Source organism: Ranitomeya variabilis, chromosome 5 (genome assembly GCF_051348905.1).
Source record: "Ranitomeya variabilis isolate aRanVar5 chromosome 5, aRanVar5.hap1, whole genome shotgun sequence".
Classification (NCBI taxonomy): domain Eukaryota; kingdom Metazoa; phylum Chordata; class Amphibia; order Anura; family Dendrobatidae; genus Ranitomeya; species Ranitomeya variabilis.
In genome coordinates, this window is record NC_135236.1 from 337,755,633 (window position 1) to 338,043,990 (window position 288,358).

General features: G+C 43.8%; 1 protein-coding gene across 7 annotated transcripts; it reads left to right on the plus strand.

Moving 5' to 3' along the window:
- The first annotated feature begins 23,655 nt into the window (after nt 1–23,655).
- PIK3CG (phosphatidylinositol-4,5-bisphosphate 3-kinase catalytic subunit gamma) lies at nt 23,656–171,511 on the plus strand. 7 transcript variants are annotated; one of them, XM_077264774.1, is made up of 15 exons: nt 23,662–23,733; nt 29,233–29,303; nt 34,293–34,411; nt 34,495–34,557; nt 56,081–56,121; nt 59,377–61,395; nt 88,596–88,661; nt 114,558–114,783; nt 128,168–128,271; nt 138,717–138,863; nt 152,828–152,918; nt 156,767–156,897; nt 163,923–164,034; nt 164,784–164,941; nt 171,039–171,511. In XM_077264774.1, exons 6-15 carry the CDS (start codon nt 59,389–59,391, stop codon nt 171,318–171,320), a joined length of 3,324 nt encoding a protein of 1,107 aa, XP_077120889.1. In that variant the 5' UTR covers nt 23,662–23,733; nt 29,233–29,303; nt 34,293–34,411; nt 34,495–34,557; nt 56,081–56,121; nt 59,377–59,388; the 3' UTR covers nt 171,321–171,511. The 7 variants fall into 7 exon arrangements, with proteins under 7 accessions (XP_077120886.1, XP_077120893.1, XP_077120890.1 ...); XM_077264775.1 differs by lacking the exon at nt 56,081–56,121 and having other exon boundaries at nt 23,661–23,733; nt 34,296–34,411; XM_077264772.1 differs by lacking the exon at nt 56,081–56,121 and having other exon boundaries at nt 23,663–23,733.
- Nucleotides 171,512–288,358: the final 116,847 nt, after the last annotated feature.

Sequence of the window (288,358 nt, forward strand, 5' to 3'; positions counted from 1 at the left end):
GATGAGTGCTGCAGAAATTTCAGGTGGATAGACCTGACCGTTGTCCACCAGAGAGACTGTTTGTCCCGGATAGATGGACCAGCAGAGTTATTTCCGAGGTTCATTCTTCGGTGTTGGCGGGTCATCCTAGGATTTTTGGTACCAGAGATTTGGTGGCTAGGTCCTTCTGGTGGCCTTCCTTGTCGCGGGATGTGCGTTCCTTTGTGCAGTCTTGTGGGATTTGTGCTCGGGCTAATGCAGCGCCCCAGAGTCCTGGTCGTTGCAGTACTGTGGCTCTGCCACTAAGGGGAGCCATGGTACGTTCGATGGCACTGAAGGAGTTCCTCCAATCAGGTATCACAGACACCAATATGTTTCACAGCAGGGCCTCCGGGGGGAGCTAAGGGTGCTATTCATTAGGCCACTCCCCACCATAGTGGGTAAACTGGGGGTCAGGCAGGAAGTTAGAGAGAGAACGCTGACGGGATTGAACAGAGCAACACCCTGTGGCAGAGGGTGTTGTGAAGGGAGAGACTGTAGGGTCTCTGCCAGGGGTGGGATCCTGGCAGAGGCTTGGCATTGAGAGAACGTAATGGGACCGTGCCTGCTCAGCTTAGCGGCGGTGCCCAAGAAAGGACTAGAAGCGAGGCAGATTGTGCTGAGTGAGAAACGAGATCAAGCAGAAGGAGAATACCAGCAGGGGTTTTGTTGAAAGAGGCAGCACCCTGCTGAGGCGCAATACCGGTGGCCGGAACGCCGAGGGAGTGGATTAGAATACAGCTTCAAGCCATACTCCAAACAGCGGCAGGACAGTCGGTCTCAGGCGGGCTGTCTACCACATATCACCTATGAAGTCTTGGGGGGCAATTGCGGGAGAGGGGCGTCTCTAGGGTCCCGGAAGAACTCCAGGCCTACCTGACAAACGGGTGCCATTCCAACCTGAATACAGGGAGGGGTGGATTACAGAGGAACATCAAATCGAGTTGTGAGGGAACTTAAGAAACAGACACAACCGTTGTGGGGTCACTTTCCGTGAGCACAGCAGGGAAGGACTACAACACATAGCGCTAGAAGGAAGGCACAGATTTCCACCTGAGAGGAGGACTCTGGAGGTGCCATTGGACCGGCTGGACTTGCGTAGCCTGGTGAACCGTGTTCTGGACTGAGGACTCAGAGATCTCCAGTAAAGAGGTAAAGAGACTGCAACCTGGTGTCCTTGTTATTTACTGCGACCTGCACCCCACAACTGCACCGCTACATCGCTATCATTACTACCAACACCCACACCTTGCATTCTACTGTGCGCCCCACGGCAGGGTCACGGACCGGGGCCTAGCCGCCGTGACAACCCCAGAAGCAGAGACTCAGAGGCCCGGTACCGGGTACCCCTCGGCCCTGCGGCGGTGGAGGGGGCGCTACACTAAGCCTTGCTGTTCTCGTGCCAGCGGTTTGCTTTTGCCTTTGCCTGTTCCGAAAAGGCCTTGGACGCACATTTCCATGGATTTTATTTCGGATCTTCCAGTATCTCAGAAAATGTCTGTCATCTGGGTGGTGTGTGATCGTTTTTCCAAGATGGTCCATTTGGTGCCCTTGCCTAAGTTGCCTTCTTCCTCCGATTTGGTTCCTCTATTTTTTCAGAATGTGGTTCGCTTGCACGGCATTCCTGAAAATATTGTGTCTGATAGAGGATCCCAGTTTGTGTCCAGGTTTTGGCGGACTTTTTGTGCTAAGATGGGCATTGATTTGTCTTTTTCGTCGGCCTTCCATCCTCAGACTAATGGCCAAACCGAGCGAACTAATCAGACGTTGGAAACTTATTTGAGATGTTTTGTTTCTGCTGATCAGGATGATTGGGTGACTTTTTTGCCTTTGGCCGAGTTTGCCCTTAATAATCGGGCTAGTTCTGCTACTTTGGTTTCGCCTTTTTTCTGCAGTTCTGGTTTCCATCCTCGTTTTTCCTCGGGTCAGGTTGAGTCGTCTGACTGTCCTGGGGTGGATTCTGTGGTGGATAGGTTGCAGCAGATTTGGAACCATGTGGTGGACAATTTGAGGTTGTCACAGGAGAAGGCTCAGCGCTTTGCCAACTGCCGCCGCGGTGTGGGTCCCCGACTTCGTGTTGGGGATTTGGTGTGGCTGTCTTCTCGGTATGTTCCTATGAAGGTCTCCTCTCCTAAATTCAAGCCTCGCTTCATCGGTCCTTATAAGATCTTGGAAATCCTTAACCCGGTGTCTTTTCGTTTGGATCTCCCAGCATCGTTTGCCATTCATAATGTGTTCCATAGGTCTTTGTTGCGGAGGTATGTGGTACCTGTGGTTCCTTCTGTTGAGTCTCCTGCTCCGGTGCTGGTCGAGGGCGAATTGGAGTACGTGGTGGAGAAGATTTTGGATTCTTGTATCTCTAGATGGAGGCTTCAGTATTTGGTTAAGTGGAAGGGCTATGGTCAGGAGGATAATTCCTGGGTTGTCGCCTCTGATGTTCATGCGGCCGGTTTGGTTCGTGCCTTCCACGCGGCTCATCCTGATCGCCCTGGGGGTCTTGATGAGGGTTCGTTGACCCCTCCTCAAGGGGGGGTACTGTTGTGAACTCTATTTTTGGGCTCCCTCTAGTGGTCACAAGCGGTACTGTGTAGTGTTGTCTTTCTGCAGGTTGCAGCATCAGCTGGTTCGTTATCCTGGTTGGTTTCCTATTTAGCTCACCTGGATACTCAGTTCCTTGCCTGCTATCAATGTATTCAGTGCTCTTCAGATTCCTTGTGACTACCTTGCTCCCTGTCTCTCCAAGACAAGCTAAGTTTTTGTTTGTTCATTTTTTGATTATCAGCATTCATCATGTTTCTTGTCCAGCTTGCTAAAATGTGATTTCCTCACTTGCTGGTTGCTCTAGGGGACTGAGTTTCTCCCCCCACACCGTTATTTGGTGCGGGGGTTCTTGAAATCTCAGTGTGGATATTTTGTAAGGGTTTTTTACTGACCGCATAGACCCCTTTTCTATTCTCTGCTATCTAGTATTAGTGGGCCTCATTTGCTGAATCTGTTTTCACCCCTGTGTATGTGCCTTCCTCTTACCTCACCGTTATTATTTGTTGGGGGCTTCTATATCTTTGGGGATTATTTCTCTGGAGGCAAGAGAGGTCTTTCTTTCTCTCTAGGGGTAGTTAGTTCCTCAGGCTGGCTCGAGATGTCTAGGATTTTTAGGCATGTTCACCGGCTACTTCTAGTGTGTTTGGATAGGTTCAGATTTGCGGTCAGTCCAGTTTGCCACCTCCCTAGAGCTTGTCCTATGTTTGTTACTTAGCTGGAGATATTTGTGATCCTCAACCACTAAGGATCATAACACCCATCCACCTCAATGCCAGTACCTTCCGTGCCATGAAGAGTGTTTCTCGAAAAATCCCAGTATAATGATCCCAAGTCTCCATATCCCACACCCCGAACAAGCAGGTCAATGGCTCAAGTGGGACAGGAATCGACAACAAAGATGTTAGTAGTGTCGTCACCTCTCTCCAGTAATGTAGAACTACCGGGCATTTCCGGCATTTCATGTGAATAAAATCTGCATCATGTGTATGACACCGTAAGCAATCTGACGAGAGGAGGCGACCCATTCTGAAGAGTCGTGTCGGGGTCAGATAAGTCTGGTATATAATATATAACTGGGTCATCCTATTATTTACTGAAGGAGAAACTTTAGTTGGAGATTCCAGAATCTCTTCCCATTCCTCTCCCAGTACATCGGGAAGAAGTCCCTCCCACTTCCCTTTGATAGAATTGATGGTAGACTCATCTCCCACAGATAATAAATATGTATATAAAGAAGAAATGAGTCCTTGGGGGCCCTGTGATTTGAGGATACCTATCAAAGGTAAAGATGAAATCGCCTGACCTGTACCCACACTTCGTATGTGCGATTGGAAAGCTGACCTTAGCTGTAAATACCGGAAGAATTGAGATCTCGGGATGTTATAAGTATTTTGTAGTTGCTCAAAGGATATAAAAAATCCCTGGGCATGTACGTCACTTACCGAGAGAACACCACATGAAATCCAAAAATCAGTAGATGGGTGATTCAGTAGCTCTGGGAAACAACTATTGTTCCACAATGGCATTTCGGCTACTATATCTACGAATTTAATGACTCTTTTAATTAGTCTCCATATTAATCTCGCCAGTCGGAGTAAAGGTAGCAAACGAGGAGTACTGACTTTCTCCATCTCCAAGAACCCCAGTGGACAATCAATTCGGGCAGAATGAAGTAAATGACTCTCAGAGTTAGGTAGGGAGTTATTGGGCATCCATTTATTTATCGCCTTAGCTTGTCCAGCAAGGTAGTACAAATAAAAATTTGGCAGGGCCGCCCCACCCCCCTTTTTCGGTCTCTGCAGAGCAGATAACTTAAGTTTGGGTCTAGTTTTCCCCCATATAAAGGATGTGATTAAGGAGTTTAAACTTGCAAAGAAAGATTTGGGTATTGATACGGCACTATGTTGAAAACAGTAATTAAGTTTGGGAAGCAATATCATTTTTATTAAATTAATGCGGCCTGCAACAGAGAGAGGGAGTTTGCTCCAAGTTATAAATTTAGATTTGACCAAATCCAGTAGTGGATCAATGTTAAGTTGTAGGTCCAACCGACTACATTGAGGCATATGGATACCTAGATATTTGAAATTAGAGACGATAGGTAAAGGCGAGAGAGTTTCGAGACAAGGCATCGGAGCATGAGATGGAGGCATCCGGGCAGATTTATCCCAATTTATATAAAGACCGGAAAATTTACTAAATTTATCTATGGTTGCTATTACTTGTGGTAATGTTTCTTCTATTTTATCTATAAATATTATCATGTCATCGGCATAGAGTCCTATGTTATCCACTCGGTCCACAATATTTATTCCCTTAAGATCCATAGAGGATCTTATGCGTTTTGCCAAAGCCTCTATCGCAAGAGCAAAGAGGGCCGGAGACAGAGGACATCCTTGGCGGGTTCCTCTCTGCAGGGCAAAAGAGTCAGAGATGGAGTTATTCACAATTATACGCGCCCTGGGATTCTTATATAGTGTGTCTATCCCTCTAATAAATTTATCCCCAAAACCGTATCTTCGCAGACATGCAGAAAGGAAAGACCACTCGAGAGAGTCAAACGCCTTGGCCGTGTCTAATGATGCTAGTGCCCAGTTATTATCTGACTCTAGAGAACTATATTGAATCACCGATTGGACCCGCCTGATATTGATGGAAGTGCTTTTTCCAGGCATAAAGCCGGTTTGATCTGGGTGTATAAGGTCTAGTATGATCGTATTCAACCTAGTAGCTAGAATTTTGGTAAAGATTTTATAATCTACGTTCACCAGTGATATGGGGCGATACGATCTGCACTCCAGAGGGTCCTTCCCCTCCTTCTTAAGTACAATAATATTTGCATCATAAATGTTTCAAGCATGGAGTCTCCCTCCCATATATTCCGGAGTACCTTCAGTAAAAGTGGTGCCAGGTGACCTCGATATTTCCTATATAACTCAACGGGAAATCCATCAGGTCCAGGGGCCTTCCCAGTGGCCATATCTGTGATAGCATGCTCCACTTCCTCCAAAGTAAACTCAGCCTCCATAAAGGCTTGTTGGGCTGGACTCAGCGAAGGGAACGTTATGTCCAATAAATAGTCTAAACATTCAGGGACACCAATACCATTACCAGACTTGTATAATAATTTATAGTAATCATGAAAACACTGGAGAATTCCCTCAGTAGAAGATACCAATGTACCATCAAGTGCCCGGATTTGTAGTATTGTATTAGAGGTGTTATGTTGGCGTACTAAAAAGGCTAGAAGTGTACTGGCCTGATTTCCCAATTCGAAGTAGGATTGACGGGTAAAGAATAATTTACGTCTTAATTTAGGGTCTATATGTTGAGTATATAACCTCTGGGAAGTAAGCCATTCCGCCCTGTTGCCACTGGTTTGACTAGTCACATATGCGGCCTCCGAGTCCCTCAGCCGCCGCTCCATCTCTTCATCCTCCCCCGCCGTTGTCCTTTTGATATAAGAAATCGTGGAGGACAGACATCCCCTTAGGTATGCTTTTAGAGTATCCCAGAGCAAACCAAGATTTGGAGGGTCTGGATGGGTAGAGATAAAGCAGTTCAGCTGATCAACCGTTCTATCACTAGAATCTATTAATTTCAACCAGAAGGGATTCAATTTCCAGGTTATATTATTATTTAATTGACCATATTTAAGTTTAAGAATAACTGGACTATGATCCGATATCCCCCTATTGCCATGTTCGACACTATCTACCCACAATGCCAAACCGCTAGATCCAAATATGTAGTCTATACGAGATAAAGACCTCCTAGTTGATGAATGGCAAGTGTATTCCTTTATCTCAGGGTAACGTATTCTCCACAAGTCCAACCATCCACTACCATCCATAAACAGTGCCAGTTGTGAGGGGGACTGGGGAGAAGGCCCCCCAGATATCACGTCGTCTAGTCTCAATCTATCCATGGAATTATCCATGACTAGATTAAAATCCCCCATACAAATAACGCTAGCATCAGGATAATTTAGGGAGAAACCCATTGCCATGTGAAGAATCGATATATTAGCCGGGGGAGGGTTATAGACACATAATATTACATATTCCCGTGTGTTAATAAAGGCGTGCACAAAAACAAAGCGACCCTCGGGATCTCGTCGTGCCTCCCTAGCTTCCCATCTAACATTCCTATGTATCAGCAGAGAGACCCCTCTTGAATAGCTGGTATGGAATGCGTGAAGGGACCACTGCACCCAGGGCTTTTGTGTACATTTAACTGTGTCTCTGGTCAGGTGTGTCTCTACAAGAGCTACCACATGGGGATGATAACGTTTAATCTGCGAAAATACTTTGATTTTCTTTCGAGGAGTCTTAATACCCCGTATGTTCCACGTCATACATATAATTTCAGACCCCATATCCACACTTAGAAAAAGAAATAATATACACCAGGAATCAGGGACATCCCGCAGAGCACAAAATTACCAATGGCGACTAACAAACATATCAAACAATCAAAACTGACGTAAAAACCTATACAAAACAAAACTTGAACAGTGGAGGAGTAGAATCCTATACTCCTATAGTCAGATAGAAAAGGGGATACCCTCACTGGAACCAGCGTCCGGTATTGTTGATAAACTCAACACCAATACGGAGAGCTCCAATTTGTGTTGCCATTAAACAAGTAGGGTAACTCAAGAGTCCGGTGCATTAGACACCTTGTATGACCGTAACCATTCGGCTGCCTCCGCCGGATCTGTAAAGAACGAGGAAGAGCCTTCATGGACAATGCAGAGCCGAGCAGGATAAAGCATGGAATAGATGATATTTTTATCCCTGAGCTGCTTCTTAACCTCCACAAACTGAACCCGCTGCTTTTGGAGCTCCATGGAAAAATCAGGAAAAATTGAAATTGTAGCGTTATTGAACTTAATAGGGCCCTTCTGCCGCGCCAAGCGAAGAATCGCATCCCTGTCTCTGCAGTTGAGGAGACGTGCCAAAAAAGGTCCGGGGGGAGTTCCGGGGGGAAGAGGCCTCGTTGGGACCCTATGGGCCCTCTCCACAGAAAATGTTGAGGAGAATCCATCTCCCAAGGAGGTTTTAAGCCAGTCCTCTAGAAATTGCTCAGGTTGCTGACCCTCCGATCGCTCCGGCAGGCTGATAATTCGAATATTATTGCGGCGCAATCTGTTTTCAAGGTCATCTGCTTTTTGTTTCCAGGCATTCACGGAGCCGGCAGCCTTTGACAACTTAGCTTCCATAGGGGTAATGGTGTCCTCTATATGAGACACTCTATCTATATAGATACGCCCTATCATAGCTTGCATATCATGGCGCAGACGACCCACTTCCGTATGTACGTCCTCTATCTTTTCAGTAAGAGAGAATCTAGTAAGGGCTATGGCCTGCATTAGTTGCTCAGACGCGTGTTTAAGAGTCAGTTCGTCTTGTTCTCCCTCCTCATTACTGTCAGAGAGATGATTTTTCCGTTGGTTCTGCGTAGGATTATTTCTGAGAGTGCATACATTATCAGAGGCACCCTCTCTGGCATATTTCCTTAATTTGTCAGCAGCCCCCGCACCTTTGGAATGATGCATGGTGATCAGCAGAAGGACCCCACAAAAGGATCACCCTTGTAGTTATGGCTAGTCTATTCCACAGCAACAGTTCCGGCAGAGTTAAATACCGAAGTAGATCTCAAAAGGTTACTGGCCAGGCAGAAAAGTTATCAGGGGTTTATGAAGTAGCAACTGAGGATCCGCCCAGGCACTGCGCCCCGAAGCAGCCCCACAGCCCTCACAGGTAGAGCAGCAGGGAGGGGGTTAATCCCTCCAGAGTTATGGCGCCAGCAGGAGTTTATCTCATAAGAGGGGTACAGGGCCCAATCTTCCAGGGCACACACTGCACTGCCCCCCTACTGTTTCAGGTTACCAGCTCACCTCCTGAGCTGCACCGCAAGTGTATTATAAAGCGCTGCTCTCCTTGCTGCTGGAGTGCGCACTGTAGTAATATCCGCTGCCTCCCTGGGCACCGTCGACCACTCCGGACCCCCGCACCTGTAATCTGGCGTCCCCCAGTGCTCCCTCGCTGCAGCGTAGGTATCCGCTGTGTCTCAGGGGAAAAGCACCCGGCTGGCGCTGTGTCCTGCCCGCCGGAGCACGCTTTCAAATATGGCCGCCGCAGCACAGGGATTCTGCCGCCCTTCCAGGCCGCCTCCGCGTCTGACGTCCCAGGGCTCCAAAACCGCCAATCAAAGAAGCCACCGGGCTCCTGAGGTCCCGAGAGCACCGTTCCAGCCGGTACGGTCGGTGAATCAGGGGTTCTTTATGGCAGGATGAGGATCAGGATGGCCGGAGCTCCATGAGGTGCTTCCTCTCTCTAGTGCTGCATAGCCACACCCCCTTCTGGAATCCTTTTGTATCTTGACTTTCCTTATTCATGCCATTTCTCAGCCTCTGTTTTCTTTCTTTTCCTTATGTTAATGTATCCAACATTAATGTCTTTATTTAATTTTTAGGTTCCAGAACGGGATGAAGACCTCATAGAAAATGACCTCCTCATCTCCCTGGTCCAGGAGCGAGTCCCATTGTGGGACACCCAGGTTCCACAGCACTCGGACAATGTGACGATCCGGCGCCTATGGAATGAGGTGGCCAAAGAGATGTGGGATGGCTGAGAAAACGCCCCGACTTGGGTCCGAAATGCATTTGGTAAGTATTGCAATGCAGTGTGAAGCAGCAGACACCTTGGCCGTGCTCACACAACTGTGTGTGATGAGATAAACTCTCAGGAGTTTCTCTCATCACACACAGTTGTGTGAGCACGGCCAAAAGTCCATTGTCTGACCATTATGTTTTGTTTTTTCAACAGTGGCCAGAGACAAAACACGTTGGCGTTCGATGAAGGACCGCTTCAACAAGGACCTGCGTCAAGAGAGCCGTGTTTCCAGTGGTTCAGGAGCAAGGATCAGAAAGTACAAATACCATCGCGTTCTGGCATTTTTAAGACCGGTCCTTGCCCAGAGAACATAAGTATTTCTTCCGTGCATTAGGTTGTGTTGTATTGCCATAATCTGTATGTTTCTATTCCACAGGTGTTGGCGTCTGGTTAATTTTTGGTATTCATTTTTTTTTCCTTTTTTCACAGCACATGGAGCAGCACTGTTGGCCCAGCTTCTGGAGCGGTCCTTCATCAGACAGCCACGGACCCGTCCCAGCCATCCAGCAGCGCTGCAGCAAGTGGGCCTGCCACACAAACTGGAGACCAGGAAGCTGGTCCATCAGGTCTTCCCCTTTCCCAGTCCTCTGCCACTGCCCCTTTTTTTTTGGGCTCCTCACGGCAACGGCAGAGGGCATCGGACAGGTCCCTCATGCCCGAGTTTTTGCACTTGAGCTCGGTTTTTCACGAAGGACTCAAGGCTTTGGGTGTTGTGAATTCTGCTCTTGGGCTCCCTCCGGTGGTTGTAAGTGGTAGCGCTGCTGTCTCTGAATCGCAGCATTTATCAGGTGTGTTCACTTTTGGCAATTTTGACTGGGCTATAAATAGCTTGCTTGCTTCACCCTTTAGTCAGTGCCAGTTGTCCATTGTTCCTGGAGGATTCACATCCCTGCCTGGTCTCTTCTGCTTTGCAGTTCTTTTCAACAAAGATAAGTTCTGGCCTTGATTTTGCTGTCCACATGCTGTGGTCTTATTGTTCAGTTCTTTTCTATGTTTTGTCTTGTCCAGCTTGGTCTGTATAGGGATTTTTTTAGCCAAGCTGGTGTCTCTGGAGATGCAGATATACCCTCCATATCTTTAGTTAGCTGTGGAGATTTTGTATTTTCTGTGGTGGATATTTTCTAGTGTTTTAATACTGACCGCATAGTACTCTGTCCTATCCTTTCTATTTAGCTAGAAGTGGCCTCCTTTGCTAAATTCTCATTTCAGTCTGTGTATGTTTTTTCCCTCTCCTCTCACAGTCAATATTTGTGGGGGGCTGCCTATCCTTTGGGGATTTTCTCTGAGGCAAGATAGTTTTCCCTTTTCTATCTCTAGGGGTAATTAGTCCTCCAGCTGTGTCGAGATGTCTAGGGAGCGCTAGGTACATTCCACGGCTACTTCTAGTTGCGGTGTTAGGTTCAGGGTCTGCGGTCAGTACAGGTACCACCTTCTCCAGAGTACGTCTCATGCTGCTCTTAGGCCACCAGATCATAACAGTACAACTGGCCAACAATGAGTTAACCGCATCTCAGAAGAAGGGAAGGAAAGTGCTGAGCCATTTTATTTTCTGTAGTTTGTTGTGTTTTTTTTTTCTCTTCCCTCTTTACCTATGGGTGGCTCAGGAGTTCGGCGCTGGTATGGATGTTCAGGGATTGGCTTCTCGTGTGGATCAACTTGCATTTCTTGCATCAACTTGTATTTCCGATTATATCGTTCAGACTCCAGTTTTAGAGCCTAGAATTCCAACTCCTGATTTGTTTTTTGGGGATAGGTCCAAATTTCTGAGCTTTAAAAATAACTGTAAACTGTTTTTTGCTCTGAAACCCCGTTCCTCTGGTGATCCCATCCAGCAGGTTAAAATTATTATATCTCTGCTGCGTGGTGACCCCCAGGATTGGGCATTTGCCCTGGAATCTGGGAATCCGGGGTTGCTTAATGTAGACACCTTTTTTCAGGCGCTTGGGTTATTGTATGACGAACCTAATTCAGTGGATCATGCTGAGAAGACCTTGTTGGCCCTGTCTCAGGGTCAAGAAGTGGCAGAATCATATTGCCAGAAGTTTAGAAAATGGTCTGTACTGACTAAATGGAATGAGGATGCCTTGGCGGCAATCTTCAGAAAGGGTCTTTCTGAATCCGTTAAAGATGTTATGGTGGGGTTCCCCACGCCTGCTGGTCTGAGTGATTCTATGTCTCTGGCCATTCAGATTAATCGGCGCTTGCGCGAGCGCAGAGTTGTGCACACTAAGGCATTGTCTCCCGAGCGGAGTCCTGAGCCTATGCAGTGTGATAGGATTGTGTCTAGAGCTGAACGACAAGGATTCAGACGTCAGAATAGGTTGTGTTTTTACTGCGGTGATTCTGCTCATGTTATTTCTGATTGCCCTAAGCGTACCAAGAGAATCGCTAGTTCTGTTACCATCAGTACTGTACAACCTAAATTTCTGTTATCTGTGACCCTGATCTGCTCATTATCGTCATTTTCTGTAATGGCATTTGTGGATTCAGGCGCCGCTCTAAACTTAATGGACTTAGAATTTGCCAGACGTTGTGGTTTCCCCTTGCAGCCTTTGCAGAGTCCTATTCCTTTGAGGGGCATTGATGCTACACCGTTGGCTAAAAATAAGCCTCAGTTTTGGACACAGCTGACCATGTGCATGGCGCCAGCCCATCAGGAAGATTGTCGTTTTCTGGTGTTGCATAATTTGCATGATGCTATTGTGCTGGGTTTCCCATGGTTACAGGTGCATAATCCGGTATTAGATTGGAAATCTATGTCTGTGACTAGTTGGGGTTGTCAGGGGGTTCATGGTGACGTTCCTGTGATGTCAATTGCCTCCTCCCCTCTTCTGAAATTCCTGAGTTTTTGTCAGATTTCCAGGATGTATTCAATGAGCCCAAGTCCAGTTTCCTTCCACCGCATAGGGACTGTGATTGTACTATTGACTTGATTCCAGGCTGTAAGTTCCCTAAGGGCCGACTTTTCAACCTGTCTGTGCCAGAACATACCGCCATGCGGAGCTATGTTAAGGAGTCCTTGGAGAAGGGGCATATTCGGCCATCTTCTTCACCATTGGGAGCAGGTTTTTTTTTGTTGCCAAAAAAGATGGCTCCTTGAGACCCTGTATTGATTATCGCCTCTTGAATAAGATCACGGTCAAATTCCAATACCCTTTGCCTTTGCTTTCTGATCTGTTTGCTAGGATTAAGGGGGCTAGTTGGTTTACTAAGATTGACCTTCGAGGGGCATATAATCTTGTTCGTATTAAGCAGGGTGACGAATGGAAAACTGCGTTTAATACGCCCGAAGGCCATTTTGAATACCTTGTGATGCCATTCTGACTCTCTAATGCTCCATCTGTGATTCAGTCCTTCATGCATGATATATTTCGGAATTATCTTGATAAATTCATGATTGTATATTTGGATGATATTTTGATTTTTTCAGATGATTGGGAGTCTCATGTGAAACAAGTCAGGATGGTATTTCAGATCCTTCGTGATAATGCCTTGTTTGTGAAGGGGTCTAAGTGCCTCTTTGGAGTACAGAAGATTTCTTTTTTGGGCTTCATTTTTTCTCCCTCATCTATAGAAATGGATCCGGTTAAGGTTCAGGCCATTCATGATTGGATCCAGCCCACATCCGTGAAGAGCCTTCAGAAATTTTTGGGCTTTGCTAATTTTTATCGCCGTTTCATTGCCAACTTCTTCAGTGTGGTTAAACCCCTGACCGATTTGACGAAGAAAGGCGCTGATGTGATGAATTGGTCCTCTGCGGCTGTTTCTGCCTTTCAGGAGCTTAATCGTCGATTTACTTCTGCCCGTGTTGCGTCAGCCGGATGTTGTCTCAGGAGGGGGCTCAGCGTTTTGCTAACCGTCGTCGGTGTGTTGGTTCCCGGCTTCGGGTTGGGGATTTGGTCTGGTTGTCTTCCCATCATGTCCCTATGAAGGTTTCTTCCCCTAAGTTTAAGCCTCAGTTTATTGGCCCTTATAGGATTTCTGAGATTATCAATCCAGTGTCTTTTCATTTCGCCCTTCCAGCCTCTTTTTCCATCCATAATGTTTTTCATAGATCTTTGTTGCGGAAATATGTGGTGCCCATTGTTCCCTCTGTTGATCCTCCTGCCCCGGTGTTGATTGATGGGGAGTTGGAGTATGTGGTTGAGAAGATTTTGGATTCTCGTTTTTCGAGGCGGAGGCTTCAGTATCTTGTCAAATGGAAGGATTATGGCCAGGAGGATAATTCTTGGGTTGTTGCCTCCGATGTTCATGCTGATGATTTGGTTCGTGCCTTTCATTTGGCTCGTCCGGATCGGCCTGGGGGCTCTGGTGAGGGTTCGGTGACCCCTCCTCAAGGGGGGGGGTACTGTTGTGAATTCTGCTCTTGGGCTCCCTCCGGTGGTTGTAAGTGGTAGCGCTGCTGTCTCTGAATCGCAGCATTTATCAGGTGTGTTCACTTTTGGCAATTTTGACTGGGCTATTTAGTCTTGCTTCACCCTTTAGTCAGTGCCAGTTGTCCATTGTTCCTGGAGGATTCACATCCCTGCCTGGTCTCTTCTGCTTTGCAGTTCTTTTCAACAAAGATAAGTTCTGGCCTTGATTTTGCTGTCCACATGCTGTGGTCTTATTGTTCAGTTCTTTTCTATGTTTTGTCTTGTCCAGCTTGGTCTGTATAAGGATTTTTTTAGCCAAGCTGGTATCTCTGGAAATGCAGATATACCCTCCATATCTTTAGTTAGCTGTGGAGATTTTGTATTTTCTGTGGTGGATATTTTCTAGTGTTTTAATACTGACCGCATAGTACTCTGTCCTATCCTTTCTATTTAGCTAGAAGTGGCCTCCTTTACTAAATTCTCATTTCAGTCTGTGTATGTTTTTTCCCTCTCCTTTCACAGTCAATATTTGTGGGGGGCTGCCTATCCTTTGGGGATTTTCTCTGAAGCAAGATAGTTTTCCCTTTTCTATCTCTGGGGGTAATTAGTCCTCCGGCTGTGTCGAGATGTCTAGGGAGCGCTAGGTACATTCCACGGCTACTTCTAGTTGCGGTGTTAGGTTCAGAGTCTGCGGTCAGTACAGGTACCACCTTCTCCAGAGTACGTCTCATGCTGCTCTTAGGCCACCAGATCATAACATTTGGGTGATCGAATGGATATTTAACTTAGCCACATAAATACACGTATCCAGGAGGTCACCAAAAGCCTTGACCAAGTAAAAGCCGACCTCCAGAGGCCAGCACATCATTTTTTTAACCAAATTGAGCAGGGCAAGTCGGAGCACCTTACTCCTGATCTCCAGCTTAGTGTCATGCAGGCCTGCAATGCTGCTTACGTGCAGGCTGTGCAGCAGAGTCGGTATTTTCAGCAGACAGTGGCGGCATATCCACCTGTGCCTTCACTGTCATGATTAACCTCAATGCCGACCTCTGCTGCATACCACTGCACGGCCACCTCTATTCCTAGCACTGCCGTACACCAGTACAGCACCACCACCATGCCGAGTGCTGTTGGACAGCCCACCACCACCACCATGACAACCGCTGCTCCTGCGTGGACCTCCTCCACTGACACCATAATGCAGCAGGACCCAGGCATGGCCTTCTGTACCGCCACCACCACGATGCAGCAGGACCCAGGCATGGCCTTCCGTACCGCCACCACCATGATGCAGGAGGACCCAGGCATGGCCTTCCATACTGACACCACCACGATGCAGCAGGACCCAGGCATGGCCTTCCGTACCGCCACCACCACGATGCAGCAGGACCCTGGCATGGTCTTCCGCTCTACAAGCGCTATGGACTCTGGCATGGCTGCACGCTCTACGAGCACTATGGACTCTGGCATGGCTGCACGCTCTATGAGCACTATGGACTCTGGCATGGCTGCACGCTCTACGAGCACTATGGACTCTGGCATGGCTGCATGCTCTACGAGCACTATGGACTCTGACAAAGTGCAGCCAGACCCTGACAGGTCACCCACCACAACCATGCCACGACATATGAGCCCACTGAGGCTTACCAGAACCCGGCAATTCCAGAAAGGAAAAAAAACAAAAAAACAGCGGACTCTTAGTATTCCTCCCCCTTCACCTCCCAGTGTGTCTGTAATGTCAGGTTTGTCTCACCCTTCCAGTGCATCTCAAGCCTCTCGGTGTCAAGCTCTATCCCCGAACTACCAGACCCCACAAGTTTCATTGCCCTGTTGTGAATTCTGCTTTTGGGCTCCCTCCGGTGGTTGTAGGTGGTAATGCAGTTGCCCCTGAGTTGCAGTCCTGGTCAGGTGTATCTGCTGATTGCAGTTCTGACTGGGGTATTTAGGCGTGCAGGATTCATTAGTCCTTGCCAGTTGTCAATTGTTGTTGGGAGGTGTAGGACCTCTGCCTGGTTCCTCCTGCCTTTCTGCCAAATCAGCAAAGATAAGTGTCTGGTTTTTTTTTTCCTGTGGCACACATGTTGTTTGCTTCACAATTCAGTGCTATTCTTTGTGTTTTCTTGTCCAGCTTAGATTGTGTCAGTATTTTCTCAGTCTTGTTGGATTCTCTGGAGTGGCAGATATACATTCCATGTCTTTAGTTAGATTGTGGAACTTTTTGTATTATCTGCTGTGGATATTTTTGGAAGGGTTTTAATACTGACCGCCTAGTAATCTGTCCTATCCTTTCCTATTTAGCTAGAGTGGCCTCTTTTGCTAAATCCTGTTTTCTACCTGTGTGTGTCTATTCTTCTCCTACTCACATTATTCGTGGGGGGCTGCCTATCCTTTGGGGGTCTGCTCTGAGGCAAGGTAGCATTCCTATTTCCATCTATATAGTGTATTTAGTGTATTTAGTCCTCCGGCTGTGTTGAGGTGTCTAGGGTATGTTAGGCACACCCCACGGCTACTTCTAGTTGCGGTGTTAGTTCAGGATTTGCGGTCAGTATAGGTTCCACCGACTCCAGAGAAAGTTTCATGTGGCTCCAAGGTCACCAGATCATAACATTGCCCCTTCTCCTGCCACCTCTGCGTCGTCCACGGTTAGCCAGGCCTCACTGTTTCACACCCCCCGTTTACATCACTCTACCCCAAGCAGGCACAGTAAATAAAAACTTTGTCTGTAACAAAATAATATTGTTTTTGCCCCCAATTATGTGTGGTTTACTTGTGTATTTTGCCGCCGTCAACACACACCGTGGGCCGAACACTTAATTTTTTGACAACATCATAGCTCCAGTAGTTAGCAAATAAAAGACTGCAGCTTTGTGTGTCTTTAGTATAGAGATATGAGGTGGGCCAAAATATTTATACTTGTATTATCTCCATAATCTCTTCCTTCTGCTTAGTCTGTGACTAGTGTTGCAGAGTGAAGAGAAAATGGCAGAAATAAAATGCAGAACTACACTCAACAGGTCAGGTGTCCACAAACTCATTAGTTTTAGGACACCTGACCTGGTGAGTAGAGAACTTCCTTGTTCCATTTTCTCTTCTGTGTACGTAATCTATTTCACACAAAGTGAAGGGACGATGGCGGTCATACACGGCATATCTATGCTCACCTGTACATGTGTCAGAAATAGTGAATTCATGAGGCTATGTGCATCATGAATTCATTATTTCTGACACCTGACTTGATGAGTATAGATCTGTTTTGTATGACAGTCATTGTCTCTTCAGTCTGTGTCCAATGGATACTGCAGAACAGAATCCGGACGCAATGACATCAACAACCTTTAAAACAACATGGCTGTCGTCACATTAACAGTATGTGGTCAGTATTTTATATCAGTAAGTCAAAACAATGATTGGAACAATTAGAGGAAAATGATAAGAGGAAAATTATAATAATAACATATCTAGCACCTCAGCTATTATCACCCACTCCTGGTTTTAGATTAAAAATACTGATATGAAATACACACCAAATACAGCTAGTGTGAGGACAGCCTTGGTTTGTAGAGGACATAGGAGACACGGTCAAGACACCAAAAAATAATGTTTATTAATGAGAAATATTAGTAACATTTTAGAAAATAACTGGTACAGATAAAATCCCAACAGGACATTTACACAACATTGTCCTGCCATGACACGCCCAATATCCGAATCAAAAAGGCAGCAAATTGGTCCCGCATGTGGCTGTTGACCGCAGCGGGTGATGTTGGTAATCGGGCAGTGGGTGTGCAACTGGTTCATCCAATTCAATGTTGGGCCGCTCCTTAGCCATTATGTAATTGTGCAGAACCACACAGGCTTTGACCACCTTGTCGACTGTCTCCATTTTTAGATTAATGGCTGATGCAAAAATGCGCCATTTTGAGACCAGAATCCCAAAGGTACCCTCTACTGTTCTTCGTGCCCTGGTCAGTCTGTAGTTAAAAATCCTTTTAGTGTGGTTCAAGTCACGACTGGAATATGGCTTCAGCAGGTTTTCACACATCTGAAAGGCCTCATCACCAACCATAACAAATGGCATTGGTGGACCTTGAGTGTTGGGGAGCGGTCTTGGCCTTGGAAAATTAAAATGTTTGCCATACACACGGCGGCTCATATCAGAGTTCTTAAAAGTCTGGGAATCGTTGCCACGGCCAAAAGCTCCAATGTCCACGGCGATGAATCGACGGTCCGCATCGGCTATTGCCATGAGCACAACAGAAAAATATTTTTTGTAATTGAAGTACTCCGATCCTGTTCTGGCTGGTTTGATAATGCGGATGTGCTTTCCATCCACCGCTCCCAAACAGTTGGGGAAATCACACATAGTCCAGAATTTTTCCGCAATTTCAATCCACATGTCCAAGGTGGGTAGGGGAATAAACTCATCCCGGAGTACATTCCACAAAGCCCGGCAGGTGTCCGCAACTATTCCGGACAGGGTGGAAATTCCAAGCCGGTATTGGAAGTAAAGGGATTATAAACTCTCTCCGGTTGCCAGAAATCTGGAAGAAAAAAAACCCCAATTACAATCAATTCTATTTATGGTGTTGTTATGCTAAAGACATAAAGGAAAATACCCCCAAAAAAGTCAGAACATCAAAAATTAGCACTGCCATTGGTTTAGATTTGTTACGTACCTTAATGTAACCAGCAGACGTTCCTCTGGTGGAATCGCTCTACGGAGCTGGGTGTCCTGTCTACGTATGGCTCCTTGGACACGAGCAAGCATATCCCGGAACGAGTCTTGCGACATCCTTGTATATTCCGGGAATTTGTCCGGGTTGTCATTAAGCTCGCCATACAGCGTGTGATAGGCTCCACGGCTCTCACGTAATTCAATAATGGGGTGTCTCCAAAAATGCCTACGACGTCTCCTTCATCTTTCGCGATTTCTGTCTTGCTCCCAAGCAAACGCACAGGCAAGAAACAGCTTGATGCTTAAATCCAGGTTGAAATAAAAGCTCTCCATGCGAAGATCCATCATGACACAGGATACAGGAGCAAAATCTGAAGATTTCAGCTGTTCAAGGGTCTATATAAAGATATCCCATAATACATGCCCTCTGTAGTCCCATTGGCGGTGTCTGGTTATCTAGATTTTTCTCCTGTAAAATTTGTCGCCAGGCGCACCAAAAATGCAAATGCAGAAAAAAACGCATTGAAAAGAGTACAAACGCGACGTTTTTAACCGCATGCGTTCCCGCATGCATCTAAAAAACGCCGCGTTTGGACGTGTTTCTATGCGTTTTTTCCTGCACTTGTGCATGCGGATTAAACGCTGCGGATTCTAACGCAAATGTGAAACTAGCCTAAGCAAGACAAAAACTCACTTTTACTTTTTAAAGTGAACCTGTCACCAGGTTTGGTCGATATGAGATGTGGCCACCACCTTTCAGGGCTGATATGTTCCATTAAATAATGCTGTATATCTGCCCCCAACCCCACCTGGAAGAAATGAAAAATAACTTTTATTATACTCACCTGTAGGGTGGTCTGGTCCGATGGGTGTTGCTGGTCTTGGTCCGGCACCTCCCATTTTCTTATGATCGCCACCCTCCTCCTTGGTTCGTGTGGATGACGCGTCCCTGAATCATCCATTCAGTCTGCTTGGAATCTCACTCCTGCGCAGGCGTACTTGTCTGCCCTGTTGAGGGCAGAGCAAAGTACTGCAGTGCGCAGGCGCCGGGAAAGGTCAGAGAGGCCCAGCGCCTGCGCACTGCAGGAATTTCCTCTGTTCTCAACAGGGCAGAGAAGTACGCATAATGTTACGCTGTAGACACTTTGATGGAAAATTTAGTATATTCTTTACACCAAAAAACTGGTCTATAATTTTGCAACTTTTGCAAAATTTTGAGCCAACTCAGCTACTTTACCAAAAAGTTGCATGTCAAATTTTAGAAAAGGGAAAAAAAAACAGAATACTAAAGGGTCACCATGAGGATAAAATAAGAGCAAGAGCTGATCACTTTTTACCAGGTGACAAGTCCTTTATGTGTCTGATGTGACCACACTGATAACACCTCCCTCCCGGAGCCCAGAGAGGAGGCAGACCACAGCATCAGACTTACTACAGGTGTTACTGTTAGTGCAGTTATGGAGGTGCTGTCAGCGAGGCAGATGAAGTGCCAGTAACCACGCATGTTGGTCATCACTTCTTCCTACCAATGGAAGCTGCCTGTTCATGATTGGGGAAGAAACAACACACCCACAGAGCTGCACCAAGTGAAACGTGTTACCAAAATTGGCTCCATTCATTTTGGCACCCTGTATCTCCACAATGGAGTGGATAAAAAAAAACAAAATGGAAACAAACTTTTTTTTATCTACATTCTTCCTAACATGCACAGGAGTGTACAGTGTAGGCCTCTTTCACACTTCCGTCTTTCTTTTTCCATCACAATTCGTCGTTTTGTGAAAAACGGATCCAGCAAATGTTTCTGCTGGATCTGTTTTTTTCTCATAGACTTGTATTAGTGACAGCTTGTGATGGATGGCCACACGTTTCATCCGTTGTGCACTGGATCCGTTATAAAATTGCTGTTCGTCGGGCGGAGACAACGCACATAGAAATGTTTTTTCTGTACGTCGGAAAATCGTTCAGCAACGGATCCTGCGCTGTCGTCATTGGCTATAATGGAAGCCTATGGACGCAGGATCCGACGCTGACTGTGAAAAGCAGGAATCCAGCGACGGATGCCGTCTTTTTAAACTGAGCATGCGCGGAAGAATTTCCAGTCAGGGAAATTCTCTCTCACTCTCTCTCTCTTTACTATTGATGCTGCCTATGCAGCATCAATAGTAAAAAGATATAATATTAAAAATAATTAAAAAAATAAAAAATCGTGATATTCTTACCTTCCGGCATCCCCGCAGACTTCCCGATGCTCCCGGCAGCTGCCGTTCCAAGTGATGCCTTGCGAGACAATGACCTGTGATGACGTGACGGTCTCACGAGACCGCTACGTCATCACAGGTCATTGATCGCAAGGCATTACTGGGAACGGGAGCATCGCGAGGAGTGGGAAGTCTGCGGGGCACGCCGGAAAGTAAAAATATCACAAGTTTTAATTTTTTTCATTATTTTTAACATGGGTTGTGTTGTGTATGCGTTTTCGCAGTGGAAAAACGCGGCAAAGACGCATACACAACGTGTGCACATAGCCTCGACTGATCCGTCAAAAAAAAGGACCCAGTGCACCCGTTTTTTACAATCTGCACAGAATCCGTCTTTTCAACATTTTGACGATTGTGACTGATTGTAAAAAACGGAAGTGTCAAAGAGGCCTTAGACAGTGCCTTGAAAAAGTATTCATACCCCGTGACTTTTTCACATTTTTCATCTTACACCCACAAACTTAAATGTATTTTATTTGGGTTTTATGTGATACAACAACACAAAGTACCAAGTATTTGCGAAGTGTAAAGGAAATGATTAATGGTTTTCTAAATATGTAAAAAATATAAATCTGAAAATTGTGATGTGCATTTATATTCAGCCCCTCTGAGTCAATACTTTGTAGGACCACCTTTCCCTATAATTACTGCTGCAAGTCTAATGGGGTATGTCCCCTATATGGCATATACAGTAGAAGAAGGTGCTCTGGTCAGATGAGATCAAAGTAGAACTTTTTGGGCAAAATGCAAAGCACTGTGTGTGTCAGAAAATGAACTCTGCACATCACCCTGAAAACACCATGCACACTGATAAATATGGTGGTGGCAGATTTGCAGCAGTAATTGCAGTGAAAGGTGGACTGAATACAAATGTATGTCACAATTTCTACATTTGCATTTTTTAAATATTTAGAAAACTACATATCATTTCCTTTATATGTCACAATCACTTGCTACTTTGTGTTGGCCTATCCCAATAAAATACTTTTAAGTTTGTGGGTGTAACGTGAAAAAAAAAAACGAAGAAAAGTTCATGGGATATGAATACTTTTTCAAGGGAATGTAAGCTCAAAAGTTGTGAAAGGGGCTCTTTAAAGATAAAAGCACTTATGGGCAAGTTCACATTTGCGTATATGTGTGCAGTGTATCATCTGCATGCGCAAACGCATGCTTACGCAGCGTTTTTTTATCCGCATCAGCTTACGCATGACGGCAAAAAAACTCTGCGTGCGTATGCGTTTGTATGCGTTTTTTCCCTGCGTTTGCATTCTTTATGCGTATGCGTTCGATATTTCCAGGAGGGCGTCTCAATGGGCGAGTCTCAATCAGTTCCTGGACATGCGCAGTCCGAAGTACGCAAGCGCATCAAACGCATGCGTTCCCATAGACAGTAATGCTTTTTTTAACATGCAAATTGCCTCTTCTGAGAAAAAGAGGACTTAACTCTATAGCGCCACCTGTTGGAAGTAGCGATCCTGCAAGTCACAATCAACCCTTTAACGAGTCGTGCAATATGACTTAGGATAAAAGCCTAATCAGTATCTCAATTCGCAGACACGGTGTTTCGGGCTGTTGGCCCTCGTCAGTGCGAAGCATGAGAACTGATTTGGCTAGGTGAGAGGCTCTGGACTGGGGTCTAAGGGGTAACGTAATCATCCGTATGCACATGACTGCGCATATTTGACGGATTTTTGATGCTTGCTAAAATGCAACATGTTGCGTTCGCCGGACCCTGCCACACACCGAGAAACGATGCATGTGTACGCAGACGCATGCCAACTGATGCAAATGCATGTCCCTGTGTACGCCATGTTAAACATAGGTAGGTACGACGCATGCGGATCTGTGCGGATGATACGCTGCGCACAGAGACGCAAACGTGAAACCAGTCGCTTCTTACACGTGGCAGAAATTTGCCTGCTAGTTCATAAGGTGAGTAAGGCTACTTTCACATTAGCGTCGTGCACTGCACGTCGCAATACGACGTTGCGGCGCACCGACGCATACTGTGCAAGCGCCGCACAACGGGGGCAGCGGATGCTGTTTTTCAACGCATCCGCTGCCCCATTGAGAGGTGCGGGGAGGAGGGGGCGGAGTTCCGGCCACGCATGTGCGGTCAGAAATGCTGCAGACGACGCACCAAAAAACGGTAGGCTACTTTCACACTAGCGTTGGGCTCCCGACGCTAGCGTTGTCTCCGCCGCACAACAGGGACAGCGGATGCATTTTTCCAGCGCATCCGCTGCCCCATTGTGAGGTGCGGGGAAGTGCGGGGAGGTGGGGGCGGAGTTCCAGCCGCGCATGCGCGGTCGGAAAAAGCGGACCGTCGGGAGCAAAAAATGTTACATGTAAGGCTACTTTCACACTAGTGTTAACTGCAATACGTCGCAAATGCGTCGTTTTGCCGAAAAAACGCATCCTGCAAAAGTGCTTGCAGGATGCGTTTTTTCTTCATTGACTAACATTAGCGACGCATTGACACACGTCGCAACCATCGTACGACGGTTGCGCCGTGTTGTGGCGGACCGTCGGGAGCAAAAAACGTTACATGTAACGTTTTTTGCTCCCGACGGTCCGCTTTTTCCAACCGCGCATGCGCGGCCGGAACTCCGCCCCCACCTCCCCGCACTTCCCCGCACCTCACAATGGGGCAGCGGATGTGCTGGAAAAATGCATCCGCTGCCCCCGTTGTGCGGCGGAGACAACGCTAGCGTCGGGGACCTCGGCCCGACGCACTGCGACGGACCGAGCCCGACGCTAGTGTGAAAGAAGCCTAACGTTTTTTGCTCCCGACGGTCCGCCACAGCACGGCGCAACTGTCGCACGACGGTTGCGACGTGTGTCATTGCGTCGCAAATGCGTCGCTAATGTTAGTCAATGCAGAAAAAACGCATCCTGCAAGCACTTTTGCAGGATGCGTTTTTTCTACAAAATGACGCATAGTGACGTGCAGTGCACGACGCTAGTGTGAAAGTAGCCTTTAGGTGTGCTTTTCTATAGGGTCCATGCACACTGCATTGTGTGAGCTCAGTTCTCAGAGGAAGCAGTATGTGTCGCTCTGCACTTAGGGGCTGGGAAATGTCGCTCAGCTTGAGCGCACAAGTGCCACTAGATGGCGACATTGTCGCACAATCACACTTCACAGCAGCGGAAGAAGTGAGAAGAATAAACAAGAAGGCGCAGAGAGGCGGCTGCCGGAGAATATGGTGAGTGGACGGGCGGGGGTTGTGCCTGTGGTCCTGCCATTAGCCCCCGTCTGTCTCCTTGTGCTGGGGAGCCGTCCTCGGTGTGAGGGCAGGGTCAGGCCGGCAGCCCCCCGCAGTCATGGCTTTTCCTCAGGTGATCGGGCGCAGTGTGATGACACAACGAGGCTGGGACTGGGCTGCGACACTGACAGCAGATCTGCTCCCACGTGTGGTCACAGCTGTGCTGTGGGGACAGTGTGACGTGTGGGAAGACGCAGCAGCCGTGACACCCATCACTGTGCCCTCAGGGGACCTGTCCACGGTACATTAGTGGGCATCATCTGAAATGAAGGGGTCTGGTACTTGGACCTGTAAACACTGAAGTGCCAAAGTGTTGGTGTGAATTCTGCCAAATATATCGCGATGGAGAACACTACATGTTCCCGATGGGCGCACAGACAGGCGCTGGCCCTCTCTGACAGAATTTCTGCAAGTCTAAGTTCACACAGGCGCATAAAAAAAGAAACAAATCTATTGTTTTATCTGTATATGTCCATTTTTATGTATCAGTACTTTTTACAATTTACGGGTTTCCTGTGTTAAAAAATGACACTGTATCCGTAAAAATCGGAGGCCATGCTGCTGATTTTTTTGTTCGCCCACAGAGTCTCGTGCGTCATATGGAACAGATTAGCGCATCGCACAATCTTTTTCATGGGGACATTCGGCCCATGATTAAAAAATGGTTACCTGAACATCTCCCAGAATAACATTGGTCCGAGTGCTGTCAGTGCTTTTCAAGGACCGCATGCAGACCGAATAAAGGCTCCTGTGGAAGCCTGATAGTGTGAACAGCGCTGTACATGAGGATATGCTGGGAATGCACAGCGAGGGCACCTTGTTAATATGGAAATGAACATGGAGATTGACAATGTTACTGGACCTGGTAACAACCCCTGTTAGACAAATAAGAATTTCAAGACTGTACTCAGGCTTCCTTGTCTGTAAAAGCCCACCATGGAAACTACAGAACTGTGCCATTTTTTTAAATGTTTTTTTCTCTATAAATTATGGAAAAAATGACTGAAAATAATGTGTTTCTGCATAAAAAAAAAACCTGTAAATACACACTGCTAGGTCCAATTCACACAAAACAAATAAAAACAGCGACAGCATTGCAAAAAACGGTAAATTGTTATTGCTTGTTTTCATGTTGACTGTAAAAAACCTACAGCGTTTCTGCACCTGAGAACACGGTTTCAGTAGGGGCAGATTTTTCAGCAGCGGGTGAATATGTTTCCTCTTATTTGCCTTTCAAAAAACAATAAAAATTAAAGTGCAGGATAAAACATTACATGTGGATTTGCACAGCAAAATAAAACACAATTTTCCATTAAATGAAAATAATAATAATAAAAAAAAACAACTGAAGTACGTTGTACATTATTCTGTGCTTCATGGCAACTTTGGCGCACAATTTGCTCTAAAACCGTGCAAAAAATATGCGCGAGGTCATGAGGACCTCTGTGCAGTCAACTAGAAGGAAGAAAATAATTTTCCCAAATTTTCCAAAAACTGTACCGTGCCCGCATTTGTTGGTGAGGTGCATTCTGGGAGGCAGTTTTGATTGCTCAGTGCTTTCTGTGGGTCTGCTGCATTCTCCCAAACTCTGCCCACCGTAATGCCCAATGGCCCTGGACACTGGTAAGGCCCATTAGAAGAGATGGAGAAGCCCTGTTCACTGCGCCCGCTGCTGCCCACCTGACTAGGAGCGAGCGGTTGGAGGGACAATATAACGTCATTTTCCCCCTGCAACACATTACACAACCGAATTTGTTTAGAATGGTATTTACCAGCAGATTAACGCTATGGCTGCAGGCAAATGACGTTTTTTTCTCACAACAAATTTCCTTTTAAACAGTCACACAGTCACTAGAGAACACCCATTTAGTGTGTAAAGAAAATTAAGGGCAAGGGGTCGGTACGCAGATGGCGGCCATTTTGTGTTTAATGCACTTTAAAATCACGTGCACACATTGAGTATTTGGTGAATTCGTAAGATGCTCAGGGCAGTAGTCATGGGCGAGGGGCTGCAGTGTTCCCACACCCTGGCACCCTACAAATAAATAATGTCCCATCTCCCTTGTGCATTGTGAGAATTGGATTACACTCACAATTTGGCTGGAAGACGTCGCTAACTCCACAATCCTGGATCAGCCGCACATTTGAACAGGAGACACTTGATCCTTTTCAAACAAATGAACTTTACTGAACAGTCCAATTTCCATGTTAGTTACAGCACAAAACGATGTTAAAGTCACGCCTTTTTCAGCCTGAGTTATCTCTTTTTGAACTGTCACCCCGGCCCCTGAGATACTCTGCCCGTCTCCTCAGCTTTCATGGATGTCGACTCGCCTTTATGACAAAGTTCCTCATCCTGCTTCCCTGTCTGGAAGGTGAATATAGAATTCTCTTCTGCACCTAATTCAGGCCGTAGACCCTGAATGTCCCTGTAAGGTCCACTAAAGTTAAAGGCGGACATCCACATGTTGCCCAAAAGATCGTGCTTTCTTGTACTTCTTGGCCCTTTGGCCATGGACTACACTGTGTCAGTCCTATCTAATCTCTCATCTCTGTCTGCTCAAATCCATTAAGTTTTTCCCCATATAACTTGCCCCTCTCAAATTGGGGCTGTTCCTGATTACTTTAACTGTTCCTATGCTAGACTTATCCATTTTCTGCTTCTACTGTGCCCTCCACTACACTTCTCCATTCCTGTCTATACCTATATCTATCGCTTTATCTTATTCCTGTGCCTATGTCCGACTTTTATCCTTACAGTTGTGCTCAAAAGTTTACATACCCCGGCAGAATTTTTGCTTTCTTGGCCTTTTTTCAGAGAATATGAATGATAACACCAAAACTTTTTCTCCACTCATGGTTAGTGGTTGGGTGAAGCCATTTATTGCCAAACTACTGTGTTTTCTCTTTTTAAATCATAATGACAACCCAAAACATCCAAATGACCCTGATCAAAAGTTCACATACCCTATTAATGCTGTGTATTGCCCTCTCTAACATCAATGACAGCTTGAAGTCTTTTGTGGTAGTTGTGGATGAGGTTCTTTATTTTCTCAGATGGTAAAGCTGCCCACTCTTCTTGGCAAAAAGCCTCCAGTTCCTGTAAATTCCTGGGCTGTCTAGCTTGAACTGATTGAGATCTTCCCAGAGTGGCTCAATGATATTGAGGTCAGGTGACTGAGATGGCAACTCCAGAACCTTCACTTTGTTCTGCTGTAGCCAATGACAGATTGACTTGGCCTTGTGTTTTGGATCATTGTCATGTTGGAACTTTCAAGTACATCCCATGAGCAGCTTCCGGGCTGGTGAGTGTAAATTTGCCTCCAGTATTTGCTGATGACGTGCTGCATTCATCTTTCCTTCAACTTTAACCAAGTTTCCTGTACCTTTGTAGCTCACACATCCCCAAAACAGTGATCCACCTCCGTGCTTTACAGTAGGAATTGTGTTCCTTTCATCATAGGCCTTTTTGACATCTCTCCAAATGTAATGTTTATGGTTGTGGCCAAAAAAGTAAAATTTTAGTCTCATCACTCCAAATTACCTTGTTCCAGGAGTTTTGAGGCTTGTCTCTGTGCTGTTTTGCGTATTGTAGGTGATATACTTTGTGGTATTTGTACAGTAATGGATTTCTTCTGACGACTCGACCATGCAGTCCATTTTTCTTCAAGTGCCTCCTTATTGGGCATCTTGAAACAGCCACACCATTAGTTTTCAGAGAGTCCTGTATTTCAGCTGATGTTATTTGTGGGTTTTTCTTTGCATCTCGAACAATTTTCCTGGCAGTTGTAGATGACATTTTTGTTGGTCTACCTGACCGTGGTTTTGTTTTTACAGAGCCCCTGATTTTCCATTTGTTAATCACAGTTTGAACGCAGCTGACTGGCATTATCAATTACTTGGATATCTTTCTGTATCCCTTTCCTGTTTTATACAATCCAACTACCTTTTCCCATAGATCCTTTGACAATTCTTTTGCTTTCCCCATGACTCACAATCCAGAAATGTCAGTGGCTGGATGAAAGATGCAAGAGTCTGTCTGGATCCCAGAAAGTCACTCAGCTTTTATGCACACACACTGATTACAAGCAAACAGGTCACAGGTGAGGATGTTACCTTTAGTAGCCATTCAAACCCATTTGTGTCAACTTCTGTGCATGTTATCAGGCCAAAATCACCAGGGTATGTCAACTTTTGATCAGGGTCTGGTGGATGTTTTTGGTTGTCATTATGATTTAAAAAGAGAAAACACAGTAGTCAGACAATAAATGGCTTCACCCAACCAGTAACCATGAGTGGAGAAAAAGTTTTGGTGTTATCATTCATATTCTCTGAAAAGAGGCCAAGAAAGCAAAAATTTTGCTGGGGTATGTAAAATTTTGATCACAGCTGTATATCAAATTCATTTATCAGAACACATTGAGTCATCCACATATTATAGCAATACATCAAGCGTGCACCATGGTGCCTATAAGGTTCTATGCAATATAAAACACTTTTTCATATACACAAGTTATGGCCGTTTTTCTAATCAATGGAGAAGCACATGACCAATCCTGGTTAACCTCTTAAAAGTTTTTACATCAGTATTTGCAAATTGTCTTCTCAGAGAGGAAGAAGACTAGAACTCTAGCGCCACCTATTGGAAGTAGCAATCCTAACAGTCAATGTCGACCCTTTAGCGAGCCTTGTCACGTGACTTAGGATAAAAGCCAAACCAGAATCTCAATTTGCAGACACTGTGTTTCGGGGTACTGCCCCTCGTCAGTGCAAAGTGGAGATCTGGTTTGGCTGAGTGAGAGGCGTCTGACCGGGATCCAAGAAGACTATTTGCATATTTCCCAGAGGAGCATTGTGGCTTTAAGTCTCCTCATCTTGACATGCTTGACATGTCACTCTCCGCAAGGAGAAACGATACTTCTTGGATACATCAGTATTTGTAAGCCAAAACTAGGAGTGGAACAATCAGAGGAAAAGTATAATAGATACACGTCACCACTCCTGTATTTCTCACCCACTCCTTGACTTACAAATACTGAGGTAATAAACTCACAAATACTCAACATGTGCACATGACCTGAACCGTACAGAAAAAGTTGCAATCTATTTACCCGACTCCTTCTCCTTGGATCTTACATATTATTAAAGGAATTATTAACTTACGAGTGCCACTTCTGGTTAATGGAATTTGTACAATAGTCCTAAATCTCAAGCTTAGATCACGCTCCCACGATGAGTATTTGGTGAGTTTTTGATGTTGCAGATTTTCTGAAGCATTTCTGCACCTATCAGGTAAATTAGGCTACTTGCAGAGTTTTCTTTCATTGCGTTTTTTAGTGCATTTTTATCTCGGGCTTTATATGGTATGGTTTTTGTCACTTGTTGGCATTGTTCCGCAATGGAAATGCATTAAAAACACATATGTTTTTTTACCTGCAGATTTTCCACATCTAATACAAGTCTATGGGAAAAAGAGAAACTGACTTGTGGATTTCAAACACGCACCGCAGGTGAGTTTATACTGCATAAAAAGCACAGTGGGCAGAAGATGTCTATAAATCCCATCTACTTTACTGGATTTGTATGACGCTGCCTTTTTTCTCAGCAAAAAATTATCATGAGAATTAAAACATGACGTTTTGCCATCAAGGGTTTCTTGACATTCTGCACATTTAGCATATAGAAATAATTCCTGAATCCTAAATAGAAATAAGGTAACACTAAGGCTATGTGCTCACGTTGCAGAATAGAAGCAGAATTTTTCTGCTTCAATTCTGCATACCCTTGGCAGGAAAAACGCATGCGGATTTAGACTCGGTTTAGATGCGTTTTTAACTAGTTTTTAATGTGTTTTTCAAGCATTTTACAAGCGGATTTTTAATACATGTCTATGGGTGCGGAATTGCCACGATTTCGCAAAAATAATGAACATGCTGCGTTTTTTACCACGATGCGTTACCACCACGGAAAAAAAACACAGCATGGGCATATCAATTGCAGAATGCATAAGAAATTAACGGGAACATCCAGACAACACCAGTAACAATGACACCACTAAAATATGGAGAGAATGCTAAAAAAATGCAGATGGCCCAAAACATTGAAAAGGCTTTCAGGAAACAACAACAAAAAAACTCTATAAAAAACCTCATTGTGTACACAGCCCAATGCTGCTTCAGGAAACGACAAACTCATCCAAAAACCAACCAAAAAAGGAGGTTCTTGAAGACACTTGTCATGGTGTCAAAATGCCACTCGGTACTTTATACACAGAACCACGGATATGCAAATTTGTTTTATAGGCTCTGATTCATCAGTTTCTGCCGTAAAACTGAAAAATAACAATTTTTAAGTTGTAGTGGGCAGAGCTTAGTTAGGAGATGGCTTGGCCTGACAAATACATCCTAATTTATGGCACAAACATGGAATTAGTTCCGAAAGAAATGTACTCCAATCCCTGAGCGACAAACATTTATTGCGGGGTCACACTGCAGTTAACCAGATGCGTCAAAATCACTACAGATGCGTGACTCTTAATATATTTGGCGCGACTTATACCAACATACTCTTTACCACTCTGCAAACCAGCAGTCTTGATGAATCAGAGCCAACATCTCCTAAAAATAAAATGTGTGCATAGGGCTTATGTCTATGTCTACATGTCGTTTCAAAATACTTTACAACTGAAAAGCTCACAAACTTATTTAAACAGCTACATGAAAAACAGTAGTGGGCATTTACAGCTCTGGCAAAAATAAAGAGACCACCACATCAAAACCCTGTCATGGGCAGCCCAATCTTGAGACCTGAACCCCAATGAAAACCTCTGGAATGTAATCAAGAAGATGATGGATAGTCACAAGTCATCAAACATAGAAGAACTGCTTACATTTTTGCACCAGAAGCAGTGTGAAAGACTGGTGGAAAGCATGCCAAGACACTTGAAAGCTGTGATTAAAAATCATGGTTATTCCACAAAATATTGATTTCTGAACTCTTCCTGAGATAAAGCATTAGTATTGTTGTTTCTATATGATTATCAACTTGTTTTCTTTGCATTATTTGAGCTCTGAAATCACTGTTTTGTTTTTTAATTTTGACCATTTCTCCTTTTCAGAAAAAAAATAAAAAATTTATTGCTTGGAAATTCGGATACATGTTGTCAGAAGTTTATAGAATGAAAGAACAATTTACATTTTTCTCAAAAGTATACCTATAAAGAGAAAAATCAGACAAACTGAATATTTTTCAGTGCTCTCTTAATTTTTGCCAGAGCTGTATTTTATGGTATAACCTACTAGAGACATAGCGTACAAAGTCCAAATATATAAAAAGATAACAATTTTATTACACAAAATAATATTAACAATAGTATGTGTGGAGTTATAAATGTACACAAATATTAACAATACATAAAATATGTCATTTTATGTATGAAATATAAAATATTAGGGCTCTATAACCCTTGTTAGGCACTTGCCTCTATGTATAGTCACCCATTAATAATGTTAGCCCGGGATATTCGTCGAGCTCCATCGTTTTAGCCTGTGTTCAAAATGGATTATGTTATTACTAGATGGTGGCCCGATTCTAACGCATCGGGTATTCTAGAATATGTATGTCCACGTAGTATATTGCCCAGCCACGTAGTATATTGCCCAGTTACGTAGTATATTGCCCAGCGACGTAGTATATTGCCCAGTTACATTGTATATTGCCCAGTGACATAGTATATTGCCCAGTTACATTGTATATTGCCCAGTGATGTAGTATACAGCACAGAGCCACATAGTATATTGCCCAGTGACGTAGTATATTGCCCAGTGACGTAGTATATTGCGCAGTGACGTAGTATACAGCACAGAGCCACGTAGTATATTGCACAGCCCATGTAGTATATTGCCCAGCTACGTAGTATATTGCCCAGCCACGTATGACACAGGTTGAAAAAATAAAAAATAAACATATACTCACCTTCCGCAGGCGCGTTGTAGCTCTGTCGCCTGTGTGGGGTGCAGGCGGCAGCTTCCGGTCCCAGGGTGTGGTGACGTCGCGGTCATGTGACCGTGTCGCGGTTACATGACCGTGACATCACGGCAGATCCTTGTTGCGCAGGACCTGTGATGACGTCGCGGTCACATGACCGTTACGTCACGGCAGGTCCTTCCCGCGCAGGCGCGCAGGACTTGTGATGACGTCGCGGTCACATGACCGTGACGTCATGGTAGGTCCTTCTGCCAGACCATCCTTGCCACCGGAAAGTGCCGCTTGCATCGCGAGGAGCGGGAAAGGCGGCGTAGGTGAGTATATAATCATTTTTTATTTTTTTTGTTATTTTTAACATTAGATGTTTTTACTATTGACGCTGCATAGGCTGCGTCAATAGTAAAAAACTTGGTCACACAGGGTTAATAGCAGCGGTAACGGAGTGCGTTACCCGCGGCATAACGCGGTCCGTTACCACCGGCATTAACCCTGTGTGAGCGGTGACCGGACAGCGTATGCGGGCGCCGGGCAGTGAGTGCGGGGAGTAAGGAGCGGCCATTTTCTTCCGGACTGTGCGCGTCGCTGAATGGTCGTGGGCGTTTTGCCACGACCAATCAGCGACTTGGATTCCATGACAGACAGAGGCCGCGACCAATGAATATCCGTGACAGACAGACAGAAGGACAGACAGACGGAAGTACCCCTTAGACAATTATATAGTAGATTGACCCAGCTACTGCTAACAGCCTCATGAGGGTCAGAATTTGGCCAAATGACACGTCAATAAAAAGGCATAAAGTTCAATTTCCTGATTTAGCCCTTTGGGTGCCAGGCTGTCAAGGGAGAAAATCCATTTAGATTAAATTCTTGACATGGTTTTGATGTAGTGGCCACCCCTTGGGTTCTTAGGTACGGTTTGGATACCGTAAAAGGAGATACCCTCACATGATTTATTGTGTTTCTCATGGAAGTGTCGGGATAAGGGATGACCTTTGAAACCCTTTTTGATATTGTTCAGATGTTCCTTTATGTGGACCTTTAGGGGTCTTTTTGTGCGCCCGACATTAATTTTCTCGCATGGGCAACTAAGGATATAGATGACCCCTACAGCGTCACATGTGATTGAGGAGTTAATGGGATATTCATGAGTGTTATTTGCGTCTGTAAAAGACACTTCTATGAGAAACACAATAAATCATGTGAGGGTATCTCCTTTTACGGTATCCAAACCGTACCTAAGTACCCAAGGGGTGGCCACTACATCAAAACCATGTCAAGAATTGAATCTAAATGGATCTTCTCCCTTGACAGCCTGGCACCCAAAGGGCTAAATCAGGAAATTGAACGTTATGCTTTTTTTTGACGTGTCATTTGGCCAAATTCTGACCCCCATGAGGCTGTCAGCAGTAGCTGGGTCAATAATAACATAATCCGTTTTGAACACAGGCTAAAACGATGGAGCTCGACGAACATCCCAGGCTAACATTATTAATGGGTGACTATACATAGAGGCAAGTGCCTAACAAGTATATTTCATACATAAAATGACATATCTTATGTATTCTAAATATTTGTGTACATTTATAACTCCACACATACTGATGTGGTTATATGTTCAGTCAGTCTAATTGAGAGACAAGATTTTATTAGTATTTTCATTTTTAAATGCAGTATATACAGATATACTTTTTAAGCTTTTTACTATAATCAATAAAGGATTTTTTCCCCTTCTAAATACTTTTTCAGTTCTTAATTAACCTGTTTATACACTTTCATTCCTAACCAACAAACAATTCAATTGAGTTCCACAGCTCAATACCTAATTACATATCAGCAACTTTCTGTATTGGTGCACAAACAATCATCCAATTCATGATACGATTCACTAATTGAATCAGCACTGGCAGCAATTACATATAGGAGGGGAGGGTATATCGCTATAAAAGAAGCAGGAACACATGCGGTCAGCATTAACCCTGATGAAAAGGGCCAGAGCCCTTGAAACGCGTTGGTTGGCTGACTAGCTATACTAGCACACCTGTCCTCTTTAGCCCCGTAGCGTGGTGATGTCACTAGTAGCTCCGCCCACCCTCTCCGACCGCTACCTCAGCGCTGCATCCGGCCGGGGCACGCGAGGTCTCGCGGCTTCTGCCGCCACTCTCTCCTTAACCCACCGCTCTGCCATAGCAGTACACCTAGCGGTGGCTCAGACTTTCCGGAACCGCTTCCCTCCGCACTCAGCACCACAGTGAGTACAGCATATTTTATGTGCACAGCAATTGTGGCATATTAGTGCTCCAACATACTAGTTGAGCATTTCTCCTCATCTCAATATATGGGCAATCAATTCTAATCGCAGTAATCCTTGTCAGCCAGCACCTGACGGTCATCTTAGTACCTTAACCTAACGGAATCCTGCGCTACTCCCACCAGCAGTAAGTTTATTGTGTACTGGGAAAACTAGACCGCATTTATTTAAAACCATACCTATAAAGGTTGTACATTTATTTAAGCAGGGGCATCTACTATAAACCTCTGAAGATTAAGCAACCGTGGTCATCACAACACCCGCATCAATTGCAGATACACAGGGATCACGTCTCTTCATTGCACATTTCCATTTAATATCTGAGTGAGTATATATTATAAATCTATTTAGTCTCACTATATTCACCAATACAAACATTTACACTTTTTTCTTCTCATTCCCCTAAGATTCTGGTAGTACTTTAAGGACCTATTACAACATCCACTGCATAACCAATGATTACTCATTAAGTAAGTGCTCTCTTATTCATTTATTCATCTATTTTTCATTTTATTGTTCGTTTTTGTAGACAGCGCAGGTGAATACCACTTTTTTTCATTTAGTATACTTTACAGGTCTACACGGAACCTGTCACAATCACCAGCAGCACTCTACATGCAGCAATTTTGTTCCCCCACTAGGAACTATCAGGAGCGCCAGTGCTTTCTACTTCCTTTTTTAATATTAACAATAACTCACATTATGAGAAAAAGGTGATGGACAAATGGCGCACAGTGTCAAAAAAATCCATTGCACGGTTCCACACTTTAAAGTATCAGGCATGGGGTAAACGATGTACAAATAACACATTCCTTATAGTAATATGGCATGTAACAACCAAGCTGTAAATATTTGTCACCTGCCAAAGGTCAATAGACCAAAATAGTTAGTACAGAGAAAAAGGAAATATCCACATAAAGAGGGAATATCCACATAATCATAAAATTACACCATGATATATAATGAAATTAGGGCAATCCCACAGATATTTGTGCAATGAATCAAACCATAACAGGTATAGGTACGCAAAAGGACATCTCACCCATAATAACCTGTGTGTGGTAGTGCAATGGAGGACAGCCCCAATGCGCGTTTCCCCCCAAAGAAGCCCACGCGAAACGCGTTTCGGGGCTGTCCTCCATATATTTATATATATATATATATATATATATATATATATATATATATATATTAAATGGAAGTTGAAGAAGAAATGTGGCACTTACCCTTTTGCATAGATATCGTAGTCTTTATTGCACTATAAAAGGTTAACCGAATTCAGTCCATGGGAACGGCAGGTTTTCCGAGGGGTGCGGGGAGAAGAAAATGGACAACGGCCGTTTCGCGACTAAGCGCTTCAGCGGGTCCTGGACCCTGAATTCGTTTAACCTTTTATGGTGCAATAAAGACTACGATATCTATGCAAAAGGGTGAGTGCCGCCTTTCTTCTTCAACTTCCATTTAATTCATTCATTGTTTTATGCTGAGCACCTACTACCCGTTATTTTGCAAATCTGCACGCTGGTCTAACTTACGGATCCACCATATAAATAGCCATATGACCCTGGTGCCGTACTTTCATCTCTATGTTGGATATATATATATATATATATATATATATATATATCTACTATATAATTGTCTAAGGGTCACTTCCGTCTTTCTGTCTGTCTTTCTGTCTGTCTGTCACGGATATTCATTGGTCGCGGCCTCTGTCTGTCATGGAATCCAAGTCGTTGATTGGTCTCGCCAGCTGCCGCGACCAATCAGCGACGGCCACAGTCCGATTAGTCCCTCCCTACTCCCCTACAGTCAGTGCCCGGCGCCCGCTCTATACACCCCTCCAGTCACCGCTCACACAGGGTTAATGCCGGGGGTAATGGACCGCGTTATGCCGCGGGTAGCTCACTCCATTACTGCCGCTATTAACCCTGTGTGACCAAGTTTTTACTATTGATGCTGCCTATGCAGCGTCAATAGTAAAAACATCTAATGTTTAAAAATAATAATAATAAAAAAAAAAAATCATTATATACTCACCTTTCCCGCTCCTCGCGATGCTCCGGTGACCGCTCCATGCAAGCGGCAGGTTCCGGTGGCAAGGATGGTCTGCGAGAAGGACCTGCCATGACGTCACGGTCATGTGACCGTGACTTCATCACAGGGCCTGCGCGAGAAGGACCTGCCGTGACGTCACTGCCATGTGACCGCGACACGGTCATGTGACCGTGACGTCATCACAGGGCCTGCGCAAGAAGGAGGCGACAGGACTACAAGGGTCCCTGGAAGGTGAGTATATGTTTATTTTTTATTTTTAAACCTGTGACATACTGTACATGGCTGTGCAATATACTACGTGACTGGCCAATATACTACGTGGCTCTGTGCTGTATACTACGTCGCTGTGCAATATACTACGTGGCTCTGTGCTGTATACTACGTCACTGGGCAATATACTATATAACTGGGCAATATACTACATGGCTGGGCAATATACTACGTGGCTGGGCAATATACTACGTGGACATGCATATTCTAGAATAACCGATGCGTTTGAATCGGGCCACCATCTAGTATGTATATATATATATATATATATATATATATATATATATATACAGTACAGACCAAAAGTTTGGACACACCTTCTCATTTAAAGATTTTTCTGTATTTTCATGACTATGAAAATTGTAAATTCACACTGAAGGCATCAAAACTATTAATTAACACATGTGGAATTATATACTTAACAAAAAAGTGTGAAACAACTGAAATTATGTCTTATATTCTAGGTTCTTCAAAGTAGCCACCTTTTGCTTTGATGACTGCTTTGCAGACTCTTGGCATTCTCTTGATGAGCTTCAAGAGGTAGTCACCGGGAATGGTCTTCCAACAATCTTGAAGGAGTTCCCAGAGATGCTTAGCACTTGTTGGCCCTTTTGCCTTCACTCTGCGGTCCAGCTCACCCCACACCATCTCAATTGGGTTCAGGTCTGGTGACTGTGGAGGCCAGGTCATCTGGCGTAGCACCCCATCACTCTCCTTCTTGGTCATATAACCCTTACACAGCCTGGAGGTGTGTTTGGGGTCATTGTCCTGTTGAAAAATAAATGATGGTCCAAAAAAACGCAAACCGGATGGAATAGCATGCTGCTGCAAGATGCTGTGGTAGCCATGCTGGCTCAGTATGCCTTCAATTTTGAATAAATCCCCAACAGTGTCACCAGCAAAGCACCCCCACCCCATCACATATCCTCCTCCATGCTGGGAACCAGGCATGCAGAGTCCATCCGTTCACCTTTTCTGCGTTGCACAAAGACACGGTGGTTGGAACCAAAGATCTAAAATTTGGACTCATCAGACCAAAGCACAGATTTCCACTGGTCTAATGTCCATTCCTTGTGTTCTTTAGCCCAAACAAGTCTCTTCTGCTTGTTGCCCGTCCTTAGCAGTGGTTTCCTAGCAGCGATTTTACCATGAAGGCCTGCTGCACAAAGTCTCCTCTTAACAGTTGTAGAGATGTGCCTGCTGCTAGAACTCTGTGTGGTATTGACCTGGTCTCTAATCTGAGCTGCTGTTAACCTGCGATTTCTGAGGCTGGTGACTCGGATAAACTTATCCTCAGAAGCAGAGGTGACTCTTCTTTCCTTTCCTGGGGTGGTCCTCATGTGAGCCAGTTTCTTTGTAGAGCTTGATGGTTTTTGCAACTGCACTTCGGGACACTTTCAAAGTTTTCCCAATTTTTCGGACTGACTGACCTTCATTTCTCAAAGTAATGATGGCCACTCGTTTTTCTTAGCTGCTTTTTTCTTGCCATAATACAAATTCTAACAGTCTATTCAGTAGGACTATCAGCTGTGTATCCACCAGACTTCTGCTCAACACAACTGATGGTGCCAACCCCATTTATAAGGCAAGAAATCCCACTTATTAAACCTGACAGGGCACACCTGTGAATTGAAAACCATTTCCGGTGACTACCTCTTGAAGCTCATCAAGAGAATGCCAAGAGTGTGCAAAGCAGTCATCAAAGCAAAAGGTGGCTACTTTGAAGAACCTAGAATATAAGACATATTTTCAGTTGTTTCACACTTTTTTGTTAAGTATATAATTCCACATGTGTTTATTCATAGTTTTGATGCCTTCAGTGTGAATGTGCAATTTTCATAGTCATGAAAATACAGAAAAATCTTTAAATGAGAAGGTGTGTCCAAACTTTTGGTCTGTACTGTATATATATTATATGTATATATGTATGTATTTATATTACATAGATAGAGAGATAGAATGATCTGGCATTTTCCCACGCTCCAGAGTTCAGCGCAGGTCAGGCTTTGAGGGAGCGCAGCATCAGTGATGGCACCGCTAGTCAATGAAGCTCCGCTCCCAAAATCTCCTCATTCACCAGTGGTTTTCAGCTGGGACGGTCACATCTTGGCACCGTCCTGGTTGAAAACTTTATATACCTCAAATATAGATTACTGCGTGAGACACAGCGATGGACAGGTATGGGTATATGGCTGGCTTGTTATTTTACTTTTATTACAGGAGATCGAGGGCCTCGCATGGATTAGCTGTATAATAAAGATGGGATACTGTGTTTAGTGTTATATTTCATTAAAATACTTTATTCTGGCTGCGTCTTTATTTAACATGTACCAACTATAGGATTAGTAATGGATAGGTGTCTTATTGACACTTCTCCATTACTAAGCCGGGTTTGATGTCACCTTCTAATACAAAGATGACAATAACCCCAAAACTGTTACCCCACTTGCCACTGCTACAATGCAAGTGGGATGACCGAGGCTAAGTGCAGGAATTGGCGCATCTTACAGATGCGCCTTTTCTGGGGTGGCTGAATGCTGGTGTTTTTAGCAGGGGGGGCAATATCGATGTTCCCTTCCTATGCTATTAATATCAGCCCGCAGCTGTCTGCATGGCCTTTGCTGGTTTGCTGGTTATTAATTATAGGGGGACTGTTGTGAATTCTGCTCTTGGGCTCCCTCCGGTGGTTGTAAGTGGTAGCGCTGCTGTCTCTGAATCGTAGCATTTATCAGGTGTGTTCACTTTTTGCAATTCTGACTGGGCTATTTAGTCTTGCTTGACCCTTTAGTCAGTGCCAGTTGTCCATTGTTCCTGGAGGATTCACATCCCTGCCTGGTCTCTCCTGCTTTGCTGTTCATTTCAACAAAGATAAGTTCTGGCCTTGATTTTTGCTGTCCACATGCTGTGGCCTTATTGTTCAGTTCTTTTTCATGTTTTTGTCTTGTCCAGCTTGGTCTGTATAAGGATTTGTTTAGCCAAGCTGGTATCTCTGGAGATGCAGATATACCCTCCATATCTTTAGTTAGCTGTGGAGATTTTGTATTTTCTGTGGTGGATATTTTCTAGTGTTTTAATACTGACCGCATAGTACTCTGTCCTATCCTTTCTATTTAGCTAGAAGTGGCCTCCTTTGCGAAATTCTGATTTCAGTCTGTGTATGTTTTTTCCCTCTCCTCTCACAGTCAATATTTGTGGGGGGCTGTCTATCCTTTGGGCATTTTCTCTGAGGCAAGATAGTTTTCCCTTTTCTATCTCTAGGGGTAATTAGTCCTCCGGCTGTGTCGAGATGTCTAGGGAGTGATAGGTACATTCCACGGCTACTTCTAGTTGCGGTGTTAAGTTCAGGGTCTGCGGTCAGTACAGGTTCCACCTTCTCCAGAGTACGTCTCATGCTGCTCTTAGGCCACCAGATCATAACAGGGGACCCCACATCATTTTTTTGGAGGGGGTTCCTTATTTTAATAGCCAGTAAAAGCTAAGTATACAGCTGTGAGCTGACATTAATAACCTGGGAAGCTCCATGGGTATTACCCCTTCGCAGGCTATAAATATCTGCCCCAGTCGCTGGCTTTCCCTCTGCTGATTTTCTATATGTATTTACTGTATGTAATCCATCTCTTCTATCCTGTCGGCTCCTGTAGTGATTTTACAGAAACAGGCAGATGAATTACCGGCTTTTATTCTAGCTTTCAGTTCAGTATAAATATATATGTATATATATATATTTATTTATATGTTTTGATGCTATGAATGTTTAATCATCAGGAGACTATCACTGCCTGACACGTATTTACACACAACCTAATAGTTTTCTTTGAGCCAAACATTTGCACTCAAATTTTAACCCCTTCCCGACCTTTGACGCATACGCTGTGTCATGAAAGTCGGTGCCAATCCGACCTGTGACGCAGCGTATGCGTCATGGAATGATCGCGTCCCTGCAGATCGGGTGAAAGGGTTAACTCCAATTTCACCCGATCTGCAGGGACAGGGGGAGTGGTACTTCAGCCCAGGGGGGGTGGCTTCACCCCCTCGTGGCTACGATCGCTCTGATTGGCTGTTGAAAGTGAAACTGCCAATCAGAGCGATTTGTAATATTTCACCTAAAAAACTGGTGAAATATTACAATCCAGCCATGGCCGATTCTGCAATATCATCGGCCATGGCTGGAAATACCGAAGTGACCCCCCCCCACCCCACCGATCGCCCCCCCAAGCCACAGATCTGTCCCGTAGTCCCCTCCGTCCTGTGCTCCGCTCCCCCGTCCTCCTGTCCGCTCCCCCCGTGCTCCTATGTCACCCCCCCCGTGCTCCGACGCCCCCCCCGTGCCCCGATCTCCCCCCCCTTATACTTACCGAGGCTCCCGGTGTCGGTCCGTCTTCTCCATGGGCGCCGCCATCTTCCAAAATGGCGGGCGCATGCGCAGTGCGCCCGCCGAATCTGCCGGCCGGCAGATTCATTACAAGTACATTTTGATCGCTGTGGTAGGTTCTATCACAGCGATCAAAATAAAAAAAATAATAAATAAACCCCCCCCCTTTATCACCCCCATAGGTAGGGACAATAATAAAATAAAGAAATTATTTATTTTTTTTCCCACTAGGGTTAGGGTTAGAACTAGGGTTAGAACTAGGGGTAGGGTAGGGTTAGGGGTAGGGTTAGGGTTACGGGTAGGGTTAGGGGTAGGGTTAGGGTTATGGCATGTGCACACAGTGCGGATTTGGCTGCGGATCCGCAGCGGATTGGCCGCGGATCCGCAGCGGATTGGCCGCTGCGAATTCGTAGCAGTTTTCCATCAGGTTTACAGTACCATGTACACCTATGGAAAACCAAATCCGCTGTGCCCATGGTGCGGAAAATTCCGTGCAGAAACGCTGCATTGTATTTTCCGCAGCATGTCAATTCTTTGTGCGGATTCTGCAGCGTTTTACACCTGTTCCTCAATAGGAATCCGCAGGTGAAATCCGCACAAAAAAACACTGGAAATCTGCTGTAAATCTGCAGGTAAAACGTAGTGCCTTTTACCTGCAGATTTTTCAAAAATCGTGCGGAAAAATCTCACACGAATCCGCAACGTGGGCACATAGCCTTAGGGTTAGAGTTGGAATTAGAGTTAGGGTTGGAATTAGGGCTAGGGTTGGAATAGGGTTAAGATTAGGCTTGTGGTTAGGGTTACGGATAGGGTTAGGGGTGTGTTGGGGTTACAGTTGTGGTTAGGGTTGGGATTAGGGTTAGGGTTGGGATTAGGGTTAGGATTAGGGTTAGGGTTGGAATTAGGGTTACGGGTGTGTTGCGGTTAGGGTTGTGGCTAGGGGTGTGTTGGGGTTAGGGTTGTGATTAGGGTTATGGCTACAGTTGGGATTAGGATTAGGGGTGTGTTGGGGTTAGTGTTGAAGTTAGAATTGAGGGGTTTCCACTGTTTAGGCACATCAGGGGTCTCCAAACGCAACATGGCACCACCATTGATTCCAGCCAATCTTGCGTTCAAAAAGTCAAATGGTGCTCCCTCCCTTCCAAGCCCCGACGTGCGCCCAAACAGTGGTTTACCCCCACATTTGGGGTACCAGCGTACTCAGGACAAACTGGGCAACAACTGTTGCGGTCCAATTTCTCCTGTTACCCTTGCAAAAATAAAAAATTACTTGCTAAAACATAATTTTTGAGGAAAGAACAATTATTTTTTATTTTCACGGCTCTGCGTTATAAACTTCTGTGAAGCGCTTGGGGGTTGAAAGTGCTCACCACACATCTAGATAAGTTCCTTCGGGGGTCTAGTTTCCAAAATGGGGTCACTTATGGGGTGTTTCTACTGTTTAGGCACATCAGGGGCTCTGCAAATGCAACGTGATGCCCGCAGACCATTCCATCAAAGTCTGCATTTCAAATGTCACTACTTCCCTTCCGAGCCCTGACGTGCGCCCAAACAGTGGTTTACCCCCACATATGGGGTACCAGCACACTCACAACAAACTGGGCAACAAATATTGGGGCCCAATTTCTCCTGTTACCCTTGTGAAAATAAAAAATTGCTTGCTAAAACATCTTTTTTGAGGAAAGAAAAATGATTTTTTATTTTCACGGCTCTGCGTTGTAAACTTCTGTGAAGCCCTTGGGGGTTGAACGTGCTCATCACACATCTGGATAAGTTCCTTGGGGGGTCTAGTTTCCAAAATGGGGTCACTTGTGGGGTGTTTCTACTGTTTAGGCACATCAGGGGCTCTGCAAACGTAACATGATGCCCGCAGACCATTCCATCAAAGTCTGCATTCCAAAACGTCACTACTTCCCTTCCGAGCCCCGGCATGTGCCCAAACAGTGGTTTACCCCCACATATGGGGTATCAGCGTACTCAGAAGAAACTGGACAACAACTTTTGGGGTCCAATTTCTCCTGTTACTCTTGCAAAAATAAAAAATTCTGGGCTAAAAAAATATTTTTGAGGAAAGGAAACACATTTATTATTTTCACGGCTCTGCGTTATAAACTTCTGTGAAGCACTTGGGGGTTCAAAGTGCTCACCACACATCTAGATAAGTTCCCTTGGGGGTCTAGTTTCCAAAATGGAGTCACTTGTGTGGAGTTCCTACTGTTTAGGCACATCAGGGGCTCTGCAAACGCAACCTGACGCCCGCAGAGCATTCCATCAAAGTCTGCATTTCAAAACGTCACTACTTCCCTTCCGAACCCCGACGTGTGCCAAAACAGTGGTTTACCCCCACATATGGGGTATCAGCGTACTCAGGAGAAACTGGACAACAACTTTTGGGGTCCAATTTCTCCTGTTACCCTTGGGAAAATAAAAAATTGTGGGCTAAAAAATCATTTTTGAGAAAAGAAAAATTATTTTTTATTTTCATGGCTCTGCATTATAAACTTCTGTGAAGCACTTGGGGGTTCAAAGTGCTCACCACACATCTAGATTAGTTCCTTGGGAGGTCTAGTTTCCAAAATGGGGTCACTTGTGCGGGAGCTCCAATGTTTAGGCACACAGGGGCTCTCCAAACGCGACATGGTGTCCGCTAATGATTGGAGCTAATTTTCCATTCAAAAAGCCAAATGGCGTGCCTTCCCTTCCGAGCCCTGCCGTGCGCCCAAACAGTGGTTTACCCCCACATATGGGGTATCATCGTACTCAGGACAAACTGGACAACAACATTTGGGGTCCAATTTCTCCTATTACCCTTGGGAAAATAAAAAATTCTGGGCTAAAAATCATTTTTGAGGAAAGAAAAATTATTTTTTATTTTCACGGCTCTGCGTTATAAACTTCTGTGAAGCACCTGGGGGTTATAAGTGCTCACTATGCATCTAGATAAGTTCCTTGGGGGGTCTAGTTTCCAAAATGGGGTCACTTGTAGGGGAGCTCCAATGTTTAGGCACACAGGGGCTATCCAAACGCGACATGGTGTCCGCTAACGATTGGAGCTAATTTTCCATTCAAAAAGTCAAATGGCACGCCTCCCCTTCCGAGCCTTGCCGTGCACCCAAACAGTGGTTTACCCCCACATATGAGGTATCGGCGTACTCAGGAGAAATTGCCCAACAAATTTTAGGATCCATTTTATCCTTTTGCCCATGTGAAAATGAAAGAATTGAGGCTAAAATAAATTTTGTGTGAAAAAAAAGTACTTTTTCATTTTTGCGGATCAATTTGTGAAGCACCTGGGGGTTTAAAGTGCTCACTATGCCTCTAGATAAGTTCCTTGGGGGGTCTAGTTTCCAAAATGGGGTCACTTGTGGAGGAGCTCCAATGTTTAGGCACACAGGGGCTTTCCAAACGCGACATGGTGTCCGCTAACGATGGAGATAATTTTTCATTCAAAAAGTCAAATGGCGCTCCTTCCCTTCCGAGCCTTACCATGTGCCCAAACAGTGGTTTACCCCCACATGTGAGGTATCGGTGTACTCAGGAGAAATTGCCCAACAAAATTTAGGATCCATTTTATCCTGTTGCCCATGTGAAAATGAAAAAATTGAGGCTAAAATAATTTTTTTGTGAAAAAAAAGTACTTTTTCATTTTTACGGATCAATTTGTGAAGCACCTGGGGGTTTAAAGTGCTCACTATGCTTCTAGATAAGTTCCTTGGGGGGTCTAGTTTCCAAAATGGGGTCACTTGTGGGGGAGCTCCAATGTTTAGGCACACGGGGGCTCTCCAAACGCGACATGGTGTCCGCTAAAGATTGGAGCCAATTTTTCATTGAAAAAGTCAAATGGCGCTCCTTCCCTTCCGAGCCCTGCCGTGCTCCCAAACAGTGGTTTACCCCCACATATGAGGTATCAGCGTACTCAGGACAAATTGGACAACAACGTTCGTGGTCCAGTTTCTCCTGTTACCCTTGGGAAAATAAAAAAATTTTCGCTAAAAGATCATTTTTGTGACTAAAAAGTTAAATGTTCATTTTTTACTTCCATGTTGCTTCTGCTGCTGTGAAACACCTGAAGGGTTAATAAACTTCTTGAATGTGGTTTTGAGCACCTTGAGGGGTGCAGTTTTTAGAATGGTGTCACTTTTGGGTATTTTCAGCCATATAGAACCCTCAAACTGACTTCAAATGTGAGGTGGTCCCTAAAAAAAATGGTTTTGTAAATTTTGTTGTAAAAATGAGAAATCACTGGTCAAATTTTAACCCTTATAACTTCCTAGCAAAAAAAAAATTTGTTTCCAAAATTGTGCTGATGTAAAGTAGACATGTGGGAAATGTTATTTATTAACTATTTTGTGTCACATAACTCTCTGGTTTAACAGAATAAAAATTCAAAATGTGAAAATTGCGAAATTTTCAACATTTTTGCCAAATTTCTGTTTTTTTCACAAATAAACTCAGAAATTATCGACCTAAATTTACCACTAACATGAAGCCCAATATGTCACGAAAAAACAGTCTCAGAATCGCTAAGATCCGTTGAAGCGTTCCTGAGTTATTACCTCATAAAGGGACACTGGTCAGAATTGCAAAAAACGGCAAGGTCATTAAGGCCAAAATAGGCTGGGTCATGAAGGGGTTAAGGCATTTTTTGGCACACAATGTCACTGTTAGACCATGCCCCTTTCCAGTAGACCATAACCCCATCCAGCCAGGCCATAGTCTCTAGTTGTACAAGGGGCTGCAAGTGCCTAAAACACATAAGGCGCAAGTGATAAAAGGCAGTGTTCTAGCAAATTTAACTTAATAAATCACCCCAAATGTGTTCTGTATGACACCTTTCACTGCATTTTAATGGGTTTATATACTCTTATTAAATTGGTAAAATTGCAAAGTGCTTAAAAAACAAGAAACTTTGCATTCTGCCTTTAATGTAAAATCCTCTCTGTTTTTAAAAATAGAAGGATTTTTAATTCTATAGTGTACAGTTCATTGGTATCTGCTACCCAATAATTGTCCACTTTTCTAGGCATGTAGAGCACGCTTACAAACTGTTTGCTATGCAGCTTGCAGACGCTGATGTGAAACTGATGGGATTGCTGGATCCGGCCAACCTCAGTACATCCGCGTTCCTTTTTTTGTTGCAGAAGCAAGAGTTGCCTCTGCTAGCTTCATTGGAGAGCGGACAGTTTGGGCTCAGCTATTAAACCTGCCCGAACTGCCAGTCATCAGTTCACCACCTCTGGGCAAGCAGGGGAGCTGTGCGTTCTTGAAGATTTAATTTTTCTCTTTTAAAGCAGAACACTAGTGTAAATTAATGTTAGACGTCAACTAAATTAGAAGCTAATGCTGGAGTCCTCACTTTGTCGATTGTACTAATGATGACAGTTGTTATCTCGGACATACAAGAAGTCAATACTTCATAAATACAAAGCTTTTGATTCTTTCTCCTATTCATTCTTGCTCTAACTAAGGGAAGTGCACAGTAGTTTTCTAAATAAGTAATCAAATGAATAATCAATGTGGTTTAGGCTTCCTTCCTGTTGCCAGCAGTACTTCCTCTGTAGCTAGAAGGGAAAGGCGAGAAACAGCAGAACAGATACTGAGGCTGACAGACAGCAGTTCTGACAACTTGCATGTAGTCTGGACACCCTAAACAAATGAGGCTGCTGTGGCATTACTTTTCTCAGCTAAGCAGGTAATTATTTCTGGTTTATCATTCTTGGAGGGGATTTGGTTAAATCTCTGTATCTTTTCCCGTTACTTACATGTATTGACACAATTCTCACAGCTGTCAGAGAAAAAGGCGAATGTAGAATAAGTGGGTATATATTTCCTAAATACTAACGGTGATCACTCCTAAGAGATGCCAGACGAAGTATCAGGAGCTCAATGAGTCCAGTTGCCAACGTTAATGAGTCTTTTTTTATTAACTTCTTATAAAAGTATTATCTTTTCAATATTTTAGTTATATAGAATGGCATATATGCAAACATCAGGCATAAACTGCAAGCAGCACAGGTTCTGTAGTTACAGAAGTGAAGATAAACAAAAATAATGAGCTCCAGATTGATAAGTATATGTGTTGTGGGCATAAAGAAGGGAAGAAAACAATGATATTTTTCTTTTGGCATACTAAGATTGTCTGTTTAATGATTATAAATCAACATACGTCCTATATTTGTAGTGTTGATATGTTGTATTCTTCTTTATTAATGTTAGAAATATACTGTAGTATGCAAAAGGGGCAGGTTTGGAAAATTGCTGCGAAGTAAGAATGGTTGCAAAGATAGAATTGTTAAAGAGATTATCTATGTTCGGCACCAAAGTCTGCAGTCACTGTATGTGTCTGCAGACTTGTGAATATTCACAGCATGCACTGTCAGGGTTTGCCATTTCTGCCTGCCAGACCGGCTTGTCTTGTGACCACTCGTACGTAATATGCATACTTTCCAATTAGACATGCCTGGCCTCGTTCAATTTATTTGTATTGCGCACTTTTACTCAGAATGTGGCCAGGAGAATACATAGCGTGTACTGGCTGTCACATAACTTCCCATCACCGAAGAATCCTAATAGCTCATGATGTGAGGATTCACAAGTCTGCAATCACATGGAGTGTCTAGAGTAGATTATCCTTACACAGGTCTACAAACATACATTTTTGTTTCAAGTGACAATGTTTTTTTTTAATGGATTTAGGGTATTTTGAGGTTGCTGAATTCAAAAATCTCATTACTTTTGCTTAATTGGTTCTCGTTTTTGAGATAATTCATCCATAAAAATAATACTTTCCCCCCATTGCAACGTGTGTGAGACAAGAAATGCAATAGCTTTTGGTCTGTCCTTTGACTCTTTAAGACTGTCTTAGGTAATGATATATCCCATATAATTATTTTATACTTCAGTTTGTGGCCAGCATTCTACTGTAACTAATTAACTATTAAATATCTCAGAAATTAGAGCCAATCTGGCAAAACCAAAGTCTTATTCTCAGTCAGCACCATAAACTTAATATAAAACCGTTCAGACAACGTTGGCACCTAAATCACTGTCTGTCAATGTTATCAATGCAAAGTGAATGAACAAAAGAGAAATCAAAATCCCATCAATATTTGTTGTGACTATCCTTTACCTTCAAAACAGCAAACATTCCTGTAGATACACTTGCACACAGTATTTTTAGTAAATCGGCAAGAAGGTTGTTCCAAACATCTTGGAAAACTAACCACAGATCTTCTGGGATGTAAGCTTGAACAAATATTTCTTTCTCTTCATGTAATCCCAGATAGACTCGATCATATATATGAAGATTGTATTTTTATTTGTTCCTAGGCTACTCAATTTATTATTATTATTATTATTAGACATTTAATAGCTCCATTTATTCCATGGCGCTTTACATGTGAAAAGGGGCAAATATAGACAAGTACAATAAACAGCAAAAACAAGGCACACACAAGTACAGAAGGAGGAAGGACCCTGCCTGCGAGGGCTCACAGTCTACATGGGATGGGTGAGGATACACTAGGAGAGGGTAGAGCTGGTTGTGTGGTGGTTCAGTAGGTTGAGGATCACTGTAGGCTGTAGTTTTGTCGGAAGAGGTAGGTCTTCAGGTTCTTTTTGAAGGTTTCCGTGGTAGGCGAGAGTCTGATGTGTTGGGGTAGAGAGTTCCAGATTATGGGGGAAGCACGGGAGAAGTCTTGTATGCCGTTGTGGGAAGAAGACATGAGAGGGGAATAGAGAAGGAGATCTTGAGAGAATCGAAGGTTGCGTGTAGGTAAGTACCAGGAGACCATGTCACAGATGTATGGAGGGGACAGGTTGTGGATGGCTTTGTATGTCATAGTTAGGGTTTTTAACTGGAGCCTCTGGACAATAAGAAGCCAGTGAAGGGCTTGGCATAGGGGAGAGGCTGGGGAATAGCGGAGATACAGGTGGATTAGCCAGGCAGCAGAGTGTAGGATGGATTGGAGTGGAGCCAGACTGTTATAGGGGAGGCCAGAGAGTAGGAGGTTGAAGTAGTCGAGGCGGGAGGCACTAGTGTTTTTGTGATTTCATGGTGAAGGAATGCGCGGATCCGGGAAATATTTTTGAGTTTGAGTCAGCAGGAGGAGGCAAGGGATCTTTAACAGAGAACATGTGTACTTTGGTTATTACTTTTTGTTGTATTTTCTTCAGTTATTACTTCTAGTGGTATCCCATGCAATCTGTCTATCATAAGCTATACTAGTGCGGGTGAATGTACACCAGTTTTATCTACCAATCCATGTGGTGGAGACCACAAACAGTATGAGCAAAATGTACAAACTTAAAATAGCTCAACCCAAGTAATATAACAACTGATTTCTCCAAATTCAAGAAAAGTGACACTTTTACTGAATATTGCAGTCTGAGAATTATCAATCCTCTTCATGACAAATATCTTTAGTATTTAGAAGAACTCCTTATGGAGGTTATGGTCTGCTGCAAACGTGATGCATAGCCAAACACCAGATTAAGCCACTGTTTCTAAGGAATCTTAGCCCATTCATTACCCATGGGTAACGGCCTCCAGTTCACTAATATTTTGGGGTTTGTGTTCTGCAACCGCCTTTTTTAAGTCCCACAAAATATTTTTGAGATGTTCAAGTGACTGTGATAGCCAATCCAACATTTTCCAGGACTTCTTCCGAAATCAAGTCTTGGTGGACTGTAAGGAATGCTTGGGATTATTGTACTGTTAGAACGTTCAACGATTTCTTGTTGCAGGTCTTTTGCAGTCTCTCAGGAGTCTAGTAGCAGCTATTGATAGCCATACCCTGCCTAGGTAGTGTAGCCAGTGTCACTTCAACGCTGAACTTCTGAACTATTCTTTCAACTGTAGAAAGATTCAATGACTTTGCTATCTTTTTGCATTGTTTTTTTGTTTGTGCAAAACAACGATATCTTCTCTTACCATAGTCAATAATGAATGTGTTAAGATTCCTCAGGAAAATGGTCATAAGCTGGTGTTTGAATATGCATAATTTTTTCATTATTATTATTATTATTATTATTAATAATTTATATAGCACCATGGATTCCATGGTGCTGTACGTGAGAAGGGGTTACATACAAATTACACATATCACTTACAGTAAACAAACTAACAATGATAGACTGATACAGAGGGGAGAGGACCCTGCCCTTGCGGGCTTACAATCTACAGGATGGTGGAGAAGGAGACAGTAGGTTGGGGGGTTGAGGCGGTAGCTCTGGTAGTGGTGGTGGTAGCTCTGGTAGTGGTGAGGAGGCAGCGGGGTCATTGCAGGCTGTAACTTTCTTGAAGAGATGGGTTTTCAGGTTCTGTCTGAAGGATCCGAATGTGGTTGACAGTCAGACTTGTTGGGGCAAAGAATTCCAGAGGATGGGGGATATTCGGGAGAAGTCTTGGAGTCGATTAGGTGAGGAGCGAGTATGTGTGGAGGAGAGAAAGAGGTCTTGGGAGGACCGGAGATAACGTGAGGGAAGATATATATGGAGACAGGTTATCGATGGCTTTGTAGGTCAGTATTAGTAATTTGAACTGTATGCATAATGTTTGCATCAGGTCATAACAGATGTATGGTTGTTGTGAATTTGGTTTCTGGGCTCCCCCGGTGGTTTCTGGTGGTACTGCACTTATGTGCTTCATCTCCTCTGTTCACCTGTTTCCATCAGGATGTGGGAGTTGTCTATTTAGCCTTGCTCCTCAGTCATTTCTATGCCGGCCAACAATGTTACCAGAAGCCTTTCTGTTGCATGTTCCTGCTCCTAGACTACTATCAGCTAAGTTGGACTTGTAGTCCTAAGTTTGTTTTGCATTTTTGTTCCAGTTCTCTGTGTTTGAATATTTCTGAGGCTGGAAGCTCTTGTGAGCTGAAATTGCCACTCTGGTGTCATGAGTTGATATTAGAGTCTTAAAGTAATTTCAGGATGGTGTTTTGAGAGGGTTTTCAGCTGACTGTGTAGTTCCCTTTTCTGTCTTCCTACTATCTAGTAAGCGGACCTCAATTTGCTAAACCTATCTTCATACTTCGTATGTCAATTTCCTCTAAAATCACCGACATTATATGTGGGGGCTACTGTCTGCCTTTTGGGGAAAATTTCTCTAGAGGTAAGCCAGGTGTGTATTTTCCTCTGCTAGGGTCAGTCAGTTCTCCGGCTGGCGCTGGGCGTCTAGGGATAAAACGTAGGCACGCTACCCGGCCACTGTTAGTTGTGCGGTAGGTTTAGCTCACAGTCAGCTCGAGTTCCCATCTTCCAAGAGCTAGTCCTTTTGTATGCTTTACTACGGTCTCTTGCCATTGAGAACCATGACATATGGTGTGGTCTAGTAAGTACTAAAGATACTTGTCACAAAGGGGATGAATAATACGGAAACTGTAGTAGACATTAAAAATGACATTTTGTGTTGAATTTGTAAAAATCACTTAACCCCTTTACTACCCGTCAATTTTCCATTTTTCCTAAAGTTGTCAGAAGGATATTCCAAGATAAAAACAGGTGGTCGTCATGAATGATGATAAAAAACATTTAGAATTGAGAGTCCTCAGTAGTTGATACCTTTTAATGGCTAACTGAAAAGATGGTAACAAATTGCAAGCTTTTGAGACTACACAGGTCTCTTCATCAGGCATAGACTAAAAGAAATTCTGGAGAATCACATATTTATGCACAATACAGTACAGAAAAAAAACCATGGATAAGACAGGTGACATGAAGCAGAATTACCATGAGTGATAAACAGTTATGTCCATAAATATCGGACCAGTTCTTAGATAAGGAATATTTTATTGTCCTCTGATTGGGGTCTGGTTCTGTTGTGATGACCCCACATGGTCTGAGGGGCAAACTCCTTAGTTGATGTAAAAAGACATAAATCCATGAGACACCTTCATTCCTGCACTAAGAGTGTCAAAGGCCATCATCAGTTTATATTGCCATATTGTTCTGTCTCTTTGAGATTTGAAGCTACCTTTCAATACAAGTAATTTCATGTCCATAATGTTATGATCCGGGAGACAGAAATGTATTGCCACAGGTAGATCCATTCTTTTTTCTCTTATTGTATGGCGATGAGAGTTCATTCTTGTTCTCAGTTTCTGCCCTGTCTCCCCTACAACAGAACCAGACCCCAATCAGAGGACAATAAAACATTCCTTATCTAAGAACTGGTCCAATATTTATGGACATAACTGTTTATCACTTATGGTAATTCTGCTTCATGTCACCTGTCTTATCCATGGTTTTTTTTTCTGTACTGTATCTACTGTATAATTGTCTAAGGGGTACTTCGGTCTGTCTGTCTGTCCCGGAAATCCCGCCAGGCCACGACCAATCAGCGACGGGCACAGTCCGGCCGAGAATTAGTCCCTCCCTACTTGTGTCCAGTCAGTGCCCGGCGCCCGCTCCATACTCCCCTCCAGTCAGCGCTGATACAGGGTTAATGGCAGCGTTAACGAACCGCGTTACGCCGCGGGTAAAGCACTCCGTTAACGCTGCTATTAACCCCGTGTGACCAACTTTTTACTATTGATGCTGCCTATGCAGCATCAATAGTAAAAAGATCTAATGTTAAAAATAATAAACAACCAAAAAACCTGCTATTCTCACCTTCCGTCGTCCACCGATGCGCGCGCGGCTGCCGTCAGCTTCCGTTCCCAGAGATGCATTGCGAAATTACCCAGAAGGCTTAGCGGTCTTGCGAGACCACTAAGTCATCTGGGTAATTTCGCAATGCATCTCTGGGAATGGAAGCTGGCGGCAGCAGCGCGCGCATCGTGACAGCTTCGCTGGACATCGGCTGGTGAGTATATAACTATTTTTGATTTTAATTTATCTTTTTTAACAGGGATATGGTGCCCACACTGCTATATACTACGTGGGCTGTGTTATATACTGCGTGGCTGCTATATACTATGTGGCCAGTGTTATATACTGCGTGGGCTGTGCTATAAATTACATGGGCGTGTTATATACTGCATGGCTGCTATATACTACGTGGCCAGTGTTATATACTGCGTGGGCTGTGTTATATACTATGTGGCCTGTGTGATATACTGCGTGGGCTGTGTTATATATTACGTGGGCAGTGTTATATACTGCGTGGCTGCTATATACTACGTGGCCAGTGTTATATACTGCGTGGGCTGTGCTATAAATTACGTGGCGTGTTATATACTGCATGGCTGCTATATACTACACGGCCAGTGTTATATACTGCGTGGGCTGTGTTATATACAATGTGGCTTGTGTGATATACTGCATGGGCTGTGTTATATATTACGTGGGCAGTGTTATATACTGCGTGGCTGCTATATACTACTTGGGCAGTGTTATATACTGCGTGGGCTGTGCTATATATTACATGGGCAGTGTTATATACTGCGTGGCTGCTATATACTACGTGGGCAGTGTTATATACTGCGTGGCTGCTATATACTACGTGGGCTGTGTTACATACTACGTGGGCAGTGTTATATACTGCGTGGCTGTGTTAGAGACTGCGTAGGCTGTGTTATATACTATGTGACTGCTATATACTACGTGGCCTGTACTATATACTATGTGGCTGCTTTATACATACATACATACATACATATGCTAGAATACCCGATGCGTTAGAATCGGGCCACCATCTAGTTGTGCATAAATATGTGATTTTACAGAATTTGTATTAGTCTATGCCTGATGAAGAGACCTGTGTAGTCTCGAAAGCTTGCAATTTGTTACCATCTTTTCAGTTAGCCATTAAAACTCTACTGAGAACTGTCAATTCTAAAAAAAAAATTTATCATCATTCATGACGACCACCTGTTTTTATCTTGGAATATCCTTCTGACAACTTTAGGTGTTGAAAAGTACAACTCATCCTGCAAAAAACAAGCTGTCATATAATCTATATGATATATACACTCACTGGCCACTTTATTAGGTACACCTGTCCAACTTCTTGTTAACACTTAATTTCTAATCAGCCAATCACATGGCGGCAACTCAGTGCATTTAGGCATGTAGACATGGTCAAGACAATCTCCTGCAGTTCAAACCGAGCATCAGTATGGGGAAGAAAGGTGATTTGAGTGCCTTTGAACGTGGCATGGTTGTTGGTGCCAGAAGGGCTGGTCTGAGTATTTCAGAAACTGCTGATCTACTGGGATTTTCACGCACAACCATCTCTAGGGTTTACAGAGAATGGTCCGAAAAAGAAAAAAAATCCAGTGAGCGGCAGTTCTGTGGGCGGAAATGCCTTGTTGATGCCAGAAGTCAGAGGAGAATGGGCAGACTGGTTCGAGCTGATAGAAAGGCAACAGTGACTCAAATCGCCACCCGTTACAACCAAGGTAGGCCTAAGAGCATCTCTGAATGCACAGTGCGTCGAACTTTGAGGCAGATGGGCTACAGCAGCAGAAGACCACACCGGGTACCACTCCTTTCAGCTAAGAACAGGAAACTGAGGCTACAATTTGTACAAGCTCATCGAAATTGGACAGTAGAAGATTGGAAAAACGTTGCTTGGTCTGATGAGTCTCGATTTCTGCTGCGACATTCGGATGGTAGGGTCAGAATTTGGAGTAAACAACATGAAAGCATGGATCCATCCTGCCTTGTATGGAGCATCTTTGGGATGTGCAGCCGACAAATCTGCGGCAACTGTGTGATGCCATCATGTCAATATGGACCAAAATCTCTGAGGAATGCTTCCAGCACCTTGTTGAATCTATGCCACGAAGAATTGAGGCAGTTCTGAAGGCAAAAGGGGGTCCAACCCGTTACTAGCATGGTGTACCTAATAAAGTGGCCGGTGAGTGTATATATCTTTCCTGGATAAAAAAAACCAAAGTTTTATTACAAAGTTTTTCTGGTGGTATACTGATGGTACTACAGGTGACAATCATAAAATACTGTATGTTAAAGAGGAAAAGAAGGAAAACACAATGCGTTTTGGCTAATATAGCCTTCCTGGTTCTGAACAGCAGAATAAAAGCAAGCATCCAGCTTTTCCTTTAAAGTGAACCTGTTACCATGTTTTCCTAATATAAACTAAAGCCACAACCTTTAATTGCCCTATTAGTGCAGTCCATTAACCTGTAGCTCTCCCTGTGTATGCCAAAAATATCTTATATACTTCTGACATTCAGTCTGATCCGATGATGTCTTTTTCTTTTATCGGTGCCTCCTCAATCCCTGTAGCTCTTCCTTCTGACTTGATTGATGTGGATGACGGGTCCTATGTCATTCACAGATCGCCGATAATCTTATATCTGTTTAGTGGAAGCACCAGCCTGTGCATGCAGTCAATGCTGTGCCCTACTAAGGGAAGTACAAAGGCTTGTACTGCATATGTGTCAGTACGGACTTCAATTCAAGGTTAATAGATGTTGGCGCTGGCTCATTGTAGGACTTTTCTCTGCGCTTAGTAGGACAGAGCATGGAGTGCCTGTGCTTCACCTGCGTAGGCATACGATTCATGGTTATCTGTGGATCATGTTGGACCCGTCATCCATATCAACCAAGCCAGGAGGACAACAGCTGCACGTGATCTGTGGATGACAAAGGACGTGTCATCAACAACAAGCCAGGAGTATGGCATCTGCAGGGATTGAGGAGGTGCAAAGGGAACACAGGTTGATGGACTGCGGTAATAAAGTAGATAAGAGTGGTGGCCTTTTGTTTAAAATGGGAAAACCTATTGACAGGTTTCAATTAAAAATCGGCTTTATTCCATTCTCCATAAAAACTTTACAATGGGGCATCATGTGAAGACATAGATACCTTCTTAATGTGTTTCGGGCTATAGTAGCGATCTCTTAATTATAGTTGTTAGGTTCGCTAAAACGCTACATTTATATATTCTTCTTTGTGGAAACACCACTTACCCTCCTTTGGAATGCATAGGGACCCAGTGTCTCCTATGGAACGACTACGAACAAATAAAACAAGTGAATCGTACATAAACCTGTGCTCTATACAAGGTTCAGAGGCCGCTCACTGGCACTGTGCCTCGTCAACTATTCAATAGTAATGTTACTAGGTGATAGGTGTAAATGGTAAGGAGTTAAATTAGGGAATGCGACTGACCTGCCTAAAATGATGTTTTATTAGTGCACACCTTTATTTACTTTTTTTATCATCAGTTTTTATTGGAACACCTCCAAACATTTTCTGGCATACATAAACAGAATGCAAAAAAACAACATTGTGTTCAGAGTTGGTGAAATCATATTGTACGCCTTTGCTTTTGAAGCATTATATTTCTGTTCACATTTAATTCCTGGCCTGAATTTCCACTACAGCTTTACAGCTTTCCAATATCTGCCTTGATCGGTTAATACTGGTAAGTAGACAAGATGATACGCAGCATGTTAATCCATCCCAATTCTTTCCCATAGTCACCATGGCTCAGTGGTTCTATGCATTAGTATGTGAATAACTTTTCATTATGTTATTCTGCACATTGGTAAAAAGACTATAGAACATCTTTCTCTATCTTATTGACTACAATAGCCTACATACCTTCTTATATTTTCAATCAGTATAATTGACGATTACGTCTGTGTATGCTGCTAATCTAGAAAGCATTTATTCTTTTATGTCATCACATATATGTTCCATCTATAAACTGGGGCATTAAAAGGTTACAATTAAGTCACGACCATTAAAAATTAATATTTGAATTCATAATCTTCCTTTGTATTACTTGCCACCGCCATATCGTAACCCCACATCTAAATGAGCATGGAAAGCACGTGACAAACAGTGGGTACGGAAAGTATTCTGACCCCTTTAAAATTTTCACTTTTTGTTTCATTGCAGCCATTTGGTAAATTCAAAAAAGTTCATTTTTTTTCACATTAAAGTACACTCTGCCCATCTTGACTGAAAAAAACAGAATTTTTTGCAAATTTAATAAATAAGAAAAACTGAAATATCACATGGTCTTAAGTATTCAGACCCTCATATTTAAGCCACATGCTGTCCATTTCCTTGTGATCCTCCTTGAGATGGTTCTACTCCTTCATTGGAGTCCAGCTGTGTTTAATTAAACTGATAGGACGTGATTTGGAAAGGCACACACCTGTCTATATAAGACCTCACAGTGCATGTCAGACCAAATGAAAATCATGAGGTCAATATAACTGGCCAAAGTGCTTAGAGACAGAAATGTGGAAAGGCACAGATCTGGCCAAGGTTACAACAGAATTTCTGCAGTATTCAAAGTTTCTAAGGGCCCCTTCACACTGGTCGATTCTGCTACGATTACGACGCATTTGCGTCATATTCGACATCGCAGTACGAGCTCGTAGCCAGCGGTCACACTCTACGATGTTAACGCTTTTTCTGACGTAGTTGCGATGTGAACGTCACGCGTCGCAATCGTACGCTACCCTTCACACCGCCATAGTCCTACGACTCCGAGCGTGACGTATTACCAGCATGGGCGTGCTAAAACGTCACGCCCAATCAGGAGACAGGTATGCGGAAGCCCAACCCACGTAGTCGCATTACGAGCTCGTATGACCGCCGTCACATACTACGATTTCGACCGCCACAGCGAGACATTTACGACGAAAGAAAGTTCTGCTCTTTCTTTCACATCGTACGATGCTGGGCTGCGTCGCAAATCGTAACGCCATGTCACACTTTGCAACCTCGGAACGAGGACGGATAAACGTCACAAATCGAACGCTCGTTCAGACTTTGATTGCACAGTGTGAAGGGGCCCTAAGAGCACAGTGGCCTCCATAATCCTTAAATGGAAGAAGTTTGGGACCACCAGAAGTCTTCCTAGACCTGGCCATCCAGCCAAACTGAGCAATCGTGGGAGAAGAGACTTAGTGAGAGAGGTAAAGAAGAACCCCAAGATCACTGTGGCTGAGCTCCAAAGATGCAGTAGGGAGACGGAAGAAAGTTCCACAAAGTCAACTATCACTGTAGCCTTCCACCAGTCTGGCCTTTATGGCAGAGTGGCCCAACGGAAGCCTTTCAGTGAAAGACATATTAAAGCCCGCATAGAGTTTTCTAAAAAACACATGAAGAACTCCCAGACTATGAGAAATAAGCTTCTCTGGTCTGATGAGATGAAGATATACCTTTTTGATGATAATTCTAAGCAGTATACGTGGAGAAAACCAGGCCTTCTCATCACCTGCCCAATACAATCCTATCAGTGAAACATGGTGGTGGCAGCATCATGCTATGGGGGTGTTTTTCAGCTGCAGGGACAAGACGACTGGTTGTCATTGAGGAAACATGAATGCGGCAAAGTACAGAGATATCTTGGATGGAAACCTCTTCCAGAGTTCTCTGGACCTCAGACTTGGCCAAAGGTTCTCCTTTCAACAAGACAATGACCTTAAGCATACAGCTAAAATAACAAAGGAGTGGCTTCAGAACAACTCTCTGACCATTCTTGACTGGCCTAACCAGAGCCCTGACCTAAACCCAATTGAGCATCTCTGGAGAGACCTGAAAATGGCTGTCCACCAACGTTCACCATCCAACCTGACGGAACTGAAGAGGATCTGCAAGGAAGAATGGCAGAGGATCCCCAAATCCAGATGTGAAAAACTTGTTGCATCATTCCCAAGAAGACTCATAGCTGTACTAGCCGGAAGAAGGCACTGTTGACGAAATGCACGTTGGGGCGGGTGGCATCATGGTCTTTACAGATAATGCTCCCAGGCTTTCATACACTTTTAGCTCACGGTCTTTGCTCTACATGATCCTTCACCTTGTTGTGTTATCCCTATGCATATTGCTTGTGTCTTTGATACACCTCTAACTTGGTCACATGCTCTATTTACATTTACTCCAGTGGGTATCTCATATTGCACTATGCACTTGCACTTTTTGAGCTGACCAACATAGTTCTATTTAATTACTTTGCCTGTAGTTCTGTTTGCCTGACATTATTCCACTCCTGTTTTTGGTGTTCCATTGTCATTTCCCTGTCATTTTTTTCTGATATTATATTGTGGATTTATTATCACACTAATAAAGCTTTGTACTTTGTATGTTGGTTCTTTTGGTGCTCCTTCCTTGTTCTGATTGCTTCAATCTTGCGCTGAACCGTTTCTACTTACATCCCTGCACCCCTATATATTGATCATGATCATGTGATCAGTGACACTATTTGTGGGCATTAGCTTGGTGTATATGCTTTTCTAGCTCAAAAGGGTGCTTCTACTCAATACTGAGCACACGGTCTGAATACTTATGACCATGTAATATTTCAGTTTTACTTTTTTAATAAATTTGCCAAAATTACTACATTTCTGTTTTTTTTAGTCAAGATGGGGTGCAGAGTGTACATTAATGAGAAAAAAATTAACTTTTTTAAATTAACAAATCGCTGCAATTAAACAAAGAGTGAAAAATTTAAAGGGGTCTGAATACTTTCTGTACTCACTGTATTTCTATTAAAATTAACCAGCAAAATTAGGTCTGATGTTTAACACCTTTACAATTTTAAGATCTATTCCTCAACAAATTCTTTTCTTTAACCTGTCTTGTCTCTTTTTTAACAATAATGTAAATACTCAAAAATATGAACTATTTTAATATAATATGCTTGTATTTTTATTTTAAGCTTTCGGCTGGCATGGAACTGGAGAGTTATGAGCAGCCTGTTGTTCTGAGAGATGAGAATAAAAGGAGAAGGCGAAAAATGAGACCTCACTCAGCAGCGGCATCGAATATTTTTTCCATGGAGGCAATTCCTATAGAATTTATTTTGCCCACCAGTCAAAAAAACAGCAAAGTACAAGATACAATCCTGTTGGAAATTGCTGGTAACTGCACAGTTGAACAAATGAAAGCACAGGTCTGGATGAGCGCAATAGAAAAAAGCCACAACAGTGATTTCTACCATAGGCTTGCTCCAGACCAATTCCTCTTACAGTATCAGAAAAAGGGCCAGTGGTATGAAATCTATGACAAACATCAGGTCATACAAACATTGGACTGTATAGTGTATTGGAAGGTTTTACAAAAAACTGTTGGAAAGATTCATATTATCCAGAAAGAAAAGCCCTCAGAGGAAACAATGGAGTATCAAAAGCAATTAAATTATCTTATTGGATATGATGTCACTGACGTAAGTAATGTTCATGATGATGAGCTAGAGTTTACACGTCGTAGACTGGTTACACCACGAATGATTGAGTTGGTGAAAAGAGATCCCAGGTTGTATTCAATGGACCCTTGGGTCACATCTATAACTCTTCCAGAATATTTGAGTAAAAGACTCTCCTCTAATAATATTTTTATAATAATACACAAAGGTATGACAAGCCACACAATCAGAGTCTCCATCGATGACACGCCAGATGTAATACTGCAGAGCTTCTTTGCAAAAATGGCCAAGAAAAAATCACTGTTGGACATTTCAGAAGAACATAGTGAATTGGATTTTGTTTTCCGGGTTTGTGGGAGAGATGAGTATATCATTGGGAATGCACCAATCAAAGATTTCCACTATATTAGGCAGTGTATTAAAAATGGTGATGAAATACATTTTGTCTTGGATGTCCCTCCTGACCCCTCAGAAGATAAAGTTCAGAAAGAAGAGTGGCCTTTGGTTGATGATTGTACTGGGGTAACGGGTTTTCATGAGCAGCTTACAATTGATGGAAAAGATCATGAGAAGATTTTCACTATATCCCTTTGGGATTGCAATAGAAAGTTTAGAATAAAAATAATTGGGATTGATATACCAGTTTTACCAAGAAATACTGAGCTCATTGTTTTTGTAGAAGCCAACATTCTTCATGGACAACAAGTGCTCTCCCAAAAGAGGACATCATGTAAGCCATTCACTGAAGAAGTCTTGTGGAACACATGGCTTGAATTCAATATCAAAATAAAAGATATACCAAAAGGAGCTCTTCTAAATTTGCAGATATTTTGTTGTAAAGCTCAAACTGCCACAGGGAAAGCTAACATACAGTCTCCAGACTCTACCAGCTCAGATCCAAAATTCAAAAACCAACTTCTATATTATGTCAATCTGCTTTTAATAGATCATAGGTTCTTGTTAAGACAGGGAGAGTTTGTTCTTCATATGTGGAGAATACCGGGAAAAGGAGAGGATCAAGGCAGCATCAATGCCGATAAGCTAACATCTGCCACAAATCCTGACAAAGACACATCAATGGCTATTTCAATAAGTCTGGACAAATACTGCCATCCAGTAGCTCTTCCAAAACACAAGTCAGTATCAGATCCGGAACTAGACAGGGCAAGATCTGAAATGCCTAATCAACTGCGAAAACAGCTTGAAGAAATTTTATCTACTGATCCACTGCATCCACTCACTCCCGAGGACAAAGAACTTTTGTGGCATTTTAGATATGAAGTTATGAAGAACCCAGATGCCTATCCCAAATTATTGAGTTCTGTAAAATGGGGACAGCAAGCAATGGTGGCCAAAACGTACCAGCTGCTCAATAAAAGGGACGCATGGGATGACTGCTCCCTAGATGTCGGACTAACCATTCAGCTTCTCGACTGCAACTTTTCTGATGAAAATGTACGAGCGATGGCAGTCCAGAAACTGGAAAGCTTACAGGATGATGATGTATTGCATTATCTTTTACAGCTAGTACAGGTAATACTTTTCATATCTGCTTCTCAGTTCCTCAATACAGGTTTTCATTTTCATAATCACAATAGAATATTTATGGTTAATGAACAAAGACTTCTTTTACTTTGTAATCTCAATTTGGATTTTCTCTGTTTGCTTTGTAGCTATTTCCTTGGATTAGTTGTTTATTTGCTTTCTTCAGCCATATTTCTTCTGATTGTTGCTAGGATAACATAGGGTAAATGAGAGGAGAGAACATATCCATTGCTCTACTTTTGGCTGTGCACATGCAAACTCTGTAGCATTTTAGACATTATTGCTATAGCAGCGTCCTCAATTAATTTGTTATGATAGATGTGGCAAATGCTGTTGGCTTGTTTACTGTATGCAGGACAATGCTCTGTTGTCTTCTTCTCTTAACCCTTTTTGATTGTTGACTATGGGCAGCACTTGAATACAAAAAACTTAACCTTTTAAGGACCTGTGCATTTTTAATTTTTGAGAGCTACAACTTTTTTATTTTTCCATCAAGATAGTTATATGAAGGTTTGGGTCATTCCATGTCAAGTGAACCATTGATTTTTTTACCACTATATTTTTAATTCTTTTGAGATTTTGTTATTTGGTAATAGTGTGTCAGAGAATGCAAACTGTGAAGAAGAAAAAATTCTAGATATTTTTTTTTTATTTTTTATTGATTTTCAAAGTTCGGAAAAAGTGCAAATTTCGGTGTTGCCTGCCTTTACATTTCTCCCCATAACTCAGACTAGAAAAGAGATAGAGAAACAAAATAAACACCATTCTACTCAGAACTGTACAGGCTTTCACCAGATATGTCACAAGAGTATCTTTGTTAATATTTTACCTATGCGAACGCAAGCGCAAAACTTTAAAACACATTTCCGAAAAAAACGTTTAATTTAAAAATGTCAAAAACAGCACATGTGCCTGCTATGCTCCTAGCCACATCTGTAACAAAATACAAGATGGGATCATGATGGGATCATATTTTAAAAAATAAAACTATTACAGTGTCAGTTCAAAAATCTTGATTTCAGATCAGCCTGTGGTCTAACAGTGTGGGGTCTAGATTTACCAAATAATCCATGATTGTTAGATATTACTGTATTATTTTATTATGTTACCACTTAGAAGCAGGAGAGGACAGAGGAGAAAGCTTTGTTAGGGCTGAGAATGACCAGGGGTAGATGGTGACTGCAGAGCAGATGACAGGCCAGCAGCTCGGGCCTCCACAGACCGTATTCACACCAAATCTTATCACCCAGGCAACTCCTCAAATGGAGGGAGAAAAATATTCTTACCATCCAGTTCATGTATTGTACAAACCAGGACTACAAAGAGGAGGAGAGTTTGTTATATCGGTTACAGGAAGCCGAACCCATCACAGGGACTCAGCAATACCGGACTGTCATCCCATGTAGTGGAAATAAAGACAGTGACGTCCATGACGTGGTAGAAGGCGGCACAAGATCGGCTATGGATGACATAACTGGTTATGTGACCTGTGAGTATGATCGGCGCTGACGGCTACTGGACTCTCCAAAGATTGTGAAAATGAAGACGTAGAAGTGACTTTTCTGCACCTTCTGGTCCAGCGCCGTCCTTTGTGTATCCAAGAAAAGCAGACATTGTAAAAGTGAACAAAAATCAGATATAACTCAGGTGGAGCACCATGACAGGCCGCACAAACTCTGACACAAAAGGAGACGGCCATTGCTAGTGAGGACGGCCATTGCTAGTGAGCGCTTATGGGCAAGATGACATTTCATCCACTAGAAGGGACACATTGATGATAGAAGGCCAGTGTAACAACCTACTATTAATTGTTTGATTAGTTCATATTTTATAGTACGAGGATTTAACTACTGTACTATTCTTCTTAAACACTTCAGAAATGACATGTTTAGTGATGTAATAGAAGAAAAATTGTTCCATGTACAAATAGGTGGTAGAAATATTGGTTCTTTTAATCTTGTTTTTAACATATAATTAGGATGAGACTGTATTTAGCAAATCACACTTGAGGATGTGATCACCTTTTATCTTTTGGCTTGTTCAATGAATTCAGGTTGAAAATGCTGAGCAAGTTGTGTTATGATGATTAAGATGTATTTATTCTGGCACTTCGGTATTTGTTTTTTGAGTTTCTTTATTGTTACATATAAATGTTGAATGCAGTAAGTTGTAATTTGAAAAGAAAGAAGGAAGAAACTCACACAAACATAAAATCAGATGATTCAAGGCTTAAAAAAATACAAATTTGATAGATCCCAAGTTGAATCCCTGTACAAATATAAACAAGGACACGATTAACAAACATGCATGTTTTCACAATTTTAAAACATACGTTTTTTTCAGAATTGCGCATCAAAATTTTTAATTTGATTTCTCCAAAATAAAATATAAAGAAACATAGTCTTGTGACATATCAAATGAAAGCTGGTACCGTTCTGAGAAAAATGATGCCTATCCCACCTCTATATCTTAATTCTAGCCTGAGATATGATAAAAAATGTAAAGCCATACCAGGCCAAAATCCGCACTTTTTCAAAACTTTAAAAATCTGTAAAAAATTAACTGATGAAGAAAAAAATTCTAAACTTTTAATTTGTAATTAACTAAAGTTGTACTTCATAAAAACAAAAAAAAAAAAAAAAAATAAAGACGTAAGGTAAAAAAAATATTCATATTTGGATCACTTGATATGGAATGACCCGTTTTTGGATTTTGAATGGAGAGAGTTGTTTTGAATGACACCACTCATTTTATCTTACAATGTAATAATACTAACAATAATTTTTATTTCTATAGCCCCAACATATTTTGCAGCAATTTACATTTTAGAGGGAAATTGTACAGATATTAAAAGACATTACAGAATAACAATAATCACATAAATCAATAGATACCAAGAGGAGTGAGGGTTCTGCTCACAAGCTTACAATATATGAGGAAACGGGAAACATGAAAGGTGGATGGTAACAATTGCTTGTATTGTATGGTCAACCATGAATGTAATAATTAGGCTGTTCACGTAATGCTGAATGGACAAGTTACCAACCAATATGTGTACAAGTATAAACACAGAGGGCTAATAAGTGCATGGGGGGGGGGTGAACAGATGATACCAGTGTCCTGATTTAAAAGGAAATTTTGTATGGGAAAAACAGATAGTTAGACAAGTGTGGTGAGGTGATAGGCCAATCTAAAGAAATGCGTTTTTTGGGGCACGCTAAAAACTGTGGGTATTGGGAATTAATCGAAGTGTCCTGAGTAGTGCATTCCAAAGAATTTGAGCAGCATGCGAGAAATCCTAGGAGACAGGAATAGGAGGTTCAGATTATTGTGGATGCTAATCTTAGGTCATTAACACAACATAGGTCACAAGTAGGGTGGTAGATTGAGACGAGGTAGGAGATGTAGGATGGTGCTGAAGCATGGAGTGCTTTGTTGGTGAGTGTGATAAGTTTATATTGAACTCTGTAGCAGATGGGTGACCATTGCAACAACTGGCACAGGGGAGAGGCATTGGTGTAGCAATTGGTGAGGAATATGACCCTCCTTGCTACATTCAGTGTGGACTGGAGAAGGGATAGTTTAGTAAGAAGGAGACCAAATAGTAGAGAGTTGCAATGGTCCAGACAAAAATGAATAATAGCAACATTAAGAGTTTTTGCAGCGTTAAAGGTAAGAAAAGGTCGACATCTAGAAATGTTTTTGAGGTGTAGATGACATGAGCGAGCGAGTGATCAAATGTAGGGAGTGAATGAAAGATCAGAATCAAGTATGACCCCAAGATAGGGGGCATGTTTATCGGGCATGGGTAGATTAGTGGAGGGAGGGAACACAAGGAGTTCAGTTTTTGACAGGTTCATTTTCAGATAGAGGGAGGACATGAAGGTAAAGACAGCGGAAAGACAATCATTGGTGTTTTGTAATAATGCAGGCGTGATGTCAGGAGAAGAGGTATATAATTGGGTGGCATCGGCATAGAGATAGTACTGAAAATCGAATCTACTGATTGTTTGTTCAATAGGGTAGTATACAAGGGGAAAAGGAAAGGGCCTAGGACTGATCCTTGAGGAACCCTGACAGTAGGGGGAAAATGAAAAGAAGAGGAGCCAGTAAAAGATACAGTGAAGGAGTGGTCACAGAGATAGGAGGAGAACCAGGAGAGAACGGTGTCCGTGAGTTAAGTATAGTGAGGAGGAGATGGTGATCCACAGTGTTGAATGCTGCAGAGAGATCCAGGAGAATCAGCAGAGAGTAGTAACCATTAGATTTAGCTGTTACTAGATCATTAGAGACGTTGAAGCCAGTTTCAGTAGAGTGTAAAGAGCAGAAATCAGATTGTATAGGGTCAAGAAGAGAGTTATCTGGTAGATAGCGGATTAGACTGGAGTTTTCCAAGCGTTCCAGGAGTTTACAGATGAAAGCAAGATTAGAGACAGATCTGTAGGTAGCAGCACAGTTTTGGTCGAGGGATGTCTTTTATTTACTTAGATGAGTGGTGACAGCCGAGGAAATGGACTTTGGGAGACGTGAGGGAATAGGGTCGCTGGTGCAAGTAGTAGGGCGAGAAGATGCAAGGAGCCTAATCACTTCTTCTTCCATGACTGGTTCAAAGACAAAGTGAGCTAGATGCAATGGAATGTGCATGGTATTAAGGTATATGTTTTTTTCCCTTGAAATAATTGGCCAAATTGTCAGCGCTGAGTAGAGTGGTCAGGGCCTTCACTTTGGATTGAAGAGGGAATGAAAAGTGTCAGACACACCCTTCGATTGTTAGATAGTGAGGTGGTGAGGGTATTGAAATAGGTTTGTTTGGAGAGGTGAAGGGCAGAGTTGTATGTTGTAAGCATACACTTACAATAGATTAAATCTTTGCTCAGATTGGATTTTCTCCACAAGACGTTTGGTGCACTAGGAGCACCGCTAGAGAAAACGTGTTTGCAGCGTGTGTCAGGGTTATTGCCATCTGTGCCGACTTCCAGGGTACTCTGCAATGTTAAACATTATAATGCTGCAGTGCAGAGTCAAGACATGAAAGGGAGGAGATTGGGTCCAATGATGACTGCAACTGCAAGTGTGGTAAGTAAGGGTGTCCTGAGCAGGATGAGAGTTCTTGATAGAGAATTAAAGAAGGTTGTGGTCAGAAAGCGGGAGAGGGGAATTAGCAAAGAAAATAACTGAGCAGAGCTGAGAGAAGATCAGGTCCATCCTATTTCCTTCTTCATGCACAGGAGAGTTCGTAAGCTGCTAAAGACTGAAGGAGGAGGTTATAGATAAAAGGTGAGTGGCAGGTGGGGAGAGGGTATAACTGATGGCAATGTTGAAGTCCCCCATGATGATGGTGGGGATTTCACAGGATAGAAAGTGAGGTAGCCAGGTGGCAAAGTGATCCATGAACTGACGGGAGGTACCCGGGGGCGGTACATGACCGCCACTCGCAGGGAGAAGGGCCGGTAGAGTCTGACATTGTGGACCTCAAAAGAAGGGAAGATAAGTGAGGTTACCGGAGGGATAGCATGAAAAGTACATTTGGCTTATAGGAGCAAGCCAACACCTCCACCTTATCTGCTCTCAGGTCTGGGGGAATGTGAAAAATGTAGGTCACAATATGAAAGCAGCAACGGCGGTGGTGTCCATCGGCTGGATCCAGGATTCAATGAAAGCTAGAAGGTTAAAGGAATTTGAAAAGAACAAGCCTCAATTTTTTCATTTTCACATGGGCAACAGGATAAAATGTATCCTAAAATTTGTTGGGCAATTTCTCCTGAGTACACCTATACCTCACATGTGGGGGTAAGCCACTGTTTGGGCGCACGGCAAGGCTCGGAAGGGAAGGAGCGCCATTTGACTTTTTGAATGAAAAATTAGCTCCAATCGTTAGCGGACACCATGTTGCGTTTGGAGAGCCCCTGTGTGCCTAAAGATTGGAGCTCCCCCACAAGTGACCCCATTTTGGAAACTAGACCCCCCCAAGGAACTTATCTAGATGCATAGTGAGCACTTTGATCGCCGAGGTGCTTCACATATTGATCCGTAAAAATGAAAAAGTACTTTTTTTCACAAAAATTTTCTTTTAGCCTCAATTTTTTCATTTTCACATGGGCAACAGGATAAAATGGATCCTAAAATTTGTTGGGCAATTTCTCCTGAGTACACCGATACCTCATATGTGGAGGTACACCGCTGTTTGGGCACAGCAAGGCTCAGAAGGAAAGGAGCACCATTTGACTTTTTGAATGGAAAATTAGCTCCAATCATTAGCGGACACCATGTCGCGTATGGAAAGTATATAGTGTATGTCAGGTTGGTATGTGGTGTGGTGTAGTGTACGTCAGGTTGGTGTGTGTGGTGTAGTATACACCACACACACCAACCTGACGTACACTATACCACACTACACACCAATCTGACGTACACTATGCCACACACACCAACCTGACACATTACGTCAAGTTGGTGTGTGTGGTGTAGTGTATGTCAGGTTGATGTGTGGTGTAGTGTACGTCAGGTTGGCGTGTGTGGTGTAGTATACACCACACACACCAACCTGACATACACTATACCACACCACACACCAATCTGACATACACTATGCCACACACAACAACCTGACACATTACGTCAAGTTGGTGTGTGTGGTGTAGTGTATGTCATGTTGATGTGTAGTGTAGTGTAGGTCAGGTTGGTGAGTGTGGTGTAGTATACACCACACACACACACACACCACCCTGACGTACACTATACCAGAGGTGTCAAACTGCATTCCTCGAGGGCCGCCAACAGGTCATGTTTTCAGGATTTCCTTGTATTGCACAGGTGATAATTTAATCACCTGCACAGAATGATTTCAGCACCTTGTGGAATGCTAAGGAAATCCTGAAAACATGACCTGTTGGCGGCCCTCGAGGAATGCAGTTTGACACCTCTGCACTATACCACACACACACCAACCGGACGTACACTACGCCACACACACCAACCTGCATCACCAAGGTGATGGACTCAGTGCTACAGGACCCTTGCAGACTCCGCCCACTCCGGACTGCCTCTGTACCTTTTCTACCCTCCATTAGAAGTGTGGTTTTGACAAAGACCAGCCTTGGTCGAAACGTTAACCGTAACTTAAAGTATCCGTCATTTTCTCTGAACACTAATAAGCATTTGGTGATGCCTGTACTAAAAATAAAAAATACAACTTTCACGTAAAAACCTGCAAGTCTTGAGTGTGCGGCTGTTTTTTCTATAGACACACACCAACCTGACACACTACGTCAGTTTGGTGTGTGTGGTGTAGTGTATGTCAGGTTGGTGTGTGGTGTAGTGTACGTCAGTTTGATGTGTGTGGTGTTTGAAAGGGATTGAAAGAGTGGGATGCTTGTATAAAAGTTATCAACCTACAGATGGTAACCTTTATCAAGCAGTGGGTGGACCAAATCCCACACTATTTTCCCACTCACCCCCAGAGCAGATTGACATTCTGGGGGCTGGATACTGCTGTCCTTTCCTTGGTAAACTCTAAAGCTAAGAGTTTACCCTGAGTACTCTCACACAGCTTATAGAGTTTTATCCCATACCTCTCCCTCTTGCTGGGCAGGTACTGACGGAACTGAAGCCTCCCTTTGAAGTGGATGAGGGATTCATCCATACAAATTTACCTTTGGGGAATGTACACTTCACCAAACTTGTTGCTGAAGTGTTCGATGACCAGCCGAATTTTGAACAGTCTATCAAAATCTGGGTCATTGCGGGGAAGGATGTCCATATTATCCCTAAAATGGAGAAACTTATAAATTGCCTCAAATCGTTTGTGAATCATAACCTTGCCATATATTGGAGTTTGATATAAAATATCAGTACTCCAGTATTGGCGAATTTCTGGTTTGTTCACAATCCCCATGTGAAGGACCAGTCCCCAATATTTCATCATTTCTACGGAGTCAATGGGACTCCGAGTAGAACATGATGAATTAGGGTTTTAGGAAAAAAATTGCAGGGCATACAAGTTAGTTTGCTCCACCATAAGACTGACAATTGACTCCGAGAAATAGACTTTGAAAAAGTCTATTTCCCTGAGGTTGGCAGACTCGAACTGAAAAAAGTCACAGAGAAAAAAGCAGAGATGATTACCTGCTCAGGCCTCCAAAACAAATGCACTGGCAGGGTGCAGCAGACCTGATTAATGATGGCTAAAAACACAGGTGCAACAATACCGATGAAACAACCACTTTCAATCCAGTGTTGGCTGTTTGGTATTTTAGTGCACAAAAAGATAAACGATACTAGTCTGTATGTGGCATTATTAACACAGGCTATGCAGAGCATCTGGCTTACAGCCTATTACTAACGCACATACAGGCGGACTGCCCAGAGCTACAAAATGCATGCTGTGTGAATAGAGGCCTACAGTTTACAGAGCCATCTTGGTCCAACTGCACCCTGCAAGTTAAAGTGCAAAAAAAAAACATATCAATGTATGTAAGGTATTGGTTTATATTGGGGCCACAATACGTAAGCTGGCAACCCACGTCAAGGGTCCTTACATTTTGCCAGTCCTAACGCTAAACATCAAACAAGGCTCACAGACATAAAAAGAGGACTTAGAATATCCTCCAAAAATTTGAAAAAAGTCACAGAGAAAAAAGCCGAGATGATTACTTGCTCAGGCCTCCAAAACAAATGCACTGGCAGGGTGCAGCAGACCCGATTAATGGTGGCTAAAACACAGGTGCAACAATACCGATGAAACAACCACTTTCAATCCAGTGTTGGCTGTTTGGTATTTTATTGCACAAAAAGATAAACGATACTAGTCTGTATGTGGCATTATTCACACAGGCTTTGCAGAGCATCTGGCTTACTGCCTATTACTAACACACAATGTTTTTGGAGGATTCTCTAAGTCCTCTTTTTATGTCTGTGAGCCCAGTCTTGAACTGGATTCCTGATTGGGGAAGGAAATCAGGAATCCGTGGAGCAACATTTTCAGGGACGGGGGTCCAGATGGGGTACTAGTTCTAGGTTGGGCGTGACTAGCACTAGGTTGGGGGTTACTTACACTTGGCTGTGGGTCTTCTCCGCTGGTCTCTGGCTATTCTTCCCTGGGCCCCGGCTCTTCATCCCTGGGCTGCGGACGATTTTCTCATCCTCCGACATCTTGGTGGTGGCGAGTCCGTGTCACTGGAGGAGGAAGAGTGGGAGGAATACAGAAAAGTGGGGTCCTCTCCCTCACTATCAGCTTCAGAGGCAGTAAAGGAATATGCCTCCTCTGCTGAGTACACCCTTTGTGACTGGGATGAGCGGGACATTGTGTGTGTGTGGTGTGTGTGCGTGTGTAACAAAAAAAAAACCTTTATTATAGTGTGCGTATATGTGCGAGTGTTTGGTGAAACTTTCTTCTGCAGGTGGGGGCTATCAAGTGTGAGGGGGCTGTCAGGCGCGGGGGGGCAGGGGGGCCTGTCAGGTTCTGGAGGGCTGAGGAGATGCAGCAGCAGATGGAGGCGAAGATGGAGACGGCAGCAGGGGGTGATCGGGGTGATCACTGGGGTGGGGGGTGATCACCGGGGGGCAGGAGGGGGCTGTCAGGCGTGGGGGAGCTGAGGAGATGCAGCATCGGCAGATGGAGGCAGAGATGGAACTGACAGCAGCAGGGGGGTGATCAGGGGGGCAGGGGGTTATCGGGGTGATCACTGGGGCAGGGGGGTGATCACCGGGGGGCAGGAGGGGGCTGTCAGGCGTGGGGGGCTGAGGAGATGCAGCATCAGCAGATGGAGGCAGAGATGGAACCAGCAGCGGGGAGGTGATCGGGGTGATCACTGGGGTGGGGGGGTGATCACTGGGGTGGGGGGTGATCACGGGGGGCAGGAGGGGGCTGTCAAGTGCAGTGGGCTGAGGAGATGAGGCAGAGATGGAACCAGCAGCAGGGGGGGTGATCTGGGGGCAGGGGGTGATCAGGGTGATCATTGGGGTGGGGGGTGATCACCGGGGGGGCAAGAGGGGGCTGTCAGGTGCAGGGGGGCAGAAGCAATGCAGCAGAAGATGTAGCCAGCAGCAGGGGGATGATCGGGGGGAGCGAGCTGAGGTGGAATCGGATGGTAGAGGGCAGCAGAGGGGACAGCACATCGTTCTTCAGCTTCCACAGACGGTATGAGGCTGGAGAACGAGGGCAGCCATACTTTACTCCAACCTGCCTCATCTGATTGGAAAGCGAGCGTCACATGGACGCTAGCTCCAATCAGATCTTGAGGGCGTGACAAAAAGGTCACCCGAAGCGATCGTAGCCCCAAGCGGGGGCAAAGCCACCCCACTTGGTGTCAAGTATAGGTCACCCTGTACCTGCAGGTCGGGTGACATTTCAGTGACCCCGGTCACCCGACCCGCAGGAACGCGATCCCGCCATGATGCCACATAGGTGTCACAGTCGGATTGGCACCAACTTTCATAACGCCTACGTGGCGTCACAGGTCAGGAAGGGGATAAACTCATTGAGAAGATCATAAGGGTACAAATTTAGTAAGATACAGTTGTGCTCAAAAGTTTACATACCCCGGCAGAATTTTTGCTTTTTTTGGCATTTTTCAGAGAATATGAATGATAACACCAAAACTTTTTCTCCACTCATGGTTAGTGGTTGGGTGAAGCCAGTTATTATCAAACTACTGTGTTTTCTCTTTTTAAATCATAATGACAACCCAAAACATCCAAATGACTCTGATCAAAAGTTTACATACCCTGGTGATTTTGGCCTGATAACATGCACAGAAGTTGACGCAAATTGGTTTGCCTGGCTGCTAAAGGTAGCATCCTCACCTGTGAACTGTTTTCTTGTAATCAGTGTGTGCATAAAAGCTGAGTGAGTTTCTGGGATCCAGACAGACCCTTGCATCTTTCATCCAGCCACTGAGATTTCTGACCTGTGAGTCATGGGGAAAGCAAAAGAATTGTCAACGGATCTACAGGAAAAGGTAGTTGAACTGTATAAAACAGGAAAGGGATACAAAAAAATATCCAAGGAATTGATAATGCCAGTCAGCAGCTTTCAAACTGTGATTAACAAATGGAAAATCAGGGGCTTTGTAAAAACAAAACCACGGTCAGGTAGACCAACAAAAATTTTGTCTACAACTGCCAGGAAAAATTGTTCAGGATGCAAAGAAAATCCCACAAATAACAGCTGAAATACTGGACTCTCTGAAAACTAGTGGCGTGGCTGTTTCAAGATGCACAATAAGGAGGCATTTGAAGAAAAATGGGCTGCATGGTCGAGTTGCCAGAAAAAAGCCATTAATGTTGTGAATTTGGATTCTGGGCTCCCCCGGTGGCTACTGGTGGAATTGAACTGGTGTCTTCATCTTCTCTGTTCACCTGTTCCCATCAAGATGTGGGAGTCGCTATATAACCTTGCTGCTCTGTTAGTTGCTTGCCGGTCAACAATGTTATCAGAAGCCTCTCTGTGCTTGTTCCTGCTCCTAGACAACTACTAGATAAGTTGGACTCTTGTCCATGTTTGTTTTTGCATTTTTGTTCCAGTTCACAGCTGTAGTTTCGTTACTGTGTCTGGAAAGCTCTTGTGAACAGGAATTGCCACTCTGGTGTTATGAGTTAATGCCAGAGTTTTAAAGTAATTTCTGGATGGTGTTTTGATAGGGTTTTCAGCTGACCATGAAAGTGTCCTTTCTGTCTTCTGCTATGTAGTAAGTGGACCTCAAATTTGCTAAACCTATTTTCATACTACGTTTGTTATTTCTTCTTGATTCACCGCCAATACATGTGGGGGGCCTCTGTCTCCTTTCGGGGTATTTCTCTAGAGGTGAGCTAGGACTAATATTTTCCTCTGCTAGCTTTATTTAGTCCTCCGGCTGGTGCTGGGCATCTAGAATCAACGTAGGCATGCTACCCGGCCACTGCTAGTTGTGCGTTAGGTTTAGTTCATGGTCAGCTCAGTTTCCATCTTCCAAGAGCTAGTTCCTATATATGCTGATGCTATGATCTCTTGCCATTGAGATCATGACAGTTTGACCGGCCCACTAAAGGGTTAAAATCCTTGGCTGAGAAAGGAGAGTAATAAGTAGTCTGCTGAAATTTTTTTTTTTTTTTTTTTTCTCTCCTTTGAATGGCTCTGTGTCCACCTGTTTGCAATGGATCTTCAGAGTGTAACTGCAGGTTTGAATAATCTCGCCACGAAGGTACAAAATTTGCAAGATTTTGTTTGTCATGCACCTGTATCTGAGCCGAGAATTCCTTTGCCGGAATTTTTCTCGGGGAATAGATCTGGGTTTCAGAATTTTCGAAATAATTGCAAATTATTTTTGTCCCTGAAATCTCGCTCTGCCGGAGATCCTGCACAGCAGGTCAGGATTGTGATTTCCTTGCTCCGGGGCGACCCTCAAGACTGGGCTTTTTCATTGACACCAGGGGATCCTGCGTTGCTCAATGTGGATGCGTTTTTTCTGGCCTTGGGGTTGCTTTATGACGAACCTCATTTGGAGCTTCAGGCAGAAAAAACTTTGATGTCCCTATCTCAGGGGCAAGATGAAGCGGAAATTTACTGCCAAAGATTCCGTAAATGGTCTGTGCTTACTCAGTGGAATGAGTGCGCCCTGGCGGCGACTTTCAGAGAGGGTCTCTCTGATGCCATTAAGGACGTTATGGTGGGGTTCCCTGTGCCTGCGGGTCTGAATGAGTCCATGACAATGGCTATTCAGATCGATAGGCGTTTGCGGGAGCGCAAACCAGTGCACCATCTGGCGGTGTCCACTGAGAAATCGCCAGAGAGTATGCAGTGTGATAGAATTCTGTCCCGAAGCGAGCGGCAGAATTTTAGACGGAAAAATGGGTTGTGTTTCTATTGTGGTGATTCTACTCATGTTATATCAGCATGCTCTAAGCGCACTAAAAAGCTTGGTAAATCTGTTTCCATTTGCACCTTACCGTCTAAGTTTATTCTATCTGTGACCCTGATTTGCTCTTTGTCATCTATTACCACGGACGCCTATGTCGACTCTGGCGCCGCTTTGAGTCTTATGGATTGGTCCTTTGCCAAACGCTGTGGGTATGATTTAGAGCCTTTGGAGACTCTTATTCCTCTGAAGGGGATTGACTCCACCCCATTGGCTAATAATAAACCACAATACTGGACACAGGTGACTATGCGTATTAATCCGGATCACCAGGAGATTATTTGCTTTCTGGTGCTGTATAATCTACATGATGATTTGGTGCTAGGATTGCCTTGGCTGCAATCTCACAACCCAGTCCTCGACTGGAAAGCTATGTCTGTGTTGAGCTGGGGATGTAAGGGGGCTCATGGGGATGTACCTGTGGTTTCCATTTCATCATCTATTCCCTCTGAAATTCCTGAGTTCCTGTCTGACTATCGTGACGTCTTTGAAGAATCCAAGCTTGGTTCGTTACCTCCGCACCGAGAGTGCGATTGTGCCATAGATTTAATCCCGGGTAGTAAATACCCAAAGGGTCGTTTATTTAATCTGTCTGTGCCTGAACATGCTGCTATGCGTGAATATATAAAGGAGTCCTTGGAAAAGGGACATATTCGTCCATCGTCATCTCCCTTAGGAGCCGGTTTTTTCTTTGTGTCAAAAAAAGACGGCTCTTTGAGACCATGTATTGATTATCGGCTTTTGAATAAAATCACTGTTAAATATCAATACCCATTGCCGTTGCTGACTGATTTGTTTGCTCGCATAAAGGGGGCCAAGTGGTTCTCTAAGATTGACCTTCGTGGGGCGTATAATTTGGTGCGAATCAGGCAGGGGGATGAGTGGAAAACCGCATTTAATACGCCCGAGGGCCACTTTGAGTATTTAGTGATGCCTTTTGGTCTTTCAAATGCTCCGTCAGTTTTCCAGTCCTTTATGCATGATATTTTTCGCGATTATTTGGATAAATTTATGATTGTGTATCTGGATGATATTTTGATTTTTTCGGATGACTGGGACTCTCATGTCCAGCAAGTCAGGAGGGTTTTTCAGGTTTTGCGGTCTAATTCTTTGTGTGTGAAGGGTTCTAAGTGTGTTTTTGGGGTACAGAGGATTTCCTTTTTGGGATATATTTTTTCCCCCTCTTCCATTGAAATGGATCCTGTCAAGGTTCAAGCTATTTGTGATTGGACGCAGCCCTCTTCTCTTAAGAGTCTTCAGAAATTTTTGGGCTTTGCTAACTTTTATCGTCGATTTATTGCTGGTTTTTCGGATATTGCTAAGCCATTGACCGATTTGACTAAGAAGGGTGCTGATGTTGCTGATTGGTCCCCTGATGCTGTGGAGGCCTTTCGGGAGCTTAAGCGCCGTTTTTCCTCTGCCCCTGTGTTGCGGCAGCCTGATGTTGCTCTACCTTTTCAGGTTGAGGTCGACGCTTCTGAGATCGGAGCTGGGGCAGTGTTGTCGCAGAAAAGTTCTGACTGCTCCGTGATGAGGCCTTGTGCCTTCTTTTCCCGTAAATTTTCGCCCGCTGAGCGGAATTATGATGTTGGGAATCGGGAGCTTTTGGCCATGAAGTGGGCTTTTGAGGAGTGGCGCCATTGGCTTGAGGGGGCCAGACATCAGGTGGTGGTATTGACTGACCACAAAAATTTGATTTATCTTGAGACCGCCAGGCGCCTGAATCCTAGACAGGCGCGCTGGTCATTATTTTTCTCTCGGTTTAATTTTGTGGTGTCATACCTACCGGGTTCTAAGAATGTTAAGGCGGATGCCCTTTCTAGGAGTTTTGAGCCTGACTCGCCTGGTAACTCTGAGCCCACAGGTATCCTTAAGGATGGAGTGGTATTGTCAGCCGTTTCTCCAGACCTGCGGCGGGCCTTGCAGGAGTTTCAGGCGGATAGACCGGATCGTTGCCCACCTGATAAACTGTTTGTTCCTGATGATTGGACCAGTAGAGTCATCTCTGAGGTTCATTCTTCTGCGTTGGCAGGTCATCCTGGCATTTTTGGTACCAGGGATTTGGTGGCAAGGTCCTTCTGGTGGCCTTCCCTGTCACGAGATGTGCGAGGCTTTGTGCAGTCTTGTGACGTTTGTGCTCGGGCCAAGCCTTGTTGTTCTCGGGCTAGTGGATTGTTGTTGCCCTTGCCTATTCCTAAGAGGCCTTGGACGCACATCTCGATGGATTTTATTTCAGATCTGCCTGTTTCTCAGAAGATGTCTGTCATCTGGGTGGTGTGTGACCGTTTCTCTAAGATGGTCCATTTGGTTCCTCTGCCCAAGTTGCCTTCTTCTTCCGAGTTGGTTCCTCTGTTTTTTCAAAATGTTGTTCGTTTGCATGGTATTCCTGAGAATATCGTTTCTGACAGAGGGACCCAATTCGTGTCTAGATTTTGGCGGGCATTCTGTGCTAGGATGGGCATAGATTTATCTTTTTCGTCCGCTTTCCATCCTCAGACGAATGGCCAGACCGAGCGGATTAATCAGACCCTGGAGACATATCTGAGGTGTTTTGTGTCTGCTGACCAGGATGATTGGGTTGCTTTTTTGCCATTGGCGGAGTTTGCTCTCAATAATCGGGCCAGCTCTGCCACTTTGGTGTCCCCGTTTTTCTGTAATTCGGGGTTTCATCCTCGATTTTCCTCTGGTCAGGTGGAATCTTCGGATTGTCCTGGAGTGGATGCTGTGGTGGAGAGATTGCATCAGATCTGGGGGCAGGTGGTGGACAATTTGAGGTTGTCCCAGGAGAAGACTCAGCTTTTTGCCAACCGCCACCGTCGTGTTGGTCCTCGGCTTTGTGTTGGGGATTTGGTGTGGTTGTCTTCTCGTTTTGTCCCTATGAGGGTCTCTTCTCCTAAGTTTAAGCCTCGGTTCATCGGCCCATATAAGATATTGGAGATTCTTAACCCTGTTTCCTTCCGTTTGGACCTCCCTGCATCCTTTTCTATTCATAACGTTTTTCATCGGTCATTATTGCGCAGGTATGAGGTACCGGTTGTGCCTTCCGTTGAGCCTCCTGCTCCGGTGTTGGTTGAGGGTGAGTTGGAGTACGTTGTGGAGAAAATCTTAGACTCTCGTGTTTCCAGACGGAGACTCCAGTATCTGGTCAAGTGGAAGGGATACGGCCAGGAGGATAATTCTTGGGTGAATGCATCTGATGTTCATGCCTCTGATCTGGTTCGTGCCTTTCATAGGGCCCATCCTGATCGCCCGGGTGGTTCTGGTGAGGGTTCGGTGCCCCCTCCTTGAGGGGGGGGTACTGTTGTGAATTTGGATTCTGGGCTCCCCCGGTGGCTACTGGTGGAATTGAACTGGTGTCTTCATCTTCTCTGTTCACCTGTTCCCATCAAGATGTGGGAGTCGCTATATAACCTTGCTGCTCTGTTAGTTGCTTGCCGGTCAACAATGTTATCAGAAGCCTCTCTGTGCTTGTTCCTGCTCCTAGACAACTACTAGATAAGTTGGACTCTTGTCCATGTTTGTTTTTGCATTTTTGTTCCAGTTCACAGCTGTAGTTTCGTTACTGTGTCTGGAAAGCTCTTGTGAACAGGAATTGCCACTCTGGTGTTATGAGTTAATGCCAGAGTTTTAAAGTAATTTCTGGATGGTGTTTTGATAGGGTTTTCAGCTGACCATGAAAGTGTCCTTTCTGTCTTCTGCTATGTAGTAAGTGGACCTCAAATTTGCTAAACCTATTTTCATACTACGTTTGTTATTTCTTCTTGATTCACCGCCAATACATGTGGGGGGCCTCTGTCTCCTTTCGGGGTATTTCTCTAGAGGTGAGCTAGGACTAATATTTTCCTCTGCTAGCTTTATTTAGTCCTCCGGCTGGTGCTGGGCATCTAGAATCAACGTAGGCATGCTACCCGGCCACTGCTAGTTGTGCGTTAGGTTTAGTTCATGGTCAGCTCAGTTTCCATCTTCCAAGAGCTAGTTCCTATATATGCTGATGCTATGATCTCTTGCCATTGAGATCATGACACATTAATGTGCAAATGCCACAAGCTATCTCACCTACAATATGCAAAACAGCTCAGAGACAAGCCTCAAAACTTCTGGAACAAGGTAATTTGAAGTGATGAGACCAAAATTTAACTTCTTGGCCACAACCATAAACGTTACATTTGGAGAGAGGTCAACAAGGCCTATGATGAAAGGAACACCATTCCTACTGTAAAGCATGGAGGAGGATCGCTGATGTTTGGGGGATGTGTGAGCTACAAAGGCAAAGGAAACTTGGTAAAAGTTGAAGGAAAGATGAATGCAGCAAGTTATCAGTAAATACTGCTGTGCATGGGATGTACTTGGACTTTCCAACATGACAACAATCCAAAACACAGGGCCAAGTCGACCTGTCGTTGGCTACAGCAGAGCAAAGTGAAGGTTCTGGAGTTGCTATCTCAGTCTCCTGACCTCAATATCATTGAGCCACTCTGGGGAGATCTCAAGCATGCAAATTCATGCTAGACAGCCCAGGAATTTACAGGAACTGGAGGCTTTTGCCAAGAAAAGTGGGCAGCTTTAACATCTGAGAAAATAAAGAACCTCATCCATAACAACCACAAAGGACTTCAAGCTGTCATTAATATAAGAGGGGCAATACACGGTATTAAGAAATGGGGTATGTGAACTTTTGATCAGGGTCATTTGGATGTTTTGGGTTGTCATTATGATTTAAAAAGAGAAAACAGTAGTTTGACAATGACTTCACCCAACCACTAACCATGAGTGGAGAAAACGTTTTGGTGTTACCATTCATATCTCTGAAAAAAGGCTAAGAAAGCAAAAATTTTGCTGGGGTATGTAAACTTTTGAGCACAACTGTAGATGAAGTATATACCATTAATTCAGGGTTGCAGAGATGAAAATAAAAATGCAGGCTTTAAAGCAGTACAATGTACTAAACAATGGGCAAAAAATTCTAAGTGCAAAGAAATTGTGGAAAAAAACACTATTTTTTTGGGGGGGTTGTTTTTAATTGTGTGGTAAAAAAATTACCTAGCAACATTATTCTCCAGGACAGTATTATTATGGCCAATCTTGAACATTTTTTTGTTTGTGTCACCATTTTCTGAGACTCATAACTTTTTAATTTTTTTTCCAGTGATGCAGTTGTACGAGGGCTTGTTCTTTGCACCCTGAGCTAGTGGTTTTTTATACCATTTTGGGGTAAATGATCACTGTTTTATTGCTTTTTATTGTATCTTTTTTTCGGGGAAGTGCAGAGATCGAACATTTACATTTTCTTCTCTTTTTGGCAATGAATGTACGGTTGAAATACTTTTATATTTTGTTCAATTGGAATTTTTGGAAACAACAATAACAAACATGTTCATTTTATTTATTCTTTATTTTTGAAGGAAGAAAAGGGGAGGAGTGATTTTTTAAGAGTTGCTTATATTTATTTATTTTTTTTACTTTTTATTTGTTTTTCTTAATTTTTTTAGAACCCTTAGGGAACTTGAACCTGTGATTGTTTGATCGCTTATACTATGTATTGCAATACTACAGTTATAGTGAAATTGCAGTTCTTCCATGTCACTCAGGCTGTGGCTGAGCTTCACATGAGGACCAAGATTGCAATTATGGGGGCCTTCAGCAGTCCCAGGTTGCCTATCAGTTCCCAACAGTTGCGTTGCAGGGTGCCGATGGTAGCCAGTGTGCCCTTGCAATGGCATCATTTAAATGCTGCTGTCAGAGATTGACAGAGGCTTTTACATGTTTAGGGTACGTTCACACAGGACTTTTTTGCTGCTTTTTTTTGCTGCTTTTTTTTATGCTAATTTTCAGCTGCTTTTTACAGTACCAGTAAAACCTATGAGATTTCAGAAATCTCATGCACACACGTTGGTTTTTTGTTTGATCAGTTTTTTCTGCTTTGCTGCTTTTTTTGGACATAGGGCATGTCACTTCTTTCAGCGTTTTTGCAGCGTTTTTGCAGCGTTTTTTCACCCATTGACTTGAATGGGTGATGAAAAAAACGCTGCAAAAACGCTGAAAAAACGCATGTAGCATTATTTGCTGCGTTTTTTGTGCAGAAAATCATGGCCAGCAGGAAGGGATCTCACAGCCAAGAGCTTAGGGGTGTGGTTAGTGAGGTGTGAAGAGCCATTGTGAGCCATTGTGAGGTGTGAAGAGCCATTGTGAGGTGTCCTGTTTGTGATCTATTGTGAGGGAGTTCCTGGTAGTGAGGTGTGAAGAGCCATTGTGAGGTGTCCTGATTGTGATCTATTGTGAGGGAGTTCCTGTAAGTGAGGTGTGAAGAGCCATTGTGAGCCATTGTGAGGTGTGAAGAGCCATTGTGAGGTGTCCTGATTGTGATCTATTGTGAGGGAGTTCCTGGTAGTAAGGTGTGAAGAGCCATTGCCAGGTGTCCTAGCAGCTGAAAATTGGCATAAAAAAAGCAGCAAAAATCTGCAGCAAAAATCTGCAGCAAAAAAGTCCTGTGTGAACGTACCCAAAAAACGCACCAAAAACGCACCAAAAAAACGCACCTAAATTAGCATAAAAAAAAGCAGCAAAAAAAAGCAGCAAAAAAGTCCTGTGTGAACGTACCCTTAAACTGTAGCGATTAAGCTAAATCCAGACGCAGCAATTACATGCAGATACCAGCCAAGTACCACAGGTCCTGAACTGGCTTCATATTTTCCTTAGTAATCTCTGATGAAAATGTACACATGTGTGATTTGTTCATTAATGTGGTAATTAAAAGAAACCTCTCACCAGGTTTCCCAATGTAAACTACAAAGGCTTGCAAAAGTATTCACACCCCCTCCTTGAATTTTTACTTATATTGTTACATTACACCCTGTGTTTAAATATTTTTGTAATTCAATTTGTGTGTGATGCATCAGCAATAAATAGTCTAAGTTGGCGAAGTGAAGTGCGAAAAATATAGGCATAAATTAAATTTATGGGATTAAACAACTAAAAATTGACATGTCCATATGTATTCACCTCTTTTGCTATGAAGCCTCTAAAAATTTCTGGTTCAATAAATTATCTTCAAAAGTCATTAAATCATAGAATGTTAGAGTTGGATGTGACTTCCAGGGTCATTGTGTCCAATGATGAATGATGGACATGAGTCTGTCTATTTTTTCTGGCAAATAAATTTTTTTTAGGATGTGTGCTATATTGGTCCTTAAAATAATTTTGCTAGATAAACCAGCACATAGCTCTGTGGAATTGTATTATCATGTTTTTAAGAAATTATTAAAAACTATATTTTATTATAATAATCCACTTGGTCGGTGATTTCTTAAATTGTGGATAATAGATACTTTGGTACTCTGTGATAGCATCGTGTCCAATCCCCTGCTCAATGAAGGATTCACTAAACCATCTCAGACAGATGTCTGTCCAGCCTCTTTTTCAAGAATTCAATTGAAGGAGAACTCACCACTTCTCATGGCAGCCTGTTCCACTCATTGTTCACCCTCACTGATCAAAAGATTTTTCTTACCTGTATCTTCTCCCTTTCAGTTTCATTCTATTTCTTCTTGTGTTTCCATGTGCAAATGAGAATAAGGATGATCCCTCTACACGTGACATCTCTTCAGATTTTTTAGATTTTTGTAGACAGCTATTACGTCTCCTCATAGCCTTCTTTTTTTTGCAAGCTAAACATTCCCAGATCCTTTAACCCCTTTACCCCCCAAGCCTGTTTTCACTTTCATGACCAGGCCAAATTTTACAATTCTTCCCAGTGTCATTTTATGAGGTCATAACTCAAAGTCTTCAATGGATCCCTCTGATTCTGAGATTTTTCTTGACATATTGTGTTTTCTGATAGTGATAACATTTCTTAGATATGACTTGCTTTATTTGTGGAAAATTTTTAAAAATTGGGCGAAAATTTTGAAGATTTCACAATATTCAAACTCCATTTTTAAGTCATTAAATCAGTTTTGAAACATATTGTTTTGTTAGGAAGTTATAAGGGTTAAAAGTTGACCAGTGATTTCTCATTTTTCCAACAAAATATATAAAAAACATTTTTTATAGGGACACATCACATTTGAAGTGGCTTTGAGAGGCCTATATGTCAGAAAATACCAAAAAGTGACACAATTTTCAAATTGGTACCCCTCAAGGTGCTCAAAACCACATTCAAGAAGTTTATTAACCCTTCAGGTTCAGGAAAGGAAGCAATGTGGAAGGAAAAAAATTACATTTAACCTTTTGTTTCACGAAAATTTTACTTCAGACCCAATTTTTGTTATTTTCACAAAGGTAACGTAAGAAAATTAACCACAAAATCTGTTTTGAAATTTCTCTGGAGTATGCCGATGAGGAGTAAAATCACTGGGTGCACGGTAGAGTTCTGAAGGGAAGGAGCACCGTTTGACTTTTCGAATGCAAAATTGGCTGGAATCTAGAGCAGATGCCATGGCGCTGTTGGAGAGCCCCTGATGTGCCTAAACAGTGGAAACCCCCACAAGTGACCGCATTTTGGAAACTAGACTCCACAAGGAGGTTATCTAGATGTGTGGTAAGCACTTTGAACCCCCAGGTGCTTCAAAGAAAATTATAACATTGAGTCATGGAAAGAAAAAAAATCACTTTTTTTCAACAAAAATGTTATTTTAGACCCCAAGTTTTTTATTTTCACAAGTGTAGAAGGAGAAAATGGACCCCAAAATATGTAACACAATTTCTCCTGAGTATGCTGATACCCCATATGTGGAGGAAAACTAATGTTTGGGCGCACGGCAGGGCTCAAAAGGGAAGGAGTGATGTTTAGAATGCAGGCTTTGATAAAATGGTCTGTGGTCATCATGTCGCATTTGGAGAGCCCCTGATGTGCCTAAAAAGTGGACCCCCCCCCAAAAAAAGTGACCCCATTTTGGAACTGATCTAGTGTTTCCTGGTATGTGAATTTTATAATTTAGTGGCATACTTAAGTTGTATAGAGTGAATTAGGTTGGCTTAAGTTAATAGTGTAGAGTGCATCAGGTTGGCTTACATGAGTTGTGCAGTGTACATCAGTTTGGTACGCTTGAGTTGTGTAGTGTACGTCAGCTTGGCATAGAGGAGTTGTTTAAGTCAGAAAGTAATTTAGTAGTCTATGGATATGTGGTACAGTTTGAAGCATTCTTTTATACACAGGCCAGGTTTGTTGGGGCTGGTGTTGCATTGATAAGTGGCGTACTTGCGTAACTTGTGTACCTCCTGTAACACACTTGGCACCTCTTTTTCGACCTTCCTTTCTTTGTGGTTTCAGGGGATTCTCCAGGGAAATGTTGGCCTGGTACGATATGAGCACATTCAGTTCCTGAAGTACTGGGGGCCACTCCTTCCTCACATCCAAAGATTAGGGCCTTCATCACTACCTTCTGAAACTGAAGGTGCAACGTACCTGTCTTACCTGCACATTGTGATAGCACGTAAGTGTTATACATTGCCATCTGAATGATGTGTACAGACAGATTCTTGTACCACACCTTGGCTTTTCTCATGGCACTGTACTACTGGAGGGCTTGATCAGAGAGATCAACTCCCCCCATGTTCTTGTTGTATCCCAGTACACAGTTTTTTTTTTGGTGACCTGTGAAGACGTACCTTGTACAGAGGTCGGGGTGCTGCCTTCATCATGTATGGTGGTCAAGAATAGGACATCCCTCTTGTCCTTGTAGTTGACCACCAGCATATTATCCTACATTGAGTTCTCCACTCACCCTTTCTGCCCAATTAAAAAAAAAATAGACAGGGACAAAAAAGTAATGGAATACAGCGAGAATGAGTTAGGATCAGTAATTTTCTGATCAGCTCTCAGTGGCTGCCGGATGCACAAAACAGAAAAAAACAATTAAGTACTGATCAGTGCTCAACGGCAGAAAGGGAGGTTGGTGGGAGAGGGTGAAGAGGGGGATTTGGGGTGGATTAGGAAAGATCAGGAACAGATGAGGTAATAATCAGAAACGTCTTGTGACTGCTCTCACATCTGTAAGACAGAATGAGGAAATGCAGAGCGGTCACTGAGAGCTCAGTTTGCATCTGCACTCTGATTGGTTATCGTCCAATCGCACTAACCAGGGCTGGCCCTGGTGACCCTGTGGTTTCTAGGCTCCAGCCTAGGATCGGTACTCTTATAGCACAAATTGTAGGCTGGACATCCATGTTTCAGGCAATTTCCTTGTCTGAAACACTGAGAAACGCTGTGATTGGCTGTTCAGAATTCAACAGCCAGTCACAGCAATCGTAGTAGCTTTGCAATGTCTGCAAATATGATTAATATACCTTCAGTTCCCTTAACTAGATCATTTATAAAAAAAATATTGAACAACACTGGGGCCAGTATGGAGCCTTGTAATACTCCACTTGCAACACTCTTCCAATTGGATGTGCAACCATTTATTCTCACTCTTTGAGTACGATCACTAAGCCAATTATGAAACCACCTAACTATAGCCTTGTTAATCCCATGCTTGGTAATTTTTAAAATAAAGATAGTATGAAATACTTTATCAAATACTTTGCGGAGATGATATATACTATATCTACTGCATTTCCATGATCCACCCAGTCAGTGATTCTGCAATCTTAGTGAAAGGAAGTCCACCTGTGTGCAATCTAAGGCTATGTGCACACGTAGGAAATGTGGTGCAGAATTTTCTGCACTAAATCTGCATCTCCTGGCAGAAAACGCAGGTGCAAATTTGATGCAGTTTTTGTGCGTTTTTGTTGCAGATTTTGTGCAGTTTCTGTGCAGTTTTTGTGCAGTTTTTGTGCAGTTTCTGTGCAGTTTTTGTGCAGATTTTACCGGTGCTGATTTTTATCATGGAGGGGTGCAGAAATGCTGCAGAACTGCACAAAAGAAGCGACATGCACTTCTTTGAAATCTGCAGCGTTTCTGCGCGGATTTTTCTGCACCATGTGCACAGCTTTTTTTTTCACATTGATTTAGATTGTACTGTAAATCACAGTGCAGATCTGTAGCGGTTCTGCAGCAGAAAAAAACGCTGCAGATCTGCACTAAATCTGCACTAAATCTGCATCGTGTGCACAGGCCCTAAGTGTCATATGGTCTGTCAGTAAATACATACCTTTTCTGAAAGGCCACAAAGGCTGCAGTAATTTAACAAGAGGCATCACTGACCAAACCATACCATGAAGATCAAGCAGATTGTCAGGGACAATGTTGTTGAGAAGTACAAATCAGGGTTTAGTTATAAAAGAATATCTCAGTCAAGGATACCCCACGAGGGGAGCTTTTGCATGGTGCCCCAGATCGATGTCGATTGATTTTGTATTTCTTTAATTTTCTTACTATTGCACCAACAGTTGTCTCTTTCTCTCTCAGTCTCAGCCCATTCAAGCTTTGTGCAGGCCTATGATCTTGTCCTTGACATCCTTAGAAAGCTCTTTGGTCTTGCCCATGTTGTAGAGGTTAGAGTCTAAATGATTAATTGAGTCTGTGGACAGGAGTCTTTTGTAAAGGTGACTATGTAAGACAACTGTCACTAATGCAGGTAACGAGTTGATTAGGATCGTCTAACTGGTCTGTAGGATCCAGAACTCTAAGGGTATGTGTCCACGTTCAGGTTTGCTTCAGGCTTTGGTCAGGATTTTATGCAGGTAAAATCCTGACCAAAAATGCACCTGAGGTCACTGGCAGGTCACCTGCGGTGTTCCTGCGTGTTTTGCTCATTGTAGCAACATGCTGCATTCTGAAAAACGGGAAAAACGCATGCGTTTTTTAATGCACAGTGGAGACGGGATTTCATTAAATCCCCTCCACTATGCTGTAACATCTGGACGCTGCGTTTTTGACGCTGCGGCTCAATGCTGCGTCAAAAACGCAGCGTTTCCTGAACGTAGACACATACCCTAAGGGTACCGTTACACTAAACGATTTACCAACGATCACGACCAGCGATACGACCTGGCCGTGATCGTTGGTAAGTCGTTGTGTGGTCGCTGGAGAGCTGTCACACAGACAGCTCTCCAGCGACCAACGATGCCGAAGTCCCCGGGTAACCAGGGTAAACATCGGGTTACTAAGCGCAGGGCCGCGCTTAGTAACCCGATGTTTACCCTGGTTACCATTGTAAATGTAAAAAATGTAAAAAAAAAACCCAAAACACTACATACTCACATTCTGGTGACTGTCACGTCCCTCGCCGTCAGCTTCCCGCACTGACTGTGTCAGTGCCGGCCGTAAAGCACAGCACAGCGGTGACGTCACCGCTGTGCTCTGCTTTTACTTTACGGCCGGCGCTCACAGTCAGTGCGGGAAGCTGACGGCGAGGGACGTGACAGTCACCGTAATGTGAGTATGTAGTGTTTTTTTTTTTTACATTTACAATGGTAACCAGGGTAAACATCGGGTTACTAAGCGCGGCCCTACGCTTAGTAACCCGATATTTACCCTGGTTACAAGCAAACACATCGCTGGATCAGTGTCACACACGCCGATCCAACGATGACAGCGGGTGATCCAGCGACTAAATAAAGTTTCAAACGATCTGCTACGACGTACGATTCTCAGCGGGGTCCCTGATCGCAGTAGCGTGTCAGACACAGTGAGATCGTATGTATATCGCTGGAACGTCACGGATCGTGCCGTCGTAGCGACCAAAGTGCCACTGTGAGACGGTACCCTTAATGTTTGGTAGGGGATCAAATACTGCAAAATGCAAATCAATTTATATAATATATACAATGTGATTTTCTGCATTTTATTTTTAATATTCTATCTCTCAATGTTAACATTAACCTACCCTTAAAATTATACATTGTTCATGTTCTTGTCAGTGGGCAAATCCTACAAAATCAGCAAGGGATCAAATACTTATTTCCCCCTATATATATATATATATATATATATATATATATATATATATATATATATATATATATATATATATATATATATATATATATATATATATATATATATATTAGATAGGTAAGTAGAATAAAAACCGGCAATTCATGTGTCGCGTACATGGAATAGGTAGAATAGATATAAACACATAGAATACATAAATATATATCATCACTTAAACAAAAAAGAACCTATACACGTTTTGTATCTTTGAACTCGAAATTTCCTGGAGAATCATAATAGGTCAGTTTTAGCATTTACTGAACAAGGTAAAAAAATAACAATTGTGAAATTGCACTTTTTTGCAATTTTACCACACTTGGAATTTGTTTCCTGTTTTCCAGTACACTATATGGTAAAAACATATAGGTTCACTAAATGCAAAAACTGACCTGCCATTGTGATTCTCTAGGTCATTACGAGTTCATAGACACCTAATATGTCTAGGTTATTTTTTGAACCTAGCAAAAAAGCCAAACAAAAAACAAGTGTGGGATTGCCCTTTTTTTGCAATTTCACCGCACTTGGAATTTTTTCCCGTTTTCTAGTAAAAGACATGGTAAAACCAATGGTATCGTTCAAAAGTACAACTCGTCCCGCAAAAAATAAGCCCTCACATGGCCATATTGACGGAAAAATAAAAAAGTTATGGCTCTGGGAAGGAGGGGAGTGAAAAACGAAACCGCAAAAACGAAAAAGGGCCGCGACTTGAAGGGGTTAATCCAATTGAGAATTTGTGGTCAGAGTTGACAATTGCTGTTCATCAGAGGAAACCAGCTAACTTGAAGGAGCTGGAGCAGTTTTGCTTTGAGGAATGGACAAAAATCCCAGTGGCAAGATGTGGAAAGCTCATAGAGACTTATCCAAAGTGTCTTGTAGCTGCAATTGCTGCAAAAAGAGGCTCTACAAAGTACTGACTTTAGGGAGTGAATAATTATGCACACTGAACTTTTCAATTATTTTCTCTTATTCCTTGTTTCCTTCACAATAAAAAGAAAACCACATGTTCACAGTTGTAGGCATGGTCTTTACGTGAACTGATGCAAACCCTCAAAAAAAACAAACTGTGAAATGCCAGGTTGTGAGGTAGCAAAACACAAAACAGGACGTGAATACTTTTGCAAGCCACTGTATATCCACCACCTTTCAGTTATATTTAAAAGCCATCAAAAACCCATCAAAAGTGCCCGATTCCACCGCATATCTAAGAAAATGCCTTTTCTAATCCTCTGGCGCCATATGCTAATCGGTGTGGTATGGTTTTATATGAGAAAAAAACACTATAAAAAATGTCCATGAGTACATTAGTTAAAATCATGTTATTTTCACAAACCACATAAAAAGGCAGCAAAAAAAGGACGTCTTACACTCTGACCTCAACTGATAAAGAAATCATGTTTTTTATTATTTCTCATTTACAGGCTGTTAAGTTTGAACCATATCATGACAGTGCTTTATCCAGGTATTTATTGAGACGTGCATTAAGGGTAAGATATTTATTTTATCAATATATTCTTGTTTTACTTTAAGGATGGGCATACTGCTAGTGTTTAAGTACTCCATAATATAAGTTTAGTTATAGTAGAGCAGTTTAACAACAGCAGTATTTTGTGACTCATCAATAGGACATGTTATAATACTGATTGTCTAGAGTCCAGTGTCTGGGTGCCCCAAATACTCTAAGGGTATGTGCACATGCTGCGGATTTTGCTGCGGATCCGCAGCGGATTTGACGCTGTGGATCCGCAGCAGTTTTCCCAAAGTTTACAGTACCATGTAAACCTATGGGAAAAAAATCCTCTGTGCACATGCTGCGGAAAAATCCGCGCAGAAACGCAGCGGATTATTTTCCGCAGCATGTCAATTCTTTCTGCGGATTCCACAGCGGTTTTCAACCAGCACCAATAGGAAAGTGCAGTTGAAAACCCGCAGAGGAATCCGCAGGAGAAACCGCGAGAAAATCCGCAGTGAAAACCGCAGTGGTTTTGCACTGCAGATTTTCCAAATCCGCAGCAGAATCCGCAACGTGGGCACATACCCTAAGGCTATGTGCACACGTAGAATGGTCCACTGCGGATTTTTCCACAACGGATTTTATAAATCCGCGGGGCAAAAACACTGCGTTTTTCCTGCGGATTTATAGCAGATTTACCGCGGTTTTTGTGCGGATTCCACTGCGGTTTTCTATTATGGAGCAGGTGTAAAACCGCTGCGGATTCCGCACAATGAATTGATATGCTACGAAATGTAAACCGCTGAGTTTCCGCACGTTTTTTTCCGCAGCATGGGCACAGCGTTTTCGGTTTCCCATAGGTTTACATTGTACTGTAAACTCATGGGAAACAGCTGCGGATCAGCATCAAAATCTGCATCGTGTGCACAGAGCCTAAGAAAGGAATGGTTTTAATCCCAGCAACATGTGGAGAGCAGGATATAGATGTATTGTTCTCCATTCACATAAATAAGAAAGTTACAGAAAGTAGGTACTCCCTGTCATGGGGTTCGGCTGCTGGCATTGCCTCTGATGCTAACAGCTGCCAGCCAGTACTTCTTATGCTATGTTTCCACGTTCAGTATTTGCTGCGGAATGGACACTGCGTACAGCCGCAGCGTCCAATCCGCAGCGTCCAGATGTTACAGCATAGTTGATGGGTTTTATGAAATATAGACCTGCGTATACACACATGCGGCCCATCTTTATAGACCACAGCATGTCTATTTATCTTGCGGAGACACTCAGTCTCCGCAAGATACTGTAAATAGCACCGTTCTATGTATAGGATGCGGTGATTCCTCATGTGTTCAATGAACGCATGCAAAATCACAGCGCGAACAAAAGCTGGTAGTTCTTTGGAAGAGGTGGGTGTCCACTGCGTCCAAAGTGCTTGGAATACGCCACGTGGAAACATACCCTTTTAACTCTAAACCCTATCAATAGGAAGCCCCGCAATCAAAATAATTAACTACACCTTTTAAGGCCACGTGCACACGTTGAGTATTTGCTAATTTTTTTTACCTCAGCATTTGTAAACCAAAACCAGGAGTGGAACAGTCAGATGAAAAGTACGGTATAATAGAAACACGTCACCAACCACTTCTGTATTCATACAAATACTGATGTAAAAAAGTCACCTAACATTCAATGTGTGCACGTGGCCTCAGACTATGTGCACACAGTGCTTTTCAAAGAGTTTTTCTATTTTGGAGCAGAATCTGAGCAGCAATTCTCCAAATCTCAAAACTTCTCAAAAACTTGGAAGTTCCCTCTCAGTGGCTACGTGGATAAAGAGTCTTTTTGTTGGATTTTATAAACGGAAACTGAGCAGAACCTCCAACTTTTTGAAGAGTTTTACATTTTTGAGGAGGATATGAAGAGTTTCTTCTCAGTTTCTGCTCCAAAAGCTCTTCAAAAAGATCTTTAGGTTGTAAACACATTGGCCAGAAATACTTGTGGGCTTACTTTGCTGAGCAGAAATCCTAAAGTATGTTCATATGGAGTATTTTATGTGGATTTTTCCAGCTGAAAAATTCCCAACCTCCAAAAAGAAAAAAAGCTTTAAACATTTTTAGTCTGATTTTATGTTAATGCTTTTTTTTGTGTAGGACTTTGGTTTGCTTCAATTTATCAAGTAGTTAAATTTCGAGTCTTTTTCTGTAGCAGAAATACCCCAAAGAATTGTCACTTTCCTTTATTTCCAAGTGAAAAGAATAGCGCCATGTGTTCTATAGAAGTGTTTTCTCATTTACCCTTTAAGGCCAGAGCCTGTTTTTTTTTCACCTTCATAACCAGACCATTTTTTTAAATTCTAACCAATGTCACTATATGTGGTAATAACTCTGGATCGCTTTGATGGGTTCCACTGATCGTGAAACTTTTTTTTTCTTCAAAATATATTGTACTTCATAATTGTGGTTAATGTACATCCATATTTTTTGCATCTGTGAAAATATCAGATTTTTGCGAAACTTTTGCAATTTCAAAACTTTTAGTTTTACACCCTTAAATCAGACAGTTACCGTATTTTTCGGATTATAAGACATGCTCTTTTTTTGTGGGGAAAATGAGTGTGCTTCTTATAATCCATATTTAGCTTACTGGGAGGGCGACTGCAGTGGAGCGTGGTCCCAGGAGGCAGGGTCGCTGCTGCAGGAAACCGATTGCGGCAGCAGGAGTGGGGCGATGCTGCAAGCTCCGGGCTGGGAGGGAAGGGGATGTTCAGCAGTGCGAGGCTACGGTGGGCTCCCCAGGCATTTACAAAATGTCAGCGGAGTCCCCGCACTTCCCATCCTTTTCACCGGACTTCAGGAAAATGGCTGCCAGAGGCGGCCCGTCCGCAGATTGAGCCCCCCCGGTAAGCTACCGTAAAAGAAAATTATAAGACGCACTGCCATTTTATAAAAAAAAGTTTACTAATTTTCAACCCAAAATTTGGGGTGCTTCTAACCTGCAATAAATGGTATACAGTATATCACACAAAATAGACAATAAATAATATTTAGCACATGTCTTCTTTACATCAGCATTATTTTTATTTTCAATTTTTTGGGGTAGAAAGTTGGAGGGGTTAAAAGTTTATCAGCAATTTCTAATTTTTTCAGCAAAATTTCCAAAACCAATATTTTTAGAGACCACATCACATTTTGACATTTTAAAACTGCATTCCTCAAAGTGTTAAGAACCACATTTGAAAAGGTTATTAACCCTTTAGATGCTTCACAGGGACTAAATCAATATGAAATCTGTTATGCAATTTCTCCGGAGTATGCCGATATTCCGTTTGTAGTGGAAAACTACTGTTTGGACGCACGGCAGGTCACGGAAAGATACCATTTGACTTTTGGAATGCAAAATTGGCTGGAATAGATAGTGGATGCCATATCACATTTGCAGAGCCCCTGAGGTGCCTAAACAGTGGAAACACTTCACAAGTGACCCCATTTTGGAGACTACATCTCTCAAGGAATTTATGTAGAGGTGTGGTGACTTGGTGAGCACCACAATTTTTTTTATTTTCACAAGGATAACAGGAGAAAATGGACAATGCAGTTTGTTGCATAATTTCTCACCGATACCCCATAGGTGGTAGAAAATTACTGAATACTATTGTTTGGGCGTATGGCTCAGCTTGGAAGTGAAGGGATGCCATTTTGTCTGAAATAGATTGTGGACGCTATGACACATTTGAAGAGACCCTGACATGTCAAAACAGCAGAAGCCACCACAAGTGACACCATTTTGGAAATTACACCATAAATGCCAATTACGTATGTGGATGCTAAATGTGGTTTAGGTATATTGAGGCTCAGTAGAGAAGGAGTCATTTGAATTTAGGAGCGCAGAATCTGCTGGATTTCTTTTGGGTGGCGAGGAGCCATAGCACTTTTCCAGAGCCTTAGTGCTACCAGTAATGTGAACACCTCCTATATTTCCATTAATAGAAGATGGACTTGAGTGGGGACTTGTTTTTTTTTTTAAGAGTGAGTTAAAGCTTTTACATACAGTGGCTTGCTAAAGTATTCAACCTCCCTTGGTTTTTTACTTATTTTGTTACATTACCACCTGTGTTTAAATATTTTTGTGATCTGATTTGTGTGTGAGGAATCAGCACTAAATAGTCTAAGTTGATGAAATGAAGTGAGAAAAATATAGACAGAAATTAAATTTATGGGATCAAGTAACTTAAAACTGGCATGTGCATATGTGGCACCCCAGAAGTCTGGTTGCCACAGTGGCATTGCCTCCCTCACAGGGAGTAATCTCATGCCTGGAAGCAAGGAGGGGTGCCCCTTACCAGGTGTCAGTAGGAGAGAAGTTGAGCAGAACCTGGGAAGTAGAGCTGTGATTAAACTCGCCCCAGATCTGAGCGCTAGGAACCGGATACCGGAGTCCGTGGTTGCGCGGGTACTGACGTCCTGACAGCTAAATCCAGAGGGCAGGGGACTGCATGTCTCCTGGCCCGATCTAATACCTGGCAGCACAGCAGCATACCAGAGCCTGGAGCTGAGACAAAGGAGTGGCACCTGTGATAGGCTCGAGCTGCCTGCCATGCGGGCAATGGTTTGTTTTTAAAACAGAAAGACAGTCAGCAGCAGGAGGGTGAGCTGTTAGGCAGCAAGGAAAAAGGGAGGACAGCGCAGAAGGAAGGCCTCTGTACCTACCTGGACAGATGTATCCAAAAATTGCTTCAAGGCTGCCCGGCTCTCTATTACGATCTGTTACCAGTACCCCGGTCTGTACTATCAACCAGGAAAAGAAAACTACAGCCCTTGTGTCCTTCAGTGATCTCTTGCGCCATGAGTCCTGCACCACAGGGTACACAAAGCCTGACATAAATGGAACCGGCAGCCCTGGGGCCCTGCTCCACCTGTGGGGAACAGAACTATCCCAGCTGCATCACCATCAGCCCCAGCGGTCTCCGTTAGCAGTGTCGACCATCCGTTGCCGAATACCACAAGTGGCGTCACGTTAAATCCCATATACATATTACCCATTTTACGGCACAGCCAGGGCCACGGAGTCGGGTCACGGCTTGTTACTTCCCCAAAAGAAGTGTCTGACCCGGTTCCGAGTACCCCACGGCCCTGGTGGGCGTGTCACATATGTATTCACCCCTTTACGATAAAGCCGCTAACTAGTTTAAGACCTTAATTAGCCTGTTAGGGTTATGGCTTGTTCACTCTCATCATTGGGAAATGCCAGGTGATGCAAATTTCCCAGCATTATACAGACCCAGCCTCCTCTAACCTTGTGTCCAAAAAAAGCTGCCTAGCACCCTGAAAATGGTGGAGGCCCACAAAGCTGGAGACAGCTATAAAAAGATAGCAAAGCGTTTCAATCTTCAGAAAGATTTAGCAGACTCCGGAGTTGTGATACCTTGTTCTACTATTCATTGACAGCTGCACAAATATGGCCTTCATAGAAGAGTCATCAAAAAAATACCTCTCTTGCATCCTCAGCATAAAATTCAGTATCATAAGTATGGAAAAGAAGATCTAAACAAGCTGATGCATTTTGGAAACAAGTTCAGTGGACTGAAGAGGTTAAATAGAATAATTTGGCTATAATAATCAAAGGTATGTGTAGACTAGAAAGGGCACAGAATTTCAGGAAATGAACATCTCGACAACCATTAAGCATGGGGGTAGATCAATCATACATTGGGGTTGTGTTGCAAGAACTGGCACAGGGAACATTTCACAGGTAGAGGGAAGAATTTATTCATTGAAATTTCAACAAATTCTTGATGCAAACATAACACCATCTGTAAAAAAGCAGAAGTTAAAATGAGGATGGCTTCTACAAATGAGTAATGATTTTAAACACACGTCAAAATCCACAATAGCCTACCTCAAAAGGCGCAAACTGAAGGTTTTACAATGGCCCTCACAGTCCACGGATTTTAACATCATTGAAAATTTGGAAAATTTGTAGCTAGACCTCAAAATAGCAGTGCATACAATACAACCCAGGAATCTAACAGAACTGGAAGAATTTTCCAAAGAATGGATGAAAATCCCTCAAACAACAATTGAAAGACTTTTGTCTGGGTACAAGCTATGATAATACTTTCAAAAGGGGGTGCTACTGGGTACAAACCATGCAGAGTGCCCAAACTTTTGCATTGGCCAATTTTGCTTTTTGTCATTTTTAAATGTAAAAGATAAAAATATTTTCTTTTTTTGCCTAAAATACAAAGGAATGTGTCATATTTAACTATAAGCCTTTTAGAGATCATTTCATCTTCAATTTGCTTAACTGTTCACCATAACAGTAATTTAGACCAGGAGTGGAAAAAAGTTTACATGCAACTGTACACACCTTTTCAGAAAGGCCACAGAGGCTGCAACAATGTTAAGCAAGAGACATCACTAATCAAATAACACAATGAAGACCAAGGAGATCTCAAAATAAGTCAGGGATAAAGTTGTTGAGAAGTATAAGTCATGGTTGGGTTATAAAAAAAAAAAGTATCCCAATCTCTTTTGATCCCCCGGAGCACCATCAAATCCATTATCATCAAATGGAAAGAACATGGTACCACAAAAAACCTGCCAAGAGAGGGTTGCACACTAAACTGTCAGCCCAGGCAAGGAGGACATTAATCAGGGAGGCAAAACAGAGACCAAAGGAAACCCTGATGGAGCTACAGAGTTCCCCAGCAGAGACTGGATTATATGTCCATGTGATCACAATAAGCTGTACACTTCATAGAGGTGGCAAGAGTGGGCAGAAAAAAGCCTTTACTTACACACAAAAATTATGGGGGTGTTTGTTTCACAATAAAACACATGAACTGATGCAAACCCACGAAAAAAACTGTGAAATTCCAAGTTGTAAGGTAGCAAAACACAAAAAATACACGAAAAATGCCAATGCGGTTGTAATACTTTCGCAAGCCACTATCATTTTGGATCACATTTATCCTATGCTCTACGCAGAGAACTGACATCAGTGTTTCCATCTAAGGCCACGTTCACACGTTCAGTATTTGGTCAGTATTTTATTTTTTATTTTATTTGTAAGTCAAAACCAGTAGTTGGCCCAAAATGCAGAAGTGGTGTATGTGTATCTGTGCCCGGTGCCACCTGCTTCATTTATTCATCCATCTGTTTTACTTACTATTTTCTATTGCCCTGATTGACCCATGGGGGTGCTACCTTGGAAGCCTGCTACATTCTGTCAGGTAGTATAGGTCACTATATAGTGTGGTCATCTACAGCCACTCAGGGATCTCTCATCACGGTTCCCTGGATGGTTTGGCGGGTGGCACTGTGGCTTGATCATATTACTGGTCTTGGTCATATGTATTCTTTGCTATGTCTTTGCAAATTTTAAATGTTTTTAACCTTGGTATGTAGTGTTTCAGCATTGTGGTGTAATAAAATTTATATATACTTTTTGGTTAAATCATTGTCCTGGTGATCCCTTTTGTTTGCATGCTACTCTTTTTCTTCTGTTCATTATCCTGTGTATGTGTATCTATTATACTTTTGCTATGATTGCTCCACTCCTTGTTTTGGCTTAAAAATACTGAAGTAAAATACTGACCAATTACTGAACGTGTGAACTTGACCTAAATCTATGAATGACATGATTCAGATGAAACTCCGATGGATCCAATCACTATGATGACGCAGCAGAGCTACTCTAGACTAAGTCTGGCCTCTGTTTTGCAGCATCCAGGTTTTAAGAGGTGCACAAAACTGTGGCTGACCGCGCTTGTGTACATGTTTAAAAAGATGGACACTGACAGATCATAGGCAGCCACAGTGTCCCCATCTACCTCATTGTAGGGAATCTTCCAACAAGGTTTTAATCTGAATCACATATTTCAGAAATTTACACAGAAACCCCAGTGTAAAAGCTCAATGTAGCGCACAGGATAAATGTGCGCCGAGCCTTACTGCGATCTTTGGGAGGCAGAATGAACAAATCAACAGCAGGTGAAGAATTGGTTTCATTTATTGTTTTGCACAGTTCACTGTGCTGTAGAATTGATTAGGCAACTTTATTTGGGTCGGTACAATTTGCTTTTTGAGGGTTTTTTATGTCGTTCACCGTGTGGTAAAAGTGATGAGACAGCTTTATTGTTGGTGTCAGTACAGTTACAGCGATACAGTTACAGCGCATATTCATCACTGTAATGAGCGGTACCACGTGACCGCTCACACAGGACAAGCTGCCGGTGCTGAGAGGAGACATCGTGGGAGCTGGGTGAGTATTTCTCTGCAAGCGGGCAGGCGCACGGGGGATGGGAGGCGGGAGGTGACCCCCAAACTTTATTTTTAACAAAAAAAAGCAAAAACTTGATTTTTCATCTCTTCTCTCCTGCAGGGGAGAAGAGATGAACGCCGCCTTCAGCACCACACGCAGGGGGGACAGCGCTTACTGTAGCGCTGTCTCTCCTGCACGGTCCGTGTGGTCCTCAGGCGGCACAAGGGCGGCACACGGCTGCCGCACGTGTGCCACACTGATGTGCCACGTGAGCACACGGACACGGATAACTCCGGTACTGTTTTCTCCGGTACTGGAAATATCTGGACGTGTGAAACCGGCCAAACACGGTACCTTAGATATCAGTGTCCGTGTGATACATCCATGTAGCACTCGTGTGGCAACCATGTGCCGCATCAGTAAGCACTGTTCCCCTGCGTGTGGTGCTGAAGCCGGCTGTCATCCATTCTCCCTTGCTCGTCTGGCGAGCAGGGGAGAATGAATGAAAAAAAAACGACGTGGGGTCCCCCCTATTTTGTACAACCAACCCAGCAAAACTCACAGGTGCGGGCTGCTATTCTCAGGCTGGTATGGGGCCATGGATATGAGCCCCCCAGCCTAAAAAAAGCAGCCCGCAGCTGCCCAGGAAAGGCGCATCTATTAGATGCGCCAATTCTGGAGCTTTGCCAGGTTCTTCCCACTTGCCCTGTAGCGGTGGCAAGTGGGGTAATGAGGGGTTAATGTCACCTTCCTATTATAAGGTGATATTAAGTCGGCTTAGTAATGAAGAGGCGTCAATAAGACACCTATCCATTACTAATGCTAGAATAGTTAAAGGGTTAATCATCAAACACACCACACAGTATGAAAAAAGTCTTTTAATGAAATAAAACAATATGCACATTTTTTCCATCTTTATTAGGCCCCTTTCACACATCAGTTTTTTGCTATCAGTCGCAATCCATCGAATTTTGAAAAAAAAAACGATCCAGCGACTGATGCCGCCGGATCCGTTTTTTTCTCAAAGACTTGTATTAGCGACGGATTGTGACGGATGGCCTCACGTTTCATCCGTCGTTCACCGGATCCGTCAAAAATTGTTTGTCCGGCGGCCGGAGACAACAGACTAAGTAACGTTTTTTGTCTCTATCAAAAAAACAGACAGCAACGAATCCGTCGCTGTCTGTCGTTTACTAGAATGGAAGCCTATGGGTGCCGGATCCGTCAAATGACGGAATCCGGGGATGGATTCCGTTTTTTTTAACTGAGCATGCTCCAGTTTTTTTAGCCAACCCCCCTAGTCTAATCCGTTGAAAAAACTGATCCGCAGCATCAGTTTTTCACAATCTGTGACGGATCTGTCGAGCCAACGGATTGTGACTGATGGCAAAAAACTGATGTGTGAAAGGGGCCTTAGGCTACGTTCACATTAGCGTTAAGCTAATGTGCGTCGGATTTGCGTCGGCGACGCAGCGGCGACGCATGCGTCATGCGCCCCCTATACTTAACATGGGGGACGCATGCGTTTTTTTTTGTTGCATTGTGCCACACATGCGTCTTTTTTGCCGCAAGCGTCGGACCAAGAAAACGCAACAAGTTGCATTTTTCTTGCGTCCGATTTTCGGCAAAAACCGACGCATGCGTCGCAAAACGCAGCGTTTTTGCGTGCGTTTTGCCGCGTTTTTGCGTGCGTTGTGCGTTGCGTCGCCGACGCAGCGGCGCACAACGCTAGTGTGAACGTAGCCTTAGTCTGCTATTCTAAGCGAAGCCCTCGATGTCCTGGAGAAAATGTTAAAATAATAAACCAACAATATAACATACCTTTCCGGCGTACAGTCAGTCCCATGCAGTAATCCATATCTACGGGAATGTACAGTTTACAACTGGGAGCACTTCTAATGTGACCATTCTCGGCTGTAAACTACTGAGGAATGAATGAAATGCTAGGAGTGGAGCTTCGGTGACATCACCGAAGCTGCGTTCCCTGCCGGCATGAACTAAAATTAACTCTTCAGTAGTGTTGAGCATTCCGATACCGCAAGTATCGGGTATCGGAATTCCGATACCGAGTTCCGATACTTTTGTGATATCGGGAATCGGTATCGGAACCATATTCATGTGTAAAATAAAGAATTAAAATAAAAAATATGGATATACTCACCTCTCCGGCGGCCCCTGGACCTTACCGCCGTAACCGGGAGCCTCCGTTCCTAAGAATGAGCGCGTGAAGGACCTGCGATGATGTCGCGGCTTGTGATTGGTCGCGTGAGCGGTCACATGAGCGCTCACGCGACCAATCCGAAGCCGCGACGTCATCGAAGGCCCTTCACGCGCTCATTCTTAGGAACGGAGGCTCCCGGTTACATCGGTAAAGTCCAGGGGCCGCCGGAGAGGTGAGTATATCCATATTTTTTATTTTAATTCTTTATTTTACACATGAATATGGATCCCAGGGCCTGAAGGAGAGTTTCCTCTCCTTCAGACCCTGGGAACCATTCCGATACTTTGCGTCCCATTGAAATGCATTGGTATCGGGTATCGGTATCGGCGAGATACGATATTTTGCCGGTATCGGCCGATACTATCCGATACCGATACCAATGCATATCGGAAGGTATCGCTCAACACTACTCTTCAGCATGGGAAAATTAGCGTGTTTTGACAGACCGTGATTCCGTGTGCAAAACACGCAGACGTCCGTTTTTACCCAGACACACGGCCTGCCAAATGTCCCACACACGTGCACACGGAGAACAGTGTACACTATCCTCCATGTGCATGGTGGGGAAGCAGCGCTACTGTAAGCCGCTGTTCCCCTGCGTGTGGTGCTGAACGTGGCTTTCGTCCGTTGTCTCCTGCTCTGAAACCGGCCTTATAAGGTGCAAAAAATATTTAAAAAAAAATCCCCAAATAAATAAACATTTTACCAATAAATACATTTATTTATGTAAATAAAAAACCCAAAAGTACACATATTTGGTATCGTCGCGTCCGTAACGACCCGCTCTATGAAACTGTCAAACTAGTTAACCCCTTCAGTGAACACCGTAAAGAAAAAAAAAATGAGGCAAAAAATAATGCTTTATCATACCGCTGAACATGAAGTGCAATAAAACGTAATGAAAAAGATGAATGTAAATAAAAATGGTACCGCTGAAAACGTTAACTTGTTCCGCAAAAAACAAACTGCCATACAGCTCCATCAGCAGAAAAATAAATAAGTTAGAGCTTTCAGAATAAAGCGATGCAAAAATAATTATTTTTTCTATAAAATAGTTTTTATTGTGTAAAAGCACCAAAACTGTTGTGAATTTGGTTTCTGGGCTCCCCCGGTGGTCACTGGTGGTACTGAACTTGTGTGCTTCATCTCCTCTGTTCACCTGTTTCCATCAGGATGTGGGAGTTTTCTATTTAACCTTGCTCCTCAGTCATTTCTATGTCGGCCAACAATGTTACCAGAAGCCTTTCTGTTGCATGTTCCTGCTCCTAGACTACTATCAGCTAAGTTGGACTTTTAGTCCTAAGTTTGTTTTGCATTTTTGTTCCAGTTCTCTGTGATTGAATATTTCTGAGGCTGGAAGCTCTTGTGAGCTGAAATTGCCACTCTGGTGTCATGAGTTGATATTAGAGTCTTAAAGTAATTTCAGGATGGTGTTTTGAAAGGGTTTTTCAGCTGACTGTGTAGTTCCCTTTTCTGTCTTCCTACTATCTAGTAAGCGGACCTCAATTTGCTAAACCTATTTTCATACTTCGTATGTCAATTTCCTCTGAAATCACCGACAATATATGTGGGGGCTACTGTCTGCCTTTTGGGGAAAATTTCTCTAGAGGTAAGTCAGGTCTGTATTTTCCTCTGCTAGGGTCAGTCAGTCCTCCGACTGGTGCTGGGCGTCTAGGGATAAAACGTAGCCACGCTACCCGGCCACTGTTAGTTGTGCGGTAGGTTTAGCTCACAGTCAGCTCGAGTTCCCATCTTCCAAGAGCTAGTCCTTTTGCATGCTTTACTATGTTCTCTTGCCATTGAGAACCATGACAGTTTGGCCGGCCAAGGGTTAAAATAATTTGCAGAAGAAAGGAGAGAAAAGAAGTCTGCAGAGATTTTTTTTTTTTTTTCTGAGTTTGCTCATTAGTTGATTCACTTGCATCTCTTCTTCTGCAGCCTTCGTCTCTCTCTCCTTCTAATCCTTGAATGGTTCTGATTTCACCTGATAAAAATGGATCAGCAGAGTTTAGCTACAGGTTTGAATAATCTCGCTATGAAGGTTCAAAGTTTACAGGATTTTGTAATTCATGCTCCTATATCTGAACCTAGAATTCCTTTACCTGAATTTTTCTCCGGGGATAGATCTCGCTTCCAGAATTTCAAACATAATTGTAAATTGTTTTTGTCTCTGAGATCTCGCTCCGCTGGAGATCCTGCACAGCAGGTCAGGATTGTGATTTCCTTGCTCCGGGGCGACCCTCAGGATTGGGCATTTGCTTTGGCACCAGGGGATCCTGCGTTGCTCAATGTGGATGCGTTTTTCCTGGCATTGGGGTTGCTTTATGAGGAACCTCATTTAGAGATTCAGGCTGAAAAAGCCTTGATGGCCCTGTCTCAGGGGCAAGATGAGGCTGAAATATACTGCCAAAAATTTCGTAAGTGGTCTGTGCTTACTCAGTGGAATGAGTGCGCCCTGGCGGCGAATTTCAGAGAGGGTCTCTCTGATGCCATTAAAGATGTTATGGTGGGGTTCCCTGTGCCTACAGGTCTGAATGAGTCCATGACAATGGCCATTCAGATTGATCGGCGTTTGCGGGAGCGCAAACCTGTGCACCATTTGGCGGTGTCTACTGAGAAGGCGCCAGAGATTATGCAATGTGATAGAATTCTGTCCAGAAGCGAACGACAGAATTTTAGGCGAAAAAATGGGTTATGCTTCTATTGTGGTGATTCAACTCATGTTATATCAGCATGCTCTAAACGTACTAAGAAGGTTGATAAGTCTGTTTCAATTGGCACTTTACAGTCTAAGTTTATTCTATCTGTGACCCTGATTTTCTCTTTATCGTCTATTACCGCGGACGCCTATGTCGACTCTGGCGCCGCTTTGAGTCTTATGGATTGGTCCTTTGCCAAACGCTGTGGGTTTAATTTAGAGCCTCTGGAAGTTCCTATACCTCTGAAGGGTATTGACTCCACGCCATTGGCTAGTAATAAACCACAATATTGGACACAAGTAACTATGCGTATTAATCCGGATCACCAGGAGATTATTCGCTTCCTTGTGTTGTATAATCTACATGATGTGTTGGTGCTTGGATTGCCATGGCTGCAATCTCATAACCCAGTCCTCGACTGGAAAGCAATGTCTGTGTTAAGCTGGGGATGTCAGGGGACTCATGGGGACGTACCTTTGGTTTCCATTTCGTCATCTATTCCCTCTGAGATTCCGGAATTTTTATCTGATTATCGTGACGTTTTTGAGGAGCCTAAACTTGGTTCACTACCTCCGCACAGAGATTGCGATTGTACTATAGATCTGATTCCGGGCAGTAAGTTTCCAAAGGGTCGTTTATTTAATCTATCTGTGCCTGAACATGCTGCTATGCGGGAATATATTAAGGAGTCCTTGGAAAAGGGACATATTCGTCCTTCATCATCTCCCTTAGGAGCCGGTTTTTTCTTTGTATCTAAAAAGGATGGCTCTTTGAGGCCGTGTATTGATTATCGGCTTTTGAATAAAATCACGGTTAAATATCAGTATCCTTTGCCACTGCTTACTGATTTGTTTGCTCGAATAAAGGGGGCCAAGTGGTTCTCTAAGATTGATCTTCGTGGGGCGTATAATTTGGTGCGAATTAAGCAGGGGGATGAGTGGAAAACCGCATTTAATACGCCTGAGGGCCATTTTGAGTATTTAGTAATGCCTTTTGGTCTTTCAAATGCCCCTTCAGTCTTTCAGTCTTTTATGCATGACATTTTCCGTGAATATTTGGATAAATTTATGATTGTGTATCTGGATGATATTTTGATTTTTTCGGATGACTGGGACTCTCATGTCCAACAGGTCAGGAGGGTTTTTCAGGTTTTGCGTTCTAATTCCTTGTGTGTGAAGGGTTCTAAGTGTGTTTTTGGGGTTCAAAAGATTTCGTTTTTGGGGTACATTTTTTCCCCCTCTTCCATTGAGATGGACCCTGTCAAGGTTCAGGCTATTTGTGATTGGACGCAACCCTCTTCTCTTAAGAGCCTTCAGAAGTTTTTGGGCTTTGCTAATTTTTATCGTCGATTTATAACTGGTTTTTCTGATGTTGCTAAGCCGCTGACTGATTTGACTAAGAAGGGTGCTGATGTTGCTGATTGGTCCCCTGCTGCTGTGGAGGCCTTTCGGGAGCTTAAGCGCCGCTTTTCTTCCGCCCCTGTATTGCGTCAGCCTGATGTTACTCTTCCTTTTCAGGTTGAGTTCGACGCTTCGGAAATCGGAGCTGGGGCGGTTTTGTCGCAGAAAAGTTCCGACTGCTCCGTGATGAGACCTTGCGCGTTCTTTTCTCGTAAATTTTCGCCCGCTGAGCGAAATTATGATATTGGTAATCGGGAGCTCTTGGCTATGAAGTGGGCTTTTGAGGAGTGGCGTCATTGGCTTGAGGGGGCTAGACATCAGGTGGTGGTATTGACCGACCACAAGAATTTGATTTATCTTGAGTCTGCCAGGCGCCTGAATCCTAGACAGGCGCGCTGGTCGTTATTTTTCTCTCGGTTTAATTTTGTGGTTTCTTACCTACCGGGTTCTAAAAATGTGAAGGCGGATGCCCTTTCTAGGAGTTTTGAGCCTGATTCCCCTGGTAATTCTGAACCTACAGGTATCCTTAAGGATGGAGTGATATTATCTGCTGTTTCCCCAGACTTGCGACGGGTCTTGCAGGAGTTTCAGGCGGATAGACCTGATCGTTGCCCGCCTGGTAGACTGTTTGTTCCAGATGATTGGACCAGTAGAGTCATCTCGGAGGTCCATTCTTCTGCGTTAGCTGGTCATCCTGGAATCTTTGGTACCAGGGATTTGGTGGCTAGGTCCTTCTGGTGGCCGTCCCTGTCGCGAGATGTGCGAGGTTTTGTGCAGTCTTGTGATGTTTGTGCTCGGGCCAAGCCTTGTTGTTCTCGGGCTAGTGGATTGTTGTTATCTTTGCCTATTCCGAAGAGGCCTTGGACTCACATCTCCATGGATTTTATTTCTGATCTCCCTGTTTCTCAGAAGATGTCTGTCATCTGGGTGGTGTGTGACCGTTTGTTGTGAATTTGCTTTTTGCTCCCTCTAGTGGTTACTAGTTTTTTGACTCTGGTTTTTCTGTCATTCCTTTTATCCGCACCTGGGTCGTTAGTTAGGGGTGTTGCTATATAAGCTCCCTGGACCTTCAGTTCAATGCCTGGCAACGTAGTTATCAGAGCTAGTCTGCTGTGCTCTTGTCTACTGATCCTGGTTCCAGTTATATCAGCTAAGTCTGCCTTTTGCTTTTTGCTATTTGTTTTGGTTTTGTATTTTTGTCCAGCTTGTTCCAAATCTATATCCTGACCTTTGCTGGAAGCTCTAGGGGGCTGGTGTTCTCCCCCCGGACCGTTAGACGGTTCGGGGGTTCTTGAATTTCCAGTGTGGATTTTGATAGGGTTTTTGTTGACCATATAAGTTACCTTTCTTTATTCTACTATCAGTAAGCGGGCCTCTCTGTGCTAAACCTGGTTCATTTCTGTGTTTGTCATTTCCTCTTACCTCACCGTCATTATTTGTGGGGGGCTTCTATCCAGCTTTGGGGTCCCCTTCTCTGGAGGCAAGAAAGGTCTTTGTTTTCCTCTACTAGGGGTAGCTAGATTCTCCGGCTGGCGCGTGTCATCTAGAATCAACGTAGGAATGATCCCCGGCTACTTCTAGTGTTGGCGTTAGGAGTAGATATATGGTCAACCCAGTTACCACTGCCCTATGAGCTGGATTTTTGTATTCTGCAGACTTCCACGTTCCTCTGAGACCCTCGCCATTGGGGTCATAACAGTTTGCCAGGCCAGTATTAAATGTTTAATGCATTGCAGAAGAGGGATTATAAGAAAGAAGATTCTGAGTTTTTTTTTTCTCCTTCCCCTTTACCTCAGAGTGGCTATGCTTGCTGCAGACATGAATGTCCAGACCTTGATTACAAGTGTGGACCAGCTGGCTACTCGTGTGCAGGGCATACAAGACTATGTTATCAGAAATCCTAGGTCAGAACCTAAAATACCGATTCCTGAACTGTTTTCCGGAGACAGGTTTAAGTTTAGGAATTTCGTGAATAATTGTAAATTGTTTTTGTCCCTGAGACCCTGTTCATCAGGAGATTCTGCTCAGCAAGTAAAAATTATTATTTCGTTCTTACGGGGCGACCCTCAGGATTGGGCTTTTTCGCTGGCGCCAGGAGATCCGGCATTGGCTGATCTTGATGCGTTTTTTCTGGCGCTCGGTTTACTTTATGAGGAACCCAATCTTGAGATTCAGGCAGAAAAGGCCTTGCTGTCTATGTCTCAGGGGCAGGACGAGGCTGAAGTGTATTGCCAAAAATTTCGGAAATGGTCCGTGCTGACACATTGGAACGAGTGTGCACTGGCCGCTAATTTTAGAAATGGCCTTTCTGAAGCCATTAAGAATGTTATGGTGGGTTTTCCCATTCCCACAGGTCTGAATGATACTATGGCACTGGCTATTCAAATTGACCGGCGGTTGCGGGAGCGCAAAACCGCAAATTCCCTCATGGTGTTGTCTGAACAGACACCTGATTTAATGCAATGTGATAGAATCCTGACTAGAAATGAGCGGAAAATTCATAGACGCCGGAATGGCTTGTGCTACTACTGTGGTGATTCTACACATGTTATCTCAGCATGCTCTAAACGTATAGCTAAGGTTGTTAGTCCTGTCACCGTTGGTAATTTGCAACCTAAATTTATTCTGTCTGTAACTTTGATTTGCTCACTGTCATCTTATCCTGTCATGGCGTTTGTAGATTCAGGTGCTGCCCTGAGTCTCATGGATCTCTCATTTGCTAAGCGCTGTGGATTTACTCTTGAACCATTAGAAAATCCTATTCCTCTTAGGGGTATTGATGCTACACCATTGGCAGCAAATAAACCGCAGTATTGGACTCAGGTTACCATGTGCATGACTCCTGAACACCGCGAGGTGATACGTTTCCTGGTTTTACATAAAATGCATGATTTGGTCGTTTTAGGGCTGCCATGGTTACAGACCCATAATCCAGTCCTGGACTGGAAGGCTATGTCAGTCTCAAGTTGGGGCTGTCGTGGTATTCATGAGGATTCCCTGCCTGTGTCTATTGCTTCTTCTACGCCTTCGGAAGTTCCGGAGTATTTGTCTGATTATCAGGATGTCTTCAGTGAGTCTGAGTCCAGTGCACTGCCTCCTCATAGGGACTGTGACTGTGCTATAGATTTGATCCCAGGCAGTAAATTTCCTAAGGGAAGACTGTTTAATCTGTCGGTACCTGAACATACCGCTATGCGTTCATATATCAAGGAGTCTCTGGAAAAAGGACATATTCGTCCGTCTTCTTCCCCTCTTGGTGCGGGATTCTTTTTTGTGGCAAAAAAGGACGGATCTTTGAGACCTTGTATTGATTATCGGCTTTTAAATAAGATCACTGTCAAATTTCAGTATCCTTTACCGCTGTTGTCTGACTTGTTTGCCCGGATTAAGGGTGCCAAGTGGTTCACCAAGATAGACCTTCGCGGTGCGTACAACCTTGTGCGCATTAAGCAAGGTGATGAATGGAAAACCGCATTCAATACGCCCAAAGGTCATTTTGAGTACTTGGTGATGCCTTTTGGGCTCTCCAATGCGCCTTCAGTTTTTCAGTCCTTTATGCATGACATTTTCCGGAAGTATCTGGATAAATTTTTGATTGTTTATCTGGATGATATTTTGGTTTTTTCTGATAATTGGGATTCGCATGTGGAGCAGGTCAGGTTGGTCTTTAAAATTTTGCGTGAAAATTCTTTGTTTGTCAAGGGCTCAAAGTGTCTCTTTGGTGTACAGAAGGTTCCCTTTTTGGGGTTCATTTTTTCCCCTTCTGCTGTGGAGATGGACCCAGTCAAGGTCCGAGCTATTCTTGATTGGACTCAGCCCTCGGTAAGAGTCTTCAGAAGTTCTTGGGCTTCGCTAACTTCTACCGTCGTTTTATCGCTAATTTTTCTAGCATTGTGAAACCTTTGACGGATATGACCAAGAAGGGCTCCGATGTAGCTAACTGGGCTCCTGCTGCTGTGGAGGCTTTCCAGGAGTTGAAACGCCGGTTTACTTCGGCGCCTGTTTTGTGCCAGCCTGACGTCTCACTTCCCTTTCAGGTTGAGGTGGATGCTTCGGAGATTGGGGCAGGGGCCGTTTTGTCGCAGAGAGGCCCTGGTTGCTCTGTTATGAAACCTTGTGCCTTTTTCTCTAGGAAGTTTTCGCCTGCCGAGCGAAATTATGATGTGGGCAATCGGGAGTTGTTGGCCATGAAATGGGCATTTGAGGAGTGGCGTCATTGGCTCGAGGGTGCTAAGCATCGTGTGGTGGTCTTGACTGATCACAAAAATCTGATGTATCTCGAGTCTGCTAAACGCCTTAATCCGAGACAGGCCCGCTGGTCATTGTTTTTCTCCCGCTTTGATTTTGTTGTCTCGTATTTACCAGGTTCAAAGAATGTGAAGGCCGATGCTCTTTCTAGGAGCTTTGTGCCTGATGCTCCTGGAGTCGCTGATCCTGTTGGTATTCTTAAAGATGGAGTTATCTTGTCAGCTGTTTCTCCGGATCTGCGACGTGTGTTGCAGAGATTTCAGGCTGATAGGCCTGAGTCTTGTCCACCTGACAGACTGTTTGTCCCGGATAAGTGGACCAGCAGAGTCATTTCCGAGGTTCATTCCTCGGTGTTGGCAGGTCACCCGGGAATTTTTGGCACCAGAGATCTGGTGGCCAGGTCCTTTTGGTGGCCTTCCTTGTCAAGGGATGTGCGGTCATTTGTGCAGTCCTGTGGGACTTGTGCTCGAGCTAAGCCTTGCTGTTCTCGTGCCAGCGGTTTGCTCTTGCCCTTGCCTGTCCCGAAGAGACCTTGGACACATATCTCCATGGATTTCATTTCTGATCTTCCGCTATCTCAGGGCATGTCCGTTATCTGGGTGATATGTGATCGCTTCTCCAAGATGGTCCATTTGGTTCCTTTGCCTAAGCTGCCTTCATCTTCCGATCTGGTTCCTGTGTTTTTCCAGAACGTGGTTCGTTTGCACGGCATCCCTGAGAATATTGTGTCAGACAGAGGATCCCAGTTCGTTTCCAGGTTCTGGCGATCCTTTTGTAGTAGGATGGGCATTGATTTGTCGTTTTCGTCTGCTTTCCATCCTCAGACTAATGGACAGACGGAGCGAACCAATCAGACTTTGGAGGCTTATTTGAGGTGTTTTGTCTCTGCTGATCAGGACGATTGGGTGACATTCTTGCCGTTGGCTGAGTTTGCCCTTAATAATCGGGCTAGTTCCGCCACCTTGGTTTCGCCTTTTTTCTGCAACTCTGGTTTCCATCCTCGCTTTTCTTCGGGTCATGTGGAGCCTTCTGACTGTCCTGGGGTGGATTCTGTGGTGGATAGGTTGCAGCAGATCTGGAATCATGTGGTGGACAACTTGAAGTTGTCACAGGAGAAGGCTCAGCGCTTTGCCAACCGCCGCCGCGGTGTGGGTCCCCGACTACGCGTTGGGGATTTGGTGTGGCTTTCTTCCCGCTTTGTTCCTATGAAGGTCTCCTCTCCCAAATTTAAACCTCGTTTTATTGGGCCTTACAAGATATTGGAAATCCTTAATCCTGTATCTTTTCGTCTGGATCTTCCTGTGTCGTTTGCTATTCACAATGTATTTCATAGGTCCTTGTTGCGGCGGTACATTGTGCCTGTAGTTCCTTCTGCTGAGCCTCCTGCTCCGGTGTTGGTTGAGGGCGAGTTGGAGTACGTGGTGGAGAAGATCTTGGATTCTCGCCTCTCCAGGCGGAGGCTTCAGTACCTGGTCAAGTGGAAGGGCTATGGTCAGGAGGATAATTCCTGGGTGGTCGCCTCTGATGTTCATGCGGCCGATTTAGTTCGTGCCTTTCATGCCGCTCATCCTGATCGCCCTGGTGGTCGTGGTGAGGGTTCGGTGACCCCTCACTAAGGGGGGGGTACTGTTGTGAATTTGCTTTTTGCTCCCTCTAGTGGTTACTAGTTTTTTGACTCTGGTTTTTCTGTCATTCCTTTTATCCGCACCTGGGTCGTTAGTTAGGGGTGTTGCTATATAAGCTCCCTGGACCTTCAGTTCAATGCCTGGCAACGTAGTTATCAGAGCTAGTCTGCTGTGCTCTTGTCTACTGATCCTGGTTCCAGTTATATCAGCTAAGTCTGCCTTTTGCTTTTTGCTATTTGTTTTGGTTTTGTATTTTTGTCCAGCTTGTTCCAAATCTATATCCTGACCTTTGCTGGAAGCTCTAGGGGGCTGGTGTTCTCCCCCCGGACCGTTAGACGGTTCGGGGGTTCTTGAATTTCCAGTGTGGATTTTGATAGGGTTTTTGTTGACCATATAAGTTACCTTTCTTTATTCTACTATCAGTAAGCGGGCCTCTCTGTGCTAAACCTGGTTCATTTCTGTGTTTGTCATTTCCTCTTACCTCACCGTCATTATTTGTGGGGGGCTTCTATCCAGCTTTGGGGTCCCCTTCTCTGGAGGCAAGAAAGGTCTTTGTTTTCCTCTACTAGGGGTAGCTAGATTCTCCGGCTGGCGCGTGTCATCTAGAATCAACGTAGGAATGATCCCCGGCTACTTCTAGTGTTGGCGTTAGGAGTAGATATATGGTCAACCCAGTTACCACTGCCCTATGAGCTGGATTTTTGTATTCTGCAGACTTCCACGTTCCTCTGAGACCCTCGCCATTGGGGTCATAACACCGTTTCTCTAAGATGGTCCATTTGGTCCCCTTGCCTAAATTGCCTTCCTCATCCGAGCTGGTTCCTCTGTTTTTTCAAAATGTGGTTCGCTTGCATGGTATTCCGGAGAATATCGTTTCTGACAGGGGAACTCAATTCGTGTCTAGATTTTGGCGAGCATTCTGTGCTAGGATGGGCATTGATTTGTCTTTTTCGTCTGCTTTCCATCCTCAGACTAATGGCCAGACCGAGCGAACTAATCAGACCTTGGAGACTTATTTGAGGTGTTTTGTGTCTGCGGATCAGGATGATTGGGTTGCCTTTTTGCCCTTGGCGGAGTTTGCCCTCAATAATCGGGCTAGTTCTGCCACCTTGGTTTCTCCTTTCTTTTGTAATTCGGGGTTTCATCCTCGTTTCTCTTCCGGTCAGGTGGAGTCTTCGGATTGTCCTGGAGTGGATGCTGTGGTGGAGAGGTTGCATCAGATTTGGGGGCATGTGGTGGACAATTTGAAGTTGTCCCAGGAGAAGACTCAGCAGTTTGCCAACCGCCGTCGTCGTGTTGGTCCTCGTCTTTGTGTTGGGGACTTGGTGTGGTTGTCTTCTCGTTTTGTCCCTATGAAGGTTTCTTCTCCTAAGTTTAAGCCTCGGTTCATCGGCCCGTACAGGATATTGGAGATTCTTAACCCTGTGTCCTTTCGTTTGGACCTCCCTGCATCTTTTTCTATTCATAATGTCTTCCATCGGTCGTTGTTGCGCAGGTATGAGGTACCGGTTGTGCCTTCCGTTGAGCCTCCTGCTCCGGTGTTGGTTGAGGGTGAGTTGGAGTACGTTGTCGAGAAGATCTTGGACTCCCGTGTTTCCAGACGGAGACTTCAGTATCTGGTCAAGTGGAAGGGCTACGGTCAGGAGGATAATTCTTGGGTGACAGCCTCTGATGTTCATGCCTCCGATTTGGTCCGTGCCTTTCATAGGGCTCATCCTGATCGCCCTGGTGGTTCTGGTGAGGGTTCGGTGCCCCCTCCTTGAGGGGGGGGTACTGTTGTGAATTTGGTTTCTGGGCTCCCCCGGTGGTCACTGGTGGTACTGAACTTGTGTGCTTCATCTCCTCTGTTCACCTGTTTCCATCAGGATGTGGGAGTTTTCTATTTAACCTTGCTCCTCAGTCATTTCTATGCCGGCCAACAATGTTACCAGAAGCCTTTCTGTTGCATGTTCCTGCTCCTAGACTACTATCAGCTAAGTTGGACTTTTAGTCCTAAGTTTGTTTTGCATTTTTGTTCCAGTTCTCTGTGATTGAATATTTCTGAGGCTGGAAGCTCTTGTGAGCTGAAATTGCCACTCTGGTGTCATGAGTTGATATTAGAGTCTTAAAGTAATTTCAGGATGGTGTTTTGAAAGGGTTTTTCAGCTGACTGTGTAGTTCCCTTTTCTGTCTTCCTACTATCTAGTAAGCGGACCTCAATTTGCTAAACCTATTTTCATACTTCGTATGTCAATTTCCTCTGAAATCACCGACAATATATGTGGGGGCTACTGTCTGCCTTTTGGGGAAAATTTCTCTAGAGGTAAGTCAGGTCTGTATTTTCCTCTGCTAGGGTCAGTCAGTCCTCCGGCTGGCGCTGGGCGTCTAGGGATAAAACGTAGCCACGCTACCCGGCCACTGTTAGTTGTGCGGTAGGTTTAGCTCACAGTCAGCTCGAGTTCCCATCTTCCAAGAGCTAGTCCTTTTGCATGCTTTACTATGTTCTCTTGCCATTGAGAACCATGACACAAAACATAAAAAAATGATATAAATGAAGTATCGCTGTTATCGTACTTACCCGAAGAATAAAACTGTCTTACCAATTTTACCACATGCGGAACAGTATAAAAAAAATTAATAATTTCTGAATTGCTGTTTTTGTTCATTCTGTCTCCCAAAAATCGAGAATAGAAAGCAGATGGAGGCACTGTGGGCACCATAAGACCTGTAATCCGGCGGTATCCATCTTTTTAGGATTGCATAAAAGTTCCATCGGCCACAGTTTTGTGCACTTCTGAAAAAAAGGAAACCACAAAACAGAGACCAGACGGACTCCAGAATAAGTCTGCTGCCTCATTATAGTGAATGGATCCATCGGGGGTTTCATCTGAATCATGACATTCAGAGATTTAGATGGAAACCGCAAAGTAAGTGGTCAGCGTAGAGCGCCGGATAATTGTGATCCCAAACATTATCTAAAATGTTCCCAATAAATGCTTCAACTCAATCCACAAAAAAAGCAAGTCCCCACTCAGATCTGTCATCTGTTTACAGAAATATAGGGGGCTTCCACATTACTGGTGGCACAAAGACTTTGGAAAAGCGAAATGGCTCCTCGCCCACCAAAAGAAATTCAGCAAATTCTCCCATCCCAAATCCAAATGCCTCCCTCCCTTTTGAGCCCCAGTGTGCCTAAACAACATTTAGCGCCCACATGTTTGGCATTTCTGTAGTGACGAGAGCCTGCCTAACTTACAGGTGCATGTCTCCAGCAGCATGACCTGGGCATAATGTACTGGTCACTACAACGGCAGTTTGCAGTTTTCACTCAGCAACATCCACTGCTGCCTGTTTCTGGAAAACACCCATGGAGACAAAATTGTCACTACACCTGTAGATAAATTCCCAAAGGGTTCTAATTTCCAAAATGGGGTCGCTTGAGGGGGATTCCACTTTTCTAGCACTTAGGGGTCTTTATATGGAATCCACAAACTACCGGTAGTTTAGGACAATCTGCGTTCTAGGAGACAAATAGCGCTCTGTCCCTCCCGAGACACTCTGTATGGCAAAGCAGTACTGTACAGCCACATATATGGGGTATTTCTACATTCAGCAGAAATTGTTTGACAAATTCTGGTGCCATTTTTACCAATTTCCCAGTGTGAAAATGTAAAACCTGGGGCTAACACACAATCTTGGTGGTAAAAGTGTAAAATATTTTTTCTTCACTTCCCAATGGTTTAAAAGTTTGTGACACACCTGTGGTGTCAATATAATCACTGCACCCCTAGATGCATTCATTGAGGGGTTTTATTGGTAAAATGGGGTCACTTGTGGGGGTTCTGCTGTTCTGGCACATCAGGTGCTCTGTCAATGTATCAAACAAGTGCAGCAAAATCTGCACTGTAATATCGCGCTACTTCCTTTCTGAGCTTTGCACTGTGCCTCAATAGTAGTTTTCGACCACATATGGGGTATCGGTGAACTCAGGAGACATTACAAACTTTGGGGTTCATTTTCTCCTTTTGCCCTTGCGATATAATACAAAATTTGTAGCTAAAAAAGATTTTTGTGGGAAAATTTTTATTTTTTTTTATTTTCACGGCTTAACATTGTAAACTTCTGTGAGGGTTCAAGATGCTCAATATACATCTAGATAAGGTGCAAATGGGGTCTAGTTTCCAAAATGGGGTCACTTATGGGGTTTCCACTGTTTAGGCATATCAGGGGCTCTTCAAACGCGACATGGCGTTCGCTAATTATTCCATCAAATTTTGCATTCAAAAAGTCAAATGGCGCTCCTTCCCTTCCAAACCCTTCCAAAACAGTGGTTTCCCCCACATATGGGGTATTGAGAGAAATTGCACAACAAATTGTATGGAGCAATTTCTCCTGTTACCCTTATGAAAATGCAAAATATGGAGCTAAAAAAGATTTAGTTGGGAAAAATGTTATTTTTTTTTTTATTTCCACAGCTCTAGGCTATAAACTTCTTTGAAGCACATGTTGGGTTCAAGGTGCTCAATACACATGTAGATAAGTTCCATAAGGGGTCTAGTTTCCAAAATGGTGTCACTTGTCAGGGGTTTCCACTGTTTAGGTACACCAGGGGATCTCCAAACATGACATGGCTACCGCTAATTATTCCAGCATATTTTACATTCAAAAAGTCAAATGGCGCTCCTTCCCTTCCGAGCCCTTCCGTGTGCCCAAACAGTAGATTTCCTCCACATATGGGGTATCAGCATGCTCAGGAGAAATTGTACAACAAAATGTATGGTCCATTTTCTCCTGTTACCCTTGCAAAAGTAAAAAAAAGAGGTCTAAAGGAAAATGTTTATGAAAGAAGAGTAAATGTCAAGCATTGTCATTCCTATCAAGCACAAGAAGGGTTAATACATTTCTTGAATGTGGTATTGAGTACCTTGAGGGGTGCAGTTTTTCGAATGGTGTTATTTTTCGGTATTTTTTGTCATATGGGCTCCTCAAAGTCACTTCAAGTGTGAGGTGGTCCCTAAAAAAATTGCTGGTCAACTTTTAACCCTTACAACTTCCTAACAAAAATTTTTTTTTCCAAAATTGTGCTGCCGTAAAGTAGACATGTAAGGAAGGTTATTTATTAACTATTTTGTGTGATATGACTCTCTGAATAAAGGGATTAAAAATTAAAAGTTTGAAAATTGCAAAATTTTCAAATTTTTTGCCAAATTTCCGCTTTATTCACAAATAAACGAAAGTCATATCAAAGAAATTTTACTGCTATCATAAAGTACAATATGTCGCCTGAAAACAATTTCAGAATCACCGGGATCCGTTGAAGCGTTCCAGAGTTATAACCTCATAAAATGACAGTGGTCAGAATTTTAAAAATTAGCCTGGTCATTAAGGTGAAAACAGGCTTCGTCTCAAAGGGGTTAATATGTTATGTGGTAAAATACATTGAATAAAATGCATTTCTTTTCTACACTTGTATTTTAAACCTGCTTTTTCTTGCAGAGTAAACGAATTGGACACTTCTTGTTCTGGTTTCTCAGAAGTGAGATTGCCCAATCTATGCATTATCAGCAGCGTTTTGCAGTAATCCTGGAAGCTTATCTCAGAGGTTGCGGCACCTCAATGTTAAACGATTTCATGAAGCAGGTTCAGGTCACAGAAGTTCTTCATAAAGTCACAATGGAGATCAAAAGTGTTTCTGCTGAGAAGTATGATGTCACTTCACAAGGTAAATGCCTAGTGTTAAGCCAAAAGATTCTCAGAACCTTGCTCCATGCCTACAGTACAAGATCCCTCTGAACCGCCTCCTGACTGCCAGCATCCCTGGTGCCTCTTCTGATTAGCAGGCCCAAGATTATTGCAGTATGATAGACTCCTGATGTCGCTTGTGGCCTACTCATCAGAAAAAAAGTCGGGGATGATGTCAGCTAGGAGGATGTTCATAGGGCTTTGGTTTGATGGCCACAAACCAAGATTCTTCAGTTCTTTTTGTTCAGTTTTAAAATTTACCATTTCAGACAATACTTTCAATGGTTTAAATATGGCTTATCAGTAATATAGGTAGGAAAATGTTTTATGTTGAATGTGGTTAGTATTTGGAAAAATATGAGACACATGAAAAAAAACTGGAATTCCCATTGTCTTATTGATCTATTGATTGCATTTAGGAAAGATTGACATTTGATTAGTTGTAGAAAGCTTTTCTAATGTTATTGAAAAAAAATTCAATTGACATTGTATAATAGCAGATAATTAGTATCCAGTTCTCTCTTATCATTGCTACTGAAGGGTAGAAATCCACAGGCTATTTACACTATCTTATGCCAACTTTGGCATTATTCACATATAATGTGCATGGTCTACATGGAGGCCTACAGAGGCATGGCTTCTCCATGCTACAGAACTACAAACACACATATGGAGTAGCATTAAAGAGATATCGTCATCTGAATTTTATTTTTAAGGAAATAATATCCAAAAAATGCAATGTCTGATGCAGAATGACAGTTTTTTTGTTTTTTTTTTCTGACGAATTCATTCAGAAACCAAAAGAAAAATTGTGTATTATTATTATTATTATTAATAAACATTTTTATAGCGCCATTTATTCCATGGCGCTTTTCATGTGAACAGGGCAAATATAGACAAGTACAATAGATATGAGTAAAACAAGGCACACACAAGTACATAAGGAGGGAGGACCCTGCCCGCAAGGGCTCACAGTCTACAGGGGATGGGTGAGGATACACTAGGAGAGGGTATTGCTGGTCGTACGGCGGTTCAGTAGGTTGAGGATCACTGCAGGCTGTAGGCTTGTCGGAAGAGTTGAGTGTTCAGGTTCCTTTTGAAGGTTTCTGTGGTATGCGAGAGCCTGATGTGTTGGGGTAGAGCGTTCCAGAGTATAGGGGAAGCACGGGAGAAGTCTTGGATGCGGTTGTGGGAGGAAGAGATGAGAGAGGAGTAGAGAAGGAGTTCTTGAAAGGATCGGAGGTTGCATGTAGGTAGGTACTGGGAGATCATGTCACAGATGTATGGAGGAGACAGGTTGTGGATGGCTTTGTATGTCATTGTTAGTGTTTTTAACTATAGCCTCTGGGCAATAGGAAGCCAGTGAAGGGCCTGGCAGAGAGGAGAGGCTGGGGAATAACGGGGAGACAGGTGGATTAGTCAGGCAGCAGAGTTTAGGATGGATTGGAGTTGTGCCAGAGTGCTAGAGGGGAGGCCAGAGAGTAGGAGGTTGCAGTAGTCGAGGCGGGAGATGATAAGGACATGTACAAGTGCTTTTGTGGTTTTATTGTCAAGGAATGCACGGCTCCGGAAATGTTTTTGAGTTGGAATCGGCAGGAGGAGGCAAGGGCTTGGATATGTGGCTTGAAAGAGAGGGTAGAGTCAAGGATCACCCCAAGGCCGAGCGTGCAGGACTGGGGAAAGTGAGCAGCCATTGACATTGATGGATAGGTCGGGGGAGGGGTAGAGTGAGGTGGGGGAAAGATGATGAATTCTGTTTTGTCCATGTTCAGTTTTAGAAAGCGAGCAGAAAAGAAAGATGAAATAGCAGACAGACATTGTGGGATTTTGGTCAGTAAGGAAGTGAGGTCAGGTCCAGATAGGTAGATCTGCGTGTCATCAGCGTAGAGATGATATTGTAAACCGTGGGATTCTATGAGCTGTCCCAGGCCGAAGGTGTAGATGGAGAAGAGTAGTGGTCCTAGAACTGAGCCTTGGGGAACACCGACAGACAGGGGGCGAGATGAGGAGGTGGTGTGGGAGAGGAAGACACTGAATGTTCGGTCAGTTAGATATGATGAGATCCAGGCTAGGGCCAAGTCTGTGATGCCAAGTGATGAGAGAATCTGTAACAGGAGGGAGTCGTCCACAGTGTTGAAGACAGAAGACAGGTCCAGGAGGAGGAGGACAGAGTAGTGTTGCTTGCTCTTGGCGGTTAGTAGGTCGTTGGTCACTTTAGTTAGGGCAGTTTCAGTTGAGTGATGTGGTCAGAGGCCAGATTGTAACCGGTCAAAGAGGGAGGAGAGGTGGGAGGACAGTTCAAGATGGACATGCTGTTCCAGTAGTTTTGAGGCTAAAGGAAGAAGTGATATCGGACGATAGCTGGACACAGAGGATGGGTCGAGGGAGGTTTTTTTGAGGATAGGTGTGATTGATGCATGTTTGAAGGATGAGGGAAAGACACCGTTTGTAAGTGAGAGGTTGAAGAGATGTGTTAGGGTTGGGATGAAGACTTTTGCGAGGTTAGGGATGAGGTGGGACGGAAGCGTACAAGTGGTGAGATGTGATCTTGACAGAAGGGTGGTGAGCTGATCGTCTGTCATGGTGGAGAAGCTGGCTTTGGAACAACAGGGCTGAGAAGTCAAGAGGAGGGGCATAGGGGGCTGCGGGCCAAAGCTTTGTCTGATGTTATCGATCTTCTGCTTGAAGAAAGAGGCAAAGTCTTCAGCAAAAATGAGAGGAGAGGGAGGAGGTACTTGGGGATGGAGTAGAGAATTGAAAGTGTTGTATCATGGCTTGCTTCGCAAATAAAGATTTGTGAAGGGGGGAGGATGTCCACATCGATTGCAAACAGTCTTGACTGATGAGGCAGAATAAGCAGCTCCAGCTGTATTGATTGGAAAGGTCTGATTTGATCATCATGCTGCAGTAATACTCTGGTTTTGGCTCCATTGTCTTCTGTCTTCAAGGTTAGCCTGACGGGCATTTTCAAAGGGAAAGACAGCCTTGTTGACAGTATGTCTCCAATCCCTGCAATTAGCTGCTAAGACAGACAACCTACTGTGGTCAATATGACACACATCAAAGAATTTCTTTGGGATGTCTTTATATCTCTTTTTCAGCATCATCGTCACGGTTATGCATGGCAAGATCACCATATCTATTGTATTTAATACCTTTGTATTAAATGACATAGAGCACCTTACTAGTGTTTGGGTGTCATTACAACGCTTCACTATTCCACATACATGCATGGACAAAATTGTTGATATCCTTCTGTTAAACTAAGAAAAACTCACAATGATCACTTAAATAACTTGAAATTAACAAAAGTAATTTTCAATTTAAATTTACTGAATATCAAATAATGTAAATCGGACATTGTGTGACGCTGAGTCACGTCTTGGGGACAAGCCATGAGGCAAGGAAGTCAAGGAGTCTGAGTTCAAAACCAAGAGAGTGTGTCAGAGACAAAGGGATAAAACAAATGAGTAGTCAAGAGCAAATCCAAAATCAGGCACATAAGATTAGAGAACTTCAAGGCAAAGGGGTGATCAGTGTAAATTGGCAAAGAGGCTAAATCTGAGGTCTGGAAATAAAAGATCAGAGTCAGATAATACTGAGCACAAAGCACACACATCACCATGCAAAAGCTACAACTGGCAATAGTCCAAGCATAGCCAATCAGCTAAATAGACAGACAATAACCCTTTCAGGGTGACACCTGGAGGACTATCAGTTGGCCTAATTTGACTGCAGGCAAATCCCAAACAGAAAACTTACAGCCCAATATACCTCTGCTTACTATAGAATAGCCAAGCTACTACGGTACTCGCAATGCTGACAGCCCGGCACGCCCCTGCAATCCATAGGACGGCTGAGCTGTCACTCACTGCATCCCTAGGATACAGTGAGCGAAGAGATCTTGACACATTGCTTTTGAATTGTGGTTTAGTAGAAAAAATAAACTAATGAAAATAATCTACACAAAAATGATGGTACCTCTAGAAAAAAATAATAATTTCAACATAGGGGCATGTTAAACTAAGGGGTGTCCTGTAATTAGCATCACAGGTATTTGAAACTTGTAATCAGTCAGTCTGCCTATTTAAAGTGTGAAAAGTTGTCACTTTGCTGTTTGTTATCATGGTGAGTACTGTCATGGATCCCAATGGCTGGGGATCGCACTGGACAAGCAAAATAACATAAATAACGGACGAGCTCTAGGGTGATGGAACCTGGGCTGACCGCTGCCCTACTCCTGACAAACACAACTAGAAATAGCCAGGGAGCGTGCCTACGTTGATTCTAGACGCCACGCGCCAGCCTAAGAGCTAACTAGCACTGCAGAGGAAATAAAGACCTAGCTTGCCTCCAGAGGAATGAACCCCAAAAGGTATAGTTGCCCCCCACATGTATTGACGGTGAAATGAGAGGAAGGCACGCACATAGAGATGAAAATAGGTTTAGCAAAATGAGGCCCGCTATAACTAGAAAGCAGAATGATACAAAAGGGGTCTAAGCGGTCAGCAAAAAACCCTAATCAAAAAACCATCCTGAGATTACAAGAACCCATGTGCCAACTCATGGCACATGGGGAGAACCTCAGCCCACTAGAGCTACCAGCTAGCATAGAGTCATAATTAGCAAGCTGGACAAAAAACCAAACAACTGAAAAACAAAACTTAGCTTATCCTGAGAGATCTGGGAGCAGGTAGTCAGGAACCAAACTGAGCACATCTGAGTACATTGATAGCCGGCAAGGGAATGACAGGAAAGCCAGGTTAAATAGGAAACACCCAGCCTCTGATGGACAGGTGGAAACCCGAGACCGCAACCCACCAAAGTCACCCAGTACCAGCCGTAACCACCAGAGGGAGCCCAAAAACAGAATCCACAACAGTACCCCCCCCTTGAGGAGGGGTCACCGAACCCTCACGAGAACCCCCAGGGCGATCAGGATGAGCTCTATGGAAGGCGCGGACCAAATCAGTCGCATGAACATCAGAGGCGACCACCCAGGAATTATCCTCCTGACCATAACCCTTCCACTTAACCAAATACTGGAGTTTACGTCTGGAAACACGAGAATCCAAGATCTTCTCAACAACATACTCCAATTCTCCCTCCACCAGCACCGGAGCAGGAGGCTCAACCGAAGGAACAACGGGCACCTCATACCTCCGCAATAACGACCGATGGAACACATTATGAATAGCAAACGATGCTGGGAGATCCAAACGAAAAGACACAGGGTTAAGAATCTCCAAGATCTTATAAGGACCGATGAACCGAGGCTTGAACTTAGGAGAAGAGACCTTCATAGGGACAAAACGAGAAGACAACCACACCAAGTCCCCAACAAGAAGTCGGGGACCCACGCGGCGACGGCGATTAGCAAACTGCTGAGTCTTCTCCTGAGACAACTTCAAATTGTCCACCACCTGATTCCAAATCTGATGTAGCCTGTCCACCACCACGTCCACTCCAGGACAATCCGAAGGCTCCACCTGACCAGAGGAAAAACGAGGATGAAACCCCGAATTACAAAAGAAAGGAGAGACCAAAGTAGCAGAACTAGCCCGATTATTAAGGGCAAATTCGGCCAGTGGCAAAAAGGCAACCCAGTCATCTTGATCAGCAGAAACAAAACACCTTAAATAAGTTTCCAAGGTCTGATTAGTTCGCTCCGTCTGGCCATTCGTCTGAGGATGGAATGCAGACGAGAAAGACAAATCAATGCCCATCTTAGCACAAAACATCCGCCAAAATCTAGACACAAACTGGGATCCCCTGTCAGAAACGATATTCTCCGGAATCCCATGCAAACGAACCACGTTCTGAAAAAATAAAGGGACCAACTCAGAGGAGGAAGGCAACTTAGGCAAGGGTACCAAATGAACCATCTTAGAAAAGCGGTCACACACAACCCAGATAACGGACATTTTCTGTGAGACAGGGAGATCTGAAATAAAATCCATGGAAATGTGCGTCCAAGGCCTCTTCGGGATAGGCAAGGATAACAACAACCCACTGGCCCGAGAACAGCAAGGCTTAGCCCGAGCACACACTTCACAAGACTGCACAAAGGTGCGCACATCCCTTGACAAGGAAGGCCACCAAAAAGACCTGGCCACCAAGTCTCTAGTACCAAATATTCCAGGATGACCAGCCAACACAGAAGAATGGACCTCGGAGATGACTCTACTGGTCCAATCATCCGGAACAAACAGTCTTTCTGGTGGACAACGATCAGGTTTATCCGCCTGAAACTCCTGCAATGCACGTCGCAAGTCTGGGGAGACGGCGGACAATATTACCCCATCCCTAAGGATACCAGTAGGCCCAGAGTCTCCAGGAGAGTCAGGCACAAAACTCCTGGAAAGAGCATCTGCCTTCACATTCTTTGAACCTGGCAGGTATGAAACCACAAAATTGAAACGAGAAAAAAACAACGACCAACGAGCCTGTCTAGGATTCAGACGCCTGGCAGACTCAAGGTAAATCAGATTTTTGTGATCAGTCAAGACCACCACACGATGTCTAGCACCCTCAAGCCAATGACGCCACTCCTCAAATGCCCACTTCATGGCCAAAAGCTCCCGATTACCCACATCATAATTGCGCTCGGCGGGCGAGAATTTTCTAGAAAAGAACGCACATGGCTTCATCACCGAGCCATTGGAACTTCTCTGTGACAAAACCGCCCCCGCTCCAATCTCGGAAGCATCAACCTCAACCTGAAAAGGAAGTGAAACATCTGGTTGACATAACACAGGAGCAGAAGAAAACCGGCGCTTAAGTTCCTGAAAGGCCTCCACAGCCGTAGGAGACCAATTAGCAACATCAGTACCCCTTTTAGTCAAATCAGTCAAAGGTTTAACAACACTGGAAAAATTAGTAATGAACCGACGATAAAAATTAGCAAAACCCAAGAACTTCTGAAGACTCTTAACAGATGTAGGTTGTGTCCAGTCACAAATCGCCTGAACCTTGACGGGATCCATCTCAATAGTAGAAGGAGAAAAAATGTACCCCAAAAAAGAAATTTTCTGGACTCCGAAGAGACATTTTGAGCCCTTCACAAACAGAGAATTGGCCCGCAGGACTTGAAACACCTTCCTGACCTGTAGGACATGAGACTCCCAGTCATCAGAAAACACCAAAATATCATCCAAATACACAATCATAAACTTATCCAGATATTCACGGAAAATATTGTGCATAAAGGACTGAAAGACTGAAGGAGCATTAGAAAGTCCAAAAGGCATTACCAAATACTCAAAATGGCCCTCAGGCGTATTAAATGCGGTTTTCCACTCATCACCCTGTTTTATCCGCACAAGATTATACGCACCGCGAAGATCTATCTTAGTGAACCACCTAGCCCCCTTAATGCGAGCAAACAAATCAGTCAATAATGGCAATGGATACTGATATTTGACTGTAATCTTATTCAGAAGGCGATAATCTATACAAGGCCTCAGGGAACCATCTTTTTTTGCCACGAAAAAAAAACCTGCTCCCAGAGGGGACGAAGATGGACGAATATGTCCCTTTTCCAAGGACTCCTTAATATAATTCCGCATAGCAGTATGCTCTGGCACTGACAGATTAAATAAACGACCCTTAGGGAACTTACTGCCAGGAATTAATTCTATAGCACAGTCACAATCCCTATGAGGAGGGAGCGAATTGAGCTTAGGCTCCTCAAAAACATCCCGATAGTCAGACAAAAACGCAGGGACCTGTTATGACCCCAGTGGACAGGGTCTCAGAGGTACGTGTAAGTCCGCGAGATACAAAAATCCAGCTCATAGGGCAGTGGTAACTGGGTCGACCAAATATCTACTCCTAACACCAACACTAGAAGTAGCCGGGGATCATGCCTACGGTGATCGCTAGATGACTCGCGCCAGCCGGAGAATCTAACTACCCCTAGGAGAAGAAAACAAAGACCTCTCTTGCCTCCAGAGAAAGGGACCCCAAAGCAAGATACAAGCCCCCCACAAATAATAACGGTGAGGTAAGAGGAAATGACAAACACAGAAATGAACCAGGTTCAGCAAAGAGAGGCCAGCTTACTAATAGCAGAATAAAGCAAGATAACTTATTTGGTCAACAAAAACCCTATAAAAATCCACGCTGGAGATTCAAGAACCCCCGAACCGTCTAACGGTCCGGGGGGAGAACACCAGCCCCCTAGAGCTTCCAGCAAAGGTCAGGATACAGATTGGAACAAGCTGGACAAAAATACAAAACAAAAGCAAAAAGCAAGGAAGAGACTTAGCTTTAACAAGCAGGAACCAGGATCAGTACACAAGAGCACAACAGATTAGCTCTGATTTCAACGATGCCAGGCATAGAACTGAAGGTCCAGAGAGCTTATATAGCAACGCCCCTGAACTAACGGCCCAGGTGAGCATATAGGAGAAGACAGAAGCTCCAGTGTCAAATCACTAATGACCACTAGAGGGAGCAAAACGCAAATTCACAACAGTACCCCCCCCCTTAGTGAGGGGTCACCGAACCCTCACCACGACCACCAGGGCGATCAGGATGAGCGGCGTGAAAGGCACGAACTAAATCGGCCGCATGAACATCAGAGGCGACCACCCAGGAATTATCTTCCTGACCATAGCCCTTCCACTTGACCAGGTACTGAAGCCTCCGCCTGGAGAGACGAGAATCCAAGATCTTCTCCACCACGTACTCCAACTCGCCCTCAACCAACACCGGAGCAGGAGGCTCAGCAGAAGGAACTACAGGCACAACGTACCGCCGCAACAAGGACCTATGAAACACGTTGTGGATAGCAAACGACACAGGAAGATCCAGACGAAAGGATACAGGATTAAGGATTTCCAATATCTTGTAAGGACCAATAAAACGAGGTTTAAATTTGGGAGAGGAAACCTTCATAGGAACAAAGCGGGAAGAAAGCCACACCAAATCCCCAACACGTAGTCGGGGACCATGCCTACGGTGATCGCTAGATGACTCGCGCCAGCCGGAGAATCTAACTACCCCTAGGAGAAGAAAACAAAGACCTCTCTTGCCTCCAGAGAAAGGGACCCCAAAGCAAGATACAAGCCCCCCACAAATAATAACGGTGAGGTAAGAGGAAATGACAAACACAGAAATGAACCAGGTTCAGCAAAGAGAGGCCAGCTTACTAATAGCAGAATAAAGCAAGATAACTTATTTGGTCAACAAAAACCCTATAAAAATCCACGCTGGAGATTCAAGAACCCCCGAACCGTCTAACGGTCCGGGGGGAGAACACCAGCCCCCTAGAGCTTCCAGCAAAGGTCAGGATACAGATTGGAACAAGCTGGACAAAAATACAAAACAAAACAAAAGCAAAAAGCAAGGAAGAGACTTAGCTTTAACAAGCAGGAACCAGGATCAGTACACAAGAGCACAACAGATTAGCTCTGATTTCAACGATGCCAGGCATAGAACTGAAGGTCCAGAGAGCTTATATAGCAACGCCCCTGAACTAACGGCCCAGGTCAGCATATAGGAGAAGACAGAAGCTCCAGTGTCAAATCACTAATGACCACTAGAGGGAGCAAAACGCAAATTCACAACAGGGACCTCAGAAGGAGTAGATGAAGCTATTGAAATCAGAGGTGCATCATCATGAACCCCCTGACATCCCCAGCTTAACACAGACATTGTTTTCCAATCCAGGACAGGATTATGAGTTTGTAACCATGGCAGACCAAGCACTAGTACATCATGTAAATTATACAGTACAAGGAAGCGAATCACCTCCTGATGAACGGGAGTCATGCGCATGGTCACTTGTGTCCAGTACTGCGGTTTATTCATAGCCAATGGTGTAGAGTCAATTCCCTTCAAAGGAATAGGAACTTCCAGAGGCTCCAGACTAAAACCGCAGCGTTTGGCAAATGACCAATCCATAAGACTCAGGGCAGCGCCCGAATCCACATAGGCATCGACGGAAATGGATGACAGTGAACAAATCAGAGTTACAGACAAAATGAACTTAGACTGCAGAGTACTAATGGCAAAAGATTTATCAACCTTTTTTGTGCGTTTAGAGCATGCTGATATAACATGAGCTGAATCACCACAATAAAAACACAATCCATTTTTCCGCCTATAATTTTGCCGTTCACTTCTGGACTGAATTCTATCACATTGCATAGTCTCAGGTGCCTGTTCAGAAGACACCGCCAACTGGTGCACAGGTTTGCGCTCCCGTAAACGCCGATCAATCTGAATGGCCATAGCCATAGACTCATTCAGACCTGTAGGCGCAGGGAACCCCACCATAATATCCTTAATGGCCTCAGAAAGACCATCTCTGAAGTTTGCAGCCAGGGCGCACTCATTCCACTGAGTAAGCACCGACCATTTCCGAAATTTTTGACAATATACTTCCGCTTCATCATGCCCCTGAGAGAGGGCTAATAAAGCCTTTTCAGCCTGAATCTCCAGGTTAGGTTCCTCATAGAGCAATCCCAGTGCCAGAAAAAAGCATCCACACTGAGCAATGCAGGATCCCCTGGTGCCAATGCAAATGCCCAATTCTGAGGCTCGCCCCGCAGGAAAGATATTACAATCTTAACCTGCTGAGCAGGGTCTCCAGAGGAGCGAGATTTCAAAGAAAGAAACAATTTGCAATTGTTCCTGAAATTCAGGAAGGTAGATCTATCTCCAGAAAAAAACTCTGGAATTGGAATTCTAGGTTCAGACATGGGAGTGTGAACAACAAAATCCTGTATGTTTTGAACTTTTGCAGCAAGATTACTCAGGCTGGAAGCCAAACTCTGGACATCCATGTTAAACAGCTAAGGTCAGAGCCATTCAAGTGTTAAGAGGAGGTAAGAAGCAGCTAGACAGCAATTAAGGGCTAGGCAGCAAAACTCTGAGGGGGGAAAAAAAAAAAAAAAAAATTTCCCTTAAACACTTCTTTTTCTCCTGCTTCAGCCCAAACAATTAACACTTTGTGGGTCGGCTATACTGTCATGGATCCCAATGGCTGGGGATCGCACTGGACAAGCAAAATAACATAAATAACGGACGAGCTCTAGGGTGATGGAACCTGGGCTGACCGCTGCCCTACTCCTGACAAACACAACTAGAAATAGCCAGGGAGCGTGCCTACGTTGATTCTAGACGCCACGCGCCAGCCTAAGAGCTAACTAGCACTGCAGAGGAAATAAAGACCTAGCTTGCCTCCAGAGGAATGAACCCCAAAAGGTATAGTTGCCCCCCACATGTATTGACGGTGAAATGAGAGGAAGGCACGCACATAGAGATGAAAATAGGTTTAGCAAAATGAGGCCCGCTATAACTAGAAAGCAGAATGATACAAAAGGGGTCTAAGCGGTCAGCAAAAAACCCTAATCAAAAAACCATCCTGAGATTACAAGAACCCATGTGCCAACTCATGGCACATGGGGAGAACCTCAGCCCACTAGAGCTACCAGCTAGCATAGAGTCATAATTAGCAAGCTGGACAAAAAACCAAACAACTGAAAAACAAAACTTAGCTTATCCTGAGAGATCTGGGAGCAGGTAGTCAGGAACCAAACTGAGCACATCTGAGTACATTGATAGCCGGCAAGGGAATGACAGGAAAGCCAGGTTAAATAGGAAACACCCAGCCTCTGATGGACAGGTGGAAACCCGAGACCGCAACCCACCAAAGTCACCCAGTACCAGCCGTAACCACCAGAGGGAGCCCAAAAACAGAATCCACAACAGAGTACCACCACACTGAACATGGTACAAAGAAAGTGAAGGAAAGAGTTGTCTCAGGAGACTAGAAAGAAAATTATAGACATAAATGTTAAGGGTAAAGGCTATAGGACCATAGCTAAATAGCTTGATGTTCCTGTTACCACAGTTGCGCACTTTATTTAGAAGTTTAAGATCTATGTGACTGTAGCCAAACTCCCTGGATATGGCCACAAGAGGAAAATTGATCACAAATTGAATGGATAGATAATACGAATGGTAACCGAATGGTAACTTACAAAGAGAATAGAGGTGAACTCCAAGGTCAAGGTACATTAGTGTCAGATTGCACCATCCATAGCCATCTTGGTCATTTCCTGAAAAATGACTGAGGAGGAAACCACTGTTGAAAGCAAATCGTAAAAAGAGACTGGAATATGCCAAAATACATATTGACAAGCCAAAAAGCTTGGAGAATGCACTTTGGACAGATAAGACAAAACTGAAGCTTTTTGGCAAGTCACATCAGCTCAATTTTCACAGATGCAAAAATGAAGCATACAAAGAAAAGAGCATTGTACCTTCTGTGAAACATGAAGGAGGTTTGTTTATGTTTTCGGGCTGATTTTCTGCATCTGGCACAGAGTTTCTTTAATCTGTGCAGGGTACAATAAAATCTCTAGATTATCAAGGCATTCTGGAGAAAATGTGCTTGCCAGTGTCAGAAAGTTTGGTCTGAATCACAGATTCTAAATCCTCCAACAAGATAATGACCTAAAACACACAGCTAAAAACATCCAAGAATAGCTAAGAGCAAAGCATTGGAGTCTTCTGAAGTGACTTTCTGTGAGCCTGAAATCCGATTGAACATCTGTGGAAGTAGCTGAAACATACAATGTGGAGAAGGCACTCTTCACATCTGAGACAGCTGAAGTTTACTCATTATGAGTCGGTCAAAATACCTGTGGACAGGTGCAGAAGTCTAATTGAGAGTTACAGAAATCTTAAGTTAAGTTAATATTAAGTTAAGGGTACCATCATTTTTGTCCAGTCCATTTTTTCGTTTTTTTTTTTATTTTTTATGTTGAACCACTATTCAAAAGCAGTGTCTGATTTTCATTAGTTGATATTCAGTAAATGTAAATTGAAAATTAAAATTGCCAGTTTCCACTTATTTCAGTGACTATTTTGGATCACTTTTACTTTAATAGAAGGGTACCAACAATTTTGTCCGTGTATACACTTATTTCTCCACCTAAATTCCTGCTGATGTTTTCAACTCATTTAGACTTTCGTTTAATTATGATATAGTAGAGTGCCATGGCCACATAGGTAGTCTGTGGCTTCCAGAATAATGTTTTGCAAACCTACTTCTACCAGTTGGCATCACCAAAGTACTGTTCTGGTTAGTAGGCCCTTTGCAGCATGGCGTCGGGCCTACTAATCAGAAGAAGATGACCCAGGGATACATGCAGATTGGAGATTCGCAGAGATCTGGTTAGGCAACCTGTGTATTTTTTAGCCGATTTCTAATCACGTGGGTATCCTGGTATAGGCTATAGTTGTTATGAAAGTATAATTTAATACAAATGTAGTATTCCTATTTCTATGATCAGCAAAAATAGTGCATTTCTATATGTCACTCTTAAATAGTGACTTTTGTTTCTTAGTTATCACACAGTTACGACAAAAGCTTGAAAAACTACAGGGATCTCTTCTTCCAGAGAGTTTTAGAGTGCCCTATGATCCTGGATTAAGAGCTGGAGCACTGGTTGTAAGTTGACTTTATCTTATTATAGAACAAATATGGAGTGTGGTCATATCTGTAAATTGCTTGTATATTTACAAATTAATTTCAAACTCCTATTCTATTTTTTTCCTGCTGTTAATGGAAGTTAGCCAGCAGATTTTTCCATATTAAAGCAATAATTCCACATGTCAAATCATATGTTTCTTGTTTCTGATACATTTACTATTGCTGACTAAACAAACTTATATCCTCTACGTGATCTGACAAGTGCTTTGATTGATGTTACACAATCCTCCCCAACACTTCTACCTTTGTCTCATCACCATCCTCATCTTGTCCAACACTCAAATCCCATCCCTTCATGGGGCAGCACATGCATGGTAAACTTGATTTTTAGTTTAAAGACATCGATGAGCAAACGGCACATGGGCAAAGACAGAGCATTTGCTTGGTCTAATACAGATTTAACGTTTGTTTTCTCATCAATTGTTCATCATGCTGCAACAAGAATAGCATGTTTTTAATGTGAATCTGTTTGTAAGATCAACCCCCCAAAAACCGCATACCAATATAGGAATGAAGGTCAACATAAATCCATCAACACCTTTATATCTGAGAGAGAGAGAAAAAATATTTTCCCAGGCTTGAAAATCCTGCCGGGCATGCACAGAGGGGAAAAACTGGATCCATCGCTAGAATCCAGTGTGTGACGTCAGCGACGGATCCTGCGTCCATACGCTTCCATTCTAGTCTACGACGTATGCCGCAGGATCCGTCGCTACACGTTTTCCCGACGCAGACAAAAAACATTACATTCAGCATTTTTTCCAAATAACAGTCCTCCAAAACACGAAGGATCCGTCACACGACGGATGCGACGTGTGGCCATCCGTCACGATCCGTCGCTAATATAAGGCTACTTTCACACTAGCGTCGGGCTCGGCCCGTCGCGGTGCGTCGGGCCGAGGTCCCCGACGCTAGCATTGTCTCCGCCGCACAACGGGTGCAGCGGATGCATTTTTCCAGCGCATCAGCTTCCCCATTGTGAGGTGCGGGGAAGTGCGTGGAGGTGGGGGCGGAGTTCCGGCCGCGCATGCGCGGTCGGAAAAAGCGGACCGTCGTGAGCAAAAAACGTTACATGTAACATTTTTTGCTCCCGACAATCCGCCACAGCACGGCGCAACCGTCGCACGACGGGTGCGACGTGTGGCAATGCGTCGCAAATGCGTCGCTAATGTTAGTCAATGCAGAAAAAACGCATCCTGCAAGCACTTTTGCAGGATGCGTTTTTTCGGCAAAACGACGCATTTGCGACGTATTGCAGTTAACGCTAGTGTGAAAGTAGCCTGTTATGGTTACCCCAATGACCAGGGGAATAAAAATACAAAACGGACTAGCTCTCGGGTGATGGAAACTAAGGTCGACCGTGACCTGAACCTGACCCAACACTTACAGTAGCCGGGGGATGTACCTACGATGCCCTAGACACCACGCGCCAGCTGGAGATCTAACTACCCCTATAAGAGGAATATACAGGCCTGCCTTACCTCCAGTGAGGAACCCCAAAAGATGATAGTAGGCCCCCACAGATATTGACGGTGAGTTCAGAGGAAATGACATACGTAGGATGAACAGCAGATTTAGCACAGTGAGGTCCGCTTACTAGATAGCAGAAGGACAGGAAAGTGTTACTTCACGGTCAACCTAAAAACACTATTCAAAAACACCATCCAGAAACTACTTTAAACTCCAGTGACAACTCATGCCACTGGAGTAGTAATTTTCTGTCCACAAGAGCTTCCAGCACTGAAAGGTCACATTGCAGATAGCTGGACAAAAATAGCAAAACAAGAAACAAAAATTCAACTTAGCTGAACTGGGACTTGAAGCAGGTGAATGCAACAGAATGCTACCAGCACATTGTTGGCCGGCATATGACTAACAGCCAAGCAGCCTTAAATAGGAAACTCCCCTAGAGGGTGGCGACAGGTAATCAGAGATGGAGGAAGGCACATAAGAGACACTACCATAACAGACCACCGGGGGAGTCCACAAACCGAATTCACAACAGTACCCCCCCCTTAAGGAGGGGGCACCGAACCCTCACCAGAACCACCAGGGCGAGCTGGATGAGCACTATGAAATGCACGAACCAAATCGGGAGCATGAACATCGGATGCTGTCACCCAAGAATTATCCTCCTGGCCATAACCTTTCCACTTAACCAGATACTGAAGTTTCCGTCTGGAAACACGGGAGTCCAAGATCTTTTCCACCACATACTCCAATTCACCCTCAACCAACACAGGAGCAGGTGGATCAGCAGAAGGAACAACCGGTACCTCATACCTCCGCAATAATGACCGATGGAAAACATTATGGATATTAAAAGATGCTGGGAGGTCCAAACGAAAGGACACAGGATTAAGAACCTCCAGGATCCTATAAGGGCCGATAAACCGAGGCTTAAACTTAGGAGACGAGACCTTCATAGGAACAAATCGAGAAGACAGCCACACCAGGTCCCCAACACAAAGACGAGGACCAATACGCCGATGACGATTAGTGAACTGTTGAGTCTTCTCCTGGGACAACTTCAGATTGTCCACAACCTGTCCCCAAATCCGATGCATCCTATCAACCAGAGCATCCACTCCAGGACAATCCGAAGACTCCAATTGACCGGACGAAAACCGAGGGTGAAACCCTGAATTACAAAAAAATGGAGAAACCAAAGTGGCAGAACTGGCCCGATTGTTAAGGGCAAACTCTGCCAACGGCAAAAAGTCAAGCCAATCATCCTGATCAGCGGACACAAAACACCTCAAGTAAGTCTCCAAGGTCTGATTAGTACGCTCAGTCTGGCCATTAGTCTGAGGATGGAATGCAGACGAAAAAGACAAATCGATACCCATCCTGGCACAGAACGTCCGCCAAAATCTAGACACAAACTGAGTACCCCTGTCAGACACTATATTCTCAGGAATACCATGCAAACGCACCACATTCTGAAAAAATAGAGGAACCAACTCAGAGGAGGAGGGCAATTTGGGTAAAGGTACCAAATGAACCATCTTAGAAAAACGGTCACAAATCACCCAGATGACAGACATCCTACGAGAAACCGGAAGGTCAGAAATAAAGTCCATAGAGATGTGCGTCCAAGGCCTCTTAGGAATAGGCAAGGGCAACAACAACCCACTGGCCCTAGAACAGCAGGGCTTGGCCCGAGCACAAACATCACAAGACTGCACAAACATGCGCACATCTCGAGACAAAGAAGGCCACCAGAAGGACCTAGACACCAAATCCCTGGTGCCAAAAATTCCAGGATGACCTGTCAACGCGGAAGAATGAACCTCCGAGATAACTCTACTGGTCCAATCATCAGGGACAAACAGTCTACCAGGCGGACAGCGATCAGGCCTATCCACCTGAAACTCCTGCAAAGAACGCCGCAGGTCTGGGGAGACAGCTGACAATATCACCCCATCCTTCAGGATGCCGGTAGGTTCGGAATCACCAGGCGAGTCAGGCTCAAAACTCCTAGAGAGGGCATCCGCCTTCACATTCTTGGACCCAGGCAGATATGACACCACAAAGTTAAATCGGGAGAAAAACAACGACCAGCGCGCCTGTCTAGGATTCAGACGCCTGGCCGACTCAAGATAAATTAGATTCTTGTGGTCAGTGAGGACCACCACCTGGTGTCTAGCACCCTCAAGCCAATGACGCCACTCCTCAAACGCCCACTTCATGGCCAGAAGTTCCCGATTTCCCACATCATAATTTCGCTCAGCGGGCGAAAACTTTCGGGAGAAAAACGCACATGGTCTCATTACTGAGCAGTCAGGATCTTTCTGCGACAAAACTGCACCTGCTCCGATCTCTGAAGCATCCACCTCAACCTGGAACGGAAGTGACACATCAGGTTGGCGCAACACAGGAGCGGAAGAAAAGCGGCGCTTAAGCTCTTGAAAGGCCTCCACAGCCGCAGAGGACCAATTAGCAACATCAGCACCCTTTTTGGTCAAATCAGTCAAAGGTTTAGCAATGGCAGAAAAACCCGCTATAAATCGGCGATAGAAATTAGCAAAACCCAAGAACTTTTGCAGACTCTTCAAAGAAGTAGGTTGCATCCAATCACAAATAGCCTGGACCTTGACAGGGTCCATCTCCATAGATGAAGGGGAAAAAATATATCCCAAAAAGGAAATTCTCTGAACTCCAAAACTACACTTTGAGCCCTTTACAAAAAGAGAATTAGCTCGCAAAACCTGAAAAACTCTCCTGACCTGTTGAACGTGAGATTCCCAGTCCTCCGAAAAAACAAGAATATCATCCAAATACACAATCATAAACTTATCCAGATATTCACGGAAAATATCGTGCATAAAGGACTGAAAAACGGAAGGGGCATTTGCGAGACCGAAAGGCATTACCAAATACTCAAAATGGCCTTCAGGCGTATTAAATGCGGTCTTCCACTCATCCCCCTGCTTAATCCGCACCAAATTATACGCACCACGTAGATCAATCTTAGTGAACCACTTAGCCCCCTTTATGCGAGCAAACAGATCAGTCAGTAAAGGTAACGGGTACTGGTATTTAACTGTAATCTTATTCAAAAGTCGATAGTCGATACAAGGTCTCAATGAACCATCCTTTTTACCTACAAAGAAAAATCCTGCCCCTAGTGGAGACAACGAGGGGCGAATATGACCCTTTTCCAAGGATTCTCTGATATACTCCCGCATAGCAGTATGTTCGGGCACAGACAAATTAAACAAGCGACCCTTAGGAAACTTACTACCGGGGATCAATTCAATAGCGCAGTCACACTCTCTGTGGGGAGGGAGAGAATCAACTTTAGGCTCTTGAAAGACATCATAAAAATCTGACAGAAATGCTGGGATCTCAGAGGGAGTAGATGAAGAAATAGGAACCAAAGGTGCATCCCCATGAATACCCCGACATCCCCAGCTCAACACAGACATAGATTTCCAGTCCAAGACGGGATTATGAATCTGTAACCATGGTAATCCAAGCACTAAGACATCATGTAGGTTATATAATACAAGGAAACGAATAATCTCCTGATGGTCTGGGGTAAGACGCATAGTCACTTGTGTCCAATATTGTGGTTTATTGCTAGCCAAAGGTGTAGAATCAATACCCTTCAGGGGAATAGAAACTTCCAACGGCTCCAAATCAAACCCACAACGCTTGGCAAAGGACCAATCCATGAGACTCAGAGCGGCGCCAGAATCCACATAAGCATTCACAGTCACAGATGATAAGGTACAAATCAATGTCACGGACAAAAGAAATTTTGACTGCAAGGTACCTGTAGAAAAAGATTTATCAACCTTTTTATCAACCTTATTTATACGTTTAGAGCATGCTGATATAACATGAGCTGGATCTCCACAGTAGAAGCACAATCCATTTTTGCGCCTGTAATTTTGACGTTCGCCTCTAGACAAAACACGATCGCATTGCATATGCTCTAATGCCTTTTCAGAGGTCACCGCCAAATGGTGCACAGGTCTTTGCTCAGAAGACACCGCCATATGGTGCACAGGTTTTTGCTCAGAAGATACCGCCATATGGTGCACAGATTCTTCCTCAGAAGACCCCGCCATATGGTGCACAGATTTGCGCTCCCGCAAACGCCGATCAATCTGGATAGCCAATTTCATGGCATCATTCAGACCTGTAGGCACAGGGAACCCCACCATGACATCCTTCACGGCATCAGAGAGACCTTCTCTGAAATTAGCTGCTAAAGCGCACTCATTCCATTTAGTAAGCACCGACCATTTACGGAATTTCTGGCAGTGTATCTCAGCTTCATCTTGCCCTTGGGAAAGAGCTATCAAGGCTTTCTCAGCCAAAATCTCCAAATTAGGCTCTTCATAAAGCAACCCCAAAGCCTGAAAAAACGCATCTACATTTAACAACGCAGGATCCCCTGGCGATAATGCAAATGCCCAACTTTGTGGGTCGCCGCGCAGTAGAGAGATAACAATTTTAACTTGTTGAGTATGATCACCAGCAGAGTGAGATCTCAGAGACAAAAACAATTTGCAATTTTCCCTGAAACTCAAAAACCGGGATCTGTCTCCGGTAAAGTATTCAGGCAGAGGAATCTTAGGTTCAGACATTGGAGCACGTATAACAAAATCTTGTAGGTTCTGTACTTTTGTCGCAAGGTTATTCAAACCTGCAACTAAACTCTGTGAATCCATGATTCAAATGGGTGTAACCCAAGCATTCAGAGGTTAAGAGGAGAGGAGAAAAAAAAAGGCTGAAGACTGCAGTTTAAGCAAGGAATACAAATGAGCAAACTAAGGTGCACTTTCAAACACAGAAAAAAAAAAAAAAAAAAACCTTTTCTCCTCCTTCCTGCTTTAGTGCATATTTTAACACATAGATTTTTTACGGTCCGGCCAAACTGTTATGGTTACCCCAATGACCAGGGGAATAAAAATACAAAACGGACTAGCTCTCGGGTGATGGAAACTAAGGTCGACCGTGACCTGAACCTGACCCAACACTTACAGTAGCCGGGGGATGTACCTACGATGCCCTTGACACCACGCGCCAGCCGGAGATCTAACTACCCCTATAAGAGGAATATACAGGCCTGCCTTACCTCCAGTGAGGAACCCCAAAAGATGATAGTAGGCCCCCACAGATATTGACGGTGAGTTCAGAGGAAATGACATACGTAGGATGAACAGCAGATTTAGCACAGTGAGGTCCGCTTACTAGATAGCAGAAGGACAGGAAAGTGTTACTTCACGGTCAACCTAAAAACACTATTCAAAAACACCATCCAGAAACTACTTTAAACTCCAGTGACAACTCATGCCACTGGAGTAGTAATTTTCTGTCCACAAGAGCTTCCAGCACTGAAAGGTCACATTGCAGATAGCTGGACAAAAATAGCAAAACAAGAAACAAAAATTCAACTTAGCTGAACTGGGACTTGAAGCAGGTGAATGCAACAGAATGCTACCAGCACATTGTTGGCCGGCATATGACTAACAGCCAAGCAGCCTTAAATAGGAAACTCCCCTAGAGGGTGGCGACAGGTAATCAGAGATGGAGGAAGGCACATAAGAGACACTACCATAACAGACCACCGGGGGAGTCCACAAACCGAATTCACAACAGTAGCCTAAGTCTATTTTTTTGCAGGATCCTGCATTTTCGAAAATCGACGGATTTCGACGTGAGACAAAAGACGGAAGTGTGAAAGTAGCCTAAGTAGTGTATAGGCAGTACGCAGCAGTCCCCTCCATTGGGTAGTGTCTGCTGCTGAGTAATGGCCTTCATGTCAGATTGAAATGAATGAACTGCAGTATATAGGGCTGCTGTGTTCTGCCACTTAGTTCTGTCCGCTGCCAGAGAGGTTTTCAGCTGATCGGTGTCTTGGACCTTCAATGATCTCATATTCAGATAGGTCATCAATTTTTAAGTCCTGGATAACCTATTTAACAGTTTATTGAGCACATGGCTCTAGAAGCACAAGCTGGGCACTATGTATTGAGCACAAAATTGGCATATTTACAATTTTCACCATGAAACATCCACTGTGTACTTTCTGAAAAATGTCAACGGAGGCAAAATACTCACTACATTCCTAGGTTAATTTCTTGAGTGTAATTTGCAAATTGGAGTAAGTTTTGGGATATTTTTGCTATTTTGGCACATTAATGACACTACAAATGGTATCCACAAACCACTCCAGGTATCCACAAACCACTCCAGGAAAATCTGCACCCTAAAAGCCCAATAGCGCTTTTTCTCTTCTGGGACCTGATGCGTGCCCAAACATAAGTGTATGAACATGTGTAGGGTAATAGCATAGTTGGGAGAAATGGCGTAATAAATTGCAGGGAATTTTATTTTTTTAGCTATTGAAAAATTTAAAAAATTTATCTAAATCTCCTTATTGATGCAACAAATGTAATTTTTACTTTTCAGAAAGCTTAATGGTAAAGAAATCAGTGATACACTTTTGGGGTGAAAATGTACACCCCTAGATGAATTCACCGAGGCTTTTAGTCCTAAATAGGGTCTCTTTGTTGGTTTTCTGCTGTTTTGGTACTTCGGGGGGGGGCTCTGCTAATGGGGCCTACAAATCTTTCCTCCCAAATTTGCCCTTCAAAAGTTAAATTGCATTTCTTCCCTCTCATACATGTACGCATTCTGTATATACTGTATCTGTATATTCAAGTTTTACATATCTTTTCATACTGCATACACTATTTTACTTATTCTATTTTGTTCACATATCTCATATATATATATATATATGTATATAAAAATATAAATACAGCTCTGACAAAAATGAAGAGACTGCTGCAAAATGTTCAGTTTGTCAGATTTTTCTATTTATAGGTACATTTTTGAGTAAAATGTAAATTGTTCTTTTAGTCTATAAACTTCTGACAACGTCTCTGAATTTCCAAGCAATACATTTTGTATTTTTTCTGAAAAAGAAAAATGGTCAAAATTTAAAAAAAAAAACAGTGCTTTCAGACCTCAAATAATTTAAAGAACACAAGTTCATAATCATTTAGAAACAACAATACTAATGTTTTAACTCAGGAAGAGTTCAGAAATCAATATTTTGTGGAATAACCATGATTTTTAATCATAGCTTTCATGCGTCTTGGCATGCTTTTCACCAGTTTTTCACACTGCTTCTTGCACAAAAATGTAAGCAGTTCTTCTTTGTTTGATGGCTTGTGACTATCCATCATCCTCTTGGTTACATTCCAGAGGTTTCAACGGGGTTCAGGTCTGGCCATGATCTTAATATACAGTATATTATGTTACAACCCCACCTCACCTCAATTTTATTATTGTTGAGTTTTTCTTTATTGATTTTATTCTCTATAATTTGTTAAATAACAAAAATTAGAATTTTATTAAATATATAGTTGTGTAACATATTTATAGGTTTCATAATGTGACCCATGTTCAATTGTAAAAATTGGGCTCTGTCAGAAAGGTGAACACAGGCTTCTATGGTAAAGGGTTAGTATAGGAAAATATTTCTTTAAATAATACTACACATTTATACACAATTTGAGGAGATTTACCTATTATTCTTGTTAGGTGTCGAGTTCCTGCCGCTGCACAGGGGGAATCTCGAACCATGTCCTCTGTGGTCTCCTATTCTTCCCCAGCCAAAGAGAAGCCTGCTCAGCAGAGACATCGGTCCCAGCGTTTGGCTCAAGCTGATACTGTGCTGGTTACAGCTGCCATCCCAGGTTCAGCCATTGTAACCAGCATTGATCAGAGGCGAGCAGACGCCCCAGAGACTGTCCTGCTTTTTGTCTACTGAGCATGCCCGTGGGACGACCTCTCATTAGAGGCCGAAGGTCACATGCTCAGGTCCTGTAGCGGCACTGGGAAGGTCCCGGAAGGCTGCATGTATAACTGTTCGCATGGCCGCTCGGCCATGGGCTAGTATAAACCTAATATTGTGCGTGTGTATGTTATCTAGTGAAAGCTCCTAATGATCCCTTTCCCTAGTTTTGTATATGGTTGGGTGTTTGGAGCTGACTAGCGACAGATAGTGCAATCCAGCACAAAAGTACGAAATACTGCGTAATTTCAGCAGCGTTTGCAACTAGGGCGCAGGCCCTACTTAGGGTGGTTAGTGGCATCTGCCAGAGCGGTGCTGTACGCACTCAGTGCGCTAAATCACTATTTATTTTTCCCCTGGCACCGCAGTTGCAGCGTAGAGTGCTAGTCGGTCTAGAGGGACCCCGTGTCCTTGGAGCAGAGTCCTGTGACCAAACACTAGTATTCACTCTGCGATATTGCGGCCCTGTGACTCAACAGGGTTCACCTCCTTACATATCGGGTGAAGCTAACCTGTGTGTGTTCACATTATACCGCCATATACTGTACGCCATTACCGAGCAGCAGGTGTCATCTCTGCACGGTGGACCCTAGGCTGCGAACGCACCTTTTATCTTCCTTAATATTATTTGGTGCGTTCCACCAGCCCTAACAATTCTATTGATATCATCTACCAACACCGTGAGGAAATAGGATGAATGCTGCTTTCATACTGTGTGAAGTCCCAGTACCGCACTTATTCCCCATCTGACAGCCTTTTCCCCAGGTACCACTGTAGATTTCCACAGATAAGAAATCAGAGACCTTTGGGAAGTGCTCCAGGGAGAAACAGAGCAACTCCCTATATGTGGTGATGAGTGGATGAGATGCCACTGATAGTTTCTCATTGTCTTTCTCACAATAGACAAGGGGCAGGATGTGGATGACCTCATAGGCAGCACATCCATCGCCTCCTTTCTAAGATTAGGAGACATAATATTCTAATATGGCTAACTCTACAGTATATTTCAGATTTGCTAATTAGAAATTAGACATAATTAATAAGTTAATATGAAACACCGTATATTTTTTTTTTACAACAGGTAGAAAAATGTAAAGTAATGGCCTCAAAGAAGAAGCCACTGTGGCTGGAATTTAAATGTGCGGACACAACTGCATTGTCCAATGAGACTATAGGAATCATTTTCAAGCATGGAGATGACCTTCGGCAAGATATGCTCATTTTACAGGTAACATTTGAATTACCAAGGCTTATTTCACATCACTTAGTGATGAGCGAATATACTCGTTACTCGAGATTTCCCGAGCACGCTCGGGTGTCCTCCAAGTATTTTTTAGTGCTCGGAGATTTAGTTTTCCTCACTTCAGCTGAATGATTTACATCTGTTAGCCAGCTTGATTACATGTGGGGATTCCCTAGCAACCAGGCAACCACCACATGTACCTATGCTGGCTATCAGATGTAAATTATTCAGCTGCGGCGATGAAAACTAAATCTCTGAGCACTAAAAAATTCTCTGAGGACACCCGAGCATGCTCGAGAAATCTCGAGCAACGAGTATATTCGCTCATAACTACTGACACGTCTACGATAATGAATATTTCTATAAAAAAAACTGCATGTGACATTACTGGACACGGAGTACTCTTTTCTCTATTCTTAAAGGGAATCTGTCACCACATTTGACTAATCTAAACTATTACTATGGGCATACAGATTATAGACTGCTGAGAAGAGTGATGCCTGTGTGTCTCATATCAGATGCGTTGTTGCTGAGAAATCATCTTTTAACACTTTGTTAATGACCTTTTCTAGGCTCTGAGGAGGACGCTGCCTAGAAGATAACTCTGCCTCCAGAGGTTGTTTTACATGAAGGGGAGTTACCAGTGTGATGTGTAGTGGTTACCAGTGTGATGTGTAATGGTTACCAATATGATGTGTAATGGTTACCAGTGTGATGGGTAATGGATACCGGTGTGATGTGTAATAGTTACCAGTGTCGTTCTCTGCTCTCCTGATCTCACTACAGAGCTGTGTGACTATAAGGGCTCATACCCATCACCGTTGGTCCTATTTCGGTCCAGAAAAGTCCTATGAGTCTCTTGCAACTGTCAAGCAATTTTCATGCAAGTACAAGCCGATTTTAACCCCTTTCTGACAATTTTCCTTATAATACGTTCATGTGCCCTGGGCCTATCTGACCGGGGATGTATTATTACTGCATGGCAATTGCCATGTGTGTGAGCAATAATGCTGCAATCGAAAGTTATCACAGCATTCTGGGAGCCGGCAGAGGGCTGACAGACCCTCTACTTTTGGATCGGAGACCTCGCAGCGTGGCTTGGGGTCCCAGTTGTTGCCATGGTGACGATACCATACCATAGCTAGGAAACTTGCTGATCATGTGCAGTGCATGATCAGCAAGTTTCTGTGTCAGTGCAGAGCTGACAGTTTTGCAGTCTGTACAAGCGATCAGCCTGCAAAAAATGATTGTCCCATAGTTAGGGACAAAGTAAAAAAGTTAAAAAATAATAATAATTTTTAAATAATTTTACAAATATTAAAAAAGAAAAGATATTGTATCAATAAATATTTGTATGAAAAAAACAATAAAAGTACACATATTTGGTATCACTGCATCCGCAACGACCCAACCTATAAAACTGTCCCACTAGTTAAACCCTTTAGTGAATGCCATAAAAAAGTAAATAAAAAAACAAGGCAAAAAACAATGGTTTATCATCATACTACAGAACAAAAAGTGGAGTAAAACGCGATGAAAACAACGGATATAAATAAATATGGTACTGCTGAAAACGTCATATTTTTCTGCAAAAAAACAAGTCACCATACAGCTCCATCAGTGGAAAAATAAAAAAAGTTATAGCTCTCAGAATAAAGCAATGCAAAAATAATTATTTTTTCTATAAAATAGTTTTTATTGTATAAAAGCGCCAAAACGTAAAGAAACTACATAAATGAGGTATCGCTGTAATCGTACTGACCCGAAGGATAAAACTTCCTTATCATTTTTACCACATATGGAACGGCATAACCCCCCCCCAAAAAAAAAAAATCCTGAATTGCTGATTTTTGTTCATTCTGCCTCCCAAAAATCGGAATAGAAAACTATCAAAAATGTCATGTGCCTGAAAATGCTACGAATAAAAACGACAACTCATCCTGCAAAAAACAAGCCCTCACATGACTCTGTGGGCCATAATATGAAAAATTATAGCTCTCAAAATGTGATTCAAAAACAATTCTTTGCAATAAAAAGTGTCTTTTAGTGTGTGACAGCAGACAAACATAAAATCCCGATATAAATCTGGTATTAATGTAGTCGCCCTGACCAGGAGAATAAATTTGCCTAATCACTTATACTGCATGAGGAATGGCGTAAAAAATAAATAAAACCAATTCATGACCTGCTGTTGATTTTTTTCATTCTGCCTCCCAAAAATCGCAGTAAAGCTTGGCGCACATTTATCCTGCGCTGAGTTCTTACACCTGGATTTCCATGTAAATCTCTGAAATAAGCGATTCAGACGGAACCTCTGGCGGAAGATTCCTTATAATGAGGCAGATGGAGGCACTGTGGACGCTGTCTGACCTGTGATCTGGCGGTATCCGTCTTTTTAGGATTGCATAAAAGTGCTGTCTGCCACAGTTTTGTGCACTTCTGAAAAGAAGGACACCGCTGAATAGAGGCCAGACGGAGTCCAGAGTAACTCTGCTGCCTCATTATAGTGAATGGATCCATCGCGGGTGTCATCTGAATCACGTCACTCAGAGATTTAGATGGAAACCTCAAAGTAAGTGGTCAGCGTAGCGCACCGGATAAATGTGATCCCAAACATTATGTAAAATGTTCCCAATAAAAGCCTCAACTCAATCTACAAAAACCAGCAAGTCCCCACTCAGGTCTGTGATCTGTTAATGGAACTATAGGGGGCTTCCACATTACTGGTGGCACAAAGTCTCTGGAAAAGCAAAATGGCTCCTCACCCTTCAAAAGAAATTCAGCAAATTCTGCGCTCCCAAATCCAAATGTCCCCCTCCCTTCTAAGCCCCACAGTGTATCTAAACCACATTTAGCACCCACATGTTTATCATTTCTGTAGTGATGAGAGCCCGCCTAATTTACAGGTGCGTGTCTCCAGAAGCACGGGCTGGGCATAACGTGCTGATGACTGCAACGTACTGGTCACTACAGTGTACTGGTCACTACAGTGTACTGGTCACTACAACGGCATTTTGCAATTTTCACTCAGCAACATTCATTGTTGCTTGTTTCTGGAAAATACCCATGGAGTCAAAATCAACACTACACGTGTACATAAATTCCCGTAGGAGTATAGTTTCCAAAATTGTTACTTGAGGGGGGATTCTGGTCTTCTAGCAATGAGGGGCTAGGAAAATCTGCACTCCAGGAGGCAAATAGCGCTCTGTTCCTCCCGAGTCTCTCTGTATGGCTAAGTAGTACTGTACAGCCACATATTGGGTATTGCCACATTCATTAGAAATTGTGGGACACATTTTGGTGCCATTTTTACCCACATCTTATGTGAAAATGTAAAATCTGGGGCTAAAACAAAATTTTGGTGGTAAAACTGTAGTTATTTTTTCTTCACTGCCCAATGGTATAAAATTATGTGACACACCTGTGGTGTCAATATGATCACTGCACTCCTAGATTAATTCATTGAGAGGTGTAGTTTGTAAAATGGGGTCACTTATGGGGGGTTCTCCTGTTCTGGCACCTCATGGGCTCATGAGACCTGCAAACCATAACAGTAAAATCTGGCGCTCCTTGACTTCTGATCTTTGTACTGTGCCTGAAAAATATTTCACGATTTACATGTAGGGTATGGCGCACTCAGGAAAAATGGACCTCAGTTTGTTGTAAAATAATTTCCTATTAGCCCTTAGAAAAATTAAAATCTTGAGGTTTAAACAACATTTTAGTAGTAAAATGTAATTTATTCTTTCTTCACCGCTCCGTGGTGTAAAATTCTGTGAGGCACATGAGGTGTCAGTATGATCACTGCACCCCTAGATGAATTCATTTAAGTGTAGTTTGTAAAATGAGCTCACATATAGGGGGTTTCTGTTGGTCTGGCACCTCAGGGGCTTTGCCAATGTAACATTGCACCCTCAAACCTTTTCAGCAAAATCTGAACTCCAGTATGGCTCCTCTTCTGTTTTGAACTTTGCAGTGTGCCTCAAACGTAGTATTCCCCCACATATGGTGTATTGGCGTACTCCGAAGAAATTGCACTACAAATTATTTGGTGCAGTTTCTCCTGTTACCCTTATGAAAATGCAAAATTTCGGTCTAAAATATAATTTTTGTGAGGAAAATGTGATTTTATTATTTTCACGGCTCAACGTTATAAAATTCTGTGAAGCACCTGGATATTTAAGATGCTCACCACACATCTAAATACATCCCTTGAGGGGTCTACTTTCCAAAATGGAGTCACTTGTGGGGGGTTTTCACTGTTTAGGCACATCAGGGGCTCTCCAAATGGGACATGACATCCGCTAATGATTCCAGGAAATATTGCATTCAAATAGTCAAATGATGCTCCTTCCTTTCCGAGCTATGCTGTGTGCCCAAACAGTAGTTTTCTCCCTCATCTTGAGTATTGGCATACTCAGGAGAAACTGCACAACAAATTGTATGGTGCAATTTCTCCTGTTACCCTTATGAAAATGCAAAATTGTGTGCTAAAAACATATTTGTGGGGCAAATTTGATTTAGTTTATTTTTACGGCTCAACGTTATAAATGTCTGTGAAGCCTCTGAGGGTTCAATGTGCTCACCACATATCTAGATAAGTTCCCAGAGGGGCCTAGTTTCCAAAATGGTGTCACTTGTGGGGGGATTTTCACTGTTTGCGCAGGAGTGCGATCCCCATGTCCTTTAAAAACCTGGCAATTCATCTGCCGTACACAGTAAAATCACAGCGTGACCCAACAAAATAGATATAAATATGTCAGTGACATATATAATTAGTACAGTGGTTGTTTAGCTTACTGTACATGTATTTTTTTACATACTAAATTATTTTCTGAAAAAATGGCATGGTATCCCCCGACATTTTATTAACTAGCAGACGGAAAGCGGACCTCTGGGGGCAGATGTTTATAGCCAGGGATGGGGGTAATACCCATGCAGCTTCCAGGCTATTAATATCAGCTCACATCTATATACTTAGCCTTTACTGGTTATTAAAATGGGGGACCCGCCGAAAAAAAAATGACATAAGGTCCTCTTACAATTAATTACCAGCAAAGGCTAGGCAGACAGCTGCAGGATGATATTAATAGCCTAGGATGGGGCCATGGATATTGGCTCCCTCCAGGACTGAAAACATCAGCTCTCAGCCATCCCAGAAAAGGCTCATCCATAAGATGCTCCAATTTTGGCACTTAGCCTCGCTATTGGTTCTTGCCCTGGTTCGGTGGCAAGAGGGGTGGTAGTTAGGGGATTGATGTCACCTTTGTATTCTCAGGTGACATCAAGCCCAAAGGTTAGTAATGGAGCGGCGTCTATAAGTTTAGCACATGTTTTGACAAGTTACAGAAGAAGTAATCAGGCTCCTTGCATCTTCTCGCCCGACCACTTGCACAAGTGACCCCATTCCGTCACATCTCTTCCAGTCCCTTTCCCCTGCTGTCACCTCTCACCTAGCAAAAATATTCAACCTCTCTCTCTCTTCCGGTGACTTTCCCTCCTCATTTAAGCATGCCATCATACATCCATTACTTAAAAACCCATCCCTCAATCAAAACTGTGCCGCTAATTATAGACCGGTCTCTAATCTTCCCTTCATCTCTAAACTCCTCAAACGCCTGGTCCACTCCTGTCTCATCCGCTATCTCTCAGATATCTATCTTCTTGACCCTCTTCAATCTGGTTTCCGCTCTTTACACTCTACTGAAGCTTCCCTCACTAAAGTCTCTAATGACCTACTAACAGCAAAATCTAATGGTCACTACTTCATGCTAGTTCTGTCGGATCTCTCTGCAGCATTCGATACTGTGGATCATCAGCTCCTCCTCACTATACTCCGCTCCTCTCTACTGGTTCTCCTCCTATCTCTCTGCCCACTCCTTCACTGTATCTTTTGCTGGTTCCTCCTCCTCTCCCCTTCTCCTTACTGTTAAGGTTCCTCAAGGATCAGTCCTAGGCCCCCTCCTCTTTGTATACCACCCCTATTGGACAAACAATCAGTAGATTTGGTTTCCAGTACCATCTCTATGCTGATGACACCCAAGTATACACTTCTTCTCCTGATATCACGCCTGCCTTTTTAGAAAACACCAGTGATTGTCTTACCGCTGTCTCTAACATCATGTCTTCCCTCTATCTGAAACTGAACCTGTCAAAAACTGAACTCCTCGTGTTCTCTCCCTCTACTAACCTACCTTTGCCTGACATTGCCATCTCCGTGTGTGGTTCCACCATTACTCCCAAGCAACATGCCCACTGCCTTGGGGTCATACTTGATTCTGAGCTTTCATTCACCCCCACATCCGATCACTGGCTCTCTCTTCTTATCTGCATCTCAAAAACATTTCTAGAATTCGCCCTTTTCTTACTTTCGACTCTGCAAAAACTCTCACTGTTTCACTCATTCATTCTCGTCTGGACTATTGTAAACCTCTCTTAATCGGCCTCCCTCTTACCAAACTCTCCCCCCTCCAATTTGTCCTGAATGCTGCTGCCAGGATTATATTCCTCGCCAAACGTTATACCGATGCCTCTACCCTGTGCCAGTGATTACACTGGTTACCCATCCACTCCAGAATCCAGTACAAAACTATTACCCTCATCCACAAAGCACTCCATGGCTCAGCATCATCCTACATCTCCTCCCTGGTCTCAGTCTACCACCCTTCTCATGCCCTCCATTCTGCTAATGACCTGAGGTTAGCATCCTCAATAATCAGAACCACCCACTCCCGTCTCCAAGACTTTTCACGTGCTTCGCCAATTCTTTGGAATGCACTACCCAGGTTAATATGATTAATCCCCAATCCCCACAGTTTTTAGCATGCGCTAAAAACGCATTTGTTCAGACTGGCCTACCGCCTCAACGCATTAACCTAACTAACCCTGTGTGGCCCATTCAAAAAACTTAAACCATAATCAAGTTCCTCGCATCATGTTCTCATTCACGTTATGCAGTTAATAGCCCTCTGTGTCTGTACTGTTACATACTTAGGCTGTTAACTGGTTCATGCAGCTTTACATGAACACCCGAGCCTTACACTATGGCTGGTCCGAGCAACGAAAGCAATTGTTACCATCCACCTCTCACGTCTCCCCTTTTCCCTCATAGTTTGTAAGCTTGCGAGCAGGGCCCTTATTTCTCTTGGTATCTATTTTGATCTGATTTTTGTTATGCTGTAATGTCTATTGTCTGTACAAATCCCCTCTATAATTTGTAAAGCGCTGCGGAATATGTTGGCGCTATATAAATAAAATATTTATTATTATTATTGTTATGTTTTAAATTCAAGTAAACAATATGGGTTGTTATAGTTTATGAAGGTCATGTATTTATTTGGTGTTGTGTCGGAAAATTGTAAGATATTATGGTTGATAATCTAGACATATATCTGTATAGATTACATTTGGATAGGCCGCATTTAAAATTACCGGTGATAGACAGCCAAGAATTATGAGCGCGAACCGTTTCACAAACTAGGCTGAGGGAGAGCATGTCTTCAATTGATCTGACCTGGCGTGCAGAATGTCTTACTCATGCATCAATATATTGGCCAGTTTGTCAACTTGAAACAGAATTGGCAAGTTCTTATTGAAAATATAAGTAATAGCCTGATAATCAGTGCTAAAGGAAGTTACAAACGTAACGGTATCTGATTTGTTGCATAGTCGCAAGAATGTATTATTAATGAGATCATGCCATGATTTAGAAGCTGCTATATTTTGACCCCGAGTTAAAGTAGTTTGTATTCCCAAAGTGAGAGTCTTTTGTTGATGTTAGCACATTCCAGTTCAAAGGAGAAATAATCGGAGCAGGCACATCGAGCGCTGACGTACTCACCCACCGGTAAGTTTCTAAACACATGCTGCGGATGGCAGCTGGTAGCATGTAAAACTGAGTTGCGACCTGTAGGTTTTTCTATATAATCTCGTATGGATTCCATTTGTAATAGAATTGCCTGTAAGATAGATATCAAGAAATCACGTATGTATACCCGAGAAAGCCACCGTAGACCACAAATTTAACGTGTCGTTGTTCAAAAAAAGGAGACAAATCTGAGCAATCGGATATACTGCGGTTAGACCAGATGAATAGGAGGTCATTGATGTATTTACTATACCATATAATGTTGGAATTAAATGGATTGGTTGGTAGATATATCACTTGTGGTCCAGCGGTGTCCACACTATGCAGTGATGAGGCAGTGACCCAGGAAAGTTCAAAGTAAAACGTAGTTTTAATGTCCAAACTTACAAACAAAACACAACAGTATCCTCTGGATCGCACCTGGGAAACAAGACAGTCCATAAATGCGTCCGGTTGCCAAGGGCGACTGCAGCACCATATCACACAGCGGGGTGCCAGGAGTTCGTTCTGCTTGGCTCTGAGTTCCCTCACACAGGCTGAGCTTTTGCAGAGCTGACTGCCCTGCTTGCTGCAAACTCCAACATGGACACACCCAACCATCTGCTGCAAAGGTTTTTACAAAAGAACCTGTGGCCTTTGGCCACATGGAAAACCCGGGGCCTGGAAGGAAATGGACTGCCCCACTGCCATCCTGTAGTCCATTTGAAAAATAAAAGCCCAGAACAGGTTTTCTGATATCTACCCTGGACACATAGCATGCCCAAGACCAATACTCACTTTTATTTTGCATTGCAATCACAGCTATGCCTGTGACTGCAATTAACTCCCACGGCCTCCATATGCTTCTTTGCACATCCTGGGGGACACATAGCGACCCTGGCATATAACACCTGTCACTGCCTCACACACTGTCTTCTCCCAAAAGGTCATATATAAATTGGCCTGTGAAGGTGAAAAGATGACTCCCATTGGACATCCTAGTATCTGTAAGAAAAAAACATTGTTGAATGAGAAATTGGTATTGGTAAACAAAAAAGAAACAACATGTAAGGTAAAGTCAATAGTTGATGCTGAATGGACACTATACTTGTATAGATGGTATGTCACAGCTTCCAGAGTCTGTTTATGAGGAATGCTGGAATAAAGGACTGCCACATCACTGGTGGTAACCCAATTGTGAGTAGGACCCCATTGCAATTTATCCGAGATGGTTAGTAAATCTTTGGTGTCCTTAATATGGCTTAACGTAGTTGACACCAGTGTTTGAAGCAGATTATACAGCCACCAGGAGAGATTCTCAGCAGATCTGCATGAAAATCTGCCTCCAGAGCTTATTGTAAATGAAAAGAGGTGTTACCAGTGTGATGTGTAATGAGCACTCTGCTCTCCTGATCTCACTACAGACCTGTGTGTGATTATACCTGACACATCTACAGGTTCCTCTCCAGGCTTCAGCTTCCATCTCACAGGCAGAAAGGCTTACAATATTGTTGCAATACAGTAGAGCTGTGAGAGTTGCAGCAAATGTGTTTTGAAAGGAGAAAAAGTTCAGTTCTACTGTTATGCGTTAGGCTAGGTTCACATTTCGTTAGTGGGTGATCACTACGTTGCACGGCGAAAATGTCGCAATTAACGCCGTGCAACGGGTCCGTTAGCGCACCCATTGACAGCAATGTTGTTTCTGCCTGAAGCGACAAAGGAAGAAAGGATTCGTTCCGGCTCCAAAATATAAAATTCCAATTCTTTATTAATCCATATTAAAAACACAGGCTGAATAACTCTTCATGGCACGGTAGGAAACGAGCTACGCGTTTCGATCTTAGCAGATCTTTGTCAAAGCTACACATAAATGAACATTTGACTTCATATAGCTACCATCAGCCAATGACCAACTGACCCAAAATCACATGACAGAGAAAGGTCCTGCTGATGTAAAAAATATATATGTACACACATAAAAGCAAAAATCAAGACATTATTACATTTATACAATTATTCAAATATGAACATAATTAAAATAAGCTTTATCTTCAAATATTCATGACACAAAAAATCCTAATAATGATACATCAACTCATTGCGTTTATTAAGCCCTGCAGGGGAGCGAGTGTTCAGGTGATAAATCCAGAACGCCTCCCGCATTAGAAGACAGCATCTGAGATCACCTCCTCGCAAGGATTTATTAACTCGTTCAATACCATATGCACGAAAACCATCTGTGCTACCAGCATGTTGAACATTAAAGTGTCTGGATGCTGCCGACATAGAACGACCTAAATCACCCGACCTCCCTATATCCCGCAAATGCTCCGTGATTCGTACTCTTAATTTACGAGAGGTACAGCCTACGTAAGATAGATTGCATATAGTACAATCTATCTTATAAACTACAAAGGCTGTATTGCAATTGATATATTGCTTTATGTTGAAACACTGAGAAGCCATAGAATCTTTGTATGTCTTGGTAACTAGTGCATGAGCACATGTTATACATCTGTTACCACCACATTTGTAGAAACCCGTATAATTTAACCAGGTTCTACTACTATTTATATGGGTACGGAACATACTTGGTGAAACCCTATTGCCGATAGTCAAAGCTTTCCTAGATATTACATTAATTCCTGTGCTCAAAATTGTGGCCAGACTAGCATCTTCATAGAGAATTGGTAGAAATTTATTAACTATGTTTTTTATCTTATTAAACTGTGAGCTGAACTGAAAACAAACATATGGTTTGCTGTTCCTATCGACAAGCATAGGTGCCGAAGAAGTCAAATTTTTAGGTACAATTAAATTCTCACGTTCCTTTGAAGCAACTATTTTTTGAGCTCTATCAAGCATCCAAGGTGGATAATTACGACGTCTCAATTTACCCGAAGCTACATCAATTTCATTTTTCAAAATATTTGCATTGCTGCAATTACGTTTGATTCTAACGAATTCCCCAACGGGGATAGATTGAATGGTGTGTACCGGATGGCTACTTTCAGCATGTAGTATGGTATTACCACTAAGAGATTTATGGTGAGTCCTCGTCTCAATAATTTGGCCATCATTACCCGTTAAATTCAAATCTAAAAAATCAATTTGTTTTTGTTCACATCTATACGTAAACCGTAAATTATATTCATTTGAATTAAGATAACTAATGAAATCAGGTATGGCAGATACATCGGCGGCCCAAATATTTGTAGCGCGGACCCAGTTGTTTTTTATGTTCATTGCTTTCACTATCTGACAGTCCAAGCCCCTTTCTGTCTTGGTTCCTGCGGCTCAGTGATTTTGGGTATACAGCGCTGGTGTACTTCTTTACAAGATAAAAAACATAGTTAATAAATTTCTACCAATTCTCTATGAAGATGCTAGTCTGGCCACAATTTTGAGCACAGGAATTAATTTAATATCTAGGAAAGCTTTGACTATCGGCAATAGGGTTTCACCAAGTATGTTCCGTACCCATAGAAATAGTAGTAGAACCTGGTTAAATTATACGGGTTTCTACAAATGTGGTGGTATCAGATGTATAACATGTGCTCATGCACTAGTTACCAAGACATACAAAGGTTCTACGGCTTCTCAGTGTTTCAACATAAAGCAATATATCAATTGCAATACAGCCTTTGTAGTTTATAAGATAGATTGTACTATATGCAATCTATCTTACGTAGGCTGTACCTCTCGTAAATTAAGAGTACGTCACGGAGCATTTGCGGGATATAGGGAGGTCGGGTGATTTAGGTCGTTCTATGTCGGCAGCATCCAGACACTTTAATGTTCAACATGCTGGTAGCACAGATGGTTTTCGTGCATATGGTATTGAACGAGTTAATAAATCCTTGCGAGGAGGTGATCTCAGATGCTGTCTTCTAATGCGGGAGGCGTTCTGGATTTATCACCTGAACACTCGCTGCTTAATAAACGCAATGAGTTGATGTATCATTATTAGGATTTTTTGTGTCATGAATATTTGAAGATAAAGCTTATTTTAATTATGTTCATATTTGAATAATTGTATAAATGTAATAATGTCTTGATTTTTGCTTTTATGTGTGTACATATATATTTTTTACATCAGCAGGACCTTTCTCTGTCATGTGATTTTGGGTCAGTTGGTCATTGGCTGATGGTAGCTATATGAAGTCAAATGTTCATTTATGTGTAGCTTTGACAAAGATCTGCTAAGATCGAAACGCGTAGCTCGTTTCCTACCGTGCCATGAAGAGTTATTCAGCCTGTGTTTTTAATATGGATTAATAAAGAATTGGAATTTTATATTTTGGAGCTGGAACGAATCCTTTCTTCCTTTGTCTGTTCAACACCACGCACATCAACGTGGAAGTTCCGTGCACCTGCTGAGGTTGCCTGGTGAGCTGGCTTTTTGTTTTTCTTGTTGTGTTCTGCCTGAAGCGCATCGCTAGCGCTTGCCTTTTTCGGCTCGCGCTAGCGATGTGCTGTTCTTTTGTGGCACGCCTCGGACGCTGCTTGCAGCGTCCGCGGCGCCCCGAGGTCCATTCCCCGCTCTCGCAGATCGGGTATCTGCGAGAGCGGGGACGTTAACGCGACCCCTACAAATACATTGCGTTAGCGCAATCCGCTAGCGCTAAACGGATTGCCCTAACGCAATGTGAACCTAGCCTTAGGCACATGTCAAACACTGGAAATTGTTCCTTTCATTTACAATAAGCTCTGGAGGCAGATTCTCATGTAGATCAGTGTCCGGCCCATAGTCCAGAACAGCTCATTTTCATGTAAGAAAAACATGTATATCTCTGGAATGAAACATCAGATTGCAGATATCAAGGTGTCACTTTATTCAGCTTCTTATGACCTACATGCCTATATAGATGGCTTGGAAGGGCTGATCCTACTGACAGATTCCCTTTAACCACTCCACAAGCAGGTTTACTGAAAAAGTGCTGTAAGGCCATGTGCACACGTTCAGGATTGTTAGCGTTTTTTTCGCGTTTTTTCGCTATAAAAACGTGATAAAAACGCGAAAAAAAACGCTTACATAAGCCTCCTATTATTTACAGGGTATTCCGCATTTTTGGTGCAAATGTTGCGATTTTTTCCGCGAAAAAATCGCATAGCGGAAAAAAAAGCAACATGTTCATTAAAAATGCGGAATTGCAGGGATTCCGCACACCTAGGGGTCCATTGATCTGCTTACTTCCCGCACGGGGCTGTGCACACCATGCGGGAAGTAAGCAGATTATATGCGGTTGGTACCCAGGGTGGAGGAGAGGAGACTCTCCTCCACGCACTGGGCACCATATAAGTGGTCAAAAAATAAGAAATAAAATAATAAACAGTCCTATACTCACCCTCGATGTCTTGCCGCCTCCTCGCACGCTGCCGTTCGGTTTCTGTACCTGGTGTGCGCTGAAGGACCTCGCCGAATGACGTCACTGTCCTGTGATTGGTCGTGAGCGGTCATGTGACCGCTCACGTGACCGTGACGTCACGGGAGGTCCTGTGCGCACAGACCAGCTATACGGAACGGACGCCGGTGAGATGTCTGGGTGAGTATAAGCATTTTTTTATTTTTTTTATTATTTTTAAACATTCTATCTTTTACTATAGATGCTGCATAGGCAGCATCTATAGTAAAAAGTTGGTCACACTTGTCAAACGCTATGTTTGACAAGTGTGACCAACCTGTCAGTCAGTTTTCCAAGCGATGCTACAGATCGCAGGGAAAACTTTAGCATTCTGCAAGCTAATTACGCTTGCAGAATGCTAAAAAAACGCGAAAAAAACGCAAAAAAAACGCAAAAAAAAAAATGCGGATTTCTTGCAGAAAATTTCCGGTTTTCTTCAGGAATTTTCTGCAAGAAATCCGCAACGTGTGCACATACCCTAAATGTCAGCTTTTGTATGTCCATTTGTGTAAGCAGTTCTGCTTGTTTGTTTGTTTTTATGCTTTCCCCTTAACAGCTTGTGATCTTTGGTGTCCCAGAGATTAGAAACTCACCAAACATTAATGGTGCATTGTTTTGATGAAGAAAAATATTTAAATTGGAAAACCCTTGTAATAGGGGAAAGAACATTAATTATCTGTACTGTTCATTTTCTTCAGATACTACGGATTATGGAGTCTATTTGGGAAGGTGAATCATTAGACCTTTGCCTGTTACCCTATGGCTGTATTTCTACCGGAAACAAGATAGGTGAGTGATGAGGCGTGATCGGTAAGTCCATTCTGTGATAGATGTTCTACCTTCTTATGTAATAACTGAATAATATGATGCCTAGGTGGCTGCTTATTCTAAAAGTAGGGACAGTGGCTTCCCACACATAACAGCATGCCGCTATAAAGCCCGTAAGCAGGGGGACCAAATGGTTCCGCCGCTACCTGTCATAACTCCTGTATTAATGTTTGTGCAGGCTATTTCATGCTTTAAAAAGTTGTCATGCATATTTCTATGCATTAAACTTGCGTCTAAAAAACATAATTTTTATTCAAATATATTAAAAATACAAATATTTAACCCTATATACCAGCTGACTACTTGTAATCACACACAAGACAAAAAACACACATATTCATATAATAGGAATAGATGTAACAAAAAACCATAAAGTTGACAGTGGTTAGTCTCACAATACAGTCACATCTATTCCTGTTGTATGTATTTATGCGTTTTTTGTCTTTTGTGTGCTAACAGTCAGCTGGTATATAGGTGGCTTTTTATCCCTACAAGAGTTAAATATTTGTATTTTTAATAAAATGAATAAAAGTTATGTTTTAATAGGCTCACATTTTGCTGCTATACAAGCTTAGCAGTTACAGCTGCCTCTGCTTTCTTTCTAAATATCTTCGATTAGATTTATAAAATAAGTGGAGTAATTTACATTCACTTTATGTTGCATGATTCGTAGTTGATTTCCCAATTCATCCAAAATGTGTTTGTCTATGGGAATTTGATGGTGGTATACCTCGATAGCTGTAATTATGTGGTGCAATGAGACCATAGAATGATAGGAAAGGATCGGACATCTGGAAAATTGCAACTATTGTGAAAATGTTTAATGATCTTGTAACAATTTTCCTTTTTCAACCTAATGTCCATCTTCATTGATACTTGGAAACTGTGAGTAGACTAAGTAAGGTACATCTACAGTACAGACCAAAAGTTTGGACACACCTTCTCATTTAAAGATTTTTCTGTATTTTCATGACTATGAAAATTGTACATTCACACTGAAGGCATCAAAACTATGAATTAACACAAGTGGAATTATATACTTAACAAAAAAGTGTGAAACAACTGAAATTATGTCTTATATTCTAGGTTCTTCAAAGTAGCCACCTTTTGCTTTGGTGACTGCTTTGCACACTCTTGGCATTCTCTTGATGAGCTTCAAGAGGTAGTCACCGGGAATGGTCTTCCAACAATCTTGAAGGAGTTCCCAGAGATGCTTAGCACTTGTTGGCCCTTTTGCCTTCACTCTGCGGTCCAGCTCACCCCAAACCATCTCGATTGGGTTCAGGTCTGGTGACTGTGGAGGCCAGGTCATCTGGCATAGCACCCCATCACTCTCCGTCTTGGTCAAATAGCCCTTACACAACCTGGAGGTGTGTTTGGGGTCATTGTCCTGTTGAAAAATAAATGATGTATAGGAAAACACCGTGTGCACTGCTATCATCTGGTGCAGAGACTATTTACCCAAATCCTTCAGTAAACAGTAAAAGAAGTCTCGCACTCAACGTAAGTATAGATATTTTGCCGATTTATTAGTACTGAAGTACTAATAAATCGGCAAAATATCTATACTTAAGTTGAGTCCGAGACTTCTTTTACTGTTTACTGAAAAATAAATGATGGTCCAACTAAATGCAAACCGGATGGCATAGCATGCCACTGCAAGATGCTGTGGTAGTCATGCTCATTCAGTATGCCTTCAATTTTGAATAAATCCCCAACAGTGTCACCAGCAAAGCACCCCCACACCATCACACCTCCTCCTCCATGCTTCACGGTGGGAACCAGGCATGGAGAGTCCATCCGTTCACCTTTTCTGCGTCGCACAAAGACACGGTGGTTGGAACCAGAGATCTAAAATTTGGACTCATCAGACCATAGCACAGATTTCCACTGGTCTAATGTCCATTCCTTGTGTTCTTTAGCCCAAACAAGTCAGTGATTTCCTAGCAGCTATTTTACCATGAAGGCCTGCTGCACAAAGTCTCCTCTTAACAGTTGTTGTAGAGATGTGTCTGCTGCTAGAACTCTGTGTGGCATTGACCTGGTCTCTAATCTGAGCTGCTGTTAACCTACGATTTCTGAGGCTGGTGACTTGGATAAACTTATCCTCAGAAGCAGAGGTGACTCTTGGTCTTCCTTTCCTGGGGCGGTCATCATGTGAACCAGTTTCTTTGTAGCGCTTGATGGTTTTTGCCACTGCACTTGGGGACACTTTCAAAGTTTTCCCAATTTTTTGGACTGACTGACCTTCATTTCTTACAGTAATGATGGCCACTCGTTTTTCTTTACTTAGCTGCTTTTTTCTTGCCATAATACAAATTCTAACAGTCTATTCAGTAGGACTATCAGCTGTGTATCCACCAGACTTCTGCACAACACAACTGATGGTCCCAACCCCATTTATAAGACAAGAAATCCCACTTACTAAACCTGACAGGGCACACCTGTGAAGTGAAAACCATTCCCGGTGACTACCTCTTGAAGCTCATCAAGAGAATGCCAAGAGTGTGCAAAGCAGTCATCAAAGCAAAAGGTGGCTACTTTGAAGAACCTATAATATAAGACCCTAATTTCCAGCAATGTGTCGCCTAGGTCTTTTGCACACGATCGTATTTTTTAAAAAACTTGTTGCAATATTATTCAGTGAGGCAGTACGGATGAACGATTTTTTTCACTAACTGAATCTGTGTGTGAAAAAAATCAGCATGCACTAGTTTCTTCCATAAATCAGGTGAGACTCGGCCTTTTAAGTCTATGGGTGCATGAAAAAAATTGGGTGCTGTATGGAAATAAACCAAAAAGAGTGAGCGCTCCATGTGAAAAATGTCACAACACATATTCGATGGGGGAGAGGTGTTCAACTCACCTCTGGTAGTTTTACATGCGAGACACAACGCTTATGCTAAGTGGTGAATGACGGCGGTCCTGGTGATGATGCTAAGCGGTGAATGACGGCGGTCCTGGTGCGCTGTAGCTCCTTCCGCCCACTCCTGGCGTCCTGTTCACAAGCCGTGATACAGTGGAAAAAATGATGAAAGGTGGGTGGTGGAAATCCACAGGGCGCCACACCTGATGAAGGGGGTGGATCGTCCCTGAAACGTTGTGTGTGTTGAATAAATCAACTTTTCTTATCTGACCTGGGAGGTTCTGGATTGAGAGCATGGCGTCCCGTGGATATCCACTGCCCACTTTTCATTGTTGTTCACTGGATGCCATATGGCAGCACAGAATAGCATCCGATTTTCCCCAATATATTGCAATTCTGTAATATAGGAATCTGTAGCTGGTCTTGTAAATGATTAAAAGCTACTGCTGTAAAAAAACATATTGCATACGGATGGAGAAAACTCTGACGATTTTCTTATACGGTCAAATGGACCTATCCATACAGAAATGCGTGCTGCAGTTTTAATAAAATCCCTATTTTATCAGCTGCAGATCTACCTTTTCTCTGAATGCTGGGCTCTGTATAAACATCCCCCCACTTCTGATTGGCAACTTTCTACCTTTGCACAGTGTACACAGAAATCTGCCAATCAGTGGTGGAGGCATGCTTATACAGAACTCATGAGTATGGAGGACTACATGGCAGCATGGTTATTAGTCCTGTAGGGATAATCTCCTGCTGATAAAACAATGATTTTATAAAACACTACAGCAAACATCCCGGTAAGTGATAAATCTCTGGAATCAGGGTCTCTGCCCCTACATTGTGCTGCTCTCGGATTAGGTGACAGAAACCAGGTGACAGATTCTCTTTAATTCATGTACAGATCAATTATGTTTGTCCTCTAAATCTCCCCTTTTAGGAATGATTGAAATTGTCAAAGATGCGACGACCATCGCTCAGATACAGCAGAGTACAGTGGGAAACACTGGTGCATTTAAAGATGAAGTTCTAAGTCAGTGGCTAAAAGAGAAATGTCCACTTGAAGATAAGGTATATTGTTATAATGGTTATGTAGAGGTAAAGTTTGTGTGTTGTGTCTGTTATTGAAATGGCTGGGACAAGATAGTAATCGTAGTGGCAAATTATCTATATCTATAAGTCATTATCAGCATCCATGATAAGGCTCCACAGTCTTTACTCCACATTCAGCAATTTTACATTAACAAATAAATAAAAATGAACTATCAAACACAAAAGGGTAAGCCAGAATGCATGAGGCTAGTGACTATAGATACATATTAGAAATGGCACGTGTGCAAATTGTAAGAATGAAGATGGCAGTAACTGTCTTCAGCAAAAGTAATGGCTTGCAAAACTTATATGGAAAATATGCGAATAGCAAACTTGCATTTATGCAACCGCCGCTCCCAGCACCAGCACCAGACAATCTTTCAAGCTGTGAGGCTTCACAATTCTGCAGTCATATAGAGTGACCTCAGACTTGAGCTCTAAGCCTGCACAACACCTTTTAGGGAACTTTAAGGGAACTTAAAGGGAATCAACACTCTTATGTTGTTGATTCTCCGGTGCCAAAATCAGGTGGTCATGTAACTGCAAGTATATGATTTACATTCTTCCAGACACATTCCAACTAGACGTATCCGGTCCCATCAATGCATTTTCGTGCACATCTAGTCGGCAAGTGACCACATGTACGCATATAGCATACTTGCAGTCACACACCTGCCCACTCCCTTACAGACTTGAGCCCCAAGCCTAGTCAACCCCTTTACAGGAACCTGTCACATGATTTGTGCTGATTGAACCACAGGCACCATGAATTAAAAACTGGCTCCTATATTACAAACCTCTTTGTTTTACTCTGAAAACCTGTGGCATTTCAGAAAAGAAAACATAGTTGAATGTTATGACCCCAATGGCGAGGGTCTCAAAGGAACGTGGAAGTCTGCAGAATACAAAAATCCAGCTCATAGGGCAGTGGTAACTGGGTTGACCATATATCTACTCCTAACGCCAACACTAGAAGTAGCCGGGGATCATTCCTACGTTGATTCTAGATGACACGCGCCAGCCGGAGAATCTAGCTACCCCTAGTAGAGGAAAACAAAGACCTTTCTTGCCTCCAGAGAAGGGGACCCCAAAGCTGGATAGAAGCCCCCCACAAATAATGACGGTGAGGTAAGAGGAAATGACAAACACAGAAATGAACCAGGTTTAGCACAGAGAGGCCCGCTTACTGATAGCAGAATAAAGAAAGGTAACTTATATGGTCAACAAAAACCCTATCAAAATCCACACTGGAAATTCAAGAACCCCCGAACCGTCTAACGGTCCGGGGGGAGAACACCAGCCCCCTAGAGCTTCCAGCAAAGGTCAGGATATAGATTTGGAACAAGCTGGACAAAAATACAAAACCAAAACAAATAGCAAAAAGCAAAAGGCAGACTTAGCTGATATAACTGGAACCAGGATCAGTAGACAAGAGCACAGCAGACTAGCTCTGATAACTACGTTGCCAGGCATAGAACTGAAGGTCCAGGGAGCTTATATAGCAACACCCCTAACTAACGACCCAGGTGCGGATAAAAGGAATGACAGAAAAACCAGAGTCAAAAAACTAGTAACCACTAGAGGGAGCAAAAAGCAAATTCACAACAGTACCCCCCCCTTAGTGAGGGGTCACCGAACCCTCACCACGACCACCAGGGCGATCAGGATGAGCGGCATGAAAGGCACGAACCAAATCGGCCGCATGAACATCAGAGGCGACCACCCAGGAATTATCCTCCTGACCATAGCCCTTCCACTTGACCAGGTACTGAAGCCTCCGCCTGGAGAGGCGAGAATCCAAGATCTTCTCCACCACGTACTCCAACTCGCCCTCAACCAACACCGGAGCAGGAGGCTCAGCAGAAGGAACTACAGGCACAATGTACCGCCGCAACAAGGACCTATGAAATACATTGTGAATAGCAAACGACACAGGAAGATCCAGACGAAAAGATACAGGATTAAGGATTTCCAATATCTTGTAAGGCCCAATAAAACGAGGTTTAAATTTGGGAGAGGAGACCTTCATAGGAACAAAGCGGGAAGAAAGCCACACCAAATCCCCAACGCGTAGTCGGGGACCCACACCGCGGCGGCGGTTGGCAAAGCGCTGAGCCTTCTCCTGTGACAACTTCAAGTTGTCCACCACATGATTCCAGATCTGCTGCAACCTATCCACCACAGAATCCACCCCAGGACAGTCGGAAGGCTCCACATGACCCGAAGAAAAGCGAGGATGGAAACCAGAGTTGCAGAAAAAAGGCGAAACCAAGGTGGCGGAACTAGCCCGATTATTAAGGGCAAACTCAGCCAACGGCAAGAATGTCACCCAATCGTCCTGATCAGCAGAGACAAAACACCTCAAATAAGCCTCCAAAGTCTGATTGGTTCGCTCCGTCTGTCCATTAGTCTGAGGATGGAAAGCAGACGAAAACGACAAATCAATGCCCATCCTACTACAAAAGGATCGCCAGAACCTGGAAACGAACTGGGATCCTCTGTCTGACACAATATTCTCAGGGATGCCGTGCAAACGAACCACGTTCTGGAAAAACACAGGAACCAGATCGGAAGAGGAAGGCAGCTTAGGCAAAGGAACCAAATGGACCATCTTGGAGAAGCGATCACATATCACCCAGATAACGGACATGCCCTGAGATAGCGGAAGATCAGAAATGAAATCCATGGAGATGTGTGTCCAAGGTCTCTTCGGGACAGGCAAGGGCAAGAGCAAACCGCTGGCACGAGAACAGCAAGGCTTAGCTCGAGCACAAGTCCCACAGGACTGCACAAATGACCGCACATCCCTTGACAAGGAAGGCCACCAAAAGGACCTGGCCACCAGATCTCTGGTGCCAAAAATTCCCGGGTGACCTGCCAACACCGAGGAATGAACCTCGGAAATGACTCTGCTGGTCCACTTATCCGGGACAAACAGTCTGTCAGGTGGACAAGACTCAGGCCTATCAGCCTGAAATCTCTGCAACACACGTCGCAGATCCGGAGAAATAGCTGACAAGATAACTCCATCTTTAAGAATACCAACAGGATCAGCGACTCCAGGAGCATCAGGCACAAAGCTCCTAGAAAGAGCATCGGCCTTCACATTCTTTGAACCTGGTAAATACGAGACAACAAAATCAAAGCGGGAGAAAAACAATGACCAGCGGGCCTGTCTCGGATTAAGGCGTTTAGCAGACTCGAGATACATCAGATTTTTGTGATCAGTCAAGACCACCACACGATGCTTAGCACCCTCGAGCCAATGACGCCACTCCTCAAATGCCCATTTCATGGCCAACAACTCCCGATTGCCCACATCATAATTTCGCTCGGCAGGCGAAAACTTCCTAGAGAAAAAGGCACAAGGTTTCATAACAGAGCAACCAGGGCCTCTCTGCGACAAAACGGCCCCTGCCCCAATCTCCGAAGCATCCACCTCAACCTGAAAGGGAAGTGAGACGTCAGGCTGGCACAAAACAGGCGCCGAAGTAAACCGGCGTTTCAACTCCTGGAAAGCCTCCACGGCAGCAGGAGCCCAGTTAGCTACATCGGAGCCCTTCTTGGTCATATCCGTCAAAGGTTTCACAATGCTAGAAAAATTAGCGATAAAACGACGGTAGAAGTTAGCGAAGCCCAAGAACTTCTGAAGACTCTTAACTGACGAGGGCTGAGTCCAATCAAGAATAGCTCGGACCTTGACTGGGTCCATCTCCACAGCAGAAGGGGAAAAAATGAACCCCAAAAAGGGAACCTTCTGTACACCAAAGAGACACTTTGAGCCCTTGACAAACAAAGAATTTTCACGCAAAATTTTAAAGACCAACCTGACCTGCTCCACATGCGAATCCCAATCATCAGAAAAAACCAAAATATCATCCAGATAAACAATCAAAAATTTATCCAGATACTTCCGGAAAATGTCATGCATAAAGGACTGAAAAACTGAAGGCGCATTGGAGAGCCCAAAAGGCATCACCAAGTACTCAAAATGACCTTCAGGCGTATTGAATGCGGTTTTCCATTCATCACCTTGCTTAATGCGCACAAGGTTGTACGCACCACGAAGGTCTATCTTGGTGAACCACTTGGCACCCTTAATCCGGGCAAACAAGTCAGACAACAGCGGTAAAGGATACTGAAATTTGACAGTGATCTTATTTAAAAGCCGATAATCAATACAAGGTCTCAAAGATCCGTCCTTTTTTGCCACAAAAAAGAATCCCGCACCAAGAGGGGAAGAAGACGGACGAATATGTCCTTTTTCCAGAGACTCCTTGATATATGAACGCATAGCGGTATGTTCAGGTACCGACAGATTAAACAGTCTTCCCTTAGGAAATTTACTGCCTGGGATCAAATCTATAGCACAGTCACAGTCCCTATGAGGAGGCAGTGCACTGGACTCAGACTCACTGAAGACATCCTGATAATCAGACAAATACTCCGGAACTTCCGAAGGCGTAGAAGAAGCAATAGACACAGGCAGGGAATCCTCATGAATACCACGACAGCCCCAACTTGAGACTGACATAGCCTTCCAGTCCAGGACTGGATTATGGGTCTGTAACCATGGCAGCCCTAAAACGACCAAATCATGCATTTTATGTAAAACCAGGAAACGTATCACCTCGCGGTGTTCAGGAGTCATGCACATGGTAACCTGAGTCCAATACTGCGGTTTATTTGCTGCCAATGGTGTAGCATCAATACCCCTAAGAGGAATAGGATTTTCTAATGGTTCAAGAGTAAATCCACAGCGCTTAGCAAATGAGAGATCCATGAGACTCAGGGCAGCACCTGAATCTACAAACGCCATGACAGGATAAGATGACAGTGAGCAAATCAAAGTTACAGACAGAATAAATTTAGGTTGCAAATTACCAACGGTGACAGGACTAACAACCTTAGCTATACGTTTAGAGCATGCTGAGATAACATGTGTAGAATCACCACAGTAGTAGCACAAGCCATTCCGGCGTCTATGAATTTTCCGCTCATTTCTAGTCAGGATTCTATCACATTGCATTAAATCAGGTGTCTGTTCAGACAACACCAGGAGGGAATTTGCGGTTTTTCTATCACATTGCACCGAATTAGGTGTCTGTTCAGACAACACCATGAGGGAATTTGCAGTTTTGCGCTCCCGCAACCGCCGGTCAATTTGAATAGCCAGTGCCATAGTATCATTCAGACCTGCGGGAATGGGAAAACCCACCATAACATTCTTAATGGCTTCAGAAAGGCCATTTCTAAAATTAGCGGCCAGTGCACACTCGTTCCAATGTGTCAGCACGGACCATTTCCGAAATTTTTGGCAATACACTTCAGCCTCGTCCTGCCCCTGAGACATAGCCAGCAAGGCCTTTTCTGCCTGAATCTCAAGATTGGGTTCCTCATAAAGTAAACCGAGCGCCAGAAAAAACGCATCAAGATCAGCCAATGCCGGATCTCCTGGCGCCAGCGAAAAAGCCCAATCCTGAGGGTCGCCCCGTAAGAACGAAATAACAATTTTTACTTGCTGAGCAGAATCTCCTGATGAACAGGGTCTCAGGGACAAAAACAATTTACAATTATTCACGAAATTCCTAAACTTAAACCTGTCTCCGGAAAACAGTTCAGGAATCGGTATTTTAGGTTCTGACCTAGGATTTCTGATAACATAGTCTTGTATGCCCTGCACACGAGTAGCCAGCTGGTCCACACTTGTAATCAAGGTCTGGACATTCATGTCTGCAGCAAGCATAGCCACTTTGAGGTAAAGGGGAAGGAGAAAAAAAAAAACTCAGAATCTTCTTTCTTATAATCCCTCTTCTGCAATGCATTAAACATTTAATACCGGCCTGGCAAACTGTTATGACCCCAATGGCGAGGGTCTCAAAGGAACGTGGAAGTCTGCAGAATACAAAAATCCAGCTCATAGGGCAGTGGTAACTGGGTTGACCATATATCTACTCCTAACGCCAACACTAGAAGTAGCCGGGGATCATTCCTACGTTGATTCTAGATGACACGCGCCAGCCGGAGAATCTAGCTACCCCTAGTAGAGGAAAACAAAGACCTTTCTTGCCTCCAGAGAAGGGGACCCCAAAGCTGGATAGAAGCCCCCCACAAATAATGACGGTGAGGTAAGAGGAAATGACAAACACAGAAATGAACCAGGTTTAGCACAGAGAGGCCCGCTTACTGATAGCAGAATAAAGAAAGGTAACTTATATGGTCAACAAAAACCCTATCAAAATCCACACTGGAAATTCAAGAACCCCCGAACCGTCTAACGGTCCGGGGGGAGAACACCAGCCCCCTAGAGCTTCCAGCAAAGGTCAGGATATAGATTTGGAACAAGCTGGACAAAAATACAAAACCAAAACAAATAGCAAAAGGCAGACTTAGCTGATATAACTGGAACCAGGATCAGTAGACAAGAGCACAGCAGACTAGCTCTGATAACTACGTTGCCAGGCATAGAACTGAAGGTCCAGGGAGCTTATATAGCAACACCCCTAACTAACGACCCAGGTGCGGATAAAAGGAATGACAGAAAAACCAGAGTCAAAAAACTAGTAACCACTAGAGGGAGCAAAAAGCAAATTCACAACAGTTGAAAGAACAACTTACAGTCTATTAAAATGGCTGTCCAGGCTTGGGACAAAAGTCTGCACTCTCTCTATGCGACTGCAGACTGCTGAATCATGACAGCGTGCCCAATTTCCCGGTATTGCTGGTGCAAGCAGGCACTTGACCTCATGTATGTGATTTGCGTGCTTGCAGTCCAGTGCATACTAGACATGCTCAGCTTCTCTCCATGGAAGTGAATCAAGAGAAGCCCGACATGTCTCGTTGGCGTTTGAATGCCAGTATGCAAATCTCACACATGTTCTTTATTTCCTAGAATCGCTTTGACACAAGATACTAATTTTCACTTTAGATAAAGCAGATCATTGGCTGAAGCTGTGCGTTCCTGTGGTGTCACTACCTAACACTAACCTTTCACTTCCTCATAGCTGAATGCGGCAGTGGAGAGGTTTGTTTATTCCTGTGCTGGATACTGTGTAGCTACTTTTGTACTTGGAATTGGGGACAGACACAATGACAATATCATGGTAACTGAAACAGGTAAGGTCACACACAGCTCGTACATCATTTATTTTCTGGTATTTTGTGCTGGTGTTTATGCAGGTTTAAAAAATAAAAATGACAAATATAATAGACCACATACACACTTTGTATTTTTTAAGTGAACATGAACTGGATGTGTCATTTTTTTTTTCTTCCAACACTGAATTGCTTTAAATATTTAATCTCCACTAAAATATTTAGCAACTCATAATGGCTTAGTGTCATGGGAAATGAAAATGGATTAGAGTTAAGCCCAGAGTATTCTCTATGCACATCCCCTAAACATCATCATGAAATTTACTGGTATAAAGCAGAACATTATTCTGGAAACATCAGTTCATGTCTGGCACTGTAAGTGATATGTAGTGTGTATGTATCTATATCACTCAATCATTCTATCTATTTAGAACACTTTACAACATACAGCCAGTACACCACATATGGCTGTCCTTCTTTCCAGCAGTATACAGACTCTCGAACGCTATATAACTAGACTCACATTATCCTGAATGTATAGACACAACATCAAAGTCAAATAGAGCAAAGTTATAGTCGGGTAAAGGCAAAGAAAATCCCTCATTCACATTAGATGGCTGTTGGCTGAACTGTCTCTGCGAATCGATCGGCCGACAGCTATCACGGCTGGCTGTCCCAATGCTAGTCCAATGTCTATGGGGGCTTAAGGATATAAAAAGATAGAAATACAAGGTAAATGTTCTTACTTCTTCCACCTTTTTTGATCTTAGGTAATTTATTCCACATTGATTTTGGACACATCCTTGGGAACTATAAAAGCTTTCTGGGCATTAACAAGGAAAGGGTACCATTTGTTCTAACACCAGATTTTTTACATGTGATGGGAACCTCAGGAAAGAAAACAAGTGAATACTTTCTTAAATTCCAGGTACCGGTATATTTATATTGTATGTCATATCTTCAGTCTGAACACACATTGAATTCAGTACATTGTGACACAAGCCAAATGTATACGCAATTATGAAATAATAAGGCATTTATATCTTCTAGTGCAAAAACAGTTGTGTTCAGTTTTATACTGATTGATATGTGCACTTATTCATCTAACCTTTTATACAGACCCTGTATTTTAGAAATGCTTTTAAAAAGCATGTGGTTTCCCTAATTTTACAATCACAAACTAGATGATGGAGCGGAGTGGCTTGCATTTAAATGCTGTTGGCTCGAGCTAGACTCTCAGGCAACATGATGTAACAAAGTATTTCTGTAGAGGAAGATTAAGTTAAAGTGGTTGTCCAATACCTGTAATGGTTTTTATAAATAGCTACATTTAAGCCCCAATCACAGATGTCATTTATTTTATTATAAAATGCCCTACTATTTCTCCCTATCCTGCTATTCCCTATATGTGTTTTTTTACTTTATTTCTTGTGATGTTTTGTTTGAGGGGAGTCTTAAATGGGACATCACAGGAGGATGGTCCTGCAGTTACTTCTCCAATAGCTTCTGTTAACCCCACTGAAACTGCACGATATCAGGAACTAAGAACTGTGTGACAGGAAAAGAAAAAAAAAAGACTTTCGCTAAGTCAGCAAGAAGAATATTTACATTTCCAGCAACAGTCCTCCATGCTCAGTCAGCTGAGAAGATCTATTTCTTCTTCTGTCACTCACTTCTCCACCAACACTGGTATGTGTACCCTGGTCTTCTGACAATTGAAATATGTCTCGGGATCAGTGTTTCTTTAGACTGCAGCCTGTACTGCCACATAACTAGGACGGGCTGCCGGTTGAATTTTCTTTACGTTCTTGGAGAATCCTTTAATGGTGGATTGGAGGGTTTCAAGCAATGAGTACAGCAATGAGTGATCTAACTGGGAGATAATGGCACTAGCATTTTTGCTAACTTTGTAGACTGTGAGCCCTCGGGGGCAGGGTCCTCTCTCCTCCTGTACCAGTTATGACTTGTATTGTTCAAGATTATTGTACTTCTTTTTATTATGTATACCCCTCCTCACATGTAAAGCGCCATGGAATAAATGGTGCTATAATAATAATAAATAATAATAATAACTCAAGGTTAAGGAAGGAGTGGTTTTAGAAATTGGAAGAACTTGATAGACTTGAGAAAATGTGGTATATGAATGATAGGGAGAGAGGGTTGAAGGCGATAATTAATTCCATTTTGCCGAGTTAAGTTTTAGAAAGTGAGTGGCGAAAAAGGAGGGAATACGTGATAAATTCTTTGCAGTTCTGGAAAACAAGTGGTAAAATCAGGCCCAGAGAGGTACATTTGAATGTCATCAGCATAAAAGTAGTGTGAAAGGACACCAACATATAGGTGGTAAGATGAGGAGTTCCTAGAATGGCAGACATTTAGGCCACTTTCAGTATTTGGTGACTCTTTTACCTCAGAATTTGTAAGCAAAAACCAGTAGTTGGTTAAAAAAATACAGAAGTGGTGATGTGTTTCTATTATACTTTTCGCTGATTGTTCCACTCCTGGTTTTGGCTTACACATACTGAGGTAAAATACTGACCAAATACTGAACCTGTGAACGTGGCCTTAATGTACAGTGTGAGAATGGGAGACACTAGTTGAGGTATGAGGAGGTACAAGAGAGGGCTAAGTCCATGATGCAATGGGATGAGATTAAGTACAAGATTTCCTAAAAGGCGTCCCAGGGTTAGAGAGGTCAACACTCAATATACTATAATCACAACAACCCTAAGTGCAAATAAACCCGGGACATTACAGCTATGAAAAACTGTATTAAATGTTACATTAAAAACATTAAATCATCAGAGTGCTGCTATAAAGTGCGAGGTAAACAGCGTACCTGTGCCAGTCACAACATTTGACCAGTAATAATTAATACAGAGTATATTCAGTATGCAGATGTTAAAATCAACACAGGCAACACTGTAATAGTGTATTGCCATCATACTGTGCCCCGGGCAGTATATAGGTAGTGTTTGACTAATTATATGCAGTGCATAGCCATCAATTTCCACATCATATTAATTATATTTTACTACCGCCACTGCAGTGATGCCTATTAAGTTGTGTTAACCCCAAATCTCCATCTATTAGGTAATGGGTAAAATATGACCCTGAGCATATAGTTGTTGTGTAACAGTGTGCTCATCTAGTTATTATTATTTTTATTTATATAGCACCATTAATTCCATGTACATGTGAAAAAGGGTTACATACAGGGTTATAGATATCGTTAACAGTAAACAAATTTACAATGACAGACTGGTACAGAGGGGAGAGGACCCTGTCCTTGCGGACTTACATTCTTCGGGATAATGGGGAAGAGACAGGAGGTCGGTGTGCTGCAGCACTGGTGGTGGTGAGACGGCAGCTCGGGTGGTTGATGAGGCAGCAGCTTGGGCGGTGGCGACACGGCAGCTCTGGTGGTTGGTGACAAGGCAGCGGCTCGGGTGGTTGGTGGGGCGGCAGCTCGGATGGTTGGTGAGGCGGCAGCTCGGGTGGTTGGTGAGGCGGTAGAATGGTTATTGTAGGCTTTCCTGAAGAGATGGGTTTTCAGGTTCCGTCTGAAGGATCCGAGGGTGGTGGATAGTCGGACGTGTTGAGGCATGGAATTCCAGAGGATGGGGGATATTCGGGAGAAATCTTGGAGGCGGTTGTGTGAGGATCGAATAAGTGTGGAGGAGAGTAGGAGGTCTTGGGAGGATCGAAGATTACGTGAGGGAAGATAGTGGGAGATTAGTTCAGAGATATAAGGAGGGGACAGGTTGTAGATGGCTTTGTAGATCAGTGTTAGTAGTTTGAACTGGATTTGTTGGGGAATTGGGAGCCAGTGGAGGGATTTGCAGAGGGGTGAAGCGGAGGAGTAGCGAGGAGAGAGGTGGATTAGCCGAGCAGCAGAGTTGAGGACAGACTGGAATGGTGCAAGGGAGTTAGTGGGGAGGCCACAGAGGAGGGTGTTGCAGTAAGCTGTGGTGTACCTTACGCCAGAAATCTTAGGCTATGTTCACATGTTGCATTTTTGCAGCGTTTTCTTATGCGTTTTTTTCATGGAAATTTTCAGCTGCATTTCACAGTACCAGCAAAATCTGTGAGATTTCAGAAAACTCATGCACACACCTTTTTATTCTGACAGTTTTGTCAAATAAATTTTTTTGCAGTATGTCATTTCTTTCAGCATTTTTTTCAGTGTTTTTGCAGCGTTTTTCACCCAATGGGTAGTGCAAAAAACACTGCAGAAAACGCAGGTATCAGATTTTGCTTTTGCTGTCAAAACCTGATGAAGTTGAATCAGATTATTTTTTTATGAACTAAACTTTATCAGCATGCACAAGAGACAAATGTACCCTGATAAAAACACAGTAAAAACGTACCAAAAAAACAGCAAAACCTGCTTTTTTGATGTTGCTTCTTTACTGCCAAGAGAGCAGATTTTGCCTGCAGAGAAAAATGCATCAAAAACGCAATGTCTGAACATAGCCTTACTCCAGTACCAAATTGGAGTAGGATTCGTGGCGATGTTCACGCAAAGGCGCACACCACTTTTCAGACACACCTTATCCCTCTTAATGAATCAGGCTCCTTTCATGTTGGCAAGTCCCCTGATCAAGACCAGTGTTCTTCATGCCAGTCATGCTGAATCAGGGCCTACGAGACTAAAAAAGCCATAGTGCCTACTGCAAAAATTGCAAGATTACAAATTTTATTTTCTTTATCAGTAAACAAGGAAATATAGCAATAAATGTTGAATAAAGTGTGTACATATTATGACAAACCAATACAGATCATTATCAATGGTCTAGTAGCCAAACGTACAGTATATAAGGCAAATATATAAACTCACCTAAAAACTGGTATCAGTGCTACAAGAATCTACCCCAATGAAATAATGCAATATTTCTAGTAGTAACAAACCATTCCAACAATTCCTAACAAAACAAACACATAACCTTAAAGGAAGAAAGAAAGACAGTATAAAACGTGAAAAGAAAAGAGAATAAAAAGGAAGGAATGGATGGAAAGTGGGAAACAGAGGTGCCACCACATACAACACTCCCCCTCCCCCCCCCCCTCGCAGGCGCATAAATGTTAATATATATATAGAGAGAGAGAGAGTATAGACCAAAAGTTTGGACACACCTTCTCATTTAAAGATTTTTCTGTATTTTCATGACTATGAAAATTGTACATTCACACTGAAGGCATCAAAACTGTGAATTAATACATGTGGAATTATATACTTAACAAAAAAGTGTGAAACAACTGAAATTATGTCTTATATTCGAGGTTCTTCAAAGTAGCCACCTTCTGCTTTGATGACTAGTTTGCACACTCTTGGCATTCTCTTGATGAGCTTCAAGAGGTAGTCACTAGGAATGGTCTTCCAACAATCTTGAAGGAGTTCCCAGAGATGCTTAGCACTTGTTGGCCCTTTTGCCTTCACTCTGCGGTCCAGCTCACCCCAAACCATCTCGATTGGGTTCAGGTCTGGTGACTCTGGAGGCCAGGTCATCTGGAGTAGCACCCCATCACTCTCCTTCTTGGTCAAATAGCCCTTACACAGCCTGGAGGTGTGTTTGGGGTCATTGTCCTGTTGAAAAATAAATGATGGTCCAACTAAACGCAAACCGGATGGATTAGCATGCCGCTGCAAGATGCTGTGGTAGCCATGCTGGTTCAGTATGCCTTCAATTTTTAATAAATCCATAACAGTGTCACCAGCAAAGCAACCCCACACCATCACACCTCCTCCTCCATGCTTCACGGTGGGAACCAGGCATGTAGAGTCCATCCGTTCACCTTTTCTGCGTCGCACAAAGACGCAGGGGTTGGAACCAAAGATCTCAAATTTGGACTCATCAGACCAAAGCACAAATTTCCACTAGTCTAATGTCCATTCCTTGTGTTCTTTAGCCCAAACAAGTCTCTTCTGCTGCTTGTTGTCTGTCCTTAGCAGTGGTTTCCGAGCAGCTATTTTACCATGAAGGCCTGCTGCACAAAGTCTCCTCTTAACAGTTGTTGTAGAGATGTGTCTGCTGCTAGAACTCTGTGTGGCATTGACCTGGTCTCTAATCTGAGCTGCTGTTAACCTGCGATTTCTGAGGCTGGTGACTCGGATAAACTTATCCTCAGAAGTAGAGGTGACTCTTGGTCTTCCTTTCCTGGGGCAGTCCTCATGTGAGCCAGTTTCTTTGTAGCACTTGATGGTTTTTGACACTGCACTTGAGGACACTTTCAAAGTTTTCCCAATTTTTCGGACTGACTGACCTTCATTTCTTAAAGTAATGATGGCCACTCGTTTTTCTTTACTTAGCTGCTTTTTTCTTGCCATAATACAAATTCTACCAGTCTATTCAGTAGGACTATCAGCTGTGTATCCACCAGACTTCTGCACAACACAACTGATGGTCCCAGCCCCATTCATAAGGCAAGAAATCCCACTTATTAAACCTGACAGCGCACACCTGTGAAGTCAAAACCATTCCCGGTGACTACCTCTTGAAGCTCATCAAGAGAATGCCAAGAGTGTGCAAAGCAGTCATCAAAGCAAAAGGTGGCTACTTTGAAGAACCTAGAATATAAGACAAAATGTCAGTTGTTTCACACTTTTTTGTTAAGTATATAATTCCACATGTGTTACTTCATAGTTTTGATGCCTTTAGTGTGAATGTACAATTTTCATAGTCATGAAAATACAGAAAAATCTTTAAATGAGAAGGTGTGTCCAAACTTTTGGTCTGTACTGTATATATTTTTTATTATTATTTTATATATTTTTTTAAATACATGTAATATAAAACAATAGGTAATTGTCTTCCATTTTATGTCATTTAAGGCATAAATACCCTGGTTTTTCAAGCTAAATTGTGCCTACATTTTGATGTATTTGGTTAGGTAAATCTCCTCCAGTTTTTTTTATTTCATGATGACTTTGGCGTATTCACATGTCTAGGAGAAAACTTTAAGTATAACATAATGCAGTGGTTTGAATTGTTGTGCTAACTGAATGTATACCTTTTTATTCCCAGGATGTATGTGTAAAAGCCTATTTAGCTCTGCGCCATCATACAAACCTTATGATCATCCTGTTCTCCATGATGCTTATGACAGGCATGCCTCAGTTAACAAGTAAAGAAGACATTGAGTATATTCGAGAGTCACTAACTGTTGGAAAAAATGAAGACAATGCTAAAAAACATTTTCTTGACCAAATTGAGGTTTGCAGAGATAAAGGCTGGACTGTGCAGTTCAACTGGTTCCTTCATCTCGTTCTAGGTATTAAACAAGGGGTCGAAAAGCATTCTGCTTAAATTAACCTTCCAATAACAACAATGTGTGTATTAAAGATTTACCATTCCTGACCCAAAGCAGCATTATCTCACAGTAACCATTTCATAATTTGTGCTGATCAATGAATGCTTTGCGTTAATCTATTTCTTGACAGTTCTACAAAATCAAATAGTTGTGTTCTGACTTTAATAAAAACAAGCACTTTCCAAGGGCTTCCCTTTTTTCTTACACATAATTATATATTCTCAAGGTGTGGCTAAAAGCAGTTGGGCGGTTAAAGGGTGGTCCATCCTTGGATAAAATTTCAGGATTGAGAGAAGCAGATAAAAATCTAGTCAGCAGCACATGTCTCCAAATAACATACTTACAACCACGTGATGAATGTTCAAACCGACAAGTGAAGCCGAATTCTAACATTGTGTATATTACACACTATTAGTAATCCGCTAGCTGCAGTGCTTGCCAAAAATTTTCCCGAGGCTGAGTACTAGTGATGAGCGAATATACTCGTTACTCGAGATTTCTCGAGCATGCTCGGGGGTCCTCCAAGTATTTTTTAGTGCTCGGAGATTTAGTTTTTCATGCCGCAGCTGAATGATTTACATCTGTTAGCCAGCATAAGTACATGTGGGGGTTGCCTGGTTGCTAGGGACTCCCCACATGTACTTATGCTAGCTAACAGATGTAAATCATTCAGCTGCAGCAATAAAAACTAAGGGTACCGTTACACAAAACGATTTACCAACGATCACGACCAGCGATACGACCTGGCCGTGATCGTTGGTAAGTCGTTGTGTGGTCGCTGGAGAGCTGTCACACAGACAGCTCTCCAGCGACCAACGATGCCGAAGTCCCCGGGTAACCAGGGTAAACATCGGGTTACTAAGCGCAGGGCCGCGCTTAGTAACCCAATGTTTACCCTGGTTACCATCGTAAATGTAAAAAAAAACAAACCGTACATACTCACATTCCGGTGTCCGTCAGGTCCCTTGCCGTCTGCTTCCCGCACTGACTGAGTGCCGGCCGTAAAGTGAAAGCAGAGCACAGCGGTGACGTCACCGCTGTGCTCTGCTTTTACTTTCCGTCCGGCAGTCAGTCAGTGCGGGAAGCAGACGGCTAGGGACCTGACGGACACCGGAATGTGAGTATGTACGTTTTTTTTTTTTTTTACATTTACGATGGTAACCAGGGTAAACATCGGGTTACTAAGCGCGGCCCTGCGCTTAGTAACCCGATGTTTACCCTGGTTACAAGCGAACGCATCGCTGGATCGGTGTCACACACACCGATCCAGCGATGACAGCGGGAGATCCAGCGACGAAATAAAGTTCCAAACGATCTGCTACGACGTACGATTCTCAGCAGGGTCCCTGATCGCTGCTGCGTGTCAGACACAGCGATATCGTATGGATATCGCTGGAACGTCACGGATCGTACCGTCGTAGCGACAAAAGTGCCACTGTGAGACGGTACCCTAAAACTCCGAGCAATAAAAAATACTTGGAGGACCCCTGAGCATGCTCGAGAAATCTCGAGTAACGAGTATATTCGCTCATCACTACTGAGTACCTGAGGTTTAGTTGCAAATCTGCATGGGCATCAGGGCCGGACATATCATGATGCAACCTGTGGAGCTGCACAGGGGCACAAGAGATAAGGGGGACCACTACCAACTGCAAAACAGGTGAAATTTTGCATTATGATGGGCTATTGAACTGCAAAATGCCCATATATTGTTGACCAGGGGCCTGTTTTCTGTTGTATCCAATTTTGACGGTTATAAAAAAATGTCATCTTGAACTGGACACACAATGTGTCCAGCACATAATGGGTGTGGCACAGCAGGATAAAACTTTATTGTTTACGTTGGTCTCTCCATTGTGGAGACAATCCCTCTGTGGTGACATCGGCTGTCATTAAATTTTACACAGGAGTAATCTTCTTGTTCTGGACTACTCCTTTGTGTGATGTAATAACACCCTACTTTGATGTCACTTATAATTTGATTATAAGTTGAGCACAACATATATAAAGGCTAATACTGACACATGTTTGGACAGGCAGTGTGGGGCAGGGACAGTACTGACCATGCTAGGAGAGAAGGAGAGCATACTTAAATGCATACTACAGACATGCTTCAGAAGATATGTTACCTTGATTTCAGGGACCAGTCGCGAACAGGACTGAGAACCCTTCTGACTTAGTAGTTGGTAACTTAGAGGTCGTTGCAGACAACATTTAGCAAATCAGACTGTACTCGTAAATAATGCTGGTTGTAGGATGAAAGTTAGGAGAAGCTAAGGAGATGATAAACATATGACTGGAGCTCAGCCAATAGAAGAGAACTATTTATAATGACCAACTTGAAAGGGTTGTCCATTACAAGGACAACCTCCTCTTAAACTACATGTTCTACCCCGATAAAACAATAAAGCCTATACTTGCCTTCCGTGACGGCTCCGTTCCAGCGGTGTGCCACTAGCAGTCCCAGGGCTGAGATGCGGTGGAATGACACATGATGCCAAAAGCCCAATCAACGCTGGCGTCAATGTCTCCGCTTTCGGATAAACTGAACATGAATAGGAAGTCCGGGCTGCAGCCAATTACTGACTTCCTTTTCATGTTCAGATTCTCCAAAGGTGAAGACAGTGGCACCAGCTCTGATTGGGCGCCAGTGTCACATCACAGCCCTGGGGAGAGCGAGTGCTGACACCGCGAAAACAGTGGCGGCATGGGAGGTGAGTATAGGCTTTATTGTTTTATCAGGGTTGAACATGTAGTTTAAGAAGGGGTTGTCCTAGCAGTGGATAACCCCTTAGAGGCAACTATGGACAATGCTTAGTACTCAAGCACCTAACGTCTGCCAGGCGACATTGAAAAGCCTGAGGTGATAACATCAGAGGAGTTTGCCACATTACTAGAAAAACCCGGTGTGAACTACTCCAAAAGAAGGCGGCTATAGGAGAAGGGAGCTAGGCCCAGCACTTGTTGCAAGACAGATAAATAGCAATAAAGTTTGTAAGATAGAAGGGTTTGTAATATAACACAGCTAAACGTGGCTGCACTGCCCCTCTCCCCACACTGACTCAAGCAGGAGGTTAGGCCAGGAGATCAGGGCTGTTTCATTACATTTTACACACTGACAATCCTACTCTAAACTATGGTGGCTGGGTGGTCTTTTTCTTGCTGTGTTGCTGCTTGCGTATGATTGGTCAGCATCATAAAGGGAGAAGAAGTACATGCCACCAGTGAAAACCAGTGTCCAATTGAACATGAAAAATTAGGTGAAAGGTCCTTTTTAACTAATAAACTTTACATCGGACATGCTGATCTGTGCAGTCTTAATCACATTGTAAATGCATATCATCCTTGGTGCAGCTGCAATATGTTAACCATATTTTGTACTTTTTAGTTAGAAACACTTGCTAAACACACAGCAATACGAGCTGCTACTGTTCAATCCATGCTTCCTTCGAGATTCAGAGGCAGAATTTTGCTAATGCCAAAATTATCCTATTTGTTCCAGTGAAACAGTTGAAAATCTTAAGGTGGTTGCATTAAAGGGGTTATCCGGTCTAAAATGAAAAGTCTGCAGTCACCCTGTGCTCTGCGAGGATTCACCAGTTTCTGAGCCAGGAACGGCGGTAATGTATGCAATATGCATACTCCCAGCCAGAGCCCATCTAGTGGGCGCAGCCTTGCTCCATACATTTGTATAGACGTCCATGTCTACTGGACGGCCGCGCCACTAGACAGGGCGTGGCCTCACTCAATACAAGTGTATGGAGTGAGGTCGCACACGCTAGATGTGTTTTGCCTTGGAGTATCCTTAACGCTTATATCACCACCTTTACTGGCTCAAAAACCGGAAAAACCTTGCCGCTAGGGATTCATGAGTTTGTAGTCACACAGAGTGACTGCATATATATAAAGAAAGGGTGCACTCTGGTTACACATGTACAATAGAAGGGGTGCAAAGCTTAGTCCACATGTAAATATCAAAAGAAGAAGAAAAAGCTGGACTAAAGATAACGCCTGCACAACCACATATAATAGAAAAATACACAACCTTTATTGAACACCAAAAAGCGATATAAAAACAATTAAAAACAGGCATGTAAACATGTCACATCCCCATTCCTAGATAATGTAAATACCAACAATTGAAATATCATGTGTGCCGAATCACTCCACATAGGGCAATAATGACCTACAAACAATAAAGAGAATGATAGTAGCAATGCTTAGCCCTCATAGGATCAACTAGCAAACAGTACTAACCCAGACCACAACTAATCACCCCTATATATTGTCATCATACAACCTGATTATAGTCCAGGGAATATCTCGGGGTAGTGACAAGAACAACCGTCATGTCTGGTCAGGACGGTAAGAAGATGTGGAATCCAAGGTACATAAAGCCTGTATAGTGCGGCGATACAAAAGAGGGAAAGCACCGAAAAGGCTACTAAGCCCTGAAGCAAGAGCCGGCGTGCACGTAATGAAAGACCATAGAGGCCGGAATGGGGTGTGGGAGAAGGACCCCACGCTTATCGCTGCCGCAGCAGCTTCGTCAGGGGAAGTATGCTGATGGCGAGGAAACAAGGTTTTAAATATCAGTAATCATTAAAGAAAAGACCTACCGCTGTGCTGCAGTAAGGGAAGGCAGGGTGTACATGCCGGGAGAAGCGCTGACTGCACGAGGCAGTGACCCGGCGGAAGTATAGAGGATCTCCATGGAGATAGACCGCGCGTGCGCACCTGTGACTCACATCTGAGTCATATTGCGCCTGCGCAAAAAGTAAAGACAGGCAAGAGAAGCAGACACCGTTGGGTGTATTGGGAAAGGGGGCACAAGGCTGTAGCCGCATAGTAAAGCGCATATGAAAGTGGAGCTACAATAAATAAAATTCCTGCGGAGGAAAGGACATTATTATTTGTGATAAATACACAATATGTAATTCCTGCAACCGTCTATCACAATTCATAGGGACATATAGATATGATCAGGCATATCAGGTTACAAACAAGATGGCAAGTTTAACCAATTAACCACCCCTCAAATAAATTTAAAGAAACCCATATAATGCTGAGTGTCTTTTATTATCTGTACCATTATCACCACAGTGAAGATATAAGTATAGTTAGAAGAGCATACAGTGGGGCAAAAAAGTATTTAGTCATTCAGCAATAGTGCAAGTTCCACCACTTAAAAAGATGAGAGGCATCTGTAATTTACATCATAGGTAGACCTCAACTATGGGAGACAAACTGAGAAAAAAAAATCCAGAAAATCACATTGTTTGTTTTTTTATCATTTTATTTGCATATTATGGTGGAAAATAAGTATTTGGTCAGAAACAAAATTTCATCTCAATACTTTGTAATATATCCTTTGTTGGCAATGACAGAGGTCAAACGTTTTCTGTAAGTCTTCACAAGGTTGCCACACACTGTTGTTGGTATGTTGGCCCATTCCTCCATGCAGATCTCCTCTAGAGCAGTGATGTTTTTGGCTTTTCGCTTGGCAACACGGACTTTCAACTCCCTCCAAAGGTTTTCTATAGGGTTGAGATCCGGAGACTGGCTAGGCCACTCCAGGACCTTGAAATGCTTCTTACGAAGCCACTCCTTCGTTGCCCTGGCGGTGTGCTTTGGATCATTGTCATGTTGAAAGACCCAGCCACGTTTCATCTTCAATGCCCTTGCTGATGGAAGGAGGTTTGCACTCAAAATCTCACGATACATGGCCCCATTTATTCTTTCATGTACCCGGATCAGTCGTCCTGGCCCCTTTGCAGAGAAACAGCCCCAAAGCATGATGTTTCCACCACCATGCTTTACAGTAGGTATGGTGTTTGATGGATGCAACTCAGTATTCTTTTTCCTCCAAACACGACAAGTTGTGTTTCTACCAAACAGTTCCAGTTTGGTTTCATCAGACCATAGGACATTCTCCCAAAACTCCTCTGGATCATCCAAATGCTCTCTAGCAAACTTCAGACGGGCCCGGACATGTACTGGCTTAAGCAGTGGGACACGTCTGGCACTGCAGGATCTGAGTCCATGGTGGCGTAGTGTGTTACTTATGGTAGGCCTTGTTACATTGGTCCCAGCTCTCTGCAGTTCATTCACTAGGTCCCCCCGCGTGGTTCTGGGATTTTTACTCACCGTTCTTGTGATCATTCTGACCCCACGGGGTGGGATTTTGCGTGGAGCCCCAGATCGAGGGAGATTATCAGTGGTCTTGAATGTCTTCCATTTTCTAATTATTGCTCCCACTGTTGATTTCTTCACTCCAAGCTGGTTGGCTATTGCAGATTCAGTCTTCCCAGCCTGGTGCAGGGCTACAATTTTGTTTCTGGTGTCCTTTGACAGCTCTTTGGTCTTCACCATAGTGGAGTTTGGAGTCAGACTGTTTGAGGGTGTGCACAGGTGTCTTTTTATACTGATAACAAGTTTAAACAGGTGCCATTACTACAGGTAATGAGTGGAGGAAAGAGGAGACTCTTAAAGAAGAAGTTACAGGTCTGTGAGAGCCAGAAATCTTGATTGTTTGTTTCTGACCAAATACTTATTTTCCACCATAATATGCAAATAAAATGATAAAAAAACAGACAATGTGATTTTCTGGATTTTTTTTTCTCAGTTTGTCTCCCATAGTTGAGGTCTACCTATGATGTAAATTACAGACGCCTCTCATCTTTTTAAGTGGTGGAACTTGCACTATTGCTGAATGACTAAATACTTTTTTGCCCCACTGTATATACTCAGTTGTACATAGTTCAAATATGAGTCCATGTAAATAGGAGCTTCCCCCTCCATAATCCCGATGGTAAAACAAAATCCATAATGAAACAGGTGCATAGTCCTCCAGTGCGGTAAATAATATGACCTCCCAATAGCCACCAATGTCCTCTACTTTCATCATCTGTTTGATCGTCAAATTCCAGCAGGTATGTTTTTCAACCACAAGAGGAAATATATACATCGTTTTGATAGTCTTGAATTTGTGATCCTTAATATATATTCATCCTCACTAGGGTTGAGCGAAACGGATCGTTCATTTTCATAAGTCGCCGACTTTTGGCAAAGTCGGCGTCTCATGAAACCGACCCGATTCCTGTGTGGGGTCTGCCATGCGGTACGCGACTTTCGCGCCAAAGTCGCGTTTCAATGACGCTAAAAGCGCCATTTCTCAGCCAATGAAGGTGGACGCAGAGTGTGGGCAGCGTGATGGCATAGATCTCAGTCCCCACCATCTTAGAGAAGGGCATTGCAGTGATTGGCTTGCTTTCTGCCGCGTCACAGGGCTATAAAGGGGCGTTCCCGCCGACCGCCATCTTACTGCTGCTGATCTGAGCGTAGGGAGAGGTTGCTGCCGCTTCTTCAGAAGCAGGGATAGTGATAGGCAGGGTACATAAAGCCACAAACTGCTTGTGCTGTAGCGATTTCCACTGTCCAACACCACCTTTTGTTTGCAGGGACAGTGGAAGCTACATTTTTTTTCCTCAGCGCTGTAGCTCATTGGGCTGCCCTAGAAGGCTCCCTGATAGCTGCGTTGCTTTGTGTGTACGCCGCTGTGCAAACCAACTGCTTTTTTCAAAGCACAAATCTTGTTGTTCCTTCCTTTCTGCACAGCTATCTTGTGCGTTTGTCCCCACTTTTGTGTGCAGCAGTCCTTTTTATAGCTGCCTGCCATACTTTCCTGAGATTACTGCAGGGAGATAAAGATTGGCAAGTCTGCCTCTGTGCCAGTCCTGTGTGTGGCATCTGTCTCTCATTGTGTGTCACCGAAAACCACTGTGTAATACTGGGCCATTTTTTTGGGGGGGTAAATTCTCCCTGTAAAAAAAAAAATAATTAGTGGGAGATAAACATTGGCAAGTCTGCCGCTGTGCCAGACCTGTGTGTGGCATCTGTCTCTCATTGTGTGCCACCGGAAACCACTGTGTAATACTGGGCTTTATTTTTTGTTTTTCTAAATTCTCCCTTTTAAAAAAAAAAAAATTAGTGGGAGAAAAATATTGGCAAGTCTGCCTCTGTGCCAGTCCTGTGTGTGGCATCTGTCTCTCATTGTGTGCCACCGAAAACCACTGTGTAATACTGGGCCATTTTTTTTGGGGGGGGGTAAATTCTCCCTGTAAAAAAAAAATAATTAGTGGGAGATAAACATTGGCAAGTCTGCCGCTGTGCCAGTCCTGTGTGTGGCATCTGTCTCTCATTGTGTGCCACCGGAAACCACTGTGTAATACTGGGCTTTATTTTTTTTTCTAAATTCTCCCTTTAAAAAAAAAAAAAATTAGTGGGAGATAAAGATTGGCAAGTCTGCCTCTGTGCCAGTCCTGTGTGTGGCATCTGTCTCTCATTGTGTGCCACCGAAAACCACTGTGTAATACTGGGCCATTTTTTTTTGGGGGGGGGCAAATTCTCCCTGTAAAAAAAAAAATAATTAGTGGGAGATAAAGATTGGCAAGTCTGCCTCTGTGCCATTGCTGTGTGTGGCATCTGTCTCTCATTGTGTGCCACCGAAAACCACTGTGTAATACTGGGCCATTTTTTTTTGGGGGGGGTAAATTCTCCCTGTAAAAAAAATAACAATTAGTGGGAGAAAAAGATTGGCAAGTCTGCCTCTGTGCCAGTCCTGTGTGTGGCATCTGTCTCTCATTGTGTGCCACTGAAAACCACTGTGTAATACTGGGCCATTTTTTTTGGGGGGGGGTAACTTCTCCCTGTAAAAAAAAAAAATAATTAGTGGGAGATAAAGATTGGCAAGTCTGCCTCTGTGCCATTGCTGTGTGTGGCATCTGTCTCTCATTGTGTGCCACCGAAAACCACTGTGTAATACTGGGCCATTTTTTTGGGGGGGGTAAATTCTCCCTGTAAAAAAAATAATAATTAGTGGGAGATAAAGATTGGCAAGTCTGCCTCTGTGCCATTGCTGTGTGTGGCATCTGTCTCTCATTGTGTGCCACCGAAAACCACTGTGTAATACTGGGCCTTTTTTTGGGGGGGGGGTAAATTCTCCCTGTAAAAAAAAAATAATTAGTGGGAGATAAAGATTGGCAAGTCTGCCTCTGTGCCAGTCCTGTGTGTGGCATCTGTCTCTCATTGTGTGCCACCGAAAACCACTGTGTAATACTGGGCCATTTTTTTTGGGGGGGTAAATTCTCCCTGTAAAAAAAAAAATAATTAGTGGGAGATAAACATTGGCAAGTCTGCCGCTGTGCCAGTCCTGTGTGTGGCATCTGTCTCTCATTGTGTGCCACCGAAAACCACTGTGTAATACTGGGCCATTTTTTTGGGGGGGGTGAATTCTCCCTGTAAAAAAAAAAAAAATAATAGTGGGAGTCTGGGAGATAAAGATTGGCAAGTCTGCCTTTGTGCCAGTCCTGTGTGTGGCATCTGCCTCTCATTGTGTGCCACCGAAAACCTAGTGTGTAATATTGTTTTTTTGTTTTTTGGTTGTTTTTTTTTACATTCTCCCATTAAAAAAAAAATAGTGGGAGATTAAGATTGACATTTCTGCTTGAGTGCTGGTCCTGTGTGTCTCAAATTATTGGGGCACAGAAAACCTAGTGTGTAACATTGGGCCTGATTTTCCTTTCAGTGTCAGGCACCTATAAAGGTTTATATAAATCCAACAGAAGTTTGAGTTCACCTTATAAGTTGTTTTACAGTAACAAATACCGTTACTTTGGTTACGTTTTGCAAACAATGAGGAAGTCTAGTGGAAGAGGTGGTGGCCGTGGGCGGTCATTGTCAGCTGGTAATGATGGTAGTGGTGGTGGAGCATCAGGTGGTCGTGGTAAAAGCAGTACAGCACCTAAGTCTCGAGTTGTTGAGCCAGGTTCGTTGTCTGGCTACACAAGGCCTCGAACGCTCTCTTTTCTGGGAGTAGGAAAACCACTATTGAAGCCGGAGCAGGAGGAACAAGTATTGGCTTTCATTGCTGACTCTGCCTCTAGCTCTTTCGCCTCCTCCTCGGAAAGTGCAAAATGTCAGAGCAGTGCATCGTCAGTGGATGCTCCCGGTCAGGAACAAGTCGCTTCCTTGTGTCCTTCACCCAGAACAACAGTGAAGGATGCGTCAGTCGACAGAACAGGTTACTCCATGGAGCTCTTTACACATACCGTTCCTGGGTTAGACAGTGAAACAGTTAACAGGCCATGCCCATTAGAAGTTGAATCGGACATGGAGTGCACAGATGCACAGCCACAGCCAGATTACTATGCTGTTCCTTTGACTCAGACGAGAACATTGCCCTTGCAGTGTACTGAGGCAGAATCAAACCCAGCGGAGACTATGGTGCCCCGTCACGAACGCAATACCACCGGCTTACACGGTGACACAGACGAAGTTGCACACGACATAGAAGAGGAGGTCATAGATGACCCAGTTGTTGACCCCGATTGGCAGCCATTGGGGGAACAGGGTGCAGGCGGCAGTAGTTCTGAAGCGGAGGAGGAGGAGCCGCAGCAGGCATCAACATCACAACAGGTTCCATCTGCCATGCCCGTATCTGGCAAAAAACACGTGGCAAAACCAAAACCAGTTGGAGGACAGCGTGGCCATCCGGTTAAAGAAGCTCAGTCTGCAATGCCTGAAAAGGTATCCAATAGTAGAAAGAGTGCAGTCTGGCATTTTTTTAAACAACATCCAAATGATCAGCGCAAAGTCATCTGTCAAAAATGTTCAACTACCTTAAGCAGAGGTCAGAATCTTAAAAGTCTAAATACAAGTTGCATGCATAGACACTTATCCACCATGCATTTGCAAGCCTGGACTAACTACCAAACATCCCTAAAGGTTGCAGCACCCTCGGCCAATGAAGCTAGTCAGCAACGCTACATCCCTTCCCTCACTGTAAACCCACCATTTCCCGCACCACCTGCAGTATCTGTGCAGCTTTCGTCGCCAGGCCAAAGCAGTCCGGGAATCACCAGGTTTGCAGTAGGAAACACTGCATGTAGGGCACCGGCAAGAATACCATCTCCAACCCTCTCTCAGTCACCCATGTCCACCGGCACCACCGCTAGTTCCACGATCTCCAGCTCTCCAGTCCAGCTCACCCTACATGAGACTCTTGTTAGGAAAAGGAAGTACTCATCCTCGCATCCGCGTACACAGGGTTTGAACGCCCACATTGCTAGACTAATCTCATTAGAGATGATGCCCTACCGGTTAGTTGAAAGCGAAGCTTTCAAAGCGCTGATGGACTACGCTGTACCACGCTACGAGCTACCCAGTCGACACTTCTTTTCTAGAAAAGCCATCCCAGCCCTCCAACAGCATGTTAAAGACCGCATCGTCCATGCACTCAGGCAGTCTGTGACTACAAAGGTGCACCTGACAACAGATGCATGGACCAGTAGGCATGGCCAGGGACGTTACGTGTCCATCACGGCACACTGGGTGAATGTGGTGGATGCAGGGTCCAAAGGGGACAGCAATATTGGGACAGTTCTGCCTAGCCCACGGTCAAGGAAAGAGTTGGCTGTAGGCGTTCGCCCCCCCTCCTCCTCTTCCTCCTCCTCCTGCAGAAGCGAGAGCTCGTCCACAGACTGCAGTCGCACATCCACTCCATCCGCAGCTGCCACTGTTGCACACCAGGTGTGCCATTATGGGACAGCTAGTGGCAAGCGTCAGCAGGCTGTATTGGCAATGAAGTGTTTGGGCGACAACAGACACACCGCGGAAGTTCTGTCGGAGTTCTTGCAGAAAGAAACTCAGTCATGGCTGGGCACTGTACATCTTGAGGCAGGCAAGGTAGTGAGTGATAACGGAAGGAATTTCATGGCTGCCATAGCCCTTTCCCAACTGAAACACATTCCTTGCCTGGCTCACACCTTAAACCTGGTGGTGCAGTGCTTCCTGAAAAGTTATCCGGGGTTACCCGACCTGCTCCTCAAAGTGCGCAGACTTTGCTCTGCCGTTCGCCCGTACACCCCAGCCGTATGCAGAACTATCAGCGTTCTTTGAACCTTCCTCAGCATCGCCTAATCATCGACGTTGCAACAAGGTGGAACTCCACACTGCACATGCTTCAGAGACTGTGCGAACAGAGGCGTGCTGTTATGTATTTGTAGGAGGATACACGGGCAGGCAGTTGGATGGCAGACATGGAGTTGTCAGGTGTGCAGTGGTCGAAGCTACAAGACCTGTGTCAAGTCCTTCAGTGTTTTGAGGGATGCACACGGCTGGTTAGTGCAGACAACGCCATAATAAGCATGAGCATCCCCCTAATGCGTCTGCTGATGCAAAGTTTGACGCACATAAAGGAGCAGGCGTCTGCAGCCGAGGAAGAGGAAAGCCTTGATGACAGTCAGCCATTGTCTGGTCAGGGCCGTGTAGAGGACGCGGTAGCGGGCGAAGAGGAGGAGGAGGACGAGGAGGATGATGTGGATGAGTACTTTTTTAATGAGGAAGCTTCTCCTGGGCCAACAGAAATTAGTGGCGTTGCAAGGCCGGGTTCTGTTTTTTTAAGGGAGACAAGTGACGTAGATTTGCCTGTAACTGCCCCTCAAACCAGCACAACCGCAGATTTGACAACTGGAACTTTGGCCCACATGGCGGATTATGCCTTACGTATCCTCAAAAGGGACCCACACATTATTAAAATGATGAGCGATGACGATTACTGGTTGGCCTGCATCCTTGACCATCGCTATAAAGGCAAATTGCAAAATAGTATGCCACATGAGAACCTCGAACAAATATTAGCAACCAAACAAGCTACTCTTGTAGACCGTTTGATTCAGGCATTCCCAGCACACAGCGCCGGTGATGGTTCTCACACGAGCTGCAGGGGGCTACAGGGCAGAGGTGTTAGAGGTGCACAAATCAGAAGTGGCGTTGGACAGAGGGGTTTTCTGACCAGGTTGTGGAGTGATTTCGCAATGACCGCAGACAGGACAGGTACTGCAGCATCTATTCAAAGTGACAGGAGACAACATTTGTCCAGTATGGTTACTAACTATTTTTCATCCCTTATCGATGTTCTCCCTCAACCGTCATTCCCATTTGATTACTGGGCATCCAAATTAGACACCTGGCCTGAATTGGCAGAATATGCATTGCAGGAGCTTGCTTGCCCAGCAGCTAGTGTGCTATCAGAAAGAGTATTCAGTGCTGCTGGTTCAATATTAACCGAAAAAAGGACTCGTCTGGCTACCCAAAATGTGGATGATCTCACCTTCATTAAAATGAACCACTCCTGGATTTCAAATTATTTTGCCCCACCTTTCCCGGCTGACACCTAGCTTTCCTATAAAAAGGTCTTGCTTGTGGACTGGTCTTACTGAGTGTTCCAATCTCTTAATTTGCAGCAGCTGTTTGTCCAGCATACGACATGTTTACACCTCCCACAATGGGAAAATTCCCCCCACGGGGCCGTGGTCTTGCCACTTGGCGCAAGCACCCGTTACAGTGCTGTTTTTCTGAAGAGGTGGGTGTGCCCGCTTTTGGTCGACGGCACTGCCACTGGGTCCCTCATAGTACAATGAAGTGTCTCTGGCGGTGGTGGTGCGCACCCAACGTCAGACACACCGTTGTAACATGAGGGGCCCTGGGACGGTACCGCCGGCCACAAGAGAGTTCCCCCCCCCAGCTCAAACTGTGCTCTACCACGTGCAAAATTATCTCACTCAGCTCCACCAATGTTTAGTCTATGCGCTGACATCATTCAATGCCTGGCACTGACAATAACAATTTGTTGACATCTATGATGCTAGTTAAAGTAGTCTGGGTCAGTGTCCTATATTGACACCAGTAAATACTTACTGCCAAATTACTTTGTCAGAAACTCAGCAGATGAGCCCACCCCTGTACCTAAGTATGCCACACTTTTTTTTTGTTGTTTTGCGAGACATTAACATCTATTTATTTTTTGTGAGTACTAACTGTGTCAGACACTCCTTGCAATCCTCCTCCGCTGACCACAATGCTGCCTGTGTATCCATGTAACCGATTTAAAACTGCCATGAGCCAAATTTTTGTTATTTTAGGCCTTCGTTAGCCTGTCTGCTGTCCCTCCTTGCAATACTCCTCCACTGACCACAATGCTGCCTGTGTATCCATGTAACCGATTTAAAACTGCCTTGAGACTAATTTTTGTTATTTTAGGCCTTCGTTAGCCTGTCTGCGGTCCCTCCTTGCAATACTCCTCCTCCACTGACCACAATGCTGCCTGTGTATCCATGTAACCGATTTAAAATTGCCATGAGCCTAATTTTTGTTATTTTAAGCCTTCGTTAGCCTGTCTGCTGTCCCTCCTTGCAATACTCCTCCACTGACCACAATGCTGCCTGTGTATCCATGTAACCGATTTAAAACTGCCTTGAGCCTAATTTTTGTTATTTTAGGCCTTCGTTAGCCTGTCTGCTGTCCCTCCTTGCAATACTCCTCCACTGACCACAATGCTGCCTGTGTATCCATGTAACCGATTTAAAACTGCCTTGAGCCTAATTTTTGTTATTTTAGGCCTTCGTTAGCCTGTCTGCTGTCCCTCCTTGCAATACTCCTCCACTGACCACAATGCTGCCTGTGTATCCATGTAACCGATTTAAAACTGCCATGAGCCTAATTTTTGTTATTTTAGGCCTTCGTTAGCCTGTCTGCTGTCCCTCCTTGCAATACTCCTCCACTGACCACAATGCTGCCTGTGTATCCATGTAACCGATTTAAAACTGCCTTGAGCCTAATTTTTGTTATTTTAGGCCTTCGTTAGCCTGTCTGCTGTCCCTCCTTGCAATACTCCTCCACTGACCACAATGCTGCCTGTGTATCCATGTAACCGATTTAAAACTGCCTTGAGACTAATTTTTGTTATTTTAGGCCTTCGTTAGCCTGTCTGCGGTCCCTCCTTGCAATACTCCTCCTCCGCTGACCACAATGCTGCCTGTGTACCCCTGGAACCTATTTAAAAGTTCATAGAGCCTATTTATATATTTTATTTAATATTAATAAAGCCATGATGGACTACGCTGTACCACGCTACAAGCTAACCAGTCGACACTTCTTTTGCGAGAAAAGCCATCCCAACCCTCCAAAAGCATGTAAAAGACCGCATTGTCCATGCACTCTGGCAATCGGTGAGTACAAAGGTGCACCTGACAACAGACGCATGGACCTGTAGGCATGGCCACGGAAGGTTACATGTCCATTACGGCGCAATGGGTTAATGTGGTGGATGCATGGTCCACAGGGGACAGCCTACTAAGTCTGTCTGCAGTCCCTAATTCAAATTGTCCTCCACTGTCTAAATCTGAGCTTCAACCTTCTGGCTCTCATTAAGTGTTTTTTTAAAAAAAAATTGGTGTTTGGGGCCTAATACCTCTGTTTGCCGCTCACTGGTGTTCTCCTCAACTGTATAAAGCTGAGCTTCAACCTTCTGGCTTTCGGCCTATAGTATCAGATATTAAACAGCATTTGGCCTTCAACTTTGGTTGTGGCCTACTAACGGTGTCTGCCGCTCCCTGGTGTTTGTCCTCAACTGTATAAAGCTGAGCTTCAACCTTCTAGCTCTCATTAAGTGCTTTCTTTAAAAAAAATTGGTGTTTGGGGCCTAATACCTCTGTTTGCCGCTCACTGGTGTTCTCCTCAACTGTATAAAGCTGAGCTTCAACCTTCTGGCTTTCGGCCTATAGTATCAGATATTAAACAGCATTTGGCCTTCAACTTTGGTTGTGGCCTACTAACGGTGTCTGCCGCTCCCTGGTGTTTGTCCTCAACTGTATAAAGCTGAGCTTCAACCTTCTAGCTCTCATTAAGTGCTTTCTTTAAAAAAAATTGGTGTTTGGGGCATAATACCTCTTTTTGCCGCTCACTGGTGTTCTCCTCAACTGAATAAATCTGAGCTTCAACCTTCTGGCTCTCATTTTTTTTTTTTTTTTAAATTGGTGTTTGGGGCCTAATACCTCTGTCTGCCGCTCCCTGGTGTTTGTCCTCAACTGTATAAAGCTGAGCTTCAACCTTCTGGCTTTCGGCCTATAGTATCAGATATTAAACAGCATTTGGCCTTCAACTTTGGTTGCGGCCTACTAACAGTGTCTGCCGCTCCCTGGTGTTTGTCCTCAACTGTATAAAGCTGAGCTTCAACCTTCTGGCTTTCGGCCTATAGTATCAGATATTAAACAGCATTTGGCCTTCAACTTTGGTTGCGGCCTACTAACGGTGTCTGCCGCTCCCTGGTGTTTGTCCTCAACTGTATAAAGCTGAGCTTCAACCTTCTGGCTCTCATTAAGTGCTTTTTAAAAAAAAAATTGGTGTTTGGGGCCTAATACCTCTGTTTGCCACTCACTGGTGTTCTCCTCAACTGAATAAATCTGAGCTTCAACCTTCTGGCTCTCATTTTTTTTTTTTTTTTTAAATTGGTGTTTGGGGCCTAATACCTCTGTCTGCCGCTCCCTGGTGTTTGTCCTCAACTGTATAAAGCTGAGCTTCAACCTTCTGGCTTTCAGCCTATAGTATCAGATATTAAACAGCATTTGGCCTTCAACTTTGGTTGCGGCCTACTAACGGTGTCTGCCGCTCCCTGGTGTTTGTCCTCAACTGTATAAAGCTGAGCTTCAACCTTCTGGCTCTCATTAAGTGCTTTCTTTAAAAAAAATTGGTGTTTGGGGCCTAATACCTCTGTTTGCCGCTCACTGGTGTTCTCCTCAACTGAATAAATCTGAGCTTCAACCTTCTGGCTCTCATTTTTTTTTAAATTGGTGTTTGGGGCCTAATACCTCTGTCTGACGCTCCCTGGTGTTTGTCCTCAACTGTATAAAGCTGAGCTTCAACCTTCTGGCTTTCGGCCTATAGTATCAGATATTAAACAGCATTTGGCCTTCAACTTTGGTTGCGGCCTACTAACGGTGTCTGCCGCTCCCTGGTGTTTGTCCTCAACTGTATAAAGCTGAGCTTCAACCTTCTGGCTTTTGGCATATAGTATCAGATATTAAACAGCATTTGGCCTTCAACTTTGGTTGCGGCCTACTAACGGTGTCTGCCGCTCCCTGGTGTTTGTCCTCAACTGTATAAAGCTGAGCTTCAACCTTCTGGCTTTTGGCCTATAGTATCAGATATTAAACAGCATTTGGCCTTCAACTTTGGTTGCGGCCTACTAACGGTGTCTGCCGCTCCCTGGTGTTTGTCCTCAACTGTATAAAGCTGAGCTTCAACCTTCTGGCTTTCGGCATATAGTATCAGATATTAAACAGCATTTGGACTTCAACTTTGGTTGCGGCCTACTAACGGTGTCTGCCGCTCCCTGGTGTTTGTCCTCAACTGTATAAAGCTGAGCTTCAACCTTCTGGCTCTCGGCCTATAGTATCAGATATTAAACAGCATTTGGCCTTCAACTTTGGTTGCGGCCTACTAACGGTGTCTGCCGCTCCCTGGTGTTTGTCCTCAACTGTATAAAGCTGAGCTTCAACCTTCTGGCTTTCGGCCTATAGTATCAGATATTAAACAGCATTTGGCCTTCAACTTTGGTTGCGGCCTACTAACGGGGTCTGCCGCTCCCTGGTGTTTGTCCTCAACTGTATAAAGCTGAGCTTCAACCTTCTGGCTCTCATTAAGTGCTTTTTAAAAAAAAAATTGGTGTTTGGGGCCTAATACCTCTGTTTGCCGCTCACTGGTGTTCTCCTCAACTGAATAAATCTGAGCTTCAACCTTCTGGCTCTCATTTTTTTTTTTTTTTTTAAATTGGTGTTTGGGGCCTAATACCTCTGTCTGCCGCTCCCTGGTGTTTGTCCTCAACTGTATAAAGCTGAGCTTCAACCTTCTGGCTTTCAGCCTATAGTATCAGATATTAAACAGCATTTGGCCTTCAACTTTGGTTGCGGCCTACTAACGGTGTCTGCCGCTCCCTGGTGTTTGTCCTCAACTGTATAAAGCTGAGCTTCAACCTTCTGGCTCTCATTAAGTGCTTTCTTTAAAAAAAATTGGTGTTTGGGGCCTAATACCTCTGTTTGCCGCTCACTGGTGTTCTCCTCAACTGAATAAATCTGAGCTTCAACCTTCTGGCTCTCATTTTTTTTTAAATTGGTGTTTGGGGCCTAATACCTCTGTCTGACGCTCCCTGGTGTTTGTCCTCAACTGTATAAAGCTGAGCTTCAACCTTCTGGCTTTCGGCCTATAGTATCAGATATTAAACAGCATTTGGCCTTCAACTTTGGTTGCGGCCTACTAACGGTGTCTGCCGCTCCCTGGTGTTTGTCCTCAACTGTATAAAGCTGAGCTTCAACCTTCTGGCTTTTGGCATATAGTATCAGATATTAAACAGCATTTGGCCTTCAACTTTGGTTGCGGCCTACTAACGGTGTCTGCCGCTCCCTGGTGTTTGTCCTCAACTGTATAAAGCTGAGCTTCAACCTTCTGGCTTTTGGCCTATAGTATCAGATATTAAACAGCATTTGGCCTTCAACTTTGGTTGCGGCCTACTAACGGTGTCTGCCGCTCCCTGGTGTTTGTCCTCAACTGTATAAAGCTGAGCTTCAACCTTCTGGCTTTCGGCATATAGTATCAGATATTAAACAGCATTTGGACTTCAACTTTGGTTGCGGCCTACTAACGGTGTCTGCCGCTCCCTGGTGTTTGTCCTCAACTGTATAAAGCTGAGCTTCAACCTTCTGGCTCTCGGCCTATAGTATCAGATATTAAACAGCATTTGGCCTTCAACTTTGGTTGCGGCCTACTAACGGTGTCTGCCGCTCCCTGGTGTTTGTCCTCAACTGTATAAAGCTGAGCTTCAACCTTCTGGCTTTCGGCCTATAGTATCAGATATTAAACAGCATTTGGCCTTCAACTTTGGTTGCGGCCTACTAACGGGGTCTGCCGCTCCCTGGTGTTGTCCTCCACTGTATAAAGCTGAGCTTCAGTCTTTAGGCTTTTGGCCTATAGTAGCAGATATTAAACTGCATTTGGCCTACTAGTGTGGTTGGGCCCTTAAAACAGTGTCTGCTGCTCCTGGGTTTGCTACTCCACTGAACAAAGCAATGCCGCCTGTTTAGTCCTGTTACCAATTTTTAACTGCATTTAGCCTACTTTATTCTTTGGCCGTATATCTGTGTTTCCTCCTCATCCTGCCCATTGCCCAGCCACTGCTAGATGACTCTGCTGGTACATTGACCGAGACCACTACATTCCCCTTGCACTCTACACAGCCAGAATCTGACCCTGCTGAAAGTAAGGTTCCCCTTCCCGCATGTTATACCACCTTACACAGGGACAAAGAGGAAGGTGCAGATGAAAGTGCAGGTTCCTTCATCAGGTGGGGGGGCATACTCGTTGGCGACGTCACTGGCACAGGGCCCCTCAGAGTACACAAAAGTGTCGCTGCTGGTGGGAGGCGCCCCCACCGTGCAAACACACCGCTGTACTTTGAGGGGCCCTGTGCCAGTGCCAGTGCCAATGCCAATGAGTGGGCCCCCCTTGCTTGCTTAGGATCACAGCACTTGCAAACTTGACATACCTCTCACTGCTCCACCGCCGTGACGTAGTCCACGTTTCCTGGGCCCACTAAAACCTTGAACCAGCCCTACCCCCCACAACTTTTGCCAAATGACCCCCAATTTCCAATGCCCAACTATTATTATAAAGTTAATTAAGATTGACAAACTGTAGGTGTTTTCCTGGCCTCCACTCACTGCCGACTATGCTTCCCCATTGACTTGCATTGGGTTTCGTGTTTCGGTCGACCCCCGACTTTTAGCGATAATCGGCCGACTGCACTCGACTCGACTCTGGACAAAGTCGGGTTTCGCAAAACCCGACTCGATCTTAAAAAAATGAAAGTCGCTCAACCCTAATCCTCACAGTTGGATCCGAAGAGTCCTCATGAGGTCAGCAGTAGATCCTATCGGCCCACTGGTATCACATAATATCCAAGCAATAGACCCCATAGACCTAGTGGGAGTTGAGAAGGAAGAGTATTACCAACAAAATATACTCTGCATACAAATAGTACGTATTATATCCCCGAGCTAGCCCAGAAAGCCCGTAAAAAGGAGCTCCTCATTTAATCCCATGGGCGTGACTGCAGACTTAGGCTATGTTCACACTTTGCGGTTTTTGCTGCGGATCCGCAGCGGATTTGCAGCTGCGGATCCGCAGCCGTTTTCCATGCAGGGTACAGTACAATGTTACCCTATGGAAAACAAAAACCGCTGTGCCCACTTTGCTTTTTTCCACTTGAAAATCAGCGCGGATTTTCTGCGGAAAAAAAGAAGTAGCATGTCAATTCTTTCTGCGGATTCTGCAGCGGTTTTCCACCTGCACCAATAGGAAAGTGCAGTTGGAAACCCGCAGTGGAATCCGCAGTAGAAACCGCACAAAAAAACGCAGTGAAAACCACCGCGGTTTTGCACTGCGGTTTTTCCAAATCCGCAGCTGAAAAATCCGCAGCAAAAAAAGGATAGTGTGAACAAGCCCTTAACAATTTAGACCCGACAACCCTTTAAGGTCTAGGCTACACTGCAACTTTTTGTAGCGCTACTGGTTGATTTAAACTATTAAGGCTGGGGTCACACTTGGCGTAAGACAATACGCCACGTATTATACGTCCGTACTACGGCCGTAATACGGAGAAATGTTCCCAAAATATTGATCCGTAGTCAGGGTGTTTCAGCGTATTTTGCGCATGGCATCCTCCGTATGTAATCCGTATGGCATCCGTACTGCGAGATTTTCGCGCAGGCTTGCAAAACCGACATCTAATGGATTTATGTGCTCAAATGTTCGGGAAAACATATATACAGTATATATATATATATATATATATATATATATATATATATATATATATGTCATTGAGACACATATATATATATATATATATATATTCTGTATTTAGATTTCATTCAGCGCGATATCTGTGAACAGCCGGTAATTCAATTGCCGTCTTTCCATTTCTCCTGCACAAACCCGACAGGATATGAGACATGGTTTACATACAGTAAACCATCTCATATCCCCTTTTTTTTGCATATTCCACACTACTAATGTTAGTAGTGTGTATGTGCAAAATTTCAGCGCTGTAGCTGCTAAAATAAAGGGTTAAATGGCGGAAAAAATTGGCGTGGGCTCCCGCGCAATTTTCTCCGCCAGAGTGGTAAAGCCAGTGACTGACGGCAGATATTAATAGCCAGGAGAGGGTCCATGGTTATTGGCCCCCCCGTGGCTAAAAACATCTGCCCCCAGCCACCCCAGAAAAGGCACATCTGGAAGATGCGCCTATTCTGGCACTTGGCCACTCTATTCCCACTCCCTGTAGCGGTGGGATATGGGGTAATGAAGGGTTAATGCCACCTTGCTATTGTAAGGTGACATTAAGCCAGATTAATAATGGAGAGGCGTCAATTATGACACCTATCCATTATTAATCCAATTGTTTGAAAGGGTTAAAAAACACACACACACATGATTTAAAAGTATTTTAATGAAATAAACACAGCGGTTGTTGTAATAATTTATTGCTCTCTCAATCCATTTCCACGCCCTCGCTTTGCAAAATAATAAACACACAAGATACATACCTTCTGATGTCAGATCACGTCCAACGAGGTAATCCATCTGAAGGGGTTAACTAATATTACAGGCACGAGCTGCGATAAACCACTCGCTCGTGTCTGTAATCCCCGGGTGCTGAAAGGAAAGCTGGATCTGTACTTACATTGAGTCGCGGTGATGCGCCCCTGCTGGATGTTCTCATGAACTGCAGCCTGGGAACTTTTTCCCACGCTCCAGGTCATATGAGGACATCCACCAGGGGGCGCATCACCGCGACTGAAGGAAATGTAGGTCAATGACCTACATTTCATTCATTCGCCGGGGAATTACAAGCACGAGCGAGTGCATTAGCAGGGCTTGTGCCTGTAAAATAATTAACCCCTTCAGATGGATTACATCGTGGGAAGTGATCTGACATCAGAAGGTATGTATCTTGTGCGTTTATTATTTTGCCAAGCGAGGGCCTGGAAATGGATTGAGAGAGCAATAAAATATTAAAACAACCGCTGTGTTGATTTCATTAAAATACTTTTAAATCATGTGTGTGTGTGTTTTTTAACCCTTTCAAACAATTGGATTAATAATGGATAGGTGTCATAATTGACGCCTTTCCATTATTAATCTGGCTTAATGTCACCTTACAATAGCAAGGTGGCATTAACCCTTCATTACCCCATATCCCACCGCTACAGGGAGTGGGAAGAGAGTGGCCAAGTGCCAGAATAGGCGCATCTTCCAGATGTGCCTTTTCTGGGGTGGCTGGGGGCAGATGTTTTTAGCCACGGGGGGGCCAATAACCATGGACCCTCTCCTGGCTATTAATATCTGCCCTCAGTCACTGGCTTTACCACTCTGGCGAAGAAAATTGCGCGGGAGCCCACGCCAATTTTTTCCGCCATTTAACCCTTTATTTCAGCAGCTACAGCACTGAAATTTTGCACATACACACTACTAACATTAGTAGTGTGGAATATGAAAAAAAAATGGGGTATGAGATGGTTTACTGTATGTAAACCATGTCTCATATCATGTCGGGTTTGTGAAGGAGAAATGAAAAGCCGGCAATTGAATTACCGACTTTTCACTAACACCGCTGCGTATTTCTCGCAAGTCACACTGCAGGTCCGTGTGGAATCCGTATTTTTCTCGCCCCCATAGACTTTCATTGGCGTATTATTTGCGCAATACGCTGACAAACGCAGCATGCTGCGATTTTGTACGGCCGTAGAAAGCCGTATAATACTGAACCGTAATATACGGCTGATAGGAGCAGCCCCATTGAGAATAATTGTGCCGTATATTATGCGAGTTTTACGGACGTAGTTTCTGCACTCTTACGTCCGTAAAACTCGCATGTGTGACCCCGGCCTAAGGGGTAGCTACAGTCTACCTAGTTGCATGCAACTCAATGTCTTGTTTTTGACTGCAGCTTATACCAAAACAGGTAAAATAAATCAGTAGTGCTATAAAAAGTCACAATGTAATCCAGGACTTAGCATAAGGGCTGTCCCACACGTCCAGATAATTCCGGTACCGGAATAAATCGGTACCGGAGTTATCCGTGTCCGTGTGCCTGGGAACTCACGGAGGCCATACGTGCGGCACACGTGTGCCGCCCGTATGGCGAGTGGGTACCACACGGAGCGTGTGGTACCCACTCTGCATCATGCTGAAGCCGCGATTCATATCCTCTCTGCAGTAGCGTTTGCTGCAGAGAAAATATGAATAATAGTGTTTAAAATAAAGATCTATGTGTCTGCCGCCCCCCCACCCCCTGTGCGCCCCCCCGCTGGTCAGAAAATACTTACCCGGGTCCCCCGTCGGCTGTCGCTCCTTCCTGGTCTGGCCGCGGCTTCTAGTGTATGCGGTCACGTGGGCTCGATCATTTACAGTCATGAATATGTGGCTCCACCTCCCATAGGGGCGGAGCCGACTATTCATGATTGTAAATGATCGGCCCCACGTGACCGCATACAGTAGGAGGCGCGGCCAGACCAGGAAGGAGCGAGGGAGCGGGTAAGTATTTTCTGACCAGCGGGGGGGGCGCACAGGGGGTGGGGGGGCGGCGGACACCTAAATCTTTATTTTTAACAGTATTCTTCATATTTTCTCTATAGCAAACGCTGCTACAGGGAAGATATGAATACCGGCTTCAGCACCATGTGGGGGGGACAGCGCTTACTGTAGCGCTGTCTCCTGCACGCACACGGACCCCAGACGGAGAATGTCCGTGTGAGGTCCGTGTTTTACGCGGACCCATTGACTCTATTGGGTCCGTGTATAACGTGCGCTCCCACGAACACTGACATGTCGCCGTGTTTGGCACACGGAGACACGGTCCGCAAAAAATCAATGACATCTGCACAGATGCATTGATTTTTATGGGTCTACGTGTGTCAGTGTCTCCGGTACGTGAGGAAACTGTCACCTCACGTACCGGAGCCACTGACGTGTGAAACCGGCCTAAAACTGGCTACCTTCTGACAACCAGCACTGTGATTAATTTTTCATATGAACAATCACATTGTATTGGTTGTTTAAGATGGACATTAAGCACATATGTGCATAACCTTTTCTAAAAGATAGACTTTTAATAATTTAACAGACTTTACATTAACAAAGTATTGTCAGAAAATGTCAGTCGTTATTAAATGGAATCTGTCAGCAGGTTTTTGCTACCTCATCTGAAAGCAGCATGATGTAGGAAAAGAGACCCTGAATCTAATGATGTATCACTTAATTCACTGGGTGCAGCAGTTGTGACACAATCAGAGTTTTATATGTAACAGGGCTCAAAAAGCTTCCCCCACCCACCCCACAGCTTTATCTGTACATTATCTATTGACAGTGAACTGCTTATCACAAGAGGGGGTGTGGTCATGGGAGTCCAAGCAGTGATAATCTCCTGGTGATAAAGCATTAATTGTATTGAAACAACAGCACACAGCCTAATAATTGACACATCTCTGAAATCTCTGTCTCAGCCACAACCTCATACTGTCCTCAGATTACAGCAAACAGTTGTACAAACATGGTCCATGTGCAATTCCACAATGACAAAATTAATCCTAGGTCAAACTTTGGCAAGTCATGCTAGATGTTGGAGGAGACAAAGACACAAAGGCTAGAGCATTTAGAAAAGGAAGCAAAAAAGAGAGCGGGCTCCGCAGGGAAAGTTCTCGGAGCTCTGAGTTTGCAGGTCCACAAGCATTAGTGAATACATTTTTAAGATACAGTATGATTTTCCCCAATGCTGTGTATAATTAATAGCTCTGTCATTCTTTCTGGTAGCTTCTGTTTATAAGTCGCAGTGCTGTTAGAGATGTGTAGCACAACGGAAATGAGCGGCACCCTACTGAGCCTATTGGTCTCAAATGTGGGCTCTGCAGATTCTGCCAAGGTGTCTGTGGTTTTCATGGGGAAAAAGGCAATCCTAGTTTCCTTATTAAGAACAGAATTTATTACAAATGTGTGTTTTTTATAATATTGTCCTTTATTAATTCTTTATGCAAGCCCCTAGATCTTGATACTAGGATGCAACATTGTAATCAGCTTATTTCATGCCACCTAATTGTTCTATCAGTTAGATTGCATTGTTTAAGCACAATAGTGCTTTGATCGTTAACCCCTATTTTAGCAACATCCATATTCCATTGAATAAAATTGTTTTACCCGGTCATTTTATTGTTTTTTACCTTCCCTTGTTCCAGGAGCCATCATTTTCTATTTTTCCTTTGACATAGCAACATGAGGGCAAGTTTTATTTGCAAGCCAATATTTATTGTGAATGATGCAACTAATATCATCATATAATGGACTGAAAACTGAGAAAAAAAATACCAAGTGCTATAAATAGCAAAAACTGCAATTCCTCCATTGTTTTTTATTTTTTTTTTATTTTTTGGCATTCATGATGCAGTAAAAATAACCTGACAATATGATTCTTCAGGTCAGTACCTATACACTAATACAAAACGTATACGGATTTTTTAGATATTAGTGGTTACAAATTATTTCAGAAGTGGCAGCCGACATGTTGAAGGCTTGGCAGCAGGATTTAAGAGATTAAGCTGATGCAATTGGAGTTTGCTACTGTCTTGTATCGGCTATGTGCGCTGCATGTAAGTAAAAGGGTTAACCCGCACAACATATTCTCGAAGATCCCGTCACATCCATATTAGGCGTGATACTAGACAAAATAATGCTGTTGATTTCACCTTCATAACAGCTCTGAAGCATATGTAGGCAATGTTCCAACGTGATTTTGAGTTTCATTGTTGTTTTCATATGTGAGTTACAAATAGTGTCAAGGCAGTTTATTGTATAGTAGACAATGATTCTGTGTGACAGTGCTAAATTACAAGTACGGTAAGTGGTTTATAGCTTCTCCTTTAGATTCCTGCCAAGGTCTTTTCATTTTCGAAGCTGTTCCTAAATTGTGGTGCTAGGCATACCAATACATTGTCCTAAGTGTCCACAACAGGGCGGACAATTTTTTTATTTTCTCATACTACTGTATTGTACAGTAAGTCTATTAATATTGAATAGCAGAGATATATAATAAAACAATCCAACAGGGACATGTTTGGACCTTATTCACAGTGCGTTTTAGGCTATGTGCACACGATGCGGAAAACGCTGCGGATCCGTAGTGTTTCCACAGCTGCGGGTCCGCAGCAGTTTCCCATGAGTTTACATTACAATGTAAACCTATGGGAAACAACAAACGCTGTGCACATGCTGCGGAAAAAAACGCGCTGAAACGCAGCGGTTTACATTCCGCAGCATGTCACTTCTTTCTGCAGATTCCACAGCGGTTTTACAGCTGCCCCTATGGAAAACCATAGTTGTAAAACCACAGTGAAAACCGCGGTAAATCCGCGATAAATCTGCAGCAAAATTGCAGCGTTTTTGCCCTGCAGATTTATCAAATCCGCTGTGGAAATATCCGCAGTGGACAAGAATACGTGTGCACATAGCCTTACAGTAAGTCCAGGATCAAACAAGCATGTAAAAACACCGGTCCCATTCTCATGCAGGAGAGTGGGATGATTTTTCTTACTTATCATCTGTGTGCTGTCGGTTTTTTTTACCCAGCAGCTATGAATCTTTAAATGACCATTTATAGTTTCCTAAGGTGCAGAATTGTAATGTATCTGTAAAAATCCGATGCCATAATGATGGTCTGTATGCATTGTTTTACTTTGTTTTTATTTTATAGAGCGGGTCGTTACGGACGCAGTGATACCGACTATACTTTTTTGTTTTTTTTTTGTTTACATAAATAAATGTATTTATTGGAAAAAAAAATTTCTTTAAATTAGGGATTTAAAAAAATATATTTTTACACTTTTTAATATTTTTTTTTACTTTCTTACATTGTCCCAGGATGGGACATCTCTGTATAGTGTCAGATCGCTGATCTGATACTCTGCACTGCAGAGTATCACAACAGGATGTGATAGGAAGGGAAGGAGGAATGTCAGCATCTGCTCCCAGCAGGCGCTCACAAGCCACCTTCCCTGCAGGACCCGGAAGTACCCTGCGGCCATCTTGGGGCTGGTGGTCTCCATAGAGACCATCAGGACAACGCGATCGCATTGCGTTGTACTGATCGAAGCGCGCAGGGAACTGATTGCCGGCGCGATGCTCCTCTATGCTGCAGTCAGTAGTGACAGCGGCATTAGAGGGGTTAAATACCCGCGATCGGTGCTATCACTGATCGAGGGCGTAGCTGCGGGGTGTCAGATCTCACACAGAGTATATGTACAGCACATGTCGGGAAAAGGTTAAGCAACTGATGTTGTTCTGAGAATTAATGATCCTAAAGCATCATTAAAAAATCTCCCAAAAGTATAGTTACTGTTTAAGGTTACCGTAATTTATACTATGACCAATAATTGGAAACCGATTATCAGTCTATCCAAACTGGCTGTCAATCACCTGATGCATGACCAAAATGTTTGTTGGGTGAAATTATTGCCAGTTAAACTGCATACAAATTTACATATGGAATATTACCAGGTGTATGCAGTTTAGCTTAATATTTACTGAGAAATCTTTAAATATGCAAATGAGGGTGGTTCAATGCACCCTTGGCGTGACCTATGCCTTGGTGCACCTAATAGGCCAAAATATTTGCATATTAAAACCAGTCCCTGGTCTTGATTGACAGTGATCATTTGGTAAGAGGGAGCAATGTCTAAAATACGTTTGCGTTCTGAACTTGCAATGTGAATTGATACTAGAGTGCTCCATATGTCAGTACGGGTGCACACAATTTGCCACTTGCCTGTGGCCACCACTCAATGCTTCTGGATGTGTTGCAAGCAAATGTCTTCAGTGAGGAGGAGAGAGCCGTGCGACATGCACATGCTGTCTGCTCACTTCAACACCTCTCATCTTCACTGAAGCTGCTGAAGTGGCAGCCAAAGACAGACAAAAACTAGGCAACCATCGCCAACTCATTTGCAGCACACCAAGAGTAAATTAGGAGCAACATAACGCACCTGTCACCACACAGTGTGTGCGCCGACACTGACTCTTGGAGTGTACTTCAGTGTAAGTGTACAAGCACAGACTTGCAAAGTGATTTTATACAATGCTCACTCTTACCAATGGAGTGCTGTTAATCAAGACAAGGAACTGGCTTTAACCCCTTTCTGACATTGGACGTACTATCCCGTCGAGGTGGGGTGGGCCCGTATGACCACCGACGGGATAGTACGTCCAGCGCGATCGGCCACGCTCACGGGGGGAGCGCGGCCGGGTGTCAGCTGACTATCGCAGCTGACATCCGGTACTATGTGCCAGGAGTGGTCACGGACCGCCCCCGGCACATTAACCCCCGGCACACTGCGATCAAACACCGAAGTGTTCCGGCGGTATAGGGAAGCATCGCGCAGGGAGGGGGCTCCCTGCGGGCTTCCCTGAGACCCCCGGAGCAACGCGATGTGATCGCGTTGCTCTGAGCGTCTCTTACCTCCTATCCCTGCAAGCCCCGGATCCAAAATGGCCGCGGGGCTGCATCCGGGTCCTGCAGGGACTACTTCCGGGTCCAGAGCAGGCGCTGGTAAGCCTGCAGCGCTGTAAGGCTATGTGCACATGTAGGAAGGGTCCTCTTTGGGTTCTCCCGCAGCGGATTTGATAAATCTGCAGAGCAAAACCGCTGCGGTTAGCCCCGCAGATTTATCGCGGTTTGTCTTGCGTTTTCCGCTGCGGGTTTACTCCTACTATTGATGCTGCATATGCAGCAATATGCAGCATCAATAGTAATGTTAAAAATAATAAAAAGAATGGTTATACTCACCCTCTGACGTCCCAATCTCCTCGGCGCTGCACGCGGCGGTCCGGTTCCAAAGATGCTGTGCGAGAAGGACCTTCGTGACGTCACGGTCATGTGAGCTGAGAGGTGAGTATATCATTATTTTTTATTTTAATTCTTTTTTTTTTACACAAATATGGTTCCCAGGGCCTGGAGGAGAGTCTCCTCTCCTCCACCCCGGGTACCATCCACACATGATCCGCTTACTTCCCGCATCGTGGGCATAGCCCCATGCGGGAAGTAAGCGGATCAATGCATTCCTATGTGTGCAGAATCGCCGCGATTCTGCACAAAAGAAGTGACATGCTGCGGAATGTAAACCGCTGCGTTTCTGCGTGGTTTTTCCCGCAGCATGTGCACAGCGGATTGCGGTTTCCATAGGTTTACATGTAACTGTAAACGCAATGGAAACTGCTGCGGACCCGCAGCTGCAGAAACGCTGCGGTTCCGCGGTAAAAACCCCAACGTGTGCACATAGCCTAAGTCAGATCGCTGATCTGACAGAGTGCTGTGCAAACTGCAGATCAGCGATCTATGATGTCCCCCCCTGGGACAAAGTAAAAAAGTAAAAAAAAAAAATCCACATGTGTAAAAAAAAAAAATAATAGTAATTCCTAAATAAAGAAAAAAAAAATATTATTCCCATAAATACATTTCTTTATCTAAATAAAAAAACCAAAACAATAAAAGTACACATATTTAGTATCGCCGCGTCCGTAACGACCCAACCTATAAAACTGTCCCACTGGTTAACCCCTTCAGTGAACACCGTAAGAAAAAAAAACGAGCCAAAAAACAACGCTCTATTATCATACCGCCGAACAAAAAGTGGAAAACACACGATCAAAAAGACGGATATAAATAACCATAGTACCGCTGAAAACATCATCTTGTCCCGCAAAAAACGAGCCGCCATACAGCATCATAAGCAAAAAAATAAAAAAGTTATAGTTCTCAGAATAAAGTGATGCCAAAATAATTATTTTTTCAATAAAATAGCTTTTATCGTATAAAAGCGCCAAAACATAAAAAAATGATATAAATGAGATATCGCTGTAATCGTACTGACCCGAAGAATAAAACTGCTTTATCAATTTTACCAAATGTGGAACGGTATAAACGCCTCCCCCAAAAGAAATTCATGAATAGCTGGTTTTTGGTCATTCTGCCTCACAAAAATCGGAATAAAAAGCGATCAAAAACTGTCACGTGTCCAAAAATGATACCAATAAAAACGTGAACTCGTCCCGCAAAAAACAAGACCTCACATGACTCTGTGGACCAAAATATGGAAAAATTATAGGTCTCAAAATGTGGAGACGCAAAAACTTTTTTGTTATAAAAAGCGTCTTTTAGTGTGTGACAGCTGCCAATCATAAAAATCCGCTATAAAAAACGCTATAAAAGTAAATCAAACCCCCCTTCATCACCCCCTTAGTTATGGAAAAATAATAAAATTTAAAAAATGTATTTATTTCCATTTTCCCATTAGGGTTAGGGCTAGGGCTAGGGTTAGGGCTAGGGTTAGGGTTGGGGCTAGGGTTGGAGCTAAAGTTAGGGTTAGGGTTGGGGCTAAAGTTAGGGTTAGGGTTGGGGCTAAAGTTAGGGTTAGGGTTGGGGCTAAAGTTAGGGTTGGGGCTAAAGTTAGGGTTAGGGTTTGGATTACATTTACGGTTAGGATTAGGGTTGGGATTAGAGTTAGGGGTGTGTCAGGGTTAGGGGTGTGGTTAGGGTTACCGTTGGGATTAGGGTTAGGGGTGTGTTTGGATTAGGGTTTCAGGTAGAATTGGGGAGTTTCCACTGTTCAGGCACATCAGGGGCTCTCCAAACGCGACATGGCGTCCGATCTCAATTCCAGCCAATTCTGCGTTGAAAAAGTAAAACAGTGCTCCTTCCCTTCCGAGCTCTCCCGTGTGCCCAAACAGGGGTTTACCCCAACATATGGGGTATCAGCGTACTCGGGACAAATTGGACAACAACTTTTGGGGTCCATGTTCTCTTGTTATCCTTGGGAAAATAAAAATTTGGGGGGCTAAAAATCATTTTTGTGGGAAAAAAATGTTTTTTATTTTCACGGCTTTGCGTTGTAAACTGTAGAGAAACACTTGGGGGTTCAAAGTTCTCACAAAACATCTAGATAAGTTCCTTGGGAGGTCTAGTTTCCAATATGGGGTCACTTGTGGGGGGTTTCTACTGTTTGGGTACATCAGGGGCTCTGTAAATACAGCGTGACGCCTGCAGACCAATCCATCTAAGTCTGCATTCCAAATGGCGCTCCTTCCCTTCCGAGCTCTGCCATGCGCCCAAACAGTGGTTCCCCCCACATATGGGGTATCAGCGTACTCAGGACAAATTGGACAACAACTATTGGGGTCCAGTTTATCCTGTTACCCTTGTGAAAATACAAAACTGGGGGCTAAAAACTCATTTTTGTGAAAAAATATGATTTTTTATTTTTACGGCTCTGCATTATAAACTTTTGTGAAGCACTTGTTGGGTCAAAGTGCTCACCACACATCTAGATAAGTCCCTTAAGGGGTCTACTTTCCAAAATGGTGTCACTTGTGGGGGGTTTCAATGTTTAGGCACATCAGGGGCTCTCCAAACGCAACATGGCGTCCCATCTCAATTCCAGTCAATTTTGCATTGAAAAGTAAAATGGCGCTCCTTTCCTTCCGAGCTCTGCCATGCTCCCAAACAGTGGTTTACCCCCATATATGGGGTATCAGCCTACTCAGGACAAATTGTACAACAACTTTTGGGGTCCATTTTCTCCTGTTACCCTTGGTAAAATAAAACAAATTGGAGCTGAAATAAATTTTGTGTGAAAAAAAGTTAAATGTTCATTTCTATTTAAACATTCTAAAAATTCCTGTGAAACACCTGAAGGGTTAATAAACTTCTTGAATGTGGTTTTGAGCACCTTGAGGGGTGCAGTTTTTAGAATGGTGTCACACTTGGGTATTTTCTATCATGGTGTTGTAAAAATGAGAAATTTCTGGTCAAAATTTAACCCTTATAACTCCCTAACAAAAAAAAATTTTGGTTCCAAAATTGTGCTGATGTAAAGTAGACATGTGGGAAATGTTACTTATTAAGTATTTTGCATGACATATCTCTGTGATTTAAGGGCATAAAAATTCAAAGTTGGAAAATTTTGAAATTTTCAAATTTTTCGCCAAATTTCCATTTTTTCACAAATAAACGCAGGTAATATCAAAGAAATTTTACCACTATCATGAAGTACAATATGTCACGAGAAAACAGTGTCAGAATCACCAGGATCCTTTGAAGCATTCCAGAGTTATAACCTCATAAAGGGACAGTGGTCAGAATTGTAAAAATTGGCCTGGTCATTAACGTGCAAACCAAACTTGGGGGTAAAGGGGTTAATATGCAAATAGGAGGGTGTAATGGTGCACCAAAACATTGGGTAGGAGTGTACAGAAGCACCCTCATCTGCATATTAAATAAAAGTAATTTTTTCTGCAACTATTAAAGCACTCCTGGTAATTATTTTCCATTAAACCTGTGTAAATTTTAGTGTAGTGTAGTGTCAGTGTGTTAATATACTCCTCTGCTGCAGTGTTCTGTATCCAGCACCCTTCTACTCTTTGTCTGAGTCGCCCAACAGCGAAACAGACTCTTGGGATCACACTGAGCTCTATGTGTGAGCTGGAAGTGGCTTTTACAATGTAAGCCTATAGAGAGTCTGAACAAGACTCCGTAGATTTACACTGTAAAAGTGACTTACAGATTACACATAAAGTGTGATCCTGAGAGTCTCAGTCGCCATTAGGTGACTCAGAAGAGGAGCGGAGCGGCACTGGATACAGGAGGAGACAGCAGTAAGTGAGCATTTTAAAGCTGGTTGGTGCTTCATGGCGTGGCCAATCATTTAAATACACATTCCCACCTGCTTGGTTTACATCTATTTCCACCTCCCCCATTTCCTTTGATTAATAGTTCTGGTTTTATAGAGCCATAGAAAGGAGGAGATAGATAGAAACTTACTGCAAAGTCATAAGTTCACATACATTGCAGCAGTATTTCGTACCATTGCCCTTAAACTGAATAACTTGGGTGACACATTTGGGATATCCTTCCACAAGCTTCTCACAATAGTTGGTTGGAATTTGGGCCCTTTCCTCCTGACAAAACTGGTGTATCTGATCCAGATTTGTAGGTCGCATTGCTCGCACCTGCCTTTTTAGCTTTGCTCATTAATTTTCAATAGGATTGAGATCAGGGCTTTCTGATGGCCACTCCAAAACATTGACTTTGTTATCCTTTAGTCACTTTGCTACCATTTTGGCAGTATGCTTCTAGTCATTGTCCATTTGGAAGACCCATTTCCGCCCAAGCTTTACCTTCCTGACTGATATCTTGAGAAGTTGCTTCAGTACTGCCACATAATGTTCTTTTCTCATGATGCCATCTATGTTGTGGAGTGCATCAGTCCCACCTGCAGCAAAACAACCCCACAACATGATGCTGCCACCCCTGTGTGACACAGTTTCAATGGTGTTCTTAGGCTTCCAAGCTTCTCCCTTTTTCCTCCAAACATAATGTTTGTCATTATGCCAAAAAAGTAAAATTTTAGTTTCATCAGACCACAGGACATGTCTCCAAAAATTAAGGTCTTTGTTCCTGTGTGCATTTGCAAACATTAATCTGGGTTTTTTATGTTTCTTTTGGAGTAATGGCTCCTTCCTGGCAGAGTGGCCTTTCAGCCCATCTTGATACAGTACTCATTTCACTGTGGGTATTGACACACTCTTACCATTTTCCGCCATCACCTTCACAAGATCTTTGCAAGATCTTTTGCTTTTGTCGTTGGGTTGATAAGCACATGTCAGATCAAAGAACGTTCATCTCTGGGACACAGAACTGGTCTCCTTCCTGAGTGCTATGATGGCTGGACATTCCCATCTTGTTTGCACTTGCGTATAATTGTTTGTACAGATGAACAAGGCACCTTCAGGTTTCTTGAAATTGTACCTAAGGATGAGCCAGACTTGTGCAAGCCCACACTTTTATTCCTGATATCATGGTTGATTTATTGAGACTTTCCCATGATGCTACACAAAGTGTGTTTCAGGTATGCATTAAAATACATCCACAGGTGTGTCTCTACTTTTGACTTTGCAGTAAGTAATAAAAATGCCTTAAAACATTCTCTATCTCATTATTCTGGCATTTGGCAAATATTAATAATTATTGTAATCCTAATTGACCTAAAACAGGAAAGGTTTATTCTGACTTCATGTCAGTAGTTGATAAAAACATGCATATGTGTCTTTTTATATAGTGTATTTAAACTTCTGATTTAAACGGTATTTAAACATGTATATAATGCCCGTCTAATGTTCCCCAGCATATACAGGTAGTCCTCGACTTACGACGTTGATCCGTTCTTACGCGTCGTCGTAAACCGAATTTCGACGTAAGTCGAACCATACGTTCATACAGTACTGTACCATAATAAAAGTACAGTGCTGCCTATCCAAACACCTATCCTAACACAGTACCCTATATAATTAGCAATAAAGATAGGTACAGTAAAATATTGTGCAGTACAGTACGTTTAATAATGAAGTACAGTACAGTACTACTGTACTGTACTGTAAGTGCTGTAACAGGTAATAAACAGTGTACTGTACAGTACTGTAATAAACAAAGATAACAATTCCAAAGAGAGAATAGGCTTATTGGGAGGAATCAGCAGAAGGTGTTGGAGATACTGGGGCAGGTGAGTCAAGAGGGGCAGGGGAGTCAAGAGGGGCAGGAGAGGTAGAGGGTACAGGTACAGGATCTGTTGCAGGCCTCTCTGCCTTCTTGAAGTACTGCTGAAGGTTAGTTTGGAAGGAGACCATCTTCTTCTCCTCCAAGATCTCCTTGTAACACCTAAGGGAATCCATGACTCCTCTGGCAACCCTAGTGTACCTTTCCATGTTGGGATCCTCAGCCTCAAACTTTGACAATCCTTCCTGTATCAGGGCAAAACCTCCTGCCAATCCCTGCCTTGTAAATCTCTTACGTTCTGGGGTTGGCATGTCTTCCTCTTCCTCTATCATCTGCTTCTCCAGTTGCATAAGGTCCTCAGCAGATAACTCCTCTCCATGAGATGCCAGTAGCTCTGTGACATCATCCTCCTCCACCTCCAGATTCATTGTCTTACTCATATCAACAACGTTCTTTATGACACTAGTCACTGACTCTTGGACCTCTGTGACATCATTCACAAACTGGGGACACAGTTTTTTCCACACACCATTCATACTGGTCTGCTTAACCTCATCCCAGGAATCAGCAATGTTATTCACAGCATCAAGGATGTTGTATGTTTTCCAAAAGGCCTTTAGAGTCAAGTCCTTATTCTTTTCAGCTGCTGCTAAAGCATTACCAATGACCCTTCGGAGGTAGTAGGCCTTGAATGTAGCAATGACTCCTTGGTCCATAGGCTGTATTAGGGCAGTGGTATTAGGTGGAAGGTAAACCACCTTGACATTACGGTTAAAGTCATCCAGACGGGCAGGGTGTCCAGGGGCATTGTCCAGAATTAGCAACACCTTAAAGGGGATATCCTTGGAGGTACAATACCGCTCCACACCTGGCACAAAATGGTGGGTGAACCAGTCATCAAACACTGCAAGTGTCACCCATGCCTTCCTATTAGACTTCCAGATGACTGGTAGTTGACTCTTTGAAATGCCCTTGAGTGCCCTTGGATTCTCAGCCTGATACACCAGCATGGGCTTCAGTTTGTAGTTGCCAGCAGCATTGCCCCCAAGTAGCAAAGTCAGTCTCTCCTTGCCGACTTTATGACCTGGTGCTGACCTCTCCTCCTTGGCGATGTACGTACGGTTAGGCAAACGTTTCCAAAACAAGCCTGTCTCATCCACGTTGAACACTTGTTGAGCACAGTAACCACCCTCCTCAATTATCTCAGCCAATGCTTTAGGAAACTCAGTTGCTGCTTTCTCATCAGCACTAGCAGCTTCACCTTGCACTTTAATGTTATGGAAATTGGCACGATCCTTAAACCTCATAAACCAACCCCTACTCGCCACAAATTCTTCACTTTCACTTTCTTCCCCCTTATCTCTTTTCAACGCCTCAAACAGTCGCCTAGCCTTCTCCTGAATAACCATAAGGCTCACAGGGATACGGCGTTGATTTTGGTCTTCCAACCAAAGCACCAATAATCTTTCCATCTCAATAATAAGCCCACTCCGCTGCTTTGTTATCACTGTCGCTTTCATAGGAGCAGATCCTTTCACATGTTCAAGGATACGATCTTTATCCTTGATAATTGTAGCAACAGTCGAACGACTAAGTCCTAATGACCTGCCAACTTCTGTTGGTGTTTCCCCCTTATCAGATCGCCTTAGGATATCCACTTTCACCTCCATGGTGATGGCCTTCCTTTTCTTTGATTCACTGCTGGTGTCAGATGAGTCTACCTTGCGTTTGGGAGCCATAATGAAGTGTGTTATGGTGTGCAGGAGGCTCAATTTCCTCTGTAACCGGGTACAGTGTACAGTAGTTCCGCCCCTGCACGTAGTTCGACTTACGACGCAAAACGTCGTAAGTCGGAATGAGGCGTCGTATAAAGCGTCGTAAACACGAAACGACGTAACCCGAGACCGTCGTAAACCGAGGACTACCTGTATATACAGTGGGGCAAAAAAGTATTTAGTCAGTCAGCAATAGTGCAAGTTCCACCACTTAAAAAGATGAGAGGCGTCTGTAATTTACATCATAGTTAGACCTCAACTATGGGAGACAAACTGAGAAAACAAAATCCAGAAAATCACATTGTCTCTTTTTTTATCATTTTATTTGCATATTATGGTGGAAAATAAGTATTTGGTCAGAAACAAACAATCAATATTTCTGGCTCTCACAGACCTGTAACTTCTTCTTTAAGAGTCTCCTCTTTCCTCCACTCATTACCTGTAGTAATGGCACCTGTTTAAACTTGTTATCAGTATAAAAAGACACCTGTGCACACCCTCAAACAGTCTGACTCCAAACTCCACTATGGTGAAGACCAAAGAGCTGTCAAAGGACACCAGAAACAAAATTGTAGCCCTGCACCAGGCTGGGAAGACTGAATCTGCAATAGCCAACCACCTTGGAGTGAAGAAATCAACAGTGGGAGCAATAATTAGAAAATGGAAGACATTCAAGACCACTGATAATCTCCCTCGATCTGGGGCTCCACGCAAAATCCCACCCCGTGGGGTCAGAATGATCACAAGAACGGTGAGCAAAAATCCCAGAACCTCGCGGGGGACCTAGTGAATGAACTGCAGAGAGCTGGGACCAATGTAACAAGGCCTACCATAAGTAACACACTACGCCACCATGGACTCAGATCCTGCAGTGCCAGACGTGTCCCACTGCTTAAGCCAGTACATGTCCGGGCCCGTCTGAAGTTTGCTAGAGAGCATTTGGATGATCCAGAGGAGTTTTGGGAGAATGTCCTATGGTCTGATGAAACCAAACTGGAACTGTTTGGTAGAAACACAACTTGTCGTGTTTGGAGGAAAAAGAATACTGAGTTGCATCCATCAAACACCATACCTACTGTAAAGCATGGTGGTGGAAACATCATGCTTTGGGGCTGTTTCTCTGCAAAGGGGCCAGGATGACTGATCCGGGTACATGAAAGAATGAATGGGGCCATGTATCGTGAGATTTTGAGTGCAAACCTCCTTCCATCAGCAAGGGCATTGAAGATGAAACGTGGCTGGGTCTTTCAACATGACAATAATCCAAAGCACACCGCCAGGGCAACAAAGGAGTGGCTTCGTAAGAAGCATTTCAAGGTCCTGGAGTGGCCTAGCCAGTCTCCAGATCTCAACCCTGTAGAAAACCTTTGGAGGGAGTTGAAAGTCCGTGTTGCCAAGCGAAAAGCCAAAAACATCACTGCTCTAGAGGAGATCTGCATGGAGGAATGGGCCAACATACCAACAATAGTGTGTGGCAACCTTGTGAAGACTTACAGAAAACGTTTGACCTCTGTCATTGCCAACAAAGGATATATTACAAAGTATTGAGATGAAATTTTGTTTCTGACCAAATACTTATTTTCCACCATAATATGCAAATAAAATGATAAAAAAACAGACAATGTGATTTTCTGGATTTTTTTTTCTCAGTTTGTCTCCCATAGTTGAGGTCTACCTATGTTGTAAATTACAGACGCCTCTCATCTTTTTAAGTGGTGGAACTTGCACTATTGCTGACTGACTAAATACTTTTTTGCCCCACTGTATATATTTCCCCATATAATGTGACTGATATTCCCCCACCTGTATATAGTAATGCCACAACTGGTGAGATATGCTCATGACAAGAATGTACAGTATGGGCATATCTAAGAAGATGAATAATTGTCATTGGCCATCTGCTGTCATAATTAATTACCATGTCAGCACATAATCATTGGCTACTATTACAAAAGATCAAAAGTGACCCTTTGTCCTTCCAGCAGCCCTGCCACTGGGATGTGCACTGGTGTGAGCTGGGATTCTGCTACCAGAGCGGTGATATCATATCTCCGCGCCAGCACTCATGCCCTAAAAGCACAGGTGCAGGTGGGGGCTGGTCAACTTTTAACCCTTCTAACTTTCTAACAAAATTATGTTTCCAAAATTATGCTGATGTAAAGTAGACATGTGGGAAATGTTATTTAACTACTTTGTGTGATATGACTTTCTGATTTAAGGGCATTAAAATTAAAAGTTTGTAAAAAGCTACCTTTTCAATTTTTTTTGCCAAATTTCAGTTTTTTTCATAAGTAAATGCAAGTCATGTTGCAGAAATGTTACCACTATCATGAAGTACAATATGTCACGAAAAAATAATCTCAGAATCAGTGGGATCCGTTGAAGCATTCCAGAGTTGTAACCACAAAAAGTGACAGTGGTCAGACTTGTAAAATTTGCCTTGGTCACAATCAATTCATTCTGAGACTTCTCCGATTTTGCCTAAACCGCAATTACTTTGTTTTTAACTGCAGGGTCTACCACCAGCTGAGGGGGATGGCCATGGGCAGTCCCTGCACCCCGGCCTATGCCAACCTCTTCCTCAGCTGGTGGGAGGAGACTGTGGTTTGCAGTAATGATTTGGAAGAAAATGATCTCTCTATGTATCGTGTCTCGGAGATCTGGACACGATACATAGATGATATTTTGATCATTTGAAGGGGAACGAAGGATGAATTTAGCAAATTTGTGGATTTGTTGAACCACAATGATATTGGCCTTTTCTTTACATCTGTGATTGATTCCTCTACCTTACCTTTCCTGGACATCCTTATTGCTAAGGGCGATAATGGTGAATTGATTATATCCATTTACAAAAAAACGACAGCAACAAATGCTGTGCTCCATTGGAGTAGCCACCACCCAGAACATCTCAAAAGAGGTATCCTCAAGGGTCAGTACCTTAGGGTCCGAAGGAATTGTTCTAATAATGCTGTTTTTGAGACCCAGGCAAAAGAACTAAGGGATCGGTTTCGGGCTAGAGGTTATCCAAAGAATATTCTAAAAAAGGCATATCATGAGGCAAAAAGCAGGGACAGAACCGAACTGTTAAATCCTATACCAAAAAGACAAGAAAATGACTCTGTACATTTCATTACCACCTTTGACAATGGTGCCACACGCGTAAGGGACATTTTAAAGAAACGTTGGCCTATTTTGCAGATGGATTCAGATATCTCCAACTATTTAAGTGAGACACCCATGATTACGTATAAAAAGGCTCGCTCACTAAATGACAGATTTGTCCATAGTCATTTTACAGGCCCCCCAGCGGAAACGTGGCTGAGGAGTGACCTTACAAGCTGTTATAGATGTGGACACTGCACAGCCTGTCAACATGTAGACACGGGTAACAACTTCGTGAGTAATGTCACAGGCAAAAGTTATACCATCAAACAATTTATTAACTGTAGCACTAAAGGTGTCATATACATATAGCTTCTTGCACCTGTGGCATGGAGTATGTAGGAAAAATTGTCAGAGAATTTAAAAGGAGGGTTGGTGAGCATGTTGGAGACATTGAGCACAAGAGAGATACTTCTATCTCTCGACATAATAATCAGTAGTGATGAGCGAATATACTCGTTACTCGGGATTTCTCGAGCATACTCGGGGGTCCTCCAAGTATTTTTTATTGCTTGGAGTTTTAGTTTTTATTGCCGCAGCTCAATGATTTACATCTGTTAGCCAGCTTGATTACATGTGGGGACTCCCTAGCAACCAGGCAACCCCCACATGTACTTATGCTGGCTAACAGATGTAAATTATTCAGCTGCAGCAAGAAAAACTAAAACACCGAACACTAAAAAATACTCGGAGGACACCCGAGCGTGCTCGAGAAATCTCGAGTAACGAGTATATTCGCTCATCACTAATAATCAGCATAATGGCCAAATTAAAAATTTGAGGTTCCTGGCAATAGAGAGGGTTTCCAAACCCACTCGGGGAGGTAACTGGGATCAGTTATTGTTACAGAAGGAGGCCAAGTGCATTTTTTATTTAAATACGGTCTCACCTCATGGTCTTAATGACCAAATTAATTATGGATGCTTTATTTGATTCCCTTCTTTCTGAATTTGCCTTTTATATATTAGTTAGTTGTCAGTGTTACACAGATATTTTTCTGATTCCTAAATCCTTTCATTTGGTGTCATCCCTTTTTAGGATTTGCATATTTATATATTGTTATCTTTATATTTTCCTTATATCAAAAAAATATATATGGTATTGGGCGTTTCACTTTGGATTATTCACTGGCAGTATTAACATTTGTTCCTTGGTGTAATACAGTGTTTCATAGTCTGGTATTTCCTGGTAGTCAGCGCTATGTATTCATGACGATTTAGTGCACGCCCCTTCGTTGTTGTACAGGGGCTCAGCTAGCGTTCCAGTAACCTAGTAACGATTACTTCCGGTCCATTGCTCTTCGGTCAGATGTGAGACAACAGTATTAGGCAGGCACCACCGCCAGGGATCACCTATAGCATGCTACAAAAAACACGACATACAAAATGAAAGAAAAAGAGGTAACATGCATATCAAAGGGATCACCACAAAGGTTATCAATAATTTGAATAGGTTTATTTCAACACACTTAAACACTGCAAAAAAACATTTAAAACCATTTAAAATGCGAAACACCGCAAAAGATAGAAACCAAGACCTGGAATGAGGTCATACCACGGTGCCACCCTCGATATACACAAATAAAACACATATTGTTGTTCATCAATAGTAGACTCTAAATACCACACTGATAACAGAGTACTCTAATACAGCAGAACTCAATATGGAGGGACCAAAATATTAGGGGTTAGAGGGTTAAAGGAATAATAGTTATCCATATAAGGATCCCCCTAAAGCTCAGATATCAAGCAATGTAACATCCCATACAACCTGACGCTGTTAATGAGGTTTCCAAGATAGAGTCCCTGTAAAACATAGCCGTACAATAAAAGGTGGTAGCAAAGAGAGGTGGCACCGGGCACAAGTGCCCAACGCGTATCGCCAGTGATACTGGCTTCCTCAGGGGCAATGCAAGCAGTGTCCGTGATGTGTACTTAAATACCTGTACCGTGATTGATAGACCAGATGCAGCTGGAGACCAGGAGTGACATAGTAAAATCCGAGAGGCCGGTGTACAAGGTAGAGGCCGGAAATGGGCAAAGACGCCCGCGGCTGCGTAATGAGCAGAGAAGGCCTGCAGCTTCCGTGCACAAGGGTCCGTCCAGGCACAATGCGCACGCGCCTAACGGCGCACGCGCAGTGCGCACCAGACACAGCGCAATCAGGAAGCTCACAGCCCAAAACTACAGATACCGGCGCCTGCGCTGTATAGCAGATGAAAACAGGACGCCTGTTCAAAGTAGTACGCTCAAGATCAAGTGCGCACGCGCCCACCAGCGCATGCGCAATGGACTATGGGCGGACATAAGGGGATAACAAGAGGAAGACAAAATAAATTAATATAGCAATCCATACCATGGTCCTAAGTATGGACCGGTAATAGAAGCATTCCCATAACATAATATGGGGGGTATATATAATATATGTCTACAAGAAAGACACCCATATATGTGGATTAAAGAAACACAAGGTCAATCCATAAACTCACATTAGATATAACCAATGGCAATAATGTTGAGAAATGCATAGGTATACACAATTATGTTTAGATATTTTAGAAAACCATGGTTTTCAACGGATAGAAACTAGTTCATCCGTACATGAGCATATTACTATTAAATAATGAGAGCCATCCAACCTTAAAAATGATACCCAACGGAAAAAAAAAAAAAAAATTAATTAATTTTAAATTATTATATACAAATATATATGCACATCAACATGTTCTTAAAGTTGTTTATAGAAACCAGAAAAAAGCAATTCCTCATTTAGTCCATGTGGAGTGAGGGTATTTAAATTATGGATCCACTTTGATTCACATCTGAGTAGTTTCCTAACCACATCACCACCTCGGATGTTCTGTGAAATCCCCTCCAATCCCATGACTTTTAGTCCCTTTATCCGTCCATTATGAAAGTCCAGAAAATGGGCAGCAACAGATGAAATGCCCTTGTCCCTTTCACGGTCTCTTGATGCTGTGGAAATATTCGATAGGTGTTGCTGTATTCTTCGGCGCAATTCTTGAGTGGTCTGTCCCACGTAGACTTTCGGGCAATCACAAATCAGGGCATAGACAAGAAAGCGAGTCTTGCAATTGAAGTATACCTTTCTTGGCGAAATCTGGAAAGGAGAGATAGTGAGCGACATACCATCCTGGGCCACCATATACTGGCACACATTGCAATTACCACAAGGGTAAGTGCCAAAAATCCTCCCTCCCCTGTTCAACCTGGTTGTGGGGCGTACGAAGTGACCATGGCAGAGCAGATCCTTAAGATTTTTGGCCCGCCGAGCTATCAACTTCGGGGTGGCCGGAATGTGTGATATAAGTCTAGGTTCGCTCAACAAGGTGCCCCAACTCCGATTCAAGATTCTATAGATGTCCTGCCACTGGTTATTGAAGGTGGTTATAATGCCAAGTGGTGTATTTGACTCACGTGTTTGTCTCTGAAGTAAATCCGAACGCGAACTGGTGCGGGCCCTTTGATAGGCGGAGGAAATTATTTTCTTTGGATATCCCCGCTGTTTAAAGCGGTCTGTCAATTTCCTAGCTACATGCTGGAAGTCGGACGTCAAACTGCAGTTCCTCTTCAATCGCAGAAATTGGCCTGTTGGAATGCCATTCTTAAGGTACCTAGGATGGAAGCTTGAATAGTGTAACAAACTATTTGTCGCCGTAGATTTCCGAAAAAGTGTAGTGACGACATACGAACCTTCCAAGCTCAATTTAAGATCCAAAAATTCCACTGAGGTTCGTGAAATATGCGATGTGAGCTTGATATTAAAGGGATTGTTGTTTAAATCGACAATAAATTGGTTACAGTCCTCCTCGGTACCTGTCCAAAACATCACAATATCATCGATAAACCGTAGCCATTTCTGGCACCTATCCCTAAAAGCCACATGTTTGTACACCACTGACTCCTCCCACCATCCTAAGAATAGATTCGCATACGAAGGTGCACATCTAGCCCCCATGGCGGTACCCTTAACCTGTCTATAAAAGACCCTGTCAAAAACGAAATAGTTTTTGTCGAGGACAAAAAACAAAAGATCCAGTAGAAATTGGTCATGCTCTCTGTACCCTGTAGTGTCTGTATCCAGAAAAAAGGAAACCGCCCTTAAACCTACATCATGGTTAACATTAGTGTCAGATGTGCGCGCGGCTGGCCTCACAGGGTTACCGCTCTATGTCCACAAGTGGTCGGGTGAGGCAATTTCCCCTGTCAGCTGACAATGCGTGTCAAACATTCGGAAATAAGCCCTGCGTGCGTTTCAGGTACCGGAAACGCTATTTTATAATATATACACCAGGGGATGGCCGCTCTTTTCACCATGTGATTGCCCTACAGGAAGTGGTAAGTTTTTTAAAACATACCATTCCCTATTTAAGGCTAGCTGTCATGATTCCCAATGGCAGGGACATAGGTAAAAACAGGACTAGCTCTAGGAAGATGGAATCTAAGCTGACCGCGATGCTGAACCTAACGCACAACTACCAGTGGCCGGGGAACGTACCTGCGTTTTATCCCTAGACGTCACGCACCAGCCGGAGATCTAGCTACCCCTACCAGAGGAAACACAGACCTGGCTTGCCTCCAGAGAAAACCCCAAAGTAATAGTAGCCCCCAACATATAATGACGGTTAGTTAAGAAGAAAACACATACGCAGTATGAATACAGGTTCAGCAAAGAGAGGCCCACTAACTAGATAGCAGAAAATACAAAAGTGGACTTCGCGGTCAACTCAAAACCCTACAAAATACCATCCTGAAATGACTTTAAACTCCGGTATCAACTCATGACACCGGAGTGGTCATTTCAGTTCACTAGAGCTTCCAGCAGCAAGATTAATATAAATGCACGCTGGACAAAAAGTACAAATGATCAAACTTATCTGACTCAGCAGACTTGGAGCAGGTGGCAAGTAACAGAGGAGCTCTGGTAACATTGATAGCCGGCAAGTAAATGAGTGAGAAGCCAGACTATATAGGAAACTCCCATTTCCTGATGGGAACAGGTGCACTGGAGATAGAAGACAGAAGTCAACCAGTACCACCAGTAGCCACCAGAGGGAGCCCACAAACGGAATTCACAACAGCTAGCCCTATCATCCTCTCACTCTCTGCAGAATAGCGCAGAGAGTGGCAGGACTTCATGTCCCTCTATATAGCACTTAAGCACCTTATCTCTTAAAACAAGCAAGTCCCCTGATGATTCAACTTGGAAGAAACACGTTGGGACATTCCATTAGGGTGAGTGCAGAGCATGCTTGAATAAGGCTACTTTCACACTAGCGTTGTGCACTGCAGGATGCGTTTTTTTCACCATAGACTTGCATTAGCGACGCAGTGCGACGCATTGACACACGTCGCAACCGTCGTGCGACGGTTGCATCGTGTTGCGTCGGTCTGTCGCCACCAAAAACGTTGCATGTAACGTTTTTTGGTGCATCGTGACTGTCTTTTCCGACCGCACATGCGCGGCCAGAACTCCGCCCCTGCCTCCCCGCACCTCACAATGGGACAGCGGATGCGTTGGAAAACTGCATCCGCTGCCCCCGTTGTGCTGCGCTTGCACAGTATGCGTCGGTACGTCGCAACGTCGCATTGCGACGTGCGTCGTACAACGCTAGTGTGAAAGTAGCCTAAAGGGGTAGATGTGGACTGCCCTTGTAAGGGCGGGAGTCTGGGGAATAGATTACTGCTAGCCCCATAGGGATTGACAGGGTATTGTCTTCCCCACAAGTTGTTCCATGGATCATCCTTAACCCAGGAATATCCATTTCTCCTGTACCCGATCCTTGGATTTGGTGAGATTTTTCTATTTATACATTTCTATCTCACATGTTGCATTTTTTGTCTAAGTGTTCACAAATGTGACTTCCATGTGATAACCGTCCTTATTTATGCAGCTAAGGGTATATGGATAATTATTGTTACCTTCATAGGTGATTTGCATGTGCATTGACATTCTAAATATTATACCCAGGTTTATTTTGATTCTGCTATAGCCACTGCAAGTGAAATCTTTTAATCCTATTGGGATTATTATTTCCGTATCATCCTTTTTCCCATGTGGAGACATTATCCCTTGTGTGTTTTTACTTTACTTAGGGTGACACGTTTTTTCTTGATTTATTTTATGTATATAATAAAAGTTATGTTTTAATTCCTACCCATGCTGTACTATATCTATTATTTGGGGGGATCATTTGGTAGTTATACCACATATATATTGCTTTTTTCAATCCTTGGTCAGCAAGGTCAAAATTCACTCAGTAGACTAGTTTCACACTAGCGTTCAGCAGGGCTACGGACTTCCTCCGCCTCTTCATTCAACTCCACCTACGGCTGCATGCGTCCTGCATACCCTATCTTTAACATTGGGTATGCAGGCCATGCGGATGTACACAGCCGCGAGTGGAATTGTGATCCACCCGCGGCAATTAACCCGTTAAATGCCGCTGTCAAATGCTTGCACTTATTATTATTTTATTTCATTAAAGAACTTTGTAATAATGTGTGTGTGTTTTATTAACCATTTCGTACTATTAGATTAATAATGGATAGGTGTCATAATTGACGCCTTTCCATTATTAATCTGGCTTAATGTCAACTTACAATAGCAAGGTGACATTAACCCTTCATTACCCCATATCCCACCGCTACACGGGAGTGGGAAGAGAGTGGCCAAGTGCCAGAATAGGCGCATCTTCCAGATGTGCCTTTTCTGGGGTGGCTGGGGGCAGATGTTTGTAGCCAGAGGGGCCAATAACCATGGACCCTCTCTAGGCTATTAATATCTGCCCTCAGTCACTGGCTTTACCACTCTGGCGGAGAAAATTGCAAGCTACAGTGCCCAAATTTTGCACATACACACTACTAACATTAGTAGTGTGGAATATGAAAAAAAAAAGGGATATGAGATGGTTTACTGTATGTAAACCATGTCTCATATCATGTCGGGTTTGGGAAGGAGAAATGAAAAGCCGGCAATTGAATTACCGGCTTTTCTCTAACACCGCTGCGTATTTCTCGCAAGTCACACTGCTGGTCCGTGTGTAATCCGTATTTTTCTCGCCCCCATAGACTTTAATTGGCGATTTTTTTGCGCATTACGGTGACAAACGCAGCATGCTGCGATTTTGTACAGCCGTAGAAGACCGTATAATACGGATCCGTAAAATACGGCTGATAGGAGCTGGGCCATAGAGAATCATTGGGCCGTGTGTTATGCGTATTTTACGGGTGTATTTTCTGCGCTCATACGTCCGTAAAACTCGCCAGTGTGACGCCGGCCTAATACATAGAGGCAATCTGATCATCACCTATATGTAGCATAGCCAATCGGCTTGTGGCAGCTTCTAGTCTCCCATGGAGGCTTATTGAAGTATGGCAAAAGTAAAAAAAAAAAAAAAGTTTCTAAAAATATAAAAAATATTTAAAAGTCCAAATCAACCCTCTTTCGCCCCATTCAAAATAAAACAATAAAAAAAATCAAACCTGCACATATCTGGTATCGCTGCTTTTAGAATTGCCCGGTCTATCAATAAAACAAAGGATTAACCTTATTGCTAAATGGCGTAGCAAGAAAAAAAGTCAAAATGCCAGAATTACGCTTTTTTGATCGCCGCAACATTGCATTAAAATGGGATAACGGGCGATCAAAAGAACGTATCTGCACCAAAATTGTATCACTAAAAATGTCAGCTTGGCACGAAAAAAATAAGCCTTCACCTAACCCGAGATCATGAAAAATAGAGACGCTACAGGTCTCAGAATATGGCGCAGTTTTTTTTTCTAACAATGTGTGGAATTTTTTTTCACCACTTAGATAAAAAAGAACCTAGACATGTTTGGTGTTGGTGTCTATGAACTCGCAATGACCTGGAGAATTATAATGGCAGGTCAATATTAGCATTGACATGTGTGGGATTGCACTTTTTTTGCAATTCCACCGCACTTGGATTTTTTTTCCCGTTTTCTAGAAAACGACATGTTAAAACCAATGTCCTTCTAAAGTACAACTTGTCCCACTTGTCCCGCAAAAAAAAGCTCTCACATGGCCATATTGATGGAAAAATAAAAAGTTATGCCTCTGGGAAGAAGGGAAGCAAAAAATGAAAATGCAAAACCAAAAGTAACTCTGGTTGTTGAGGGGTTAAAGAAGTTTCCATTCAGTTTCTTAATTTTTGAATACAGTGTAAAAAATGATCAGAACACAACAGTAAAAGAAAATGCCACAAAATGCTCTAAATTGTTGAAAAAGCACTTGGGAAATGGTAAATATATGCTATAAAAAATGGTTCAGGATTAGTGATGAGCGATTATACTCGTTGCTCGGGTTTTCCCGAGCACGCTCAGGTGACCTCCAAGTATTTGTTAGTGTTCGGAGATTTAGTTTTCATCACGGCAGCTGAATGATTTACAGCTACTACCCAGCCTGAGTACATGTGGGGGTTGCCTGGTGGCTAGGGAATCCCCACATGTAATCAAGCTGGCTAATAGCTGTAAATAATGCTGCCGAGGCGATGAAAACTTAATCTCCAAGCAGTCATATACTCGGAGACCACCCGAGCATGCACGGGAAAACCCGAGCAACGAGTGCACTTGCTCATTACTATTCAGGATAAAAAAAATACTGGCTTTTCTTGAAGCATCTTCATTTTGAAAAACTCTGTTTTTTCGCGCATGAAAAAATATCTCATGTGCAGATCCAAATAGTTTAGTCCTGGGATTGTCAAAGGATTTATTTTATATATTCTGTCTGCAATTTGACTCCTATTTGCAATTGAAGCAGGAATGTACACAAGGGGAAAGTTACGGAGTCAAAACCTCTACTCCTGCTCTGTAAATAGTGCTGCCTGTCATCTGCTGATAAAAGGTGATCATTGCATGGGAGATATTCATCTCATCTTCCACCAGCAGATGGCAAAAGATGTCAAACAGTATTCCTTAGGCCATGTGCACACGTTAAGTATTTTTCGCGTTTTTTTCGCGTTTTTTCGCTATAAAAACGCGATAAAAACGCGAAAAAAACGCTTACATATGCCTCCTATTATTTTAAGTGTATTCCGCATTTTTTGTGCAAATGTAGCCTTTTTTTCCGCGAAAAAATCGCATCGCGGAAAAAAAAGCAACATGTTCATTAAAATGCGGAATTGCAGGGGATTCCGCACACCTAGGGGTCCATTGATCTGCTTACTTCCCGCACGGGGCTGTGCCCACGATGCGGGAAGTAAGCAGATTATGTGCGGTTGGTACCCAGGGTGGAGGAGAGGAGACTCTCCTCCACGCACTGGGCACCATATAATTGGTCAAAAAATAAGAATTAAAATAAAAAACAGTCCTATACTCACCCTCGATGTCTTCCCGCCTCCACTGCACGCTGTCGCTTCGGTTCCTGTAGCTGGTGTGCGGTGAAAGACCTTCCGATGACGTCACTGTCCTGTGATTGGTCGTGAGCGGTCATGTGACCGCTCACGTGACCGCGACGTCATGGAAGGTCCTGTGCGCACAGACCAGCTATAGGAAGAGGAACGGACACCGGTGAGGAGATGTCTGGGTGAGTATAAGCATTTTTTTATTTTTTTTATTATTTTTAAACATTCTATCTTTTACTATAGATGCTGCATAAGCTGCATCTATAGTAAAAAGTTGGTCACACTTGTCAAACGCTATGTAAGTGTGACCAACCTGTCAGTTTTCCAAGCGATGCTACAGATCGCTTGGAAAACTTTAGCATTCTGCAAGCTAATTACGCTTGCAGAATGCTAAAAAAACGCGAAAAAAACGGAAAAAAAACGCAAAAAAAAAATGCGGATTTCTTGCAGAAAATTTCCGGTTTTCTTCAGGAAATTTCTGCAAGAAATCCGCAACATGTGCACATACCCTCAAAGACAACAGTGGAGTCAAATAGAGAAGAAAGGAGGAGGCAAGAGATTTTTCACTGCTACAGGGTCTGTCTTTTGTGAGAAGATATATGTGACACAGTGTGCATATACAGTTGGGTCTACTACATCTTAGTGTCCGTCTCCAGTAGTCATACACTCCCGAAAATGATGTACATCAGAGAGCACATTTCCTCTGGCGGCACCTTTACAGTCTATGGCCTCGTCAGCGCATATGCCTGAATCCTGTTTTGTGGGGGGTTCTGACGTATGCCCTGGCGGGACCACCAAGCGTGTCCCTGAACACAATGTGAAAGCACCCTAAGTGTGATTATAAATGCTTCCACATCTCCTCTCAAGACAGTAACGGTAAACATCGGGTTACTAAGCGCGGCCCTGCGCTTAGTAACCCGATGTTTACCCTGGTTACCCGGGGACCTCGGCATCGTTGGTCGCTGGAGAGAGCTGTCTGTGTGACAGCTCCCCAGCGACCACACAACGACTTACCAACGATCACGGCCAGGTCGTATCGCTGGTCGTGATCGTTGGTAAATCGTTTAGTGTGAAGGTACCCTTAGTGATCATCCTCCCACCATTTTTCATCAGCTTGTGTAAATGCATCCTGTTTCTGTGAGATGGTGCACACAGAAATCCGACTCTTGGGGTGACACTTTGTCTGAAACCAACCTGTCTTCCGTGTCTATGGGTCAGTTAACTTGGATAAACTGGCGACACAATTTGACCTCTGATCGGTAAATCGTTTAATAGCCTGGTTACACAGGCTGCTGTGGTTCTCAGTAGTTTGAGTTCAGTTTACACAGGTTGATGCACCGCCGAGATGCACAAAAGATCATTTCACCTGATGAGCAAGCATTTTTCTCATTCATCCGGTGATCAGAAGCCAGTTTATTCTGCAAGATAATCGTGAAATGAGCACTTTTAAAAACGCTCACTCATGATTCTTTATTGCAAATGCAGCTTCTAATGTCTATGTCTTCTCTTGCAGGAATCAACAGTTCCTGAGCAAGCATGGTGTAAATCCAGCTTCATTGAGCTGTTTTTGTGCTGTTTACATGGTATTTAGTATTTAATAATGGTAACATTTAAATAAATGTAAATGCTAAGCTATACTGGTACATTACAAGCATTACGCTTGTTTGGGCCAGTTGCTAGTATTGTACACTAATCTGTAATATCAGTGACCAGGATCAGTTGATGGAGGTCAACTAAGGATAAGCTGCACAGGCTTTTTTATGTAATGAGTACTATCAAAGAACGGGGTACTACAGTAATAAATAGTCTCACCACGTAGACTAGATCAAGCAAAGTAAATGAGAGCATTTGTATTCCAATCAGGCATACATATATTGGTGTTATTTTCTTTACTTTCCTTCTAGGTTGAATCCTATTATTGTAAACTTCTGCACTGAAAAAAATACATAAAATGTAAGGGATTATTCCAAACTAGATGGTGGCCCGATTCTAACGCATCGGGTATTCTAGAATATGTATGTATGTATGTATATAGCAGCCACATAATATATAGCACAGGCCACATAGTATATAGGAGCCATGTAGTATATAGCAATACTATGAGGCCTGTGCTATATACTATGTGGCTGCTATATACATACATACATATTGTAGAATAGCCAATGCGTTAATACAGGCCACGCAGTATATAACACAGCCCAAACAGTATATAACACAGCCCACGCAGTATATAGCAGCCACGCAGTATATAACACAGCCCACATACTATATAACACAGCACACGCAGTATATAGCAGCTACGCAGTATATAACACAGGCACACCGGCGACGTAGTATATAGCACAGGCCACGCAGTATATAACACAGGGCACGTAGTATATAGCACAGCCCACGCAGTATATAACACAGCCCACGCAGTATATACCACTGCCTATGTAGTATATAGCAGCCACACGGTATATAACACAGCCCATGTAGTATTTAGCAGTGTGGGCACCATATCCCTGTTAAAAAAATAATTAAAATAAAAAATAGTTATATACTCACCCTCCGGGATCCAGCGAAGCTCTGGCGATGTGCGCACGGCTGCCGCCATCTTCCGTTCCCAGGATGCATTGCGAAATTACCCAGATGACTTAGCGGTCTCGCGAGACCGCTAAGTCTTCTGGGTAATTTCGCAATGCATCTCTGAAAACGGAAGATGGCGGCAGGCGCAAGCGCATCGTCGGATGACGGAAGGTGAGAATAGCAGGTTTTTTTAGGCAGCATCAATAGTAAAAAGTTGGGGACACACAGGGTTAATAGCAGGGGTAACAGAGTGCGTTACTCGCGGCATAACGCGGTCCATTACCGCTGGGATTAACCCTGTGTGAGCGGTTACCGGAGGGGAGTATGGAGCAGGCGCCGGGCAGTGACTGGACGGGAGTAGGGAGGGACTAATTCTCGGCCGGACTGTGCCCGTCGCTGATTGGTCGCGGCAGCCAGGACAGGCAGCTGGCGAGACCAATCAGCGACGCGGGATTTCCGTGACGGAAGTTGCCGACAGAAAGACGGAAGTACCTCTTAGACAATTATATATATAGATAATGCTCTTCATCTTAAATAGTTCTACTTTGCAGGTGTCCCAATATATTATGATCTAACCAGTCACAGTATTAGCCATCAATCCCTTAGATAACTGTATGATTGTTGAGCTCATATGCGATGCGTCCTCAGGTAGTCCCAACTCAGCTACAATAACTTGTAATAAGAGTCCAGGAGAAAGAAAGATGATTTTCTCTGAAATCTTGTATTTAAGCACAATGCAGCAGGTGGAAAGAGTAATCCAAATAGAAGTACACATGTACATCCAAAATGGTTACAGCAAACTGATAATGAGAAAGAAGGGAGGAGCAAAGGCTAAACATCATCAACTACAGAAAAGAAGAAGGGACAAACTTCAAAGGGCAGGGCTTCGCCCTTGCAACAGCAGAATGCAATGCATAACATAGAGAATACATAACAAGTTGTTCCCATTCATGGGACACAACACACAGGCTGGGTATGTTGTCTATTTTGCATAGATATTTACTGACAACTGAATTCAAGTATAAATGCCATATATGAATTAACCCTAAATATCATACCTACTTAACCCTTTTACCCAGAAGATAGTTTCCATGTTAATGACTAGGCCAATTTTTACAATTTTGACCACTGTCACTTTATGAGGTAATAACTCTGGAACGCTTCAACGGATCCCGGTGATTCTCAGATTTTTTATTTCTGACATATTTTACTTTGTAATAGTGTTAAAATTATGATTTGTTTATTTGTGAAAAAAAAACCGGAAACTTGGCAAAAATGTAGCAATTTTTAAATTTGATTTTTCATGGCCTTAATCACAGAGATATGTCATACAAAATAGTTAATAAATAACATTTCCCACATGTCTAAATTACATGAGCACAATTTTGGAACCAACATTCTTTTTTGTTAGGAAGTTATAAGGGTTAAAAGTTGACCAGCAATTTTTAATTTTACCAACAAAATTTACAAAAACCATTTTTTTTTATTGACCACGTCACATTTGAAGTCACTTTGAGGGGTCTATATGCCAGAAGATATCCATAAGTGAAACCATTGTAAAAACTGCACCCCTCATGATGCTCAAAACCACATTCAAGAAGTTTATTAATCTTTCAGGTGCTTCACAGGAACTGAAGCAATGTGGAAGGAAAAAATGAACATTTATTTTTATTCACCAAAAAATTACTTGAGACCCAATCGCTTTTATTCACAAGGGTAAAAAGAGAAACTGAACCACAAATTTGTTGTGCAATTTCCTCAAGGTGCTCAAAACCACATTCAATAAGTTTATTAACACTTCAGATGCTTCACAGGAATTTTTGGAATGTGGGAAAAAATGAACATTTAACTTTTTTTCACAAAAAAATTACTTCAGATCCCAAATGTTTTTATGTTGTCAAGGGTAACAGGAAATAATGGATCCCAACTTTTGTTGTGTAATTTCTCCTGAGCATGCCGATACCCCATATGGGGGAGAAAACTACTGTTTGGGTGCACGGCTGAGCTCGGAAGGGAAGGAGCGCCGTTAGTCTTTTTAATGCAAAATGTGCTTGTCGCGTTTGGAGAGCCTCTGATGTGCTTAAACAGTGAAAATCCCCCACAAGTGACACCATTTTGGAAACTAGACCCCTCAGGGTACTGATCTAGATGTGTAGTGAGCACCTTGAACCCTCAGGTGCTTCACAGAAGTTTATAACGTTGAGCTGTGAAAATAAAAAAAATAACATTTTCCCCACAAATATGTTTTTAGCCACAAGTGTCACATTTTCATAAGGATAACAGGAGAAATTGCTCCATACAATTTGTTTTGCAATTTCTCCTGAGAACGCTGATTCCTTATATGAGGGAGAAAACTAGTATTTGGGCGCATGGCTGGGCTCAGAAGGGAATGAGCGTCATTTGGGTAACCTGTAAAGCGCTGCAGAATATGTTAGCGCTATATAAAAATAAAGATTATTATTATATTATTATATTTGACTTTTTGAATGTAAAATTTCCTGGAATCATTAGCTGATGTCATGTCCAATTTGGAGAGCCCTTAATGTGCCTAAACAGTGGAAGCCCTCCACAAGTGACCCCATTTTATGAAACTAGACTCCTTAAGGAATATATTTAGATGTGTGGTGAGCACATTGAACCCCCAGGTGCTTTACCACAATTTCCACCACAAAAATGTTATTTTAGCCCCAAATTTTGCATTTTCATAAGGGTAACAGGAGAAATTGCACCATACAAGTTGTAGTGCAATTTCTACTGAGTAAGCCGATACCTTATATAAGGGAGAAAACTACTGTTTGGGTGCATGGCAGGGCTTGGAAGGGAAAGAGCATCATTTGACTTTTTGAACGTAAAATTTCCTGGAATCATCGTCATGTCCCATTTGGAGAGCCCCTAATGTGCCTACACAGTGGGAATCCCCTACAAGTGACCCCAATTTTGGAAACTAGACCATCAAGGAATATATTTAGATGTGACCCCAAATTTTGCATTTTCATAAGGGAAAAACATCTGGTGTCTGCTCGCGGGGCGATGGACGAAATGCACAGGGGACCCTGCTGACTGGAGAGACGGAGGTGTTGGCCACGGCCTTGGTTCATGGGACGGAGACTGCGCAGCTCCATAAGTAAGGTAAGAAAATGTTATCATCTTACCTGAAAGTCCCCTGTGCCCTGTCCGGGTCTATGCCTCTTGCCGGTCAGGTGTGGTCACCACCGCATTCCCAGGTAGTGTAAAAAGTCAAAGCCCGTATTCAAACCCTGGGATATAAGTCAAGGTGTCTGCTGTGTGCCGTGTGTTGTGAATTCTGCTCTTGGGCTCCCTCCGGTGGTTGTAAGTGGTAGCGCTGCTGTCTCTGAATCACAGCATTTATCAGGTGTGTTCACTTTTTGCAATTTGGACTGGGCTATTTAGTCTTGCTTCACCCTTTAGTCAATGCCAGTTGTCCATTGTTTCCTGGAGGATTCACATCCCTGCCTGGTCTCTCTGCTTTGCAGTTCTTTTCATCAAAGATAAGTTCTGGCCTTGATTTTGCTGTCCACATGCTGTGGTCTTATTGTTCAGTTCTTTTCTATGTTTTGTCTTGTCCAGCTTGGTCTGTATAAGGATTTTTTTAGCCAAGCTGGTATCTCTGGAGATGCAGATATACCCTCCATATCTTTAGTTAGCTGTGGAGATTTTGTATTTTCTGTGGTGGATATTTTCTAGTGATTTAATACTGACCGCATAGTACTCTGTCCTATCCTTTCTATTTAGCTAGAAGTGGCCTCCTTTGCTAAATTCTCATTTCAGTCTCTGTATGTTTTTTCCCTCTCCTCTCACAGTCAATATTTGTGGGAAGCTGCCTATCCTTTGGGGATTTTCTCTGAGGCAAGATAGTTTTCCCTTTTCTATCTCTAGGGGTAATTAGTCCTACGGCTGTGTCGAGATGTCTAGGGAGCGCTAGGTACATTCCACGGCTACTTCTAGTTGCGGTGTTAGGTTCAGGGTCTGCGGTCAGTACAGGTACCACCTTCTCCAGAGTACGTCTCATGCTGCTCTTAGGCCACCAGATCATAACAGCCGTGTATGTGTTCCATGTTTGTGTAAGATTCGGGAGACAGTTGGAACGGTGACTGTTTTGCTTGTGGTTGCTGGGTAACAGACCGCAGGAGGTCAAATCGCTCGATAAGTTATTGCAGGATTCCCGTGCATAGGAGGGACAGGTAGTCCCGGGGCAGGTGGTCCCAGGCTCCAGGCTCGGATAGTGATAACTTAGAGGGCTACTGCAGATTCCCGTAGTGCCGGCGAGCCAGTTAGGACAACCGGACCGGGGTGGTAGATTTCCCGCTTGTGTTTCTCACTCAGGTGGCCCGGGCACAGGTATGTCCAGTGCGATTGGCAGTAGTCTGTTCCCAGAGCAACCTGCACGTGTCACAGAATAATAAAGAGGGCATCGGTTGTTCTCCCGGATGTCTGTATCTGTTCTGTTCGTGTCACGTATTGCTGCTTTAAGTGCATACAATTGTATAGAGAAGTTTTTTTCCTTTTTTCCCTTCTCCATGCTGCTAGCAAAGATATATGCATTGTAAATCACACTGTCATATCTATTTTTGCAATGTTTCCTGTTTCTGCATTCTGAGTAGTGCTACAGTGTAGCAATTTTTGAAGAAGTGAAACTAAATAGTATCTATCATTTTTGCTGTGACATACTTGTTTTCAGATGCGTGATTTTAGACTTTCGATACAGCAGCATAAGAAAAGGGGAAGTGTGTGTGTCTGACTGCGTGTGAGCACAGGCAAAGTATAAGGGAAGCCGTTTTAACTTTTTTATTCTTTGAAGTTTTTCCTTCAGTCTCTTTACTTTTTACTTTTTAAAGTTTTTCCTTTTGTATCAAAATTTTAAGTTTTTTGGTTGTGTACCAGGTTTTTGATGGTTTTATTTTCTTTTGGTTTCAACTTCTTGTAACAACTTTTTGAAGGTTTTCTTTTCTTTTTGTTTTTGTGTTTTTATATACCAATCTTTCTGAAGTTTTTTGTTGTTTTCTTTTTTTTTTCCTTTTTGTTTGTTTTTCATTTTTGTTTTTGCCATGGGGAATAAGGTGGCCAAGCAACAGAAGGGTCTTTTACTTCCTGAAGAGAAAACGGCCCCACAGGTAATGTCAAGACACGAAGGTGTTAAGTATGTGAAGAATTTTAGAAGGTATAAAGTATGTGAAATTCATAAGAATGGCAGACTTCAAGCTGCGGACTGGCATGACGTAGAAAGGAAAATAAGGGAAGTTAGCTGATGTTAAATTGCTGAATGCTAATACATGGTATAAAGTAAATTGAACAAATAGTCCCCAAAACATCATTATCAAAGAGTTTTACCATGCATATAATTGCATGCATATGCTATATTGCATGTTCAAACAAAAAGCAAAAAACGACTCAAGAGTATAATTGAACAACCGGAGAAACTAGAATCAAATGCCAATAATTACAAAACATACTGAAATTTTATTGCATCACATGTACAAAACAATAAAATCAATTTTGTGCACAAAATGTACACAATTACGTGAGCAATTAGTAAATAATATAACAGTATGAGGTAGGTGATATAAAATTCCAAGAATAAATGAGTGCCAGTGCACCTTATCAGTGCATATGGGCTATAGTGCAAATGCAGCTTATTGTGGCATAAATAAATCTGGTGCTAAACACCACTTGTATTAGAGGGAGCTATGGGTGGATAGTAGATTGTTCAGTGTTGGGCTGTGCTCAAACTAATAGAAAGCATCTGAACTATGCAAATCCCAGTGAATATATAACACCAACACCAGCCTCAGCCACTAAACATAGTCCACAGAATCCAAACAACCCATAATAGCTCACTTAATCGACCTCACAGCATCTAACATATTAGCCACAAAAAAGCAGGGGTTAAAGAATAGTATTTACCCTACGCCCCCTGAAGAAGGTGATCTCGCACCGAAACGTGCGTTGGGGAGTGAGGTCCGGTGACGCCTGTCTTTGCATCAATATGGGTAAATATGGTAAATATCCACCCATAGCTCCCTCTTTCACTCCATCTTTCAAAAAAATGAGGCAGTACTAAAAGTCAAAGCACATGGAAAATTGAACACAGTAGAGGCACGGGGTAATAACATGGCGGATATGGCAGCCAAAGAAGCAGTCAAAGGAAGACAATATGGAGAAGTGGGAGAGGTTGGAGAGCCGGACGGCTACTACATGATGACTGAAGGCAAGAAACCTGACCAGATGACGTCCTGGGATCTGCTCAAAAAGCTGCAAGAGCAAGCTGTTGTGAATTCCGTTCTCGGGCTCCCTCCTGTGGTCGTGAATGGTACTTTGGTGAGTTCTGTCCTTGGACACCCTCTGGTGGCTTTAAGTGGAACTGCTGATCTTTGAGGTTGGCTTTCTCAGCTGCCCTCGTTTATTGCTGCTGCTGGCTTCCCTATTTAACTCTGCCCAGGTCATTAGTTCATGCCAGCTGTCAATGTCTCAGTACTGGTTCAGATCTCTCTTGGATTTCTCAGATGACCTGTTTACTCCAGCAGAAGCTAAGTCCTCGCTAGTCCATTTGCTGTTCATTGGTTTTTGAATATATTTCTCAGTACATGCTATGTTTCTAGTCCAGCTTGCTATTATGATATTTCCTTGCTAGCTGGAAGCTCTGGGGGTGCAGAGCTGCACCTCCACACCGTGAGTCGGTGTGGAGGTCTTTTTGCACACTCTGCGTGGTTTTTGTAGTTTTTAATACTGACCGCATAGTTCCCTTTCCTATCCTCTGTCTGTCTAGAGAAGATTCGGCCTCCTTTGCTAAAATCTGTTTCATTCCTGTGTTTTACTTCCTCTTAACTCAGTCAATATTTGTGGGGGGCTACCTTTACTTTGGGGAATTTCTCTGAGGCAAGGTAGGCTGCTATTTCTATCTTTAAGGGTAGTTAGCTCTTAGGCTGCGAAGAGGCGTCTAGGGAGAGTTAGGTACGCTACATGACTATTTCTAGTGTGTGTGATAGGATTAGGGATTGCGGTCAGTAGAGTTACCACTTCCTCAGAGCTTGTCCCAGGTTTTTCCATTTTAACCATCAGGTCATTTTGGGTGCTCCTAACCACCAGGTCCATAACAGCAAGCCCCAGAAGGACAAGAAATAATGCTGGATGCGGAAGGGAGCAACACATGACGAAGGAAGGGTATACGCAATGGACTACAAACCCTGTTTACCCCGAAGCATGTACCCTATGGTGGTCCAGTGGGCACATGGGCCCACACACAGATCAAAGACACAGATGAATGATCTGATTGGTGCTTACTGGTTCGCTCCAGGGATCTCCACCCTAACAGCCAAGTTTACTAGCAGCTGTTTGACCTGCGGCAAATGCAACCCTGGAAGAATGGAGAACGTTCCCACACATCATCTTGCCAGACCACTGTACCCCTTCCAGAGGATCCAGATAGACCACATCCAAATGCCGCCAAGTGGAGGATTCGAATATGCCCTTGTGGTCGTGGACATGTTCTCAGGATGGCCAGAAGCTTTCCCAGGGAGGAACCAGTCAGCAAAGACTACTGAAAAGAAGCTACTCTCAGAGATGAGATATGCAGATATGGGGTCCCAGAAGTGATAGAGAGTGACCAGGGACCCGCATTCACAGCAAATCTCACACAGGAGATCTGGTCAGCAGTAGGGTCAGACTTAGGCCTACACACTCCTTACAATCCCCAGAGTAGCGAGAAAGTGGAAAGACTGAATGGGACCCTTAAGAACAGGGTGTTGAAAGTTGCCCAAAAGACAAACAAACCATGGCAGGAGACACTCCCAATCACACTACTTAGTGTTAGGCACACTTCCAGAGGCCCAGAAAAGCTGTCACCATATGAAATTTTGTTTGCGTCTAGCCCCAGGTTAGGGGTATTCTTTCCCTCAGCAGCTGACTGCAATATGATGCTTTGTCTGCTTATGTAATTGAACTCACCAAGAAACTTGCTAATATCCATTCTCAAGTTTTTTTCTTCATTGCTAGATCCAGATTCAGTGTCCGGTACGCACTCCTTGAAGCCAGGAGACTGGGTGTTGGTGAAAAAAGTTTGTAAAGAGAACACCACTCGATCCCAGATTTGATGGTCCTTTTCAAGTGCTGCTGATGACACCAACCTCTGTGAAGCTGGAGGGAAGACCCACTTGGATCCACGCATCGCATTGCAAGAAAGCTCCCTGTTACGACCCCAATGGCAGAGGGTCTCAAAAGTACATACCAAGTCTGCAAACACAAAAAAACAGCTCATAGGGCAGTGGTAACTGGGCTGACCATATATCTAATCCTAGCACCACAAATAGCAGCAGCCGAGGAACGTGCCTACGTTGGTTCTAGACGTCTCGCGCCAGCCAGAGAACTAACTAACCCTAGAAGGGAAAAGATAGACCTTTCTTGCCTCCAGAGGAAAGCCCCCAAAAGTTGGATACAAGCCCCCAACAAATAATAACGGTGAGGTAAGGAGAAAAGACAAACGTAAGAATAAACTAGATATTTAGCAAAGAGAGGCCCACTGACTAATAGCAGAATATAGTAAGATGACTTATACGGTCAGCAAAAACCCTATCAAAATTTCCACGCTGGATATTCAAGAACCCCCGAACCGTCTAACGGCCCGGGAGGAGAACACCAGCCCCCTAGAGCTTCCAGCAAAATCAGGACTCACATTTAGTACAAGCTGGACAAAAAATAAGAGCAATGCAAATAACCAAAAAACAAGGAAGCAAGACTTAGCTTAATTTTGCAAGATCCAGGACCAGCAGACAGGAGCAAACAGAAAAGAACTGATTACAACGATGCCAGGCACTGGACTGAGAATCCAGGAAGTTTATATAGCAACACCCCTGGACTAACGACCCAGGTGGGTGCCAAACTGAGAAAAGACAATCCCAGAGTCATATCACTAGTGACCACAAGAGGGAGCCAAAAAAGTCTAATTCACAACAGTACCCCCCCTTTAAGGAGGGGTCACCGAACCCTCACCAAGACCACCAGGGCGATCAGGATGAGCAGCGTGAAAGGCACGAACTAAATCGGCCGCATGCACATCAGAGGCAACCACCCAGGAATTATCCTCCTGACCATAGCCCTTCCACTTGACCAGATACTGAAGCCTCCGCCTGGAGAGATGAGAATCCAAGATCTTCTCCACCACGTACTCCAACTCGCCCTCAACCAACACCGGAGCAGGAGGCTCAACAGAAGGAATCACAGGTACAACGTACCGCCGCAACAAAGACCTATGGAACACGTTGTGAATGGCAAACGACACCGGAAGATCCAAGCGAAAGGACACAGGATTAAGGATTTCCAATATCTTGTAAGGACCGATGAAGCGAGGCTTAAATTTAGGAGAGGAGACCTTCATAGGAACAAATCGAGAAGACAGCCATACCAAATCCCCAACACGAAGTCGGGGACCCACACCGCGGCGGCGGTTGGCAAAACGCTGAGCCTTCTCCTGTGACAACTTTAAGTTGTCCACCACATGATTCCAGATCTGCTGCAACCTATCCACCACGGAATCTACCCCAGGACAGTCAGAAGGCTCCACATGTTCCGAGGAAAAACGAGGATGGAAACCAGAGTTGCAAAAAAATGGCGAAACCAAAGTAGCGGAACTAGCCCGATTATTAAGGGCAAACTCAGCCAACGGCAAGAAGGTCACCCAATCATCCTGATCTGCAGAAACAAAACACCTCAAATAAGCCTCCAGAGTCTGATTAGTTCGCTCCGTTTGTCCATTAGTCTGAGGATGAAAGGCAGACGAAAACGACAAATCAATGCCCATCTTAGCACAAAAGGATCGCCAGAACCTGGAAACAAACTGGGATCCTCTGTCAGACACAATATTCTCAGGAATGCCGTGTAAACGAACCACATTCTGAAAGAACACAGGAACCAGATCGGAAGAGGAAGGCAGCTTAGGCAAAGGTACCAAATGGACCATCTTAGAAAAGCGATCACATACCACCCAGATGACAGACATGCCCTGAGACACCGGGAGATCTGAAATGAAATCCATGGAAATGTGTGTCCAAGGCCTCTTCGGGACAGGCAAGGGCAAGAGCAACCCGCTGGCACGAGAACAGCAAGGCTTAGCTCGAGCACAAGTCCCACAGGACTGCACAAATGACCGCACATCCCGTGACAAGGAAGGCCACCAAAAGGACCTAGCCACCAGATCTCTAGTGCCAAAAATTCCCGGATGCCCTGCCAACACCGAGGAATGAACCTCGGAAATGACTCTGCTGGTCCACTTATCAGGAACAAACAGTCTGTCAGGTGGACAAGAGTCAGGTCTACCAGCCTGAAATCTCTGCAACACACGTCGCAAATCCGGAGAAATGGCTGACAAGATAACTCCCTCTTTGAGAATACCAACTGGTTCTGCGACTCCAGGAGAGTCAGGCACAAAGCTCCTTGAAAGAGCATCAGCCTTCACATTCTTTGAACTTGGTAAATACGAGACCACAAAGTCAAAACGGGAGAAAAACAATGACCAGCGGGCCTGTCTAGGATTCAGGCGTTTAGCAGACTCGAGATACATCAGATTTTTGTGATCAGTCAAGACCACCACACGATGCTTAGCACCCTCGAGCCAATGACGCCACTCCTCAAATGCCCACTTCATGGCTAACAACTCCCGATTGCCAACATCATAATTCCGCTCAGCAGGCGAAAACTTCCTAGAGAAAAAGGCACATGGTCTCATTACAGAGCAACCAGGGCCTCTCTGCGACAAAACGGCCCCTGCCCCAATCTCAGAAGCATCCACTTCAACCTGAAAGGGAAGTGAGACATCAGGCTGGCACAAAACAGGCGCCGAAGTAAACCGGCGCTTCAACTCTTGAAAAGCTTCCACGGCTGCAGGAGCCCAGTTAGCAACATCAGAACCTTTCTTGGTCATATCCGTCAAAAGTTTAACAACGCTAGAAAAATTAGCGATAAAACGACGGTAGAAGTTAGCAAAACCCAAGAACTTCTGAAGACTCTTAACTGACGTGGGTTGAGTCCAATCATGAATAGCTCGGACCTTGACTGGGTCCATCTCCACAGCAGAAAGGGAGAAAATAAAACCGAAAAAGGGAACCTTCTGTACTCCAAAGAGACACTTTGAGCTCTTAACAAACAAAGCATTCTCACGCAAAACCTGAAACACCATCCTGACCTGCTCTACATGCGAGTCCCAATCATCAGAAAAAAACAGAATATCATCCAGATAAACAATCATAAATTTATCCAGATACTTCCGGAAAATATCATGCATAAAGGACTGAAACACTGAAGGAGCATTAGAGAGCCCGAAAGGCATCACCAAGTACTCAAAATGACCTTCGGGCGTATTAAATGCAGTTTTCCATTCATCTCCTTGCTTAATGCGCACAAGGTTGTACGCACCACGAAGATCTATCTTGGTGAACCACTTGGCACCTTTAATCCGGGCAAACAAGTCCGACAACAGAGGCAAAGGATACTGAAATTTAACAGTGATTTTATTCAGAAGCCGATAGTCAATACAAGGTCTCAAAGATCCGTCCTTCTTGGCCACAAAAAAGAATCCCGCACCAAGAGGGGAAGAGGATGGACGGATATGCCCCTTCTCCAGAGATTCCTTGATATACGAACGCATTGCGGTATGCTCAGGTACAGACAGATTAAATAATCTTCCCTTAGGAAATTTACTACCTGGAATCAAATCTATAGCGCAGTCACAGTCCCTATGAGGAGGAAGAGCACTGGACCTGGACTCGCTGAATACATCCTGGTAATCAGACAAATACTCAGGAACTTCCGAAGGAGTAGAGGAAGCAATAGACACCGGCGGGGAATCACCATGAATTCCCTGACAGCCCCAACTTGACACAGACATTGCCTTCCAATCCAAGACTGGATTATGGGTCTGTAACCATGGCAGACCCAAAACGACCAAATCATGCATTTTATGCAGAACAAGAAAACGAATCACCTCCCGATGTTCAGGAGTCATGCACATGGTTACCTGTGTCCAAAACTGCGGTTTATTTTCCGCCAATGGCGTAGCATCAATACCTCTAAGAGGGATAGGATTGACCAACGGCTCAAGAACAAAACCACAGCGCTTGGCAAACGACAGATCCATAAGACTCAGGGCAGCACCTGAATCCACAAACGCCATAACAGGGTAGGAGGACAATGAGCAAATTAAAGTCACAGACAAAATAAATTTAGGTTGCAAATTACCAATGGCGACAGGACTAACAACCCTAGTTAGGCGTTTAGAGCATGCTGATATAACGTGTAGAATCACCACAGTAAAAACACAACCCATTCTGACGTCTATGATTTTTCCGTTCATTTCTAGTCTGAATTCTACCACATTGCATTAAATCAGGTGTTTGTTCAGACAACACCACCAGAGGATTCGCGGCTTTGCGCTCCCGCAAACGCCGGTCAATTTGAATAGCCAGCGCCATGGAATCATTCAGACTTGTAGGAATGGAGAAACCCACCATCACATTCTTAATGGCTTCAGAAAGGCCATTTCTGAAATTTGCGGCCAGAGCACACTCATTCCACTGAGTAAGCATGGACCATTTCCGAAATTTTTGGCAATACACTTCAGCTTCATCCTGACCCTGAGAAATAGCCAGCAAGGCTTTTTCTGCCTGAATTTCAAGATTGGGTTCCTCGCAAAGCAATCCGAGCGCCAGAAAAAACGCATCAATATTTGCCAATGCCGGATCTCCTGGCGCTAGCGAGAAGGCCCAATCCTGAGGGTCGCCCCGTAAGAAAGAGATAACAATTTTCACTTGCTGAGCTGAGTCTCCAGACGAACGGGGTCTCAGAGATAGAAACAATTTACAATTATTCCTGAAATTCCTAAACTTAAATCGGTCTCCAGAGAACAGTTCAGGAATAGGTATTTTAGGTTCAGACATAGGACTACTGGTAACAAAATCTTGTATGCCCTGCACACGAGCAGCAAGCTGATCCACACTTGTAATCAAAGTCTGGACATTCATGTCTGCAGCAAGCACAAGCCACTCAGAGGTAAAGGGGAAGAAAAAGAGAGGAAAGAAAAAAAAAAAAAAAACTCAGACTTTCCTTTCTTGTAATCCCACTTCTGCAATGCATTAAACATTCAACCTTGGCCTGGCATACTGTTACGACCCCAATGGCAGAGGGTCTCAAAAGTACATACCAAGTCTGCAAACACAAAAAAACAGCTCATAGGGCAGTGGTAACTGGGCTGACCATATATCTAATCCTAGCACCACAAATAGCAGCAGCCGGGGAACGTGCCTACGTTGGTTCTAGACGTCTCGCGCCAGCCGGAGAACTAACTAACCCTAGAAGGGAAAAGATAGACCTTTCTTGCCTCCAGAGGAAAGCCCCCAAAAGTTGGATACAAGCCCCCAACAAATAATAACGGTGAGGTAAGGAGAAAAGACAAACGTAAGAATGAACTAGATATTTAGCAAAGAGAGGCCCACTGACTAATAGCAGAATATAGTAAGATGACTTATACGGTCAGCAAAAACCCTATCAAAATTTCCACGCTGGATATTCAAGAACCCCCGAACCGTCTAACGGCCCGGGGGGAGAACACCAGCCCCCTAGAGCTTCCAGCAAAATCAGGAATCACATTTAGTACAAGCTGGACAAAAAATAAGAGCAATGCAAGTAATCAAAAAACAAGGAAGCAAGACTTAGCTTAATTTTGCAAGATCCAGGACCAGCAGACAGGAGCAAACAGAAAGGAACTGATTACAACGATGCCAGGCACTGGACTGAGAATCCAGGAAGTTTATATAGCAACACCCCTGGACTAACGACCCAGGTGGGTGCCAAACTGAGAAAAGACAATCCCAGAGTCATATCACTAGTGACGACAAGAGGGAGCCAAAAAAGTCTAATTCACAACAGCTCCCCTACCAGAGGATGACACCCAAGCCAGAATGATGTTGTGGATGCCCTGCCTGACCGGATAGATGACCTACCTGATAAAGAATACACACCGTTGACTACACATGCCGTTGACTAAGAGACTGATTGCAACGAACCCCCGTTAGGGACAGATCTCCTGACCGCCCATTTGCGAAAAGTCTGTACGGAGTGGGGCGTATGCACTAGGCATGCGTCAGTTCACCGGCAGCACAAAAGAGTTGCAGCGCTTTGGGACAGGAGGCTAGGATTAGGGCAAGTGATATCTAAGGGGGATTGTGATAGAAATATATATATCATGTAGAGCTCACTTGCATGTATACTCATATATAATCATATATACTCATATATCCACAGCTAATATATACTCAGCTAGTTTATAATCAATTGCTCAACTTAACCACATGAGCTAGGCCAGATGGTTCCTCAGTACTTTCCAGACACCCAAAAAGCGGAACAGTACCAGATGTATTAAGTGATGATCAGATGTCTCAACTCTGTCCTAGATGCAGAGAGCTACATTTTAGTTGCTTAATCAGCATTCATATGTGCATTAATCACAATATTCCATATATATTTAGATAACCAATAACAGAGGAGCTAGACAATATGGTAATTAACTAACTACCCCTAACCACACAGGGATAGATTTATCCAAACCAAATTTCCATAACACACCATACAATTTGTTGTGCAATTTCTCCTGGGTACGCCAATACTCCATATGTGGGGGAATACTACTTTTGAGGTACAGTGCAAAGCCTAGAAGGGAAGCGGCACCATATTGGAGATTAGATTTTGCTGGAATGGTTTGAGGGTGTCATGTCACATTGGCAGAGCCCCTGAGGTTCCAGAACAACAGAAACGCTCTATATGTGGACTCATTTTACAAACTACACTCCCCAATGAATTCACCTAGATGTGCAGTGATCATATTGACACCACATGTGCCTCACAGAATTTTATACCATTGAGCAGTGAAGAAAGAATAGATTACATTTTTACCACTAAAATGTTGTTTTAGCCCCAGGTTTTAATTTTTCTAAGGGCTAATAGGAATTTTTTTACAACAAACTGAGGTCCATTTTTTCCTGAATGCGCTAATGCCCTACATGTAATCGGGAAATATTTTTCAGGCACAGTGTAAAGCTCAGAAAGCAAAAAGCACCAGATTTTGCTGTTTTGGTTTGCAGGTGCCATGACTTACTGGAAAAGCCCATGAGGTGCCAGAATAGCAGAACCCCCCCATAAGTGACCCCATTTTACAAACTACACCTTAACTTGGCCATGGACAAAGGTTTTAAGACTGACACACATTTCATTTTCACAAAGCTTACAGCTTACAGACTGAACTGTGCTTCTGTACTTCCTGCAAAGTTATTCTCTCTGATGAAGCCCCTTCATACTGTTTAGGATATCTGGAAAAATGGTTGTATGGCGAGGAAAAGGTGAGTGCTACCATGAGAACTGCAACGTGCCAACAGTAAAGCATTTCAAGACAATTTATATGTGTGGTTGCTGTCATGGATTTACAGCGACAGAGAGGAGTCAGAAGACTGCAGATTCTGAATTCTCATACTCATGCAATGATTAGATCCACTTCACCTTCATATTAAAGTTTAATAATTAAATGGTGTAAATTTATTTTAGCAGTGCAGGGGTTAATCTGCTCAGTTGAGAGCTCATGGAAGCTTTCCTGTGTTAAGGCTTAGCTGTGCACTGTTAGCCACTCCCATCTCCTATATAAACTGGGTCCTGGCTAGCACGCATTGTCAGAGAATTTCCCATAGTCCCTACATTTTATCTTACACCAAAGATTCATAAAAATCCTACCAATCCGCCTGGCCGTCCTATAGTGTCGGGTATAGGGAGTTTAACTGAGAAGATTTGTAGATACATTGATTTTTATCTCCAACAATGTGTGGAGACATTACCATCATTCATAAGAGATACAACAGATATCCTCAACCGCCTCAATGTTATACAACTTGAAGATAATATGTATTTAGTGACATGTGACGTCGAGTCACTCTACACATCTATATGGCATGACCATGGGATCGCGGCGTCCAGATTTTTTCTCAGTATGGCACACACTGATGATCGGCTATGTCGTTTTATTTTGGATTTACTATATTTTTCCCTCACCCATAATTTTTTTGTTTTCAAGGACCGCTACTTCCTACAGCGATGGGGGCGACTTGTGCGCCCTCATACGCAAATCTTTTCCTGGGGCTGTGGGAGCGGGAGGTTGTCCAAAATTTGGAGGGTATTTGTTGTGAATTAGACTTTTTGGCTCCCTCTTGTGGTCACTAGTGGTATGACTCTGGGATTGTCTTTTTTCTGTTTGGCACTCACCTGGGTCGTTAGTCCAGGGGTGTCGCTATATTAACTTCCTGGATCCTTAGTCCAGTGCCTGGCATCGTTGTAATCAGATCCTTCTGTTGCTCCTGTCTGCTGGTCCTGGCTCTTGCAAAATTAAGCTAAGTCTTGCTTCTTTGTTTTTTTAGTTACTTGCTTTGCTACTATTTTTGTCCAGCTTGTACTAAATGTGATTTCTGACCTTGCTGGAAGCTCTAGGGGGCTGGTGTTCTCCCCCCAGCCGTTAGACGGTTCGGGGGTTCTTGAATATCCAGCGTGGATATTTTAATAGGGTTTTTGCTGACCATATAAGTCATCTTACTATATTCTGCTATTAGCTAGTGGGCCTCTCTTTGCTAAATACCTAGCCCATTCTTATGTTTGTCTTTTCCTCTTACCTCACCGTTATTATTTGTTGGGGGCTTGTATCCAACTTTTGGGGTCTTTTCTCTGGAGGCAAGAAAGGTCTTTCTTTTCCCTTCTAGGGTTAGTTAGTTCTCCGGCTGGCGCGAGACGTCTAGAACCAACGTAGGCACGTTCCCCGGCTACTTCTATTTGTGGTGCTAGGATTAGATATATGGTCAGCCCAGTTACCACTGCCCTATGAGCTGGTTTTTTGTGTTTGCAGACTTGGTATTTATTCCTGAGACCCTCTGCCATTGGGGTCATAACAGTATGCCAGGCCTACATTGAATGTTTAATGCATTGCAGAAGTGGGATATAAGAAAGGAAATTCTGAATTTTTTTTTTTTCCTCTCTTCCTCCCCTTTACCTCTGAGTGGCTTGAGCTTGCTGCAGACATGAATGTCCAGACCTTGATTACAAGTGTGGACCAGCTTGCTGCTCGTATGCAAAGCATACAAGATTTTGTTACCAGTAGTCCTATGTCTGAACCTAAAATACCTATTCCTGAACTGTTTTCTGGAGACCGATTTAAGTTTAGGAATTTCAGGGATAATTGTAAATTGTTTCTATCCCTGAGACCCCGTTCATCTGGAGACTCAGTTCAGCAAGTTAAAATTGTTATCTCTTTTTTACGGGGCGACCCTCAGGATTGGGCCTTCTCGCTAGCGCCAGGAGATCCGGCATTGGCAAATATTGATGCGTTTTTTCTGGCGCTCGGATTGCTTTACGAGGAACCCAATCTTGAGGTTCAGGCAGAAAAAGCCTTGCTGGCTATTTCTCAGGGCCAGGATGAAGCTGAAGTGTATTGCCAAAAATTTCGGAAATGGTCCGTGCTTACTCAGTGGAATGAGTGTGCTCTGGCCGCAAACTTCAGAAATGGCCTTTCTGAAGCCATTAAGAATGTGATGGTGGGTTTCTCCATTCCTACAAGTCTGAATGATTCCATGGCGCTGGCTATTCAAATTGACCGGCGTTTGCGGGAGCGCAAAACCGCTAATCCTCTGGTGGTGTTGTCTAAACAAACACCTGATTTGATGCAATGTGATAGAATTCAGACCAGAAATGAGCGGAAAAATCATAGACGTCAGAATGGGTTGTGTTTTTACTGTGGTGATTCTACACATGTTATATCAGCATGCTCTAAACGCCTAACAAGGGTTGTTAGTCCTGTCGCCATTGGTAATTTGCAACCTAAATTTATTTTGTCTGTGACTTTAATTTGCTCATTGTCCTCCTACCCTGTTATGGCGTTTGTGGATTCAGGTGCTGCCCTGAGTCTTATGGATCTGTCATTTGCCAAGCGCTGTGGTTTTGTTCTTGAGCCGTTGGTTAATCCTATCCCTCTGAGGGGTATTGATGCTACGCCATTGGCGGAAAATAAACCACAGTTTTGGACACAGGTAACCATGTGCATGACTCCTGAACATCGGGAGGTGATTCGTTTTCTTGTTCTGCATAAAATGCATGATTTGGTCGTTTTGGGGTTGCCATGGTTACAGACTCATAATCCAGTCTTGGATTGGAAGGCAATGTCTGTGTCAAGTCGGGGCTGTCAGGGTATTCATGGTGATTCCCCGCCGGTGTCTATTGCTTCCTCTACTCCTTCGGAAGTTCCTGAGTATTTGTCTGATTATCAGGATGTGTTCAGCGAGTCCAGGTCCAGTGTTCTGCCTCCTCATAGGGAATGTGACTGTGCCATAGATTTGATTCCAGGTAGCAAATTTCCTAAGGGAAGACTATTTAATCTGTCTGTACCTGAGCATACTGCAATGCGTTCGTATATCAAGGAATCTCTGGAGAAGGGGCATATCCGTCCTTCCTCTTCCCCTCTTGGTGCGGGATTCTTTTTTGTGGCCAAGAAGGACGGATCTTTGAGACCTTGTATTGACTATCGGCTTTTGAATAAAATCACTGTTAAATTTCAGTATCCTTTGCCTCTGTTGTCAGACTTGTTTGCCCGAATTAAAGGTGCCAAGTGGTTCACCAAGATAGATCTTCGTGGTGCGTACAACCTTGTGCGCATTAAGCGAGGAGATGAATGGAAAACCGCGTTTAATACGCCAGAAGGTCATTTTGAGTACTTGGTGATGCCTTTTGGGCTCTCTAATGCTCCTTCAGTGTTTCAGTCCTTTATGCATGATATTTTCCAGAAGTATCTGGATAAATTTATGATTGTTTATCTGGATGATATTCTGTTTTTTTCTGATGACTGGGACTCGCATGTAGAGCAGGTCAGGATGGTGTTTCAGGTTTTGCGTGAGAATGCTTTATTTGTTAAGGGCTCAAAGTGTCTCTTTGGAGTACAGAAGGTTCCCTTTTTGGGGTTTATTTTTTCCCCTTCTGCGGTGGAGATGGACCCAGTCAAGGTCCGTGCTATTCATGATTGGACTCAACCCACGTCAGTTAAGAGTCTTCAGAAGTTCTTGGGTTTTGCTAACTTCTATCGTCGTTTTATTGCTAATTTTTCTAGCATTGCTAAACCTTTGATGGATATGACCAAGAAAGGTTCTGATGTTGCTAACTGGGCTCCTGCAGCCGTGGAGGCTTTCCAGGAGTTGAAGCGCCGGTTTACTTCGGCGCCTGTTTTGTGCCAGCCTGATGTCTCACTTCCCTTTCAGGTTGAAGTGGATGCTTCTGAGATTGGGGCAGGGGCCGTTTTGTCGCAGAGAGGCCCTGGTTGCTCTGTGATGAGACCTTGTGCCTTTTTCTCTAGGAAGTTTTCGCCTGCTGAGCGGAATTATGATGTTGGCAATCGGGAGTTGTTGGCCATGAAGTGGGCATTTGAGGAGTGGCGTCATTGGCTCGAGGGTGCTAAGCATCGTGTGGTGGTCTTGACTGATCACAAAAATTTGATGTATCTCGAGTCTGCTAAACGCCTGAATCCTAGACAGGCCCGCTGGTCATTGTTTTTCTTCCGTTTTGACTTTGTGGTCTCATATTTACCAGGTTCAAAGAATGTGAAGGCTGATGCTCTTTCAAGGAGCTTTGTGCCTGACTCTCCGGGAGTCGCAGAACCAGTTGGTATTCTTAAAGAGGGAGTTATCTTGTCAGCCATTTCTCCGGATTTGCGACGTGTGTTGCAGAGATTTCAGGCTGGTAGACCTGACTCTTGTCCACCTGACAGACTGTTTGTTCCTGATAAGTGGACCAGCAGAGTCATTTCCGAGGTTCATTCCTCGGTGTTGGCAGGGCATCCGGGAATTTTTGGCACCAGAGATCTGGTGGCTAGGTCCTTTTGGTGGCCTTCCTTGTCACGGGATGTGCGGTCGTTTGTGCAGTCCTGTGGGACTTGTGCTCGAGCTAAGCCTTGCTGTTCGCGTGCCAGCGGGTTGCTCTTGCCCTTGCCTGTCCCGAAGAGGCCTTGGACACACATTTCAATGGATTTCATTTCAGATCTCCCGGTGTCTCAGGGCATGTCTGTCATCTGGGTGGTATGTGATCGCTTTTCTAAGATGGTCCATTTGGTACCTTTGCCTAAGCTGCCTTCCTCTTCCGATCTGGTTCCTGTGTTCTTTCAGAATGTGGTTCGTTTACACGGCATTCCTGAGAATATTGTGTCTGACAGAGGATCCCAGTTTGTTTCCAGGTTCTGGCGATCCTTTTGTGCTAGGATGGGCATTGAGTTGTCGTTTTCGTCTGCCTTTCATCCTCAGACTAATGGACAAACGGAGCGAACTAATCAGACTCTGGAGGCTTATTTGAGGTGTTTTGTTTCTGCGGATCAGGATGATTGGGTGACCTTCTTGCCGTTGGCTGAGTTTGCCCTTAATAATCGGGCTAGTTCCGCTACATTGGTTTCGCCATTTTTCTGCAACTCTGGTTTCCATCCTCGTTTTTCCTCGGGACATGTGGAGCCTTCTGACTGTCCTGGGGTAGATTCTGTGGTGGATAGGTTGCAGCAGATCTGGAATCATGTGGTAGACAACTTAAAGTTGTCACAAGAGAAGGCTCAGCGTTTTGCCAACCGCCGCCGCGGTGTGGGTCCCCGACTTCGTGTTGGGGATTTGGTATGGCTGTCTTCTCGATTTGTTCCTATGAAGGTCTCCTCTCCTAAATTTAAGCCTCGCTTCATCGGTCCTTACAAGATATTGGAAATCCTTAATCCTGTGTCCTTTCGCTTGGATCTTCCTGTGGCGTTTGCCATTCACAACGTGTTCCATAGGTCTTTGTTGCGGCGGTACGTTGTACCTGTGGTTCCTTCTGTTGAGCCTCCTGCTCCGGTGTTGGTTGAGGGCGAGTTGGAGTACGTGGTGGAGAAGATCTTGGATTCTCATCTCTCCAGGCGGAGGCTTCAGTATCTGGTCAAGTGGAAGGGCTATGGTCAGGAGGATAATTCCTGGGTGGTTGCCTCTGATGTGCATGCGGCCGATTTAGTTCATGCCTTTCACGCTGCTCATCCTGATCGCCCTGGTGGTCTTGGTGAGGGTTCGGTGACCCCTCCTTAAGGGGGGGGTACTGTTGTGAATTAGACTTTTTGGCTCCCTCTTGTGGTCACTAGTGGTATGACTCTGGGATTGTCTTTTTTCTGTTTGGCACTCACCTGGGTCGTTAGTCCAGGGGTGTCGCTATATTAACTTCCTGGATCCTTAGTCCAGTGCCTGGCATCGTTGTAATCAGATCCTTCTGTTGCTCCTGTCTGCTGGTCCTGGATCTTGCAAAATTAAGCTAAGTCTTGCTTCTTTGTTTTTTTAGTTACTTGCTTTGCTACTATTTTTGTCCAGCTTGTACTAAATGTGATTTCTGACCTTGCTGGAAGCTCTAGGGGGCTGGTGTTCTCCCCCCGGCCGTTAGACGGTTCGGGGGTTCTTGAATATCCAGCGTGGATATTTTAATAGGGTTTTTGCTGACCATATAAGTCATCTTACTATATTCTGCTATTAGCTAGTGGGCCTCTCTTTGCTAAATACCTAGCTCATTCTTATGTTTGTCTTTTCCTCTTACCTCACCGTTATTATTTGTTGGGGGCTTGTATCCAACTTTTGGGGTCTTTTCTCTGGAGGCAAGAAAGGTCTTTCTTTTCCCTTCTAGGGTTAGTTAGTTCTCCGGCTGGCGCGAGACGTCTAGAACCAACGTAGGCACGTTCCCCGGCTACTTCTATTTGTGGTGCTAGGATTAGATATATGGTCAGCCCAGTTACCACTGCCCTATGAGCTGGTTTTTTGTGTTTGCAGACTTGGTATTTATTCCTGAGACCCTCTGCCATTGGGGTCATAACAGATATTGACGCCGTGATCTCATGGTCTCGCTATATAGATGATGTATTATTTATCTGGCAAGGCTCTAAGGTCTCTCTTAATTCCTTTCTTAATAGGCTGAATGATAACCATTTGAATATCAAGTTGACGTGGAAGTACAGTAGAGAGAAAGTGGAATTTTTGGATGTGACTCTTGAGAAAGATATTGAAGGATTTATCTCCACAAATGTATTTCGTAAGTCTACTGCTACAAATACGTTGTTACACGCGACATCATCGCATCATCCCCAGACATTCAGATCAGTACCTGTCAGCCAATTTTTGCGCATTAAGCGCATTTGTTCCAATGATCATGCATTTGAACAACAGGCTAAGATCCTTAAGAGTAATCTTCAACAGAGAGGATACAATCATAAGGTGATACGCGCAGGGTATAGGAGGGCTAAATTTGTGTCACGCGACACACTCCTGGCCCAATCCGGACATAGGACCCCAAATCAACATCAGGATAATTTACCTGTTCGGTTTATCACCTCCTTTAACTCTGAATGGAGAGAGGTATCAGGTATTCTGAGGAAGTATTGGCCTGTATTACTGGCAGATGAAGATTTGGCACCCCATATTTCTAATCACCCGTCAGTGACATGGCGCAGGTCTAAGAATTTGAAGGACATGCTAACCAATAGTCACTATGTGGCACCCCAAAAAAACATTTTTTTCTGAAAAAATTGGTCCAAGGTGGGGATCATTTCAATGCGGAGATTGTTCCGCATGTAAATACATAGAGAGAACCTCCACATTTGAGAATAGTGATTCTAACAGGGTCTTTTCCATCACCCATTTTATCAACTGCAGGACAGATAATGTGATATATTATGCCAAATGCGCATGCAACCTGATCTATATCGGAATGACCACACGCGAACTACGTGTGAGGGTCTTAGAACATGCACGAGATATAAAGAATGGGGCTATGGCATTAGATGTAGATGCTTTAAAAACCATACCAAAGCACTTTAGACAATATCACAATAGCAATCCAAAGACATTCAAAGTAAGGGGGATCGATCGGGTGCAATTAGGCATTAGGGGTGGCAACTATAGGAAGGAATTATTAAAAAAAGAGACGAGATGGATGGTAGATCTGGATACGATGGCCCCTAAAGGGTTGAATGAGTTCATTAGCTTCAAGTCCTTCCTAGGCTAGCGCAAATTTTATATTTTGTTTATTGTTGTTTATATGTTTGTTTCATATGCTTTTTTATTTTTCATTATCTAGGTCTCTATCCCCACCCCCTACCCCCCCCCCCCTTCCCTTTTGTCTATCAATTATCAACACTATGTATGGGAATATTCTAAGTGTATATGTCTAGAATAATCATACTTCTTTTCTTTCCTACTCCATCTATAGTTTTGATTAATATCTCTTGGTGGCTATTACACTGTGTGTTATCTTGGCAATATGGATGAGACAACCGCTATCTGACAACATACTGTCAAGAAAGAAAAACAAGAAACCTTCGGAGATTCCAGCACTTTATATCTATACAGAATGTTATATATATATTATTAATATTTGTGTGTGATATGCTCGGATCACTATGTTTAGTATACCTTACTCCGTTAGTCTGTTTTTAGTGGTTGGACACTCGGAGTTAACCTATATAGATTGGGGTATATATTACTGTTATCATTATTATCCTTATGATATTCTTTGACACGGGTACACTTCATACATAGTGAGCGAGGGTAGCGGGTCCACCATTGTATGTGGTTTTTCTTGTGGTGTGTTACTTTGTCCTTATCTGTTTTCTATTTTATATTCAGATTGTATATATACCTCCCTCTAGCCGGTACGTGTGAGCGCACGGTGCGCATGCGCTGTGGTGCCGCTTTGGGGAGGCGCTCTTCTGTTGTGCTCTGTCGTCCTGGTTACATGCCCGGTCACATGACCGGAGCATGTGATCGGATGACGCGCACACTGAGCGCCGTCCACTTGCTGACGCCGCAACATGGCGCCGATGCGCCGTTGTACAGGTGCCGGCAATCTGAGGACTATGGTTTACCATATAAGGGCCCTAGTAGGTATGTTACCCTACCTCCTGACGAAGCTGCCTTTGCAGTGAAACGCGCGTCGAGGTGCGCTCAGTCTGTATGACCCCTCTCTCCCTGGTTTAAAGATGACTACAGGTAAATATAACTCTCTAAGCTGATGTTTTTTTTGATTACACAGTAATCTATTGTTGTGCCTACCCTTACATGGTGTAGGTTACTGATTGCTATTGATTGCTAAATACTTTGCATGCTAACCGTATTATCGGTATAATTAGGGAGTTGTTAGTATATGATATTTACTTGTATTTTATACGGGCCTTTTGTAGGGGGGTCATATTAGTCTGTAGCTTCTGTTATGACCCTGTACTTTTGGATTGTAAATGTCTCACCTGTGTGTGTTATTGTTTTTTGTTATCAGCTTTTAACTTTTTGTAATAAAACTCATGGTTTTTAGTGTTTATACTTTGATCCAGTGTCTTCATAGTTCTCTGTTGGTACTGATATGCTTGCTCATGAAGGGATCCTGTTATTGGATATGAGGGTGTGTTCTTCTGTATAATTTATATGTGTGGTTGCTGTCATGGATTTACAGCGACAGAGAGGAGTCAGAAGACTGCAGATTCTGAATTCTCATACTCATGCAATGATTAGATCCACTTCACCTTCATATTAAAGTTTAATAATTAAACGGTGTAAATTTATTTTAGCAGTGCAGGGATTAATCTGCTCAGTTGAGAGCTCATGGAAGCTTTCCTGTGTTAAGGCTTAGCTGTGCACTGTTAGCCATTCCCATCTCCTAAATAAACTGGGTCCTGGCTAGCACGCATTGTCAGAGATAGGCTCGAGGTTGTTGGTGGTTGTTGTTGGAGAAGACATTTGGTGGATTTATCTGTGACTGTTGCTAGGTTTTGAATATGTGATAATTCCATTTCTTCTCCTACTTTGGCTTAACCCCATCCTCCACTCCCTGGTGTTTTCCGCTGTTATTTATGTGTGTGTATTTGTATGATTGGTATTTTCCTTTATCCCTGTTCATATTCCCTTGCTGGTCTGGTTGGTGTATTATGGTACACTGCTACTCCCCTCTTACCTGGGTGGGGGAAGGGTACAGACTGAGGGCAGATTCAGGAGCTGAGGCAAGGTACATGGCTCCCACATCTTCACCCTCAGAAGTAATTGAGGGAACAGGGTGAGCGAGGGCATCCCTAGCATTAGAGACAGGCAAGGAGCACCCGGTCCTGGTACACCTGACAACAGAGTTGTGACATTTCATTTTCATCCAGGGGAGTGGAATGGCTCACTCACAATTTTGCCTAAGAACACTGCCATGGGATCTAAACAACCTCCAAGAGCAACTTCTGCCAATGATTCATAAGAAATTAGGCAACGTACAATGCTTTTTCCATCATGTTTCACTAGGAAAAAGTAATAACTAAGTTGCTCAGTAGACAAAACATTGACATTTTGGATCCATGGTACATAAAGGAAACTCCCAAGATCTCAATCCCATTGAGAGCATGTGGTCAAACCTCAAAAAGTGTATGAACAAGTAACAACACAGGCATTGGAATAAACTCCAAGCACCAATTAAACAAGAGTGAGTTGTCATTAGTCAGTATTTGTCAATAAAAGTTTAAAAACTTTTTAAATGCTTATGATTATAAACATCTGATTAATAGATCTAAAAATACTGCAGCAGTTTTGTGAAATCAAAATTTGTGTCAGTTTCAAAAACTTTTCGCCACGACTGTAAACACAAAATTGCAGGTACCTTTTTTTTTATCAATAAACGCTGCAAATACATTCATTTTATATTTTTGTTACACCTGAAGAAAAAAATAGTTGAGAATAAATGTAAGTAGTAAACAGTCATGCACTATAATGGTGCTTATTGTCTACTACATTGGAACTAGCAAGGGGGAGGAAATTAATCCAAAGATAACTTTATGTCTTTTAATAAAATTGCTTTATTAATAGTGAACGGCAAACGGGCAATGATGACAACATAGACGCCCAATAAAAATATAAAAACAACTAGTGCAAACAGAACACCAGGAGATACATCTGCGGACCCATATCAAAAAATTCTTATTGAGACTATCAGTATATTGGGTCACGGGTTATAAGACCGAAAATAGGGGGATACAAACTGAAAAAAAATCAAATATAGAGGGTCGCTCTATCCCATTCATAGTAATGTCATACTACATATATAGCCTAACATAATGTACTGCAGCAAAAGGGAGTGATGATTACAACATAACAGTATGCCAGGCCTAGGTTGAATGTTTAATGCATTGCAGAAGTGGGATTACAAGAAAGGAAAGTCTGAGGTTTTTTTTTTTTTTTTTCTTTCCTCTATTTTTTCCTCCCCTTTACATCTGAGTGGCTTGTGCTTGCTGCAGACATGAATGTCCAGACTTTGATTACAAGTGTGGATCAGCTTGCTGCTCGTGTGCAGGGCATACAAGATTTTGTTACCAGTAGTCCTATGTCTGAACCTAAAATACCTATTCCTGAACTGTTCTCTGGAGACCGATTTAAGTTTAGGAATTTCAGGAATAATTGTAAATTGTTTCTATCTCTGAGACCCCGTTCATCTGGAGACTCAGCTCAGCAAGTAAAAATTGTTATCTCTTTCTTACGGGGCGACCCTCAGGATTGGGCCTTCTCGCTAGCGCCAGGAGATCCGGCATTGGCAAATATTGATGCGTTTTTTCTGGCGCTCGGATTGCTTTACGAGGAACCCAATCTTGAAATTCAGGCAGAAAAAGCCTTGCTGGCTATTTCTCAGGGTCAGGATGAAGCTGAAGTGTATTGCCAAAAATTTCGGAAATGGTCCGTGCTTACTCAGTGGAATGAGTGTGCTCTGGCCGCAAATTTCAGAAATGGCCTTTCTGAAGCCATTAAGAATGTGATGGTGGGTTTCTCCATTCCTACAGGTCTGAATGATTCCATGGCGCTGGCTATTCAAATTGACCGGCGTTTGCGGGAGCGCAAAGCCGCGAATCCTCTGGTGGTGTTGTCTGAACAAACGCCTGATTTAATGCAATGTGGTAGAATTCAGACTAGAAATGAACGGAAAAATCATAGACGTCAGAATGGGTTGTGTTTTTACTGTGGTGATTCTACACATGTTATATCAGCATGCTCTAAACGCCTAACTAGGGTTGTTAGTCCTGTCGCCATTGGTAATTTGCAACCTAAATTTATTTTGTCTGTGACTTTAATTTGCTCATTGTCCTCCTACCCTGTTATGGCGTTTGTGGATTCAGGTGCTGCCCTGAGTCTTATGGATCTGTCGTTTGCCAAGCGCTGTGGTCTTGTTCTTGAGCCGTTGGTAAATCCTATCCCTCTTAGAGGTATTGATGCTACGCCATTGGCGGAAAATAAACCGCAGTTTTGGACACAGGTAACCATGTGCATGACTCCTGAACATCGGGAGGTGATTCGTTTTCTTGTTCTGCATAAAATGCATGATTTGGTCGTTTTGGGTCTGCCATGGTTACAGACCCATAATCCAGTCTTGGATTGGAAGGCAATGTCTGTGTCAAGTTGGGGCTGTCAGGGAATTCATGGTGATTCCCCGCCGGTGTCTATTGCTTCCTCTACTCCTTCGGAAGTTCCTGAGTATTTGTCTGATTACCAGGATGTATTTAGCGAGTCCAGGTCCAGTGCTCTTCCTCCTCATAGGGACTGTGACTGCGCTATAGATTTGATTCCAGGTAGTAAATTTCCTAAGGGAAGATTATTTAATGTCTGTACCTGAGCATACCGCAATGCGTTCGTATATCAAGGAATCTCTGGAGAAGGGGCATATCCGTCCATCCTCTTCCCCTCTTGGTGCGGGATTCTTTTTTGTGGCCAAGAAGGACGGATCTTTGAGACCTTGTATTGACTATCGGCTTCTGAATAAAATCACTGTTAAATTTCAGTATCCTTTGCCTCTGTTGTCGGACTTGTTTGCCCGGATTAAAGGTGCCAAGTGGTTCACCAAGATAGATCTTCGTGGTGCGTACAACCTTGTGCGCATTAAGCAAGGAGATGAATGGAAAACTGCATTTAATACGCCCGAAGGTCATTTTGAGTACTTGGTGATGCCTTTCGGGCTCTCTAATGCTCCTTCAGTGTTTCAGTCCTTTATGCATGATATTTTCCGGAAGTATCTGGATAAATTTATGATTGTTTATCTGGATGATATTCTGTTTTTTTCTGATGATTGGGACTCGTATGTGGAGCAGGTCAGGATGGTGTTTCAGGTTTTGCGTGAGAATGCTTTGTTTGTTAAGGGCTCAAAGTGTCTCTTTGGAGTACAGAAGGTTCCCTTTTTGGGTTTTATTTTTTCCCCTTCTGCGGTGGAGATGGACCCAGTCAAGGTCCGAGCTATTCATGATTGGACTCAACCCACGTCAGTTAAGAGTCTTCAGAAGTTCTTGGGTTTTGCTAACTTCTACCGTCGTTTTATCGCTAATTTTTCTAGCGTTGTTAAACCTTTGACGGATATGACCAAGAAAGGTTCTGATGTTGCTAACTGGGCTCCTGCAGCCGTGGAAGCTTTTCAAGAGTTGAAGCGCTGGTTTACTTCGGCGCCTGTTTTGTGCCAGCCTGATGTCTCACTTCCCTTTCAGGTTGAAGTGGATGCTTCTGAGATTGGGGCAGGGGCCGTTTTGTCGCAGAGAGGCCCTGGTTGCTCTGTAATGAGACCATGTGCCTTTTTCTCTAGGAAGTTTTCGCCTGCTGAGCGGAATTATGATGTTGGCAATCGAGAATTGTTAGCCATGAAGTGGGCATTTGAGGAGTGGCATCATTGGCTCGAGGGTGCTAAGCATCGTGTGGTGGTCTTGACTGATCACAAAAATCTGATGTATCTCGAGTCTGCTAAACGCCTGAATCCTAGACAGGCCCGCTGGTCATTGTTTTTCTCCCGTTTTGACTTTGTGGTCTCGTATTTACCAGGTTCAAAGAATGTGAAGGCTGATGCTCTTTCAAGGAGCTTTGTGCCTGACTCTCCTGGAGTCGCAGAACCAGTTGGTATTCTCAAAGAGGGAGTTATCCTGTCAGCCATTTCTCCGGATTTGCGACGTGTGTTGCAGAGATTTCAGGCTGGTAGACCTGACTCTTGTCCACCTGACAGACTGTTTGTCCCTGATAAGTGGACCAGCAGAGTCATTTCCGAGGTTCATTCCTTGGTGTTGGCAGGGCATCCGGGAATTTTTGGCACCAGAGATCTGGTGGCTAGGTCCTTTTGGTGGCCTTCCTTGTCACGGGATGTGCGGTCATTTGTGCAGTCCTGTGGGACTTGTGCTCGAGCTAAGCCTTGCTGTTCTCGTGCCAGCGGGTTGCTCTTGCCCTTGCCTGTCCCGAAGAGGCCTTGGACACACATTTCCATGGATTTCATTTCAGATCTTCCGGTGTCTCAGGGCATGTCTGTCATCTGGGTGGTATGTGATCGCTTTTCCAAGATGGTCCATTTGGTATCTTTGCCTAAGCTGCCTTCCTCTTCCGATCTGGTTCCTTTGTTCTTTCAGAATGTGGTTCGTTTACACGGCATTCCTGAGAATATTGTGTCTGACAGAGGATCCCAGTTTGTTTCCAGGTTTTGGCGATCCTTTTGTGCTAAGATGGGCATTGATTTGTCGTTTTCGTCTGCCTTTCATCCTCAGACTAATGGACAAAGGGAGCGAACTAATCAGACTCTGGAGGCTTATTTGAGGTGTTTTGTTTCTGCAGATCAGGATGATCGGGTGACCTTCTTGCCGTTGGCTGAGTTTGCCCTTAATAATCGGGCTAGTTCCGCTACTTTGGTTTTGCCATTTTTTTGCAACTCTGGTTTCCATCCTCGTTTTTCCTCGGGACATGTGGAGCCTTCTGACTGTCCTGGGGTGGATTCCGTGGTGGATAGGTTGCAGTGGATCTGGAATCATGTGGTGGACAACTTGAAGTTGTCACCGGAGAAGGCTCAGCGTTTTGCCAACCTCCGCCGCGGTGTGGGTCCCCGACTTCGTGTTGGGGATTTTGTATGGCTGTCTTCTCGATTTGTTCCTATGAAGGTCTCCTCTCCTAAATTTAAGCCTCGCTTCATCGGTCCTTACAAGATATTGGAAATCCTTAATCCTGTGTCCTTTCGCTTGGATCTTCCGGTGTCGTTTGCCATTCACAACGTGTTCCATAGGTCTTTGTTGCGGCGGTACGTTGTACCTGTGGTTCCTTCTGTTGAGCCTCCGGCTCCGGTGTTGGTTGAGGGCGAGTTGGAGTACGTGGTGGAGAAGATCTTGGATTCTCGTCTCTCCAGGCGGAGGCTTCAGTATCTGGTCAAGTGGAAGGGCTATGGTCAGGAGGATAATTCCTGGGTGGTTGCCTCTGATGTGCATGCGGCCGATTTAGTTCGTGCCTTTCACGCTGCTCATCCTGACCACCCTGGTGGTCTTGGTGAGGGTTCGGTGACCCCTCCTTAAAGGGGGGGTACTGTTGTGAATTAGACTTTTTTGGCTCCCTCTTGTGGTCACTAGTGATATGACTCTGGGATTGTCTTTCCTCAGTTTGGCACCCACCTGGGTCGTTAGTCCAGGGGTGTTGCTATATAAACTTCCTGGATTCTCAGTCCAGTGCCTGGCATCGTTGTAATCAGTTCCTTTCTGTTTGCTCCTGTCTGCTGGTCTTGGATCTTGCAAAATTAAGCTAAGTCCTGCTTCCTTGTTTTTTGGTTATTTGCATTGCTCTTATTTTTTGGTCCAGCTTGTACTAAATGTGATTCCTGATTTTGCTGGAAGCTCTAGGGGGTTGGTGTTCTCCCCCCGGGCCGTTAGACGGTTCGGGGGTTCTTGAATATCCAGCGTGGAAATTTTGATAGGGTTTTTGCTGACCATATAAGTCATCTTACTATATTCTGCTATTAGTCAGTGGGCCTCTCTTTGCTAAATATCTAGTTCATTCTTACGTTTGTCTTTTCTCCTTACCTCACCGTTATTATTTGTTGGGGGCTTGTATCCAACTTTCTGGGTCTTTTCTCTGGAGGCAAGAAAGGTCTATCTTTTCCCTTCTAGGGTTAGTTAGTTCTCCGGCTGGCGCGAGACGTCTAGAACCAACGTAGGCACGTTCCCCGGCTGCTGCTATTTGTGGTGCTAGGATTAGATATATGGTCAGCCCAGTTACCACTGCCCTATGAGCTGGTTTTTTGTGTTTGCAGACTTGGTATGTACTCTTGAGACCCTCTGCCATTGGGGTCATAACAGGTATTCAGCAGATGTGAAGTCCCGGTGTCCGCCCCAACGCGCGTTTCGGCACACCTTCGTCAGGGGGCGCATAGTGAGGAACTATTCCTCACTATACGCCCCCTGACGAAGGTGTGCCGAAACACGCGTTGGGGCGGACACCGGGACTTCACATCTGCTGAATACCTTAATTTTGGGTGATGTATTAACTCTTGTTATCGCTCTCTTTTGCTGCACTAAACTGCATTTAGCTGTATATGGAGTATGGCACTATTTTCCATAGGACTCTGCACTTGCCGAACATTGTAATCATCACTCCCTTTTGCTGCAGTACATTATGTTAGGCTATATATGTAGTATGACATTACTATGAATGGGATAGAGTGACCCTCTATATGTGATTTTTTTCAGTTTGTATCCCCCTATTTTTGGTCTTATAACCCGTGACCCAATATACTGATAGTCTCAATAAGAATTTTTTGATATGGGTCCGCAGATGTATCTCCTGGTGTTCTGTTTGCACTAGTTGTTTTTATATTTTTATTGGGCGTCTATGTTGTCATCATTGCCCATTTGCCGTTCACTATTAATAAAGCAATTTTATTAAAAGACATAAAGTTATCTTTGGATTCATTTCCTCCCCCTTGCTTGTATGTTGTTTAGATAACTGTCTTGATCCAAATATTAGGTCATAAATATTTCCATCTGTTAGTTACTATTACTTGATATATATAAACTCGGTGTTATCTGTCCAGATGGTATACTATACATATTTTTTGCTTTTGGTTACCCCTATTCTTTTTCAATACATTGGAACTAGAGATGAGCAAATAAATTAGAGTGGAACTAAATTCTACTGGAATTTTACAAAAATCCACATTCACAAAATGCAGATTTTTTGTAATTCACTTCAGCCAAAATTCAGCAAAATTGCAAACTCTTGCTGCAATTTTTACGAAACAAAATGCTATCTAAATGTTAAAGTTATACTGACCTTACCGCTGATCTCTCTGGCCCCTCCACCCATTACCATCATCTGTCTGGTCCTTGCCACATCTTCGAATCCCCCGCCTCTTTCAACAGAAATTTTATATCCCCCACACTGTGCCAGTACTTCTGGGTGTCACAGCGTACATATGATCCTCCTAGGCGCCATGACACTCAGAAAGTCTCACCACAACATGGGGTACACAAAGATTCCATGGTGAACGGCAGGGGATCTGAGGATGCAGCAAGTTCTGGAGAGGTGGCAGTGAGTAGCAGAGGGGTCAAAGAGGTTAGCAGTGAGGTGGGTATAATGATTTTTTTTTATGCTTATTTATGGGACTGGACAGACGCCAGTGCATAATAAATTAAATTTGAGTAGAATTACTTCTCCACAAATCAAATTTCCAGGAAAAAACCCACAAACAGACAAAATTAATTTTTTTCTCTGATCCACTCATCTCTAATTGCAATATTTCTTTGTACCCATTTACATTCTGCTCCATGAAAGGCATTTAAATGCACTTGGTACTTTTTTCAGTTCATCCTGAAGACTATTTAGTTTTAGCTTTAAAAATTAATATTTTAGTCTTCATGCTTTAAACTGGAAGACAGTAATAAGCAAAAGTGGACAATGGAAAGAAAAGCCATTAAAATAATGACTGAATTGGTATTAAACTCTTATCAGGTAAGATTAAAGGATTGTAACATGCATAATCCCTGATACTGATCGCTTCATGTGTCATCATTCAAAGAATGACAGATACAGTATGTTAACCACATAACTCTTTTATTCATTCATAAATATAATTTATTTGCTTACTAGTTATAAAACAAATATGCTTGAACCTTTTTCACCTAAGTGATTTATGTGACAAAAATATATCTTCTTTATTACAGTGCATATACCGTAGTTAAAATTTTTGCGAACACTTTAGAACTTTCCATAATTCTGCATCAATTTGACCTAAAACTGCATCAGATTTTCCTTCAAGTCCTAACATTAGATAAAGATAATCAAATCAAACAAATGACTAAAAAATGTTGCACTTTATTTTTCTGTATTGAGGAAAATAATCTCAAATCATATGTTTGTAAAGGGCAAAGGTATGTGATTTTTTTAGATTAGCAGATAATTTGAAGATGGAATTAGAGTCTGGTGTTTTCAGTCAATGGGATGACAATTACATGTGAGTGGGTGACCTGCTTTAATTAATGAACAGGGATCTATCAAAGTCTGATTTTCATAACACGTTTGTGAATGTTTATCATAGCACAAACAAAGTAGATTTCTGAGGACTTCAGAAGAAGAGTTGTTGATGCACATCATGTTAGAAAAGATTACAAAAGCATCCCCCATTAGTTTGAACTCCACTGATTCACACTGATTCACTGATTGTGCATTATTCTTAATTATGCCAGATGTATTGTTGAGTAGGTCAAGGCATGTTGAGCCATTGTTCATATAAGTCTGTAGGTTAACTCCTGCTGTATGTTAACTTGTTGTATGTTGATTTGTTGAATGCCTGCTGATTACCTATTGTATCAGCCCTTGCAGTTTATTATTCTGCTAACCTTAGAGGACAAAGACGCATGTTAATTGAACTATCACTGTTTGATAAGTTGTTGTATGCCTGTTGCTTACCTATGATTTCAGTCTCTGCAGTTTATTATTCTACAAACCTTGGAGGACAAAATATGCAGGTTAATTGAGCACTTAAACAATTAGGGATTACTTCCTCCCACCTACCCCCCAATCATGTGGAAAAATGCACTTAATAAGAGCTGTGGAATATAAAAGGGTGTTCTGCCTCTGTTTCCAGTGAGACCCTTTCAGGACAGCAACCAAGGAACCATGGCATCAACTGGTGGAATAGAGATCTGCACCATTGCCCATCACTGAACCACAAAGATGTTTGAAGAACCCAGGTTGGGACAATCAGGTCACCTGACTAACCACATACAGTGGGTACGAAACGTATTCAGACCCAGCGTTGGACTGGAGTAGTTTGGGCCCACCAGAGAAAATCATTCAAAGGGCCCACCATGCTTAAGGGGTACTAGCTGCAGAGTCTTCCCTTAGATTCCATCTAGTTAAGCACCCTTATCGGCTGCAGATAATTTTGTGTAAACAAGACAAGTGCTGCCGAGAACAATGATATTCTATAAGCACAGAAAGACTTTCTTATTTAGACATGTGCCATATACACACAATAGACACGACACATACACACCAGTCACACTCTAAACACAGGTTACATACACTAGACACACACACCAGTCACACGCTAGCCACATGACACACTCACATGCCATGCAAACACCAGTCACATACTAGACACAGGATTAGAGATGAGCGGACCCCTAGATGTTCGGGTCCGGCAGAACAGCTAAAATTGAGTCCAGATTCGGGTACCAGAACAGTACCTGGACCCCATTCATTTGAAAGGGGGGCCCATACATCCAGTGTTTACCACTCTGTCAGATGCAAGACAGAGCGGAAAACACTGCTTCTGATCGGCGGTAAAATCATTACCGGCGGTAAAATCATTACTGCCGGTAAAATCATTACTGCCAGACAGCTGATGTTCACATGCTGTCAAATGATGCGAGCCCGCAGCTGTGATCGGAGGTATAAAGTTTACCTCCGGTCACTGGCGTCGGCTAACCTCATCGAGGTTACGGCAAGTCACTGAGGCTGTGTTCCCAGCCAGGCCCCTGAACTGCGGTGACCTTGGTGAGATCCCCACTAGCACAGTGAGAAAGTTCCACGGTGCAGAGGCGGTAAACTCACCAATGGGCTTTTTTTCACTCCCTCCTCTTCTCCACACAGCCCCTGATCACCCTCTTTCCACAAAGCTCATCATCCCCCCTTTTCCACACAGCCCCTCATCATCCCTCCTTCTCCACACAGCCTGTTATGATCTGGTGGCCTAAGAGCAGCATGAGACGTACTCTGGAGAAGGTGGTACCTGTACTGACCGCAGACCCTGGAATGTACCTATCACTCCCTAGACATCTCGACACAGCCGGAGGACTAATTACCCCTAGAGATAGAAAAGGGAAAACTATCTTGCCTCAGAGAAAATTCCCAAAGGATAGCCAGCCCCCCACAAATATTGACTGTGAGAGGAGAGGGAAAAAACATACACAGGCTGAAATCAGAATTTAGCAAGGAGGCCACTTCTAGCTAAATAGAAAGGATAGGACAGAGTACTATGCGGTCAGTATTAAAACACTAGAAAATATCCACCACAGAAAATACAAAAATCTCCACAGCTAACTAAAGATATGGAGGGTATATCTGCAACTCCAGAGATACCAGCTTGGCTACACAAATCCTTATTCAGACCAAGCTGGACAAGACAAAAACATGGAAAAGAACTGAACAATAAGGCCACAGCATGTGGACAGCAAAAAATCAAGGCCAGAACTTATCTTTGTTGAAAGGAACAGCAAAGCAGGAGAGAGCAGGCAAGGAAGTGAATCCTCCAGGAACAATGGACAACTGGCACTGACTAAAGGGTCAAGCAAGGCTAAATAGCCCAGTCAGGATTGCAAAAACTTGACACACCTGATGAATGCTGCGATCCAGAGACAGCAGCACTACCACTTATAACCACCGGAGGGAGCCCAAGAGCAGAATTCACAACAACAGCCCCCTCATCATCCCTCCTTCTCCACACAGCCCCCTCTGTTATGATCCCTAGTGGCGGAGGATCACAAATAGATCAGCAAGTGATTAAACTAAGGACGAGCTCTAGGGAGATGGTAACTGGACTGATCGCAAATCTGAACCTATCCAAAACAACTAGAGGTAGCCGGTGAACGTGCCTAAAAAATTCTTAGACGTCTCGAGCCAGCCTGAGGAACTAGCTACCCCTAAAGAGAAAGAAAGACCTCGCTTGCCTCCAGAGAAATAATTCCCAAAGATATAGAAGCCCCAACAAATATTAACGGTGAAGTAAGAAGAAGGCACATACATAGGGATGAAATCAGATTCAGCAAAAGAGACCCACTAGTACTAGAAAGCAAAAAATAGAGCAGGGGTCTATGCGATCAATAAAAAACCCTTACAAAATATCCATCCTGAGATTTCAAGAACCCACACACCAACTAACGGTGTGTGGGGAGAAACTCAGCCCACTAGAGCAACCAGCAAGCGAGGGAATTACATTTTAGCAAGCTGGAACAGAAAACATGATAAACACTGCTGATCAAAAAATGAGCAAACAAAACTTAGCTTATCCTGGATGGACTGGGAGCAAGGTAGTCAGAAGGAATCTGAGTAGCACTGATTACATCGACAGCCGGCCACAAGTGGAAGTAAAACAGAGCTATATAGGAACCTCCCAGAGGATAACGAACCAGCTGATAGCCAGAGACCAGCAGGATAACAAACAAAGCCACCAGGGGGAGCCCAAAGCAAAAGTCACACCATACCACCAGTGACCACAAGAGGAAGCCCGAAAACAGAGTTCACAACAGTACCCCCCCCCCTTAAGGAGGGGTCACCGAACCCTCATGAAAACCCCCAGGGCGATCAGGATGAGCCACATGGAAGGCACGAACCAAATCGGCCGCATGAACATCAGAGGCGACAACCCAAGAATTATCCTCCTGACCATAGCCCTTCCACTTGACCAAATACTGGAGCTTCCGTCTAGAAACACAAGAATCCAAGATCTTCTCCACCACGTATTCCAATTCTCCCTCAACCAGCACCGGGGCAGGAGGCTCAACCGGAGGAACCACAGGTACCACATACCTCCGCAACAACGAGTGATGGAACACATTATGAATAGCAAATGATGCCGGGAGGTCCAGACGGAATGACACAGGGCCAAGGACTTCCAGAATCTTATAAGGACCGATAAACCGAGGCTTGAACTTGGGAGAGGAGACCTTCATAGGAACGAAGCGAGAAGACAACCACACCAAGTCCCCAACGCGAAGTCGGGGACCCACACAGCGACGGCGGTTGGCAAAGAGCTGAGCCTTCTCTTGTGACAACTTCAAATTGTCCACCACATGATTCCAAATCTGATGCAACCTATCCACCACAACATCCACTCCAGGACAGTCAGAAGGCTCCACCTGACCCGAGGAAAAACGAGGATGAAACCCCGAATTACAAAAAAAAGGAGAAACCAAAGTAGCAGAACTAGCCCGATTATTAAGGGCAAACTCGGCCAACAGTAAAAAAGTAACCCAGTCGTCCTGGTCAGCAGAAACAAAACATCTTAAATAAGTCTCCAAGGTCTGATTAGTTCGCTCGGTTTGGCCATTCGTCTGAGGATGGAAGGCCGACGAAAAAGACAATTCAATGCCCAACTTAGCACAAAAGGATCGCCAGAACCTGGAAACAAACTGGGATCCTCTGTCAGACACAATATTCTCAGGAATGCCGTGTAAACGAACCACATTCTGAAAGAACACAGGAACCAGATCGGAAGAGGAAGGCAGCTTAGGCAAAGGTACCAAATGGACCATCTTAGAAAAGCGATCACATACCACCCAGATGACAGACATGCCCTGAGACACCGGGAGATCTGAAATGAAATCCATGGAAATGTGTGTCCAAGGCCTCTTCGGGACAGGCAAGGGCAAGAGCAACCCGCTGGCACGAGAACAGCAAGGCTTAGCTCGAGCACAAGTCCCACAGGACTGCACAAATGACCGCACATCCCGTGACAAGGAAGGCCACCAAAAGGACCTAGCCACCAGATCTCTAGTGCCAAAAATTCCCGGATGCCCTGCCAACACCGAGGAATGAACCTCGGAAATGACTCTGCTGGTCCACTTATCAGGAACAAACAGTCTGTCAGGTGGACAAGAGTCAGGTCTACCAGCCTGGGATCCTCTGTCAGAAACAATGTTCTCAGGAATCCCGTGCAAACGAACCACATTTTGAAAAAACAGTGGAACCAACTCGGAGGAGGAAGGCAACTTAGGCAAGGGCACCAAATGGACCATCTTAGAAAAACGATCACACACCACCCAGATGACAGACATTCTCTGAGAGACAAGGAGATCTGAAATAAAATCCATGGAAAAGTGCATCCAAGGCCTCTTCGGGACAGGCAAAGGTAACAGCAAACCACTGGCACGAGAACAGCAAGGCTTCGCCCGAGCACAAATTCCACAAGACTGCACAAAGGAACGCACATCCCGCGACAAGGAAGGCCACCAAAAAGACCTGGCCACCAAGTCTCTGGTACCAAATATTCCAGGATGGCCCGCCAACACCGAAGAATGAACCTCGGAGATTACTCTGTTGGTCCATCTATCCGGGACAAACAGTCTCTCCGGTGGACAGCGGTCAGGTCTATCCGCCTGAAACTCTTGCAGCACAACGCGCAAATCTGGGGAGATGGCAGACAAAATCACCCCTTCTCTAAGGATACCAGCCGGCTCTGAATCTCCAGGAGAGTCAGGCACAAAACTCCTAGAAAGAGCATCAGCTTTCACATTCTTCGAACCCGGCAGGTACGAGACCATGAAATCAAAACGAGAGAAAAACAACGACCAATGAGCCTGTCTGGGATTCAGCCGCTTGGCCGACTCGAGATAAATCAAATTCTTGTGGTCAGTCAAGACCACCACACGATGTTTAGCTCCCTCGAGCCAATGTCGCCACTCCTCAAATGCCCACTTCATAGCCAACAGCTCCCGATTACCGACATCATAATTCCGCTCGGCAGGCGAAAACTTTCTTGAAAAGAAAGCACATGGCTTCATCACAGAGCCATCGGGGCTTCTCTGCGACAAAACAGCCCCTGCTCCAATCTCGGAAGCATCAACCTCCACCTGGAAGGGAAGTGAGACATCTGGCTGACATAAGACCGGAGCCGAAGAAAACCAACGCTTCAGCTCCCGAAAGGCCTCCACAGCCGCAGAAGACCAATTAGTCACATCAGAACCCTTCTTGGTCAAATCCGTCAAAGGCTTAATAACGCCAGAAAAATTAGCTATGAAGCGACGGTAAAAATTAGCAAAACCCAAGAACTTCGGAAGACTCTTAACAGATGTAGGCTGCGTCCAGTCATGAATAGCCTGAACCTTGACTGGGTCCATCTCAATAGTAGAAGGAGAAAAAATGAAACCCAAAAAAGAAATCTTCTGGACTCCAAACAGACATTTTGAGCCCTTCACAAATAAAGCATTGTCACGTAGGACCTGAAAGACCATCCTGACCTGCTTAACATGAGACTCCCAATCATCCGAAAAAAACAGAATATCATCCAGATACACAATCATAAACTTATCCAGATATTCACGGAAGATGTCATGCATAAAGGACTGAAAGACTGAAGGAGCATTAGAAAGTCCAAAAGGCATCACCAAGTACTCAAAATGGCTTCAGGCGTATTAAATGCAGTTTTCCATTCATCACCCTGTTTTATACGCACAAGGTTATACGCACCACGAAGATCTATCTTGGTGAACCAACTAGACCCCCTAATGCGAGCAAACAAATCAGTTAACAATGGCAAAGGATACTGAAATTTGACCGTGATTTTATTCAAAAGGCGATAATCAATACAGGGTCTCAGGGAACCATCCTTTTTAGCCACAAAAAAGAATCCTGCACCAAGAGGGGATGAGGACGGGCGAATATGTCCCTTCTCTAAAGACTCCTTTATATAACTCCGCATGGCAGCATGCTCCGGCACAGATAAATTGAAAAGTCGTCCCTTAGGAAACTTACTACCAGGAATCAAATTTATAGCACAATCACAGTCCCTATGAGGAGGTAGAGAATTGAGTTTGGGCTCCTCAAATACATCCTGGTAGTCTGACAAAAACGTAGGGACTTCAGAAGGAGTGGACGAAGCAATTGACACCACAGGAGCGTCACCATGAATTCCCTGACAACCCCAACTTGACACCGACATAGCTTTCCAATCCAGGACTGGATTATGAGTCTGCAACCATGGTAGACCCAACACGACGACATCATGCAAATTATGCAGTACAAGAAAGCGAATCACCTCCCGATGAACAGGAGTCATGCACATGGTCACTTGTGTCCAGTACTGAGGTCTATTCGTAGCCAATGGTGTAGAATCAATTCCCCTTAGTGGAATAGGGAATTTTAAAGGCTCCAAATCAAAACCACAGCGCCTGGCAAATGACCAATCCATCAGACTCAGGGCGGCACCTGAATCTACAAAAGCATTAACCGGGTAAGATGACAGGGAACAAATCAGGGTAACAGACAAAATGAACTTAGGCTGTAAAGTACCAATGGTGACAGATTTATCAACCTTTTTTTGCGCTTAGAGCATGCTGAGATAACATGAGCTGAGTCACCACAGTAAAAGCACAACCAATTTTGCCGTCTATAATTTTGCCGTTCACTTCTGGTCAGAATTCTGTCACATTGCATAGATTCAGGTGTCTGTTCAGAAGACACCGCCAAATGGTGCACAGGTTTGCGCTCCCGCAAACGCCGATCAATCTGAATGGCCAGAGTCATTGACTCATTCAGACCTGCAGGCGTAGGGAACCCCACCATGACATTCTTAATGGCTTCAGAAAGACCTTCTCTGAAATTTGCAGCCAGGGCACACTCATTCCACTGAGTAAGCACCGACCATTTCCGAAATTTCTGGCAGTACACCTCTGCTTCATCTTGCCCCTGCGAGAGGGCCAACAACGTTTTTTCAGCCTGGTTCGCAAGATTAGGTTCCTCATAGAGCAATCCAAGGGCTAGAAAAAACAGATCTACACTAAGCAATGCAGGATCCCCTGGCGCCAATGCGAAGGCCCAATCTTGGGGGTCACCACGCAAAAAGGAAATGATAATCTTAACTTGCTGAACGGCATCACCAGAGGAACGAGCTTTCAAAGAAAGAAACAACTTACAATTGTTCCTAAAATTCAGGAACCTAGATCTATCTCCAGAAAACAACTCCGGAATAGGTATTCTAGGCTCTGACATAGGACTCTGAACAACAAAATCCTGAATACTTTGAACCCTAGCAGCAAGATGATCCAGACTAGAAGCCAAGCTCTGGACATCCATGTCAGCAGCTGAACTCAGAGCCACACCAAGATTAAGAGGAGGAGAGAAGCTAGCCACAGCAGCTAGACACACGGCAAAAAAAAAAAAAAAAAAATTCTCAAGGCTTCTTTTCTCCTGCTTCTGCCATGCAATTAACACTTATTGGCCGGCTGTACTGTTATGATCCCTAGTGGCGGAGGATCACAAATAGATCAGCAAGTGATTAAACTAAGGACGAGCTCTAGGGAGATGGTAACTGGACTGATCGCAAATCTGAACCTATCCAAAACAACTAGAGGTAGCCGGTGAACGTGCCTAAAAAATTCTTAGACGTCTCGAGCCAGCCTGAGGAACTAGCTACCCCTAAAGAGAAAGAAAGACCTCGCTTGCCTCCAGAGAAATAATTCCCAAAGATATAGAAGCCCCAACAAATATTAACGGTGAAGTAAGAAGAAGGCACATACATAGGGATGAAATCAGATTCAGCAAAAGTGGCCCACTAGTACTAGAAAGCAGAAAATAGAGCAGGGGTCTATGCGATCAATAAAAAACCCTTACAAAATATCCATCCTGAGATTTCAAGAACCCACACACCAACTAACGGTGTGTGGGGAGAAACTCAGCCCACTAGAGCAACCAGCAAGCGAGGGAATTACATTTTAGCAAGCTGGAACAGAAAACATGATAAACACTGCTGATCAAAAAATGAGCAAACAAAACTTAGCTTATCCTGGATGGACTGGGAGCAAGGTAGTCAGAAGGAATCTGAGTAGCACTGATTACATCGACAGCCGGCCACAAGTGGAAGTAAAACAGAGCTATATAGGAACCTCCCAGAGGATAACGAACCAGCTGATAGCCAGAGACCAGCAGGATAACAAACAAAGCCACCAGGGGGAGCCCAAAGCAAAAGTCACACCATACCACCAGTGACCACAAGAGGGAGCCCGAAAACAGAGTTCACAACACCCCTCATTATCCCTCCTTCTCCACAGCCCCTTCAGCATCCCTCCTCCGCACAGCCCCTCATCATCCCTCCTCCACACAACCCCCTCATCATCCCTCCTTCACACAGCCCCCTCATCATCCCTCCTTCTCCACAGCCCCTCATCATCCCTCCTTCTTCACACAGCCCCCTCATCATCCCTCCTTCTCCACAAAGCCCCTCATCATCTTTCCTTCTCCACACAGCCCCCTCATCATCCCTCCTTCATCACACAGCCCCTCATCATCTCTCCTTCTCCACAGCCCCCTCATCATGGCTCCTTCTCCACAGCCCCTCATCATCCCTCCTTCTCCCCTCATCATCCCTCCTTCTCCACACAGCCCCCTCATCATCCCTCCTCCACACAGCTCCTCATCATCCCTACTTCATCACACAGCCCCTCATCATCTCTCCTCCACACAGCCCCCTCATCATCCCTCCTTCATCACACAGCCCCTCATCATCTCTCCTCTACACAGCCCCCTCATCATCTCTCCTTCTCCACACAGCCCCCCTTCATCATCCCTCCTTCATCACACAGCCCCTCATCATCTCTCCTTCTCCACACAGCCCCCTCATCATCCCTACTTCATCACACAGCCCCCTCATCATCCCTCCTCCACACAGCCCCCTCATCATCCCTCCTTTCTTCACAGCCCCCCATCATCCCTCCTTCTCCACGCAGCCCCCTCATCATCCCTCCTCCACACAGCCCCCTCATCATCTCTCCTCCACACAGCCCCCTCATCATCTCTCCTCCACACTGCCCTTCATCATCCCTCCTTCTCCACACAGCCCCTCATCATCCCTCCTTCTCCACACAGCCCCTTTTAAGTTACATCAAAGAAATACATCCTCTGACCACTCACACTGAATCCTGGGTCTTCATTCCTTTCTGTGCAAGGGTCCATTGTACAGACCCTCATTCCTCTCCTCACACAGTTCCATAGTGCAGCCCCCTCGGTCCTCTACTCACAGGGCTCCAGCAGCCTCAGTGAGCACAGAGCTGCTTCTTGCTATCAGGTCACTGGTCTGATGGAGGCCCCGCCTCTTCCGGTGACATCATGCCCTCAAAAAATCAACTCCGTTCTAGACACTGTGTGCGGTGTCTCACAGCCTGTGGCGCTGTGCGTGGTGCGTTATTCTATACCTGGTGCTGGCCGTCTGCACTGCTCAGCACCAAGTGATGTGAGGTGAGAGCTTTCTATCACCTGCTGCTGCCGCTTCTATTGATCTCATGAGCACTGCACAGCTGAGAGAGCGGCGCCAAAACATCAGTAGAAGCCGCAGCAGGTGATGAGAAAGCTCTCACCTCACATCACTTGTTACTGAGCAGTGCAGGTGGCCAGCACCAGGTATGGAATAACCCACTCACTGCTGGGTGCATGCAATCATAATACACTAAAATACAGGACAGCAGGAGTCTGGTGAAAGGGACGGCCCTCTGGGAGGCGGGCCCACCGGAGGATTCTCTGATCTCCCGGTGGGCCAGTCCGACCCTGTTCAGACCCCTTAAAATTTTTCATTCTTGCTTTCATTGCAGCCATTTGGCAAATTAAAAAAAATTCATTTTTTTCACATTAATGTACACTGCACCCCACCTTGACTGAAAAAAACCCAGAAATGTAGACATTTTTGCACATTTAATAAAAAAAGAAAAACTGAAATATCACATGATCATGTGATAGTATGAATACTTATGTATTCATACCCTTTGCACAGACACTCATACTTAAAGGGAACCTGTCACCTGAATTTGGCGGGACCAGTTTTGGGTCATATGGGCGGGGTTTTCGGGTGTTTGATTCACCCTTTCCTTACCTGCTGGCTGCATGCTTGCCGCAATATTGGATTGAAATTCATTCTCTGTCCTCCGGAGTACACGCCAGCGCAAGGCAATATTGCCTTGCGCAGGCGTGTACTCCGGAGGACAGAGAATGAACTTCAATCCAATATTGCGGCCAGCATGCAGCCAGCGGGTAAGGAAAGGGTGAATCAAACACCCGAAAACCCCGCCCATATGACCCAAAACTGGTCCCGCCAAATTCAGGTGACAGGTTCCCTTTAAGTCACGTGCTGTCCATTTCCTTGTGATCCTCCTTGAGATGGTTCTGCTCCTTGATTGGAGACCAGCTGTGTTTAATTAAACTGATAGGACTTGATTTGGAAAGGCACACACTGTGTGCAGTGTCGGTCTGCTACCCGCTTTTACAGACTCTGTTTGAGAAAACACAGTGTACATATACCAGTAGATGACATGACTCCCCAAACCATCACTGATTGTGGAATCTTCACACTAGACCTGAAGCAACTTGAATTGTTTGTCTATCCACTCTTCTTCCAGACTCTGAGACCTTGATTTCCAAGGGCTAGTGTGAAGTATCCACAATCAATGATAGTTTCTGGGGCCATGTCATCTGCTGGTGTAGGTCCACTGTGTTTTATCAAGACCAAAGTCAGCGCAGCCGTCTACCTGGAAATTTTAGAGCACTTCATGATTCCTCTGCCGACAAGCTTTTTGGAGATAGAAATTTAATTCTCTAGCAGGACTTGGCACCTGTACACATTGCCAAAAGTACCAATACCTGGTTTAAAAACAACAGTATCACTGTGCTTGATTGGCCAGCAAACTCGTCTGACCTTAACTCCATAGAGAATCTATGGGGTATTGTCAAGAGGAAGATGAGAGACATCAGACCCATCAATGCGGATGAGCAGAAGGCTGCTATCAAAGCAACCTGGGCTTCCATAACACCTCATCTCCGTGCTCTCACCCAGCCGCCGCGTCTAACCCATGCCTTCCTTTTCTTTTTTTTCACATCTCCGCGCGCTCACCCAGCCGCCGCGTCTAACCCGTGCCTTCCTTTTCTTTTTTTTTCACATCTCCGTGCGCTCACCCATCCGCAGCATCTAACCCGTGCCTTCCTTTTCTTTTTTTTCACATCTCCGTGCGCTCACCCAGCCGCCGCGTCTAACCCGTGCCTTCCTTTTCTTTTTTTCACATCTCCGTGCGCTCACCCAGCCGCTGCGTCTAACCCGTGCCTTCCTTTTTTTTAACATCTCCGTGCGCTCACCCAGCCGCCGCGTCTAACCCGTGCCTTCCTTTTCTTTTTTTCTCACATCTCTGTGCGCGCATCCAGCAGCCGCTGAACTTTGATAAGTGATGCAGTTCACTTATCAGAGCTCTCGTGCCAGCCGTTTTTTTTTCACATCCTCATTCGCACACCCAGCAGCCGCCGAACTTTGATAAGTGACGCGGTTCAATTATCAGAGCTAGGGCCTGCTGCTTTAGACTTTTCCTTTCACAGGTTTTTTTTTCCCTATTTGTTTTTTTTCCTTTGCTTTTTCTTTTCAGAGTAGTTTGCACCAAGCACTATCCCCCACACTTACACCTAGTTACCAATAAAGTACACCCAAGCACCATACTCACAAAAAAAATGTCCCGCTCATCCCGTTCTTCCCAACAGCGCTATTCAGCGGAGGAGGCATATTCTTTTCTTGCCTCCGACACTGATAGCGAGGGAGAGGATCCCACTTTTCTTTATTTTTCCAATTCTCCTCATCCTCTTCCCACTCCTCATCTTCCTCCTCCAGCCCCGCGGAACCGCCACGCAGATGCCGCAGGAGAGAAGATGAGGCAGCGCCCATCATTGATAAAGAACCGCCCACCATTGCCGAAGACGAACCAGTGCACCCCACTGCGGACCCCATATGGACCTCGCCACCCGAAAATTACAAGCCACTGATTCCTGATTTTGTGGCAGAATCAGGAATCAAGTTTGACACCACCGGCCTCACAGAACTAGACTTTTTCAAAGTCTTTTTCTCTGAGGCTTTCGTTAACCTCATGGTGGAGCAAACTAATTTGTATGCTCGGCAATTTTTGGACCAAAAGTCGGGTTCATCATATTCTAACTGGTCTCCTGTAGACGCAGTTGAAATGATGCAGTTTTAGAGCCTGGTCCTCCACATGAGGATCCTGAAGAAGCCTGAACTTCGGCAACATTGGAGTGTTGATATTTTATATAACACTCCAGTGTTCCGAATGGTCATGACCCGAACGCGTTTTGAGGCTATCCATAAGTTCCTGCATTACAACGATAATGCACGGTATCCCGCACGAGATGACCTCAACTTTGACCGTCTGTTCAAAGTTCGGCCGGTCATCGAATACTTCAACAAAAAGTTTGCTGAAGTGTACGTGCCTCAAAGGGACATCTGCGTGGATGTGTCCTTAATTCATTTTAAGGGGCGGCTCAGATTCCGTCAATACCAGCCCAGCAAGAGGGCCAGGTACGGAATCAAACTCTATAACCTGTGTGAGAGTACCTCAGGGTACACCTACAGCTTTAGAGTGTACGAAGGGAAGGACAACAGGATTGAACCGCCTGAGTGTCCTTCTATCCTGGGAGTGAGTGGGAAAATTGTGTGGGATTTGGTGCACCCACTGCTGGATAAAAGTTATCACTTCTATACCGATAACTTTTACACCAGCATCCCACTCTACAAATCTCTCTCAGCCTGCGGTACCGTCCGCAAAAATCAGAGAGGCCTCCCAAAGACGCTACTTCGGCAGACTCTCAGAAAAGGTGAGAGCAAAGCCCAATGTAGTGACCACCTGCTGTTGGACAAGTGCAAGGATAAAAGGGATGTCCTTCTATTGACCACCATACATGGTGATGGCAGCGCCCTCAGCACTGTACGGGGTACCTCTACAGAGGGTCAGCAAACCGACATGTGTACATGTGTACTGGGGTACATCCAAAACATGATCTCTCTGATCAAATCCTCCAACCGTACAGTGCTTTGAGAAAGGCCAGGGTGTGGTACAAAAAGCTGTCCGTGCACACTGTACAAATGGCAATGCTCAACGCTTTCCTGCTGTCACGATGTGCACACAACACCGATACGTCGTACCTTCATTTCCAGGAGGTAGTGGTTAAGGCCTTGATGTTCGGAACAAGGGAAGGAGCGGGCCCCAGTACTTCTGGAACTGAAGGTGCACGTATCGTACCAGGTCAGCATTTTCCTGGGGTGGTCCCGCCAACTGGAAAAAAAGGTAAGCTGCAAAAAAGGTGCTGAGTGTGCTACAAAAGAGGAATACGCAAGGACACCATCTATCAATGCGACACCTGCCCCCAAAAACCTGACCTGTGTATGAAGGATTGCTTTAACTTGTACCACACCTCCATGCACTACTAATTTACTTTACAGGAAACAGATTAATTCCAAAGGAGGCACATCTACGTAAGTTCTTTGGGGGTCTACTTTCCAAAATGTTGTCACTTGTGGGTTTTTTCCTGTTTAGGCACATCAGGGGCTCTGCAAACGGAACATGACGGCCGCAGAACATTCCATTAAAGCCTGCATTCCAAAACGTCACTACTTCCCTTCCGAGCCCTGACGTGTGCCCAAACAGTAGTTTTCTCCCACATATGGGGTACCAGTGTACTCAGGACAAATTGGACAACAACATTTGAGGTCCAATTTCTCCTGTTACCCTTGGGAAAATAAAAAATTGGGGACTAAAAGATCATTTTTGTGGGCAAAAAAATATGATTTTTCATTTTCACGCCCGGGCGTTATAAACTTCTGTGAAGCCCCTGGGGGTTCAAAGTGCTCATCACACATCTAGATAAGTTCCTTAGGGGGTCTAGTTTCCAAACTGTGGTCACTTGCGGGGGGTTTCTACTGTTTAGGCACATCAGGGGCTCGTCAAACGCAACATGGCGTCCAATCGCAATTCCAGCCAATTTTAGGTTGAAAAAAATCAAACGGCGCTCCTTCCCTTCCGAGCCCTGCCGTGTGCCCAAACAGTGGTTCCCCCCCACATATGGGGTATCAGCGTACTCAGGACAAATTGGACAACAACCTTCGTCATCCAATTTCTCCTGTTACCCTTGGGAAAATAAAAAAATTGTTGCTAAAAGATCGTTTTCGTGGCTAAAAAGTTAAATTTTCATTTTTTCCTTCCACACTGCCTCTGCTCCTGTGAAGCACCTGAAGGGTTAATAAACTTCTTGAATGTGTTTTTGATCAGCTTGAGGGGTGCCATTTTTAGAATGGTGTCACTATTGGGTATTTTTTGCTATGTAGACCCCTGAATGTGACTTCAAATGTGAGGTGGTCCCTAAAAAAAATGGTTTTGTAAATTTTGTTGTAAAAATGAGAAATCGCTGGTCAACTTTTAATCCTTATAACTCCCTAACAAAAAAAATTTTTGTTTCCAAAATTGTTCTGATGTAAAGTAGACTTGTGGGAAATGTTATTTATTAACTATATTGTGTGACATATTTCTCTGTTTTAAGGGCACAAAAATTCAAAGTACAATATGTCACGAGAAAACAATCTCAAAATCGCCAAGATCCGTTGAAGCGTTCCAGAGTTATAACCTCATAAAGGGACAGTGGTCAGAATTGTAAAAATTGGCCCGGTCATTAACGTGCAAACCACCCTCGGGGCTTAAGGGGTTAAAAACAACAGTATCACTATGCTTGATTGGCCACCAAGCTCGCCTGACCTTAACCCCATAGAGAATCTATGGGGTATTGTTAAGAGGAAGATGAGAAACACTAGACTCAACAATGCAGATGAGCTGAAGTCTACTATCAAAGCAACCTGGGCTTCCATAACACCTCAGCAGTGCCACAAGCTGATCACCTCCATGCCACACCGCATTGATGCAGTAGTTGCTGCAAAAGGAACCCCAACCACGTATTGAGAACATTTAGTGAACATACATTTCAACATTAAGCCAACATTTTTGATTTTATTATTAAGTATTTTGTATAAATATAAGGAAGGCGGGCACCACAAAAATAGATACAGAAAAGGGGGGATCAACCACATGCATATAGAAAGTAATATACAACAAAAAACAAGAGAAAGGATATGCTCACTAGTGGGATCAACCAACCATAATAATCTTTATTGAAAGTAATTACACAATACAGGGCACTGAAAAAGACAATTTAAAACCATCTAAAAAGGCCAAAGGAGGCCGTACAAAGCAACTAACACCCCCCAGGGCAAGTAATCTCATAAGACATATATATACACGTGTGTACGTCAACACATAAAACTAGGCATTGGCAAGATACAAATTGAGCTGACACACATAATGATAGCCACATAAATAACAATAGCCTGTGCCGCCAGCTGACCTTAAATACATAGTATCAACCCAGAAAAATATGCTGTACAACACAATAATAATGTGCAATAATAATGTGCAATAAGAGATAAACTAGTACCATACTCCTAAAATACCATTACAATATATCTCCCCTGATGAAGACGCTCTAGCAGCGTCGATACGCGTGGGGTCTTTCCCCTCCAGGACTTGCGCCACACTCTGCCATGCATTACTAGCATCTTAGGACACAGGACCTGGGGCCTTCCGGATGGTGATTACTGGGGGAATATCTGTTGGATTTTTTTCATCTGACCACGTTTATTTCAGCATCCCTTGGCTATAATACTTTGATGGACTATAACAGGCTATGTGTCTATTTGATTGTAATGGTATTTTAGGAGTATGGTACTAGTTTATCTCTTATTGCACATTATTATTGCACATTATTATTGTGTTGTACAGCATATTTTTCTGGGTTGATACTATGTATTTAAGGTCAGCTGGCGGCACAGGCTATTGTTATTTATGTGGCTATCATTATGTGTGTCAGCTCAATTTGTATCTTGCCAATGCCTAGTTTTATGTGTTGACGTACACACGTGTATATATATGTCTTATGAGATTACTTGCCCTGGGGGGTGTTAGTTGCTTTGTACGGCCTCCTTTGGCCTTTTTAGATGGTTTTAAATTGTCTTTTTCAGTGCCCTGTATTGTGTAATTACTTTCAATAAAGATTATTATGGTTGGTTGATCCCACTAGTGTGCATATCCTTTCTCTTGTTTTTTGTTGTATATTAAGTATTTTGTGTAACATATCTCTGTGATTTAAGGGCATGAAAATTTGGAAAAGTTGGAAAATTGCGAAATGTTCAAAATTTTTGCAAAATTTTCGTTTGTTTCACAAATAAGAAGAAATTTTACCACTATCATGAAGTACAATATGTCACAAGAAAACAATGTCAGAATCACCGGGATGCATTGAAGCGTTCCAGAGTTATAACCTCATAAAGGGACAGTGGTCAGATTTGTAAAAATTGACCTGGTCATTAACGTGCAAGCCACCCTCGGGGCTTAACTTTTTCTATTGAAGAAATGAAAAAAATTAACTTTTTGATGTTATTCTAATTTTGTGAGATGCACCTCTATGAGTTTGTGTGCCATCCAATAAAACAACCTGTAAGCACACGGACATTTCACTCAAATGTGAGAATGTAGAATAAGTGATTTTACAAAAAAACATTATTAACACTCCACGTCACACAGTGATAGAATAATGTCTACATCCAGGTACTTACCACTGACGTCTCATCTGATTAGAGCCGCTTTTTCCTGTTTCTTCTCCATCTGGTCAGACATTCATGTCGACATCTCCCAGTCACAACTCGTCTTGTCACGATCATCTTTGCAGCCCTGAAAATAACAAGGTCATATACATTGTATACATACATGTGTCTCCCCAGAATACAGATATGTACCCCACTATTAATATAATATTAGCCACGCACCAATAAACATATAAAGTGATAATTAGCTCTGTGTCCCCCATTAACTATAATCTTTGCCGCCCAATATTATAAATAATTCAGTCTTAATTAACTGTAAGGCTATGTGCACATGGAAAATATGCAAGGTTTTACAGTACAGGAAAAGAGAATGAGATCCCTGTAGTCTCATGCAGCAGAATTTTCTCCTGCAAATCCTGAACGTGTGCACATAGCCTTAGTCCCTGTCTTGTGTCCCCATCATTCACTATAAGTCCTTGATAGCATCAAAATGAATTTGGCGGTGGCAGAAGACGCTATCAGGTACTGAGCATTCTCCGCCACCTCCCAATTAATTACAAGTCCCTGATAGCATCTTCTCCCACCTTTCAGTTCATTATAAAGTTTCCTATGCACCTTACCGCCTCCTCTCACACTCCCAAATTAATTTTAAGTCCCCAATAGCATGAGATTGAATTGTGAGATGGGGAGGACGCTATCAGGGGCTTAGCATCCTCCTATACCACCCAATTCATTTTATATCCATATCTAGCTTCTTCCTCCAACTACCCTTGTTCATAAGTACATTCTAAGTCCCCCGTCCTCCCACCCCAATCCCCCACATCCCTCATTGTCATCTTCCCTCCACATCCCATCATTGTCCTCTCCCCCACCTACATCATTATCCTCTCCATCACCTTCATCATTGCTCTCTACACTGTCATGGTTCTCAATGGCAAGAGAACGTAGTAAAGCATACAAAAAGGACTAGCTCTTGGAAGATGGGAACTCGAGCTGACTGTGAGCTAAACCTACCGCACAAATAACAGTGGCCGGGTAGCGTGCCTACGTTTTATCCCTAGACGCCCAGCGCCAGCCGGAGAACTGACTGACCCTAGCAGAGGAAAATACAGACCTGGCTTACCTCTAGAGAAATTTTCCCCAAAAGGCAGACAGTAGCCCCCACATATATTGTCGGTGATTTCAGAGGAAATTGACATACGAAGTATGAAGATAGGTTTAGCAAATTGAGGTCCGCTTACTAGATAGTAGGAAGACAGAAAAGGGAACTTCACAGTCAGCTGAAAACCCTTTCAAAACACCATCCTGGAATTACTTTAAGACTCTAATATCAACTCATGACACCAGAGTGGCAATTCCAGCTCACAAGAGCTTCCAGCCTCAGAAATAAACAATCACAGAGAACTGGAACAAAAATGCAAAACAAACTTAGGACTACAAGTCCAACTTAGCTGATAGTAGTCTAGGAGCAGGAACATGCAACGGAAAGGCTTCTGGTAACATTGTTGGCTGGCATAGAAATGACTGAGGAGCAAGGCTAAATAGACAACTCCCACATCCTGATGGAAACAGGTGAACAGAGGCGATGAAGCACACAAGTTCAGTACCACCAGTGACCACCGGGGGAGCCCAGAAACCAAATTCACAACAGTACCCCCCCCTCAAGGAGGGGGCACCGAACCCTCACCAGAACCACCAGGGCGATCAGGATGAGCCCTATGAAAGGCACGGACCAAATCGGAGGCATGAACATCAGAGGCTGTCACCCAAGAATTATCCTCCTGACCGTAGCCCTTCCACTTGACCAGATACTGAAGTCTCCGTCTGGAAACACGGGAGTCCAAGATCTTCTCGACAACGTACTCCAACTCACCCTCAACCAACACCGGAGCAGGAGGCTCAACGGAAGGCAAAACCGGTACCTCATACCTGCGCAACAATGACCGATGGAAGACATTATGAATAGAAAAAGATGCAGGGATGTCCAAACGAAAGGACACAGGGTTAAGAATCTCCAATATCTTGTACGGGCCGATGAACCGAGGCTTAAACTTAGGAGAAGAAACCTTCATAGGGACAAAACGAGAAGACAACCACACCAAGTCCCCAACACAAAGACGAGGACCAACACAACGACGGCGGTTGGCAAAATGCTGAGTCTTCTCCTGGGACAACTTCAAATTGTCCACCACATGCCCCCAAATCTGATGCAACCTCTCCACCACAGCATCCACTCCAGGACAATCCGAAGACTCCACCTGACCGGAAGAGAAACGAGGATGAAACCCCGAATTACAGAAGAAAGGAGAAACCAAGGTGGCAGAACTAGCCCGATTATTGAGGGCAAACTCCGCCAAGGGCAAAAAGGCAACCCAATCATCCTGATCCGCAGACACAAAACACCTCAAATAAGTCTCCAAGGTCTGATTAGTTCGCTCGGTCTGGCCATTAGTCTGAGGATGGAAAGCAGACGAAAAAGACAAATCAATGCCCATCCTAGCACAGAACGCTCGCCAAAATCTAGACACGAATTGGGTTCCCCTGTCAGACACGATATTCTCCGGAATACCATGCAAGCGAACCACATTTTGAAAAAACAGAGGAACCAACTCGGATGAGGAAGGCAATTTAGGCAAGGGAACCAAATGGACCATCTTAGAGAAACGGTCACACACCACCCAGATGACAGACATCTTCTGAGAAACAGGAAGATCAGAAATAAAATCCATGGAGATGTGAGTCCAAGGCCTCTTCGGAATAGGCAAAGATAACAACAATCCACTAGCCCGAGAACAACAAGGCTTGGCCTGAGCACAAACATCACAAGACTGCACAAAACCTCGCACATCTCGCGACAGGGAAGGCCACCAGAAGGACCTAGCCACCAAATCCCTGGTACCAAAGATTCCAGGATGACCAGCTAACGCAGAAGAATGGACCTCCGATATGACTCTACTGGTCCAATCATCAGGAACAAACATTCTACCAGGCGGGCAACGATCAGGTCTATCCGCCTGAAACTCCTGCAAGACCCGACGCAAGTCTGGGGAAACAGCAGATAATATCACTCCATCCTTAAGGATACCTGTAGGTTCAGAATTACCAGGGGAATCAGGCTCAAAACTCCTAGAAAGGGCATCCGCCTTCACATTTTTAGAACCCGGTAGGTAAGAAACCACAAAATTAAACCGAGAGAAAAATAACGACCAGCGCGCCTGTCTAGGATTCAGGCGCCTGGCAGACTCAAGATAAATCAAATTCTTGTGGTCAGTCAATACCACCACCTGATGTCTAGCCCCCTCAAGCCAATGACGCCACTCCTCAAAAGCCCACTTCATAGCCAAGAGCTCCCGATTACCAATATCATAATTTCGCTCAGCGGGCGAAAATTTACGAGAAAAGAACGCGCAAGGTCTCATCACGGAGCAGTCGGAACTTTTCTGCAACAAAACCGCCCCAGCTCCGATTTCTGAAGCGTCGACCTCAACCTGAAAAGGAAGAGTAACATCAGGCTGACGCAATACAGGGGCGGAAGAAAAGCGGCGCTTAAGCTCCCAAAAGGCCTCCACAGCAGCAGGGGACCAATCAGCAACATCAGCACCCTTCTTAGTCAAATCAGTCAACGGTTTAGCAACATCAGAAAAACCAGTTATAAATCGACGATAAAAATTAGCAAAGCCCAAAAACTTCTGAAGGCTCTTAAGAGAAGAGGGCTGCGTCCAATCACAAATAGCCTGAACCTTGACAGGGTCCATCTCAATGGAAGAGGGGGAAAAAATGTACCCCAAAAACGAAATCTTTTGAACCCCAAAAACGCACTTAGAACCCTTTACACACAAGGAATTAGAGCGCAAAACCTGAAAAACCCTCCTGACCTGTTGGACATGAGAGTCCCAGCCGTCCGAAAAAATCAAAATATCATCCAGATACACAATCATAAATTTATCCAAATATTCACGGAAAATGTCATGCATAAAAGACTGAAAGACTGAAGGGGCATTTGAAAGACCAAAAGGCATCACCAAATACTCAAAATGGCCCTCGGGCGTATTAAATGCGGTTTTCCACTCATCCCCCTGCTTAATTCGCACTAAATTATACGCCCCACGAAGATCAATCTTAGAGAACCACTTGGCCCCCTTTATTCGAGCAAACAAATCAGTAAGCAGTGGCAAAGGATACTGATATTTAACCGTGATTTTATTCAAAAGCCGATAATCAATACACGGCCTCAAAGAGCCATCTTTTTTAGATACAAAGAAAAAACCGGCTCCTAAGGGAGATGACGAAGGACGAATATGTCCCTTTTCCAAGGACTCCTTAATATATTCCCGCATAGCAACGTGTTCAGGCACAGATAGATTAAATAAACGACCCTTTGGAAACTTACTGCCCGGAATCAGATCTATTGTACAATCGCAATCTCTGTGCGGAGGTAGTGAACCAAGTTTAGGCTCCTCAAAAACGTCACGATAATCAGATAAAAATTCCGGAATCTCAGAGGGAATAGATGACGAAATGGAAACCAAAGGTACGTCCCCATGAGTCCCCTGACATCCCCAGCTTAACACAGACATAGCTTTCCAGTCGAGGACTGGGTTATGAGATTGCAGCCATGGCAATCCAAGCACCAACACATCATGTAGATTATACAACACAAGGAAGCGAATAATCTCCTGGTGATCCGGATTAATACGCATAGTTACTTGTGTCCAGTATTGTGGTTTATTACTAGCCAATGGCGTGGAGTCAATACCCTTCAGAGGTATAGGAACTTCCAGAGGCTCTAAATTAAACCCACAGCGTTTGGCAAAGGACCAATCCATAAGACTCAAAGCGGCGCCAGAGTCGACATAGGCGTCCGCGGTAATAGACGATAAAGAGCAAATCAGGGTCACAGATAGAATAAACTTGGACTGTAAAGTACCAATTGAAACAGACTTATCAACCTTCTTAGTACGTTTAGAGCATGCTGATATAACATGAGTTGAATCGCCACAATAGAAGCATAACCCATTTTTTCGCCTAAAATTCTGTCGTTCGCTTCTGGACAGAATTCTATCACATTGCATAATCTCTGGCGCCCTCTCAGTAGACACCGCCAAATGGTGCACAGGTTTGCGCTCCCGCAAACGCCGATCAATCTGAATAGCCATTGTCATGGACTCATTCAGACCTGCAGGCACAGGGAACCCCACCATAACATCTTTAATGGCATCAGAGAGACCCTCTCTGAAATTCGCCGCCAGGGCGCACTCATTCCACTGAGTAAGCACAGACCACTTACGAAATTTTTGGCAGTATATTTCAGCCTCGAGCTGACTGTGAGCTAAACCTACCGCACAAATAACAGTGGCCGGGTAGCGTGCCTACGTTTTATCCCTAGACGCCCAGCGCCAGCCGGAGAACTGACTGACCCTAGCAGAGGAAAATACAGACCTGGCTTACCTCTAGAGAAATTTTCCCCAAAAGGCAGACAGTAGCCCCCACATATATTGTCGGTGATTTCAGAGGAAATTGACATACGAAGTATGAAGATAGGTTTAGCAAATTGAGGTCCGCTTACTAGATAGTAGGAAGACAGAAAAGGGAACTTCACAGTCAGCTGAAAACCCTTTCAAAACACCATCCTGGAATTACTTTAAGACTCTAATATCAACTCATGACACCAGAGTGGCAATTCCAGCTCACAAGAGCTTCCAGCCTCAGAAATAAACAATCACAGAGAACTGGAACAAAAATGCAAAACAAACTTAGGACTACAAGTCCAACTTAGCTGATAGTAGTCTAGGAGCAGGAACATGCAACGGAAAGGCTTCTGGTAACATTGTTGGCCGGCATAGAAATGACTGAGGAGCAAGGCTAAATAGACAACTCCCACATCCTGATGGAAACAGGTGAACAGAGGCGATGAAGCACACAAGTTCAGTACCACCAGTGACCACCGGGGGAGCCCAGAAACCAAATTCACAACACTACACCACCCACATCATTGCCCTCTTCACCACCCCAATCATTGCTCTCTCCATCACCCCAATCATTGCCCTCCCCATCACCTCCATCATTGCCCTCTCCACCACCTCTATCATTACCTTCTCCACCACCTCCATCATTGCCTTCTCCACCGCCCCCATCATTGCCCTTTCCACCACCTACATCATTGCCTTCTCCCCCACCACCCTCATGATTGCCTTCTCCCCCACTAACCCATCATTGCCTTCTCCCCCACCACCCCATCATTGTCCTATCCACCACCTCCATCATTGCTTTCTCCCCCTCCACCCCATCATTGCCCTTTCCATCACCTCCATCATTGCCTTCTCCCCCACCACCCTATCATTGCCCTTTCCACCACCTCCATCATTGCCTTCTCCCCCACCAGTCCCATCATTGCCCTTTACATCATCTCCATCATTGCCTCCTCACCCACAACCCCATCATTGCCCTTTCCACCACCATCATTGCTTTCTCAACCACCATCCCCATCATTGCCCCCTCCATCACCCTCACACCATCCCCATCATTGCCCCCTCCATCACCCTCATCATTGGCCTTTCCATGACCTCTATCGCTGCTTTATCCCTCGCCACACCATCATTGCTCATTCAACCACCTCCATCATTGCTTCCTCCCCCACCACCCCCATCATTGCCCTTTCTACCACCACCATCATTGGTTTCTCCCCCACCACCCCCATCATTACCCTTTCCATCTCCCCATCATTGCCTTCTCCACCACATACACACACAAACAGCACCACACACCTCTTTGCACGTTCCCCCGCAGCCACACACACACACACACACACACACACATACATACATACATACACACACACTCTCACCACCACTCACCTCCCCACACATTCCTCCCAGCTGCATCATCTTTGTCGCTGCAGCTTTCTGTCTGACAGAGATGTGCACTGAATGTTGACATCCAGTTGCACTGCTGTGTCATACAGCGGCTCTGCTCCGCTGCCATTTTCTCCTGTACGCTGTGGAGCTGCAGGGATCGCTCCCTGCCCGCCGCACATTAGGGCAATCTGGCCAGGGACCCCCCAGAGCCTTGGGGCCAGATAAACAGGTCAGATTACCCTCAGTGTTAGCCGCCCTGGAAGGGCCTTCCTCCACTTCCAGGCCCCGATGCAGCCGCACCGGCTGAACATGTGATATGTTCGCCCCTGCCATGTGGCATTTGCAGAGCCCCTGATGTGCCTAAACAGTGGAAATTCCCTTCACAAGTGGTTCACAGAATTTTATAATGTTGAGCATAGAAAGTAAAAAATATTTTTTTCCCACAAAAATGTTGTTTTAGCCCCAGATTTTTCTTTTTACAAGGGTAATAGGATAAATTGGACCCCAAAATATATTGTGCGACTTTCCTGAATACACCGCTACCCTGCATGTGATGGATGTTCTGGAAATCACAATGGCCCAATTCCTGTATCAATTCCGACTGAATGTCAGTTACCCAGTATTCGGTCCATTGAAGCTGGTACAACTCCTGTAGTCGCGGTTTCTTGTTGCGGCTGCTTTTCTCCTCTGTCCTCTTCCCCTGGGTGAGCTGGGCGGATTGGACATGATGGTGTCTGAAAACTGCTGTGTATGCCTCACCTAAGCTCTGCTGGATCTTTCTATCTGCCTCCCCGGTTGTGGAGCCCTTGGACGGTGTTTATGAACACCAGTCCCTTGCAGCTCCCCGTGATCCTTCGGGCTGATTAGTATCCTACCACTGCCACCAAGTGTGGAGACACCAGGGTCAGTGGTTGCTCTCATCCGCTGGCCTGGCTGGCTGTCCACTGCACGCCCGTACTACTCATCCCCCCTAGGCTCATCCCCCTGAACGCCCATACTACTTCCCTGTGGGCAGAATACTACTAGGACAACAAAAGCTTAGGGTAACACAGTGTGACAATACTTTATTGAATCACCCATAGACAATAACCTATAGTAAGGTCTCAGTAAGTACGCAAGATGGTGCAAATGACAGAGTCTCACCCTACTGCTGGCTGGCTGAGAATTAGAACATCTGTGACTTCGGAACTTCAGGGGCCAAATACCCCAACCAGCTTTTGGCAGGCACCCACAGAAAGGAGGAAGCGGCAAGCATAGGAAGCTGACATAGTCCATTGAGCTATGTGGCCAGATGAACTTACTGTCCCAACTTGGTTTCTCCAAACGTCTTTGAAGGTTCAGTGATGGTCAATGGAGCAGATCTGTATTCCTCCAGCTCAGGCCATGGTCCCTTACATTGACGTTCTGCAGATTGTCGAATCTGTATTCCTCCAGTTGGAGCCATAGTGCCTTGGCTACTGCCATGTAGAGTCTCATGAAACAGAGGCAGATGCTCCTTTTATAGTTTAGAGCTCTTATTCAGGGATTTTTTCACAGAATTTGGGTAATGTGTGAGGAGGTCATCTCTCATTGTTCCAGTGTTCAAATAACCTGCTTAGTTTATCCTTCAGTATTTGCAAAATAACAAGCTGCACGGACTAATACAATGGGTTATCAACATATTAACAAACATTGATTGTTCAATTATCCTGTGGCTTTTTTTCACAATAATAGCAGAACAACAAGGACTGATACAATAGGTAAACAGCAGCCATTCAATAAACATCAATTCAATCTACAATGAGAGTCAACATTCAGTGTCATATGAACAATAGCTCATATCCCTGGGCCTACTGAATATACATCTGGCATAATTAAGAATAAACGCAGTGTCTTCACAACCGGCCATGACAGGTTGATTCTGAGCAGCTGAAGAGTTGGGAGAGAAGACTGCTCACCATATCTCCACCTCTTGCAAAATTAGGCCTGTTTGACTCACAGATGTCAGTGTTTGGAGGCTTGCAGGCCTCCAGGATTGTGTGCCTTTGCTAGTGCTCTAGAAAGCTGGACTCTAACTCCAGTTAGTTTGTGCCAGACAAAGGCTGTATTTAAGTTTTCATGTGAAGCGGTTTATGAGGTCTGAAATATACCAGCCGGACTTTTAAATAGAAACGGTTCCTGTGACACCTTATCTCGCTCCCAAGTAGGTAACATTGCTACAACCGCTTGAGGAATTCATCTAGGGGTGTAGTAAGCATTCTTAACCCATCAGGCGATTCACAGAATTGCTTAATGTTGGGCTGAGTCAATGGAAAATTACAATTTTTTCCATTATAATGTTGCTTGAGCTCTTCTTTTTAATTTTCAAAAGGGATAATGAATAGTAATGAGCGAATATACTCATTACTCGAGATTTCTCGAGCATGCTCGGGGGTCCTCCGAGTATTTTTTAGTGCTTGGAGTTTTAGTTTTTCTTGCCGCAGCTGAATGATTTACATCTGTTAGCCAGCAGTACATGTGGGGATTGCCTGGTTGCTAGGGAATCCCCACATACACTTATGCTGGCTAACAGATGTAAATCATTCAGCTGTGGCAAGAAAAACGAAATCTCCGAGCACTAAAAAATACTCGGAGGACCCCCGAGCATGCTCAAGAAATCTCGAGTAACAAGTATATTCTCTCATCACTAATAATGAACTGTACAATTTGTTACAAAATTTCTCCTGCGTATGTGCAGCACCTCAGGTAGCTGGTTGCTGCAGTGATGTTGCCTTCCCTTTTGGGAGGGTGATGTCACGCTTGGAGGTAAGGGGGATTCTTTCTATCAGGTAAGGCACTTACATTCAACACATCTGAATCTATGCCAGGAGGGGGAGTGTTGTGAATTCTGTTCTCGAGCTCCCTCCTGTGGTTATGAATGGTACTTCGGCGAGTTCTGTTCATGGACTCCCTCTGGTGGCTGTGAGTGGAGCTGCTGGTTCTGAGATTCCTTCTCCAGCTGATCTCGTTCAGGTCTTGGCTGGCTGCTCTATTTAACTCCACTCAGATCGTTACTTGATGCCAGCTGTCAATGTCCTAGTACTGGTTCAGTTCTCTTGGATCTTTCAGATTACCTGTCTACTTCAGCAAAAGCTAAGTCCCTGCTAGCTTATTTGTTACCACTGTTTTTGTCCAGCTTGCTATCATGATGTTGTCCTGTTAGCTGAAAGCTCTGGGATGCAGAGTGGCACCACCGCACCGTGAGTCGGTGCGGTGGTTTCTTTTGCACACTCTGCGTGGTTTTTTGTTAGTTTTTATGCTGACCGCAAAGATACCTTTTCTATCTTCAGTCTGTTTAGTTAAGTCTGGCCTCCTATGCTGAAACCTATTTCATTCCTGTGTTTGTGACTTCCATCTTAACGCACAGTCAATATATGTGGGGGGCTGCCTATTTCTTTGGGGAATTTCTCTGAGGCAAGGTAGGCTGTATTTTCTATCTTTAGGGGTAGTTAGCTCTTAGGCTGTGAAGAGGCGTCTAGGCAGAGTCAGGAATGCTCCACGGCTATTTCTAGTTGTTGTTTGATAGTATTAGGGGCTGCGGTCAGCAGAGCTCCCACTTCCCAGAGCTCGTCCTGTATTTCTAGTTTGCTCATCTGGTCATTTCTAGTGCTCCTAACCACCAGTTCAATCATAACAGTACAGCTGGCCTATAAAGTGTTAATGCATCTCAATAGAGGGATAAGAGAAGTTCTGAGACCATTTTTTTTTCCTCTGCAGTGTGTTTTGTTTCTCTTTTCCCCTAAATCTCTGGGTGGTTCAGGACACAGGTGTAGATATGGAGATTCAAGGTCTGTCCTCTTGTGTGGATCAACTCACTGCTAGGGTACAAGGCATTCAAGATTATGTAGTTCAGAACCTGATGTTAGAACCCAGAATTCCAATTCCTGATTTGTTTTCTGGGGATAGATCTAAGTTCCTGAATTTCAAAAATAATTGTAGACTGTTCTTTGCTTTGAAACCCCGCTCCTCTGGTGACCCCATTCAGCAAGTAAAAATCATTATTTCTTTGCTGCGTGGCGACCCTCAAGACTGGGCATTTTCCCTTGCGCCAGGAGATCCTGCATTGCGTAATGTAGATGCGTTTTTTCTGGCGCTTGGATTGCTTTATGATGAACCAGATTCAGTGGATCAGGCAGAGAAAATTTTGCTGGCTTTGTGTCAGGGTCAGGATGAAGCGGAGGTATATTGTCAGAAGTTTAGAAAGTGGTCTGTGCTTACTCAGTGGAATGAATGTGCCCTTGCGGCAATTTTCAGAAAGCGTCTTTCTGAAGCCCTTAAGGATGTTATGGTGGGATTCCCCACGCCTGCTGGTCTGAATGAATCAATGTCCTTGGCCATCCAAATTGATCGGCGTTTGCGTGAGCGCAAAATTGTGCACCATTTGGCGGTGTCCTCTGAGCAGAGGCCTGAGCTTATGCAATGTGATAGAACTTTGACCAGAACTGAACGGCAAGAACACAGACGTCAGAATAGGCTGTGTTTTTACTGTGGTGACTCCACTCATGCTATCTCTGATTGTCCTAAGCGCACTAAACGGTTCGCTAGGTCTGCCACCATTGGTACGGTACAGCCAAAATTTCTTTTGTCCGTTACTCTGATTTGCTCTTTGTCGTCCTATTCTGTTATGGCATTTGTGGATTCGAGCGCTGCCCTGAATTTGATGGACTTGGAGTTTGCCAGGCGCTGTGGTTTTTTCTTGGAGCCCTTACAGTATCCTATTCCATTGAGAGGAATTGATGCTACACCTTTGGCCAAGAATAAGCCTCAGTATTGGACGCAATTGACCATGTGCATGGCTCCTGCACATCAGGAGGATATTCGCTTTTTGGTGTTGCATAATCTGCATGATGTGGTCGTTTTGGGTTTGCCATGGCTACAGGTCCATAATCCAGTATTGGATTGGAAATCAATGTCTGTATCCAGTTGGGGTTGTCAAGAGGTACATGGGGATGTCCCATTGTTGTCTATTTCGTCTTCCCATCCTTCTGAAGTCCCTGAGTTCTTGTCAGATTACCGGGGATGTATTTGATGAGCCCAAATTCAGTGCCCTACCTCCTCATAGGGATTGTGATTGTGCTAATAATTTGATTCCTGGTAGTAAGTTTCCGAAGGCCCGACTGTTCAATTTATCTGTGCCAGAACACGCTGCAATGCGGAGTTATATAAAGGAGTCCTTGGAGAAAGGGCATATTCGCCCGTCGTCGTCACCGTTGGGAGCAGGGTTCTTTTTTGTGGCCAAGAAGGATGGTTCTCTGAGACCTTGTATAGATTACCGCCTTCTTAATAAAATTACCGTCAAATTTCAGTACCCTTTGCCGCTACTGTCTGATTTGTTTGCTCGGATTAAGGGAGCTAGCTGGTTCACCAAGATAGATCTTCGAGGGGCGTATAATCTTGTGCGTATTAAACGGGGCGACGAATGGAAAACAGCATTTAATACGCCCGAGGGCCATTTTGAGTACTTGGTGATGCCATTCGGGCTTTCTAATGCTCCATCTGTGTTTCAGTCCTTTATGCATGACATCTTCCGAAAGTACCTGGATAGATTCATGATTGTATATTTGGATGATATTTTGGTCTTTTCGGACGATTGGGAGTCTCATGTGAGGCAGGTCAGAATGGTGTTCCAGGTCCTTCGTGCTCATTCCTTGTTTGTGAAGGGGTCTAAGTGTCTCTTTGGAGTTCAGAAGGTTTCATTTTTGGGCTTCATTTTTTCCCCTCCTACTATCGAGATGGACCCTGTTAAAGTTCAGGCCATTTATGATTGGACTCAGCCTACTTCTGTGAAGAGCCTTCAGAAATTTCTGGGCTTTGCTAATTTTTACCATCGCTTCATCGCTAATTTTTCTAGTGTTGTTAAACCATTGACTGATTTAACCAAGAAAGGTGCTGATGTGGTCAATTGGTCCTCTGCGGCCGTTGAGGCTTTTCAGGAGCTGAAGCGTCGTTTTTCTTCTGCCCCTGTGTTGTGTCAGCCAGATGTTTCGCTCCCGTTTCAGGTCGAGGTGGATGCTTCTGAGATTGGAGCAGGGGCTGTTTTGTCTCAGAGAGGTTCTGATGGCTCTGTGATGAAACCATGTGCTTTCTTTTCTAGAAAGTTTTCGCCTGCTGAGCGCAATTATGATGTGGGTAATCGAGAGTTGTTGGCTATGAAGTGGGCGTTTGTGGAGTGGCGACATTGGCTTGAAGAAGCCAAACATCGCGTGGTGGTCTTGACGGATCACAAGAATCTGACTTATCTCGAGTCTGCCAAGCGGTTGAATCCTAGACAGGCTCGATGGTCGCTGTTTTTCTCCCGCTTCAATTTTGTGGTTTCGTACCTTCCGGGTTCTAAGAATGTGAAGGCTGATGCCCTTTCAAGGAGTTTTGTGCCTGATTCTCCGGGAGTTCCTGAGCCGGCTGGTATTCTCAAAGAGGGGGTAATTTTGTCTGCCATCTCTCCTGATTTGCGGCGGGTGCTGCAGGAGTTTCAGGCTGATAGACCTGACCGTTGCCCAGCGGAGAAGCTGTTTGTCCCTGATAGATGGACTAGTAGAGTTATCTCTGAGGTTCATTGTTCGGTGTTGGCTGGTCATCCTGGAATCTTTGGTACCAGAGATTTGGTGGCTAGATCCTTTTGGTGGCCTTCCTTGTCGCGAGATGTGCGTTCTTTTGTGCAGTCCTGTGGGACTTGTGCTCGGGCTAAGCCCTGCCGTTCTCGTGCCAGTGGGTTGCTTTTGTCCTTGCCGGTCCCGAAAAGGCCCTGGACGCATATTTCCATGGATTTTATTTCAGATCTCCCTGTCTCTCAGAGGATGTCAGTTATCTGGGTGGTTTGCGATCGCTTCTCTAAGATGGTCCATTTGGTAGCTTTGCCTAAATTGCCTTCCTCCTCTGATTTGGTTCCATTGTTTTTCCAGCATGTGGTTCGTTTGCATGGCATTCCGGAGAACATCGTGTCGGACAGAGGTTCCCAGTTTGTTTCAAGATTTTGGCAGTCCTTTTGTGCTAAGATGGGCATTGATTTGTCTTTTTCTTCAGCTTTCCATCCTCAGACAAATGGCCAAACCGAATGAACCAATCAGACTTTGGAAACATATCTGAGATGCTTTGTTTCTGCTGATCAGGATGATTGGGTGTCCTTCTTGCCTTTGGCTGAGTTCGCCCTGAATAATCGGGCCAGCTCGGCCACTTTGGTTTCGCCTTTTTTCTGTAATTCTGGTTTCCACCCTCATTTTTCTTCAGGGCAGGTTGAGCCTTCGGACTGTCCTGGTGTGGATTCTGTGGTGGACAGGTTGCAGCAAATTTGCACTCACGTAGTGGACAATTTGACATTGTCCCAGGAGAAGGCTCAACGTTTCGCTAACCGCCGTCGCTGTGTTGGTCCCCGACTTCGTGTTGGGGATTTGGTTTGGTTGTCGTCTCGTTTTGTTCCTATGAAGGTTTCGTCTCTTAAGTTTAAGCCTTGTTTCATTGGTCCTTATAAGATTTCTGAAATTCTTAATCCTGTGTCATTTCGTTTGGACCTTCCAGCTTCTTTCGCCATCCATAATGTGTTCCATAGGTCATTGTTGCAGAGATATGTGGCTCCTATGGTTCCCTCCGTTGATCCTCCTGCCCCGGTGTTGGTTGAGGGGGAGTTGGAGTATGTGGTGGAGAAGATTTTGGATTCTCATATTTCGAGACGGAAACTTCAGTACCTAGTCAAGTGGAAAGGTTATGGTCAGGAGGATAATTCCTGGGTGGTTGCCTCTGATGTTCATGCTGCCGATCTTGTTCGTGCCTTTCATTTGGCTCATCTGGGGCGGCCTGGAGGCTCTGGTGAGGGTTCGGTGACCCCTCTTCAAGGGGGGGTACTGTTGTGAATTCTGTTCTCGAGCTCCCTCCTGTGGTTATGAATGGTACTTCGGCGAGTTCTGTTCATGGACTCCCTCTGGTGGCTGTGAGTGGAGCTGCTGGTTCTGAGATTCCTTCTCCAGCTGATCTCGTTCAGGTCTTGGCTGGCTGCTCTATTTAACTCCACTCAGATCGTTACTTGATGCCAGCTGTCAATGTCCTAGTACTGGTTCAGTTCTCTTGGATCTTTCAGATTACCTGTCTACTTCAGCAAAAGCTAAGTCCCTGCTAGCTTATTTGTTACCACTGTTTTTGTCCAGCTTGCTATCATGATGTTGTCCTG

Bases quoted from the DNA above. Each gene is read 5' to 3' on its own strand.
- PIK3CG (XM_077264771.1), top strand. From the start codon at position 59,389: ATGGAACTGGAGAGTTATGAGCAGCCTGTTGTTCTGAGAGATGAGAAT. The intron at 128,272-138,716 runs GTAAGTTGACTT...TTTTTACAACAG, and splicing joins TAAGAGCTGGAGCACTGGTT to GTAGAAAAATGTAAAGTAAT. The intron at 138,864-152,827 runs GTAACATTTGAA...CATTTTCTTCAG, and splicing joins AAGATATGCTCATTTTACAG to ATACTACGGATTATGGAGTC.